Source organism: Dama dama, chromosome 5, assembly GCF_033118175.1.
Source record: "Dama dama isolate Ldn47 chromosome 5, ASM3311817v1, whole genome shotgun sequence".
In the NCBI taxonomy this organism is placed as follows: Eukaryota; Metazoa; Chordata; class Mammalia; order Artiodactyla; family Cervidae; genus Dama; species Dama dama.
Window position 1 is genome coordinate 61,441,770 of NC_083685.1, and position 288,358 is coordinate 61,730,127.

General features: G+C 38.0%; 1 protein-coding gene across 1 annotated transcript; it reads right to left on the bottom strand.

Moving 5' to 3' along the window:
• Positions 1-83,696: 83,696 nt before the first annotated feature.
• On the bottom strand, positions 83,697-239,391 carry LOC133055543 (IQ domain-containing protein M-like). Its single transcript, XM_061140714.1, has 6 exons — positions 239,285-239,391; positions 238,379-238,577; positions 228,379-228,523; positions 215,877-216,011; positions 87,235-87,396; positions 83,697-83,746 (listed from the first exon to the last, which is right to left on the bottom strand). The coding sequence occupies exons 1-6, from the start codon at positions 239,389-239,391 to the stop codon at positions 83,697-83,699; spliced, it is 798 nt and encodes a 265-aa protein (XP_060996697.1).
• Between the last annotated feature and the right edge of the window lie 48,967 nt (positions 239,392-288,358).

A 288,358-nucleotide genomic window follows, 5' to 3' on the forward strand; every position in this document is an offset into this window, starting at 1 on the left:
GCTCACAGCTTTGGTTGCTCTGCGGCATATGGGGTCTTCCCAGACCAGGGATCAAACCCGTGTCCCCTGCCAGGTGGATTCTTAACCGCTGAACCACCAAGTAAGCCCAAAGAGAGATTTATTAAGAGATGTAGACCACTGAAAAATCTTGAGATGGCAGAAAAGAACAGGTTGCAAGGATCCCAGGAGTCCTTTTCATTATATCACCTCAGGAACCGGCTTAACAAACTCAGGAATCTCTGAATCAGAAAGCTGCCCCACACCTGCGGAAGGGCCCAGACAGGGCTGTGAAGTATTCAAGGAGGTTCCATGCCCTGTCCTCACCTCTTATCCCTTTGTAACTCATTTCCTAACCAAAATTTTGTTTGGGGGAGGCTGAAAATTTTCATTATTATTATTATGGTTAAATTGTAAATGTATGTTTTACAATGTGGAAAACTAGTCAAAAGTAAAGAGACTTTAAAAAATAACACAAATAGAAGTTCAAAGTAGAATTTGTTTAACAATCCTAAACTTGAATGTTTTAAGCATTTATTCCAGAAAGTGCAGTCTTGAAATGAACATACCCAAGTTAGCACATGTGCTCAAAACTTTCAGCAAATTTAGAATTTTGTTTCTTCCAGTTTTCTTTTCCTTTTCCCTTAGTTGTTTAAAAAAAGGTTTTGAAATAAAGGCTTTTTAACCCCTCAATATTCTTGCTATTGAAATAAAAAGAATTACTTCTGAGATGGTGAGTCAGTCTTGCTTTACTACCATTTTATTATCCTTTCTTTTCTTGATTATTTATATAGAAAACCATTCCTCCAGTGCTCTGCAAGCATTCATTTTTGATAGACTGCTTCCAATTGGAAATAGGTGTTTATTTTTAAATATAAAAAGAATGATTCTTATCAACATATTACTGAAGATTATTTACTTGACATGATATTTATTTGAATAACAAAACTCAAAAATAAAACGCAAATTTCTTCCATTTCTAGAAAGAAAAGCATACATGTAAGACATAGAAAAATGGTTTCCCTTTAAATTAATGTGAGATGTTTCAAGATTCTTGATGAATTGTACAATGGATTAGCATCAAAATGCTAGAAAATGCAAAAAAAAAAAAAACGATTATTTGAAAACTTTTATAATAAATCATTTTTTCTGGTATTTTTCTATTGAAGTATACATTTGACCTACAATATTATATTAGTTTTGAGTGTACCACAGAGTGTTTTGACATTTATATACTTTATGAAATAAGCACCACAATGAGTCTAGTAACCATCTGTCACATTACAAAGTTGTTGCAGTTTTGTTGACTATATTCTCTGTGCTGTACACTACAGCCCCATGACTGATTCATTTTATGACTGGAAGTTTGTATCTCTTAATCCCTTTTACCATTTGTCCTCCACCTCCCTCCCCTCTAGCAACTAGCAGTTTGTTCTCCGTATCTATGAGTCTGTTTCTGTTCAGGGCTTCTTGTTGTTATTCATTTGTTTTGGGTTTTAGATCCCACATATAAGTGAAGTCATACGCATTTGCCTTTCTCTGACTTACTTTGCTTTTCATAACATCCTCTTGATTTCTTCATGTCATTGCAAAAGGCAAGATTTCATTCTTTTTTCTGCCTGAGTAATATGGAATATTACTTTATCTATTCGCCTATCGGCGTGTGTTTTGGTTATTGTGAATAACGTCACAATACATATAGGGGTGCATATATATATTTTTAAATTAGTGTTTTCACTTCTTTGGATGCATACCTAGATGTGGAATTGTAGAGACATATAGTAGTTGTATTTTTAATTTTTTGAGGAAACTCCATACTGTTTTTCATAGTGACTACACCAATTTACATTCCCATCAATGGTGTACAAGGGTTCCTTTTTCTCTACATCCTCACCAATTCTTGCTATTTTGAGAATATAAAACATTGTCTTTTGATAATAGCCATTCCAATGGGTGTGACTTGATATTTCATTGTGGTTTCAATTTGCATTTCCCTGATAATTTGCGATATTGAGTGATTTTCATGGTCATCTGACTATCTTCCTCAGAAAAATGTTTGAGTCCTCTTTGTTCTTCTTTCTCAAGATTCTTTGGCACTTCAAGTTTTTTTGTGGTTCCTAGGTGGCGCAGTGGTAAAGAATATGCCTGCCAATGCAGGAGATGCAAGAGACACGGATTCAATCCCTGGATCAGGAAGATACTCTGGAGAAGAGAATGGCAATCCATTCCAGTACTCTTGCCTGGAGAATCCCATGGACAGAGGAGCCTGGTCTGCTATGGTCCATGGGGTCACAAAAGAGCCAGACATGACTGAACGACTAAGCACATACAAATTTTAGGTTTCTTTGTTTTAGTTATGTGAAAAATGTCATTGGTGTTTTGACAGGATTGCATTGAAGCTGTAGATCTCCTTTCGTAGTATAGACATTTTAACATTTTGAAGTTTTCCAGTTCCTAAGCACAGTATGTATTTCTATTTATTTGTATTATCTGAAATTTTACTTTATTAATATCTTATAGTTTTCAGAGAACAGGTTTTGCACTGCCTCAGTTATTCCTTGGTTTTTTATTCCTTTTGATGTAATTGTAAATGGGATTGTTTTCTTAATTTTGCCTTCTGATCGTATATTAATAGTGTGTAAAAAAGCACCGGATCTCTGTAATTAATTTTGTACCCTGCAACTTTACTGAATTCATTGAGTGACATCTTTATGATTTTCTATATGTAGTAGTATCATGTCATCTGCAAATGGTGACAGGTTTACATCTTCCTTTCCAACGTGGATGCCTTTTATCTCTTTATCTGTGTGGCTAGGACTTCCAATACTATATGATAAAAACATCAATAAATGCGTGGGCAGAATGGCATCCTCGTCCTGTTCCTGGCCTTAGAGGAAATGCTTTCCGCTTTTAACTGTTGGGATGCTGTTGGCTGACTACCACTAGATTTTTGGTCCCTGGGTGGAGGCCCAGCTACTTCCTGCCTCTGCAGGAGGCTCTCCAAGATCATGAGTGAGTCTGATCCAGGCACCTTTCAAACTACTGCCTCTGCACTGGCTCTTGGAGTAAGCGAGGTTTTGTGTGCAACCTTTAAGAGTAGAGTCTTGGTTTCCTAAAGCCCTCACTCCTGTATTCTTGCCTGGGAAATCCCATGGACAGAAAAGCCTGGCAGGCTACAGTCCAAGGGGTTGCAAAGAGTCAAACACAATGAGCGACTAACACTCTACTCTCCTGAGCCTAAGCCCTGTTGACTTTCAAAGCCGGACTTTTATTTATTTTTTTTTTATTAGTTGGAGACTAATTACTTCACAACATTTCAGTGGGTTTTGTCATACATTGATATGAATCAGCCATAGATTTACACGTATTCTTTTAAAGGCTTGTCTCCTGGTGCAGGATCCTGCGATGGGGAACCTCATGTGGGGCTTAGACCCCCGTCCTGTTCCCTGGAGAGGAACTCCTCGGTTATGTTATCCCGCCAGCAGTAGGTCATCATGCTAAGGGTCTGGTTCCAAGTAGACCATGTCTATACCCCTCATGCCCATATCATTGCAGCCCCCTCTTTATATCTTTAGATGTGGGAAATCTTTTCTACTATGCTTCAGATCATTCTCAGAGATGGCTGCTCTATATTTAGCTGGAATTATAGAGCTATTGGAGAAGGTGAGCTCAAGATCTTCCAAAGCTGCCATCTTAATCCAGACTCCTTATAATATTTTAAACTAGAATGATGACCATTCAAGTGAAAGCATTTGAAATTTTTCCTCTTCCCTAAAATAATGAGGAATGCAATTTATTCCCATGTCCCAAAATGGCATATTATCTTTTTTGATAAAACTAAACTGCTTTTCCTAGTCCCATTGCATTTAGATGGAACCAGGTAACAAATTCTCTCCAAAAGAGATAAGTAATATGTTCCAAGCTCAGATTGAAGTAGTTAAGAAGAGGATATGCTTTCTCCACACTCTTTTTTATCTGCTGCCTGGCTGTGAAGATTGCAGGTGAAGCCCTAAAAAATATCAAAGCTATTAAGATGGAAAAAACCTGAATGTTTAAAAGAATGCATGGGGCAGTACCTGCTGGCTTATGTTGAATTATGAAGTGAGCAAAAAAGTTATTATTTTAAGCTAATGGGATTAGGAGGATTGTTTTTCAAAGTTATTAACCTACCCAGAGTTATATTCTTCTCTCAACATAATATGGGCTTCTCTGGCAGCTCAGTGGTACAGAATTTGTCTGCTAAGCAGGAGACTCCGCTTCAATCCCTAGGTCAGGAAGATCCCCTGGAGGAGCAAATGGCAACCCAGTATTCTTGCCTGGAGAATCCCATGGGCAGAGGAACCTCATGGGCTATATATAGTCCATGGAGTCACAGAGTCAGACACGACTGAGCATGCACACATGTGCACACATTCCAAAATTCACTTTTGTGTGAAAGTATACTGTAAATTCTAAAGCATTTTGCAAATTTAATATATCTTCATTATTAACAACATTAATAAAAAGTTACACAGAATTCAGTATTTCAATTGTGTGTTCTAGAACGGAAGCTGAGAAAAGGAATGAATCAATAAGGAATAATTCCCTTAAATCTGAATTTTCTGAAAGGTAGTCCATGTTTCAGGGTCATGGAGGTTTGGCTTTCAACTATTCTGATAGCTGCATTTATTTAGAAAAATATAGATTTATAAGAAAATGTAAGACGTAAGACAAAGATCATTTAAGAGGTGTAAGAAACCTAAATCTTGACCTTCTGTTGTTTCTGCTTTCTTTTACTTAATGCACTTTTATTTAATTTGGCTTAGCTATTTTAAAGATTGTATTACTCTAGTCAGACGCAGTGTTTTAGAACTCAGCTGGGTCACAGGAACTTTCTCACCACTCCATTCTAATTTGCAGTTTTGCTATAATAAAAGCCCTAAATATATTGCTACTGTCTAGACATTTTATCTGAAACAAGTGTCCTTTGTAGTCTCAGAGGACTTTTCTATTTTATTTCCAGTAAATCAAAGTCTGTGAAGAGCTTCAGTTCTTATTAAGACATACCCTTCACAGTCCAGTAATCGCCAACAGTGGCAAGCCATTGACAGTTCATTTACATATAAGTGATGACTTCCATCAGGTAGTTGGCTGAAAAACACAATGGACATTTAAAGCATATCCTATATTTCTTCTTCTTTGATGAGTGCCAAATGCCAATTTTTATATAGAAATTGACTATTGAAAAGTGAAGCCTCCTTTTCACTGACCTTACACTGTCTTCTAAACTCTGGAGTGACAAGTCAATGAACTTCATGTAGGATCACACCTCTGCAAGGCATTTAGGAGCCCTACTTCAGTTTGCTAAAAATCAAGAAGAGTCAAATGTAGAAAACATGAGACAAGAATAATAACACTTTTTTAAAGGAAAAATAAATTTCTTTGGCATCTTGCTCCCAATTGTCATCATCATAGCTTAGTTTTCATATTTTATGTTAATAGGTAGTTGTGATATTGTTTTTATATTAATTGTTTTCTCCTATAAATATGTCATTTGAAATAGTGGCATTCATTACAGAGCACTCATTAGGATATCTTATATTTTAGTTTGTAAGTGCCTTTCATTATATTCTATGCTTTTGCTCTCAATTTTTTGGAATACTGTAGGCAGAAATCTAGCCAATTTTTACCTTAATAATGCTATAAAAAGGAGCAAGCTGATGATCTGTTACCATGCTGGGACTCAACTCGTGTGATTATTTAACTGTATATTTTCCAGCTATTTTTTAGTATTGAAGTAAAATGTTTCTCTTTAAAATGAAGCTTTCTCAATTATTAGCAGGGATAATACAGATCATTTAATTTCACAGATAAGCTAACCTCTCTATTTTAGCTCCAGCAATCATTTCCCCCCCATCAGATGTTTTACTGTTACCATTTTCTAATTAGAGTATCAGCGTGTGTTTTAGTCCCTCTTGGTTCTGGTTTTAGTGGGGCCCTGACTTTACATGATTCTTGTAATTAGCTTTTCTAAAGACTTCATTCTAGTTATTTCCTTGCTTACAGCAAACTCCATCGCATGAAATAGTCTGAGGGTTTTTTTTTTTTTTTTTCATTTATTTTTATTAGTTGGAGGCTAATTACTTTACAATATTGTAGTGGTTTTTGCCATACATTGACATGAATCAGCCGTGGATTTACATGTATTCCCCATCCTGATCCCCCCTCCCACCTCCCTCTCCACCGGATTCCTCTGGGTCTTCAGAAAAATAAATGACCCAATCAAAAAATGGGCCAAAGAACTAAACAGACATTTCTCCAAAGAAGACATACAGATGGCTAACAAACACATGAAAAGATGCTCAACATCACTCATTATTAGAGAAATGCAAATCAAAACCACAATGAGGTACCATTACACGCCAGTCAGGATGGCTGCTATCCAAAAGTCTACAAGCAATAAATGCTGGAGAGGGTGTGGAGAAAAGGGAACCCTCTTACACTGTTGGTGGGAATGCAAACTAGTACAGCCGCTATGGAGAACAGTGTGGAGATTTCTTAAAAAACTGGAACTAGAACTGCCATATGACCCAGCAATCCCACTTCTGGGCATACACACTGAGGAAACTAGATCTGAAAGAGACACGTGCACCCCAATGTTCATCACAGCAGCAGCACTGTTTATAATAGCCAGGACATGGAAGCAACCTAGATGCCCATCAGCAGATGAATGGATAAGGAAGCTGTGGTACATATACACCATGGAATATTACTCAGCCATTAAAAAGAATTCATTTGAATCAGTTCTAATGAGATGGATGAAACTGGAGCCCATTATACAGAGTGAAGTAAGCCAGAAAGATAAAGACCAATACAGCATACTAACTCATATGAGGGGTTTTTAAAAAAAAAAACACAAAAAACCTAAGTGTCTATTACAGAGGTAACAGATTAGGGTAAGGACTGAGAAAGTGGAATGCCTGCCACGTAGTGCCTGCCTCTTTATTCACACCAAGCCACCGTGCTGTGCATGGGTGATGTTCCCTCTGGGTTCATGCCTTCTCTTCTTTCTCCAATCTCATTCACAGATGCAAGGAGAAACAGAGGGACGAGGGAAGGAATGATGGACAGATGGATGGATGATGGACAGATTGATAAATTTAAATTCAAGATTCTTAAGGGACTGGTGTTAGCCACTGTGCTTCAGGTCTTTTCCAAGTTAAGGCAGGTAGCTCAGGAATACTAGATATTAACTCTCAGTTTTTCACTTTCAAGTGAGCAATAAGATAGGGGAAACATAATATGATAACTACATTAATAAAATAATATATTTTAAAACACACTTTGAGAAATCATTTCCAAAAATGGAAACAAATGTTTGAAAATAAGAATGTTAAGTTTTTTACAGCATTTATTGGTACTGGAACAAACCAAATTTGAGTCCAATGAAAGGAATACTTGATACTACGTGATTTCAACTCCATTATGATCAAACATGTTATTTATAAAAAAAGATCCAATGCATAGTTCATCTGAAGACATTTAGTAATTATAGACCATCTTGTTGAATTTCATCTTTGGATGGTCAAAGATGTTTGTCCTTTTTTCCAGTTGATACAGAATTAATCCGTGGCCAATGCTAATCTATGTCTCTGGGGAGATAGGGTCAACTCTTAAGGTAACAAATTGTTTTGAAAACACTATCTTACTTCTCATGATGAATACCGCTGTCTCATTTTCCTTTCTCTTATAGATGTGGCCACCAGCTTTCCAACAATCCGGATGTTAGCTCTTTTGAGTACTGGATGCCCGCTTACTGTTGGACAAAATATATAATTACATTAATGAATTTTAAGTTGTATAATGGAATGTATCATGCTTTTGAAATCATCAAATGTTATGGGAAATCAGTTATGGTGGTGCTAAAACAGATTTGACTTTGGCATGTTTCCTTCAGGTGCATTCATTACATTATATATCTGACATGAGATCCAGCAAGAATTACCATTAACCAAAAAGTTGAGAGGAAGGATAGCAGAATCTGGACTCCACCAATATACAGCATACACGAAGTAAGTTAGATGCAACATATGTTTGACCATAAGAACAACAACACTGAAAAGTTCTGCTTTACAGTGAAATCAGTTCTGATACTGACATTCAAATCAATACAAAGCATGCTTTGTAGACGTGGCTTGTACTTGATTCATCTTTATGAATGAAATGAGTTCAAATAAGAAATCAAAGGGACTTCCTTGGTGGTCCAGTAGTTAAGAATCTACCTCCCAATGCAGGGGACACGGGTTCCATCCCTGGTCAGAGAACTTAAGATTTCACATGCCGTGGGGCAACTAAACCCACACACTGCAACTACTGAGCCCTCACACCTGAATTAGAGAGCCCTGAACGCTGCAAAAAAGACCCAGTGCAGTCAGAGATTTCTTACAGAAAAAGAAATAAAGCCATAGATTTACCATAGACACCATTACCCACAGGACTAATTTACAGACGTGGTAGTCTACTTTGCCCTGTAAGAACTATTGTTGTTCTTAAATGAAAACTTAAACAACTACCCAAAACAATATTTAAAGTTATGAGAAGAGCACTCCTCATTACTAAAAGAAAATAAATGATGATGTGTTGTTAAACAAAAAGCAGAGCATTGTTGTTTTCATGTTTATCTATATTGCCATTAGATAAAGAGCAAGGCTTACAATAACAAAACTAAATTAGACTACAGAGTATTCATAAAACAATTAGTAATTTTCATTGCAGGTGTGATCATAGGAAAAGGTCATCACCAATTGGTGTCCTAAAATAGTAGTTGGGCTTCTCTGATGGCTCAGAAGGTAAAGAATCCACCTGCAATGTGGTAGACCTGGGTTCAGTCCCTGGGTTGGAAAGATTCCCTGGAGGAGGGTATGGCAACCCACTCCCGTATTCTTGCCTGGAGAACCCCATGGACAGAGGAGCCTGGCGGGCTACAGTCCCCAGGGTCACAAAGAGTCAGATACGACTGAGAGAGTAAGCATGGTATAATATAGTAATTATACAAGATAAGTGTGTTAGTTCTAAAGATGAGATCTCAAAATACAATGATTTCCTATGGAAATTTTTTAATAATATGCAATACCAAGCATACATTTCAATAAGCAGAAAATAGCTGAAGTACAGGATTACTCAAAGCAGGTAAAATAGAAGAGAAAGTAAATGTAATGGTCGAAGTTCTTATACATTTGTGAGTGAATCAAAATTTAATACTCAATCTTAGCTTCGTTTTTTTTTTTTTTTAAATAGGAATAACATACATCTTGTTTGATTTCTAAAAGGATTCAAAAACATATATCAAGAGATACATGTATAACAGAATGAAGTCAGAAAGAGAAAAACAAATACATATATTAGTGCATATGTGTGGAATATGAAAATATTGGTATAGACAATCTTATTTACAAAGTAGAACTAGAGACACAGACCTAGAGAACAAAGATATGGATACCAAGGGGGAAGGGGGCATGGGATGAATTGGGAGATTGGGGTTGACAGGTATACACTACTGATACTATGTATAAAATAGATAACCAATGGGAACCAAAGGTATAGCTCAGGGAACTCTACTCAGTTCTCTGTGGGGACCAAAGTGGGAAGGAAACCCAAAAAGAGGAGCGGGGATGTGTGCGCTGTGTGTGCTAAGTCTCTTCAGCCATGCCCTACTCTGGGCAACCCTGTAGACCGTAGCCTGCCAGGCTCCTCTGTCCATGGAATTCTCCAGACCAGAATACTGGAGTGGGTGGCCATGCCCTCCTCCAGCAGATCTTCCCGACCCAGAGATCGAACTCAGGGCTCCTGCAGCTCCTGCCTGCAGGCAGATTCTTACTGCTGAGCCGCCGGAGAAGCCAGGATACCTCTGTATGTATAGCTGATTCACTTTGCCATGTTTTCAATGTTGCTAAAACAACATTGTAAAGCAACTACACTCCAATAATCTTTTTTTAGAAAAGAGATATATTTGCAACAATAATGTATTAATATTGACTCATCAGTTATAACAAATATACCATGCTAATGCAAGGTGCTAATAACAGGGACTAGGAGGAGGGAGTTGCAAGTGAGAGAGTAGACGGGAACCCTGTACTTTCCACTAATGGCTCCAGAAACCTAACATCCCTCAAACAGATAAAGCCCATTAGTTAAAAATGTGTCTGACAATTCATAAGTATTCAAAATACAGTTGCTGAATTATTATTTATATTGAAATTGTAATATAGGTAGGCTTTATAAAGAAATTCCCCTAACAATTGCATGAGATAAGAAAAAATGTGTATCGCTTGGTCTCTGCCCCCAGTTCCTGGCACAAAGCTCCTAAAACACAATTTCCTCAGTGATAGCAGTGTTGGGAGCACCTTTGGTTCTAACGAGGTGACTGGGTGGGCTCCTGGATGGCCACTGGTCACCAGCCATGATTAGAAGCTTAGGACGTTTAGTCCCCCCACCAACACTTCTCCAGGAGAGACAAGGGCTGGAAAGGAATTAACGGTCCATCACGCCTATGTGATGTTCTTCCCTGGTGGCTCAAAGGGTAAAGAATCTGCCTGCACTGCAGGAGACCTGGGTTCAATCCCTGGGTCAGGAAGATCCCCTGGGGAAGGGAATGGCATCCACTCCAGTATTCTTGCCTGCAGAATCCATGGACAGAGGAGCCTGACGGGTTACAGTCCTTGGGGGTTGCAAAGTGTCCCACAAGACTGAGCGACTAACACTTTCATGCCTATGTGATAAAGCCTCTGTAAAAATCCCAATAGTGTGGGGTTCAGAAAACTTCCAGATGATGACAGCATCCTCAGACTGGGAGGGTGATGCCACAGCGACAGAAGTTTGGGACTCTCCCAGGTCTCACCCTCCTGCTCGTGCCCACTGGCTGTTCTTTGGGATCTGTTATCCATCCCATCCTTCAGTAAACTAGTAAACGTGAGGAAGTGCTTCCCTAAGCTCTGTGAGCTGCTTTAGCAAATTAATAAAACCCGAGGAGGGGGTCCTGATAATCCCTGGTTTGTAGCCAAGTTGAGCATAAGCTGTGGGTACCTTGATGATCTACTACTTTTTAAAGAATATTCCTTTATTTGGCTGCTCTGGGCATGAGTTGCAGCATGCAAGATCTTCACTGCTGCACATGTGATCTTTAGTTGCAGGATGCAGACTCAGGTGTGGCAGGTGGGATTTAACACCTTGCCCAGGGATAGAATCCAGCCCCCTTGCATTAGCACCAGTGAAGTCCTGATGACCTACTATTGATTGGCATCTAAAATGGGAGACTGTCTCCTGGGATGGAGCGCTGAGCCTAGGGGATCTGACTGGGAGTTGACACTCTCTCCAGGTAGACTCTGTCAGAACTGAATAAGACTGTAGGACTCCCAGCTGGTGGCAGAGAATTGCTTGTTGACGTGGGGGAAAAAATTCCCACGCATTGAAATTGCCTACCAGAATCTTAGTTGGTGACCTGAAGCGGGACTGGGAGCAGAATCCTAAATTACATAATTTGTTATTTCATAAATATTTCAATTAAATAAAGGATCATTCATATTAGGGAGGATAAAAATATAAGTATACATGATATATTTTTAATCATTCAAAGTAAATATTCTTGACCTTCATTTTTCTTTTATGGTGAGACAGATTCAGAAAACAATCATTTTGATTAAAAATACTCAAATCTTGAATAAAATATTAAATATATCTTAAGCTGTATTGCTGAATTGGCAGAGAAGGAAGAAAATAAAGACCAAAAAAAAAAAAAGTAAAATGAGTAACCTTAGTGGATATTTGGGGCTTCCTAGGTGGTGCTAGTAAACCTAGCTAAAGAACCTGCCGATGCAGGTAGACGTAAGAGACTTGGGTTTGATCCCTGGGTCAGGAAGATCCCGTGGAGGGGGACATGACAATCTTCACTAATATTCTGGCCTGGAGAATTTCACAGACAGAGGAGCCTGGTGGGCTACAATCGATAGGGTCGCAAAGAGTTGGGCAGGACTGAAACAACTTAGCAAGCACCCACAGTGGATATTGTCAAAGCGCTAAAGCCAGCTTACTTTACATGTTATTCTGAGGTTTTCTGCTGAGCCCTGGATGTCTGAAAAGGAAATTTAAAAAAGAGGTAAAGAAAGCTGAGCACCAAAGAATTGATGCTTTTGAACTGTGGTGTTGGAGGATATTCTTGAGAGTCCCTTGGACTGCAAGGAGAGCCAACCAGTCGATCCTAAAGGAGATCAGTCCTGAACATTCATTGGAAGGACTGATGCTGAAGCTGAAACTCCAATACTTTGGCCACCTGATGTGAAGAACTGACTCATTGGAAAAGACCCTGATGCTGGGAAAGATAGAAAGCAGGAGGAGAAGGGGACGACAGAGAATGAGATGGTTGGATGGCATCACCAATTCGATGGACATCAGTTAGAGCAATCTCTGGAAATTAGTGAAGTATAGGGAAGCCTGGTGTGCCACAGCCCATGGGGTAGCAAAAAGTCAGACACGACTGAGTGAATGAACTGAACTGGATGTCTGAGCTTCAGCTTTGTGAGGAGAAAAGCATCAAGAGGCAAAGCATAGAGTTCACTCAAAATGGGGAGCCCAGCAGGAGACCACAATGGAAGGCATGGGCCCAGAGGGTTACACCATCATATAATAATACCAAAAAACAAAGAGAGAGAGAGGTGGTGAGAGAGAGAGAGAGAGAGAGAGAGAGAGAGAGAGAGAGAGAGAGAGAGAGAGAGGAGGGAAGGAAAGGGAAAGGAAGAAAAGAGAAGAGAAAATTTCAAAGAAGAGGAGCAAGGAAATTTTCTCTTTTTCATGAGGCAGGGAAGATGGAGCAGAGCCTCAAAGCTGCCGTGCCTCGGTTCATGTCACCTGTGTGGTTCAAAATACCTTAAATAAATTGAGTTTGCTGGGCCCTAAGAACAAATGAAAAAACATCTCTAGATGAAAACAACTTCAACTAAGACTTTTAAACTATGTCATAGAACCTTCAAGCAAATGACTCAACTCTCTGGGCCTGGATTCCATTATATACAAAACAGAGATGTAATTGTATCTACTCTATAGGATAATAGTGAGAATAAGTGAGATGCTGGAAGGAAAACACCTGGCCCACAGGAGGCGCTCAGTAACTAGGCCATCCTGTTTCTTTCTTTGGCTTAGTGAAGTCTTCTACAGAAATGTTCACCTATTGTATGACAAGAACCCATTTCAGGAACATTTGTAATTTCTTTATACCTTCTGGAAATCTCTTTTATTAACACTTAAACTTGGTCCTCAATAAAAGTGCTGATCAATCTTGTCCAAGAAAAATAACATGTCATGCTGCTGCTGCTGCTGCTGCTGCTAAGTCGCTCCAGTCGTGTCCGACTCTGTGCGACCCCATAGACGGCAGCCCACCAGGCTCCTCTGTCCCTGGGATTCTCCAGGCAAGAACACTGGAGTGGGTTGCCACTTCCTTCTACCCCTATATGCTATAATTCATTTTAAATAGAAAGACAGGTTACAAAGCAATATCCTGTAGATGCCAGGTTTCTGTTTGTTTTTTTTTTTTTTTTTTAAGTTATACACATAGGAAACCATGTACGGTATTAAATACCAAAATATTAACAGTGGATGGAATTATAATTTAGCTTTAGTCTTTTTGCTTATCTATATTTTCAACAGAATATATTATTTATATAAATAACAACATTAGACATTGTCAAGTTTCTAGATTGGAATATGGAGAAGGAAATGGCAACCCACTTGAGTACTCTTGCCTGGAGAATCCCGTGGACAGAGGAGCCTGGTGGGCTGCTGTCCATAGGGCCGCACAGAGTCGGACACGACTGCAGTGACTTAGCATGCATGCATGCATTGGAGAAGGAAATGGCAACCCACGCCAGTGTTCTTGCCTGGAGAATCCCAGGGACGGGGGAGCCTGGTGGGCTGCCGTCTATGAGGTCGCACAGAGTCAGACAGGACTGAAGCGACTTAGCAGCAGCAGTAGATTGGAATATAGGGTAAAAGTCACTTTTATTGTAGATAATGAATAAGTAATCAGAAGTTAGATCCTTGCTGACATTCAATAATTTGAATAAATGACTTCAACTTGAGAAAATAATCCAATAAAAACAGACAACATGCTTAATACTCATTTAATAGGCTGTCTTTTCAGAAAACAGAAACTAGATTTTCCCCAAAGGCTCAAAGTAAGCTTTTGCCCTCTGTTTTCTTTTAAACCACCTCCATGTTTTTGTGTTCACAAGTCTGTTTTATGATTTTTCATGCCATTTCTCTGACCCAGTCAAGGTTATATATTATTCTACATTATTGGCTACTTTTGTCAGTGTTTCAGAATGAAAGTTTGTAGAGCAACTTGGAAAGAAAACAAACATAGATTGTGTTAGAAAATAAAACACACATTTAGGGCACTGAGGATCTATTTAGTCCTATTTGGTTGGGTTCATGTTAAGTGTTAGGAGGTGGTGTAAAAGGCATGAGCTGAGCCCTTTCTGGGCTTTCATTTCCTAATCCAGAAAGAAAACAAAAAAATTGCAATTATTAAGCTACTCATAGACCTTTAGTTTAAAAAATGAAAGTATCTACTTAACATACTATAATGGCCCTGCCCACCAGAAAATTATCATAGTCAATATAAAGCAAAAATACAGTCTGGGAGTATAATTGCTTTATAATGTTGTGTTTCTGCTGTACAATGAAGTGAACCAGCTACACACACACATACGTCCCCTCCGTCTGGAGCTTTACTTCCCCTCCCCATCCCACTCCTGTAGGTCATCACAGAGCCCTGGGCCGAGCTCCCTGCGCTATACAGAAGCTTCCCACTAGCTTTCTATGTGACACGTGGTAGTGTATATATTTCAGTGCTGCTCTCACAATTTATCTCACCCTCCCCTTCCCCTTACTTTGTCTACAAGCCCATTCACTATGTCTTAACATGGATAACCGACAAGTTACAGCACAGGGAACTCCGCTCAATATTATGTAACAACCTAAATGGGCAAAGAATTTGAAGAACAATAGGTACATCTACATGTGTAATTTAATCACTCTGTTGTACACCTGAAACTATCACAATACTGTTAATCAATTATGTGTGTGTGTGTGTTTCAACCCTATGGACTGTAGCCACAGGCTCTCCTGTCCATGAGATTCTCTAGGCAAGAACGCTGGAGTGGTTTGCCATTTCTTTCTCCAGGGTAATCAACCATACTCCTATACAAAACAAAAGTTAAAAAACATAGTCCTGGATGAGAAACAATTAAGGACATAGTTATATTTGATATTTGCGTATCACAGAGATCCAAATTTGAACCTAGTTTTTGTGCATCTTAGAATTTCAAACAGAAATATATCTAAGAAGATGGGCAGAATAAATTCTCTAGGCATCTCTGCAATGAGAGACCAAGATATCTTCTTGGGGAAAAATTCTTAATACGAGAAGAGTGAGCTGAATATTTTCATCTTGGTCCAATAAGACAGTGGCCGTGGCAGGGATGATGGGTGGTTTTACATGCTCTGAGCTGCCTCTTGCTGAGAAGATTTTGGCTTGTGTCCTCAACTCCCTTCTTCCTCACCCTCCCATCACCCCAGGGAGAGTCTGGTTTATAGCCTCATGAAAGGAAGACCCAAATGAGAGCTGTTGTTTCCTACACCACGTTCTCAGAGTACTGGGAGTACAGGACACCGGTGCTCTGAGATTGAGGGGACTGGGGTACAAAAGCCAAGAGCGGGGCTTTTCTCTTCAGCAGGTTGGCTTAGGCCCCCGTGGAACCAGCACAGCAGGGCCTGGACAGGCGCGGGTGGCCTCGGCAGCAGCAGGACACCTCCGCCAGGCCTCCTGAACTTCAGAGTCAGCAGCAGGGGCTGGGGCGGGGCAGGAGAGGAGCCCACGCTGCAGCCCAGAGAGGAGCACAAGTGAGGTGTCTCAGGAGAGCTGCTAGAAATAGCTTCAGTCATGGGGGCTGCTTTCAGAGAGGCCAGAGGCTGCCTCACCGTAGGTAGAAAACTCTACAGGCCACTGTCTCGGGACTATATATGTATCTGCATGCATGCTGCATGCTAAGTCACTTCAGCCGTGTCTGACTCTTTGTGACCCTATGGACTGTAGCCCACCAGGCTCCTCTGTCCATGGGATTCTCTAGGCAGGAATACTGGAGTGGGTTGTCATGCCCTCCTCATGTATGTATCTACATATACATATATGTGTATGTCATATATTCACATATATCTGGTCATCTGACTGAAGGATGCCTAAGGTCAACCACATACATGTGTATATGTAGTTGGATATTGTTTTGAAGTATTCAAGTTGGACAGAGGAGCCTGGCAGGTACAGTCCATAGGGTTGCAAAGAGTCAGACACGGCTGAGAGACTTAGCACACATGCACACACCAATGGCTTCCTTGAGGGTGACTAAAAATAATCACCTCATTTCTGATGAGTGTTAATCTTGAAATAGTGAAAAAATTATAAAAGCTAATAAATATTCTATTCTTGAGTTTTTAAGTAATCAGCTCTCTCAGTAGTTATCTGTAAAGAGAAATGGAAAACATATAGCTATTTAATAAACATAGCCATTTAAAATGAGGTGTATAATTTTGTGACATTCCAGATATGTATTACCCTCAGGCAGAAGAATCCTGGAACAAAAAAACACCACTGTATTTCAAGAAGGAGGTTTTAAGCAATAGCAATATTTTCTAAAGGAGGACTTCTACTTGGAAGAGTATGGCTTTGCTCAGAATGTGCAGCATTTGGGGCATTCAAGAAACTGGAATCTGAAAAACTTGGCACATGGAGCCATATGGTAATGAAAAATGTGTGATTACATGAGAATGCTTTCCAACTTAGAGACCTGAACTAACAGACTGGTGGGGGAATGAAAGAGGAAATATCCATGAACTCTTGAGAAAGGGCCAGACACCCTACACTCTTCTATCTTGCCCTAGGGAAAGAGAAAATGGGAATCCTCAATGGTAGAAAGCATGAATAGGTGATGGAGAAATCTGGGAATAAAGGGTTTTTTGAAGGGGGGCAACAAATCACTCAGGAAACATCATGGGGCCAGTATGGCGCCAGAGCAGGGGTGGTGGGCAGTGCCCAGGTGACTGCTCTGCAGCCTGACGTGCTGTGAAGAGGCTACTGAGATCTGGAGCATCCCAAGGAGACACGGGGATGCTGAGCAGGCTGTCTGACTGAAGGATGCCTGAGGTCAGCATAGGGAGCAAACAGAATACATGAACTTCACTGCTGAGGCTGTGGCAGATATGAATACCTGGGGCCAGTGTCTGGTGCCTGAGGTCCGGGTGGTGTGATTCACACCACAAGCGGCCAGCAAGGAGGAAAGATCACATTGAGCATGTCTCTCAAGATGAAAGGAAATGAGAGAGCAGGCTTGTTATAAATGGGCTCCTGACACAAAGTAAGAATAAACGACAAAATTAGACGGCATAATATAAACGATGAATAGCATAAAAACCCAAAAGATAGAAAAAGAGCTTACAGAACATTGACATGAAAGAAATCAGTCTGGGAAATATTTTTAATTTTAATCAGACTGATTTTTAATCAGTCTGGGAAATATTTGGCAGGGAAATATTTTCCAGGTGAAGGACTTGACTCTGCATACTGTGCAATCAGGAAATACAGGTTTCACCAAAAGTCATGTCAACTCCCTGAAATGGGTGGGGGGAGGGGAAGGAGCTTACCTAAGTAACTTTGGAAAACAATGCTTTGACCAGATTTCTGGAGGCTAAAGACAAAATGCAGATGGACTGACACAGAAGGAGAGATACAGACATGATTATAACCATGTGTACAAACAGGGGTTTGCATTCATATGTGTGTTTCCTAGAACTGTCCACTGAGAGAGCCTGGAAACAGTGACACCTCCGTAGCCATGAGCACATCCAGGGCCCAGATTTTGGTTTCTAAAGATTATTCTCCAATAAAGGGAACCAAGACTCCTGGAAAAATGGTTGGTTCCAGGTCTAGGGCAGGTAACACAAGATGAGTCTGCAGAATCTTGTGTGGCCTACTGCTGCTACTGCTACTGCTAAGCCACTTCAGGCATGTCCGACTCTGTGCGACCCCATCCCTGGGATTCTCCAGGCAAGAACACTGGAGTGGGTTGCCATTTCCTTCTCCAATGCATAAAAGTGAAAAGTGAAAGTGAAGTCGCTCAGTCATGTCTGACTCTTCGCGACCCCATGGACTGCAGCCTACCAGGCTCCTCCGTCCATGGGATTTTCTAGGCAAGACTACTGGAGTGGGGTGCCATTGCCTTCTCCGTGTGTGGCCTAAGGAAGCATTAAAAAAACTGAGAAGCCAGCTTGAAAACACTCCCCATGTCTAATGCTGGGACAATTTGAACAATAACAACAGAATAATATAGTTTTAGATTATAACTCGGATTAGGAAATAAATATCCATAAGTAAATATTGATGAAAATGTCTAGTAATTCTTAACAATTTATGTAGAAACTCCCATCTGCAGGCAAAAAGCTTTATTCCTCCAACCCTCCCCACTCCCTCCCCCAGTGTCAGTTACACTTAGTTACATGCTTTCAGTAAATAGACTGCTATATATATATATATATATATCTCCCTATTTCCATAAATAATGAGTAGAGAAACCTGACAAACAATACCTTGGCCAGGGGATTAAGGATACTATCACTGCAGATAAGTCATATTGACAATATGTTCCTGCTGATATGATGTGATGAGAAAGGCACTTCACCTCTGTGAAATTCTTTCAAAAAATGTGTAATTTCAGCATTTAAAAAAGAATAATAAGAACAAGGATAACAGATGTCATTTTCGTGTACATTTATTCTTTGCCAGGAAATGTGCTGAGTGCTTTACTTATATTATCTTACTTTCTCTTTGTATCAATACCTAATGCTATCATTATTACTATTATATGTAAGTAAGACTCATATTAATGACATGTTTTATCAGGCTATAAGAAATTCTTGATCCACATATGGACTGCAGAACATTTGATAACTCATTGGAAACCATAGTTGTTTAAAAAATTTCAACCCATAAATTATTTTCTCGTTATACATATGTATTGTGAAATGCTTATCACAATCAAGTTAATTAACATACATATATCCTCTCCCAATTAAGCATCCCTCTCACACCCCGATCCCTCCCCTCCGGGTCTTCACAGGGCTCACCGCAGAGCTGAGCTCCCTGACTATACAGTAGCTTCCCACTGGCTATCTATTTTACACATGGTAGTATATAGACGGGACTTACCTGATGGCCCAGTGGTAAAGAATCCACCTGCAATGCAGGAGCCACGGGAGCCGCGGGTTTGATTCCTGGGTGGGGAAGATCCCCTGGAAGAGGGACTGAAGTGACTTAGCAATTTTTATATCTAACTGAGGTTATTTTTCCTCCGTATTTTCTTTTTGAGTACTATCTTGCCTGCTTCTACCTTAAATATGTAGTTTTCTAGATTTCCTCTCAGATTTATTTATTCGCTCATTTATTTATTTACTTACTTAATTACTTAGAGTTTCCCAGGTGGTGCTAGTGGTAAAGAATCTACCTGCCAATGCAGGAGATGCAAGAGATGCAGTTTCAATCCATGGGTCAGAATGATCCCCTGGAGTAGGAAATGGCACCCTGCTCCAGTATTCTTGCCCGGAAAATTCCATGGGCAGGGAAGCCTGGCAGGCTACAGACCATGGGGCTGCAAATAGTTGGACAGAACTGAGCACATAGTCACCTACTTACTTACTTACATATCTGTTTGTTTATTTAGATGCTTGTTCAGTTTTCTCAATTGACTCTTTTTGTATCTATTGATATTATATGATTTTTCCTCCTAAAAGTGTTGATTTAATAAACCATGGAAATAAAATTCTTAATTCTTAATATGGTATCATCCTTCTTTTTGGAACAGAATGTTTAATAGACAGCTAGAACAACTCACTTGTCTTCAAGTAGTCTGTACTCATGACCAAGTACACGTCAAAACAGCAAAGAACGCCAACCTCCTCCACCTCGTCTGAAACGTTTTTGGATTGTTCAGACCCAATTACAAGATATCCACTCTCGGTAAGAGCCCTTCAGCCAGGTTTATATAAAAATGGCCAGGATTGCTCCCATGACCTGGCTTTCATTTTCTGACCAGTGGTTTAGCCGTGAGGCTCTGAACACAGACATTATAGGTGAAAACGCAAGAGCAATTTTAGAGTTTTCAAATGGAAATTCATCATTGTATTTCTTTAAGGGGGTGATAGAAAAAGACAAGGTAATATAAGCAGAAGACTTCAGAATCTATATAAAACATATAAGTAAGAAATTCCTCTGAACTGATATAGATCCTAATATTTCAAATAAATATGTGATATGAACACAAGAAGGAGGTCCATCTAAAAAAAACACATTTTGAATCCTAGGAAAAATATGTATACAAATTCATTTTATCCCAAGTGTTTTCTGTAACTTAGCATATCCCTTGACCTTCCTTGGTTTTCCATCTCCTTGTCATAAAATGAAAGTGGCATGGTATTACTATAATAATCCACTTAGAAATAAACATGTACATCATTATTAATTTTAGTCTACTCTTAGGACAACACCAAAGTGAAGACTCACTGCTGATTGTCCTTTGAGGAAAAACAATCACAAGAAAATTAAAATGTTTCAATATATGTGTACATTGGAAAAAAAGGCTCAAACCATTTGTGTTATATAATCTATTGAGCTCTAACTGAAATCCAATCAAACTTAGTGGGATTTAGATAAGGGCAGACTTTTCAAAGCAGGATGGTCTATATCTCACCAGGAAGTGATAAACATTCCTGTGATACATTTGTTGTTCAGTTGCTAAGTTCTAACTCTTTGAAACCCCATGGACTGCAGCACAACAGGCTTCCCAGTCTTTAGTATCTCTTGGAGTTTGCTCAAACTCACGTCCCTTGAGTTGGTGATGATATCCAACCATCTCATCCTCTGTTATCCCCTTCTCCTCCTGCCATCAATCTTTCCCAGCATCAGGGTCTTTTCCAGTGAGTCAGTTCTTTGCACCAGGTGGTCAAAGTATTGGAGTTTCAGCCTTAGCATTAGTCCTTCCAATGAATATTCAGGGTTGATTTCATTTAGGATTGACAGTCCTTGCTATCCAAGGGACTCTCCAGAGTCATCTCTAGCACCACAATTTGAAAACATTATTCTTTAGCACTCAGCCTTCTTTATGGTCCAACTCTCACATCCATACACAACTTCTGAAAAAAACATAGCTTTAACTATACAGACCTTTGTTGGCAAAGTGATGTCTCTGCTTTTTAATATGATGTCTAGATCTGTGATGACTTTCTTTCCCTGGTGGCTCAGATGGTAAAGAATCTGCTTGCAATGCAGGAGACTGGGTTCAATACCTGGGTCAGGAAGATCCCCTAGAGAAGGGAATGGCTACCCATTCCAGTATTCTTGCTGGGGATAATTCCATGGAAAGAAGAGCTTGGTGGGCTACAGTCCATGGGGGACACAAAGAGTTGGACATGACTGAGCAACTAACACATTTTTGGCACAAAGCAATTTGGGGAATCAGAAAGAACAGAATTCAGCTACTGGTACTACTAACTTAGCATTTCTGTGTTCTTAGGAAGATGAGTTTGCTTTCCTTTAACTGAAAAATGAAGATAATAAGAATACCTACCTAAAAGGATTAGTACAGGAATTTAATGAGAAAATACCGATAAAGTACTTGATTTAGATTTGAATGCACCATAACTTCTTGATAAATTATAACTGTTATCATTGCTATTCTATCTCTCTCTTTTTTTTTGGGCGGGTGGTCATCCTTCACTGAGATAGAGATTAGTTTATCATCATCTGCCTTAGTATATATTTATTTATTTATTGGGTATATATATATATATATATATATATTTTTTTTTTTTTTTTAAGTAGTATGCTTGCTATATGAATGCAACTTTCAGACAAGCAAATGACCTCCTCTCATGGATTAGCAAAGTGTTTCCTCTAACCTTTTCTAAATATTCTCTATTTACCATAGATGTGTCTACATTCTGATGTAAAGATCATGAAATGTATAATTTTCCTCCATTCTGATTGGTTTTCAACACACAACGGTAACTCCCCTGCCCACACACAAACCCCAGGTTAAATTCTGAGGAATAGAAATTCTTCATTTTGTTCAATCTTCTTTGATCTATCAGATAGGTATCGCTCTCTGGTGTACTCTAGAGATCTCTGCATGCAGCCTAAACTTCCTGCCGGCTCACCTCTCCCTTCTATTATGAGCAAAACTCTGGAAACATTGAAAGACTCAGGCTGGGGATTCCACTAGTTTCCTTCACCCGGTTCTTGAATCTAGGCAATGACAATTTCTCAGCAAGCATATTTATTGAGGTATTTAATCCCTTTCCATACTGGATCCACATTTGTGGAAAGACTTAGAGCAGGATGTTCATAGGGTAAGTACCCTTACAGTCATACTTTACCACTAGATGGCACTCCCTGTCACATCAAACTAAATATGGGGCCACTTCCTACTACCAAAAGGTCCTCAGTGTGGTTCAGACGCTAAAGCGTCTGCCTGCAATGCGGGAGACCCAAAATGCTCAGGCACTTTTCCTGCACCTGGGAAACTTCTAACAGTAACAATGACTTTGTCACACTGGAAGCAAATAATAATTTCCAGTGTAAGACCAAGTCTAGGCTAGATACGGATAAGAAAAACCCATTTATCTCCATCAACAAGGACCTTATTTGGTGGGAACCCATCTCCAGTGTGCTGAAGCCTACACAGTTTTTGTTTCCAGGGGTATCCCATCCTCCAAACTTCATCATTCGAGAGGTATATAACATCGCCTCTTACCTTTACAGACTGTGTTTTCACTGTGGCGTCAGACTGGTGTCACTAGCAAGAACTCAGATGGGCTTCCAATTTTGTGATGAAAGTCAAGGTTAGTCAATACATCTTTACCATGCAAAACTCCTTATGTAAACACAATCAAATTGTTCCTGAGTCTGCAAGATTCATTCTACTATTACTGACAATTCATGGAAGTTAATTTTCAAGCTGAATAGCCAGCATTTTCCTTAAAGATGCACAGGAACTGAACAGATAAATTCAAGTGATCCACCCCAGAAACATGTTTGTGAAGCTGAATTCATAGAAAAACCCAAGTTCTAAGCAATCCAGGTCATGTTAGCATTTCATGCTTCCAAAGACACCCATCCCTAGAGATTGAGTGGCACGTCCTCATCATGACCAAGTCCTTTTTCTCTATTTGATGCTTTCTTATGAATTTCTCAAGTATATTTTAATTATTATAATTATTCTGAATCAAGAAAAATATTATCTTGCTGTGCAAGTTCCACAGCACTGGGTACTTTCTCACATTCTCAGAAGTCCACGTTTGTCTAACCTGAACATTCTCTGAACAGAAGAATTTTAAACCTTTCAACAATTAGGTCTCCACTGAGGCTTGGGTAAAACTCATATCCAATTCAAAACTTTAAAAAGAACTTCTTTAGGCTTCCTTATTATGGTAAATTTAAGTGATGCTGAATAGGTGTGTTTTCTTTCTGGCATTTCGTGTCTTAAGTAGGTCATCCTAAACACAATTGTAATTATCACAAGTTCAGTTTCCTGGATGTCTTTCTCCTTTACAGCATCCTTTGACCAAAAAAAGTGAAATGTACTCTTGGCTCAATTGCAAAGTAATTTTATGTTTTAGAATTGTATCCATTTATTTTTGGCTGCACTGGGTCTTCATTCCTTGTGCAGATTTTCTCTAGGTGCAGCAAGCAAGGCCAATCCTTGTTGCTGTGTGCAGGCTTCTCACTGCGGTGACTTCTGGCTGCAGAACACAGGCTCTAGGCATGCAGGCTTCCATGTTTGCAGCATATGGGCTCAGGCGTTGTGGCGTGTGGACTCTAAAGCGCATGGGCCTCACTAACTGTAGTTCACAGGCTTAGTTGCTCCACTGCATGTCGAATCTGCCTGGACCAGGGATCGAACCTGTATCCCTTGCCTTGGCAGGTGAATTCTGATCCATTGTGCCACCAGGAAAGTCCCCTACAGAGTAATTTTAATGCTGAGTATAGCAATTTGGTTTTAAAATTCTAGATTATAGATCCCACAGTTTACCCAGATATAATTCAGGGGTTCGTGTGATCCCATTTCTGACATAATCTAAGGTAATGATAAAGAATTCTAATTTTTACTCACCATAAGAAAAATGCCCACATACACACTATGGTATAAAACAGATAACCCACAAAGACCTATTGTATAGCACAGGGAACTCTGTTCAATATTCTGTAATAACCTAGAGGGGAAAAGAATTTGGAAAAGAATAGATATATGTGTGTGTGTGTGTGTGTGTATATATATATATATATATATATATATATATATATATATATAACTGAATCACTTTGCTGTAACCCTGAAGACAACACAACATTGTAAATCAACTATGTGTTTAGTCGCTCAGTCGTGTCTGACTCTTTGCAACCCCACGGACAGTAGCATACCAGGCTCCTCTATCCATGAAACTTTCCAGGCAGGAATATTAGAGTGGTTTGCCATGCCCTCTGCCAGGGGATCCTTCCAACCCAGGGATGGAACCCAGGTCTCCTGCATTGCAGGCAGATTCTTTACCATCTGACCAACCAGGGAAGCCCAACTATAGTCCATTATAAAACAAAAATTAAAAAACAACAAAATAACTTTAAAAAAAGAAAATGCCCCAAATATAGCTTCTTAGAAATTATTTAAAAGTAATATGTAGACATCTTTTCAACAGCCCTGGTAGCTCAGCTGGTAAAGAATCCACCTGCAGTGCAGGAAACTCCAGTTCGATTCCTGGGTTGGGAAGATCTGCTGGAGAAGGGAACAGCTATTCACTCCAGTATTCTGGCCTGGAGAATTCTATGGACTTTATAGTCCATGGGGTCACAAAGAGTTGGACACAACTGAGCAACTTTCAGTTTCAACACTTTTTATATATCATCTGAAGCTCGCTTTAAAAATATTAACTCTGTTTCTCTGCTTATCAATGATCTTCAATATCAGTCCTATGAATCATTTTGGTTACTATCCTAAAAATTTAACCATTCATGGCAGTTGCTAAAAAAATAAATTAAAAAAAAACTTTTCTCTGTCTTTCATCCAAACATCAGGAAGTGTCTCCAGTCATCCCTATCTTCTCCTTTTATTCCCGCGCTGGTAATATGCATGAAACCTGTCCTCACCCTACCTCTCTGCTTTTATAATACATCTAGAAACAAATGTAGAAAAAAAAATGGTCATATCTCTGGAAAGACAGTTTTTTTCCTACTATGATTGATTCTGGGGTGAGAATCAATCTATTTCTATCCCTTTGAATTCTAGGGAATAAAATTCTCTGTTGTTCTAATTACTAATGCTATAATGGTTGAATAGATGAGGAAATTCAGGATTGGAAGAGCTAAGTAACTGGTCGTGGTGAGTGGTGAACTGTGAATGAAAAACCAGGCCTGCGTCACTCCAGAGTTTGAGTTAGTCATGTAGCATTAAATGGCCGGCTATAAACAACAATCCTGGCTCATACAACCTAGGTTCAAACCATCAACCTGCTGCTTCCCATTTGTGTAACCTCGAAACAACCTCTCTAGGCTTCAGTTTCTATATTTGCAAAACGTGGAGAATGACTATATTGCTATCTACAGTTGCTGTGGTGATTAAATGAGTTAATACATGAGCAAAATATACATGGCAAAACTGTTTTAATGATTTATCATTAATTTTTACACTGTAGGAGCCAAGAAGATGCTCTAGAGGAGGGCATGGCAACCCACTTCAGTATTCTTGCCTTGGGAATCTCATGGACAGAGGAGCCTGGTGAGCTATACTTTATGGAGTTGCAGAGTCAGATATGACTGAAATGACTTAGCACATGCACACACACCTTGCCTTTCAAATTGAAAACATTTTTTTAAAAGTGCAAATTTATTAGTGAAAATAATATAGATTATTAGTCTCCAATTCAAGTTATATGGAGATATATATGGAGATAACTTGGTTAACAAAGGTATAATTCACTGACCTGACTATTCATGTCAGATACTTTGTTAGTTGAACCCTCAATCAGAATTTGAAATACATAGCAGGTACTTAATGAAGATGATGAGGATGATGATAATAATTGCTAATATTTATTGAGATGGTGCAGCAGGTGCTCACTGGCGGCTGTGACAAGTACTTTAATTATCCCTATTTACAAATAGCTGTCTGAGGAGGCCTTACAAATAGCTGTGAAAAGAAGAGAAGCAAAAAGCAAAGGAGAAAAGGAAAGATATACCCATTTGAATGCAGAGTTCCAAAGAATAGCAAGGAGAGATAAGAAAGCCTTCCTCAGTGATCAGTGCAAAGAAATAGAGGAAAATAATAGAATGGGAAAGACTAGAGATCTCTTCAAGAAAATTAGAGATGCCAAGGGAACATTTCATGCAAATATGAGCTCAATAAAGGACAGAAATCATATGGACCTAACACAAGCAGAAGATATTAAGAAGGGGTGGCAAGAATACACAGACAAACTATACAAAAAAGATCTTCATGACCCAGATAACCACAATGGTGTGATCACTCACCTAGAGTCAGACATCCTGGAATGTGAAGTCAAGTGGGCCTTAGAAAGCATCATGACAAACAAAGCTAGTGGAGGTGATGGAATTCCAGTTGAGCTATTTCAAATCCTGAAAGATGATGCTGTGAATGTGTGGCACTCAATATGCCAGCAAATTTGGAAAACACAGCAGTGGTCACAGTACTGGAAAAGGTCAGTTTTCATTCCTCATAAAGAAGTGAGGAGTTGACCCACTGGAAAAGACCCTGATGCTGGGAGGGATTGGGGGCAGGAGGAGAAGGGGATGACAGAGGATGAGATGGCTGGATGGCATCACCAACTCAATGGACATGGGTTTGAGTAAGCTCCAGGAGTTGGTGATGGACAGGGAGGCCTGGCAGGCTGCAGTTCATGGGGTCACAAAGAATCGGACACGACTGAGCAACAGAACTGAACTGAAAGAAATGAAGTAGTCAGTCGTGTCCAACTCTTTGCGACCCCATGGACTGTAGACTACAAGATTCCTCAGTCCGTGGAGTTTTCCAGGCAAGAGTACTGGAGTAGGTTGCCATTTCCTTCTCCAGAGGATCTTAAGGCAATGCCAAAGAATGTTCAAACTACAGCACAATTGCACTCATCTCACACGCTAGCAAAGTAATGCTCAAAATTCTCCAAGCCAGACTTTAGCAATACATGAACCGTGAACTTCCAGATGTTCAAGCTGGACTTAGAAAAGGCAGAGGGACCATAGATCAAATTGCCAACATCCGCTGGATCATCGAAAAAGGAAGAGACTTTCAGAAAAACATCTATTTCTGCTTTACTGACTATATCAAGGCCTTTGACTGTGTGGATCACAATAAACTGTAGAAAATTCTGAAAGAGATGGGAATACCAGACCACCTGACCTGCCTCTTGAGAAATCTGTATACAGGTCAGGAAGCAACAGTTAGAACTGGACATGGAACAACAGACTGGTTCCAAATAGGAAAAGGAGTACTTCAAGGCTGTATATTGTCACCCTGCTTATTTAACTTCTATGCAGAGTATGTCATGAGAAATGCTAGACTGGATGAGCCACAAGCTGGAATCAAGATTGCTGGGAGAAATACCAATAACCTCAGATATGCAGATGGCACCACCCTTATGGCAGAAAGTGAAGAACTAAAGAGCCTCTTGATGAAAGTAAAAGAGGAGAGTGAAAAAGTTAGCTTAAAGCTCAACATTCAGAAAAGAAAGATCATGCATCTGGTCCCATCACTTCATGGCAAATAGATGGGAAGACAGTGGAATCAGTGGCTGACTTTATTTTCAGGTCTGCAAACTCACTGCAGATGATGACTGCAGCCATGAAATTAAAAGACTGACTCCTTGGAAGGAAAGTTATGACCAACATAGACAGCATATTAAAAAGCTGAGACATTACTTTGCCAGCAAAGATCCATCCAGTCAAGGCTATGGTTTTTCCAGTAGTCATGTATGGATGTGAGTTGGACTGTAAAGAAAGCTGAGTGCTGAAGAATTGATGCTTTTGAACTGTGGTGTTGGAGAAGACTCTTGAGAGTCCCTTGGACTGCAAGGAGATCCAACCAGTCCATCCTAAAGGAGATCAGTCCTGGGTGTTCATTGGAAGGGCCGATGCTGAAGCTGAAACTCCAATACTTTGGCCACCTGATGCGAAGAGCTGACTCATTTGGAAAGACCCTGATGCTGGGATAGATTGAAGGTGGGAGGAGAAGGGGATGAGAGAGGATGATATGGTTGGATGGCATCACTGACTCAATGGACTTGAGTCTGGGTAGACCCCAGGAGTTGGTGATGGACAGGGAGGCCTGGCGTGCTGCGATTCATGGGGTCACAAAGAGTCAGACATGACTGAGCAACTGAACTGAACTGAAAAATGAGGAACCTGATGCTAGAAGGTTAAACAATTTTCTCAAGATCAAGAAAGCAGTAAATGCCAAAGCTTGAGCTTCAACCCTCTGGAGTAACCGCAGAGCCTACAGAACCTACAACTGACAATCAAGACATAATTTAATACATTTTCACATAAATGTTTCCATTTTTCATAGTATAATTGTATTTCTTCAGTTTACCTTTTCATTGCCTTTACATTTTTATAATCTAAAGTTGTACTCGGGTCATAGACTCATAGAATCTGTTAGTGATAATAAGTTATAGATACAAAAAATAATCATTTAGTATAAAATGTTCACTGAGTCTTAGAATAAAAAGAACTCCAGAACATGTACCTATTAAACCAATGAGCATGAAGATGAATAAACTTTAAATGTAATTTCCCCAAGAACCCTGTCAGGTAGCTCCATATTGAAATAGGGTCCAGAGAGGTTAGGAGCAAGTCTAAATTCACAGGGACAGTAAGTGTGAATGGGGATTTGCCACAGGTTAGTTTTCCTGAGCTCAAGGTAATTCCCACTAAACTGATCAAAAAATGAGTATTATTTCTTAAGTTTGTCAGATAGGACTTTAATTTTTTTTCTTGTAAACAAACCTAACTTTATAAAATCAATCTGTAATCATACTCTCAAAAGCATTCACTTCAAAATTCTACTGTCATTATTCACTGGTTTTGAGAGACAAACTTAACAGTGTTACACTCTAGAGTTTGTATCCTTTGGCATCTACTGTATTACTAGTAAAGATTTTACATGGAACATTCATCATATCATATCTAGATAGCACATGAATATTGTGTACCAGTCTAGACTGCTTCAGGCCTGAGACAGTTTATAATGCAATCAGTGTCTATAAGATATAATAAACAGAATAGGTTTATTCTGTTTCTCTTTAGGAGAACTGCAAAAAGAAAGATCTTGTGCTAAATCTTCAGAAAGAAAATGTTCACTGGAGGATGTTGTTATCGTAAACTCAATAACTAAATGTTAGATGTTTTTAAAAATAACCTGGATCTTATTTTGTGTCAGATACTCTTCAAAGCACTTTATATGTACTATTTCATTTATTTCTTATCACAACTCTGTGACAGGTACCATTATAATCTCAATTTTATACATGAGGATACTGAGGCACAGACATTTAAATAAATTTCCCATAGTCACAACATTAGTAAATCTTATAACTGGACTTCAAACCCAGCCCAAGTAGTTGAGGTGTCTTGAGGCCAGCATACAACAATAGTAAAACCAGCACAATAATAGCAGTGACTCAGACACTATATAAGTACTTTACATGTGTTTTCTTATTTATTGTTGGTATCGACCCTACGAGATACAACTATTGTAATTCTTATTTTATTGATGAGACAACCACAGTTCACAGAAGTTAAAGAACTTGTACATATCACATATTTAATGAATGGTATGGTCAGGATTTGAATCCAGCCAGTCAACAGACTTTGCACTCTGCCTTCTGTCTGAATATTAATTACTTTCATACATATTTAAATGAGACATATATTTATGCATGTGTGATAAGTCACTTCAGTCATGTTTCTTTACAACTCTTTGGAATGTAGCCTGCCAGGCTCCTCTCCCCATGGGACTCTCCAGGAAAGAATATTGGAGTAGGTTGCCATGCCCTCCTTCAGGGAATCTTCCCAAACCAGGGATTGAACACTCGTCTCTTAGGTTTCCTGCATTGGCAGGCAGGTTCTTTACCAGTATCACCACCTGGGAAGCCTGAGATATATATTTATACATTACAGAATTATTTTATCCACATTATGATCTTAGATCTAGGAACTTAAATTTAAAATAATTATACAAGCATTTATAAACATTTTCTATTCTCAGATATTGATTCTGCAGTGGATATTGTAAACTGACTCCTTTCAACCTAGATTTAGAGTAACTGGAAATGCAAAAACTGTATTTCTGAGATGCCCTTGAAACTGATGCTGGATATCAATTATTTCTATCAACTAGCTACTCTTTTCTAAGATTTGGAAGGCAAAGGCGATGTGGAAGTTTTTTTCCTACCCCTCTTTTTTTCTTTATGCTAGCAGATAAGAAAGAAAGGCAAGCTTGTTCTGCTTAAGTATTTCAATGACTCTTGTTTAAACTCCTAGAGGACTTGAAGTATTTGCAACAGCATCAACAATAGCATGTTCGTGACTCCAAGTCCTGATTTCTGGATCAGCTATTGGGGTGTGTTCCTGCATTTACAGCTTCAGTGGCAGCCATCAAGATGGTAGCTTCTTCCCTCATGTGTCAGACCTTCACTGATCTGAGAGTCATTCTTAAAAGTTCAAACTAGAAACCACCCCTTCACCATTCGATATTTTTTAAAGTATTAATTTATTGTATCACATTTATCTATTCTTAACATTTCTAGCATGCTCTTCATTTCCTGAGCTGGGTCTTGACTGATAAAATATTCATTGTTTGAACTGTGTTACTGCTGTCTGGTAGTTCTTGGAGCTGATGCCTTTTGGAGACTGTGGAGATGCTGCATCTTGCAATTTTGTCTCTGTACATTCCGGTCCACTTTCCTGACATGGTCCTCCTTTCCTTACTAACCCTTTCCACCCACTACTTCAAAACCACTGATGAAAACCATCTTGTCCATCAAGCCAAATGAATTCTTTGGTTCCAGTTTAGGAATGTTAATATCATTTTGAAAGATAAAGAAAATTCAGAAAATAGAATGTTTTAAGGCATTTAAAATGAAGATGTTCCTAATGAAGGGAAGGAAGATCCCCTAAAGAAGAGAATGGCTACCTACTGCAGTATTCTTACCTGGAGACTCCCACGGACAGAGCTATAGTCCATGCGATCACAAAGAGTTGGACACGACTGAGCGACTAACACACTTTCACTTTGCTTGTTTTCTCTTCTCTGGTATATTTAAGTTAGGAAATAGGTCCTGGTCCCTAGTTCCCAGCTCCCTGACACTTTCATCACTGATGCTACGTACTTTGCCTCTGCTACTGCTGCTGCTTAACCCTGTTTCAAAAAGGAGTATAACTGTGATACTTGACACATTGCATTTGCCACAAAATAGAAATCTTTTCAAGATCTATGGGCATAACAATTAGCAGTCAAGATCATGCCTAGTTCCTTGCCTCTGCCACAGGTTTGCCCAAAATCCTTCATGCAAAAAACCAAGTGTTGAGAATTCCATTTTTTAGGATATTTTAAAGGAACAGCCATTATGAAAGTCTCAAATCCATTCAGTTAAAAGGCTCAATAGGTTCATATCAAACAATAAATACTGGTACCAGAGCACCTTGCTGAATTTGTTCTCAGCTGCACACTAAAATAAATACCATACATATTTATATGTGATGGTTGTTGGGAAGAATATCAGAAGGGTAAACAACATTTGGGGAAACCAACAGCCATTTGTTTCTTTGTACCTGACCAGAAATATGATCAGCTGGTATTTGTGCTACTACATAGATGGGCGCCTACAGCCCATCTGATACTTCTGCTTTCATCCTCTTCTCTGCGGAAGGGAAGGAAAAGACAGAGAGACCTAAAACTATGCCCGAGTCCCAGAATGCCATGGCCGATCCAGAGAAGTATCCTAACAAAGGAGAAAGTCCTTGTCACCAGAAGCTAAGTTAGCTCTTACTTTTTGGTTTTTGGATGGCAAGGATTTTGTATAAAAAGCAAATATTAAGTAAAATACAATTTCTACTCTCAAATTATTTTAAACCTTAGTGTGAAAGTTAATCAGGTTAAAGCACTTCTGTCGAAAGAACTGGGACTTTTTGCACTCTGATTTCTTTCCAGATCTTTTACAAAACATAAATATAATTTCCCATTTCCATTTTCTTGTGGGAAATTTCCTATCTCTATATTCAGTTGTGTTTTTCCTAAATATTACAATTCATTGATCCTTCCTCCCAGTTTATATTTCTTTAAGTTCAGATTGGAAGTATGGAATTTCCTTAGCAAAGAGCATTAAATGCTGCAAGATTATTTTAATTTAAATTTACTATAAATAATCATTTAATGAAACAAACAAATATCTATTCATGTTCACTGACAGGGCCAAAGGGGAATATTTGAGTATTTTGTTTCCAATAATTTATTATGAACATTTTCAAGCATACTAAAAACGAGAAAAAACTGTACAATTAAAACCACTTAGATTCTACAATTAATATTTTACTGTACTTTCTTTATCATATAGTTTCTTTATCTTCGCCTATCTGTCCTATTTAAGGATTCTATAATCAAATAATAAGAAGAATCAGCTGAAAAATATAGATATGACTGAATAGAAATCTCCCCACCCTTAATATTTTCAATATTTTGGCTTTGCTTTTTTCCTACCTAAACATTACTACAAACATTTTTTGATGATTGAAACGAACACTAGGATTATGACTCATATCTCAGTTTTCAGCAGGTTTTCCCATGCTTTCCAATAAAGTAGGGTTTTTTGGGTGGTAGAGGAGAAAGGGTTATCATTGAGCATCAGACTAATATATAAAGCTTCTTACATGCCATCACTCTGCCCTCTATTTTTAAATAATGGGATTTTATAAAAAGCCTGAATAAAGGACTCTAAAGCGATAAACTATAGAGAGATACAAGATGCTATTGCCAAAAACAGATAGCACTCAATTAGTTTTTTAAAAGGCATTCTTATCACATCTCTTCCTAATATTAGCTTTCTCAATAAACAATAGCCTGCTGCAATATTGCCAGGGTGGCGCAGCTGAGATGACAATGTGCAGTGACAGATGATCAGGACCATCCGAAACTGTTGATGCGATTCACAAATGACACCCACTAGCCACTCAGTCTTTAAGATCATTCTGATTCTAACAAGATACCAGATTAATATTTATATGGTAAGAGAGATAAGAAATGCATTTTTCTGCAATATAAAAAGGAACTAAGAATATTTTGTGGGTTTATTTTCACTTACTTTTATTTAATTGAATCTAATGTGTACATAAAAAGCAATAAACACCAATCTTTCTGCTTTTTAAAAAGGCTTTAAATATGGTGTGTCTATTCAAGGACTTGGTTAAGATTTTCATATTATGCTTGCTATAAATTAAGAAAAAATAGGTAGGGGAAAATATCTCTACAGTTCAACATAATAAGGCCACCATTCACACTAGCTTATGAATTAGCACATTAAACTACTGGGCCAAATTAAGCTTCGAATAATATTTTATAATCTGTTCTTTTTTCCAGAACATAGACATTTTTAAATTTAGAAAAAATTCATTATTTTAAATCATCTAATTAAAAATTATATTTTCATGATATTTTGGCACTTTGGCCAATTTGGTAGAATTTAAACATTTGACCTTTTGAAAGGAAATATTTAGATGTTAGAACTAAAGTAAGACATATTGAAATCTTTGTAACATAATATTTCAAATTCAAGACATAAAGCAAGTGCTGGTTTATATTAAACAAAAACTGTCTTAACATTACCTATGAGGCTCTGAAAGGTCTGGCCCCTTCCTATCTTTCCAGTCTCATCTGGGATAATGATCACAGGGTTTCTAGTAATCAGCTCTCTAGTTTTCTCTCACCTTGATGAGCTGCTGTTTCTCAGTCTTTTAAGGATTCTTCCTCCTTCACTCTGACTTGTTATCAAATTTTGTGCCCTGAACGCTCCTCTATATTCACCCTCCTTCTGTCTTTATCCAATACCACACTCTTAAATATCATTAATTTATTAATGGCTATCAAATATATGTCTTCAACTTCAAAAGCTCTCTAAGCTCCAGATATGATGTGGAAAAGGGCCCCCAAATCCACTGCATATAGGGGTAAAAAATACCCTTTCAACGATAATCCTGGATTGACCAGTGCCGATTTTTCACATCTCTTCCCAATTCTGTGTTTAGTGACATTACATTGGTAGCTTGAATGGCCATACTGGGAATATTTAGTCCATGAAAATCAGCAAATGCTACAAACTCCTGACCCCACTCAGAGCTACTGGAGCAGCACGCGATGACCTGTAACATCCTGAAGAGGCCCAAGAAAACTGGGTCCAAGAAGACCCTGAGTAATTAACATGCTCTTTTTGCATGTGGGAAAAAAGTTGTTGTTTTCATTAATCCTGAAGATCATTTTTACAATACATTGATTCAGTTTCTTTGAAGAATTTCTGAACACACAAAGCTCCAAATCCTGATCAGTAGCTAGATTTGGAATAACAAGATCAAAGCAACATGGAAAGTCAGAGGAAACAAATTTAATTACTTTAGCAAAATTTTTCTAATAATCATTATCTAGTATAAGAGCTTATGATACTGACATCTTCCCGATCCAGATTATCTAGGAGGTGATACTTAACACATACTAGCTAATCAGAATTTTTCTCCTAGAATTTGTAGGTCAGTTAGCTACTGACAAGTTGGAAAGTCAGAGGTATATGTTCTGTCTGACCTTACTGCTGTGAATAGACACATGTTATTGAACAGAGGAACTGAGACAGCAATGGGCAGAATAAAGCAAATATGCAAAGAGCAACAGTGCTAGGAGATGTTATGATTCAGAAAAAAGAGAGGGTGAGAAGGTGAATTGTTCTTCTCTAACCCATAAACCCGGGGCTTCTCAGGTGGTGCTAGTGGTAAAGAACCCACCTGCCAATGCAAAAGAGAGACATAAGAGACTCAGGTTCGATCCCTGGGCCGGGAAGATCCCCTGGAGGAGGGCATGGCAATCCACTCCAGCATTCTTCTCTGGAGAATCCCATGGACAGAGGAGCCTGGCAAACTACAGTCCATGGGGTTTCAATGAGTCGGACATGACGAAGCGACTTAACACACACATACAGCACAGCACGGCTCTCCTGCTGCGACTGAGTTCCACGTGCTTCCACTCTGTTTGCTTAAAAGTTTCATTCTTTTTGCTTAAAAGTTCTTATTAAAAACTGCCATTAAGACATAGTTGAGAAAAAAATAATATCTCATTTACATCCAGATATCGACATCCAGATTGACCTATTGCCATTACCACTTAGATGTGTAACGGTCATATCAAAATTCATATATCTGAAACTGAATTCCTGAATTTCCCCCAAAGCTGCCTCATTCACATTTCATATTCCTCTTCAGTTCAGTAAATCCATCTGGTTTTTGTTGTTGTTTAGGCTAAAATCATTAGACTTTGAGTCCTCTTCTCTCATATAACCACATCCACTCCCATAGCATGTCCTGCTAGCTCCATCTTCTGAATATATTCAGAATCTGAATATTATCATCATCATCTCTGTTGTTACCACCCTCTTCCAGGCTCTTATTCTCTCCTACCTGGTTTATTGCAATAGCTCTTAATAGTCCCTGCCTCAGTCTCTCTCCACCTCCCTGACCTACTTCCCAAGTATATTTTCTACTCAGCAGCTAGAGTAAATCATGTCACTCTTCTGATCAAAACTCCATTAAGTTTCCCATTTCCCTCAGGCCAAAAGCCAAAAACCTTATAATGACCCCTCCTCTTTAGCTCTGTAAACTCACCCACCCGCAACTAGGCACCTCCTCATTTATTTCCTGCTAACTACAAAATCTCCCTTGCTGTGCAGAAACATGCTAGACACTCCTCTCAGGATCTTTGCTGTTTCTTTTGCTTCTCAGAATTTCTCCTCGATGATCCCTTTGGCTCAATTCCTCACCACTTTCAGGTATTTGCTCAAAGAGCACCTTCTAAATGCAGATTTTCCTGCTCATCCCATTTAAATTGAAGCACCACCTACCCCTAGAACATCTAACTCACTTCTAACCCCTTTCTGCCATACAGTTTACAAGTATATATATATATATATATATAGTGTGTATTTTATTCATTTTGTTATTTTCTATTTTTCTGCACTAGAATATAAACTCTTGGCTGGCAGATTGTTGACTATTTAAGTCACAGCTGTGTCCTCATGTGCCTAGAATGATGCCTATCATATAGTAGATGCTCAATAAATCCTTGAATAAATGAATGAATTCAGATAATAAATAAAAATACTTGTGGGGGTGAGGTTGGAAAATGGCTGAATTACACAATCTGTTTGCCTCCACTGCCCTGATTCAATGGAATATTGCCAACTCTTTGTTTTGTTCTATTTTGATTCTGCATCTGTGTAGAGTTTGTTTCCAAAATTTGGGGATGTATAGTAATTTAGTCAGGGAAAAAGTTGTTTCCATGGAAGCCTGGTAAACTGATTACAATGAAATTGGCAGTGGGTCCTAGTTTTAATATGACACCACAGCATATTATAATTCTAATTTCTACTATAAAGTTTTTCTAGTGGCAGAATGGGTACTTTCCCAGGTCTTTTTTATTTTGTTTCATTTTTTTTTACAGAACTTAGATAAAAAACTCATGTTGTATTTGGCATCTGATTGTTCACAGCAATCATCTCAGATAAAAACACAATGTCAGTGAGAAGAAAAGAAAAAATCTACTGCAGACTAAAAGGGAATAATCCCTTGTGATACTGTCTCTGGATGCTAATGAACCAACAATAAAGGCCCTATTATGGGATTGTTTTGAATGAAATTGTTCACATTAAGTTTCAGGGATGCAAAGGCAGAATCATTCTGAGGCTTGGATACATCAGTTAGGACAATGACACATACTTGAACTCATCAATATTAACAATGGCTGCTGCATCTAGTTTAGATCAAAATGTAAAAATGGAAACTTGAGTTTTCTTTTTAGTCTTATTTGGACACTTTGATCATATTCTTGTACAGAAAAAAAAAAAAAGGAAAATTATATTGAGGTATCAGTATCCTGAAATAGACACCAACATTTACCCTAATGGGAAAACACCAGCATTAAAGGTATGTTGAGTCCCCTTGCCTCTCCCCAGGTTGAAATAGTAACACTAAATATTTCTAGAATTTCTTTTGTTCTCAGACTCCAATATTTTAAGGTCTGGTTAGGTTGATAATTGCTTCCATTGCTGTATGTAGACATTTTAAATAATGATGTAGGTGATAGAAACTGGAGACAAATGCATTGTCTATGTATTTTGACTGACTCATAAATCTAGGAAATTTAGAGGATCTCTAGTCATTAAGTTATGTTTGAAATCACATGTGGATAATGAATATCTCTATGGCCCTCCAAGGATAGTAAAGATTCAAAATTAGACACTAGAATTTTTTACCACATGAATGTGATACTGAGATCAGATGGTCAGCATTTTGGCATATTTAATAAAACACATTTGACACAATTGTGTTTTTTAGTATACAATTAAAGTTATGTCACAAACTTCATAAGTAGTTGATTTCAGAAAATTTTAAATATTTTGGTATAAAGATGACTATTAAATCTTAAGAGCTGGATCTTTTCAGCCAACTGTCTACTGAAAGAATGGGCTAAAGTCCTCCATTATGAATCCTCACATTCTCTGTATAACATTCTGTAGCAGGTACATTAGAATTTCTTATGAAGTTAGTTTCTATGAATGTGAAGATCATGTAAGACAGATGATGAAAAATATGTCTTCTAATGAAATTTGAGACCTGAGAAGAACACTGGAGATCGCCTCAGTTCATTTCTTTTTTTTTTTTTCGATAAAAAGCTTTGATCCAGTAAGCAAAGTAGCAAAGTGATATGGAATCAATTAATAGTTATAACTGCATTATGTGACTGAAGGGGATCCAAGTATGCCATCCCAAAATACATCCCTTTAGTAAAAGAACTATTTTGAATTGAAGGCAAATGAGAAGCAGCAGATTCAGGAACAACTCTCTGCTCTTCCACTTTCTGCCTAAAAGCAGGGCATACACTTTGTGAAGGTGTTCCTCTTCCCTCTCCTGCAACAGGAAGAGGAAAATGACTTTCAATATGGTTAGGTAGTTAGAGTAGGAAAAAGGAGTTCAGAAGGGTGGTGGCTAAAAGACAAAGAAGGGAAAAGCCCACGAAAATAGAACACAGGAAGGTCTGAGGACCAGAGTGAGGACCTCAGGTGAAGCAAACAGCCCTCCTGGCTAGCCCAGTTTGCATACGGCAGACCCAGGGCGAGGAGAAAAAAGCATATAAAAAGAGGAGCCAGGGACTTCCCTTGTGGCCCCGTGGATAAGACTCTGTGCTCCTAAAGTAGGGGGCACAGGTTCGAGCCCTGGTCAGGGAACAAGATCCCAAATGCCACAACTAAGAGCTGGCTCAGTCTAAATAAATAAATAAATAAGAGGAGCCAAAATTGGGCTGGGGGTTTCTCTTCTGTTCGTGTCTTTTAGGTCGGCCCGCCCTCATGCCTGGAGGATGTATCTTCCTTTGCTTTCTAAATAAACTAAGCTGTAACATGGAGCTGTAACACTGGTCCGTTTGGGGAAATTACACAGGATTCTAACACTGGTCCACCAGCGGAAATTACATGGGGCTATAACACTGGTCCATCCATTGCTTCAAATTTTTGTTGCAGCGAGACAGAACTAAGGACATTACAAACTCCCCCGACAATATCACTGCAGAGTCATAGACTTGAGCCAGCGTAACAAACCTTACTAAACAACCCATGTGTTCCACTAGTTTCCCCATATTTTCGCCTTCCCCAAATTCCCTACATCTAGGAGCCCAGACCTCCTTCCCTTTGTCTAGTTAATTCTCCCATTTGTTAAAATGGTAGATAAGCCCCAAATCTAACTGACTTTTCTGGGCTTTTACTTCTTTTTGGTGAACTCCTCGCCACAAACTATATGTAAAAATATTAAAACCAATAAAATATGCATGACTGTTCTCTTGTTGATCTGTCTTTTGTCAGCTTAATTTGCAAGCCTCATTTATAAACCTAAAAGGATAGAGGAAAAGGTTTTCCTCCCCTACATGATGAACAATTATTTGCCATTCAGTTAAATAGCTAGCATTAAGAATTTACTCAGAAACAGCTTTTTCCATAGTGTGTTTATAATCCAGCTGTGGGTGATTTAGCTTTATTACTTAAAAAATTGTACATCCTACACTATCCACTTCAGAATTCCATCCTTTTATTTCCTCTTTGTGTTGTAGGAGAGGGGGAGATGAGGCAAGCAGGTACTACTGCTATTCATTCTAAAAGATCATTTTAGAAAAATAGGAGAGGGAGAGGGAGCCTACTGTTTTTAAACTGTCACACTAGCTATATTCCAGGATTTAATTTTAAATAGTCTTAATTTGCCTCCTCATTAATAACTTTAACAGAACTAAGTGCTTACAGAACATTGGAAACTTGTTAAAAATGAGTAAGCCATGATACCTATCCGTAGAGGTCTTACAATCCAACATGAGGAGACAGTTAAAACATAAGGTGTGAAATGAAGAGACCATAGGCACCATGGCAACAGCCTGTGTCAGAATAACGAGCAATGTGAGACCAGATGATTGTAACGCAGCGTGGGCTGACAACCTTGAATAGAGAAGATGGCCCTTGAGCTCATGAAAAGTTGCTTGTTAAGAGAACAATGCCGACACAGGGGACACGGGTTTGATCCCTGGGTTGGGAAGATCCCCTGGGGAAGGAAATGGCAATCCACTACAGTATTCTTGCCTGGAAAATCTCATGGACAGAGGAGCCTGGTGGGCCACAGACCATGGGTTTGCAGAGCATTGGACACAACTGAGCACCTGAGTACACACACGCCACTTTTATATTGATGTGTCATTCACAAATCCATCTCAAAGATTTCCAGAAGCCAAGATATTCCCCCCAGGATACAGAACCAAATAGCCAACTGACTTGACAAACCCATCGAATTCAGCATGTTTTACACACAACTTAGGCTCTTTCCTTACAAACCTGGTCTTCTTCACTATAGATAGCCTACTTGTTCCTCAAGAGAGAAATCTGAGTCCAACTTGACTCCTATTATCAAACCATTCATTGTCAAGTCTTTTCCTATTGATTTTTACCCTCTGAATGCCTTTCAAAGTCCCTGATACTGGGAGAGACTGAGGGAAGAAAGAGAAGAGGGCGTCAGAGGATGTTGATGGCTGGGTGGCATCACTGATGCAATGAACATGAACTTGGGCAAACTCAGGGAGATGATGAGAGACAAGGAGGCCTGGCATGCTGCAGTCCATGGAGTCACAGAGAGTTGGACATGACTGGGGAACTGAACAACAACAACAACCTTTCAAATAAGTTCACGTTTTTCAATTTTCTCCATCACTACTATAATTAAAACTATGATCATCAACCACTTCTACCATTGCATTACTTGAGAACTTTTAACCTCAAAGAGGCTCTGTCAAGCCCAATGAAGTAAAAACAGAGAACCATGGCTTGAAACCACCCTTCCTGTGCTTCAAGTCCCAAGAAGCCCATGGTAGGGCATGTGCATTTCTGACAGTAATGAAGATGGGCAGAGGGAGCATGTTTATTAAGCACGTATTTTATGCCAGGCTCATACTCAGCTTTATATATATGTGTTAGCTCTTGTATCTTAATGCTAACACTTTGACTTCTAAAAACAAATGATATTCAAAGTAGTTCAACACTAAAGGTCTTTTTTTTTTTCACCTAGTAAATGATGGAGCAGGGTTCAAACCCAAGCCTGAGTAACTCTTAATTCTTGAGATTTTTGCATAACCCAATCTTCCTCCATGTGAGTTGTCTGGTTGGGTCTAAAAAGCAATGAGGCTCAAATGGCATTGTTTTGATGCTCGAATTTGACTCCCTGGAATTGGAAGCTGATTGTGGGAGATGGCATTGGAACAGACCTCCAGATGTTGTAGAGAAATCACCAACAAGCTGAAGGGCAATTGAGAGGTTGACAAATATGAGCTAGACAGTGGTTTGGCAGCACCTCGTAAAGTTCTCTATTGTGACCTCTCTGGACCATAGTGGTTGGTGAACATCCAATTGGGGTTGAGTCAATGCTTAGAGTATGGGTAATTGAAATCTATCTAGAATTGCCTTCTAAGTTGACTTTGACCTTCCTGGTCCTGTAATGTTGGACTTTCTGAACTCCTTACATAGAAACTACCCTGGAACTGCAATCCATTGAGGGGGTTTGTTATATGAATGCTTATTTAGCATTAATGTTATTTCCATAACATTTCAAGCAGTATTAATAAAATTCTTCTGTGTGAATCATTAAAAGATAAAAAAAACCACATTGGCAATACCCTTCCAAGAAAGACAGACGTAGAGAACAAGTGTATGTACACCAAGGGGGGGAAAGGGGTGGGGTGAATTGGGAGGTTGAGATTGACATCTATAGACTATTATGTATAAAACAGAAAGCCAACGAGAACCCACTGTATAGCACAAGCAACTCCACTCAGCACTCTCTGGTGACAAAGAAGGAATACATTCACACGTATCGCAGATTCACTTTTCCGGTATAGCAGAAACTAACACAATATTGTAAAGAACCATACTCCAATAAAAAATTTTTAAAAACACATAGGCTTTCCATTGCTTCTAAAGAAAAAAAATAAGACTTAAAACATCCTGCATGAATGTGTTGGCTAATGTTCGATCTTGTACAAAACAAGATGAGAAATGAGTAAGTGTGCACTTGTAATTTATTACCACTGTAAGGATTTGCACTGTGATGTCAACCTCCACCTTGAATAATTGGAAACTCTCAGTTTGCCACATTTCAATGGATGCAAGAGGAGGGAAAAGACTGGGGAGAAGATGGTGATTCTACATGGCACACACTTCTTCAAACAAAATTTTTGATTTTAACTATTTTCAAATACAAAGTGGAGAGGATATACAACAAACTCCATATACCCATCACAAACATGGAACAATTATCAATATTTTGCACTCTATTTTTTTTTTGTAGCTGAAGTGTTTTAAGGGAAATGCTAACCCTCATGTCACCTCATTTCAGCATGTTTTAATGGGCATCTTTAACAATGTGCACAACTTCTTGAAAACTACAATGGCATTATCATACATAGCAAAAACAGCAAGAATTCCTTGGTATTATCCAAGTCAAGCCATATTTTAAATTTTTATATCTTCTCCAAAAATGTCTTTTTCACATACAAGTTATTAAAATCAGAATCCAAGCAAGGAGTTATCTAAGTAGTATTCCCATCTTTTAAAACTTTCATCCCTTTGACTTAAGAAACTGGTTAATTGTCCTATAGAATGTCCTATATACTGGATGTCTCAATTTGATTCCTTTGTGGCCTCATTTAACTTATTTTACCAGGAAACTTTCTGTAAATTGGAAGTTAGCTTGGAAGATTTAAGTAAATTCAGGTTTAACATCCTTCCATACTTCACCAAGAACACTTAAGCAACACTGTGTGTGAAGCACACGGTATCACAGAGGAGGGACATGATATCTAGCTGTCTCCTCTGTGAAACTGAAATAGCTTATGGGTTTAGGTGGAGACTGACTGACTCCTCCATTATACAACTTCCAGTAACTTCATTGAGCTTTGCCTAATAGCTTCATTCCTTGATGATCTTTGTTCCGAGTTCATTTTTTAAGGATTACAAAACGATGATTTTCTATTTCATTTCTTCCATATTTATTTGTTGGAATTTCTCTTTATGAAAAACTTTCCCTTGTCAACTAAGACTCTTTGTTAACCCTAAAGCGTGGTTTATGGTTCTTCATTGTTTTCCTTTAATTGACAATAGATGCTGTCCAGGGCCTAGTCTGTGTCTATGTATGTACTTATGACTTCACCAAGAGACTTACATATCATAAGTTGACCCATTTAAAGTTTACAGTTCAGTGGGTTTTGGTACATTCACAGAGTTGTGCAATCATCATCACAATAAAATTTTACAGCACTTTCAACATCCACCCCCCAAAAACTCATACCCATTAGCAGTCACTTCCCATCATCCCCACTCCCTAGTCTTAAGTAATCACTAACCCATTTTTTTCTATGTATTTGCCTGTTCTGTATATTTCACATAAATGGAATCATGCAATGTGTCACCTTTTGTGACTGGTTTTTTTCACTTAGTATAATGTTGTCAAGGTTTATCTATTTTGTACCATGTTTTAGTACTTCATTCTTTTTTATTGATGAATTTTCTGTGTGTGTCTATATACCATATTTTGTTTATCCATTCATCAATTAATGGACATTTAGGTTATTTCCATTTGGGTGTTTTATCAATAATAATGCTATGAATATTTGCATATGAGTTTTGATATGGGCTTATGTTTTCATTTCTCCTGGGTAGATAGCTAACAGAAGAACTGCTTGATTATATGATAATGCTATGTTTGGCCTTTCGAGTAGCTTCCAGACTGTTTTCAAACATGGTTCTATTATTATACATTACCACAAGCAATACATGAGTGTTAGAATTTCTCCACCTCTTCATCAACACTTCATACAGTTATCTTTTTATTTTAGCTATCCTAGTATGTGTAAAGTACATTTTAATTGTGCTTTTGATTTTCATTTCCCTAATGACTAAAATTGTTGAGTATGTTTTCATATGCTTATTGTCCCTTTGTATATCTTCTTTGGAGAAAAGTTTATTCCAATTCTTTGCCTATCTTTTATTTTGCCATGGTCCTATAGGATTATGGCCCCTGTTATGGCTTTTTATGTTATTTAACCTTAGTTATTTTATTTAACCTTAATTACTATTAAAAATCCTGGCTTCCCTGGTGGCTCAGATGGTAAAAAATCTGCCTGCAATGCAGGAGACCAGGGTTCAATCCCTGGGTTGGGAAGATATGCTGGAGAAGCAAATGGCTACCCACTCCAGTATTCTTGCCTGGAGAATTCCATGGACAGAGGAGCCTGGTGGGCTATAGTCGATGGGGTTGCAAAGAGTCAGACACGAGTAAGCAACTATGCTTTCACTATTAAAGATCCTATCTCCAGATATAATCACATTAGGGATTAGGACTTCAACATATGAATTTGGGAGGAACATAATTTGATCCAGAACAATCACACTGTTTTGATTACTGTTGTCTTACAGTTTTATTTTTTTTTCCATTTATTTTTATTAGTTGGAGGCTAATTACTTTACAATATTGTAGTGGTTTTTGCCATACATTGACATGAATTAGCCATGGATTTACATGTATTCCCCATCCCTCTGGGTCTTCCCAGTGCACCAGCCCCGAGCACTTGTCTCATGCATCCAACCTGGGCTGGTGATCTGTTTCACCCTAGATAATATACATGTTTTGATGCTGTTCTCTCAAAACATCCCACCTTCGCCTTCTCCCACAGAGTCCAAAAATCTGTTCTGTACATCTGTGTCTCTTTTTCTGTTTGCATATAGGATTATTGTTACCATCTTTCTAAATTCCATATATATGCGTTAGTATACTGTATTGGTCTTCATCTTTCTGGCTTACTTCACTCTGTATAATGGGCTCCAGTTTCATCCATCTCATTAGAACTGATTCAAATGAATTCTTTTTAATGACTGAGTAATATTCCATTGTGTATATGTACCACAGCTTCCTTATCCATTCGTCTGCTGATGGGCATCTAGGTTGCTTCCATGTCCTGGTTATTACAAACAGTGCTGCGATGAACATTGGGGTGCATGTATTTCTTTCAGATCTGGTTTCCTCAGTGTATATAGTTTTAAAATCATGAATCTTGCAACTTTAGTGACTTCCCCAGCATTTTTCCATTCTTTATTTCATTAGTCCTACTCCAAACCTTATTTTATTTATATTTTTCCTTCTTTTACTAGGATAGACAGGTTGCTGATTGGAGAGCATTCTTCTTCTTTTTTTAAAAAATATAGGCATTTGCAGCTACAACCTCCCCTATAAACACTACTTTAGTTGTATCCCCTAAGTTTCAGTATGTTGTGTTTTTATTTTCATTCATTTCTAAGTATTTTCTAAAATAGCACTGGTGTTTCTTCTTTGATCTAGTGGTTATGTTTGCAGTGTTGTTTATTTTCCATATATTATGAATTTCGCAAATTTTCTTAAATACAGTGTAGTCACATAACATACTTTGTATAAAGGTTAACATCTATTAATTCATTGAGTCTTGTTTAATAGCCTAGCATTTTCTCTACCCTGGAGAATGTTCTAAATGTGCTTGAGAAGAATGTGTGTTCTGCTGCTGCTGAGTTGTGCGTGCTACAGATGTCCATAAAGTCTAACTGGTTTTCAGTTGTCTATAAGTTTTCTATTTCTTTGTTGACCTTCTGCCTAGTTTTTCTATCTGTTATAGAAAATGGGGAATTGAGGGATCCAACTATTAAATATTATTGTTGAATTTTCTATTCCTCCCTTTAATTCTGTCACTTTTTGCTTCATGGAGTTTGGAGCTCTGTTAGTAGGCAAATATGTCTTACACATGTTTGGCACATATTCTTGGCAATATCTTATCAGCTAGTAGCTTGTTTTGCTAAAATCAATGACCTTGTGTTTCCTATTAGATTCTATTAATATTTTTGGTTGACTTTGACTACTTTCTTCTGAATTAATAAAAATTAGTGAGATTTCGTTATATATCTAAAATTTATATACTCAAATGAAATAAATTTCATTAGGATTTGTAAAACAAGCTAATTTCTGACAAATATGACACCACAGTTCCACAGAGCCTTTCTCTTTCAAAATAGATTCTTTAAAATAATCAAACTAACAGTAAGTATAAAATACCACTATCATATAAACGTTTTAGGAATGAGGCAGTATAATGAATGGTTACAGCTTATCATGTGTAAAGATTAATCTGGATAAAATCATGCAAAAATTAAATGTAATCAACAAGTGACCACAAAATAAAGGGTAGACTACCTTTAAGAGGAATCCACACCAGATAATTGATGCAAACATGGCTCTAAGAAGACTATGCAAGTGTGTTATATTAAAACATTGTAATTAATATACAGAGAATGGGAGATGCCAGGTAGAAAACTCACATCCCTTACAAACTGAGGAGTCTGTGGCCTCCTATTAAAATAATTAAAATGCACATGGGGCAAAAATTAATAGGAACATATAAATAGGGAAATAAAAGGCTGAAGACATAGTACAGCTTTATAGGTGTCACTTGTTAAGCTCTGTCATCTATAAACAATATCCATAGCTGTGAACAAAAGGCAGGAGACACGCTTTGATCTTGCATAAAATGAAGAATTGGAGTTACTATCTCCATATAATTTTCTATATATTATATCCATATATAGTTCAACCTCAGTGAAAGAATGGGCTAGACAAAAATCTGCCCATGGGGAAAAGAACCACGTGTGACACAACCTGGACACTGGGCAGGAAAAAAAGAAAAGAAAAAACCCTTCATTGAGAATTTATAACCACAGTTTTCTCAAGGGTTCAGGATTAAATTTACATTAACCATATTGTTCCAAAAACTCCAAACTCACAAATTAATTTATTGTTGTTCCATGATAGGGATGTCCTACAAACCTGGAAAGAAAGCACAACAAACCTTTTCTAAGATATTTATAGACTCGTAATCCAAAATTTATATAATGGCCCAGAAAATAGGCAGCCCTCAGTGAAAGTGGAAAAGCATACTGCAAATTTTGACTGCTGAGAACTTCGAATTTTAAAAATTAAAAAAAATTTTTTTACTGTGGTAAAATGAAAATTAAAATTTATAAAAAAGAAAAGGAAAGAAAAAAAATTTTTTTTTAATTTAATGATTGGATCAAAAAGATGAACAAGTAATAAAATACTATTAAAATATCAAGTGAGGTGAAAAATAACAAACAAATTTCTAGAGACTGGAAATACAATAACTGAAATTATAAACTTCAATATTGGTTAAATAGAAAAATAGGTAGTGTTGAAGAAGGATGAATAAATCAAAAGAAGGGTTGAAAACTTAGCAAGAAAGTTCAGTTCAGTTCAGTTGCTCAGTCGTGTCCGACTCTTTGAGACCCCATGAATCGCAGCACGCCAGGCCTCCCTGTCCATCACAAACTCCCAGAGTTTACTCAAACTCATGCCCATCGAGTCGATGATGCCATCCAGCCATCTCATCCTCTGTCTTCCCCTTCTCCTCCTGCCCCCAGTTCCTCCCAGCATCAGGGTCTTTTCCAATGAGTCAACTCTTCACATGAGGTGGTGAAAGTATTAGAGTTTCAGCTTCAGCATCAGTCCTTCCAATGGACACCCAGGACTGATCTCCTTCAGGATGGACTGGTTGGATCTCCTTGCAGTCCAAGGGACTCTCAAGAGTCTTCTCCAGCATCACAGTTCAAAAGCATCAATTTTTTGGCGCTCAGCTTTCTTCACAGTCCAACTCTCATATCCATACATGACCACTGGAAAAACCATAGCCTTGACCAGACGGACCTTTGTGGGCAAAGTAATGTCTCTGCTTTTTAATAGGCTATCTAGATTGGTCATAACTTTCCTTCCAAGGAGTAAGCATCTTTTAATTTCATGGCTGCAGTCACCATCTGCAGTGATTTTGTGGCCCAAAAAAATGAAGTCTGACACTGTTTCCACTGTCTCCCCATCTATTTCCCATGAGGTAATGGGACCAGATGCCATGATCTTAGTTTTCTGAATGTTAAGCTTTAAGCCAACTTTTTCACTCTCCTCTTTCACTTTCATCAAGAGGCTTTTTAGTTCCTCTTCACTTTCTGCCATAAGGGTTGTATCATCTGCATATCTGAGGTTATTGATATTTCTCCCATCAATCTTAATTCCAGCTTGTGCTTCTTCCAGCCCAGCGTTTCTCATGATGTACTCTGCATATAAGTTAAATAAGCAGGGTGACAATATACAGCCTTGATGTACTCCTTTTCCTATTTGGAACCAGTCTGTTGTTCCATGTCCAGTTCTAACTGTTGCTTCCTGACCTGCATACAGGTTTCTCAAGAGGCAGGTCAGGTGGTCTGGTATTCCCATCTCCTTCAGAATTTTCCACAGTTTATTGTGATCCACACAGTTGAAGGCTTTAGCAAGAAGATAGATTATATCAAAAACATGAAAGATAAGCTTTGAGATATGAAGAAAAGAATGAGAATTTCCATTATAAACCTGATGGGAGCTTTATAAGAAAGAGGTATAATGGAAAAGATGAAATCTTCTAAAGAATAGTAGGTGAGAATTTTAAGAACATTATGAAATACAGAAATCCAAGATTCTGGAAACTGAAACAAGACAGATAAAAATTTATTTTTTTAGAAATTAAAAAAATATAGTTTCCACATCTACCCACCTCTTACTCAAGTTGTGTGAATCAAAGACAAAGACAATATTTTAAAAGAATAAGGGGAGGGCAACATACTTACATAAAAATTATTGACAATAAAAATGGCAGCAAGAATAGACCAAATTGATGTCATTGAAGTACTGAGAAAAAATTACTATAGATGAAGAATTAAATGCCCAGCTTAACTATCATTCATAACCAAAATAGAAATAAAGATAATTTCTGAGAAATAAAAATGAGAATGTTTACCATCAACTAAAACATTTCTAAAGGATATATATCTGGAAAAAGAAGGATCCCAGAAGGAAGTTGGAGATGCAAGAAAAACTGAAGAATAAAGAAACTGGTAAAAAAAAAAAAACCAAACACCAAAAGCTAAACAAATGTTGAATAAATTAGTAGGTAGGTGAAGACCTAAAATATACTGAGTAATAGTTTCCAAGTCAGGAGGCCCAATCTCAAATGCTTTTCTCACTTGTCCTTACATAGTCAATGTTGTTCTTGGCAAGTTTTATGCCATTTTTGTTCAGATTGATTTGAATATGAATCTTTTGGCCTGTTTTATTTTCTCATTGTAAGCTTTTGAATCATTTAAAGTAACGTATTTTGACAGTTGTCTTACTGTAGCTATTTTCATGGTTACTTTGAGGGCTCTTATCTTAAATGTTTGGAAAATTTTCTTCCATCATTTCTTTGATAATATTCTCCCTTCATTTTTTTCTATCTTTATTTTTTTAAATTCTAATATTTAAGAGTTGGACCTTACAGATTAATCCTCTAATTTTTCTCACAAATTGTTCTCATTTTTTGTTTGATTTTTGTTATGTACTTCATCCTTTTCTTTTGAGATTTTTCTTTATCTTTCAGGTTCTTTTTTTTAATGTTTATTATATTATTGGTTTCTAAGCTATGTTTCAGTTCTCTGTTATTTGGGGCTTGCTTAATCTGCATACCTCCCTAAGTTTGCTAAGTCACATCTTCCTCTGGTGGCTTGATTATTTACTTTATAAAAAGCCCTGCTGGTTCAACTCACTTTCTTTCCTAGCACAACCAGTTGTCTCGGCCTCCCTTGGAGGGAAATCAGGTTTCACAGTCTTCAGGCTGAATGCCAAGGTGGGAGTACCTATAGTTTGGATGCCTGGGTCCTGCTCAACTAAATTCAATCCCACTACTTGCAAACTAACTCGAAACTCATAGAACCTGGCTTCTGCAGCAGCAATTACACACTTGGAAGACTTAATATGAAAGATCTAAATAGTTTTGTACATCTAATCTCCTCATCATGACTAAAGCCTAATTTGAATATTTTTACCTAGTTGCCCATTAACTTAAGTCAGAGAAAGAGCCTCATAGCAATTTTTAGAGAATTTGCTTGATTAAACAATTACACTGCCTTGAGCTCCATATCATTACCTCCAAACATTATTTTGCTTTTATTGGCCTATAATTTAACTGACATGGAAAATATCTTGAAAACCCCACCAAACAAAACCTAGCTAAGGGAATAGGAAGAGTGCATGTCCACAAATAGGTATCTAAAGCTGTCCCAGTGAAATCTAAGAATTTAAAAGAGGCCAATTCAAATGGGAAAGATGTCGCAAAGCAAAACATATAAACATATCTATAGCTAACATTTGTTTTGATCACACGTTCCTCTGGGAAACACATGGCAACTAGGAAGAAAATCTTATTTTCACTGCCAGCAGTTAAAGGGCTAACCTGCCTTGGAATCCAAAGTATTAGGGGTGTTGTATGTGTTTTAGAACTCAGCAAGTACCACTTTACACGAATGGTAGAGATTCACTTTTGCAATAATGATAACTATTTCCAGTATAGAAATATCATTTGCTGAATGTATATATATAGCTTTCAGGCAAAAAAAAAATCAGTATGTGAATAAATAGACCTCAGGTCTAATTAAATGCTGCTCTTTGGAGAATGGTTTATATATGCTTACCTTGGATTTAATGTTTTATTTAAGCATAGTTTTTATATAACAAAGAATGGAAAATATAAAAGCATAAGGGAAAGGGATTCCAAGGGGTTACACATTGCTTCTCTTTAGCCACTGGAGAATTGTACAACCCACCTGTCATGGGGTTGTCTGTTTTCTGCCCCAGAATGAGGCAGAAAAGAATGAGGGTGAATCATAAATTATTCTAAGTAGCTAATTCGGTTTCCTATCACCATCAGGAGAGAGAAAAGTATTTTGGGAATAATAAAGTGCTATGCTAATACAAGTTTTTATAATTAGTATTAAGACCTGTTCTCTATTCCCAGAAGGCAAAATGACTAGACATTTTACATCTTATAAAAATCCTTGTAACCCTGAAAACACTAAGGTTATTCTTTGGATTCTTCTATATAAATAAAACTCACATTTTACTTTTTCTTCATTAGCCTTACTTCTCAGTCTCATTTAGTAATCTGATTTATTGGACAATTGCCAAACTTACTATGTCATGAATTTAAAGCAAGTAGTAAATTAGCAAAAACTGGTGTGACTTTTATTAAAATTTTTATATTCTTGAATAAAAGTCAATATTCAGTTCAAGTCAATCATGTATAATAATTACATTTTACTTTTTATCAATACTACTTTTAATTATAATTATTTTTAACATGAAAATCCAAAGAATACTACAAGGAACGAAGGAAGACTTGCATTATCAGGTGATCAACTTGATTTAACATGATCAACTTTTTCTCACAGTTGATGATCTATCACACACCCACATGCACACATACATAAGTTACCAAATTGTTCAAAAGCTGCAGATGCTACCTAACAATAATACCATTATCCCTGACAAAAATAACAATATCCTAATCTTATGCAACATCCAGGCAACGATCAAACTGCCACAATTGCTCCCCAAATGTCTTGTACTATATTTAGATAATTCTTTTAATTAGATTCTGGTTTAGTTCTCCAATTTTTACAAAAAAAAAATACATATATTCTTATGAGAAGGGAAACATGCTGTAGGCAGTTTTGCTCATTTAAAGTTGTAAGACAAATGATCTCTGTATATCAGTATACATTAGGCATCTCCATTTCTCTTACCTCATGGGTTACTCTGAATATGAGTGGATACAGGTAACGTGCTTATTAGAACAATGCCTATAAAACTGAAAGCTATCCATAAATGCTAATTGCTGTCCTTTAAGAGAGGTTACATAAGAAGGCTGTATATGGAGAAACACACCCTGTAGGTTTTCAGGAAAGGTACTAAACACACCTATGTGTAAATCGATGCCAAGATATTTATTAATTTGATAAAATAAGATTATAAATTCTGGATTGGTGACCAAAATGCAGCAGCAACACTTTGTCGCACATCTGGTAAATTTTAGAGGCTGAAAGACTGTTCCTCAACTCTCTGTTCTCCACTGCAGCTCATGATGACCTGAAACATTGTTACAGTCAGTAAGAGTAGGTGGGCATCCCAGACCTTCTCATCCTATAAAGAGGCCAAGCGTCACTGGGACACAGGGAGTAGGGTTTTTTATTTGTTTTTAGTTTGTTTTTTCCTCCTTCCTCCCTCTTTCTATCTAGAACTCAGACCTGTGGTCTAATGGTACATGAGCTTTTTTCAGACCTTAAAGCAAGAAGCTTGAAGACAAAGTCTTTCAGGTTAGGGGTAGAAGACTAAAAAGTAGGAAAACCCTGAGTTCCTTACGGCACCGTGACACTGCTGCACACTCTAGATTGTTTCTTTTTGTTGTTGTTGTTTTGTTTAAATTTGTATTTATTTATTTTTCACTGTGCTGAGTCATTGCTGCCAGCAGACTTTATGTTGCAGTAAGTGGGGGCTACTCTCTTGTTGCAGAGGACAGGCTCTAGGAGCCTGGGCTTCAGTAGTTGCAGCAATTGGGCCCAGAGTTTATAGCTTGCAGGCTCTAGATCAGGGGCTCAGTAGTTATGGCACATGGGCCTAGTTGTTCCAGCATGTGGAATCTTCCTGGAATAAGGATCGAACCCATGTCCAAAGCATTGGCAGGCAGACTCCTATCCTCTGTGCTACCAGGGAAATCCTTTAGATTGTTATAATGAGAACAACTTTTATTTTTTTGAATGCCACTTTTTGTCTGGTTTCTTCTCTTTTTAACTAAATGCATCCCTAACTGATACAGCCAGAAATCAAAATATTACAAGATTTTTTTTCTGAGAATAAGATGCTTTTATTTTAAATTCCACTTATGATAATTTGTTGTTGATTATATGAAAGAATATTCAGAAAAAGAATGAGAAGGACCACTAATACTATGAGCCTTTCTGTATATTAAAATACAATGAAAGTAAATACAATTAAGGCAAAATTAGCAATTTAGTATATCACTGGGTGACAAATAATGATAGATCAAGGGAGGAGTATTAAAGTCTAATAAATATCTCAAAGTATAATACTTGGTAAACAAGGCATGACCAAATGATGAAGACAGAGAGAATTCAATAATGTTTAAGAAATCATTGATTTGAAATAAATGAGACATGTTCGTGGGTAAAGCTTTAAAATTATCCCTGTGGTGGACCTTGTCTGCAGAGGGAACCCAGGGATCCTATTCTGTGTTGGGCCATACACTTTGCTCTGGCACTTTTCACATACATTAGAAATATTGATTTGCTTGTCATTTAACAACAACTCCTAAAACAGTAGCTGTGGGCTCAGTAAATATACAACACACAACTGAATGCATATCCCTTTAGGTATTCCTGGATGTACAAAATGTATGTTAACAGATAGACCCTCTCTCTGAAACCTCACTACCTGAAAAGAGCATACGAGAACTTAACTTCTGAAAAAAATAATATGAGCAGAAAGCTGTGAATATCCTAAGACAAATGAAATAAACAGAACATTCTGAGAATTCACAGTATTCAAATGAAATCAGGAAGACAGAGGAAAATAATCATGCTTTTATCAAATATATGAATAAGTATAATTTTAAAATTAATATATTATTTATAACAGTGTTTTTATCTTTCAGTGGGTGATGGACTACATTGGGCATCCAGTTCTTACCAATAAATACTCCTGTGTCCATTGATAACAGTCTCATACACAATTTCAGGAGATTCAAGGACTCCCCTGAAGTTTGGCCACAAACACTTGACGAAGAACCCTTGATCCATATATTTGTAGCTAAGTTTTTACCAGTATTTATGCAGTAATTAACCTGATTGTGTCCCCAGATAGACTAGTAAACAAACTATTTTTAATAAGACAGGAACAATGCTGCATTGTTTTAATGCATTAAATTGTTTAATGCATTTAATGCATTGTAATGCATGCATGTTTTAAAATGCAGGTTTAAATGTTCCATTTTCAATGCCAACTTTAGAGTGATGAAATTTTCTAAATAATCACAACACTGTTAATGAAAACCACAACCTTCCAAAGACTGTCATAAAAACTTAGCACAAGTTAGAAGATTCTTTTACAAGGGTTGATAGTTTCCAAGATATTGAAAGCATCTTATATATTCAATTTTGATTGAGCATTAATTTTATTTTAGTGCAAAACTGTAAATGTTCAGTTAGACTATGAAGGAGCTTTATGTCCAGATATGTTCAACTTAAAATGTGTCTCAGAAATTAGCACTTGCATGTCTTTAGATCATTTTGGTGGACATCTATTGGTTCTGAAAATGCTTTTCAAAATACATCACCAAGATTAAACTCTAGGCCATCATTGATTCCTTTGTCCATGAAGGCAAAGTGAGGAGAAGCTTGGGTCACAGAGGACTGAGGCAGAACAATGTCACTTATTCATGTTCAGTAAGAAAGGTTTCTTTTCTTCATGAAATACCCGTATGAGGATCAGTACACCATAAATAAAATCTAATAGGCTGTCTAACAATGCTTTAATCAACAGGTAGAACTATGTGGTTATAATATATTTCTTAAGTACTTATTAGGCACTTTCTTTATTTGGAAAATCCCAGGTCATACAATGATTTTAAATAATCATGCCTTTGTTAGTATGCTGTAATATAATTTACAAAGCATTTTAATGAACATGGTTTTATTTAAACTTCTTAATTTTTGAGTAGTTCCTTTTATTTGTAAATGAGGAAACCTGGGGTTTTTCAATGGTTTATGCCTAAAATGGCCTAAACCAGGAGCTAATAAAGGTCTTTCAACTCTATCTCATGTTATATCCATGGTTACTTGCATTTCATGATATATAACATGTACTGGTTTTTACATTTTTCATTATGATATAATTTATCATAATCCTCACACCATTCTTCTTTGAAAATTCATAAAAAATACTTACAGTATAAGCACTTTTAAGTGAATGGAATATTTTGATCTTAAGCATTTTATTTCTTGAGACTGAATTTAGTTGGTGTTCAAATCTCCTTAAGAGAGATATTTATAGATCAAAACTACCTTTCCAGACTGCTGGTTTCTTTCCAAACAAAATTTCTTTTTACTTTTTTTCCCCTCTGGCACAAGTTTCTGCATGTAACAGCAGGAATACAAATTATGTCCAAAGCACTTACGTAGTTGGCAGAAGTATTTTCTCTTCTGCTATAAATTTATCAAACACTTTCAAAACAGTAAATCCCTGAAAACAAGGGCTGAATTCCAAATACAATCATCACAGTTATGCCATTTACAATGTTGTAGTTAAGAGACTCTTCAATTATCTATTGTAAAGATCCTAAGTTTGAGAGCAATAACCATTTACTATGGGTCTAAACTGGCAGACTAATTTTCAGCTTCAGCAACTCTATTTTTTTTCTTGAAACTTGAGGCCAATTTTTCACTATGGGAAATGCATTGCTAATTAGTGATGAGTTCCTGCATGAGTCTTTTCACTCAACCTACAAATATGTATGCCTCTCCAGACCGTAGCATCATCATCAAACCGGAGCATAATGGGACAGATGGAAGAGAAAGGAAGAGCTTTCAGGAGTCAGAAGACGAAATTGAGTGCGTGCGACATCGTTTATAATGTCCTCAGCATGCACATTCAATTAGAGGTAAAATATTGATTAGGTAGCTGATGTCACAGATAATACATTATGGAAAAGTAATTAAACATTTTCAATTTTTCATCTTTTAAATATTCACACACTAGAGCCAAATTAAAGATGAGTTAGTTAGGAAGTAAATGGTGCTGATGAAGGAGAGAAATTAGTCAGGTATGGACAAACCAAGTGAGCATTTTTTTCATCAGAAGGGTTCAGGAAGCAGTTATTAAGAGCCCAATATCTGTCGGGCACTCAGTCACGCAAAATAGATACAGAAGTGGACCCAATGAGTAAGACACAGCTTCTTCTGTCAAAGGGCTCTCACTTCTTGAGGGCAGGGAACAGACACCTGTCCTGTGGATCATCTCACACCATCGCTTCAATTAACTCTGGAGTTACAGGGATCAGTTGAGTACGCTGAGGCGACGCCAGCTGCCACTGGTCAATAAATGCAAAACACTTATTATTATAGGGGTGCAAATGGGGTGGCTCAGATGGTAAAGCGTCTGCAATGCAGGAGACCCGGGTTCCATCCCTGGGTTGGGAAGATCCCCTGGAGAAGGAAATGGCAACCGACTCCAGTACTCTTGCCTGGAAGATCCCATGGACAGAGGAGCCTGGTAGGCTACAGTCCATGGGGTCGCAAAGAGTCGGACATGACTGAGCGACTTCACTTTTCCCAGATTCTGAATAGTTGATTTTATCCTCTATTTATAAACTGTGCTTGGAAATGTTAACCTGATAGACCCTCAAAGAAGAGTTTCTGAACTCTTGACTGTTTATCAACTGAAAAGGTGCCCTATGAGAGTTTGAATAAACATTGCTAAAAAATACAGAAATACACAGGTCTTGGAGGTGTTATGAAAAGTTTCAGTTTATGAATACAGAGGCAAAGAGAATATAAGAAATGCTCAGAGAAAAGGTAGTGCTTATTTCTTGGGGTACAAAATCAAATCCAGGAGCTGGTGAAAGCTCAAGCAAAAAAATTCAACTCAGGGATGGAACGAAAATCAGTGCAGTTAAGAATGACAGATAGGAAAGTGCTTGAAGAGTATAAAAGAAATGAAAGAATATAGGTGCCAAGGGTAAGGACGAAAACAGTACTATGGACACAAGTATAAGGCTTTTTAGAGTTTATGGGAAAAGATGAATTAACCTGTTAACCGCAACATGTGTTTCTGTAGAGAAAGCCAAGAAATATATTTGAGTGGTACAGGCCTCACTCTATATTTTCTGTAGAAGGATATTCTGAATAATCTAATAAATAGACATTTTGTTGTTGTTGTTGCTAATGCTTCCCATAATGAAGAAGCAGTAATTTGGGTACCATATAAATACAATCCACCTTGAGAAAAAAAAAAACGTGTTTTGGAATAAAACACATCATTTAGGGATCTCTGTGTGCCAAACTGGCATGTTCAGAAGAGAAAGAATATTAAGTCATAAAAGAAAAGAAAAGGGAGAAGGAAGAACAAGAGGAAGGAGGCGGGGAGGGGGAAGCGACGTCAAAAGATAGTCAAAATGATGTCTAAGAGACCTCTTCTTAGAGATGTCTAAGAAGTCAAAAGATATTGCAAGATTGCATACAGTCATCACATACTCAAAAAAGTCTTCCTAACCATGCCTGACACATTGATCAGTGAATTAGTCCAAAAGGAACTTCCTGGGTCCTTATTCTACAACCACTTAGCTTTATTTTAGACATGTTTCCAGCTTTGCCATCCAATTTACTAGCCCCCAAGAGATTAGAGATGAAGATAAGTAAACTGAGAAGAATAAGTAAGAGCTCACCTTCAGTCATTGAAGGAGGGGATAGGAAATAAAATTAGAAAAAGCCTCAAGAAAAATCAACATCAGTCATTTAATGTTGGACTATACACCTGAAACAACTCAGGAAAATTATATGCAGGTTAGAAATCACTGTTTACAAACACTAGATCATTTTAGTCATCCTTTCTTTCAATAAATATCACTTACCTCCAATGTTTCTCAACCCATCTTTTCATTTTCCCCTTAAAAAAACTTTTTAGACATTTAGTTTTTCTGAGCAACCATTCACAATCTTTGCCATGAAAATGTAATACCTACAATATACTATTTATACTTTTATGTACTGTGGACATTTGGAGGATGTCAAATCATTGTAATAGTTAGGACTTTTTTCCACCCTTAGAGAACCAAGCTTTGCTCCTTTGAAAGCAACATCACACCCACTGAAAATGCATGCTCTAATCTGAGCCAGGCACCATACCAGGCACTGAAGTGGTTGATGGTGAGTAAAACAGACAAGGTCTCTGACCCTATGGAAGTCACTGTTTAGAGATAATTAATATAGGCTCAGTATAGTGACAAATGCTAGGGGATAGTTCTGAGTTTATATGAATGGTCATGGAAATAAAAAAAGCCTTCTTTGAGAAAGTGGCATTTGAATTGTGATCTGAAGGATGGAGAGGATGATCTAGGAAAGAAAGGAAGGAAAAACATTCAAGACAGTGATGACAGCATGTACAAAGGCCCTGTGGCAGGGAATATGGAACAAGGTTTAAGAAGACCAACATGAGCAGAGCATGGAGAACATCAGAAAGCATAAGGTACAACGAGGCTAGAGAAGGAGGCAAGGGGGCTACGGGTCATACTAGAGACTTTAGTCTCTATTCTAAGAGCAAGGTGAAAAAAATGGTGTTTTAAAAACAGAAACTGAGTCTGTGACATGATCAGATTCACAATAATCACACCTGCACACAGAAAAGCTGAATTATGTTCAAGGTATTCTGCTTATGAATGCTTGGAATTACAGAAGTTGTACACATTTTCAATGTTTCCATTAAAACAACTGTGTTTTAAAAATGAATGCATCCATGGAAGATTTTAGTTACTTAAAAAAATCAGAATGCATAAAACAGTTAATTCTCAACTATGCCAGGAAAAGCAGGTATTTTTCTGTTTAAAATTGGACTAACTCACTGTGACATATGGAGTAATAAAGAAAATGAATAATGAATGTATGCAACAGATGATTATTCTGTTCAAAGTATGACAAGTAGACTGGTTACAAAATAATTGATGAAGAGTAAATGCTGATAAGATATGCCACCCTAAAAGCTGTAAGAGCTTCGCCTGGACTGATACACTGTGCCATCCGTACTCAAGTAAACAACAGAACTGCTTCTTTTGCCTTTGAACACAATTGTATCCCATCATCTAAGAAATTCCCACTAGAAACCAGGCAATTTTAAGAAATGACTTTAGCAGTCACTCAGTTCCTGCTCTTTGCTACTATAACAACAGGAGGTGAGTCTTAAAGAACTTCGTTTAAATTCATTTAGATTTAAGGTTCCATTTAGTTCCTCTGATTACTAGCTGCAGTATATCTGTGCTTGTGCAAGTGTGTGTGCATAGAACATTGTTATAAAAAAATCCTGAAAGGCCCTTTCTACATTTCAATTTTATTTTTTCAGATAATACCGACTCTTGTTCTTTAAGAGGAGCCTGTGCTCCCAGTTGATACTCTCAGGCTAACGAGGAAGAAAATACTGTGAAAGAAGGGCAGGGAGGTCTAGAAGTTTGTTTTCATGCCATTCCAGAAAAATCTAACCTTGCTCCAACCTAGCTATCCAACGCTTTGGTCAGATATGCTCACACAACACCACCTTTGACAAAATTCCTTCCTGCAGTTACTTTTATTTTCCAAATGAGGTAGAGTTATAGAAAGTGATCAACAACTTTCTGCAGCCCTTAGGAAGATGGCAGACACACTGCCCCGGCTATCCTGGAAAAGAAGGGTGGGTTCTCAGACCAACAGGGGCCCTGAGCCAGTTCCGGGGCCCTTGCCCCTATCCAGTGGGTGAGAAGCCAGACTGGAAACCATTTACCAAGAAGATTCACAAAAGGTCAGTCAAGACGGGGCCTCTGAGGACTTTACAGATGATTCTAGAATGGGCGCGCGGAGTCAGGTGTGAATTGAAGCATTGAAAGATCTGGCAAGGGTCAGACTATCATTCATGCCAGTCAACCCCAAGCCCAGAAATTCACGGCTCACACCAGAATGGTCTCCACTCAGACATTCTGGCAGTCTCAAGGCTGCATGCTGAGTCATAGGATGTGGCAAATCGTCCAGCAATTATCATTCTGGCATTTCACAAAGTAAAACTCAGGGGGTTGCTTCTGTTCGGTTTTGTGAGGGCCAAGCTGACAAGAGGACAGGAGATGGCAGGAAACTATTTTTAAGTTTCTTCACCAAATCCCTTTTTGAAGTCGCTGAGAAATTTGTGTGTTGGCATAGAGTAGAACTTTTTCTTAATTATGAAAAAACAGGGGTAGTGTGTTAAAGGGCTTATGATCAGTTCTGAGTGTTGTTTCATAATCTGGGATCTTGAAAATGGCCCTGTTCTTTCCTAGGGAATGGCCTTCCTCTGCTTATAAAGACCCTCTGACCTTTTTCTAAAAGAACCATGCACCTCTGTAGTGCAGCAGGAACATAGAGAGGCTGTGAGGGCAGTAGCAAGAGTCCTTCACTGGGTCATACCTTCTCTGCAGGCTGGCAGTACCCACACTGCCCCGGCAGCACGCCAGTCCTCCAAGAGAACCAGCTCTACCGTGAAAGGCACCAAAATGCCCACATCTGCACCCTAGCGCTCCTTGAAATCACAGCTTAAGATAACATCGGGTAGAGAGGGAGGTGGGAGCGGGGATCAGGATGGGGAATACATGTAAATCCATGATTGATTCATGTCAATGTATGACAAAAATCACTACAATATTGTAAAGTAATTAGCCTCCAACTAATAAAAATAAATGAAAAAAATAATATAGTTTATAGTATTATATTTTTAAAGATTTTTTTGATTGGACAATTTTTAAACTCTTTATTGCATTTATTACAATACTGTTTCTATTTTATTTTTTGTCTCCCATGAGACATATGGGAGCTTAGCTCCCAGATCAGGGATCAAACCCACACATCCTGTTTTGGAAGGCGAAGTCTCAGCCATTGGACCGCCGGGGAGGTCTACCACAGTACTATATTTCCATAGCACAAAGTGGAGCCCTAAATTATTAAAATATGCTTTCCCTCCTGTGGTGAAATTGTTCTACAAATATATACGTGGTTGCTAGATACTTTCAAATATAATATTTCCATGTTATATATCAGCACATACGATATCTTGTCAATATATAAAAATGAAATTTATGTAACATTTTCCTTTTGTAATTTACAAACAAGTGGTTGGTGATGGGAGATTTGTTTTCATAGACTGATTCAAGACCTACAATATTAACAGTAGTATTTACATTGCCTACAACTTTTTTTGAAGGCAAGCACATTGCTCATGTTTTTCTGCCTTAAAAAGAGCTATTTTCAATTACATGTAGGCTAAAATTAGCCAAAGTCAAATTTCTATCTGTATCTAGTGATATCTGATACAGGGGAAACTTTGTAGCTGTCACTGAAAGTATTAAGAAAGATATCTTCCAGCTGTCTGGTCGTTTCTGTGGAACAAGGACCTATTCCCCAACCCTCAGCAGAGTGAACTTTATTGATTTATTTTACCTCACTAGATTTTACTTTTTATATTGGAACCGTGTATAATATCATGATGAACAAATGGGCAAAACTCTCCATTGTTGCTTTTAAACTATGGAGGAAAAAAGAAATAAAGAAAACTTAATTATCTTAGTGTATCTTGAAAAGCTAAGAGGCATCCTCCCAGTTACCATGGATATAAGTTTCCTATTTATAATAACAGTCTTCTCAAAGAAACTGAAACTCATTAAAATCACCAATTACAAAATAGCACTTCTATTGCAATGTCCCATTAAATTTATAAAATTATGCATCCTCAATAGTTCACTTTCAATAGTGTCTTTAGTAGCAGTTTTTTCATACAATGTTTTTTCAAATGTCATTTTAAAATGATTATATTTTAATGTATTTTAAACAAAATATGGATTCTGTTCATTGCAGTTCTATTGGATAAAACAATTATTTAACAGTTCAAAATATGTTTGTAGTTTTACACATACTGTGGCCATGAAAAATAGGTTAATAATCTGTCAGTAAAAAAGTCAACTGTAGCTAATATTTTTTGAGTGGTTACCATGTGTCAAGGTTTCTTTCAGGTAATTTATATGTATTAACTAGTTTATATTTTGGAATGAAAATTTATTTGGCAGTTTTAACAGAGGCTGAAATGAGTAAATCACATTTTGACTCTATAGAAAAAAAGAATCTGTTGTTTAAATATCCCACCCAGAGAAAGAGGAATGAAAGGAATTCCTGAGATGTTTTTCACTAGGTTAGTATGTTTCTAGTTCACCTTAAAATCCATTTTATCAGGTTAAAAAAATCAATTATGCTTACTAGGAAGTAGAATAATGAAGGTGGCTAAAAATTACCAGGTGTTTTTTTTTAATCAGGCAGTATGAAGAATTGATGCTTTTGAACTGCAGTTCTAGAGAAGACTCTTGAGAGTCCCCTGGACAGCAAAGAGATCCAATCAATCAATCCGATAGAAAATCAACCCAGAATATTCATTGGAAGGACTGATGCAGAAGCTGAAGTTCCAAAATTTTGTCCACCTGATGCAAAGATCTGACTTATTGGGGAAAAAAACCCTGATGCTGGGAAAGATTGAGGACAAGAGAAGAAGGGGGCAATAGAGGATAAGATGGTTAGATGGCATCACTGACTCAATGGACATGAGTTTGAGCAAACTTCAAGAAGTGAAGTCCTTCAATAGTAAAGGACAGGGAAGCCTGGTCTGCTGCAGTTCATGGGGTTGCAAAAAGTCTGACACAACTTACCAACTAAGCAACAACAATGATTCTATGTTACTTAAACACCTTACATTACTCAATCCACATAATACTCCTTGCAGACTTTTTTTTTATGGATATAAAAACTGGTGCTGAGGAAAGTAAGGAATTTTTCCCAACATACATAATTGATAGTGATAAAGGCAAGACCAAGTTGATCTACTGTTTTACTCAAGAAACCAAGGTCTCTACTACACTATATATTTTTATTATTATAAATATAATTAAACTATACAGTCTTATTTTATAGATAACCTTATACTGTATATATCTTCATATATATCTCACATATAAAATTTAGTTAAATAGCTTCCCAGGTGATCAGAGGTAAAGAATCTGCCTGCAATGCAGGAGACATGGATTTAATCCCTGGGTTGGGAAGATCCCCTGGAGGAGGAAATGGCGACCCACTCCAATATTCTTGCCTGGGAAATCCTATGAACAGAGGAATTTTGTGGGCTATTGTCCATGGGGTTGCAAAGAGTTGGACACAACTGAGCTACTAAACAAGAATAACTATTTTTTTTTTTAAGATCTTTTTTTTTTTTTAAGTGGACCATTTTTTAAAAGTCTTCATTGAATTTGTTACAGTATTGTTCTATGTTTTGGTTTTTTGGCCAGGAGGCAAATGCGGTCTTAGCTCCCAGACCTGGTGTCCAACGCATACCCCAGGGCAGTCCCTATATTGGTTGTTTGTTTTTTCTTTAGCCTCTCACTCTGCAACCAGACCTAGAGAATAGAATGAGAAAACAATAATGGTGCCCACAGTGCATGTGATAGTCTAGTCTGTCTGGATCCATGGCAAGAAAGAAAATGTAAGCCCAGGTCACCCTAAGCCGAAGAAATTCCTCAAGACATAAAAATAACAGGGCTAGTCATCAATTATCATGTGTTTATTTTTTGACCCTTGAAAATACAGCTGTGGATACCTAGAGCCTTCCCAAAGAAGCCTCTTACATTTACATTCTAATATCTTCCTGGAGTCAGCAAACATTGACTAAATTTACTGCCATATATTAACTTGCCTTAGTGTTGATTATAAGCAGTAACCTATCTGTAATGCATGCCCACAGTTCTACCCGCTTATTCAAAAGTATTTATTGAGCACCTGTGATGTACCAGACGGCCTGCAAGGCACTACAGATGCAAAGATGAATAAGAAATGACTCCCATCTGATGGAGTTCAAAGTAGAATTTGGGAGGCAGATACACGTAGATTTTTTTTTTTCATATTATTTATTTTAATTGGAAGCTAATTACTTTACAATACTGTAGTGGTTTTGCCATACATTGACATGAATCAGCCATGGGTGTACATGTGTTCCCCATCCTGAACCCCACCCCACCTCCCTCCCTATCCCATCCCTCAGGGTCATCCCAGTGCACCAGCCCCGAGCACCCTGTCTCATGCATCCAACCTGGACTGGCGATCTGTTTCATATGATAATATACATGTTTCAGTGCTATTCTCTCTGATCATCCCACCCTTGCCTTCTCCCACAGAGTCCAAAAGTCTGTTCTTTACATCTGTGTCTCTTTTGCTGTCTTGCATGTGTTATCATTACCATCTTCCTAAATTCCATATATATGCGTTAGTATACTGTATTGGTGTTTTTCTTTCTGGCTTACTTCACTCTGTATAGTGGGCTCCAGTTTCATCTACCTCATTAGAACTGAATCAAATGTATTCTTTTTAACGGCTGAGTAATATTCCATTGCGTATATGTACCACAGCTTTCTTATCCATTTGTTGCCAATGGACATCTAGGTTGCTTCCATGTCCTGGCTATTGTAAGCAGTGCTGCAATGAAGATTGGGGTACACGTCTCTTTCAATTCTGGTTTCATTGGTGTGTATGCCCAGGAGTGGGATTGCTGGGTCATGTGGCAGTTCTATTTCCAGTTTTTTAAGAATCTCCACACTGTTCTCCATAGCGGCTGTACTAGTTTGCATTTCCACTGAAGGTTCCCCTTTCTCTGCACCCTCTTTAGCATTTATTGTTTGTAGACTTCTTGATAGTAGCCATTCTGACCAACGTGAGATGGTACCTCATTGTGGTTTTGATTTGCGTTTCTCTGATAATGAGTGATGTTGAGCATCTTTTCATGTGTTTGTTAGCCATCTAGATTTAAATTATTGTGCTAGGTATTTTCAACATCTCTGGAAAAATGGCTATGGGCAGTCAGGGGAGAGCGACTGCAGAACTACTGAGGATTCACGCCCTGGTAGTGCTGACTGAGTTAAGGTTTGTAATGGGGATTTTCTGTAGAAGGGGATCTGTGCCGAGGCAGGGCCAGGGGAAGGTGAAAAGTTCAAAGCGCCCAGAAGGTAGGCAGACAGCAGGTGACCCAGTGGAGAGGACAATATCAGTGCCAGACTGTGAAGGAGCTTGAATTTTGTTCTCCAACAAAGTGGTCTCTAAAATCATTTACTGTGCATCTCTATTAGTATGAAAACCCTGGTATTCATATATAATCTACATATATGTATATTTATCTATGTGTAGAACTTACGTACATTCTAAAACACACATAAAGTGCAAATCCCAAAAATATTGTGTAAAAAATAAAATCAGATAGAGGTCTTCTGATAGTCTCCTCCCAACCCTGTAGATTCCCCTTTGTCTGCACTCCACTTTAGAAGCAACTTTTTTAGGCAATGGAAATTTGAAAGAGAATTGAAAACCATCAGCTTTGTTTTTTTTTTAATTTATTTTTTTTTTTTCGTTGGAGGAAAATTGCTTTACAATGTTGTGTTGGTTTCCAACCTGGCATAAAATAGATAGCTGGTGAGGAGTTGTTCTGTAACCCAGGGAGCCCAGTCTGGTGCTCTGTGATGACCTAGAGGGGTAGGATGGGAGCAGGGAAGGGAGGCTCAAGAGTGAGATGATATATGTGTAATTACAGCTGATTTGCATTGCTGTAATGCAGCTTTGACTTTTTTGAGACTAACTCAGGGAGATGCATGGAGAATAGGCTGAAAGAGGTGAGTGGAAGCTAGAGCTAAGGAGCAGGGTCGCCGATGGGAACCTGGGTTCAACCTGAAGCAGGAGCAAGGGTAATGATTGCTAAAGTCTTTGGAAGGGATGGAGCGGGGAAGGGGTGAGTGGGATGGTGGGGAGCAGTGCCAGGACCATGCTGTGGGTCTAGGGACCCATCTGCAAGGGCTGCTCAGAACCATCTACACATGGTTCCTAGGAGAGGTCTTCTGCACGTTTTATATCAACACCTCATTAAAGAAAGATAAAGAAATAGAAATAAAAATACAGAGGACTATATAAACAAAATTTTAAGAGTTCTTTGTGGGTAATGAATAGGTGAGCACTCATTATATTAGCTGTTGTATTTCTTTATGTTTGGAAAATATTTTAAAATAAAAATAGATTTACATTGCTTATATGCTTAAATCAACTTCATTAGCTAACAGAGAATTTTGAAAACTATGATTATTAAACACTACATTCTCCTTACAGAAACAAAGCAGTTTTGCTAAATCCAGTGAAATGTTGACATGTGAGAATTTCTTACCTTAAAATGACTAAACATTTCATACATCTGTAGATAGGTGCAAAATTGTTATCAACTCCCCTCTTCTGATACAAAATTAATGAGTATTCAGTGAAGCCATAACAAAGAATTTTCCTCCAGGCATGTTATAAAAACACTTCTAGTTCTGGTATGAACGCAAAGTCTTGCCTGAAATCCAGTGATTTAAAATATGCACATTTGTGAAGCTGATGAATGCCACACAGAGTAATTCTTTTGATGTTTCTCATATTTAAAATCCCTGTCCTATCTTATCAGGTCTTATCTTACAATGAATGTTTTCCTAAGGAGACTTGAAGAACAATTAATGATTAAATTCAGAGCATTTTCATTTCATCCAACTATTTAAGGATATGAAGCCCTAATAAATTCTGGATATCACTAAAGTACTCAATCGATACTACTGTTTCTTTTTCATAAAGGATGATACTGTCCAAAATAGATACCTCAAACTATCTCAGGAGTATGGGAATTGCTTTCACAATGATAGCTTTTCTCTGCTATATAATAATACTGGGATCTGAATTTCAGTCTCTGATTCTTGGTACATTCATTTAGTCCCAATACAAGGGAAAAACTGTTGGAAGGTGAGGTATGAACCTACTTAAAGTGCATAGAGTCACAGATTCATGAAATAAATAATCACTGATGCACTCAAGAGTCAGTCCATTATGATCCTTATGATAAAAATTTAATATTTTCATTTTATCTTTTCACTCTCCCCTTTTAAAAGGCCTCATGAGAATATTCAATATTTGTAGATATTTCTCTATAATAAAAGCAAAAATAATAATCCAAAATATTAACAAACTGATGACTTCTCATATCAACAGTCCTATCTAAGAATTTTATTCTCGCATCTATGAAATAATAATCTGAGTTTTTAAATGTAAAATTTAACAAAATAGATAGAAAATGGACTTCTATAGGACAATAAATCTTATAGGGAAAAAACTGCAAATATCAGAAATATTAAAACAAATCTTTCATTTTGTAGATTTATGGAGAAAATTAGTTGCATTAAATCTGATAAAATATATTTTATAACATGGACTCAACTATGTTTTGTTTTATAATTCTTATTTTCCACTTATATTCTATAATATTTGTATCTAGTTGAAAAGAAATTCATTTTACACTATTTCTAAAACTGTCAATTATGTTGGAAAAAGAAATGGATACTTCAATCTTCAATTAAAATGCCATCATACCACATTTTCATCCTATTTAAAAATTCATTGGAAAAGGACAGCTTTGAACACTTGAAGTTTTGAGGTTACCTAGAAAAATTATATTGCAGGCATTGGTTTGTGAAGAAAGTTCAATCACCATTTTCTGCTCATCATTCTTTGTAATTGATGATACAACCATATGAAAAAGAGCATACCATAAACTGACTGTGGCCACTTGGGCAGGATATGATTTCCTTAAAGCTCCGTTTTCTACCCTGCTAGATGGAAAAAGGTCCATCTATCTATGTCTATCTCTGTCTGTATACCTATCTAATACTTGCCTCAATGTTACTGAAAAGATCACAGTGATGGCGGCCAGTGAGTTTTATGTTTTTTGTGAACCACAGAACAACTGAAAATATTCACAGGGAGAGGCAGGGAGTCTGAAGCCTGTCCTTGCTGAATGACTACCTGTTTTGTGGCTCCTGATTTATCAGAATAGCCAGAATACTTTTCTAAATTTCCCAACTCAACAGCCACGTTCATCCTACAACTATTCACAGATTGCAAATAAGCCAGGAAAAAAAACAACAAGCCAGGGCAGGGATTAATGCTAGCATCTTCCATTCTTGGATGCGTAAGACTTTAACAGTACCTTCTGAAAGGCAGCTTTTCCCAAACTTACCTATTCAAAGAGCTGGGCATTAAGACCGGGGCTGGGGAAAAGCCTGCTAGTAGAGTTAGTTTGAAAGCGAAAGTGTTAGCCAACTCTTTGCAAGCCCCTGGACTGTAAATAACCCACCAGGCTCCTCTGTCCATGGGGTTCTCCAGGCAAGAATACTGGAATGGGTTGCCATTCCCTTCTCCAGGGGATCTTCCTGACCCAGGGATCAAACCTGGGTCTGCTGCATTGCAGTCAGACTCTTTACCATCTGAGCACCAAGAAAGCCCCTGGTTAGTTTAGAAGGCTCCTAATCAGCTGGCTGGGTGCTTTTGACCCATGAACAGGTGGTTAACACTAGCACAAGAAAAATTTTTCTTCACTCAGGGATGAAATCATAGGAAACACATCAATCTCTCTCTCTCCCTCTCTCTCCCTGCCCCGTACCAACCCATGCTTCCCTTGCCCTCATTCACACTTTCTCTGTCTCTCTTTGTCTCTCTCTCCCAATATGGACTTAAAAATACTGCAGAACCAAAGTGATTCTGAAGACTCAGAGGAATAACATATTCCTGACAAATTATCTATTGCTGTATTTAAAATATAATTTAGGTAGGAGTCAAGCCCTTATTCATTTAATTAAAAGATTACTGAGTACCTTGTATGTGCCAAGCATTTTCACAAGGCAGTGTTTCTTAGTTCCTGGTAGGCACCCGAATCACCTGGGGCGGAGGAGGGTCTGAAAACAATAGTGTCTAGGTACCCCCCACAGACGGTATTATTCAGTGCTGCCCAGGTGCTTGTAATGTGCCAACAGGGCTGAGAACCATTTGGCTAGAGGTGGAGGAGAAAGCTGTGAACCCATGGACAAGATTCCAGCTGTCCTGGAGACAGTTCTCCAGGTAGGAGTTGGGGCATCAGTGGAGAAATAATAGAATTTTAGATAGTGATAAAAGCCATGATCAAAATAGAACAGCGTGTTGTACTAGGAGAAGGACAGGGACTGGGGCAAGACATTTTTGATGCAGTGGTTAGGGACACTTCAACTGAGATGAAGTGGTTAGGGACACTTCAACTGAGATCAGAAAGCTCTCCAGGCCATGATGAGTGTGTGGGATCTTTAAAATTTAGTGAGAAGGCATAAGAGATGTTAGGCACGGGAGTGGCGAGATCCGATTTACTTTTTGACTCTGTGTGAAAACAGAATGGAAGGTGAGCAAGGAGAAGATTATTAAGAGACTTTAACAGGTCCAGACCAGAAATAATGTGAATTGAACAAGAGTGAAGAAGGTGAAGAGAGCAAGGAATGTTCTGAATGTTGAGAAAATGCTGATAGTTGAGGAAGCTAGGTGGTGAGGCTCACTGGGCTATTCTGGCTGTATCTGTATACATTGAAAGATGTAGGATAAATGAAGAACTGTTGTACACTTTCGAGGGAGAAGGTTTTGACCAGAGATTTCATATGCTTTCCAGCTTTATGAAGGGAATAGACTTTCACAGGTAGGTGAAGATTTAAATAATTTGCAAAATCTTTTAGATGGACTTTAACAGAAGGAGTAATTAAGAGTAAATTTAAGGATGGAAGTGTCATGAATTATGGTTTCTCCCTATTCAGCGTGGAGCCCAAACCCAGGGGTCCTGTTGAATTCGTGTTGTCAGAACACAGGCGCAGCCTGATTTGGCTCTGTCCTTCACAGCGCTCCTGCTTTTGCTGTTGTCCTTGTCTCAGGAATCATGTTTCTTATGCCACGACCTTTAACCCATTACTTAGATGGGGTTTTTTATTGCCAGGTTGATGTCTGCTAAGATCTTTTAGAATTCTCTCTAAAACTTGCATTTCAGTGCTTCTTTCCTTGCAAGTGGGTTTTTATCACCTCATGTCAGATCAGAACTGCAACGCAGTTACATCCCCGTGGAGCTCAGCACTCTTGCAGCCAGTTGTTCTGGGGCACTTTGGTTACACTGGAATTGATCTTATCTGAAGATATTTCTGAGTGTTGCCTGATTCTGTCAGCTTAAGTCCCCTGGAATCTAATTTAGCAGTTTTCTAGTGTGACTAATAGGGAATGTAATTCACTATACATTATAGTGGATACTTTCGATGGATGTATCATTGTTTCGTAACCAAAACCTGCTAGACTCAAAATCCATAATCTAATATTTAAAGTTCTAGAACCGAGAACTTTAAAGTTCCCCTCTCTGCTCTACAGGAGAGAGACACACTTTGCTGTCCCCTCTACGGTAATTTGAGCTTTAGGTCAGGCTCTTCCAAGCTCCTGGGTGTATATATGTTCAGATGCCAAACGCTAGACAAGAAATCCCTATTTCCTTTTTCACTCTGTTTCTCATTGAAGGCACTTTAAATGTGCAAAAACACAAACTTGAAGATTGTGGGAGTATATGAATAGTGACTTGGGGTTGTGGGATGAGTGGGGTCATTACCTACTCACACTAGCAAAAGCAATGATAGGTTCTGTGTTATCTTCGAGAACTTCTTTATTGGCTAAACTATTTACACAGTTGGATACTGTGATGGAAGTAGTGCTAATTTTTTCCATTTAACAGTATCAGAGGAGCATAGAGAAACAGATTGGCCATTTTCTTTATGGAGAACTGTGATTGATGCTTTTCTGTGTCTTTTAGACTAATGTTGAATGGCCCAGATCACTCAATTACTCAATCAAGAAAGATGACTAAACTTTTCCAAGCTAACGGTATTTTTTCATCATTCTCTTCATTACCATTTTTCATTCCGACATATGAATATTCTTGAGTTCACTGTGATAAAAATCAATACATGTAGATGTGTTTAATTTTATTAACCTATACAGTAAGTGAAATGTCTTATAATTCATTCTGCAATTCATGAAATACATATAAATAGTGACAGATTATTTTGAGGAGATGACTATTCCAAGGACTTTAAAAAATTACTTTTACTCGCTTTTTCTAAATTTTCCATAATGACCATATATTATTTTTATAGTCAGAAAAATTGATTTGGAAGTTCATGTATGTATGTGTAACTTTTATATTCCCTGTCATCACAATTATGTATTTTAAAAAGCTGAACATTAGAAAATACAGCAGCAAGTTAATGGTAGTTGTCTCTTGGGACCTATTTTATAGGTGATATGATCAATCTGTAAATATCTGTTGAGTAAATGAATAAATTTTCTTCTTCATCTTTTCTAAATGTAAGTAGTTTTTGGTAATAAACAAATGGCTTCCCTGGTAGCTTGGACAGTAAAGAATCTGCCTGCAAGGAAGGAGACCCAGGTGTGATTCCTGGGTTGGAAAGATCCCTTGGAGAAGAGAATGCAACCCACTCCAGAATTCTTGCCTTTGTAATCCCATGGACAGAGGAGCCGAGTGGGCTACAGTTCATGGGGTCACAGAGAATCAGACCCCACTGATCGACTAACACTACCACTACTCCTAGCATCCTTTTTAGGAAAAAAGCAATAAAATGAAACGTTGGTCACTGGCGTAAGTCCATAAGGACTAATGTTGCACTCACCCCCCCCAAAAGAATCTATTGACTCTTTCCTAAAATTACCAATAAAAAAATTATATCTATTTACAATATCAAATAGTTACCATCCAAACAATTGTGTGTAAGTATTGGCCTTGCTTTTGAACTACTGGTTAAAACTTTTGTTCTGATTTACGACTTTTATAGGTTATGTGTTGGAGATCCTACATTTCTTGAAATATTTTGGAACCAAGGGCTGGAAAATCAGAACACTGTGGTTTCATGTCACAACTCTACCACTTTCTTAGCTATGCATCTTAGATATATTGCTTTTTTGTGATTTAGTGTTCTTATGGTGTATGGCCTACTGGGTTTCTACAAGGATTAAATAAAGTTATTTAAATAAATCATTTTGTATAATCCTTTGCATATAGAAAGCGTTCAATATATGTGAAGTGTAATTATTATTATTTTTATTTATTTCCAAATAATACAGTGTCCGGAGACAGTTCTAGTTCATTAAACAACTGTTGATTTGTTTTAACTTTAAAGAATTCTGATTAATCTCAAACTTAAAGCCTGAAGCCCAAATCATAATGCCAGATTACTCTTAAACAGTGAACATATATTGAAGAGCACACCTGCTGTATTCTACAGTGTGGAAAAACTGTTTTACTACTTGTATACATAGGTTGTACATTATGTAAGCACTTCTTTAAAAAGACAGAAATAGTTCTCTTGACTTCTGCCCATACTTATCACAGTGTGTAGTGATGTTCTGGGAAATAACTAGGAAAAAAAAAATGAGGGATCTCCTTATAGCTCAGATGGTAAGGAATCTGCCTGCAATGCCGGAGACCTAGGTTCAGGCCCGAGGTCAGGAAGATCCCCTGGAGAAGGAAATGGCACCCCACTCCAGTATTCTTGCCTGGAGAAATCCATAGACAGAGGAGTCTGGCAGGTTACAGTCCATGAAGTCACAAAGAGTCAGACACGACTAAGTGACTAACACACACACACAGGAAAAAAAATGGAAATAACTAGGCAGCAATATCTATTATAAAATTCATCTATACCTTTCCCTCTTCTGCTTTTAAATTTTATTCTTAAAATGTCAAATAAGAGCACATGAGACAGTCAGGTGGAGGTTAATACACATAATTATGAAAAGCACAAATGTTTATTTGATGGTGCCAAACCATCATGAATTTTTTAGCTGAAAGGCCCTGAGAACCTACTGTTGACTCTCAGGAGTCAACCATATTGACTAGAAAGAAATCGACTCAATGTTCAGCTTGGTCCATGATCCTTTTATGGCTCTACCTTGCCACAGGCTCCTGGTATGTAGTACCACAGCATGAACTTCAGAATATTTACTCAATGCATGAATAAATAAATAGACGAAGTTTTGAATGTTTCTTTTAAATAAGGTGAGCTGAAGTAGTTCATCTTTCAATAGATATCTGTCAGACTTACTCTGAAAAAAGCCAGCCATATCATCATAAAATGGACAGTACATAATTTCGATGTGAACGTTTAGGAAGCTATATGTGGTGGTTATGGTCACTGATCCCTTCCCATTCACGGATAAAGGAATTACAGTTAAAACCATTGGAAGACCTATATTATTTACAGCATGACACAGGAATTAGTTTTCAAAATAAAGTTAACAAGTAGCTGTCAATGTAGATGTTTGCATACCAAATAAAATCTGCGAGCATCTAAATTTTTTAAACTTTATCATTCACTATTTTCCCACAATATGCAAAGAATTAAAAGCTAAATAATCTTGCTCATTGGTTGATTTTAAGTTTAAAAAAAATCTATATTTATATAGAAATATCTATTCTCAAAATTGTGAAGGCTTTGAAGAGGAAACACAACTGTAGATTTAGTAGCACATGATTTATATACTTGTGTACATTAAACAAGTTAATGAGGTTAACTTTAAAGACATTTAAAATGTGCTCTGCCCTCTAGGGTAATCTTATTTAACAGGTTAATTTATTCTAATATTATATAATCAAAATAAAATTCGGGCAAACTATATTTGAACCAAGATTAACATAATGACATACCTTTAATAGAAAGTCTTATCAGCTCCCTACAATTATCACACGTTCTAATTTAACTGACAGTCAAACAATACAGAGGACAATTATAAAAATTCCAAAGTATTGTGAAAACATTTTTACCTCATTATATTGCAGTCTTGGGGAGAAAAGTCATCATTGTCTCCTAGGGATATGAAATGATTTTCAGCTTAAACAAAATCTACACCTAAAAAGGATCAGTTTTTTTGTTTTATGTGAAGTTTTACGATGAAATACTATTTCCTACACTTTAATATGTGTGGTTGGAAAAGGAAAGGAATTGAGCTTAAAATAGTCATGCAGAGTGACATATGAAGGGGCCAAAAATGCACAGTCAGAGCTTTCCAAAGAGGACGGAACCCAACCTGTCCACAGGCAATATGAGTTTTTGCAGGACCAGACTGCCTTGACTCCAGGCCTCTCCTCCCCTCCACTCCCAAGATAGAACAAAAGGGGGACTGAGTATATTCCTTTCGTTTTTTGATTCAGAGAATATTGGAAGGACAAAAGTAGCAGCCAGTTTTAAAGCTTGACGAAAACGAAGAAGATAAGACTAGTACAAAGGCACTAGTACAAAGTACGATGGTACTTACTGGGTTGGCCAAAACATTCCTTGGGGTTTTTCCATAAGATGTTACTTTGTCCAGAGAAATTACTTTTCATAAAAAGCCAGGGTGGTTTGGGAAGCACGTGTGTGTGGTGGTGGGGGTGGGGGGTGATGCGCCTGATGCGACTCTGAACTTGAATCATCAGCATTGTCACAGTAACAGTTAAGGTCATGGCCTTGAGCAGGCTGTTTAGCCTCTGCACCCTCAGGTCCTCAATTCAAATGATACGTTTTTAATACCTCCTAGTTGACTCCCCATAACAATGGAAAGGGAATTGGGCAACATGACATAGTTACTTCCAGGGCTTAAATATTGTCTTTACAAGTAGTGGTGGGTGCGAGCTCAGCGTGTTTGACTCTTTGAGACTCCATAGACTATAGCCCACAAGGCTCCTCTGTCCATGGAATTTTCCAGGCAAGAATACTGGAGAGGGTTGCCATTTCCTACTCCAGGGGATCTTCCCAACCCAGGGATCAAAACTACATCGCTGGCATCTTCTGCGTCAGCAGGGGGATTCTTTACCACTAGCACCACCTGGGATGGCAAAAACATTCTAGTTACAAGTAGGTTTATAAATTGCCATAAAAAATATGCCAAGGTAATAAAAATTGCTATATTAAAGTAACTGAACTCTTAGTAATATTTTCCTGTTTTGTAACTTTAGCTTTTCTAAAAATCTTTATGTTCAGGTTATACATAAAAATATCATTGTATAGTACACTGAAGTTGATCACTATATAATGAAATAGTGCATACTTCTTAGTAAACAAGGGTGATGTTTTATTTTTTAGTTATACATACATATATACTCTTTTTCAGATTCTTTTCCATTATAGGTTATTACAAAATATTGAACATAGTTCCCTGTGCTATACAGTAGGTCTTTGTTATTTATCTATTTTATATATAATAATGTGTATATGTTAACTCCTACCTCCTAATTTACCCCCTACCCCCCTTCTGCAATTATAAGCATGTTTTCTATGTCTGGTTAAGTAGGTTCATTTGTATCTTTTTTTTTTTTTTAGATTCCACATATAAATAATATCACATGATATCTGTCTTTCTCTGACTTCAATAAGTATACTGTTTTTAATGATTGCTATTTTAGAAGGACTGGTTATGTGTATTGTGAATGTGAGCATGTCATAACTTTAGAGGCATCCTCACAGTTCTCAAAAGATGTCAGGAGTGTCTGCACTTCAGACACTCAGAGGAGCTTGGCTCATCTCCCGTGAAAAGCCCCTTCTGCACTCTCCTCTCCAGACCGCTTAGCAGAGCAACTGAGAACTTAGCATGTGCTTGTTTTACACCACTCACCACTTTATATCTTCTACTGTAGTTACTTATGTATATGGATCATTTCCCCAGCCTAAATCATAAACACACAAGAGGGAAGATAGTCTATTTACTTTTGAAACGTCCTCAAAATTTATCACAGAGTATTGAACACAAGGTACTCAATAAAGATTTGTGAAGGGACTGAATAGGCTCTTATTATCTTGGATTTCTGCCTCCATTCTAGTTAAATTATATTTTATTAAATTAAAAATGTTAAATATTAAAGAATAGTGTCATCCATATCACAGTAATCTCTGAATGAATCCAGAGAGAATATACAAAAGGTATTTTGATATGTAAAAGATGAAAAAAATGACTCAACTGCTATAGTCATTCTTTGCATTTACATTTATAAAACAAATAGTTATGCATAAATGCTTACTATGTGATAAAGAATCTTAGTGTGGAAATAAGGAATATGCTCTCAACAGCTAATAGCACTACCAGAGAAACAGATATGAAGGTTCCTGAAAAAGTTAAAAATAGAATCAGTATCTAGAAATTCCACAGCTTGGTATTTATCTGAGGAAAAAAAAAATATTAACTCAAAAATATGGGTATGCCCATATTCACTGCAGTACTATTTGCAATAGCTAAGACATGGAAATACCTATATGCCCATCAACAGATATAGGGATAAAAAATTCCATACGAGAGAATATTGTGTGTGTGCTCAGTCATGTCTGACTCTTTGTGACCCCATGGACTGTAGCTCACCAGGCTCCTCTGTCCATGGAATTCTCAAGGCAAGAATACTGGAGTGAGTAACCATTCCCTTCTTCAGGGTATCTTTCCAATCCAGGAATTGAACCCAGGTATCCTGCATTGCAGGTGGATTCTTCACCATCTGAGCCAATATTGTTCAGCCACAAAGCAAAGGAAATTTTGCCATTTGCAACAATATGGTTGTACCATGAGGTCATAATACTGAGAGAGAGTTACATAAATCAGACAGAAAATGACAAATATTGTAGGATTACACTTATATATGGAATAAAACAAAAACAAAAAACACTGAATTCATAGATAAAGAGAATAGATTGGTGTTTGCCAGAGGTAGGGAGGTGAGTAAATGGGAGAAGGTAATCAAAGGTACAAACTTCTAGTTATAAAATAAATCACAGGGATGTAAAAGATGGTAACGGTAACCCTATATGCAAAACAGAAAAAGAGACACAGATGTACAGAACAGACTTTTGGACTCTGTGGGGGAAGGCGAGGGTGGGATGTTCTGAGAGAATAGCATTGAAACAAGTATACTATCAAGAGTGAAACAGATCACCAGCCCAGGTTGGATGCATGAGACAAGTGCTCAGGGCTGGTGCACTGGGAAGACCCAGAGGGATGGGATGGGGAGGAAGGCAGGAGGGGGGATCGGGATGGGGAACACATGTAAATCCATGGCTGATTCATGTCAATGTATGGCAAAAACCACTACAATATTGTAAAGTAATTAGCCTCCAACTAATAAAAATAAATGAAAAAAAAATAAATCACAGGGATGTAATGTAGACTTTGGTGATTACTGTTAATAATAATATAATATATATTTGACTGTTACTAAGAAGGTAGATCTTGAAATTTCTTGTCACAAGAAAAAGAATTTGTAACTGTTATCATGATAACTAGATTTATTGTGTTAATATTTTCACAATCTATATAATAAAAATATCAAATCATTATATTGTACTTCTCCTCCTGCCTTCTATCTTTCCCAACATCAGGGTCTTTTCTAATAAAGAGTCAGCTCTTCGCATTAGGCGGCCAAAATATTGGAGCTTCAGCTTCAGCATCAGTCCCTCCAATGAAGATTCAGGACTGATTTCCTTTAGGATTGGCTGGTTTGATATTATTGCAGTCCAAGGAACTCTCAAGAGTCTTCTCCAACAACAGAGTTCAAAAGCATCAATTCTTCGACACAGCTTTCTTTATGGTCCAACTCTCACATCCATACATGACTACTGGAAAGACCATAACTTTGACTATATGGATCTTTGTTGGCAAAGTAATGTCTCTGCTCTTTAATATGTTGTCTAGATTTGTCATAGATTTTCTACCAAGGAAATGATCAAATACAAAATGGCAACAGTGAACATCAACACATTAGGAATCAGCAAACTAAAATGGACAGGAATAAGCAAATTTAATTCAGATGATCATTATATCTACTAGTGTGGGAAAGAATCCCTTAGAAGAAATGAAGTGGCCCTCATAGTCAACAAAAGAGCCCAAAATGCATTACTTGGGTACAATCTAAAAAACAACAGAATGATCCCTGCTCATTTCCAAGGCAAAGCATTCAGAATCATAGTAATCCAAGTCTATGTCCCAACCACTAATGCCAAAGAAGCTGAACAGTTCTATGAAGACCTACAAGACCTTCTACAACTAACACCAAAAAAATATGTCCTTTTCATCATATGGGACTGCAATGCAAAAGTAGGGAGTCAAGAGATTTCTGGAGTAACAGGTAAGTTTGACCTTGGAGTACAAAATGAAGCAGGGCAAAGGCTAGCAGTTTTGCCAAGATGCACTGGTCACAGCAAACACCCTCTTCCAACAATACAAGAGACAACTCTACACATGGACATCACCAAATGGTCAATATCGAAATCAGATTAATTATGTTCTTTGCAGTCAAAGACGGAGAAGCTCTATACAGTCAGCAAAAACAAACATTACTTTACCAACAAAGGTCTGAATAGTCAAAGCTATGGTTATTCCAGTAGTCATGTATGGATGTGAGAGTTGGACCATAAAGAAAGCTGAGTGCCAAAGAATTGATGCTTTTGAACTATGGTGCTGGAGAAGGCTCTTGAGAGTCCCCAGGACTGCAAGGAGGTCCAACCAGTCCATCCTAAAGGAGATCAGTCCTGGGTGTTCATTGGAAGGACTGATGCTGAAGCTGAATCACCAATACTTTGGCCACCTGATGCGAAGAGCTGACTCATTTGAAAAGACCCTGATGCTGGGAGGGATTGGGGGCAGGAGGAGAAGGGGATGACAGAGGATGAGATGGCTGGATGGCATCACCAATTCGATGGACATGAGTTTGAGCAAGCTCTGGGAATTGGTGTTGGACAGGGAAGGGACAGGGAAGCCTGGCATGCTGCACTCCATGAGGTTGCAAAGAGTCAGACATAACTGAGCGACTGAACTGAACTTCTTCCAAGGAGCAAGCATCTTTTAATTTCATGGCTGTAGTCATCATCTGCAGTGATTTTGGAGACCAAGAAAATAAAGTCTGTCTCTGTTTCCATTGTTTCCCCATCTATTTACCATGAAGTGATGCAACTAGATGCCATGATCTTAGTTTTTTAAATGTTGAGTTTTAAGCCAGTTTTTTCACTCTCCTCTTTCACTTTTATCCAGAGGCTCTTTAGTACCTCTTCACTTTCTACCATAAGGGTGGTGTCATCTGCATATCTTAGGTTATTGATATTTCTCCCTGCAATCTTGATTCCAGCTTGTGCTTCATCCAGCCTGGCATTTCACACTGCATAGAAGTTAAATAAGCAGGGTGACAATATATATCCTAGGTTCATAATCATGCTTAATTGCTTCCAGTAAGTCAACTACCATGTACTTTTGTTTCTTTCTGTGCCAATGTTGAGAATAACTTTTCCCCACAATATTGCTTCCCTGGTGGCTCAGATGGTAAAGAATCTGCCTGCAATGCAGGAGACCCAGGACCAGTTCCTGGGTTGGGAAGATTCCCATGGAGAAGAAAATGGCTAACCACTGCAGTATTCTTGCCTGGAGATTTCTATGGACAGAGGAGCCTGGTGGTCTACAGCCCTTGGGGTTGCAAAGAGCTGGACATGATTGAGCAACTAACACTTTTACTTTCAACAGTTCTACAGCTATGTGACAAGTTAATACTAGAACTTTTTATACCTCTTTAACAAAGCAATTATAGTTCTATAGCTATGCTGATGGCTCAGCATGTAAAGAATCTGCCTGCAATGCAGGAGACACAGGAGATGCGGGTTCAATCCCTGGGTAGGGAAGATACCCTGGCAGGAAATGGCAACCCACTTCAGTATTCTTGCTGAAAGATCCCATGGACAGAGAAATCTGGTGGGCTACATGTCAAAGGGTTGCAAAAGAGTATATAGGACTGACTGACTAAGCATGCAGCCATGCTGACAAGTAACCCCCAGAACCAATATTAAACCTGTTTTATCAGCCAGTGGAAACTCACCTCAGTAAACACACCTCTGAAAGCCAACTAATCAGTGAGAGCTTCTACTTTTGATAGTTAGCCAAAGAACAAAAGTTTCACCCTAGTAACACGTTCTCTGAAGGCCAGTCAATCAGCAACCCAGTCTTTCCTGAGGAACCACACTCAATTCTATGTCATTTTACTTCCATGGCTAAAAACTACTAATCATTGACTTGTATACTCTGTAACAAATTTCCCCAAAACTAGAAGCTTAAAGCAACAGACTCACACAGTGGGTCAGGAATCTGGAGTGGACTTTCTGGGTGGGTCAGGCCAGGGTTTCTCATGAAGTTACAGTCAAGCTATCACTGGAGCTGCAATCAACCTTGCAGAAGTTATAATGCTGCTGAAGGTTTCACCTCAATGCTTCTCTACGCACATAGACCTCAGTTCCTCGCTGGCTACAGCACATGGCCTCATTTCATCAGCACACAGACCTCTCAACAGGGCTGGGGAGTGTCTCCATGATATGGGTGCTAGCTTTCCTGGGTAGCTTATTCAAACAAGGGCAAGGGAGAAGCCACAAAATCTTCTACGATGATCTAGCCTCAGAAGTAACATACCATCACTTTGCTGTATCCTGTTGGTAAGAAATACCAACTCTGATATAATGTGCATATTTCCACAAGGGCATGAATACCAAGAGACACAGATCCTTGCGGTCATCTTAGGGGCTGGATACCACTCTTCTCAAAAAACTTTAATAATACTAAGTTTGATTTACTCAGAGACTGTTTGATCAGGATGACTCTCCCTTTCTTAGATGGACAATGAACTCAGCGTTGAGCTTTTATTTCAGATATTGAGTATTACTGTCATCCTTTGTCATTTATAGATGTTCTTCCAAGATTTTTTTTTTTAAGATCCTCATTTGATAGCATTCTATTTGACTCATGGACTAATAGGGGTGCTCACTGGGACTGATTGAACCAAAATCTGATAGCATTTTAGATCTGCTAGAATGTGAATACTTCTAGGGAAGGGATTAATCCTTAATTGTTTCTCAATTTTGTTGCCAAGCATATCGTAGACACCTAATTAATTCTTGTTAGATAAATAGATGCAAAAGTCAAATAATGAAACCATGATCCCACAATTTTTATTTTACAAACTAAACAGCAAAGTAGTGAGTGATAGGTTGTTTTTAATGTGCAACTCACATTTTCTTTAACGTATGGATCTGATGACTTATCTTAATGTTTTCCTCCTCAATGCTTCCAACCTGCTTGGGGAAACTGGGGCTGAGGGAATGGGAAACACATCTCTAATTTTATCACTGAAGTTCATGGAAAAAAATTGAATTCACATCGGACACACCCAGTCCATTAAATGAGGAAGATCTAATTCATCATTCTAAAGACTTTTTAGTAATTTGACAAAAGCTTTAACCAGATACAATATAGCACTCATTTTTACCTTTCTGTTGGATTATTCTTGTGAGTATACTAAATGTTGAAAATTTTAACCAACTGAACCATATAAAAATGACATTTTTCTTAGCAGCAATTGTCACATTCACATCCCTTGCCCTTAATGTGGAAAATCAAAGAGATGTTAAAGAATATGAATGTAGAGGTTGCTGGAAGTTTATAGTTGGTAAAGGGAGATTCATGGGGATATAGCCAAACAATTTTTCAAGTTCAGGTGACTTGAAAAATTTCAAGTGACTACATGATTTTTCTCAAGAAAGAAGATATTCTATAGGTATATCACAACATTGAACTAGCCATAGTACATTCAAAATTATCCAAATAATAACAGACTATTTCCTATACTTGAACATATAAAAGTAATATAAAGTACATGGGGTGCCTTTCAATTAGGTTTTATTTGGGTTTTCCATTATATAATAATCTTAGAGAACACCTCAGAGAATGGGTTCAACACTCAACTGAGTTTAGACAAGAGCAATAAATGTCCATATTCTAAATAAGTTAAGTGAAATCAGGACAAGACAGGGTACAAAATTTAAGAATGCAAAATAAGTTACATATGTCTAATAGTTACAAGAAAATATGCCATGAAAAGGAGATTAAAATGATTGTTAGAAATCCAAGTAAATGCTGAGATACGTATTTTAAAAGTCTAAAAAGTGAAAAGATACAAGCAGAACACAGAGTAACTAGGATTATATTCACAATAAATCAGATTTATTGGATTATTAAATGTTAGTCTGAGTTCCATCACTTAAAACAAATGAGAAAATGTGGGAAATGTTTAGAGAGAAGTGCCAAAAGACATTATGGATTAAAAGGAGAGCTTCTGAGGAACAATATTTTAAAAGGAATATTTTTTAAAACAAAGAAAAAGTCTTAATCATCCAGGCATAGCATCTATTTTGTGGAGAGTGAAATAGTTACAACTGCAATAATGGATGTAAGAAAAGAAAGTCTTATGTTGCAATGTAGACAATTCTGAGAGAAGATCATCAAAAACCAAACTTGACTGTCAAGGACAACTGAATAATTGCCACAGTCTTTAAAAGACAGGAAAGATTCTCATTTGGCTAATGTACGTTAGATCTTGCCTGAAGGCAGTGGAATAAACTGAAGGACATAAAAAGATACCTTGTCCTCATAATAGGATAACAATAGTGATTCAGCCAAGTCAGGTTCCGATAGTACTTATAAAACTTAAATAACCATATGTTATAAAGGTAAGTAAAATTTACAACATGAAGGACTCAAAATGATGTGTGAAAAAGTAGTAGAAGTAGACGTCTTTGCTCATTACTTGGAATCTGAACTAATTAGAAATCTTACATTAGTATAATAATATGATTTCAGTTAAGAATGGACCATTGTCTTGAGAAAGTAGCTTAATCATTCATTTGTATTCCCTAAATTATTTCCTTGGAAGATAATGGCTAACCTACCCCTTTCAAGGCATTCCCATTAGAATCCCACAAGCTCTTTAATGTAACCTACAGCTTCCAAGTTCGACATTCATCAAAGTCACAGAAACTTAATAAAGGAGAGGAACAAGTTCAGTATATCTGTGACAGACCAGAAGGTCAGGTGAGCTCAAGGACAGACAACTCATAAGGAAAGACAATCAAAAGCATGTTAAAAGACTAGCCTTCCAAAATAAGCTTTCTGAAAACAAGTTTGACAAGACATATGCCCCCCCCCCAAAATTTAGACTTTTTTTTTACTTCATTAATGTTGTAAGACTACAAAATAATGATTCAGAAGAAATAATTTGTGCATATTAAGCAATTTGAAATTATGACTTATGCAGCATTCCAGTTATATTTGAGCTCCTGTGCTAGGAATTCTGGGATGTAAAATATGGAAATACCAAATATTTTTAGAGTATGTGTGATCTTAATATTACATAATTTGTTAGCAGCCCATGCCATTTATAGAGATTCAGTAACTCTGTTAACTATTCCTCAGTTCTTGCTGATGATACATCTCTAAATCTGCAGAGTGAAAACGACAAACAGGAGTGCTACATTGTGGAGCATTAATATTGAAAAGTGTAATAAATTCCCAGAGTTATCTTCCTTAAAATGTTTATAGTCAAGGAGTTACTGAGTTTTAGAAGGCACTTCTGTAATAGACTAATCTTTTTCAAGGCAAATGCTGCAAACTCTACTGTCAATCAATTTAATAAAAACTGTAATTTAAAAAGACACAACACCCTGGCCACTTACTAAAAAGAGGAAAGACAACATAAAACCTCAGAAGATGGAGTCTTCAACTTATAAGGCCACTTGCATATCTCCTTTCTGTTTGATTTATTTGGACCAAATGTTCACAAATGGACTCTAAACAATGGACACAAATCTTTTAGAATGATAGACTAGCTCTAAACAGTGATGCAAATTTTTTAGAATAATAAGCTAATTTTCAAGGGGTAAATTGCCAAGAGAAAATAAATTGCAATCAGGATCTTAGTTCATCTCACAGAACCTAAAGCCTCAACCTTCTTTTTCATAATTTTCTGTCTTTTGTTTCCTCTTCTTTCTCCAGGCTATCTTTTAGAACTGAGCGCTTAAATACACCTTTATATGCACAAGCCAAATGAGACTGCATTTAATTTGTGACTCTCTGTAGATATCTCTAACATACTAGTTTTAAAACTTAATGAGAACCACCTTTCAAAAAAATTCCCAAAATGCCAATTTCACTATTTTGGTTCTTTACATTTATGTTTTCAACTTTATTTTTATAGCTTCATTGATGTGTAAATGAAAAACTACACATACAGTGTATAATATGATAAATTTTGACATACGTTTATATCCATGGGACCATCACCCATAACCACAATTAAGTTAATAAACATTTCTATTATCTATTGTAATCCATCAGGTCTCACTTCATTTCCCACACCTATTCTAGGTAACCACAGATCTGATTCTGTCATGGGCCTAATTTATTTGCAACTTTCTAGACTTTTATATAAACAGAATCATACTCTTGTACTCTTTTTTGTCTGACTTTTTTCAGCATAACTCATTTGAGATTCAGTCATGTTGCTTGTTAAATGTATTATACACCATCAATGGGCTTCCCAGGTGATGCTAGAGGTAAAGAACCTGCCTGCCAGTGCAGGAGACCTAAGAGACATGGGCTGGATCCCTGGGTTGGCAAGATCCCCAGGAGGAGGACATGGTAACCCACTCTAGTATTCTTGCCTAAAGAATTCTGGCAAGCTGTGGTCTATAGTGTCACAAAAAGTCAGACACAACTGAAGCGACTTAGCACACAGGCACACATATAGCCTTTGAGCCTGGCTTCTTTCACTTAACATGATGCATTTAAAATTCATCCATGTTATTGTATCAATAGCTCATTCTTTTTTATTGCTTGATAGTACTTCATTGTATACATGTTAACAAATTTTGATTATTCATTCACTAGCTGAAGAACATTTGTGTTGTTCCAGCTCTTGGCAATTATGATTAATCAGCAACATATATTCATTATAGGTTTTCATGTGAACAAATACTTTGATTCCTCTTGCATAATTACCTTTGTGTAGGACAGCTAGGTTGTATGGTTGGTGGTGGTGGTGGGGTCACTCAGTCGTGTCCGACCCTTTGCAACCCTGTGGACTGTAGCCCACCAGGCTCCTCCGTCCATGGGATTTTCCAGGCAAGAATACTGGAGTGGACTGCCATTTCCTTCTCCAGAGGATCTTCCCGACCCAGGGATCGAACCCGGGACTCCCGCGTTGTAGACAGACACTTTACCGTCTGAGCCTAGGTTTTATGGTTAGAGCATATTAATTTGTAAGAAAGTATCAAAATCTTTAGAAACTGGTTGTACAATTTAGCATTTCCACTAGCAATGTATGAATGTGCCAGCTATTCCACATTCTGGCCAGATTTGGAATTTTATTTATCAGATTTTTAAATTTTATTTTAGGCATTCTAATAGATGAGTGGTAGTATGACATTTTGGTTTTTATATGTATTTCCTTATTGATTATTGATTCTGGTTATCTTTTAATGTGATTATTTGCATCCATATATTTTCTTTGGTTTTTTGGTTTCCCAAAATACAAAGTTAATTCACAGAAGGATAGTCTTTTCAACAGGCAGTGCTAGCACATTTGAATGTCAATATGTTAGCTACCTTGAGTCATGTATAATATATAATTCAAAAAATCACACATTGAAATATAAAATTTAAAACTATAAAATTTCTAGAAGAAAATATTTTGACCAAAGGTCTAATTGATATTTCTTGGATATGACAGTAAAAGCATCAGTCATAATTGTGATAAACTTGACACTATCAAAATTAAAATTCTCTGTTGTTCAGAAGAAAGAGAAAGAGAAAGAAAAAACAAGCCATAGACTGGGAGAAAATATTACAAAGCTTATGTATGTTAAAGAGTTTATATTCAGAATATTGAAATGTCTCTCAACAATTAAGAACAATAGCAAAAAATGTAAATATGGCAAAAAGTTTTAACAAGCACTTCACCAGGGAAGATAGAAAGATGACAAATACGTGAAAATATGCTGTATATCATTGTCTACTCCTTGTTGTTTTTCAGTCGCTCAGTCATGTCTGACTCTTTGTGTCTCCATGGACTGCAGCACACCAGGCTTCCCTGTCCCTCATCATCTCCCAGAGTTTGCTCAAAATCATGTCCACTGAGTCAGTGATGCCATCCAACCGTCTCGTCCTCTGTCGCCCCCTTCTCCTGCCTTTAATCTTTTCCAGCATCGGGGTCTTTTCCAATGAGTCAGCTCTTCACATCAAGTGGCCAAAGTATTGGAACTTCGGCATCAGTCCTTCCAGTGAATATTCAGGGTTGATTTCCTTTATGATTGACTGATTTGATCTTGTTATCCAAGGGAATCTCAAGAGTTTTCTTCAGCACCACAGTTTGAAGGCATCAACTCTTTGGTGCTAGGCCTTCTTTATAGTCAAACTCTCACATCCATAAATGACTATTGGGAAAACCATAGCTTTGACTATTTGGGCCTTTGATGGCAAAGTGATATGTTTGCTTTTTAATATGCTATCTAGGTTTGTCATAGCTTTCCTTCCAAGGAGCAAGTGTCTTTTAATTTCATAGCTGCAGTCACTGTTTGCAGTGATTTTGGAGCCCCCAAAAATAAAATCTGTCACTTCTTCCACTTTTTGCCTATCTATTTGCCATGAAGTGATGGGACTGGATGCCATGATCTTAGTTTTTTTGAATATTGAGTTTTAAACCCATTCCCTTCCATTTTAGTTCACTGTTTCCTAAGATGTCAATGCTCAGTCTTGCCATCTCCTGCTTGACCATGGCCAATTTACCTTGATTCATGGACCAATTAATGTTCCAGGTTCCTATGCAATACTGTTCTTTACAGCATCAGACTTTACTTTCACCACCAGACACAGCCACAAATGAGTGCTGTTTGCACTGTGGCCCAGCCATTTCATTGTTTCTGGAGCTATTAGTAATTGCCCTCTGCTCTTCCCCAGTAGTATATTGGGCTCCAACCTGGGGAGCTCATCTTCCTAAATGATTAGTCTCATATCTTTTTGCCTTATCATACTGTTCACGGGATTCTGGTGGCAAGAATACTGGACTGATTTGCCATTCCCTCCACCAATGGACCATGTTTGGTCAGAACTCTCCACTATGACCTGTCCCTCTTAGGTGGCCCTGCATGGCATGGCTCATAGTTTCATTGAGTTATGCAAGCTCCTTGGCCATGACATTGAATCATTGTCTATTAGAGAAATGCAAATTAAAACCACAATGGAATACCAATTCATATCACTTAGAATGGCTAAAATTAAAATAACTGATTACAGTGAGTAGTGATACAGCTATGGAACAAAAGCCACTCTCATATTTCTACTGATAGGAAATATGAAATGGCATAAGCACTTTGGAAATAAGTTCAGACAAGAGAAATGCAAACATATGTCTATACACAGCCCTGTACATGAATGTGTATAGCACTTTTCCTTGTAGGATCACATTAAAAATATATATATATATCCATCATCCGGTGAATGAGTTAACACAGTATTTCCACTATTCTAATGGAGTCACCAAAGTATAAAACAGCCACTTTTTAAACTGCAAGTATAATACTTAAAAACAAACGGGAATATTCTATGAGGCCAAGGTATCATCCCATATCATCTAAGTGATGAATAAGATTATATAAAGTACAAGTTTCTTCCTTATTTATAAAAAAGAAATAATAAGGTTCAGAATCTTACCTATATACTTATATCCTTCTTCCCCATTTACTATGGGTCTCAGCCAAGTTGACCTAAGCCTCAAATTAGTAGACACATGGGCACCTTGAGGAGGGTAGAGTGTAAATAACATTTCAATTGCATTGTGCTTCTTGATGATATTAGAGTATTTTTCACGGTCTTCTGTAAAAAGAATAAAAAACAACATTCTTTTTTAATTCTAGACCTTTTATAAAATTTCATATCCCTTTCTTTTAAGGGATGAAAATTAGAAACTATTGAAACATTTGAATGCTAATGGTTATGCAACATAGTTCTCTTTAGCCAAAAATGCTTCACCAAAAATCTGGTCTTTCAGATAATTCCTAGCAAAAGTTAAGGAGTAAAGGCTTACAAGTAGAATCCTCAAACACTATCATTCTAAAGCAGTGCTGCTAATAGCTGTGAAAAAAAGTAAGATAACCAACTAACAGCATTCATATTATACATACTATGACATAATCATATTTTAGGTGCCATTAAACAATAATCTAATAAAAATATTGAGTAAATATAGAGTTCCATAAACTAGAACTACTGAATCATTATTCTTAGGCTATGGTCTTTAAGAAAATGTAACATCACCTATACAAATATTTATATAGCACTTACTATATGCAAGAAATGGCCCCAAGTGCTTTTGAATATTAACACATTTAATTTTCACAGCACACCTGTAAGGCCAATACTGTTATTACCATCATTTTACATGAGGAATTTGAGGCCCAAAGAAATTAAATAACTTGCCTAAATCTTAGAGTCTGCAACTGACGCAATTAGGATTTGGATTATCTGAGTAGATGCTTTGGCCATACTTTGGCCACCCGAAGCAAAGAACTGACTCATTTGAAAAGACCCTGATGCTGGGAAAGATTGAAGATGAGAGGAGAAGGAGACAACAGAGGATGAGATGGTTGGATGACATCACCGACATGATGGACATGAGTTTGGGTAAGCTCCAGGAGTTGGTGATGGACAGGGAAGCATGGTGTTCTGTAGTTCATGGGGTCACAAAGAGTAGGTCACAACTGAACTGAACTGAACTGAGGAGAAGTTCTCACTTGCAAACAAATGTTTGTCAAGCCAATATGACCTGCATTAACTAGTGTTCGAATTGTGGTGCTGGAGAAGACGCTTCAGAGCCCCCTGGACTGCAAGGAGATCCAACCAGTCAATCCTAAAGAAAATCAACCCTGAATATTCATTGGAAGGACTGATGCTGAAGCTGAAGCTCCAATACTTTTGCCACCTGATGCAAAGAGCTGACTCGTTGGAAAAGACCCTGACGCTTTGCAAGATTGAGGGCAGGAGGAGAAGGGTATGGCAGCGGATAAGATGGTTAGATAGCCATCACTGACTCAATGGACATGAGTTTGAGCAAACTTCAGGAGATAGTGAAGGACAGGAAAGCCTTGGTATGCTGCAGTTCATAGGGTCAAAAAGAGTTGGACACAACTTACAGACTAAACAACAATGAGAAAGCTGTGATTAATGAGTGATTTGAATTGTGGAGTGAAAAATCACTGGTTACGGCCCTAGGGCCTCCAGTTTGTGTTTTCAGTTTTTGGTTGATAAGCCAATGCCCTAAAATTCAATGAGGCAGTCTACTGAGAAATTAATTCAAAGCAATTCTACCTAGAGACATTTCAAAGAAAAGAGAGATACTAATATAAATCTTCATTTATAATTCTGTTATTTTTTTTCTTTTTTCCCCAACTACCTTCTTTCCTTTCTCCCCCCTTTATTTTTTTTTAAATATCATATTTTGTAGTACAGTGAGTATAAGGCAGTACAACATAATGAGTAAATGAATAAGAAAGCAGATTTGTTGGTAGATAGTGTGCCAGATACCTTTTTTACATGCTAAGTCACTTCAACCATGTCCGACTCTTTGCCACCCCATGGACTGTAGCCCGCCAGCGCCCTCTGTCCGTGCGATTCTCCAGTCAAGAGTACTGGAGTGGGTTGCCACGCCCTTCTCCAGGAGCTCTTCCCAACCCAGGACTGAACCCATGTCTCTTACATCTCCTGCATTGACATGCGGGTTCTTTACCACTGGCACCACCAGGGAAGCCCCATCTATTGCCTCACCCCAAATCCATCTTCACTGTCCTATTTGTGAGACTAGAATATTTCCCCCTTGCCATCTGGCAAAATTTTAAACATCCTTGATAGAAGGTAATCTAGGGAGCTAGTGGATAAAGGGGTTCTTCCTGCTTCTGGGGGATTTTCTCCTGCAGTAAATAGTGGCCGACAGTGCAGGGGGTTCTGGGCCATGCGGCCTGGCACCTCACAGGGCTCCTGAGACACACACACTGGGAGCTTGTGGGCACGTTCCTTGAGGCACCACCTTCCCTGGAATGGTTTCCACATCGAGACACTTCCCTGAAGACAGCTTCCCCAGAACCTCAGTAAGTAACTTCCCTGGGAACTACACTAGCATGCTACATTAGTGAGTGTCTGCTATTTACTGTGGAGAAGGCAATGGCACCCCACTCCAGTACTCTTGCCTGGAAAACCCCATGGACGGAGAAGCCTGGTGGGCTGCAGTCCATGGGGTCGCTAAGAGTCAGACAGGACTGAGTGACTTCACTTTCACTTTTTACTTTCATGCATTGGAGAAGGAAATGGAAACCCACTCCAGTGTTCTTGTCTGGAGAATCCCAGGGACGGAGGAGCCTGGTGGGCTGCCATCTGTGGGGTTGCACAGAATCGGACATGACTGAAGCGACTTAGCAGTAGCAGCAGCAGCTATTTACTGGGTCACAGCTGGATCTCTCCAAGAAGATCCGGATCCAAGTTAAAGGGAGAAATACGGTAAGGGGCATTGTTTAAAATTTGTTCTTTCCTTAAGTGCTCTGTCCTCAGACTGACAGTTAGAGTGACTCCTCTTCTCAGTTCTTTTTTCATAATTGAATTTATTTATTTTTAGTTGAAGGACAATTGCTCCACAGTACTGTGTGGGTTTCTGCCAAACACCAATGTGACTCAGCCACAGGCACACCTGTCTCCTCTCCCTCTCGACCTTCTCCCCACCTCCCATCCCACCCACCCCCTAGGTGGTTACAGAGCCCCAGTTTGAGTTCCCTGAGTCACACAGCAAATTCCCACTGGCTAACTATTTTATTTCATATATGGGGATGTGTACGTTTCCATGTTACTCTCTCCACACATCTCACCCTCTTCTTCCTCCCCCCGCCCCCGTCCCCATGTCCATAAGTCTGTTCTCTGTGTTCTCAGTTCTTTAAGGTTCCTTTTACCCTTAATAGCCAAGCTTGGGCTTCCCAGGCGGCACTGGTAGTAAATAACCCACCTGCCAATGCAGTAGACATAAGAGACGTGGGTTGGATCCCTGGGTCAGGAAGATCCCCTGGAGAAGGGCATGGCCACCCATTCCAGTACTCTTGCCTGGAGAATCTCATGGACAGAGGAGCCTGGTGGGCTACAGTCCACGGAGTCACAAAGAGTTGGACGCGACTGACGTGACTTAGCACACACCCACAGTCTATCTCAGTTACCCTAATCTCCATCAGAGTAAATAATTCTTTACATTAAACATTTCCTGCTCAAATCACCATGTAGCTTTGGACCTGTAGTAATTGGACCCTGTTGATACAAGCAGACCTGAGTTATAATTCATTTTCTTTTTTAATTTTTATTAGAGTATGGTTGCTTTACAATGCGTTAGTTTCTACTGTAGAGCAAAGTGAATCAGCTATATGTATACATATATTCCATCTTTGTTTGGATCGCCTTCCCATTTAGGTCACACAAAGCATTAAGTAGAGATCCCTGTGTGATACAGGCTCTCACTAGTTATCTGTTTTAACATTGTATCAATAGTAAACGTGTCAATCTATGAGCTCTAATTTTTGAACCATCATAACAGGCTTTGAAATATTAGACAAATCACATTTATCTCCTGGTGATAGTACTGACCTCTTAGGATTATTGTTAGGATTAAGTGATATAAGAAATATATAAAAATTCATAGCGCCATGTCTATGAATACTGCATGAGTGTGTTAGTATATGTAACCCAGTATTCAACTGTAACAAAAACCACAAGAGAGTCAGGAAATAATGAGCTATTGCATCTTTTAATTATAAACACATTAAAGAGTTTTCCACTCTTTTTAAAAGGAAAAGCTCAAAATTATTCCCTTCTAACTCAAAAAAAGCAGACATCTTTATATGTGCTCAGATATGTGAACAGATATTAGGTACAGCTCACCTGTGTGCTGTGGGCTAAGTTGATCAGTCATCTCTGACTCTCTACAACCCTATGGACCATAGCTCACCAGGCTCCTCTGTCCACGAGATTCTCCAGGCAAGAATACTGGAGTGGGTTGCCATGCCCTCCTTCAGGGCATCTTCTCGACCCAGGGATCAAGCCCACATTTATATGTGCTCAGGTAGGCGAGCAGACATTAGGTATATCTCACCTGTATAATTTTAAGTCCTTTCTCATCTGTCAACAGAAGAAAGCAAGCCAGAACTACTACACAGTAGTGCTAAAGAGTCAACCCCGCTTTACTTTTTCACTCACGTTGTACTTCAAGAAGTTGAGCCAGGGACTTCCTAGGCAGCAGAGGTCTCTTGGAGTTGAGAAGGAGGCTAAGGATGCAGCATGAATTACATTATAAGAAATCACAGTGAAATTAAATACAACCCTGAAGTTTTACTTCACACAAAAGATGAGGAAACAAAAAAGATCAAAGTTTTTTGTCTTTGAAACCATAAAGAAAGAAAGTAAAGTAGGGAAATCTAGCAGTAATAGAAGCCTTTTTAGTGTGAAGGGTCAAATTGCACCTAAGGTTTCTCTCTTACCTAAGACTGATAACTTTCTAACTGCCTTAGCATAAGCAAGAAGTTTAAGCAAAACAGGGTTATGCTTATTAGTTTTAATAAAGCATCTTGTTTCTCATCAAGGCCAAATGTTTCCATTTTGGACAAAATAAGATGCCTATAGATGGGGAAACAGCAGAAACAGTGCCAGACTTTATTTTGGGGGGCTCCAAAATCACGGCAGATGGTGATTGCAGCCATGAAATTAAAAGATGTTTACTCCTTGGAAGAAAAGTTATGATCAACCTAGATAGCATATTAAAAAGCAGAGACATTACTTTGCCAACAAAGGTCTGTCTAGTCAAGGCTATGGTTTTTCCAGTGGTCATGTATGGATGTGAGAGTTGGACTATAAAGAAAGCTGAGCACTGAAGATTTGATTCTTTTGAACTGTGGTGTTGGAGAAGACTCTTGAGAGTCCCTTGGACTGCAAGGAGATTCAACCAGTCCATCCTAAAGGAGATCAGTCCTGGGTGTTCATTGGAAGGACTGATGTTGAAGCTGAAACTCCAATACTTTGGCCACCTCATGCGAAGAGCTGACTCATTTGAAAAGACCCTGATGCTGGGAAGGGTTGGGGGCAGGAGGAGAAGGGGACGACAGAGGATGAGATGGCTGGATGGCATCACCAACTCGATGGACATGAGTTTGGGTAAACTCCGGGTGTTTGTGATGGACAGGGAGGCCCGGCGTGCTGGGATTCATGGGGTTGCAAAGAATCATACACAACTGAGTGACTGAACTGAACTGATGCTAAAATCTAAGCAGTGGTGGATGTAGAACTGCCTCTTCCTCTTCCTAGATTATTCTGATTAAACATTAAGTAGAAACACATGAAGTCTGTGGAATGTTGAACTTGCTGTGATAATGGGATGTCATGAGAGCTATAGAATCAGGCACACATTGAAGGTGTCTAGTTCAGAGTCTTGCTAATGCCACCATTTGCCATCGAGTAAGACAAACGGCAACCCACTCCAATATTCTTGCCTGGAGAAACCCCTGGGCAGAGAAGCCTGGGGGCTACAGTCCACAGTGTCACAAAGAGTCAGACATAACTGAAGCAACTTAGCACACATGCAATACAGATGAAGCCTTGGAGCTTATATAATATAAACAAAGCATAACGATTTTGGAATAATTGTACCTTCCTTCATAATATCAAATTTGATTACAAGTAAGCATGTTTCATTTTAGAAAACATATGGTTTGTAAAATATGTCCTCTTCTTTTTGTTTTATTACATATGTCATCCTAAGACAAAACAGGAATTTAATTTTTGTTGCTGATATTGTTAACTTATTATTTATGGAGTGAGTATCTGCCTTTTAATATATGGCTAAGTCAGTATTGCCGCATTACATTTAGGTGTAATAATATGGTTCTCAGAACTCAAAAGAATAAGATCTCTTCCTTACTCCTTCTTCCCCAAGCCATATTTGTAGTAAAACTCTGAAGATCACAGGTGTGTGTGTCTAGGTCTGGTCTATGGCACAAGCCCACACAGTATTTCTATAAGTCTCTGTTGCTCCCAGGTCATCAAGTAGTCACTTGTCTCTATTAGAGGTAGCATCGCTGTGGCTGAGCTGTGGCTCTGGAGCTGACCATCACTCGGGTATGGACCTGACCTGCCATTTATGAGATGAGTGATCTGAAGCAAGTTAGCTAACCTCTTTCCAGCTAAAGAGTAAAACTATTTACATTATAGTAGAACTGTTAACATTATAGTGCTGCCATGAGTTGATATAAAAAATGTCTTTAGGAGAACACCTAGTCTATGGCCAGCATTGTTATTACTATTACTATATGCTGTTGATTGAACAGATGCTGGTACAGCCTCTATCCTCTTTAGATAATAACGGCAGTCTCCTGTCTCCTCCCAATCGTGTTTGTCTTCTGGATGGTGAGTGGAGAAGTGGACAGTCATCCTGAGGTCACTTCCCTTTATGGTCACTCTCACATTATTTTGGACGTTCTAAGGCTAGTGGTTCCTATTGGATACTGATCAGAAGTTTTGTGTTCATCAGTACTCATGAGTTACTAACTGATGTTGTGGTGGCCTTCCTTGTTGCTATTATTAGCAAAAACAATAAGCTCATATTTTGTTGACTGTAAGACAATATAGATGTTGATTATCCCATTAGTTTATACATCACTAAGAAATATAAGTCTGAAAATTTAACTATGGCATACCATTGATTACAAGATATAGCTCTATTTTAGAGACATTAAAATATGAAAATATATATCTTAGAGTTAACAAAATACAGCAAAATCCAGATATCTAATTGACAACTCCATTTGGCTAACAAACAGGCACTCAATGTCTGTCCAGTACCCAGATTTCCTGCCTCTGTAAATAGCTCCTGTTTTTACTGGCACAACCTAGGAAACAAGTAAACCTCCTTGACACCTCACTACCCACTCCTACCTTCCTCGAAAAATTGCCAACTACCTTTTTAACTTTTAAAAAAATTCTTTTTATGTAATGAATTTATTTGGCTGTGCTAGTCTTAGTTGCAGCATGTGGGATCTTAGTTCCCTGACCAAGGATCGAACCCAGGCCCCTGCATTGGGAGCTCAGAGTCTTAGCCACTGGACCACCAGGGAACTTCCTATCATCTGTTATTATACAAATACTTTTGCCTCCTAAATAATCTTCTTGGCCCTTTTGACAAACAGCAACCAGAATAGTATTTTTCATGTATCTTTAATACATTTTCCTATTCATTGGTTTCCTATTTCATACATTTTCCTATTGAGTAGTCTCCTGACGCCCTTAAAATAGTGTCAAGTACTGAGCAAGTCCTAACAGATTCTGAACATTCTGGCCGCGGCCTCCTCCTCCATCGCCACTCTAGGAACCTGGGCTTTCTTTCTATTTCATAAACACACCTTGTCCTCCTACTTCAGACCTCTGTGAAGCTGGCATGTTCTCCTCCCACGTGCTGCCCTCCATCGACTCATTAACTTAAACACCACCTTCACGCCTCTTTTCAAAGTCTCCCCTGACTCTCCCCAAACTCGATCAAGCATCCACAGTATATTATCTCAGAGTTACTGTTCTCTGTATCTTCTTCCATCACACATACTGAAGTTTGTAATCATATGATTTCTATTATTCAGATCTATTCCCCTCACAAGACTATAAGTTACAGGCAGACAAGGTCCATGATTGTTTGCTAACTGCTGAATCTCCCAGTATCTAGTCACTATGCCTGATACTTGGAAATGGTCAATAAAAGGCTTTTTAATTAATAAATAAGTACAACATAATTAACAGTATTCATTGGGAGCTAAGTATATAGCAGGCAGTGTGCTACACAGGTTATGGACATTATCTAATTTAATCCTAAAATCACAAATGGGTGACTTGCTGACAATCCTGTGAATTCAATACTATCAGACTCATTGAGCCTATGTTATGTGTCTGATAGTATTGAACTCATAGGATACATGCATAGAGAGAAGGGTTACTGAGCATTTCATGGCCTCAGAGTAAGTGGTGAAGCCAGGATCTGACCTTAATTCGAACTTTAAACCCTCTCCTTTTAACCAAGGATGCCGCATTATTTTAAACACGCAGTTCCTGCGTCACGGAAGAGTTGGCACCTCCAAGTATTGCTAGTTGTCCGGTAGCCTCCCTTTGAAGTCTTCCAATGTTTCTCAAATCCTTCCGATGTCAATGAATAGTCTGCAATACAGTTTTTCTCAGAACTGTAGCTCTTCCCAGGCCTTTTTCGGATATTATTGCTTTTCCACAAAAACTTCTTTTATAGAGCTGTTGACAAGCCCTCAGGTGAAAACCATGGCTCATCAGCTGATTATAACCCTCTTAGTTTGCTAAGGAAGTAAGCCAGGATAAAAGTCCACAGAATAAAACCTTAGACACCTCTAATTTTCCCCTGCCTCTCACATAAGTGAGGCTCCATATGCTTAATATTCAGAGTAGGTGGTGAGTGTTCAGAGAATCCGAAGATGCCCTTCCATTCCTCTCCCTCAGAGGGTGCTGTATTATCAAGGACTCTGCTTCCCTCCTGCAGAGCCTCAACCTAAATATTTAAGGCAGTGGTCCTCAGACTTGTATTTTGAGATGTGCAGTGACTTAAAAAAAAAGTGGGATCATACTAAAGACTAATTTTTGTTTTCCCAATATTGTGATTCCATGGTAATTTTAACATTATTTAATGGTTTAGAAATATTATGTGTTCATGACAGGAAATTCTAGAAATACAAAAGTATATAGGAATAATTATTACTCAATATTTTCCAGTTCTAACCCCATATGTGTGATTTTCCTTCTCCCACAACCCCCAAGAAACTACAGTAGAGTGTAAGTAGTTAATAGGACACTTGGTGGCAGATCACTCGGCAATAGGAAACAGGCCTACCGTCATCAGCTCTACATTATAGAATGTTGTTGTTGTTGTTGCTCAGCTGCCCAGTCGTGTCTGACTCTTTGCGACCCCATGGACTACAGCACATAAAGCCTCCCTGTCCCTCACCATCTCCCAAAGTTTGCCCAAGCTCATGTCCATTGCATCAGTGATGCCAACCAGTCATCTCAGCCTCTGAGGGCCTTTTCTCTTTCTGCCCTCTATCTTTCCCAGCATCAGGGACTCTTCCAATGAATCAGCTGTTTGCATCAGATGACCAAAATGCTGGAGTTTCAGCTTTAGCATCAGTCTTTCTAATGAGTATTCAGGATTGATTTCCCTTAAGATTGACCAGTCTGATGTCCTTGCTGTCCAAAGGACTTTTAGGAGTCTTCTCCAGCACCACAGTTCAAAGGCATCAATTCTTTGGCATTCTGCCTTCTTTAGAGTCCAGCTCTCACAACTGTGCATGACCACTGGTCCCTATTGCCTTGATTATATGGACCTTTGTTGGCAGAGTGATGTCTCTACTTATCAACACACTGTTAGATTTGTCATAGCCTTCCTGCCAAGAAGCAGGATTTCATGACTGCAGTCATCATCCACAGTGATTTTACAGCCCAAGAAGAGGAAATCTGTCACTACTTCCACATTTTCCCCTTCCATTTGCCATGCAGTAATGGGGCCGGATGCCATGATCTTAGATTTTTTAATATTTCATTTTAAGCTGGCTGTTTCACACTCATCAAGAGGCTCTTTAGTTCCTCTTTGCTTTCTGCCAATAGAATGGTATCATCTGCATATCTGAGGTTGTTGATGCTTCTCCCGCCTATCTTAATTCCAGCTTGTAACTCATCCAGCCCAGCATTTCTCATGATGTGCTCAGTGTATAGATTAAACAAACAGGGTGACAGCAGACAGCCCTGTCATACTCCTTTCTCCATCTTGAACCAATCAGCTGTTCCATATAGGGTTCTAACTGTTGCTTCTTGACATGCATACAGGTTTCTCAGGAGACAGGTACGATCAGGTAAGATGGTCTGGTATTCCCAACTCTCTAAGAGCTTTCCACAGTTTGTCATGATCCACACAGTCAAAGGCTTTAGTGTAGTTGATGAAACACAGGTAGATGTTTTTCTGGAATTCCCTTTCTTTCTCTATGATCCAGTAGATGTTGGCAATTTGATCTCTGGTTCCTCTTTCTTTTCTAAAGCCAGCTTGGACATCTGGAAGTTCCTGGTTCACGTAATGATGAAGCCTAGCATGCAAAGTTTTAAGCATGACCTTACTAGCATGGGAGATGAATGCAATTGTCTGATAGTTAATTCTTTAGTACTATTCTTACTACCCATCTTGGGAATTGGGATGAGGATTCATTATAAAACAGGAGTGATAAAAAAAGAAAAACCATCTATTATCACAACTGTTCCCTTTCTAGGATTATTATTAAAAGATATTTTAACACTAAAAATGCATGAGGGACACAATATCAGTTGTGTTGCACACAAAGTATGTTTTAGATTGAATAATGAGAACCTGGAGGTTCTAGGATTTTTGAAAGTGTTAACTTCTTCCTAATGGGCCAGTCCTCAACACAAATTGCAGAACAGACTCAATATTTGAAAAGGGCTCATATATTAAGTTTAGGATCAATCCTAAGTGTATCAAGGGACTTTACAACTCACCCTCACTTATTAAACCAGAATAGAAGACCTCATTATGGAAGTCAATTATTAAGAAGTATTTGCAACTATGGGGCTTCCCAGGTAGCTCAGTGGTAAAAAAAAATTCTCCTGCCAGTGCAGGAGACGCAAGGGCCTAGGGTTTGATCTCTGTGCTGGGGATAGCCCCTGGAGTAGGAAATGGCAACCTGCTTCAGTATTCTTGCCTGGAGAATCTCATGGACAGAGGAGCCTGGCAGGCTACATCCCTGGGATTGCAAAGAGTCGAACATGACTGAGTGCAGCGCACAGTACACTTAAAACTATGGGTAAAAATAGTCTAATCAAATGTGAGTTCAAACTGGTGGTCAAATAATCTATAACCCAGAGTAAATGACCAATTCCTAAATGTTGTACTTTTAATATAAGGCCACTGTTAAAGCACTTTATACTTTTATGTTGCATTCATTTTCTTCTATTTGAATTAGATGAATGTCATACTTTTTTATCATGCTGCTTTTATCTAAGCTTTCTCTATAATTAGTAAATTTAAAAGAATATCAATTTATCAGTATAAAAAATTACATGTCGTGAACAAGGGAAAGTGAATTTAAAGCATTCCCATTCTGAAATTAATGAAACTTTCCTACATTCAATTTATCTTAAGCTGATATATGAAATCTTAAAGATCATTGATGAAGGAGCAAAACATTAAGAATCAAAGCCGCAGGGCAAAATGGTTAAAAAGGCAGTTAAATAATATGCCCTTGGATGATATGATCAGCAAAAATAAACTCAAGGAACCTAGATCTCTTGTATTATAATTAAATACCAACATTGTTTAACTTAAAGGAGAGCAAAACTGTTCATAACACTTCACTCAGAGTATAATCTAAAATAAGGACATGGATTAATTAAAAATTTGTTGAAGTGCAGCAATATTAATTTTAAAATTTTTTAAATATAGCAAGTATTACTACTTTTAAGTCCTTTCATTTCATGACAATCATGCATGTTATAAATTTCTCCAGAACACTCTTGCTATATTATTCAAAGATTAAATGTGGGAACACTGTATCATTAATACATACATATCTTTATAAATCCAACCAAATTTCTAATACAAAATAGAAAATTAGGGGATTTCAGTCATTTGATTGTTGAATAATCAAAGTAAAGTTGTTGCAAAAGGTTCACTTCTTCAGTGGAATAAGTATACAGAATTCATAAATAAGCTAACATGTATTTTTATTTCCATGTTGCTTTTTGACTTGACTTATAAGCAAATTAAGCTCATTGGCAAGTATTGGATTGTTGTTCAGTTGCTCAGTCATGCATGGACTGCAGCACACCAGGCTTCCCTGTCCTTCACTATCTCCTGGAGTTTATTCTAACTCGTGTCCATTGAGTCAGTGATACCATCCAACCTTCTCATCCTCTATTGCCCACTTCTCCTCCTGTACTCAATCTTTCTCAGCATGAGGGTCTTTTCCGATGACTTTGCTCTTCGCATCAGGTGGCCAAAGTATTGGAGCTTCAGCATCAGTCCTTCCAGTGGATATTCAGGGTTGATTTCCATTATGATTGACTGGTTTGATCTCCTTGCAGTCGAAAGGACTCTCAAGAGTGTTCTCCAGCCCCATAGTTCAAAAGCATTAATTCTTTGGCACTCAGCCTTCTTTATGGTCCAACTCTCACATCCATACATGACTACTGGAAAAACCATAGCTTTGACTATACAGACCTTTGTTGGCAAAGTGATGCCTTTGCTTTTTAATACACTGTCTCAGGTTGTCATAGCCTTTCTTCTAAGGAGCATCTTTTAATTTCCTGGCTGCAGTCACCATCTGCAGTGATTTTGGAACTCAAGAAAACAAAGTCTGTCACTGTTTCCATTGTTTCCCCATCTATTTGCCATGAAGTGATGGGACAGATGCCACAGTCTAAGCTTTTTGAAGAAAGTAGGGAAAACCACTAGACAATTCAGGTATGACCTAAATCAAATCCCTTATGATTATACTGTGGAAGTGAAAAATAGATTCAAGGGATTAGATCTGATAGAGTGCCTGAAGAACTATGGATGGAGGTTCATAACATTGTACAGAAGGTAGTGATCAAAACTGTCTGCAAGAAAAGTAAATGGAAAAAGGCAAAATGGTTTTCTGAGGAGGCCTTACAAAGAGCTGAGAAAAGAAGAGAAGAAAAAGGCAAAGAAGAGAAGGAAAGATATACCCATCGAATACAGAGTTTCAAAGAGTAGCAAGGAGAGATAAGAAAGCTTTCTTAAGTGAACAAGGCAAAGAAATAGAGGAAAACAATAGAATGGGAAAGACTGGAGATCTCTTCAAGAAAACTGGAGATACCAAGGGAACATTTCATGCAAAGGTGGGCACAATAAAGGACAGAAATGGTATGGACCTAACAGAAGCAGAAGTATTGGATAAAGAAACCTAAAAGACCTTTCTCTTTTTCAGTCTTCATGGAATTTTGACAAAAATACAGAACATATTACTGTACATAAACAAGTCATATAGCTACATAAAACACAAATAACTTTGGTTAATAATTCTTATAAAATTATGAGGATTCCTTATGAGGGCCATTTTCTTTTATTCTAAAAGCCTGTTTAAAAAAAAGTATGTTAAAACCTATAGTAAACTGCTTAAGAAAAGCTTAATGATATATCTGCATTTTTAAAAAGCATCTTTGTTATTAAACAACAAAGATTAAAAGAACTTTACACCTAAAAATCCTAAAATAATAATAGTATGAAAAATCCAAGAGCATAATTAAATAATAACACATAATGAGGAACAAAGATTTAAGCTTTGTTCAACAGGTCAAATAAGGTCTCCATAGATATCAAAAGATATTTAATAAAGCTGAAAAAACAATCTCTTCATAAAGACATCTAATAAATAGGAAGAGAAGGATATAACTTAAAATAAGTATCAACATTACATAATAACATTGAAATCAGTGATAAAATTATAATGTCCATCATTGACATTATTATCTAATGTCATAAACGTTCCAGCTAATGCAAAAGTCAAGAAAAAGATATCTTAAGTTGTATTGTACACAAAAAAAGTAGAATTGTAAAAATGTCATATCATTTTCAGGTGAAACAACTGCATACTTATGAAACTCAAGAGAAGATGAAAATTATTATAATTTAGGAGGGCAAAATACAACTACTGGTTATAAAATAAGCATATAAAAATTAGGGCTTTTCATATTCAAGAAGAATTTTCTAGAATACATACTAGAAAAAGAGTAAGATTAAAAGATCTTTAAATCACAAACGAAACAGCTGGGAAAAAAAAAGCCTATGTGTGTGTTTGTATGTGAGTGTGTCTGTATGCTGGAAGGAAAGCAAATATTTTCTCATAAATGATGAGAGTCTTATGATTAATTTTTAGTACTCTGTTTTAAAAATATGCCTTTCATTTTTCTCTGAAGTTCTAAGTCTTGGGATAGCCAGATTAAATCCATTAACATGACTTTACTCTGACAGACTAAAGACAAATGCCCCTCTCACCTTAGTTAAAATGCTCTCACTTTGAGAGAAATACAATAGCACAAAAAGTTCTTAAAACCTAAGAGCACAGTGGCAGCTTTTACTGGGCTCACCATACGTAATTCAAAAGATACTTCTTTTCTCTTGGTTTGGAAGAGTATCTTATAATGAAAGTTATATCTTAATAGGAAGCATAAAATCACAAATAAGTACTACTATTCTAAACTGTTAAATTTAAATTACACAAGTGTCTGGTATTTCTTGCCATGTATTTCCTTTTTAATTAATTTTCCTGTATGTATACATATCCTTAATGGTTGAGAGAATTTCAACCAATCTTTAGGTTATTTCTCAGTAATATGAGTTTTAAAAAGTATACTGAGGGGAAATTTGGAGTTAGTCATGCAATTCAATATTTTAAGTATTATTGTCCCAGATTATCTCAACTGCTTAGCAAAAAAATTACAATAACTGGCAGTTGACTAAAACAGGCTTAGCTCTATACCTTTACTCAACAATTATGTCAGCCAGCATACAAAAAATATTCTCCAAAAACCCAAAAGATTTACCTTCCCTTTTATGTGGTTAGGATTTTCTCTAAATTCTAGAGACAAAGCTAATAATATCATGCTATTTCATAAAGCAAAAAAATGAACTCCAAATCAAAGAGCATCTTCCCTGATGCATTTTTCAAGTGAATATTAAACACCAAATGGTATTCACCTGGAAAATTATTTGGTACTAGTTTTTTTAAACGGTAAGTGCTGTCTTTTAGAACTAAACCATTCTCCAGGTTTTTGGAGTTCGTTCACCAAGCTAATTTAGATTTCTCAATACCAGCCTGAGACCTGTTGACTGATTATAGAAAAGTTAAGATTAATTGTAGAGCAGAGAAGACTCTTTAGACTTCCTTGGACAGCAAGGAGATCAAATCAGTCAATCCTAAAATAAATCAACCCTGAATGTTCATCAGAAGGACTGATGCTGAAGCTGAAGCTCCAGTACTTTGGCCACCTGATGCGATGAGCCAACTCATTGGAAAAGACCCTGATGCTAGGAAAGACTGAAGGCAGAAGGAGAAGGGGATGACAGAAGATGAGATGGTTGGATGGCATCACTGACTCAATGACATAAGTTTGAATAAATTCTGGGAGATCATGAAGGACAGGGAAGCCTGGCGTGCTGCAGTCCAAGGGGTCACAAAGAGTCAGACATGGTCTAGAGACTGAACAACAGGATTAATCTGAATTCTTTATGGAACCAGGTTGGGTACAAGCTGATCATTAAAAGGAAAATTTTACATATTTAACAAATGTCTAATTTCCTGGCTCAATTTATTTCCTGATATCATTGGGCTTCCCAGGTGGTGCTAGTGGTAAAGAATCCATCTGCCAGGGCAGGAGACATAAGAGATGTGGTTCATTCCCTGGGTTGGGAAGATTCCCTGGAGGGAGGCATGGCAATCCACTCCAGTATTCTTGCCTGGAAAATCCCTATGGTCAGCAGAGCCTGGTGGGCTACAGTCCATAAGGTTGCAAAGTCGGACATGACTGAAGCGACTTAGCATGCACACGTTAATAGGTAATAGTATCCCTGGTTAAAGATGGCATAGTAAAATCAGTTATTCCCCTCCTCTCTCCCATGATGCCCCAAAGAAACATTTAATGTATCAAAATACAAATACATTTACATATTTAATGAAACAAAGATTCCCACAACTTTCAATAACTTTGAAGAATATGTGACAGAAACAATAAAATTCAGACCAAATGAGAGAATGCCTAAAGCGGACACAAACTCCATCAGCTCTGAGACAAAGATACAGATATGTCTGAAAGGAAGAATCATAGCCCTGAAAGACCTCTCCAGGGAGCTTGGGAGGGAGTGACAAGACTTATGTGTGTGGATGATACAAAGGAGAAGCGCAAAAAAGTCAGTGAGAAAGCCAGTTCACACCACACCTCAGAACTGCAGCTGAGGCAGAGCTGAAGGCAGGAAGATTCCTGTCCGTCTCGCGTGCTGACTGCGTCCACCTTGTCCCAGTGTCCCCGACAGTCTCCATCGCTGCGAGCATCAAAGCATTCCAAAAATCCCCTCAGCTCTAATGTTCCTAAATCATCTAAATCTGATTAGAGATGAAGCTCTCTGTATAATCTATCTTGAGGAACAATTCCTCTAACAATTCCTCTCTACTCAACAATCCCTCTCTAACAATTCCTCTAAACTTAAGAACAAGTTGTCTGCTCCTTTAACCTTTGTATTTTGGGAGCAGACAACTTGTTCTTAAGTTTCAGAGGTCCACAGGTGGAGAGGAATTGATAAGCGTAAGTTAAGACGTTTCCATTTCAAAGGGAGAAAAAGGAAAGAAAAAAAACACGGTGTTTTTGAAATCCAGCTGGATAAACTCCATTAGATTCTAGGGCTGGAAATAATCCTCTGCGGTTTGCAGCTCCAGCCTCTGAACCATCTTTCCTTTTTCATGAAGGGTGGCATGGAGTTGTAGTTGATAGTTTGATCAGTCTCTCCTGCCTATAAACATCTGGGTGTCCAGCAGCCTTCTTCCATTCCATACTGTCTCTGTTCCTCTTTAGTGCAAGCTGACAGTGTTCTCCTGGTATAAACTTCTCAAGAGTCTGGCAATTCTCTCATGTAGCTTATGGAGATTCACTCCATTAAACAAGAAGCGTCTCCACACATCTTTTTCTGGAAAATCTCATAACCAAGATGACTAAAAGGTTCACATATTTTTTTCTCTTCAGAAAACCTTTGTGTGACTGAACTCTGTTTTTTTCATCTTTTTGATGTATTAGCAAAAGACGGTCCAGTTACATTTTCAGCTTTTCCTCGAGAGCATGTTTTCCTGATGGTGAACCTTGTTAATTTGAGTATCTTCAAAACTGGAATGAATTTAGAATTCCCCAAATCATCTAGTCTTGTTTCCTTTTATTTATTTATTTTACCAGTTTTCCCCTCAATTTATAAGCAGCAAATAGTAATAAGGTTGCACTTTCAACTCAGCTTGGAAATCTCCTCAGCTCAAGGTCATAGTTAAAACATCCTACTTTCCACATAACCATAAAACACAACTCCACTGAACTTTCTGCCACTACAGAACAAAGATCTCCTTTCCCCTAGTTTCCGATAACATGTTCATTTCCTTCTGAGCCCTCAGTAACAGCAACTTTAATGTTCACATTCTTACTAATAACACTCTGCGATTTTGGTAGCCTCTAAAGTGACTTGGGATTTCTCTCTGTTCTTCATTTCCCTCTGAGTTCTTATTAGCAGAATCATTAGCATCCATAATTCTGCTAACAGCCTACTGAAGGCTATCCAGGCTTTTCCTATCAAAGTCCTCAGTGTTCTAACCTCCACTTGCCCAATTCTACATTTTCAGACAATCTTTACCAGTTGATATTCAACTAGAGAAGCAGATCTGGTAAGATATATATATATATATATATATATATATATATATATATATATATATATATATGTATATACACACACACACATACATATATATATCTTAAAGTTTGGAATCCATGGGATTCTCCAGGCAAGAATACTGGAGTGGGTTGCCATTTCCTTCTCCAGGGAATCTTCCCAACCCAGAGATTGAATGCAGGTCTCTTGCATTGCAGGCAGATTCTTTTACCACTGAGCCACCAGGGAAGCCCCCTACATATACATGTATATGTTACATATGTGTTTGTGTGTGTGTGTGTGTGTGTGTGTTTGCCTATGCTCTGCTCAGTCATATCTGACTCTGCAACCCCAGGGAACGTAGCCCACCAGGCTCCTCTGTCCATGGGATTCTCCAGGCAAGAATCCTGGAGTGGGTTGTCATTTCCTCCTCCAGGGGACCTTCCTGACCCAGGGATCGAACCCACATCTCTTGTGTCTCCTGCATTGGCAAGTGGATTCTTTACTACTGTGCCACCTGGGAAGCCTATATCTATCTATCTATCTATCTATACATATATATATGTATATTTTTAAGAGATTTATTGTAAAGAAAGTTAAGTCACTCAGTCGTGTTGACTCTTTGCGACCCCATGGACTGTAGCCTACCAGGCTCCTCCATCCATGAAATTTTCTAGGCAGGAGTACTGGAGTGGGTTGTCATTTCCTTCTCCAGGGGATCTTCCTGACCCAGGGATCAAACCCTGGTCTCCCGCATTGCAGGCAGATGGTTTATCATCTGAGCCACCAGGGAAGCTATTGTAAAGAATTAGCTATATAATTGTGAGGAGTGGGTAGGCAAGTCCTAAATCTACAGAGCAGGCCATCAGGAAGGGCAGGCTGAAATTCCTGGGCACAGGATGAAGTTACTATTCACATTCTGCATTTCTACTTCAGAGAAGCCCCAAATGTTTTGTAGTAATAAAGGTTTGTCATCTGATAGTATCAGACCTGCCCAGATACAGATAATCTACCTTACTTAAAAACAGCAAATGATGTACTTCACCATATCTATAAAATACGCTTGCAACAACATCTAGATTAGTGTTTGACTGAATTAGTAGGACAACTTGAAAGTAGTTTCAAAAATCATAAGATATAATTTTAAATTTGGGAGAGGTTTGAGAGGAGAAGTAAAGGGAAGTTTAAATGTGATAATTTTCTCATTATACAGGTAATGTGTCAGTAGAGAATTTCTACCAATTGGCAAAATCTTTAAGTGTTATGCTTAAATTTCCTTTTGTAAAATTAAGGTAGAGTTGACATATAACAATATTTTAGTTTCAGGTGTACAACATAATATTCAATATCTGTATACACTGTAGATTTGGATGCTGGGAAAGATTGAAGGCAGGAGGAGAAAGAGACGTCAGAGGAAGAAATGGTTGGATGACATCACCAACTTGATGAACATGAGTTTGAGTAAGCTCTGGGAGATGGTGAAGGACAGGGAAGCCTGGTGTGCTGCAGTCCATGGGTTGCAAAGAGCTGGACACGACTGAGTGACTAAACAACAATAACATTGTAGAAATGATCATCACAAGTCTAGTTATTCTCTGTCGCCATATAAAGTTACAAAATGTGCAAATCAAACTGTTATACATGCTGTACATTATATCCCCATGACATTTATTTTACAACTGGAAGTTTGTACCTCTTGATCCCCTTCATCCATTTTGCCCAGCCTCCCTCCCTTCTAGCAACCATCATTCTACTGTCTATATTCATATAGAGTTTGCTTTTGTTGTGTTTTGTTTGTTCATTTGTTTCAATTGTTAGATTCCACGTTTATGTATATTCATATTTCTCTGGCTGATTAATTTCACTTAGCATATTTTCACACTCAAGGTCCATCCATGTTGTCTCCAATGGCAAAATGTCATTCTAAAATATGGCTGGGTAGTATTTCATTGTGTGCATGTATAGATCCATAACATATCTTCTTTATTGATACATCCCTTAGTGGTCATTCAGGTTGCTTCCATAGTTTGACTGTTATGAATAACGCTGCAGTGAACACAGGGCTGCACATGCAAATTAGTGTCTTCATTTTCTTTGGATAAATACCCAGAGCATAATTGTTGGATTACACAGGCTGCACATGCCAAGTCACTTTAGCAGAGTCCGACTCTGGATCTTCCTGACCCAGGGATCGAACTGTATCTCTTATGTCTCCTGCATTGGCAGGCGGGGTCTTACAACTAGTGCCGCCTGGGAATCCTGGATTATATGGAAGTTCTATGTCTAGTTTTGTGAGGAACCTCTAAACTGTTTTCCATAGTGGCTGCACCAATTTATATTCTTATCAGTTTCAGTCTGTGTGTGTCCTTACATATGAAGTGAACCTCTTGACACCATATAGATGCATGTCATAATTTTATACATTCAAAGTCTATGTCTTTTGATTGGAGAATTTAGGTCATTTGCATTTAAAGTAATTATAGGCCTGTATGTATTACTGCCATTGTAAAATTATTTTTGGCTATTTTGCATTCCTTTCTTCTTCTCTTGCTCTCTTCTGTTGTGACTTGACAATTTTTTTAGTGCTATGTTCTGATTCCATCCTCATCTTTTCTGTATCTACTGTAAGATTTTGTTTTGTGGTTACATTACATGCATGTTCAGTCATGCAGTCATGTCTGACTCTTTGCAGCTCTATGGACTGTAGCTCTCTAGGCTCCTCTGTCCATGGAATTTTTCAGGAAAGAATATTGGAATGGGTTGCCATTTCCTCCTTCAGGGGATCTGAGGTCCACATATAACAACCTATATATTTAGCAGTCTATTTTAAGTTGATACTAAGTTTGGACACATTCTAAAACTATGATTCTACCCACTCAGCATTTTATGTTTTTGATGTCACATTGTACATTTTATTGAAATTATAGTTGTGTATTTTTTTTACTACATTTGTCTTTTAACCATCATACTAGCTTAATGAGTGATTTGTTCAGTAACTTTACTATATATTTTCCTTTACCAGTTGAAATTAGGCTAGATAATTCTCTAATAAATGTCTGTATTGTTCATTTGTATATAACGAGTCACTTATTTTGTTAACAAACCCTCTGAACTGGAAACAAAAGTGAAAAGTTTCAGCAAAACAGTCTCCAAAATTTACAAGCAGCTCATGTGGCTCACTATCAAAAAAACAAACTACCCAATCAAAAAAATGGGCAGAAGATCTAAACAGACATTTCTCCAAAGAAGACATACAAGTGGCCAAGAGGCACATGTAAAGATGCTCAACATCAATAATTATTAGAGAAATACATATCAAAACTACCAGATATTACTTCATGCCAGTCAGAATAGCCACCATCAAAAAACCTACAAACAATACATGTTGGAGAGAGTGTGGAGGAAAAGGAACTGTTATGGCAAGGGAACCGCTGATGGAATGAAAGTGGGTAGAGCCACTATGGAAAACAGCATGGAGTTTCCTTAAGGAACTAAAAATAGAGCTGTCATATAAACCACCAAGTCCACTTCTGTGCATATATAGTTCAAAAGGATACATGCACCCCAATGTTTATTGCAGTGCTGCTTACAATAGCCAAGATAAGGAAGCAATCTAAAATCCACAAAGAGATGGATGGATAAAGAAGGTATGGTACATATAAACAACGGAATACTGCTTTTAACTCTTTATCAAGTAATTTACTCATCTTCATTTCATTAAGGATTTTTTTCTGAGATTTTAATTTGTTCTTTCACTTAGAACATAGTCCTCTGTTTCCTTATTTTGTCTGACTCTGTTTGTTTGTATGTATTAAGTGAAATAGCTGGCTCTCCCAGTCTTGAAGGATTTATCCGGGAAGTCCGGGGCAGTGTGTTCCTCTCAGTTGTCTGTGCCATGCTCTAGGGGTGGCAGCCTTCCAAAAACTCTCTCCAATTTTCTCAATCCCATGGCATTCAGAGTTAGGCATTCAAGGGGAATCTCATAAATGGCCTGTGCATAACCCTTGGCTTTAGCCAGGCCATAGGGCAGTGCCAGGCCAGGGCACACCAACCTGTTGGCTTTGATAGGGCTTTTGGTAGGGTGGTCCAGGGCCAGGGAAAACCTGCCTGTTGGCTTGGTGAGGCTCTGGGAGGGCACCAGGAAGCAGAGGGCCTGCTGGCACTGGCAAAATAAAAGGAGAGTGTAAAACATCACTCACCAGGGCCTCTGTCCTTGGAGAGAGTTCCAACGGACCCCTGCATCTGTGGCAGATGCTCTAAGATTAGTAGATTAATCTCCTACACATATGAATCCAGGCACTTTTCAAACTGCTGATTTTTCTCTGGGTCCCAGAGCAAGTGAGTCTGTTCACTAGTCATCTAATAGCAGAATCTCCATTTCCCACAGCCCTTTTTGTTTCTTGGATGTAAGCCTCATTGGTTTTCAAAGCCAAACATTCGAGGGCTTCTCTCTGATACAGGTCTCAAGGTTTAGGGCGTGTGATGTGGAGGTCAAATCCCTTGATCCACAGGTATTTGTAAGATCCTTCCCGATTATGGTCTGCTGCACCAAGGGTGTGGAATGACAGTAGCCTGCATCTCTGCCTCTCCTACCTATCTCACTGTGACTGTGGCCCTTTTATCCTTTATGTGGAAGGAGATTTTCAGCTACTTTTCAAGCATTTTTCAGAGGGAATTGTTTAATATATAGCTGTATATTTGGTGTGTTCATGGGAGAAGGTGAGTTCAGGAATGTCTTACACTGCCATCCTGAATTGCTCCTCCTAAATTTCTTAAGTGAAAGTATCCATCACTCAGTCGTGTCTGACTCTGCAATGCCACGGACTGTAGCCCACCAGGCTTCTCTGTCCATGGGATTCTCCAGGCAAGAATAATGAGTGGGGATAATCCCCTTCTCTAGGGGATCTTCTCGACCCAAGGATCTAACCCAGATCCCCCACTGCAAGCAGATTTCTTAAAGTGCTCTTTGTGCTGTGATGTGCTCAGTCGCTCAGTCCTGTCCGACTCTATGTGACCCCATGGACTGTAGCCCGCAGGCTCCTCTGGCCATGGTGCTTCTCCAGGCAAGAATCCTGGAGTGAGTTGCCATGCCCTCCTCCAGGGGATCTTCCCAACCCAGGGGTCAAACTCAGGTCTCCTGCATTGGCACATGGGCGCTTTACCACCTGAGCCACTAGGGAAGCCCCAAAGTATTCTTTTAAAAAACCCAAAACACTGGAGGATAATTTCTAATAAAGCTAAATTCCTACTAAGTAGCATACATAGTTTTTAGTCAGACACGTTGCTTCCTCTAACAATTTAAAGGTTTGGTTACCAGTGAAAAGGGGAACGATCACACACACGTATATATATTTATGGTGTTTTCACCCCATTCTCTAAATGAATTAATGGCATTTAGGGAAAAAACTCTCATGAGATACTTTTTTACAAATACATAAATATCACTTTTTCTCTCATATATATTTTATGGTATTTCCTAAATCTAAGTAAACAGTTACCAATCAGGTTATCTAGTAATTGAATTTGGGAGAGAAGTGATGTTTAACGATATATTTCTTACATTTGAAGTTGGGTAAGCAGCAAAATTTCAGTGTTTTATGTATGTTGCTTCTTAGAAATATAAGACAACTTGGGTTATTTCCCCTTGGGTTTTTCCCAAAAGAGCAAGATTAATTGCTGGAATCAAGATAAGCTTACATAATTTATAAATGTGTATGTGGTCCACTGTGCTGTATTTAATTTCTTTCATGGGATAACAAGCTTAAAGGATAAAGTAAATTAGGGACCTGCTATCTCTCTATTTTAATGGGGCTTTAAAGAAGATTTTATTTAAAAAATTAAATGGAAATTAAAGAAAAACAGATTAGCAGGGACGAAGAGCAAATGGATTGGCAGAAATAATATACAGATTGTTTTTAGTGTTCCATGGCAAATTGACAGCAGATATTAGTTAAATTGATAACAAATATGAGCCTAACATATTGTATTGTCTTGAGAGAAAGGGGGAAATGTTAATTTAATGTAGTTCAGAAAACACATGGAGATAATCTTCAGAAATAGTACAAAGTAAAGGAGATAGATGAATATGACTAAATAAAAATTAAGAACTACTGTTTACCAAAAGACCATTTCCCCCTTAATCTCCACTTACTTTTGGATTGAAATACACTTTATAAGCACAATCTAACAACATGACACATAATACACTGTGATTGTATCAGAGCCACAATGTGCATTTTTTACCCTGAAGCACAGTTATGAGATTTTGGGGGCAATCAGCTCCTCATGAAAAATATGACCTGTACACAGGCCTTCAGGAGCATTTCTGTTCTGCATTTCAGTGTAGTCTTCTTCTTGGCCTAAAAACTAGCACCCACTATATATAAGTGACTGAGAGAATGGTGGCTAAGAGGTCAACATGGCTGTCAAAGTAGGGTAATTTCTATTCTTGCAAAAGTTCATGTAAACATGTGTATGTCTGTTAGTAACATGTACTTATACAAATGCCTCAAGTCAGTTCAGTTCAGTTGCTCAGTTGTGTCCAACTATTTGCGACCCCAGGGACTGCAGCACGCCAGGCCTCCCTGTCCATCACCAACTCCCAGAGCTTGCTCAAACTCATATCCATCAAGTCAGTGATGCCATCCAACCATCTCATCCTCTGTCGTCCCCTTCTCCTCCCACCTTCAGTCTTTCCCAGCATCGGGGTCTTTTCCAATGAGTCAGTTCTTTGCATCAGGTGGCCAAAGTATTGGAGTTTTAGCTTCAGCATCGGTCCTTCCAATGAATATTCAGGACTGATTTCCTTTAATATTGACTGGTTTGATCTCCTTGCAGTCCAAGGGACTCTCAAGAGTTTTCTCCAACACCACAAATGCCTCAGTTTCAAAACTGACTATTTAACAGAGGACATAGAATATATATAGTTATACCTTTCCATTAATTTTATTTTTTATTGAAGTATAGTTGGTTTACAATATCATGTTAGTTTCAAAGTGAAAGACAGTGTTAATCATTCAGTCACGTCTGACTCTTTGAGACACCATGGGCTGTAGCCCACCAGGCTCCTCTGACCATGAAATTCTTCAGGCAAGAATACTGGAGTGGATAGCCATTCCCTTCTCCAGGGAATCTTCCTGAACTAGGGATAGAATCCAGATCTCCTGCATTATAGGCAAATTCTTTACCGTCTGAGCCATCAGAGAAGCCCCATGTTAGTTTCAAGTGTCCACCAAAGTGATTCAGTTATTACAGATTCTTTTCCCTTATGGGTTATTATAAAATATTGAGTATAGTTTCCTATGCTGTAAAGTATGGCATATGTTTATCTATTTTATATGTAGTAATGTGCACATGTTTTAATCCTATAACTAACTCCTAATTTATCCCTCCCCTATCCTTTATCTTCAGTAACCATAGTTTGTGTTACATGTCTCTGAGTCTATTTCTATTTTGTGAACAAATGCCATTGCATGTTTTTTTTTATTCCACATATAAGCAATATCATATGATATTTGTCTTCCTCTGTCTGGCTTACTTCACTTAGTGTGATAATCTCTAGGTCTATCCATGTTGCTTCAAAAGGCATTATGTCATTCTTTTTAAAGACTGAGAAATATTATATATTTCTCATATATGTACCATATATATACCATATCTTCTTTATCCATCTATCTGTTGATGGCCATTTAGGCTGCTTCCATGTCTTGGCTATTGTAAGTAGTGCTACAATGAACATTAGGGTCCATGTATCTTTCTGAATGATGGCTTTCTCCAGATATACCAGGAGTGGGATTGATGGATCATGTTTGTTGTTGTTCAGTTGCTCAGTCGTGTCTGACTCTTTGCAACCCCACGGACTGCAGCACGCTAGGCTTCTCTGTCCACCACCATCTCCCAGAGCTTGCTCAAACTCATGTCCATTGAGTCTGTGATGCCATCCAACCATTTCGTCCTCTGTTGTCCCTTTCTCCTCCTGCCTTTAATCTTCCCTAGCATCAGCTTCTTTTCTAATAAGTCAGCTCTTCGCATCAGTTGACCAAAGTATTGGAGATTCAGCATCAGTACTTATAATTAATATTCAGGATTGATTTCCTTTAGGATTGACTTGTTTGCAGTCCAAGGGACTCTCAAGAGTCTTCTCCAGAACCATAGTTCAATAACATCAACTCTTCAGTGCTCAGCTTTCTTTATGGCCCAACTCTCACATCCATACATGACTATTGAAAAAACCATAGCTTGGACTATATGGACCTTTGTCGGCAAAGTAATGTCTCTGCTTTTTATATATATTATCAAGTTTTTTCATTTGCACATTTGATATACCAGATATCTAATTTCAAAACTTTGAAAGTGTGTTCGTCACTCAATCACGTCAAACAATCTGCGACCCCATGGACTTGCAGCTTGCCAGGCTTCTCTGTCCATGGAATTCTCCAGGCAAGAATACTGGAGTGGGGAGCCATTCCCTTCTTCAAGGGAAACTTCCTGGCCCAAAGATAGAACTTGGGTCTCTTTACCAAGTGAACCACCATTGATAACCAAAATTAATACATTAAACCAGCCAAATGGTGGTTAAAAATATGATTATAATAAAAGAGGATAAGATAAATTATACAGCCTAAATTTGGGGTCAAAAATGGTAAGTTGCAGGGTCCTGATTTAATGATTCTGTTAACTATTGCCTGTGTTTAGAGTAACTTATTACCATTGGGTAGTAACACAAAAACTTTCATGAGTTCACAATTTTTAGCTGTATTGTTACTCTCTACATTCCTTCATAACAGGCTAACACTGTTTCTCTGATGATTTATCCTCAAATCTGGGATCTTGATTCAAATATTTAAAGGAGAAATTTATGTTTCAAGTAGCATCAACGTGTTTTACTTAGGATATCAGTTGGAACTAAAAAAGGGAGTATCTCTCTCTTTTTTTTTTTTTCCTAAGAAATACAGCTGCCCATTAATTTGGGTTGTAATATGATCTGTTACTGATCTGGTTTTAAAAAAATATTTCCCCTGTACTCCCATAAGATTTGGATCATTGTTACAAACTAAAGAATATTTTCTATTCACCATAATATTGGCATGAGTGTGTTTTTCCTGCCCATCCCAAATTTTTGACATTTTATCTAACTTCCAGAGAAATAACCAAGGACTAAGAATTCAGAAAATTATAAAAATTATTATATTCTGACAAGCAATATTTTGGATAAACTTATTGTTACTAAATTAAAATACTAAAAGTGCAGTTTAAAGACTGCTTTTCTTTTTTAGCTGTCATGAGAAATCTGGAATGGGCCATCCATGCCCTCTTATTTAGTGACTCTTGTAACTCCTGAGATATACCTGTGAGAAAGTGAAAGTGAAGGTGACGCCAGGGACTGTAGCCTACCAGGCTCGTCTATCCATGGGATTTTCCAGACAGCTGTCTTTAAAGAGGATTTAATTCTTGTGCAGTTAAACACAATGGATTCTTCATGTCAAGCTGACTGGCCCATGAATCTATATTGCTAATATGTGCCATTTAAAGGAACTAGCTGGCTAAATATAAATAATATTAAACTTTTAATGGCAACCCACTCCAGTACTCCTGCCTAGAAAATTCCATGGATAGAGGAGCCTGGTGGGCTGCCATCCATGGGGTTGCAAAGAGTCGGACATGACTGAGCGACTTCACTTCTTTCTTTCTCTGAACAATAACAAAGATACGTGTCAAAGATATATTTGCTTTTAAAAAGTAATTGGATGCAGTGTGTCGTTTTATTGGACAGCAAATCGCACAGGCATGGGGGAAAACTTGAGAAATTATTATAGCAAACTGAAATAGAATTTTTTTACACGGCACTAAAACCTTGATTTTAATAATCTCTGGAGGTAGCTGAAGAAAATAATGGGTCTTACACTTATTCTTTATTAACTTCACAGTTATAGATTTCATGTTAAAAATTCAATTAAAGACATACATTCTTCTAAATTGTACATATAAATATATTTCCATGAGGTATTTATTTTAGTAGAACATTTCATTAGAGAAATTCAAGGCAAAATACACTGTTTTAAATTCTTTTAAAATTTGATAATTTTATCAAATTTTTATCAAATTTTAAAATTTGATAATTAGGATAATGAGTAATAATTCCTTAGAATCAAAATTATGAAGCCTGAGGATAGTTTATATTTTACACTTATTAAGCAAAATTCATATGTTGCCAAAATGTTAAGTCTCCAAACCCAAACATTAATCTATGGCATTAACATAGCAGAAATCAAAGATCATTCATTTATTTATTGAGCAATTATTATATGTTAGACACTGTTAGATATTAGGGATAAAAAGAGAACAAAGTGGCACTTTCCTTCATAGACCTGATGTTCTGTTGGAATATGAGATTGACAATAAAAAAGTAAATGAACAAATATTAATACATACAGATTACTATCCATATAACAAAGGAAAAGATATATGACAGAAAAGGACATGGTCAGTGGTAGGAGGGATTGAGTCACTTCACCTAGGTTTTAAAGAAATTTCTTTATAAAGATCAAAAGTATATTAATATTTGTAGAAATTGAATTATCAAATACCAATAAAGTATAATGCAAAAAGTCTGTCATCCAATAAAAATTATGAGGCATGCAAAGAAACAATCCATACTGAGAAGAAAATCAATCATTGTAAACAGACTCACAAATAACTTGAGTGACAGAAATAATAGACAGTTCCATGAACTGGCAACTCTTTATGGGGCATTTACATTGTATTCATAACTATTTACAAAGAATTTGTATTTTGGGGCTTCCCTTTCGGCTCATTTTGTAAAGAATCCACCTGCAATGTGGGGGACCTAGGTTTGATCCCTGGGTTGGGAAGATACCCTGGAGAAGGGAAAGGCTACCCCCTCCAGTATTCTGGCCTGGAGAATTCCATGGACTGTATGGTCCATGGGATCCCAAAGAGTCAGACACGACTGGGTGAGTGACTTTCACTTTCACTTTTCTTTCAGGTATTATTAGTAATCTGGAGATGATTTAAAGTATATAGGAAGATGTACATTGGCTATATAGAATTACTATGCCATTTTATATAAGAAACATGGAGCATCCTTGGATTTTGGTATCTGCAGAGGGTTTTGCAGATACCGAAGGCTGACTGTACTTTCCCCCTTAGGTTAAGAAGAAGGAAAGGATGAAATTCTCGACACTTCTTTTTAACACACTTGTGGTTCTAGTTAGTGTCATAAGACCAGAGAGATAAGTAAATGAAAGGCATCCATCTTTAGAAGAAAGCAGTAAAACTGCCTTTATTCACAGGTTACATGTTTGTCTATGTTAAAAATTCTATAGACTCTACAAATACTACTAGAACTAGTAAGGGACTTTAGCCAGCTTGAAGATTACAAGACCAATATAGAAAAATCAATTATTTTTTATGTGCATGCACACACAACAAAACATCTGATTTGATATTAAAAACTGTATCATAATATAAAAGCATGTAAAGATAAATTAGATATATGTAAGACTTGAAACTGAAAGCTATGAACACTGCTGAGAAAAATTAAACAAAATCTAAATAAATGGAGAAATACATCATACTTAGAGATCAGAAAATTCAATATTGTTAAGATGTCAATTCTTCCCAAATTGATCTATTGATTCAATGCAATATCAATGTCCTAATAGGTTTGTTTTTTTTTTAACAGAAATTGACAAGGTGATTCTAAAATTCATATGGAAATGCAAAATATCTAGAATAGCCAAAATAATGTTGGAAAAAGAGAAAGTCTAAAGGTTTATACCATCCAATTTAAGCCTTATTATAAAGTTACAGCAATCAACACAGTGTGGTATTTACATAAAGATCCACATATATGATCAACAGAACAGAGTAGACAGTCCAGAAATAGACCCATATATATATGGTCAAGTTGATTTTTGACAAAGATACAAATCATTTGGGAAGGACAGTCTTTTCAATAAATGTCAAAACACCAAACTTTAAGTCTATTTAAATACACACTGCTTATTGAATGTCAGTTAGGTTTCAACAAACCTGTTTAACTTAAATGAAATGGATTATTTTCTATAAAAGTTTAGTTTGAGAAAAAATTAGAAACCAAATTATAAAAGAGAAAGGGTGGTTAGAAAAGCTTGAAATAAACAGGAAATAGGATGCAATGAACTGGAAGTAGAAGACCTAGGTGGCTGAATCATAGAGATTGTGGGCGGAGATTAGTGATGGTATTGGAAAGACAAGCAAGGCCTAGATAACATCCAGCCAATCACTGGTTAAACATATAATGGAAGGCCATAATAAGGTTTATCTGGTTATTGCTATGATTGAAATTATATATTTAATAGACCACCCTGATTCCTATGGGCTGAAAAGCAATAGTAGAATAGAGGTTGGCTAAGAGGCTTCTTATAGGCAGAAGACCCCGGTTTGATTCCTGGATTGGAAAGATCCCCTGGAGAAAGGACAGGCTACCCACTCCAGTATTCATGGGCTTCCCTGGTGGCTCAGACAGTAAAGAATCTGCCTGCGATGCAGGAGAACCTGGTTCAATCCCTGGGTGGGGAAGATCCCCTGGAGGAGGGCATGGCAACCCACTCCAGTATTTTTGCCTGGGGAATCCCATGAACAGAGGAGCCTGGTGGGCTACAGTCCATGGGGTCACAAAGAGTCAGACAGGACTGAGCGACTAAGCACAGCACAGCAGGAGGCTACTTGCAGTAATTCAAGCACAAAACAAGGAGTTTGTAAAAGGGGGGGCAGAGATGGACAATCCAAACATGACTTTTAAGAAAGCAATCCCATTTAAAATAGCATAAAAAGGAAGAAAATAATTAAAAATAAAGTTAACCAAAGAAATTCAAGATGCGTATACTAAACACTGCAAAAGAAAGAATTTCGATGCCTACGTCACATCATATACAAAAACTAACTTAAAATGAATCATAGATCTAAATATAAGCACTAAAGAGTAAAACGTCTAGGAGGGAAACAAAATAATTCACAACGTGGATTAGGCAAAGGTTTCTGATAAAACAAAATAAAAAATGAGGAACAAAAGGAAAAAAAGATAAATTGGGCTTCAGAAAAATTAAAAACTTTGGCTTCCAAGGACGTTGTCAAGGAAATGAAAAGACAAATCCACAGACCAGGAGGAAATATCTGCAAATCTTATTTGTGATAATGGACTTGTATCTAAAATATGCAAGGAATTCTTACAACTCAATGATAAAAAGACAAATAACCCAATTCTTAAAGTGGGCAAATGATCCTAATAGATTTTTCTCCGAAGAATATATACAGTGAGCCAACAGCAGCACACAGAAAGATGCTCACATCATTAGTCATTCAGTTCAGTTCAGTTCAGTCGCTCAGTCGTGTCTGACTCTTTGCAACCCGATGAATTGCAGCACGCCAGGCCTCCCTGTCCATCACCAACTCCCGGACTTTACTCAAACTCATGCCCATCGTGATGCCATCCAGCCATCTCATCCTTTGTTGTCCCCTTCTCCTCCTGCCCCCAATCCCTCCCAGCATCAGGGTCTTTTCCCAATGAGTCAGCTCTTCACATGAGGTGGCCAAAGTATTGGAGTTTCAGCTTTAGCATCAGTCCTTCCAATGAATACCCAGGACTGGTCTCCTTTAGGATGGACTGGTTGGATCTCCTTGCAGCCCAAGGGACTCTCAAGAGTCTTCTCCAACACCATAGTTCAAAAGCATCAATTTTTCAGCACTCAGCTTTCTTCACAGTCCAATTCTCACATCCATACATGACCACTGGAAAAACCATAGACCTTTGTTGGCAAAGTAATGTCTCTGCTTTTTAATATGCTATCCAGGTTGGTCATATCCAGGTTACTCCTTCCCTTCCAAGGAGTAAGCGTCTTTTAATTTCATGGCTGCAGTCACCATCTGCACTGATTTTGGAGCCCAAAAAAATAAAGTCTGACACTGTTTCCACTGTCTCCCCATCTATTTCTCATGAGGTGATGGGACCAGATGCCATGATCTTATTTTTCTGAATGTTAAGCTTTAAGCCAATTTTTTCACTCTCCTCTTTCACTTTCATCAAGAGGCTTTTTAGTTCCTCTTCACTTTCTGCCTTAGATACATGTAAATCAAAGTTACAGTGAAATACCACTGCATACCTACTAGAATGACAAAAATCAATAAGACAGACAGGAAGATGTGTCAACAAGGATTATGGGGAAATTAGAAAACTCATACATTATGGGGTTGCAAAGAGTTGGACACGACTGAGCAACTGAACTGAACTGAACTCATAGATTATTGTTGAGATTGTAAACTGACACAGCACCTTTGGAAAAGAGTTGCTCAAAATGCTAAAGATAGAATTATCATATGATTCAGAAATTTTACCCTTAGGTACTTACCTGTGAGAAATGAAAACCTATGTCCATACAAGAACTTGTACATAACTGTTCATCACAGCATTAGTAAGAATAGCCACAAAGAGGAGACAACCTAAATGCCCACCAACTGATTAATGAATAAACAAGATGCTGCTTATCCATACAATGGAACACTATTTGGTAATTTTAAAAAGTATAAAGTACTTACACGTGGATGAACTTCTAAAACCTATGCTCAGTGAAGAGAGTAACTTATGAAAGACTACATTTGTATGGCTCCATTTTTGCAGAATATCTAACACACGTGGCTGTGTTAGTCACTCAGTCGTATCCAACTCTTTGCAATCCCAGGGACTGTAGCCAGCCAGCTCCTCCGTCCATGTGATTCTCCAGTCAAGGGTACTGGAGTGGGTAGCCATTCCCTCCTGCAGGGGATCTTCCCAACCCAGGGATCGAACTCTGGTCTCCTGCATTGTAGACAGATTCTTTACTGTCTGAGCCACCAGGAAAGCCCAAAATATCTAATAATGGTACATCCATAAAGGCAGAAAGTGCTAATAGATTAGTAGTTGCCTAAGGCTTGGGATTGAGGGTAGACAGCAGTCAGGCAGGGCAGTGATAGCTATGGGTACAAGGTTTCTTTTGGAGATCATTAAAATGCTCTGAAATTAGATTATGATGATGGTAGCACAACTCTGTGAATACACTAGAAACCACTGAATTATACACTTTAAAAGGATGACCTTTCTAATATGCAAATTATATTTCATAAAGTATTTAATAAAAAGCAGGAAAGAGAAAAATTATTTCAGATATAACACACATATTAAGGGCTTCCCAGCTGGCTCAGTCATAAAGAATCTGCCTGTCGATACAGGAGATGCAGGAGACCAGGTTCAATTCCTGGGTCAGAAAGGTTCCCTGGAGGAGGCAATGGCAATCCACTCCAGTATTCTTACCTGGGAAATCCCATGGACAGAAGAGCCTGGTGGGCTACCGTCTATGGGGTCACAAAGAGTCAGACTTGACTGAGCATGCATGCACACACACACACACACACATATTATAAGTAAAACTAAGATTTGGTGATGGATTACATGTGGGGCTGAAAAAGGGAGAGGAACCAAATATAACTAACTCCTGGCAAAACTAGTGACTCATCAGTGAAACTGTCAAGTAGTAAGTAAGATGTCCTGGGCTGTTTTTATATATATGACCTGGCATTCTCTCTCTCTCTCTCCATCTCTCTCTATAGATGTGTGTGTGTGTGTGTGTGTGTGTGTGTGTGTGTATGTATACATAGAAATAAAAATATAAAGTTATATATAATTATATAAATATATAACATAATTAGATAATAAATATATAACATATGTATATAAAATATGTAAATAAAGTAATTATTCATGAAATTAGCTGTGTATTTAGACTGAGAGAAGTGTGGTTCCCTTGGTCTGGAATCCTCTTTCCCACTATCTTCAAGTTACAGTGTCCATCTGACCAGAAAATAGAGACCATGCATATCTTGCTCTACTTTATATCTTCAGGGCCAAGTTCACACCTGGATTTAATGAACTTATGTTGAATGCCTTAATGAATAAATGACTATAGTTCTATTAAAGCTATCAGTAAAGAAAAGTAAATGACCTTCCCAAGTAGCACAGTAGTAAAGAATCTGCCTGCCAATGCAGGAGACATGGGTTTGATCCCACGGTTAGGAAGATCTCCTAGAGTAGGAAATGGCAACCCACTCCAGTGTTCTTGCCTGGAAAATTCCATGGACATAAAGCTTCCTATAAGCTCGCTGGTGTAGTAGGCATTGCCACACATGAGATCTCATGGATCACAGAGATCTTATGTTTTTGTTGTCTCATTCAAAGATTTTTTTTTTAAGGCACATTATTTGCCTAATGTTCCACAACTGTAAATGAGATCACTGTGATTGCAAACTCAGATTTGTCTAATTTCAATTCTTTTCCTTATTCTACAATGAAATGAATAGCAATCTTTTTCTTTTCCTTAAAATTGGCATAGTTCTTCCATATCTCACTTGGTTATAACTAGATTTGTGGGAAAACACTGAGAAACATGTTCTGCTCTAGGATTGGACTGTAATTAGGGCTTTCTGGAAAAGTAGTGCTCTATTTGTCCACAAATAGATATGCACTGGCCCTGGAGATCTCTTTATCTTCCCTAGCCTCCTGTGAGTTCCTGAAGTCACTAGCATTAGAAAAACAAAGGCAGGTGATATAAATCTGCCCTGTAATAGAAAGGATAAACAGAACAGTGTGTTCTCCTTGAGTACACATTTCCAGAACAGGCTTTAGCAAAGTCTCACTCATGCTAGCATCCTTGATTTTTCAAAGTTATAATAAATCTGAGGAAATCCAAAACAAGGCCATGGAAAAACATTACTTGTTTTTGCTATTAGCTTCACAAAATAGCTGTGAAAAGAAGGGAAGAGAAAAGCAAAGGAGAAAAGGAAAGATATACCCATTTGAATACAGAGATCCAAAGAATAGCAAGGAGAGACAAGAAAGCCTTCTTCAGTGATCAATGCAAAGAAATAGAGGAAAACAACAGAATGGGAAAGACTAGAGATCTCTTCAAGAAAAGTAGAGATACCAAAGAACATTTCATGCAAAGATGGGCTCAATAAAGGACAGAAATGGTAGGGACCTATCAGAAGCAGAAGATATTAAGAAGAGGTGGCAAGAATATACAGAAGAACTGTACAAAAAAGATCTTCACGACCTGGATAATCACGATGGTGTGATCACTCACCTAGAGCCAGACATCATGGAATGTGAAGTCAAAAGGGTCTTAGGAAGTATCACTACAAACAAAGTTAGTGGAGGTGATCGAACTCCAGTTGAGCTCTTTCAAATCCTAAAAGATGATGCTGTGAAAGTGCTGCATTCAAAATGCCAGCAAATTTGGAAAACTCAGCAGTGGTCAGAGGACTGGAAAAGGTCAGTTTTCATTCTAATCCCAAAGAAAGGCAGTGCCAAAGAATGCTCAGACTACTGCACAATTGCACTTATCTCACACACTAGTAAAGTAATGCTTAAAATTCTCCAAGCCAGGCTTCCGCAATACGTGAACCGTGAACTTCCAGATGTTTAAGCTGGTTTTAGAAAAGGCAGAGGAACCAGAGATCAAATTGCCAACATCCGCTGGATCACTGAAAAAGCAAGAGAGTTTCATAAAAACATCTACTTCTGCTTTATTGACTACGCCAAAGCCTTTGACTGTGTGGATCACAATACACTGTGGAAAATTCTGAAAGAGATGGGAATACCAGACCACCTGACCTGCCTCTTGAGAAACCTGTATGCAGGTCAGGAAGCAAGTTAGAACTGGACATGGAAAGACAGACTGGAAGGAGTACGTCAAGGCTGTATAATGTCACCCTGTTTATTTAAATTATATACAGAGTACATCATGAGAAACTCTGAGCTGGAAGAAGCACAAGCTAGAATCAAGATTGCCGGGAGAAATATCAATAACCTCAGATATGCAGATGACACCACCATTATGGCAGAAAGTGAAGAAGAACTAAAGAGCCTCTTAATAAAGGTGAAAGAAGAGAGTGAAAAAGTTGGCTTAAAGCTTGACATTTAGACAACTAAGATCATGGCAACCGGTCTCATCACTTCATGGGAAATAGATGGGGAAACAGTGGAAACAGTGGCTGACTTTATTTTTGGGGACTCCAAAATCAGTGCAGATGGTGACTGCAGCCATGAAATTAAAAGATGTTTACTCCTTGGAAGGAAAGTTATGACCAACCTAGACAGCATATTGAAAAGCGGAGACATTATTTTGTCAACAAAGGTCTGTCTAGTCAAGGCTACGGTTTTTCCAGTGGTCATGTATGGATGTGAGCGTTGGACTGTGAAGAAAGCTGAGTGCTGAAGAATTGACGCTTTTGAAGTGTGGTGTTGGAGAAGACTCTTGAGCGTCCCCAGGACTGCAAGGAGATCCAACCAGTCCATCCTAAAGGAAATCAGTCCTGAATATTCATTGGAAGGACTGATGCTGAAGCTGAATCACCAATACTTTGGCCACCTGATGCGAAGAGCTGACTCATTTGAAAAGACCCTGATGCTGGGAAGGATTGAGGGCAGGAGGAGAAGGGAACAACAGAAGATGAGATGGTTGGATGGCATCACCAACTCAATGGACACGGGTTTGGGTGAACTCTGAGAGTTGGTGATGGACAGGGAGGCCTGGCATGCTGCGGTTCATAGGGTTGCAAAGAGTTGGACATGACTGAGTGACTGAACTGAAACTGACAAATGAAAAAAGACATATCAGAGGTTGGCTGGGTGAAAAAAAGAAAAAAGACAGGAAAGTGTGATTGAAATTGTGCAACAATAAAATGAAAAAGAGTTTTGGAAAAAGTGTAACATGATGCCAATGCTGTGTTTTAGAGGCAGAGTTAGGGATACATTAAAAATTCTACTTTTTTTAATAACAGTTTTCTATTGAAACTGCTTCTTTTTAAAAATGAGGATAAAGGTTTGCATGGACATAAAGAGGAAGAGGGAAAAACCAAAAATGTATTTGACTATTTACTTTATTTCCGTTTGCCTGCCTGTCTGAGTTACAATGAGTTCACAAAATGTAAATTAAGCTGTGCTATATGCACTTCATCATAGGTGATCCCAGAGAAAACAGAAGGAATAAAAAAACAGACATGCCATGAGAAAGCATAAACTGGAGTAGGTGATAAATGTCACGCAGACAACTAACACAAAAGTTAAAATCCAAAAGAGAAGACTTACAAAATGTAACTGGGAAAGCAAAAGTGGAAGTTCAGGTAAAGGTTTAATTTTGTGCTTGAAAGTACTTAACAACTCAAGCACTGGGCCAGTCAGTTTACTTAAGTTATCCTGGCCATCTGAGAAATAACGTGATTTTACCACATGAAAATAAGATCAACAAAGTGCATTATGCTTGGTAAATGATTTTGAATACATGAATAGAACAATTACTGGAAAAATAATGGCAAAACCTCTTATCTAAAATTTATAAATAAAGACATATAAATTTACAAATAATATATATAAATATATAATATAATATATATTGATAAATATATATACACGTATATTTTAATATATATATATATATACACACACACATATGTATGTGGGGGGGTGTTTATATATATCCTGTAAGTAAATTTAGGGGTCAAGGTTAATGAAATGCAATTAAAAAATGAATGAAAATATTGAGAGCATTTAAATTCTAAAGTGTAAGATTATTCTATAATCCTCTTAGTATTTTCTGTTTTGTTTTGTTTATTTTACTTTTTAAACTTCCATCATAGTAGTCCTGCTGCATTAATTTCATAACATCTAGTTTGAAAAAGAGGACACCAATTTAAGAGTTAAATTTCTTATAGAAAAGACAGATACAAATTATTTTACGCAATGTTCTTCCTGGTAGCTCAGATGGTAACGAATCTACCTGCAATCCAAGAGACCCTGGTTCATTTCCTGGGTTGGGAAGATCCCCTGGAGAAGGAATAGGCTACCCACTCCAGTATTCTTGGGCTTCCCTCGTGGCTCAACTGGTAAAGAATCTGCTTGCAATTCAGGAAACATGGGTTCAATCCCTGGGTTGGGACAATCCCCTGGAGAAAGGAACGGCTACACACTCCAGTATTCTGGCCTGGAGAATTCCATGGACTATAACAGTCCGACAGGACTGAGTGACTCTCAGTTTTCTTCTTAGAGACAAATTAGTTTGGTGTCAAATATTTGGAATGTTAATTCAGAATTCAATATTTTAGGTAAAAAATCTCAAGTGGCAAAAAGGAGAGAAATTTAATAGTTATTGGTGGCAAACAAATCAAACCTATAAACACTATTTATTTTCCATGATCCTCTGCAAAATACTAGGTTTGGGGATTATGCTTTACCACAGATTAAGTGGTTTATTCTTTTGGTGCAGCTATCCAGTGTAGTAAATGTCTAACATAAGTCATAACAATAAAGCTAGATAGAGAGTGTCTGTTATTGTTATTTTACTTTCAGCACCACTAGATTATAGTGCAGTGGGAGTGTGAATCCCTGAATGATGCCTTGGAAATGTTCCCATATGTTTCATAGAGTGGTTTCACTACACTGAAACAAACAAAAAGGTCTAAATAGCACAAGAAGCATTTTACTCCCTATTCTAATATGCACTAGCATGATCATATATTCAAGATGAATGTAAAATAATTATTGCTTCTCTGCTTTCAAAGGGAACAAACAAGACTTCTGCATGAAACTAAAAGATGCTCTGTGTTATGGTATTTATCACACTTTCTCCCCCTTAGGTCAGATATAGCATTTTTGCCCATCCATCTCTGTCTTGTCAATATTTGGCACTTAGCTACAAAATAAGTGTAGACTATTGGATTAACTGAGAAGAAAACCATGAAGTAATTGCAAAAACAAAGTGAGAAATACTTCCCCATAATCTTTTCTCAAGTAACTTGGTTTCAAGTTTTAGAAACGGGTAGGTACATGTATAATTTCTTTTTTTCCACTGTATAAAAAGTCCACTCTAGAGCTACCAAAACAAATGTTTGAATTAGCTTGAGTAATATAATTATATTGCCTCAGGTTAAAAAAAATTCTCTGAGATCAAGGATGGAATTTTTCTGGTACCACACAGAGTGTCAGCTAAGAGGATCAATACCAATACACTGAAAAAAATGGGGGGAAAAGAGAGGGAAAGGAAGGAAAGAAGGATCAAATGACTGACAGTACAAATTAACCCATGTCCACAGAAGGGTGCAATGATTTTTAACACTCACCACAGCTGTGCAGAAAAAAGGCACTAAAAGTCACTGGGAAATATTTCAAATGGAATAAAGGTGTCTGTTTTAAAAATAATCAAGTATTGATTTTCAAATTCCTCCTGGATCCCTTGACATATTACTATTATACTACTTTGAAATTTTTCTCTGTTAAAGAAATCATTGTCAAAAGATGTCATTAAAGTAAGGTAAAAGGGCATATGAACTGCTACTGTTCAAGGTAAGGTGACATCTAAAGACGATTTTTACCATGTTATAATATCAAGAATCATTTCTCCATGATAAGAATTTAAAAATACCCATTATGCTTATAAGCCTCTAGCTTTATTTATATTAGACTAGATTCAGTTCAGTTGCTCAGTCGTGTCTGATGCTTTGTGGTCCATGGACTGAAGCATGACAGGCTTCCCTTCACCAACAACTGGAGCTTGTTCAAACTCATGTCCATTGTGTCAGTGATACCATCCAATCATCTCATCCTCTGTCATCCCCTTCTCCTCTTGCCTTCAATCTTTCCCAGCATCAGGGTCTCTTCTAAGGAGTCAGTTCTTCCCATCAGGTGGCCAAAATATTGGAGATTCAGCTTCAGCATCAGTCCTTCCAATGAATATTCAGAACTGATTTCCCTTAGGATTGACTGGTTTGATCTCTTTACAGTCCAAGGGACTCTCAAGAGTCTTCTCCAGAACCACAGTTCAAAAGCATCAATTCTTTGGTGCTCAGCTTCCTTTATGGTCCAACTCTCACATCCATACACGAGTACTGGAAAAACCATAGCTTTGACTAGATGAACTTTAGTCGGCATGTCTCTGCTTTTTAATATGCTATCTAGATGAATGTAAGTGTTAATCATTTCAGTTGTGTCCATATGAAGGATAGTGAAAGTCACTCAGTTATGTATGACTCTTTGAGACCCCATGGGCTATACAGTCCATGTAATTCTCCAGGCCGGAATTCTGGAGTGGGTAGCCATTCCCTTCTCCAGGGGTCTGGAGTGGGTAGTGATTCCCTTCTCCAGGGGATCTTCCCAAGCCAGGGATCAAACCCGGGTCTCCGGCACTGCAGGAGGATTTTTGTTATCAGCTGAGCCACCACGGAAGCCCAATGGTAACACGGGGCCAATAAAACTAAAGGGATAACTGACATCCATCCATCCTGAGGCTAAATGTGACATTTTGGCTCATTTTCAAGAGAAGAAATTTCCATAAAAATGACTAAATTTATCAAAACTTGGATTAGTCTCATTAGAAATACGTTGAACCATCCTACATTGTCTAGAAAAAGAAGTGATAAATAACTAAACAGTGAAGAGATTGTGAAGAAAACATGCTCAGAATATAAGTGGTCAAAATGACTGTGACTTGGATAGAAGATAAATGTCAATTTCCTTAGAACCACTTGAAGAAATACCAAATCTAAGCTAGAGGGTAGGTCTAGAAGCCTGAGAACTAAAGCAACTTCTATTCCAAGATGAGTGCAACTGTGCAGTAGTTTGAACATCTTTAGCACTGTCTTTGGGATTGGAATGAAATTCTTTTTCAGTCCTGTGGCCACTGCCGAGTCTTACAACATTGCTGGCATACTGAGTGCAGCACTTTAGCAGCATCATCTTTTAGGATTTGAAATAGCTCAGCTAGAATTCCTACATCTCCACTAGCTTTGTTCACAGTGCTGTTTCCTAAGGCCCACTTGACTTCAGACTTCAAGATGTCTGACTCTAGGTGAGTGATCACACCATCATGGTTATCTGGGTCATGAAGATCGTTTTTGTATAGTTCTTCTGTGTATTCTTGCCACCTCTTCTTAATATTTTCTGCTTCTGTTAGGTCCATACCATTTCTGTCCTTTATTGTGCCCATCTTTGCATGAAATGTTCCCTTGGCATCTCTAATTTTCTTGAAGAGATCTCTAGTCTTTCCCATTCTGTTGTTTTCCTCTATTTCTTTGCACTGATATCTGAGGAAGTCTTTCTTATCTCTCCTTACTATTCTTTGGAACTCTGCACTCAGATGTGTATATCTTTCCTTTTCTCCTTTGCCTTTAGCTTCTCTTCTTTTCTCAGCTATTTGTAAGACCTCCTAAGACAACCATTTTCCGTTTTTGCATTTCTTTTTCTTGGGGATGGTTTTGATCACCACCTCCTATACAGTATTATGAACCTCCATCCATAGTTCTTCAGGCACCGTGTCTATCAGATCTAATCCCTTGAATTTATTTGTCACTTCCACGGTATAATTGTAAGGGATTTGATTTATGTCATACCTGAATGATTCAGTGGTTTTCCCTATTTTCTTCAGTTTAAGTCTGAATTCGGCAATATGGAGTTCATGATCTGAGCCATAGTCAGCTCCTGGTCTTGTTTTTGCTGACGTATAGAGCTTCTCCATCTTCACCTGCAAAGAATATAATCAATCTGATTTTGGTATTGACCATCTGATGAGGTCCATATGTAGAGTCATCTCTTGTGTTGTTGGAAGAGGGCATTTGCTATGACCAGTGCATTCTCTTAGTAAAACTCTGTTAGCCTTTGCCCTGCTTCATTTTGTACTCCAAGGCCAAACTTGCCTTAATTTCCTTGACTTCCTACTTTTGCATTCCACTCTCCTATGATGAAAAGCACATCTATTTTTGGTGTTATTTCTAGAAGGTCCTGTAGGTCTTCATAGAACCATTCAACTTCAGTGTGGTTGGGGCAGAGACTTGGATTACTGTGATACTGAATGGTTTGCCTTGGAAATGAACAGAGATCATTCTGTTGTTTTTGAGATTGCACCCAAGTACTGCATTTTAGACTCTTTTGTTGACTATGATGGATACTCCATTTCTTCTAAGAGATTCTTGCCCACAGTAGTAGATATAATGGTCATCTGAATTAAATTTGCCCATTCCAGTCCATTTTAGTTCACTGATTCCTAAAATGCTGATGTTCAATCTTGCCATCTCCTGTTTGACCACTTCCAATTTACCTTGATCCATGGACCTAACATTCCAGGTTCCTATGCAATACTGTTCTTTATAGCACTGGACTTTACTTCTACCATCAGACACATCCAGAACTGGGCACTGTTTTTGCTTTGGCTCAGCCCCTTCATTCCTTTCAGAGATATTTCTTAGCTCTTCTCCTGAAGCATATTGGACACCTACTGACCTTGGGGGTTCATCTTCTGTTGTCATATCTTTTTGCCTTTTCATACTGTTTGTGAGGTTCTCAAAGCAAGAATTCTGAAGTGGCTTGCCATTCCCTTCTTTAGTGGACCACGTTTTGTCAGAACTCTCCACCATGACCCATCTGTCTTGGGTGGCCCTACTCAGCATGGCTCATAGTTTCACTGAGATAGACAAGGCTGTGATCTATGTGATCAGTTTGGTTAGTTTTCTGTGATTGTGGTTTTGATTGAGCAGTCAAGATGGTGTAGTAGGATGTGCACTCATCTTCTCCTGTGAGTGTTCCAGAGTCTCCACCAAAGAAGATAGATACATGTATATGGTTATAAGTAGAATATCACTGTACATAAAAAAGAAATAAATAATGTCATATGCAGCAACATGGATGGACCTAGAGATTATTATATTAAGTGAAATAAGTCATGCATGCATGCTAAATCACTTCAGACATGTCCAACTCTGTGTGATCCTATGGACAATAGCCTGCCAGGCTCTTTGGTCCATTGGATTCTCCAGGCAAGAATAGTGGAGTTGGTTGCCACGCCCTTCTCTGAAGTAAGTCATACAAAGACAAATATCATCTGATATTGCTCATATGTGGAATCTAAAAGAAAAAAAATGATTCAAAGGAACTTATTTACAAAACAGAAATAGACTCTTAGACATAGAAAAAAAACTTGGTTACCAAAGGGGAAAGGGGGGATAAATTAATGATCTGGGATTAGCAGATATAAACTGTTGTTGTACGGTATGTTAAATAGATAAACAATAAGGACCTACTGTATAGCACAGGGAACTATTTTCAATATCTTGTAATAACCAATAATGGAAAATAATCTGAGAAAGAATAGAACTGAATCACTTTGCTATATACCTGAAACATTGTAAATCAACTACATTTCAATAATTTAAGAATCTAAATTTAAAAATAAAGAAAATAAACCTCAAAAACTAAATAAAGCATTAGTAATTGAGAAGGAGATACTTCCTCCCGTATAAAACTCAAATGCTTTTACAGGATTTATTGCATATATATTATGTGCTTCCCTTCCCTTGTAACTCAGTCGGTAAAGATTCACCTGCAATGCAGAAGACCTGGGTTCGATTCCTGGGTAGGGAAGATCCCCTGGAGAAGGAAATGGCAACCCACTTCAGCATTCTTGCCTGGAGAATCCCATGGACAGAGGACCCTGGCGGGCTACAGTCCATGGGGTCACAAGAGTCAGACATGACTGAGCAACTAAGCACAGTGCATGCACACACATATATGTGTGTGTGTGAATAAAATGTACCTCTCTAGATACACACACATATGTGTGTATATGTGTGTGTGTATATATATATATGTGTGTGTGTGCGTATATATATAAAATGTACCTCTCTAGATACTTAGTACCTAAAAGGGTTTGTGTGCTCAGTTGCAACTGCCTCTTTTTGGCCCCATGCACTGTAGCCCACCAGGCTCTTCTGCCCATGGAATTTTCCAGGCAAGAATATCAGAGTCGGGTACTATTTCCTACTCTAGGGTATCTTCCTGTCTCAAGGGTCAAACATGTGTCCCTTGCATCTCCGGCATTGGCAGACAGATTCTTTACCACTACTGCCACCTAGGTTAATATGTAATATCTACTAAGTCACCTACGAATACTTCGAATACTTCGGAGATTGTATAAAGTGATGTTCTATATCTGCGCTACCCAAATGTGCATCATGATTTGGGAGCTCTGAACTGGAGCTTGAGGTCATGCATTTCAAACATAAGTCCAAATGACATCAGGTTGCTGATATCAATGAACATTGAGTGGAAAGGTCCTCATAGGCTAACTAGACAACACAAGGGAATGGTCTTTCTCAGGGACAGACCTAAATCAGGAGGACACTTCAGAGAGTGATCCAGTCAAAACAGTGACAAACAACAGTAGAGGGGGTAGGCCAGCCCCATTGTCTCAATGTGCGTGTGTTTCCCTGATGATTATAAACACCTGGGGGAGGGAAGAAGTATTAAAGGGATGGACACAAATGAAAAATAACTCATCTTTTTCCCATCTCTCAACCGCACCTACCACCTACATACAGCACACTGAAGCTCCTCTTCAATAAAGCAATAGGACTATTTCCTACTGTTTGAATTTCTATCTTTTCTTGTTTACCTTACATGTGTCTTTTTCTCCATTCTCCACTTAGATCCCATTAGTTATCACAGAAACAATGATCCTTGTGTGCATGAGAAATAGAGACATTAAGCATTTTCAACTGAGGCAAAATGCCACAAGTTACATACAATTCTCAGAGCTGGCTTTACACCACAGTTGGACAGCAGCAAAATTAAATCAGAAATTAGACTGCTGAATTATTCTAGATTCAACTTTAGAAGGCAGACTGCTCGTCTCTGCAGGAGAACATATGAATCTGAGCTGCAGAGAATGATTAGGCAATGAACACCACACTGGGAGAAAACGGATTTGTAGGAGGAAGGGATAAATGAAAGTTCTCCATCTCTTTTCTACAAATTTCAAAATACCCCTTCGGTGTGAGGTGTTGCAATTACTGCATTAAAGGAAAAAAAAACAAAACTGTTAGAACTTAGGGAAATAGCATGATTTCCATCACTGAAGGGAACAGCCTCCGGTTGGGAAATACAGAAAAGACAGCCACATTATATAAGAATTCCATTTATATACACAGGCAAGGTGAAGACTAGTAAACTGGAGGTGTCCAATGAAAATCTAAACCTGATTCATTAAGTCATGAAGACAAATGACGATCAAACAGAACACTTTAAAATGAACTGCCATAAACAACAGGAGTACAGCTTACTGCTGCTATTAGCCATAATTGGGTTTTGGAAGGAAACAGAAGCTGAATGCAATATAGGTAATTAAAGAACAAGCTTTTGTTAACACTGGCAATCAAGGGGTTGTGATTTTACAGACTTGGAACCTATTATGGTATCCTGAAACTAGTCTATTTTTAAACAGTAGTGTATTTCTCCTTCTTGCAACACTAAAGTATAACTCTGGCTAACAGACAGGTCGTTTTCTATTCAAACTATTTACTATCCATTTAGGGAAAAGATGAGCATTTTTAGAATCCAGAATTACCATGGAAACCATATTCTTAATCCCTGAGGAATGGGGAACAATTGGTTATGAAATCATGATGGCTAAATTACAAGCCCCTAAATAGTGCATTATTGTAACTGCTATCTCAGTACTAAACATATGGATTTTTATTTTATTTCCCTTTAAAATGAACTCATTGTTCTTTTATAAGATACCTGTAACATTTTGACTAGGTAAGTTAAAGCAACTATGGTATTTCAAAATATGACTGAGAATCAAAATTAAAATCATAACGAAATAAAAGAATGATTACAATTGTCAGGCCAGATGTTGATCATTTCTGAAGAAATAACACACACTAAGCATTTAAAATAAATTCAGAAGTAAAACATGAAAATAACACCAGCAGACCTGATAAGTAGGAATCTTTTTCGAAAGTTTCTAATCACAGTACTTGGAAAGGAGATTTGAATCTCAAAGTAGTTCACCAGATAAGAAATTAGTAAAAACTATTTCTTTCTAGGTTGAGCAAAAGGTAGAATTATAAAGTTTGGTGGTATTCATCATTTTCCTCTTTTATTGAAGATGTAATATTGCCCCTCAGCTAACTAAAGTGAACTTTCAATTTTAGACTATCCATACCTACCAACCCACAAAAAGAACACTTAACCCTATCTCAGGGTTCTGCTTTACACCATAGTCTTAATCAGGGCATTGAACTGCTCTCAAATCAGCCCTATTTTGAGATTATAATCTATTATAATCTAATTTTACTCATTGATTTCCAGAGTAGATCCTCATAAATAAACTACAATCTTCCTCTTAAAATTATTCCAAATCCAGCACCCAGGGGATTCTTTCTGTCCCCCAAACTAAATTCTTAACACATATCCTGTGTGTGTCCAGTCCCACCTAAGATTAGAACTGATCCTGCTTTGATCTTGTAGGGCTCTCTGGATTAGGTATCCAGCCCCTAAAGCCACTCTCTTGCTTGACTGGTCTGCTTTCCTTGTGTCGACTTCTGACTATTGCCTTCTATCACACCCTCAGAGAGCATACCTTTCTTACCTACAGCAAACCGCTAAAGCTTTCTTGTGCAGACTTAACTTGGCTAATTGTACCTCCAATTATCGTTTTTGTTGGGACTTTTTGAGGTTGCCTTGCCTGACACAGAAAATCTACATCATCTCAGGGTTCTAGTTCTATGTGATCAGCACTACTTAATAGAACTTCCTGGGATAATGAAACTATTCTATATCTATGTTACCCCAAGTGGTGGTCACAAGGAACTTGTGACTCTTGAGTATTATAAATGTGGTAAGTGTGACTAAGGAACTGAATTTTTAATTTTTAAGTTTTTGATTAGTAGAATAACATATTGGATATCTCAGGTCCTCCCCTAAACTCTTAGTAGTTTACAAATGAAAATCATAACATAAAGTTAGATAGGAATAGTTATGAAGTCTAGATGTAGGGTTTGCATGTAGAGAAAAAGAGAGAAGAAAACCATGTTTTATTATTTTGTTTTTGTCCTTCCTCCATTGTCATCACATCTATAGTATTCACCAATGTATGCAAGTACACAAATCATTAATTTAAGAACTGACAACATGATAATGAAGAAAAAGAAGAAATGACATTTAAATGCTAACCTTTGTGTACCATTTCTTAAGCTATTGGATATAAATAAGGAGAAAACTTCAATGACAAGAAAGACAATTTTATATTTTTATTTTTAAATCAATTACCTAACAGAAAATGTGGCTTGAAAAGCAGAGTTTATATAAGTAATGCACAAGTTTTATCATTAAAAACATAATGTTTCTACGTATAATGGAATGATATTAGGAGCCAAAGAACAAAATATGTAAGCAAGATCCCAGATGAGTATAAGAAGCTGAGACACTACATTTTTAGTGTGAAATGAAAGTAAAAGTGTTAGTCACTTCAGTTCAGTTCAGTTCAGTTCAGTCGCTCAGTCGTGTCCGACTCTTTGCGACCCCATGAATCACAGCACGCCAGGCCTCCCTGTCCATCACCAACTCCCGGAGTCTAACCAAACCCATGCCCATCGAGTCGGTGATGACATCCAGCCATCTCACCCTCCGTTGTCCCCTTCTCCTCCTGCCCCCAATCCCTCCCAACATCAGGGTCTTTTCCAATGAGTCAACTCTTCGCATGAGGTGGCCAAAGTATTGGAGTTTCAGCGTCAACATCAGTCCTTCCAATGAACACCCAGGACTGATCTCCTTTAGGATGGACTGGTTGGATCTCCTTGCAGTCCAAGGGACTCGCAAGAGTCTTCTCCAACACCACAGTTCAAAAGCATCAATTCTTCAGTGCTCAGCTTTCTTCACAGTCCAACTCTCACATCCATACATGACCACTGGAAAAAGTCACTTAGTCATGTCCTATTCTTTGCTATCTCACAGACTATAGCCTGGAAGGCTTCTCTGTCCATGGAATTCTCCAGACAAGAATATGGAGTGGGTGGCCATTCCCTTCTCCAGGGAACCTTCCCAACCAAGGGAATGAACCCAGGTCTTCTGCATTGCAGGCAGATTCTTCACCATCTGAGCCATCAGGAAAGTCCCACATTTAAGTTTAGAAAACTACAAACTATTGAGGCACAATCTTCCCTGAAGGTGCGTTGAGTGATGCATACTACAGAACCAGTTCTAACTCCCCTAAGACTCACCTCACTGCACAACGACCACCATCACTGGGAGAAATAAAGGTGCCTCTGAAGGAAGACCACTGTAGGAAAGTTGTCCCTTCTCCTCACCTCCCTGTGGGAACTTTACCAAAGTCAAATGAGAAAGAGTCCAAAGAATTTCTTTTAAATAATGGTGGTCTCTTCAAGAAGGGAAAATTGGCTTTTTGGTTTATAGCTGGCTTTCTATCAGGTATTATACTTACAGACCTGTTCTGTATTAATGGAACAGGGAAAAAGAATATGGGGGGAAATAATAAAAAACTAGATGATAGAGGATATGTAGGTGGCAAAAGAAGGGCTGCTTTTTCATGTCCCCATTTTCTGCAAGATCAAGGAGTACAGTTAGATTGGGAGGGAGGAGGAAGAGAAATGTGTGGCCATGTTTTGCCTTGGACATTGAAAGAAACATGCAAACGCCTCTGAGGAATGTATCAATACATCAACAACAGAAGACGTAGGGCATCCTAGAAAAGGCCCATCAATGCATATGGGGGCTTCTTGGGTATGAGCCCTTCTCCAGGGAGTCTTTGTGAAGCTCTCACCACAGATACAGAGTCTATATACAATAAACCAGAACAACAGACAACTCCACCTTTGGCACAAGTAGGTAAGTAAGCATGGAAATTATCTTTCCTAATCCACTCCTGCCCCAAATTGGTATATTAATTGCCCAGGAGAAGGTATGGAAGAGTAAAAGTACAAACCAAGCATCTTTACCCATTTTCATTACAGGCCATTATAAGCTCACAGGTCAACCTTGTGTGAGAAAGGAGGGGGGCTTACTTTCTAAGACTGTAAATATAAAATTAGTTTGTAAAATACATAAAATATAAATATATTTATAAATATATATGTATATATATATATTTATGTATATTCACTAAATATAAAATTCAGTTCAGTTCAGTCACTCAGTCGTGTCTGACTCTTTGTGACCCCATGAATCGCAGCACGCCAAGCCTCCCTGTCCATCACTGACTCCCGGAGTCCACCCAAACCCATGTCCATTGAATCGGTGATGCCATCCAGCCACCTCATCCTCTGTCATCCCCTTCTCCTCCTGCCCTCAATCTTTCCCAGCATCAGGGTCTTTTCCAATGAGTCAGCTCTTCGCATCAGGTGGCCAAAGTATTGGAGTTTCAGCTTCAGCATCAGTCCTTCCAATGAACACCCAGGACTGGTCTCCTCTAGGATGGACTGGTTGGATCTCCTTGCAGTCCAAGGGACTCTCAAGAGTCTTTTCCAACACCACACTTTAAAAACATCAATTATTCAGTGCTCAGCTTTCTTTATAGTCCAAATCTCACATCCATACATGACCACTGGAAAACCATAGCCTTCACTAGACGGACCTTTGTTGACAGAGTAATGTCTCTTCTTTTTAATATGCTGTCTAGGTTGGTCATAACTTTCCTTCCAAAGAGTAAGCGTCTTTTAATTTCATGGCTGCAGTCACCATCTGCAGTGAGTTTGGAGCCCAGAAAAATAAAGTCAGCCACTGTTTCCACTGTTTCCCCATTAGTCTTACCAAATGAAAATGAGGGTGGTTAATTAACTGGGAGTGACAGAAAAGTTATTGAATTATACATGAGATATAATTAATATAAACATATTTCCAGCTAGAAAGGGGTGGTGGAGGTTGAAACAAGATAACCGGAGGTTGTTATTACAATAAATTATTTCACTTTATACCCAAATGGGATGACATCCTTACGTAAATCACTGCATTGAATCAGAAAGAAATATGTTTGTACAGGTGTGTGTGTGTGTGTTTGCACTATAGAAAATATGTACCCAACTAGCATGATGAACAAAAAAACTAAACTCACAGAAAAAAATAGTATAGGAATATTTGGGAAAAATGCAAAAGTGTAATGCCTATGTAATGAAATCTCAGAAGGAAAGAAGAGAAAGAATGAGAAACTCAAAACAACCTTTAAGACTAAATTTCTTTAAGCCCAGAGCTAATGATTACACAACAAAACAACTCATCTTGCTCAAGGATATGTTTTTCCTTAAACTCTGTACTAATGATTATATAAAAATCTTTATATAATTGTATTTACATAATTTTGTATTTTATACAAAAGCTGGCTTAAAACTTAACATTCAAAAACTAAGATCATGGCATCTGGTCCCATTACTTCATGGCAAATAGATGGGGAACTGCCGGGAGCCAACACACGAGATCCTACCCATGACAAGGTCATGAGGAGAAAACCTGACAGGCAAGGCGGATCAGGTTTTCAGGGATTCCGAAAACCTGCCCCCGGTGCTCACCTTAAAGATGATAACTGTCTTTCTGATGCTTGCTACAATAGACTACTCCCTAATTTCTGTGACACAGGCAGAAGGCCTTCCCCGATCTCTTTCCAAATAAGAATCAATTTAGAACTTTAATCAATAAGTTTCCTGGGTGGTGGTATTTTACGAGATTATCCAGGGTGAAAGGAGGGTTTTAATTTAAACTCCTTTGCTGGTATTTTAGTTTGTTTGGCAAATGTGTTTATGCCCTTGGTGCTAATATGCATGATTGTTTATAATACCCTAATCATAAAACAGCATAAAGAACCTGATCATATAAAGGCCCTAATAGACATAGAGACTTTTTGGGGGGTGAAGGAGTCCTATTAGAAGACATAAGAAAAATTACTCTATAGGTGGTTATTGGGTTGACATTTGCTTGCTGTATTTTGCTTGCTGTGATTTTACTCTTAATGTGCTAAGGTTGTGCAGTGGAAACCATTGTTAATATAGTTAAAGGTCTAGAAAAATAAGAGCTTAGCTCTAGTGTGGTAACAATGAGATGGTTGTTAATTGTCAGCCAGGAGTGCTAGGTAGAAGCTGCCTCACCAAAGTCGCAGAGTCAATGTGGGGTAAACTTCTTAGATAAACGCAACTGACAACTTCTGCAGAAGGATTAATTTTTGTGTTAACATGGTTATACTTCTACTCTGTACTGTTGCCCTATTAGACTGCTACCTTTCAGTTAAGGTCACCATAGAAACGGAAAATAGGTTTACATTCACCTGACTTGCATAAAATGTTAATGGGCCCCAAGGCCAGAAGATAATGCACAAGACCCTCATAAACAAAGAAGTATGCAGAAAACACCCTGGTTTCGTGAAGAACAAGCTGATGTAATGCTAAACTATCTTCTCTCTCTCTCTCTCTCTCTCTCTTTCTCTCTCTCCCTCCCTCCCTCGCAGACATGGCCCTATCAAGGCTGGTCTCACATGTCTTCTCTCGCCGATGCCGTTCATCCCGAGGGTACCCCCTGGATCCTGCTGGGGCTGGACCCCGACAGGGAACAATGGAAATGATGACAGAATTTATTTTCTTGGGCTCCAAAATCACTACAGATGGTGATTGCAGTCGTGAAATTAAAAGATGCTAGCTCCTTGCAAGAAAAGTTATGACCAACCTAGACAGCATATTTAAAAGCAGAGACATTACTTTGTCAACAAAGGTCCGTCTAGTCAAAGCTATGGTTTTCCAGTGGTCATGTATGGATGTGAAAGCCGGACTATAAAGAAAGCTGAGCACAGAAGAATTGATGCTTTTGAACTGTGGTGTTGGAGAAGACTCTTGAGAGTCCCTTGGACTGCAAGGAGATCAAACCAGTCAATTCTAAAGGAAATCAGTCCTGAATATTCATTGGAAGAACGGATGCTGAAGCTGAAGCTCCAATACTTTGGTCACCTGATGCAAAGAAATGACTCAATGGAAAACACCCTGAGGCTGGGAAAGATTGAAGGCAGAAGGAGAAGGGGACGACAGAGGATGAGATGATTGGATGGCTTCACGGATTCTATTGACATGCGTTTGAACAAGCTCTAGGAGTTCGTGATGGACGGGAAAGACTGGGGTGGTGCAGTCCATGGGGTCGCAAAGAGTTGGACACTACTGAGCAACTGAACTGATTGATTATATGACAACAATGTATTTTGCACCAGGACATGTTTCTCCTTCTTAACAGGAACTTTCTGATTAATTCCATTATTTTAAAATGTATGCTCTGGTATAGGTCTGGTAAGACATTTCTATTATTAGTTCTAATCCTGTTATCTTAAGATGTATGTGGTGGGAGTGGACCTGGTAAAAGTATACAAGGACTTCATATAACTAACCAGCGGGACACTTTCTGCCCCCTCCTGATGTCTGTGTCAGAAGCTTTTTCTACCCCTTTTTCACTGTAGGAAAACTTCCCACATGAAGCTCTGAGTGCCTGAAGCCTCGTCTCTAGTCATGAACCTGACACCGTTCACTGTAAGCTATCAAAGGTACAGTCATCAAGACAGTATGGTACTGGCACAAAAACAGAAATATAGACCAACTGAACAAGATAGAAAGCCCAGAGATAAACCCACACACATATGGGCACCTTATCTTTGACAAAGGAGGTAAGAATATACAATGGGGAAAAGATAGTCTGTGTAATAAGTGGTGCTGGGAGAACTGGACAGCTATGTGTAAAAGAAGAAAATTAGAACACTTCCTAAAACCATACATAAAGATAAACTTAAAATGGACTAAGACCTAAATGTAAGACAAGAAACTATAAAACAGAAGAAAACATAGGCAGAACACTCTGACATAAATCACAGAAAGATCCTATATGACCCACCTCTTAGAGTAATGGAAACAAAAACAAAAATCGAAAAAAAGGACCTAATTAAACTTAAAAGCTTTTTTCATAGCAAAGGAAACTATAAACAAGGTGAAAAGACAACCCTCAGAATGGGAGAAAAAAGCAAATGAAATAATTGGCAAAGGATTAATCTCTAAAATATATAAGCAGCTCATGCAGTTAAAGAAAGAACCCAGTCAAATGTAGGCAAAAGACCTAAATAGACATTTCTTCAAAGGAAGAATACAGATGACTAATAAATACATGAAAAGATGCTCAACACCACTCATTATTAGAGAAATGAAAATCAAATCTACAATGAGGAATCACCTTACACCAGTCAGAATGGCCAACATCAAAAAATTTACAAACAACAAATGCTAGAGAGGGTATGGAGAAGAGGGAATCCTCTTGCACTGTTGGTGGGAATATAAATTGATACAGACACTATGGAGAACAGCATCAAGATTTGTTTAAAAAACTAGGAATATAACTACCATATGAGCCAACAATTCCACTACTGGTCATATACCTTGAGGAAACCAGAATTGAAAAAGACAAACATATCCCAGTGTTACCTATAGCACTATTTACAATAGCTAGGACATGGAGGCAACCTGGTAGTTCATTGACAGACAGATGGATAAAGAAGTTGTGGTACAAATATACAATGGAATATTACTCAGCCATAAAAAGGAATGCATTTGAGTGCGTTCCAGTGAAGCTGATAAACCTAGAGCCTATTGTATAGAGTAAAGTAAGTCAGAAAGAGAAAAACCAGTATCATATATTAATGCATATACATGGCACCTAGAAAGATCATACAGATGAACATATTTGCAGGGCAGCAATAGAGACGCAGACACACATAACAGACTTATGGACGCAGTGAGGCAAGGAAAAGATGGGACAATCGAGAGAGTGGCATTGACACATACACCTTACCATATGCAAAATAAATGGCCAGTGGGAATTCGCTGTATGTCACAGGGAGTTCACAACCGGTGCTGACAACCTCCTACTACTCAGACGTCGTGGAAGGTGTCAGGGAGCTTCAAGAGGGAGGGGTCATATATATATACCTATGGCTGATTCACGCTGACGTACAGCAGAAACCAACACATCATTGTAAAGCAATTAACCTGCAATGAAAAATTAATTAATTAATCAAAAGAAACGTGAATAACCAGGAGGTAGGTATTTATTGAGCACTTGCTTTGCACCATACATGGTGCTGAGAAACTGGGGTATTTATTTATTTTTTTTTTCATTTATTTTTATTAGTTGGAGGCTAATCACTTTACAATATTGCAGTGGGTTTTGTCATACATTGAAATGAATCAGCCATGGAGTTACATGTATTCCCCATCCCAATCCCCGCTCCCACCTCCCTCTCAACTCGATTCCTCTGGGTCTTCCCAGTGCACCAGGCCTGAGCACTTGTCTCATGCATCCCACCTGGGCTGGTGATCTGTTTCACTATAGATAATATACATGCTGTTCTCTCGAAACATCCCACCCTCACCTTCTCCCACAGAGTCCAAAAGTCTGTTCTGTACATCTGTGTCTCTTTTTCTGTTTTGCATATAGGGTTATCATTACCATCTTTCTAAATTCCATATATATGTGTTAGTATGCTATAACATTCTTTATCTTTCTGGCTTACTTCACTCTGTATAATGGGTTCCAGTTTCATCCATCTCATTAGAACTGATTCAAATGAATTCTTTTTAATGGCTGAGTAATATTCCATTGTGTATATGTACCACAGCTTCCTTATCCATTCGTCTGCTGATGGGCATCTAGATTGCTTCCATGTCCTGGCTATTATAAACAGTGCTGCGATGAACATTGGGGTGCACGTGTCTCTTTCAGATCTGGCTTCCTCAGTGTGTATGCCCAGAAGTGGTATTGCTGGGTCATATGGCAGTTCTATTTCCAGTTTTTTAAGAAATCTCCACACTGTTCTCCATAGCGGCTGTACTAGTTTGCATTCCCGAAAATGGGGTATTTAAAGAAGTGAACATGGACATGGCTCTTGACTTCAAAGTGTTACTGTCCTAGTGGGGGCTAGGAGGAGACATATCATATCAAATAGAAGACACAGAAAGTCAAATAGTCCCACAGATCAAATATCAAACAGAAATGGAGTAGTTAAGATAGAAGGTAAGAGTTGTGATTTTGGGGGTGTTATAGTGGCAAAAAAAATATTGTGTGTGCTGGGTGGTGTGAGTGGCATGATCAAGTGTTAGAGACCTTTTCAAACAAAATCTTTCACAAGAAGGATTTACCCACAACTGGATCCTGTGCTCCACAACAAAAGAAGCCACTGCTATGTGAAGCCCATGGACCACCGTGAAGAGTAGCCCCTACTCACCACAACTAGAGATAGCTTGGCAGAAATGAAGACCCAGTGCAACCAAAAAAATAAATAAATAATTTTTAAAAGAGTAAAGAGAAATTAATTTTAAAAAAGTATGTAGAATCAAAGAAGTGGTACTTTGTTATCGGGGTGGTGAGCTTGAGGACCAATGATGGGAAGTGACTCACCAGAGGTCACATGGCTATTAGCTATGATTCTTTCAGTTTCAAGCAATAGAAGACCATTTTGATGACCTTATGAAAACGTGGAGGATTAATTATAAATCAAGTCATGTTGCTCTTGGAACCCATTAAAGAGTTCTAGGTGTTGTATATTGACTTCTCACTATGGAGGGTGAGAACTGACTGCCACCTCCTTCTCCCTGACCTCTCAATTAACCCAATGGTATAGTTTCCTTTTACTGCACAATTCTATTATCCTCAGAGTTACTAAATGCTTTGTTTTTCCCAAAAAAAAAAGAGAGAAGGATTTATGGTCTGCAAGACAAAGCGGGATGTCAGAAGCATCTCAATTCCATATCTTATCCTAAGGTTTCTGGATAGAAAACAGAGTCAATACTTGAAAACAAAAGCAAACTTCTATCTTCAGGTAAGAGTTAGGGCTTACACTTCAGCTGTTGACTGATGGAAAAGTAGATTAATTCATTTAACAGCAGTTTAACAAATATTAAGCATCACCATGGGTTCCAGGGCTGATGAGGCCGTGAGAACTTGAAGTGGCAGGTCCCTCCCTTCAGTGGGAAGCAGTAGATGTTGAATGGTTAATAGCACTGACTCTGGGGCCAGGCTGCATGGGTTTAAATTCTGGCTACAACAGCTATTAGCCATGTGACCTTGGAAAAGATACTTTACATTTCTAAGCTTTGCCTGTCACATCTGTAAAATATAATACACCTCTCTAATATGCTTGAGGCTTATATGAATTTGGTCCCCATGAAGCATCTAGAATGTTTTCTGAAACTTAGTACTATATGCATGTTAGTTATTAGACAACTTTTATTCTTAAGCAACAAAAAAGTGGCAAACAATATCATTCCAGATACTGTGTGATGTGAAGGGAATAGAGAGAGAGAGTTGGCCATGGCAAAAACCATAGGCAGCTTATAATGTGGAATGGGCTCTGGCTTCTCACCACCTGACTTCAGATCTGGACTCTACACTTTCTAACGTGTGACCCTTCTTAAACTACGTGTCTTTGTTTATTAATCTCTCAATGGTTAGTAACATTCATTTCATGGAGTTATTTTGAAGAATTAGACAAGTAAACACTTGTAAGTTACTTAGAATAGTGCCAGGAAAAGAGTTAATGTACAAGAGTATTGGCTATTAGCATGAAGATTATTTCTTTTAGACAGTGTAAGAAGCATGTGAAAAACTTCCATGGCCCATGCAAAGAACAAAAAGAAAGCCACTGTGACTGGAAGTTAGTGAGCAAGAGTTTCAACAGTCTTTGCTATGAGATGGGCAGTAATCTTAGCCATCATAGGACTTGTCTTTCTTATCTGGGTAATGGGAGGAGGGAGATTATAACCACTTGAGAGGATGCTTCCCTGATGGCTCAGCAGGTAAAGAACCCATCTGCAATGCAAAAGATACAGGAGACACAGGGTCAATCCCTAGGTCAAGAAGAGCCCCTAAAGGAGGAAATGGCAACTCACTCCAGTAATCTTGCCTAAAAAATCCCATGGATATAAGAGCATGGTGGGCTACAGTCCAAAGGGTCGCAAGGAGTCGGACATGACTGAGCAACTCAGCACACACACAGAGGATGTAGACCTCGCAGACCCCTATATTCTGGCAGCCTGGATCAATTCCCCAGCCTAGAACAAGAGTTGGTGGACCTAAATATACACCTGAAAGGGACACAGGGCATTCTGATACTTGGGTTACAATCTCAGCAGCCTAGGTACCAAGACACGAGGACGATGCATAATTGCCAGAGAGACAGTCTTCCTATTAAGCCACCAAAGACACACAGTTCTGGTTCAGTGAGGCATAGGAGGGACAAGCATGCTCAGTTCGTCTACAGCTCTGCAGCTTTGGGCCACCAGGAGACACACTCCTGAACAATTTCAGGGAGAATACAGCAACAGGAAACAGCATAACAGCCTGAGCCTCCCTCAAGGGATCTGAGGACAAAAAGAGCACACAAGTGCTCTTACGCATGAGAATATATAAGAGCCCCTCTAGGGTCTTCTAGCAATATATGGGGTGAGATTTCCTGATAGGTATAGAACTCCCTGAAATTAGCTCAGGTTATGTTGTTCTGTAGTTGCTCCATCGTTTCTGATTCTGTAGCCTGCCAGGCTCCTCTGTCCATGGGATTTCCCAGGCAAGAATACTAGAGCAGATTGTCATTTCCTTGTTCAGGGGACCTTCTCGATCCAGGGATCAAACCTGCGTCTCCTGCACTGCAGGCAGATTCTTTACTGCTGAGCCATCAAGGAAGCCCAGTTCAGGCTATAAGTAGGTGAGATTTGAGTATTAACTTTTTTTGATTTTTATTTTTATTTTTTTATTTTATTTTATTTATTTTTTTTGATTTTTATTTGATTTCATTGGTACCTACAGCTTGATGATGACTGGGGAAGCTTGGAATATATAATGCTTGTTATTTTTCCAAGATTACACACTGTGCCTCCTAAACTCCTATTAAGATATCCAATTAACAAATAATTGATGATGGTAATAAAGGTGAGTCTTAGTTTCAATAGAATCAAAGAAGGCAAGAATTCCAGATCTTAGAAGTAAAGAATCATTCAGTTTCTCTTTGCTTCAGAATATGGACAAGAGTTGCTGGAGAGAAAAATACAGCAGGAGTAGAAAACTCTTTAGAGTATAACAGGAACAATTCATATCTGAGTCACTTAATGCCAATGACTGATCATATTGACATTATTAGCTTAAGTATGAGGCAGAAATCCAGTAAGATAAACTATGCATTTTTCAAGTGTTCAGCTCAAATGGCCTGGTGTATAGAGGGGAAAACCTTGTTCCAGGAGTTGATGTCTGAGGTCCTGGCTCTGCTACATGACCTAAGTTATGATACTTGGGACATGTCACAAATTTTAAAATAATAATGGTGATAATCATTATAAACCTCTATCTTTTGGGGGTATTTACAATTTGCCAGTCACTGTTCTTTTTTTTTTTTTTTTTTTTGCCTGTCAATATTCTAAGGGTTTGACACCTAGCAATGCATGTGATCCTCCTTGAAACATTCACAGGTCACATCCATTTTAAGTGGCATAGCCAAGTTAAGAATTCATGGAATCCCAGAAGGACAAGGGCTCATCTCCTCCTGCAAGAGCACCAAAATCACAACTAGCTGTTGAGCAACCATCCACAGGAGAATGCTAGAACCTATGAAGAAAAGATACCCCATGTCCAAAGACAAAGAAGAAACTGCAGCAAGATGGTAAGAGGGGCACAATCACGGTAAAATCAAATCCCATACCCAGTGGGTGAACCACAGACTGGAGAACAATAATACCAAAGAAGTTCTCACATTGTTGTGAAGGTTTGGAATCCCATGTCAGGTTTCTTAGCCTGGGGACCCAACAAAGGGACTGGGAATCCCCAGGTAACTTGACCTTGAAGACCAGTAGGATTTGATAACAAGTCTTCCACAGGACTGGGGGAAACAGACTCCAGTCTTGGAGGGTACAAACAAAACCTTGCATGCACCAAGATTCAGAGGAAAGGAGCAGTCACTCCACAAGAAACTGAACCAAAACTACCTACTAGTGTTGAAGGGTCTCCTGTGGAGGCATAGGGGCTCACCACAGGAATGGGGGTGCTGGCAGCAGCTGTCTGGGAAGGTCCCCTTTGGCATTAACCCTCTTGGAGGTCACCAGTAACCTTACCATAGAGTCCATTGACCTGAGGGCTGAGTCACCTCAGACCCAGCAACTACCAGGGAGGAGGGTAACCCTACTCATCAGCAGACAATTAGGTTAAAGCTTTGTTGAGCATAAGCCCACCAAAGCAAGACCCAGTTTTTCCCATCACCAGTCCCTCTCATCAGGAAACTTATACAAGCCACTTAGCCTCCTCCATCAGAGGGCAGACAGAAGGAAGAACCACAATCCCACGGGGACAAAAACAAAACCACGTTACAGAAAGTTATCAGCACGAAAAAGCAGAAAGCTAAGTACCAGATGAAGGGACAAGATAAAACCCCAGAAAAAAACTAAATGAAGTGGAAATAGGCAATCTTCCAGAAAAAGAATTCAGAATAATGGTAGTGAAGATGATTTATGATCTCAGAAAAAGAATGGAGGCACAGATTGATAAGAGGCAGAAAGTTTACCAAAGAATAGAAGAACTACAGAACAAACAAACAGAGATGAATAATACACTAGAAGGAATCCATTACAGAATAACTGAAGCAGACACACAGATAAATGACCTGGAGGACAGAATGGTGGAAATCACTGCCATAGAACAGGATATAGAAAAGAGAATGAAAAGAAATGAAGAGAGCCTAAGAGATCTCTGGGACAACATTAAATGCACAAACATTCACATCATAGGGGTCCCAGAAGAAGAGGAAGAGAGAGAAATTACCTCAGAAAATATTTGAAGAGATAATAGCTGAAAAATTCTGGAACGTGGAAAACAAAATAATCAGCTAAGTCCAGGAAGCACAGTCCTGAATCCCAGGCAGGATAAAGCCAAGGAGGAACAAACTGAGACACACAGTAATCAAACTGACAAAAAGACAGAGATAAAATATAAAAAACAACAAGGGAAAAACAAAAATAACATACAAGAAAAGTCTCAACAGGCTATCAGCTGATTTCTCAAGAAAAACTCTGTAAGTCAGAAGGGAAAGGCATGATATATTTAAAGTTATGAAAGGGAAGAAGTTACAACAAAGAATACTCCAGCAAGACTCTCCTTCAGATTTGATGGAGAAATAAAAAACTTTCCAGATAAGAAGAAGTTAAGAAAATTCAGCATCACCAAACCAGGTTTATAACAAATGCTAAAGGAATGTCTCTAGGTAGAAAACAAGAGAAGGAAAAGCCCTATACATAGAAAATAAACCAAAACTAATTAAGAAAACGGTAATAAGATCATTGCTGTTGTTTAGTCAGTCAGTCATGTCTAATTCTTTGTGAACCCATGGACTGCAGCACACAAGGTTTCCGTGTCTTTCACCATCTCCTGGAGCTTGCTCAAATTCATGTCCATTGAGCTGAGGATGCCATCCAACCATCTCATAATCTGTCATCCACAACCCTGCCTTCAATCTTTCCCAGCATCGGGGTCTTTTATAATGAGTCAGTTCTTTGCATTAGGTGGCCAAAGTACTGGAGCTTCAGCTTCAGCATCAGTCCTTCCAATGAATATTCAGGACTGATTTCCTTTAGGATGGACTGGTTTGATCTCCTTGCAGGCCAAGGGATTCTCAAGAATCTTCTCCAACACCACAATACAAAAGCATCCATTCTTCAGTGCTCAGCCTTCTTTATAATCCACCTCATACATCCATACATGACTACTGAAAAAAAGCATAGCTTTGACTATATGGACCTTTGTCAGCGAAGTAACGTCTGTGCTTTGTAATATGCTGTCTAGGTTTGGCATAGGCTTTCTTTCAAGGAGCAAGTGTCTTTTAGTTTCATGACTGCAGTCACTGTCTGCAGTGATTTTGGAGCCCAGGAAAATAAAGTGTGTCACTGTTTCCATTGTTTCCCCATCCATTTGCCATGAAGTGATGGGACCAGATACCATGATCTTAGTTTTTAATGTTGAGTTTGAAGCCAACTTTTTCACTCTCCCCTTTCACCTTCATCAAGAGTCTCTTTAGTTCTTCTTCACTTTCTGCCATAAGGGTGGTGTCATCTGCATATATGAGGTTGTTGATATTTCTCCCAGCAATCTTGATTCCAGTTTGTGATTCATCCAGCCCTGCATTTTGCATGAAGCACTCTGCATAGAAGTTAAATAAGCAGGGTTGCAATATACAGCCTTGATGTACTCCTTTCCCAGTTTGGATTCACTCCATTATTCCATGTCTGGTTCTAACTGTTGCTTCTTGAGAAGCATACAGGTTTCTCAAGAGGCAGGTCAGGTGGTCTGGTATTCCTATCTCTTTCAGAATTTTCCAGTTTGTTGTGATACACACAGTCAAAAGCATAGCAATGAAGCTGAAGTCGATGATTTTCTGAAATACTCTTGCTTTTTCTATGATACAGTTCAGTTCAGTTCAGGTGCTCAGTCATGTCCAAATCTTTGTGACCCCATGAATCGCAGCACGCCAGGCCTCCCTGTCCATCACCAACTCCCGGAGATTATCCAAACTCATATCCATCGAGTCAGTGATACCATCCAGCCATCTCATCTTCTGTCGTCCCCTTCTCCTCCTGCCCCCAATCCCTCCCAGCATCAGGGTGTTTTCCAATGAGGCAGCTCTTTGCATCATGTGGCCAAAATATTGGAGTTTCAGCTTCAGCATCAGTCCTTCCAGTGAATACCCAGGACTGATCTCCTTTAGGATGGACTGGTTGGATCTCCTTGCAGTCCAGGGGATTCTCAAGAGTCTTCTCCAACACCACAGTTCAAAAGCATCAATTCTTCTGTGCTCAGCTTTCTTCACAGTCCAACTCGTGCATCCATACATAACCACTGGAAAAACCATAGCCGTGACTAGACAGACTTTTTTGGTAAAGTAATGTCTCGGCTTTTTAATATGCTGTCTAGGTTGGACATACTTTCCTTCCAAGGAATAAGCATCTTTTAATTTCATGGCTGCAATCACCATCTGCAGTGATTTTGGAGCCCAAAAAAATAGTCTGACACTGTTTCCACTGTCTCCACATCTATTTGCCATGAAGTGATGGGACCAGATGCCATGATCTTAGTTTTCTGAATGTTGAGCTTTAAGCCAACTTTTTCAGTCTCCTCTTTCACTTTCATCAAGAGGCTTTTTAGATCCTCTTCACTTTCTGCCATAATGGTGGTGTCATCTGCCTATCTGAGGTTATTGATATTTCCCCCGGCAATCTTGATTCCAGCTTGTGCTTCATCCAGCTCAGCATTTCTCATGATGTACTCTGCATATAAGTTAAATAAGCAGGGTGACAGTATACAGCCTTGATATACTCCTTTTCCTATTTGGAACCAGTCTGTTGTTCCATGTCCAGTTCTAACTGTTGCTTCCTGACCTGCATACAGGTTTCTCAAGAGGTGGGTCAGGTGGTCTGGTATTCCTATCTCTTTCAGAATTTTCCACAGTTTATTGTGATCCACATAGTCAAAGGCTTTGGCATAGCCAATAAAGCAGAAATAGATGTTTCTCTGGAACTCTCTTGCTTTTTTGATATTCCAGTGGATGTTGGCAATTTGATCTCTGGTTTCTCTGCCTTTTCTAAATCCAGCTTGAACATCTGGAAGTTCATGGTTCATGTATTGCTGAAGCCTGGCTTGGAGAATTTTGAGCATTACTTTACTAGCGTGTGAGATGAGTGCAATTGTGTGGTAGTTTGAGCATTCTTTGGGATTGCCTTTCTTAGGGATTGGAATGAAAACTGACCTTTTCCAGTCCTGTGGCCACTGCTGAGTTTTCCAAATTTGCTGGCATATTGAGTGCAGCACTTTCACAGCATCATCTTTTAGGATTTGAAATAGCTCAACTGGAATTCCATCACATCCACTAGCTTTGTTCGTAGTGATGCTTTCTAAGGCCCACTTGACTTCACATTCCAGGATGTCTGGCTCTAGGTGAGTGATCACACCATTGTGATTATCTGGGTCATGATGATCTTTTTTGTACAGTTCTTCTGTTCTTCTTAATATTTTCTGCTTCTTTTAGGTCCATACCATTTCTGTCCTTTATTGAGCCCATCTCTGCATGAAATATTCCCTTGGTACCTCTAATTTTCTTGAAGAGATCTCTAGTCTTTCCCATTCTGTTGCTTTCTCTTATTTCTTTGCATTGATCACTGAGGAAGGCTCTCTTATCTCTCCTTGCTATTCTTTGGAACTCTGCATTCAAATGGGAATATCTTTCCTTTTCTCCTTTGCTTTTCACTTCTTTTCTTTTCACAACTATTTTTAAGGCCTCCTCAGACCGCCATTTTGCTTTTTGGCATTTCTTTTCCATGGGGATGGTCTTGACCCCTGTCTCCTGTACAATGTCATGAACCTCCATCCATAGTTCATCAGGCACTCTCTCAGATCTAGTCCCTTAAATCTATTTCTCACTTCCATTGTATAATCATAAGGAATATTATTTAGGTCATACCTGAATGGTCTAGTGGTTTTCCCTACTTTCTTCAATTTAAGTCTGAATTTGACAATAAGGAGTTCATGATCTGAGCCACAGTCAGCTCCCAGTGTTGTTTTTGCTGACTGTATAGAGCTTCTCCATCTTTGGCTGCAAATAATATAATCAATCTGATTTCACTGTTGACCATCTGGTGATGTCCATGTGTCAAGTCTTCTCTTGTGTTGTTGGAAGAGAACATGGAAGCTATGACCAGTGTGTTCTCTTGGCAAAACTCTACTAGCCTTTGCCCTGCTTCATTCCATACTCCGAGGCCAAATTTGTCTGTTACTCCAGGCCGAGAGGAGCAACCCCATGTCCAAGGAGCGGCGGCTATGCGGGCGCAGGAGGGCCGAGAGGAGCTACTCTACATTCAAAGTCAGGAGGTGTGGCCATAAGGAGACACCATTTGTCCTAGGTAAGGATCAGCAGCTGCGCTTTGCTGGAGCAGCCATGTAGAGATACCCCACGTCAAAGGTAAGAGAAACCTAACTAAGACGGTAGGTGTTGCAAGAGGGCATCAGAGGGCAGAGAGACTGAAGCCACAATCACAGACAACTAGCCAATCTGATCACACGGACCACAGTCTTGCCTAACTCAATGAAACTAAGCCATGCCGTGTGGGGTCACCCAAGACGGATAGGTCATGGTGGAGTGGTATGACAGAATGTGGTCCACTGGATAAGGGAATGGCAAACCACTTCAGTATTCTTGCCTTGAGTACCCCATGAACAGTATGAAAAGGCAAAATGACAGGATACTGAAAGAGGAACTCCCCAGGTCAGTAGGTGCCCAATATGCTACTGGAGATCAGTGGAGAAATAACTCCAGAAAGAATGAAGGGATGGAGCCAAAGCAAAAACAGTACCCAGTTTTGGATGTGACTGGTGATAGAGGCAAGGTCCAGTGCTGTAAAGAGCAATATTGCATAGGAACCTGGAATGTTAGGTCCATGAATCAAGGCAAATTGGAAGTGGTCAAACAGGAGATGGAAGGAATGAACGTTGACATTCTAGGAATCAGCGAATTAAAATGGACTGGAATGGGTGAACTTAACTCAGATGATATTACATCTACTATTGTGGGCAGGAATCCCTTAGAAGAGATGGAATAGCCATCATGATCAACAAAAGAGTCCGAAATGCAGTACTTGGATGCAATCTCAAAAAAGACAGAATGATCTCTGTTCATTTCCAAGGCAAACCATTCAGTAGTCATGGTAACCCTAGCCTATGCCCCAACCAGTAATGCTGAAGAAGCTGAAGTTGAATGGTTCTATGACGACCTACAAGACCTTTTAGAACTAACACCCAAAAAAGATGTCCTTTTCATTATAGGGGACTGGAATGCAAAAGTAGGAAATCAAGAAACACATGGAGTAACAGGCAAGTTTGGCCTTGGAGTATGGAATGAAGCAGGGCAAAAACTAATAGAGTTTTGCCAAGAGAATGCACTGGTGATAGCAATACCTTATAATAACCTGTAAAGGAAAATAATTTCAAAAATAATATATGTGTATATGTATAATTGAATCACACACAAAAAAGAATTCTACTTTATGAAATTTAGTAATGTTTATCTTTTTGCCTATTTTTCCAAATGTCCTATGTACATTAATAACTATGCATGAGAAACAAAATTTTAAATATATTTGTGTAGGATATGATTAATACAAATTAGTTAAAAATAAATCTATTACATTTAAATCATTAATGACATCATTCAAGATGCTCCTATTCTAATTTTTTCTGTACTTCATAAAATATTATCAATGAAATGTTAATATGTCTTACTGTGATTATATATATATTTCCCCTTATATTTCTTCTGATTTTTGCTTTATGTATCTTTGCTTCTTTGTTGTTAAGGTGTCTAATGGTTTATGCTGTCTATCTTCTTTGTGAATTGTACCTTTTATCTATAAAAATATTCATCTTTGTTTCATTTAAAATAAATAAACATTTTTTAAAGGATTAAAAAACAATAAAATGTGATTAGTTGACCAAGAAATTAAAAAAAAAAAGAATTCACGGATTCCCATCTTCTTTATCTTCCTTTCCTCTCCTGAATAAGGCAGTGCTAAAGTCAGTAGATGAGACTGAGCATGGTGGGCATTCACACCAGGTAGTCAGGGGCCCCAGTCCCTGCCTGGCACAGAGTGATAGAGGGAAGGTCTGGGCAGAACACGGAGGGGTGTCCCTAGAGAGGAACAGCCTGGCACAGTGCACTGGATCCCAAGTGGAGTGAGGAAGACAGCCACATGCAAAGAGTTCCAGATGAAACCCAAGAGATTGTCCCAAAGCTTGATATCAGATAGTGGGCTGCCATGAAAAGATGCTCAACATCACTAATTATTAGAGAAAAGCAAATCAAAACTATAATGTGTTACCACCTCACACCAGTCAGAATTCGTTGCTGTTCAGTTGTTAAGTCATCTCTGACTCTTTGTGACCCCAGGACTTCAGTGGGTCAGGCTTCCCTGTGCTTTACTAGCTCCTAGAGTTTGCTCAAACTCACACCCATTCCAGTCCATTTTAATTCGCTGATTCCTAGAATGTCAACGTTCATTCCTTCCATCTCCTGTTTGACCACTTCCAATTTGCCTTGATTCATGGACCTAACATTCCAGGTTCCTATGCAATATTGCTCTTTACAGCACTGGACCTTGCCTCTATCACCAGTCACATCCAAAACTCAAACTCAAACTCAGTCAGTGATGGCATCCAACTATCTCACCCTCTGTTGCCCCCATCCCCTGTCCTCAATCTTCCCTAGCATCAGGGTCTTTCCCAATGAGTCAGCTCATCACATCAGAATGGTCATCATTAAAAAGTCTACAAATGTGTGTACCACATCTTTATCCATTCATCTGTTGATAGACATTTAGGTCGTTTCCATGTCTTGACTATTGTAAATAGTGCTACTATAAACATTGCCATGCCTCTACCTTTTTGAATTATAGCTTTATCCAGATATATGCCTGGGAGTAGTATTTCCAGTCTATTTTTAGTTTTTGGAGGAAACACTATATTGTTCCCCATAGTTGCTGTACCAACTTATATTCCCACCAACAGTGCAGTAGGGTTCCTTTTTCTCTAGACCATCTCCGGCATTTGTTATTTGTAGACATTTTAATGATAGGCATTCTGACCAGTGTGAGGTGGTAGCTCATTGTAGCTCTGATTTGCATTTCTCTAATACTTAGTGTTGCTGAGCACCTTTTCATCTGCCTGTTGGCCATCTGTATGTCTTCTTTAGAGAAATGTCTGCTTAGGTTTTCTGCCCATTTTTGATTGAGTTATGTTGTTGCTGAATTGTATGAGTTGTTTGTATATTTTGGAATTTAAGCCCTTGTTGGTCACATCATTTGCAAATATTTATGCACAGCCCATACATAGGTTGTCTTTTTATTTTGTTTATGGTTTCCTTTGCTCCACAAAACCTTGTTAGTTTAATCAGATCCCATTTGTAGCAACAAGGATGGACTTTGTGAAGTCCATCATAAGTGAAGTAAGTCAGAAAGAAAAAGACAAATACCATATGATATCACTTATATCTGAAATCTAAAATATGGCAATAACGAACCTTCTACAAAACAGAAACAGACTTACAGACATAGAGGATATATAGACTTGTGGTTGCCGGGAAGTGGGGAGGCATGGACTGGGCATTTTGAGTTAGCAGATAGAAGCCACTATACAGAATGAATAGACAACAATGTTCTGCTATATAGCATGGGGAACTATATTCAATATCAATCACAGAAAAGAACAAAACAGGTGTATGCATATGTACAACGGAAAAATTCTGCTGTATAGCAGAAACTGACACAACACTGTGTATCAACTATATTTTAATAAAAAAATAGTTTACAAATGACAAATCCTGGTGTTCAGTCACTCAGTCATGTCCGACTCTTCTGCAACTCCATGGGCTGTAGCCCACCAGGCTTCTCTGTCCCTAGCATTTCCCAGGCAAGAATACTGGAGTGGGTTACCATTTCCTTCTCCAGGGTATCTTCCAGACCCAGGGATCGAACCTGCATCTCCTGCATTGGCAGGATTCTTTACCACTGAGCCACCAGGGAAGCCCCAACAAATGCTGTAGAGGGTGTGAATAAAAGGGAACTCTCTTACACTGTTGATGGGAATGTAAATTGGTGTGGCCACTATCAAAAAAAGTATGGAAGTTTCTCAGAAAACTAAAGATAGAGTTGCTATATGATCCAGGAATCCTTTCTCCTGGGCATAGATCCAGAGAAAACTCTAACTCAAACAATAATGCACTCCAATGTTCATGGGCTTCCCAGGAGGTGTCAGTGGTAAAGAACCTGCCTGCCAGTGCAGGAGATGCTAATAGACTAGGGTTCGATCCTGAGGTGGGGAAGATCCCCCGGAGGAGGACATGGCAACCCACTCCAGTATTCTTTCCTGGAGAATCTCCATGGATGAAATCTCCATGGACTACAGTCTATGCAGTCACAAAGAGTCGGACAATGTTCATAGCAACACTGTTTACAAAAACTCAAGATAGGGAAACACCCTAAATGTCCATTGACAGATAAATAGATAAAGAAGATGTGGTACAAATATACAATGAAATACTACCCAGTCATCAAAAGAATTAAATAATGCCATTTGCAGCTACATGGATAGACCTAAAAATTATTGTACTAAGAGGGGAGTCAGAAAGAAATACAAGTGCCATATGATATTACTTACATGCAGAATCATGTAACAATTAACTTATTTGCAAAACAGAAACAGACTGACAGACACAGACAATAGATTTGTGGTTGCCAAGTGGGGGATGGGGAAGAGTTGAATTGCAAGTTTGGGATTAGCAGATGCAAACTATTATATATAAAATAGATAAACAAGGTCCTACTATATAGCACAGAGAACTATATTCAATACCCTATAATAAACCATAACAGAAAAGAATATGAGAATCACTTTGTTGTACATCAGAAGAAACTAACACAACATTGTAAATCAAGTATACTTCAATTTTTAAAAATTTTTAAAAAATAGTGGTCTGCATGTCTGGACCACTTGGAACAATGACTATCAGAGAAAATAAGATGATACACAGGAAAAAAAAGTATGCAGAAATATTAGGTAATGTATAAACGACAAAGAGTAACAAACAGACCTGCAATTTAAGGCAACTGTCAGATATTAAAGGGTGGTCTTAATATGATTACTAACATGTAAAAGTCTTCTGTTCAAACAGCATAAGCATAGTTAATATGCCATCTGTAGATTCACACTAATCATGGTGATTTTTAAAATAGTGTTTTTAAAAGATAATTAGATACATAAATAAATGGGTATAATATATTTTATAGATTTTCTCCTTCATAGAAGATTTTTTAACACATAAAACTCTTTGTACAATTTTATTGATATTGCTATACTGTTAAGGATTTCAATGCCTGTATTGACATGTGAGAACTATACAGTTACCATGCAATATTTATTGACTCAAAAAAGGCACCCAGAAATAAATATTTTAATTTTGCCTTACAAATATTTACCAATAATCCAGTACCATAAGAAATATCTAGTTTTAAAACAGGCATGTAAAAAAGCAGTTACGCTAAAATTATTAAACTAATTTCAAGATGATAAAAATGCTCCCCATGAAAACACCATTCAGTTTTCAAAAATATATTTGAGGTAGACTAGTAATTGGAAAACAACAAATTTTGAAACTTTAAATTTATTTTCATATGCATTTCACTTCAGGTCTGGAACATAAATACATTATGAAAAGTTGTTAATAGAATCTCACCAAATATATTATTGCCATGATAACAAACTCCATGCTGTTACTGTTGAGGTTGTTTCTTAATATACAGAATCCAGATTGCATTCAAAAGTGTAAAGAGAAATGTGATAAATCTCTTTTTAGGTATTGAGAGGGGACAAATATGACCCCAAAGGACTTCACTTCATACTTTAATTTACAGTGCTTTATGAATTAAGTATAAACTCTAGAAAAGAAAATAGATGAGGCTGAGTAGGAAGACTAATTTCCAAGAATAGAAAACATAATCCCAGGCACTTCATCTCAAAAGGTAACTTCAGCTGATAATGAATGTGGAAACTTGAAAACTTGGGTGGGCTTTCTATAGGACAGTGAAAAGTTGGACTTTTTGATGGCATGAATGGCAATGTAAAAAGCAGAGTGTTAATTTAAAATATTTTTACTAAAACTATAGATCAAAGAAAGTCTAATGATTTACAGTGAACAGCTAGGGATCTCATCCAGCTAAAAGATTTCAATGATCTAGCCCTCTCCAAATACATTTGGAATGGAGACCTAATTGGTTGTTCTATTTAGAGTCTGTGCTATTGAAAAAGGCTTTTATCAACATCAAATGGGCATAGTAACATAATTCAACAAGCAAGCAAGTAATGGAATGGAATTAAACAAAGGAAAACATACACCCACAAAGGTGAACTTAGCGTTGGTGGGCTTCAACAGTACTTGTTTTAAAAATTCTGAATTAAAGACAAAATGCCTAACATGGTTTTCCCAGCAAGTATATTATATGTTGGAAGCCAGAATACTGCTTCACTGTATTCTGATGCTTTATTTTGTTACATAATAATATGCTTAAAAAGCAACACATTGTGAGCTTGGGAGCTGTTAGGCATTTATTTACCATGGTGGGTTTATCTCATTCAGTGAGGTATAGAAACTCAATAATGAGTGCTACAGTATATAAGCTAATTGCTAGGATAAAACCAAATGAATAATTACTTAACTCCAGAATGAGGCCTGCGGGAATTCTTCTTTAATAAAGGTTTAATTCACCAGTGATAATGAATGCAATCTCACATACTACTGAATAACACCATTAGCATAATGGCTGTGATACAAAAACTATAATTAGAACTAAACAGAAACGTTAATTACAACCACCAAGGTACTGAATGAAATACTGTTGTTTAAGAAATTGACCTGCTTCGCTGTCATGTTTTATGGGCTCAAGGATATCTCTGTAATTAAATATATATGTATATATATAAACATAGAATAGGGTTTTTTTAATCAGTCTACCATAAACTTCTTAAGTGTAACAAATACATTAATGAGAGATTGCCAAGAACTTAAAATACAAGTTAAATATGAAAATGATTAGAACTTTTGTTTTTTATTTGGTTAAATGCAAACATCAATATTTGTGCTTAAAAGAATACAGTATTAGAGAGAGTAGGCATCTTCAATTTTACATTTTATTGGTGTTAGGTCTGTGATCACCAGAAAAACAGTTATTAAAAATGAACAGATTAATAAAGTATGAAATATTACTATAATAAGTTGGAAAAATAAATTGCATAATCCATGAAAAATGTCAAAGATACTAAACTAATGGTTCTAAAAGGACTCAGCTGTGATTCTTAAAATTCTTTGAATTCCATTTACTAGCTATATAAATATATACATAATATTTAATGGCATTCATAATAGGAGATTTATGTATCTAAAAGACATGTGTTGATAAGCATTTTGAAGCCAAGTGTCACACTCTATTAAATAACAAAAACAATAATAATAACCATAATAGCCCACTATTATTGCACAGACACTTCCCATTTATCAAAAGATAAGCCATGCACTTCAAATATGTTTTATTGCCAACTCTAATGGTATTAAGGTTTCATAATAAAAGATTCTTCCTTTTTAAGATAGAACTTCAATAGAAAATAAAAACACCCTATGAATCAAATCAGTAAGACTGGCTTATTATCAATGTATCTCTGGCTACTTCTTATTCTTTTACTCCGTTATTCTGTTTTAATAGAATAAATAAATTTCCCACTATTTTTCTATGAATCCTTTCCCTCCATTACAGTGCATTTTTCAATAGCTGGACACAGTTTTTGAGGTCTGATGTTTGTAGCATCTCCAGTAATGCACCTTGAAGGTGCCTCTCTCCCCACCATCAGTCATCCCATGAAAACTCCATTCTTTAATGAAATGTTACCTGCTAGTTTCCAAGGCAAACCATTCAATATCACGGTAATCCAAGCCTATGCCCCAAACAGTAACGCTGAAGAAGCTGAAGTTGAAGGGTTCTATGAAGATCTACAAGACCTTTTAGAACTAACACCCAAAAAAGATGTCCTTTTCATTGTAGGGGACTGCAATGCAAAAGTAGGAAGTCAAGAAACACCTGGAGTAACAGGCAAATTTGGCCTTGGAGTACGGAATGAAGCAGGGCAAAGGCTAATAGAGTTTTGCCAAAAGAACGCATTGGTCATAGCAAACACCCTCTGCCAACAACACAAGAGAAGACTCTACACATGGACAACACCAGATGGCCAACACCGAAATCAGATTGACTATATTCTTTGCAGCCAAAGATGGAGAAGCTCTATACAGTCAGCGAAAACAAGACCAGGAGCTGACTGTGGCTCAGATCATGAACTCCTTATTGCCAAATTCAGACTTAAACTGAAGAAAGTAGGGATAACCAATAGACCATTCAGTATTGACCTAAATCAAATCCCTTATGACTATACAGTGGAAATGAGAAATAGATTTAAGGGACTAGATCTGATAAACAGAGAGTCTGATGAACTATGGATGGAGGTTCGTGACATTGTACAGGAGACAGGGACCAAGACCATCCCCATAGAAAAGAAATGCAAAAAGGCAAAATGGCTGTCTGAGGAGGCCTTACAAATAGCTGTGAAAAAAAGATAACTGAAAAGCAAAGGAGAAAAGGAAAGATATTCCCATTTGAATGCAGAGTTCCAAAGAATAGCAAGGAGAGATAAGAGAGCCTTCCTCAGTGATCAATGCAAAGAAATAGAGGAAAACAACAGAATGGGAAAGACTAGAGATCTCTTCAAGAAAATTAGAGATACCAAGGGGATATTTCATGCAAAAATGGGCTCAATAAAAGACAGAAATGGTATGGACCTAACAGAAACAGAAGATATTAAGAAGAGGTGGCAAGAATACACAGAAGAACTGTACAAAAAAGATCATCATGACCCAGATAATCACAATGGTGTGATCACTCACCTAGAGCCAGACATCCTGGAATGTGAAGTCAAGTGGGCCTTAGAAAGCATCACTACGAACAAAGCTAGTGGATGTGATGGAATTCCAGTTGAGCTATTTCAAATCCTGAAAGATGATGCTGTGAAGGTGCTGCACTCAATATGCCAGCAAATTTGGAAAACTCAGCAGTGGCCACAGGACTGGAAAAGGTCAGTTTTCATTCCAATCCCTAAGAAAGGCAATCCCAAAGAATGCTCAAACTACCACACAATTGCACTCATCTCACACGCTAGTAAAGTAATGCTCAAAATTCTCCAAGCCAGGCTTCAGCAATACATGAACCATGAACTTCCAGATGTTCAAGCTGGTTTTAGAAAAGGCAGAGGAACCAGAGATCAAATTGCCAACATCTGCTGGATCATCAAAAAAGCAAGAGCGTTCCAGATAAACATCTATTTCTGCTTTATTGACTATGCCAAAGACTTTGACTGTGTGGATCACAATAAACTGTGGAAAATTCTGAAAGAGATGGCCAGACCACCTGACCTACCTCTTGAGAAACCTGTATGCAGGTCAGGAAGCAACAGTTAGAACTGGACATGGAACAACAGACTGGTTCCAAATAGGAAAAGGAGTATGTCAAGGCTCTATACTGTCACCCTGCTTATTTAACTTATATGCAGAGTACATCATGAGAAATGGTGGGCTGGATGAAGCACAAGCTGGAATCAAGATTGCCGGGAGAAATATCAATAACCTCAGATATGCAGATGACACCATCATTATGGCAGAAAGTGAAGAGGAACTAAAACGCCTCTTGATGAAAGTGAAAGAGGAGAGTGAAAAAGTTCGCTTAACATTCAGCAAACTAAGATCATGGCATCTGGTCCCATTACCTCATGGGAAATAGATGGGGAGACAGTGGTAATAGTATCAGATTATATTTTGTTGGGCTCCGAGATCACTGCAGATGGTGATTGCAGCCATGAAATTAAAAGACGCTTACTCCTTGGAAGGAAAGTTACGACCAACCTGGATAGCATATTAAAAAGCAGAGACATTACTTTGCCAACAAAGGTCCATCTGGTCAAGGCTATGGTTTTTCCAGTGGTCATATATGGATGTGAGAGTTGGACTGTGAAGAAAGCTGAGCACCGAAAAATTGATGCTTTTGAACTGTGGTGTTGTATAAGACTCTTGAGAGTCCCTTGGACTGCAAGGAGATCCAACCAGTCCATCCTAAAGGAGATCACTCCTGGGTGTTCATTGGAAGAACTAATGCTGAAGCCGAAACTCCAGTACTTTGGCCATCTCATGTGAAGAGTTGACTCGTTGGAAAAGACCCTGATGCTGGGAGGGATTGGGGGAAGGAGGAGAAGGGGATGACAGAGGATGAGGTGGCTGGATGGCATCACCGACTCGATGGACATGAGTTTGAGTAAACTCCAGGAGTTTGTGATGGACAGGTTGACCTGGTGTGCTGTGATTCATGGGGTCGCAAAGAATCGGACACGACTGAGCAACTGAACTGAACTGAATAATACACACAACAGATGTATATATCCTTTGTAGTACTGACTGCAATTTTCTGTGACCTAGAGATGGCTTGCCACAAGCTGATTGCTAACCATAGCACCCACCCTGATAATAACCCGTGAGGAAAGAGGGAGGAAGCATTAGCTTAGATACATCCACTCCCACACTGCTCTCCTGTCCTCTTCTGCTAATAAACTTGAGTTGACTGATTGCTGTCTGCGAGTTTCTCTTTTGCTATCCACTATCCTGTGGATTGTGCCTGTAACAATTATAACTAAATGGACACCTTTGACTTCTGAATGCCAGACACATGTTGAGGGTTCTAATGGATGACTATAACTTCTAAATAGGTCTTTGACCAAAGAAAGCTTCTCTTATACCAGGGAAGGTCATCCTCTACACAACTTTGGATAGGTTAAAAAATGTAGGGTGGAAATCTTTCTGCGATTGTATATGACCTAGCAAATTAGAAGAGTGAACTCAATTCTGGTGATGAGATAAGCAATCACCTTTGGTACTTAAACCCTTATATCTAATTGCCTGGTGGGCATCTCCAACTCCATGAACTACAAACTAACCCCGGTTTGGAATTAGCCTGTGTAAGGAGTATGTCAAGGCTGTATATTGTCACCCTGCTTATTTAACTTATATGCAGAGTACATCATGAGAAACGCTGGGCTAGAGGAAGCACAAGCTGGAATCAAGATTGCCAGGAGAAATATCAATAACATCAGATATGCCAATGACACCACCCTTATGGCAGAAAGCGAAGAAGAACTAAAGAGCCTCTTGATGAAAGTGAAAAAAGAGCATGAAGAAGTTAGCTTAAAGCTCAACATTCAGAAATCTAAGATCATGACACCCAGTCCCGTCACTTCATGGCCAATAGATGGGGAAACAGTGGAAACTGTGGCTGACTTTATTTTTTGGGGTGGCTCCAAAAATCACTGCAGATGGTGATTGCAGCCATGAAATTAAAAGACGCTTACTCCTTGGAAGGAAAGTTATGACCAACCTAGACAGAATATTAAAAAGCAAAGACATTACTTTGTCAACAAAGGTCCATCTAGTCCAGGCTATGGTTTTTCCAGTGGTCACATATGGATGTGAGAGTTGGACTAGAAAGAAAGCTAAGCACAGAAGAATTGATGTTTTTGAAGTGTGGTGTTGTATAAGACTCTTGAGAGTCCCTTGGACTGCAAGGAGATCCAGCCAGCCCATTCTAAAGGAGACCAGTCCTAGGTGTTCATTGGAAGGACTGATGCTAAAGCTGAAACTCCAAAACTTTGGCTACCTGATGTGAAGAGCTGACTCATTTGAAAAGACCCTGATGCTGGGAAAGATTGAGGGCAGGAGGAGAAGGGGACGACAGAGGATGAGATGGTTGAATGGCATCACCAACTCAATGGACGTGGGTTTGGGTGGACTCCGGGAGTTGGTGATGGACAGGGAGGCCTGGTGTGCTGCGGTTCTTGGGGTCGCAAAGAGTCGGACATGACTGAGCGACTGAACTGAACTGAACTGAGGTCGTCTTTCACTTACATTCTCTCCCTCAGTTAATACTATGCTGTCACCTCAAGTAGGAAAATCACCCAAGCAGGGAAACAGAAAATTTTCTCTACATTCTTATATTCCATTAGTTAACTACCATTAAATACCTTAAAATTTTTATGCTTCTCATCATCCAGAATAATTCTCTTATTTTTTCTCATTGAGAAAGGAGACATAGAAGGGAAAATATTTTTCCTACGACAGAAACATGAATGAGCTTTAATATTACCTTGAATTAAAAGAAGTATTTTCAGACTCATTAAAACAAAACACTAGGATTTTAAAAATAATATTGACTTCATGAAAAAGTTTGTTCAGTTTTTTCCATTATGGAAAAAAATAAACTTTTTGGCCAATGTAGTATTTTAACATGGACAGTACAATGTTACCATTTTTTGAAAATGTGTCACCAACTGATGATCATAAATGTGGATCCAAGTAGATCTAGAATTGCCTGTTATCATATCCCAACTCTTCATCAAGCCCCATTAGGGCTTCCCTGATGGCTCAGCAAGTAAAGAATCAAAAAATCCTCCTGCAATGCAGGAGACACAGGAGATAAGGGTTTGATCTCTGGGGTCGGGAAGATCCCCAGGAGAAGGAAATGGCAACCCACTCCAGTATTCTTGCCTGGAGAATTCCATGGACAGAGGAGCCTGGTGGGCTACAGTCCCTGGGGTCACAAAGAGTCGGACACGACTGAGCACATGGCACACGTCACATTACACATAATGCATATGTCAAAATTGCCTGTAACCATGTGGGTTAGAGAAAGAGCTCATGGTTCAGTCACCAAGCAACACTTTTTCTAAAGAGAGCAAAGGGGGAGGATCCCAATGGCTTGTAGGAATTGGTACCTTTGCCGTTGGGTGATCTCTGCAGTTAGAGAATGCATGCACAGTCTAAGAAAAATTCACTTTACTATGGATCTTGAACCATTCTGCAAACACACAGAAAAATAAATTAATTCAAGTGCTCTTGATGCTTCACTGAGGAGAGAAAAAAAAAATAAGTGGGTGCAGATAGTGGGAAGGACTACAGAGAAAGAAATTTGGAAATGGCACAAAAAATCTACATTCTGCCTAGGGCTTCCTGGAGTATACATTTATGAAAAGGAGACATAATCAAACACGAACCAATCTATTCTGTTGTGTAATAATTAGCAACTCTGGTCCAAGCATGTGGCCCTATTCAGATATAAGGCTTTTCTTCTTCTTTTTTATTTTCTACTTCATAAAATATAAAACCTCCTGTCCAAACAGAGCCTGATGCTACACCCACAATAAGATTCAGCCTCCTCTGTAGTTTTAATTAACTCAGGCCCAGCAGTTGTTTTTAACAGCTAACAGTTTGCATGAGTTACAGTATGCACACTGCTGAGACATAAATGCAAAGTAATCACTCTAATAAGTAGATATAAACATTTACAACAATTGCAACAAGTCTCTGCAACAAATAAGGGATATAAAGAAAAATATCCAGCAGCAAGCCAGGAAACAACTCTCAATACAACAGCATGAGTATGAATATCATTCAAAGCCCTGATCTTTTGTTGCCTTTAGTAATTTCAATAACCCAAAGTCACTAATGAGCTTGTGCTTTCAAGGCCAAAAAATGAGAACTCTGATGAAGAAACAAAAACAAAAACCAAGACTTCAATTTTCCTGTTTGTGCCAAGGACACCAGGAGAGAACTCAAGGCACTTGAGTGACGACATCATTTCCACAACAGAAGGAAATTTGAATGCCTCCGTTGAAAACAAACAGAGCAAACCTTCAGCACTCTACTCTCAAAGAACAATATGCCCTAAGGTGAGAAGAAGCGAAATGCATATGCAGAGTAGGGAAAATGCCACAGGAGCAAGATGAAGCTGGAAAAGCAAGCTGTATAAAGCTTGGTAGGTCAGGGTAAGAGGAATGGACATTGTTCCAAGTACAATGAGGATAAGAAAAGGTTTTAAACAAGGGAGCACTATGATCTTACTAATGTGTCTTGAAGATTACTTGAGCAGCCAGTGTGAGAATAGATTCTATCTAGGTCAAGGATGAAACCAAAGAAACTACCTATGGACTAAGGTAGTGGGGGGTTGTTATTCAGAGACGGGATGATAGAGACAGAAAGAAGACAGATCAAGAGCGGCTATTAGAGAAGAAAGGAAGAGGAAGAGATAAAGAATGAGTCCCAGGGTAGGACTCCAGCACATGGGAGGATGAGGATGCCATTCACAGAGACAGGGGACACAGGCAATGGGGAAAACCTATACAGAATGGAAGTTTATAGAGAATTTAAGCCAACGATGTTCATGTTTCTGATCTGTGCAGATCAGTTCAGTCACTCAGTCGTATCCGACTCTTTGCGACCCCATGAATTGCAGCACACCAGGCCTCCCTGTCCATCACCAACTTCCAGAGTCTACCCAAACTCATGTCCATCGAGTCAGTGATGCCATCCAGCCGTCTCATCCTCTGTCGTCCCCTTCCCCTCCTCCCCTCAATCTTTCCCAGCATCAGGGTCTTTTCCAAGCAGTCAGTTCTTTGCATCAGGTGGCCAAAGTATAGGAGCCTCAGATTCAGCATTAGACCTTCCAATGAATATTCAGGACTGATTTCCTTTAGGATTGACTGGTTAGATCTGCTTGCAGCCCAAGGGACTCTCAAGAGTCTTCTCCAATGCCACAGTTCAAAAGCATCAATTCTTCTGCGCTCAGCTTTCTTTATAGTCCGACTCTCACATCCATACGTGACCACTGGCAAAACCAAAGCCTGGACTAGACGGACCTTTGTTGGCAAAGTCATGTCTCTGCTTTTTTAATATGCTGTCTAGGTTGGTCATAACTTTCCTTCCAAGGAGTAAGTGTCTTTTAATTTCATGGCTGCAATCACCATCTGCAGTGATTTTGGAGCCAAGAAAAATAAAGTCAGCCACTCTTTCCCCATCTGTTTGCCATGAAGTGATGGGACTGGATGCCGTGATCTTAGTTTTCTGAATGTTGAGTTTTAAGCCAATTTTTTCACTCTCTTCTCTCACTTTCATCAAGAAGCTCTTTAGCTCTTATTCACCTTCTACTTTAAGGGCGGTGTCATCTGCATATCTGAGACTGTTATTTCTCCCGGCAATCTTGATTTCAGCTTGTGCTTCATCCAGCCCAGTGTTTCTCATGATGTACCCTGCATGTAAGTTAAATGAGCAGAGTGACAATATACAGCCTTGACGTACTCCTTTCCCTACTTGGAACCAGTCTATTGTTCCAGGTCCAGTTCTAACTATTGCTCCTTGACCTGCATACAGATTTCTCAGGAGACAGGTCAGGTGGTCTGGTATTTTCATCTCTTGAAGAATTTTCCACAGTTTATTGTGATCTACACAGTCAAAGGCTTTGGCATAGTCCATAAACAGAAGTAGATGCTTTTCTGGAATTCTCTTGCTTTATTGATGATCCAGTGCATGTTGGCAATTTGATCTCTGGTTCTTCTGCCTTTTCTACATCCAGCTTGACCATCTGGAAGCTCATGGTTCATGTACTGCTGAACCCTGGCTTGGAAAATTTTGAGCATTACTTTGCTAGCATGTGAGATGAGTGCAACTGTGCAGTAGTTTGAACATTTTTTTCCCCACTTTTACTTATTTATTTTTTTCAGTGGGTTTAGTCATACATTGATATAAATCAGCCATAGATTTACATGTATTCCCCATCCCAATCCCCGCTCCCACCTCCCTCTCCACCCGATTCCTCTGGGTCTTCCCAGTGCACCAGGCCCAAGCACTTGTCTCATGCATCCCACCTGGGCTGGTGATCTGTTTCACCATAGATAATATACATGCTGTTCTTTCGAAACATCCCACCCTCACCTTCTCCCACAGAGTTCAAAAGTCTGTTCTGTACTTCTGTGTCTCTTTTTCTGTTCTGCATATAGGGTTGTCGTTACCATCTTTCTAAATTCCATATATATGTGTTAGTATGCTATAACATTCTTTATCTTTCTGGCTTACTTCACTCTGTATAATGGGTTCCAGTTTCATCCATCTCATTAGAACTGATTCAAATGAATTCTTTTTAACGGCTGAGTAATATTCCATGGTGTATATGTACCACAGCTTCCTTATCCATTCATCTGCTGATGGGCATCTAGGTTGCTTCCATGTCCTGGCTATTAGAAACAGTGCTGCGATGAACATTGGGGTGCACGTGTCTCTTTCAGATCTGGCTTCCTCAGTGTGTATGCCCAGAAGTGGGATTGCTGGGTCATATGGCAGTTCCAGTTTTTAAAGAAATCTCCACTGTTTTCCATAGCGGCTGTACTAGTTTGCATTCCCACCAACAGTGTAAGAGGGTTCCCTTTTCTCCACACCCTCTCCAGCATTTATTGCTTGTAGACTTTTGGATAGCAGCCATCCTGACTGGCATGTAATGGTACCTCATTGTGGCTTTGATTTGCATTTCTCTGATAATGAGTGATGTTGAGCATCTTTTCATGTGTTTGTTAGCCATCTGTATGTCTTCTTTGGAGAAATGTCTGTTTAGTTCTTTGGCCCATTTTTTGATTGGGTCATTTATTTTTCTGGAATTGAGCTTCAGGAGTTGCTTGTATATTTTTGAGATTAATCCTTTGTCTGTTTCTTCATTTGCTATTATTTTCTCCCAATCTGAGGGCTGTCTTTTCACCTTACTTATAGTTTCCTTTGTTGTGCAAAAGCTTTTAAGTTTCATTAGGTCCCATTTGTTTATTTTTGCTTTTATTTCCAATATTCTGGGAGGTGGGTCATAGAGGATCTTGCTGTGATTTATGTCGGAGAGTGTTTTGCCTATGTTCTCCTCTAGGAGTTTTATAGTTTCTGGTCTTACATTTAGATCTTTAATCCATTTTGAGTTTATTTTTGTGTATGGTGTTAGAAAGTGTTCTAGTTTCATTCTTTTACAAGTGGTTGACCAGCTTTCCCAGCACCACTTGTTAAAGAGGTTGTCTTTTTTCCATTGTATATCCTTGCCTCCTTTGTCAAAGATGAGGTGTCCATAAGTTCGTGGATTTATCTCTGGGCTTTCTATTCTGTTCCATTGATCTATATTTCTGTCTTTGTGCCAGTACCATACTGTCTTGATGACTGTGGCTTTGTAGTAGAGTCTGAAGTCAGGCAGGTTGATTCCTCCAGTTCCATTCTTCTTTCTCAAGATTACTTTGGCTATTCGAGGTTTTTTGTATTTCCATACAAATTGTGAAATTATTTGTTCTAGTTCTGTGAAAAATACCGTTGGTAGCTTGATAGGGATTGCATTGAATCTATAGATTGCTTTGGGTAGAATAGCCATTTTGACAATATTGATTCTTCCAATCCATGAGCATGGTATGTTTCTCCATCTGTTTGTGTCCTCTTTGATTTCTTTCATCAGTGTTTTATAGTTTTCTATGTATAGGTCGTTTGTTTCTTTAGGTAGATATACTCCTAAGTATCTTATTCTTTTTGTTGCAATGGTGAATGGTATTGTTTCCTTAATTTCTCTTTCTGTTTTTTCATTGTTAGTATATAGGAATGCAAGGGATTTTTGTGTGTTAATTTTATATCCTGCAACTTTACTATATTCATTGATTAGCTCTAGTAATTTTCTGGAAGAGTCTTTAGGGTTTTCTATGTAGAGGATCATGTCATCTGCAAACAGCGAGAGTTTCACTTCTTCTTTTCCTATCTGGATTCCTTTTACTTCTTTTTCTGCTCTGATTGCTGTGGCCAAAACTTCCAACACTATGTTGAATAGTAGTGGTGAGAGTGGGCACCCTTGTCTTGTTCCTGATTTCAGGGGAAATGCTTTCAATTTTTCACCATTGAGGGTGATACTTGCTGTGGGTTTGTCATATATAGCTTTTATTATGTTGAGGTATATTCCTTCTATTCCTGCTTTCTGGAGAGTTTTAATCATAAATGGGTGTTGAATTTTGTCAAAGGCTTTCTCGGCATCTATTGAGAGAATCATATGGTTTTTATCTTTCAATTTGTTAATGTGGTGTATTACATTGATTGATTTGCGGATTTTAAAGAATCCTTGCATTCCCGGGGAAAGCCCACTTGGTTATGGTGTATGATTTTTTAATATGTTGTTGGATTCTGTTTGCTAGAATTTTGTTAAGGATTTTTGCATCTATGTTCATCAGTGATATTGGCCTGTAGTTTTCTTTTTTTGTGACATCTTTGTCTGGTTTTGGAATTAGGGTGATGGTGGCCTCATAGAATGAGTTTGGAAGCTTACCTTCCTCTGCAATTTTCTGGAAGAGTTTGAGTAAGATAGGTGTTAGCTCTTCTCTAAATTTTTGGTAGAATTCAGCTGTGAAGCCATCTGGTCCTGGGCTTTTGTTTGCTGGAAGATTTTTGATTACAGTTTCGATTTCCTTGCTTGTGATGGGTCTGTTAAGATCTTCTATTTCTTCCTGGTTCAGTTTTGGAAGGTTATACTTTTCTAAGAATTTGTCCATTTCTTCCAAGTTGTCCATTTTATTGGCATAGAGATGCTGGTAGTAGTCTCTTATGATCCTTTGTATTTCAGTGTTGTCTGTTGTGATCTCTCCATTTTCATTTCTAATTTTGTTAATTTGGTTCTTCTCTCTTTGTTTCTTAATGAGTCTTGCTAATGGCTTGTCAATTTTGTTTATTTTTTCAAAAAACCAGCTTTTAGCTTTGTTGATTTTTGCTATGGTCTCTTTAGTTTCTTTTGCATTTATTTCTGCCCTGATTTTTAAGATTTCTTTCCTTCTGCTAACCCTGGGGTTCTTCATTTCTTCCTTCTCTAATTGCTTTAGCTGTAGAGTTAGGTTATTTATTTGGCTTTTTTCTTGTTTCTTGATGTAAGCCTGTAATGCTATGAACCTTCCCCTTAGCACTGCTTTTACAGTGTCCCATAGGTTTTGGGTTGTTGTGTTTTCATTTTCATTCATTTCTATACATATTTTGATTTCTTTTTTGATTTCTTCTATGATTTGTTGGTTATTCAGAAGCATGTTATTTAGCCTCCATATGTTATATTTCACACAAACGGAGACCAAAAGAAAGCAGGAGTCGCAGTACTCATATCAGATAAAATAGACTTTCAAATAAAGGATGTGAAAAGAGACAAAGGACACTACATAATGATCAAAGGATTAATCCAAGAAGAAGATATAACAATTATAAATATGTATGTACCCAACATAGGAACACCGCAATATGTACGGCAAATGCTAACGAGTATGAAAGAGGAAATTAATAGTAACACAATAATAGTGGGAGACTTTAATACCCCACTCACAACTATGGATAGATCAACTAAACAGAAAATTAACAAGGAAACACAAACCTTAAATGACGCAATGGACCAGCTAGACCTAACTGATATCTATAGGACATTTCACCCCAAAACAATCAACTTCACCTTTTTCTCAAGTGCACACGGAACCTTCTCCAGAATAGATCACATCCTGGGCCATAAATCTGGTCTTGGAAAATTCAAGAAAATTGAAATCATTCCAGTCATCTTTTCTGACCACAGTGCAGTAAGATTAGATCTCAATTACATGAACATTTTTTGGCATTGCCTTTCTTTGGGATTGGAATGAAAATAGACCTTTTCCAGTCCTGTGGCCACTGCTGAATTTTCCAAATTTACTGGCATATTGAATGCAGCACTTTCACAGCATCATCTTTTAGGATTTGAAATACCTCAACTGGAATTTCATCCCCTCCACTAGCTTTGTTGATAGAGATGTTTCTTAAGGCCCACTTGACTTCACATTCCAGGATGTCTGGCTCTATGTGAGTGATCACACCATCATGGTTATCTGGGTCATTAAGGTCTTTTTTGTATAGTTCTTCTGTGTGTTCTTGCCACCTTTTCTTAATATCTTCTGTTTCTGTCAGGTCCATAAAGTTCCTGTCCTTTATTGTGCCCATCTTTGCATGAAATGTTCCCTTGGTATCTCTAATTTTCTTGAAGAGATCTCTAGTCTTTCCCATTCTATTGTTTTCCTCTATTTCTTTGCACTGATCACTGAGGAAGTCTTTCTTACCTTTCCTTGCTATTCTTTGGAATGCTGCATTTAGATGAGTATATCTTTCCTTTTCTCCTTTGCCTTTAGCTTCTCTTCTTTTCTCAGCATTTGTAAGGCCTTCTCAGACAATCAATTTTTCCTTTTTGTATTTCTTTTTCTTGGGATGGTCTTTATCACTGCATCCTATATAATGTCATGAACCTCCATGCACAGTTCCTCAGGCACTCTATCTGATCTAATCCCTTGAATCTGTTTGTCACTTCCACCATGTATTATCTACTATAATACAGAGAGACAAATATAAGTAATCATTGGGAAAGAATAGCTTACACATAAAATGTGAGCTAAGGACCAGTCTAAGAGCTTTACTCATTTAAACCTCACACAGACTCATGTTTTAGGTGAGAAAATTGGAATCCAGAGAATTAAAGTGACAAGTCAAGGTCATCCAGTGTTAAATATTAGAGGTATAATTTAAAACTAAACCAGTCTGCCTCCAAAGTGCATGCTCTTAACCTTTCATAGCATACAATTTTCAAAACACATGTGTGTGCACATGCATACACATACACGTTGAAAATTCTATGGTGAAGGCACCAGAGAATAAAGATTGATGCCAACTCTAAGCATCTGGGACTGTTGAAAAGCCACTGAGGAGGGCTATGCAAAACAACCCTGATGGCTAGGTAATTTTTTGACAGAAAGGAAGAGCATGCTTGCTAACATCACAAAAGGCAAAATGGTTAGTATAAGTACAAAATGGGTAAGATGAAGACACCTTAGTTAAAGAAACCAAGGAAAGCTTGAAAAATTACTTCTCTGATATAATTTTGTCTTCAGTCATGATTTGAGAAAACTGTCAACACGAAGCACATGACTATAATAGGCTGGTAGAGTGGTTTGTTTAATTCATTTCAATAATGGTGAGAATCTGATGGCTCATTACTGACATAAGCCCTGAGCACTGACTGTTCTACCATCTCAAGGGGAGGAGATATTTAGCTGCATGAGATTAAGCAAATAAAACAGGTTTCTGATAACTGGGGACCTGGCAGTCCAGGTCCAAATCTATAGAACCTTGTATAGGGAAGAAAAATGATCTCTGAGGAGAGGCCACCAAGACCCTCTCTAAAGGGAGAGGCAGACTGCGGGGGAGAAGGGGGGTAAGCAAGATGGAGAGCAGAGAGCAGAGTATTCTCACCCAAAGAATAGCGATATCTAGACCAATCCAACATGATTCTTACTTATTCTTAGTGGGGTCAGACATTATGAATGCTAAGAACCTTGCAATTCTATGTAATTTAGGTAGAATAATGATTCCTCGAAGATGTCCATAATTTATCTCCAAAACCTGTAGATATGTTACCTTACATGGCAAAAAGAGATCTTGCAGATGTGTTTAAATTAAGGCTTTTGAGATGGGGAAATTATCCTGGATTACCGCAGTGGGCCCAATGTAATCATGGGGTCTTTATAAGAGGGAAGGAGGAAAGTGAGAGTCAGAGGAGGAGATGTAAAGATGAAAGCAGAGAGGAGAGACACAGACACTTAAAGTTGGCTTTGAAGAAGAGAGAAGGGGTCACCAGCCAAGAACTGCAGGCAGCAAGTAGAAGGTAGAAAAGGCAAGAAAGTAGATTTTTCCCTCTAGAAGCTTCATAAATGATGTAGCCTCACTGACATCTTGATTTTAGAAATTATGGCCTACAGAACAGCAAGACAATAAATCTGTGCTGTTTAAACAATTGTTCGTGGTCATTTGTCACAGCATCAAGAAGAAGCTATTTAATAGTCTGTAAGTTTTGTAGCCTGCTCATTTTTTGTTGCTCCTTTCATTCAACATTCATTCAGTCCTTTTGTTGCCGACTTTATTGGGGACAAAAATATACTGATATATTTAAAATTATACAGTGTGATGGTTTTATGTATGTAACATATATATGTATATATTCATTGTAGAACAAGATCAAAATAATTAATATATCCATCATCCTACAAAGTTAATGTGTGTGTGTGTGGTAAGAACATTTAAGATTTACTCTTAGATTTCAAACAAACAATGTTGCATTATTAACTATGTTATTAATTATAGTCAGGATGCTCTACATTAGGTCATCAGCACTCTTCTTTTAACTGAAAGTTTGTACCATTTGACCTATATCCCTTCCCCCTGGCTGCTGGCAACCATCATTCTAATCTGTGTCTATGAAACTGACTTTCTTTCTGTTAGTTTCCACATGTAAGTTATACCATAGAATATTTATTTTTCTTTGGCTAGCATATTTCACTTAGCATAATGGCCTTCAGGTTCACCCATGTTGTTTTCCAAACAGCAAGATTTCCTTCTTTTATATGGCTGAGTAATATTCTATCTAGAGATAAAGATATACTGATATGTTGAAACACAGATATATCACATTTTTTAACCTTGTTGTTATTGTTTAGTTGCTATGTTGTTTCCGAGTGTCCAACTTTTTGTGAACCCATGGCCTCTAGCCCACCAGGCTCCTCTGTCCATGGGATCTCCCAGGCAAGCATACTGGAGTGGGTTACCATTTCCTTCTCCAGGGCACCTTCCTGACCCAAGTATAGAGCCTGTGCCTCCTCTATTGGCAGGCAGATTCTTCATCACTGAGCCATTACAGAAACTCTATTTTTTTAATCCGTTCATCCATTAAAGGGTACTTAGGTTGCTGCCACATCTTGGCTATTGTGAAAAAATGCTACAGCAAATGTGAAGGTATATAACTCTCTTTGAGATATTAATTTCCTTTCCTTTGGACATATACCCAGGAGTGAAACTGCTGGCTCACACAGTAGTTCTACTTTTCATTTTTTAGGACCCTCCACACTGTTTTCCATAGTGGCTACAGAAATTTACATTCCCACCAATAGTGTATTAGAGTTCTTTTTTCTCTGTATTTTTGCCAACATTTGTAGTCACTGACCCTTTCGATAAGAGCCATTCAGTGGTGTAAAGTGATATCTCATTGCGGATTTGATTTGCATTTCCCTGATGATTAGTGATGTTGAACACCTTTTCAGGTTCTTATTAATTATCTATATGTCTTTGGGAAAATGTCTATTTGGGTCCTTTATCCATTTTTAAATCAGGTTATTTTCTTGCCACTGAATTGTTTAAGTTCTTCATATATTTTGGCTATTAAGTCCTTCTTAAATGCATAGTTTACAAATACTTTCTTCCATTTGATATGTTGTTACTTCACTTTGTCAATTGTTCCTTTGCTGTGCAAAAGCTTTTTAGTTTGATGCAATCCTTTGTCTGTGTTTGCTTATGTTGCCTTGTTTTTAGGACCATATCCAAGAAAATAATTGCCCAGACCAAAGTCAAGAAACTTTTCCCCTGTGTATTTTTTAGGAATATTTCATCTTTAGGTCTTATATTTAAGTCTTTAACCCATTTTGAGTCATTTTTATATTGGGTTGGCCAAAAAGTTTGTTTGGTTTTTTCTGAAGCATCTTATGGAAATACAAATAAGCTTTTGGCAAACCCAATATAAGTTTAACCTCATTCAAGTGGATATGGAAGTTTTCTCAACATCTTTTATTGAAGAGACCATCTTCTCTGCATTGTATGTTTTTGACACTTTTGTTGAAAATTGACTGAATGCAAATGTGTGAATTTATTATATTTGTTATATCTCTCCTCAGCTCCATTGATCTATACGTCTATTTGGAGGTGATGGAATTCCAGTTGAGCTATTTCAAATCCTGAAGGATGATGCTGTGAAAGTGCTGCTCTCAATATGTCAGCAACTTTGGAAAACTCAGCAGTGGCCACAGGATTGGAAAAGGTCCGTTTACATTCCAATCCCTAAGAAAGGCAATCCCAAAGAATGCTCAAACTACCACACAATTGCACTCATCTCACATGCTAGTAAAGGAATGCTCAAAATTCTCCAAGCCAGGCTTCAGCAATACATGAACCATGAACTTCCAGATGTTCAAGCTGGATTTAGAAAAGGCAGAGAAACCAGAGATCAAATTACCTACATCTGCTGGATCATCAAAAAAGTAAGAGAGTTTCAGAAAAACACCTGTTTCTGCTTTATTGACTATGCCAAAGGCTTTGACTGTGTGGATCACAATAAACTATGGAAACTTCTGAAGGAGATGGGAATACCAGACCACCTGATCTGCCTCTCGAGAAACCTGTATGCAGGTCAGGAAGCAACAGTTAGAACCGGACATGGAACAACAGACTGGTTCCAAATAGGAAAAGGAGTACATCAAGGCTGTATATTGTCACCCTGCTTATTTAACTTACATGCAGAGTACATCATGAGAAATGGTGGGCTGGATGAAGCACAAGCTGGAATCAAGATTACCGGGAGAAATATGAATAACCTCAACATCAATATGCAAAGGACACCACCCTTATGGCAGAAAGTTAAGAACTAAAGAGCCTCTTGATGAAAGGGAAAGAGGAGAGTGAAAAAGTTGGCTTAAAGCTCAATATTCAGAAAACTAAGTTGATGGCATTTGGTCCCATCACTTCATGACAAATAGGTGGGGAAACAGTGGAAACAGTGGCTGACTTTATTTTTCTGGGCTCCAAGATCACTGCAGATGGTGTTTGCAGCCATAAAATTAAAAGATGCTTACTCCTTGGAAGGAAAGTTATGACCAACCTAGACAGCATATTAAAAAGCAGAGACATTACTTTGCCAACAAAGGTCCATCTAGTCAAGGCTATGGTTTTTCCAGTAGTCGTGTATGGATGTCAGGGTTGGACTGTAAAGAAAGCTAAGCTAACCAGAGAAAGCTAATCAGAGAATTGATGCTTTTGAACTGTGGTGTTGGAGAAGACTCTTGAGAGTCCCTTGGACTGCAAGGAGATCCAACCAGTCCATCCTAAAGGAGATCAGTCCTGGGTGTTCATTGGAAGGACTGATGCTGAAGCTGAAACTCCAATACTTTGGCCACCTGATGCAAAGAGTTGACTCATTGGAAAAGACCCTGATGCTAGGAGGGATTGGGAGCAGGAGGAGAAGGGGATGACAGAGGATGAGATGGCTGGATGGCATCACCGACTCAATGGACATGGGTTTGGGTGGACTCTGGGAGTTGGTGATGGACAGGGAGGCCTAGCGTGCTGTGCTTCATGGGGTCACAAAGAGTCAGACATGCCTGAGCGACTGAACTGAACTGAACCCTACTTTTTGGTCACTTAGCTTGTAACATAGTTTGAAATTAGTTTATGTGATGCTTTCAGGTTTGTTTCTCTTTCTCAAGATTGCTTTGGCTCTTTATTGTCTTTTGGGATTCCATATAAATTTTGGAATTTTTTTTTCTATTATAGTGAAAAATGTCATTAGAATTTTGATACGAATTGCACTGAATCTAGGTTTCTTTGGATAGGATGTATATTTTTAACAAAATTGGTTCTTCTAATTCATGAGCACATAATATCTTTTCATTTATTTATATCTTCTTTGATTTCTCTCATCACTGTCTTATAGTTTTCAGTACAGATCTTTCATCTGCTTGATTAAATATTTTCCTAGTTATTTTTGATGCTATTTGAATGGGATTGTTTTCTTAATTTCTTTTTTGGATAGTTCATTGTTCATGTACCAAAATGCAACTGATTTTTCTATACTGATTTTGTAATCTGGAAGATTACTAAATTCATTCATTAGTTTTAACAGAATTTTGATGAAGTCTTTAGGGTTTCCTATATATAAGATTATGTCATATGCAAACAGGGACAATTTTACATCTTCTATTCCAATTTGAATGTGTTTTATTCATCCTCCCTAATTGCTATTACTGGGACTTCCAGTAATACAGTGAATAGAAGTGGTGAGAATGGGTATCTTTTTCTTTTTACTGATCTTAGAGAAAAGGCTTCAAATTTTTCACCACAGAACATGATGTTATGTGTGGATTTGTCATAGATGGTCTTTATTACATTGAGGTACCTTTCTTTAATACCTAATTTCTTGAGAGTTTTTATCATTAAGAAGATAGAATTTTGTCAAATATCTTTTCTACATCTGTTGAAATGATCTTACGGTTTCTCTCCACTCTGCTAATGTGGTATACAGCATAGACTGATTTGCAGATGTTGACTGATTTGCTTGGTGTATGATTCCTCTAATGTGCTCTTGAATTCAGTTTGCTAGCATTTTGTTGAGGACTTTCACATCTATGTTTAGAAAAAAAAATAGATAATTTCCTAGAAAAATACAACATACCAAGACTGAATCATCAAGCAATGGAATATATGAAGAGACCAATAACAAGGGAGAAGACTGAATCAGTAATCAAAGATCTCCCAACAAATAAAAGCCAAGACAAGATGGCTTCATGGGTGAAATCTACAAAACATTTAAAATGAATTAATACCAATCACTCTCAAGTGTTTCCAAAATTGAAGAGGAAGAAACACTTCCAAGTTCATTTTATGAGGGCCACCATTGCCCTAAAACCAAACCCATCAGAGTGGGGTATTTAGAGAAGAATTTTCACAAGTGATAGATGGCTAGAAATAAAGCTTGGGACTTGATTTATTCATTTCAAATGAGTTAAGAAAAACACATATTCAACTTTCTCAGTCTCTAAAATATAAATACAATTCTGGCTCCTGAGAAACAGGACAGGAGAAGGTAGAATGTTATAGAGAGAATGGGAAATGTCATTTTAAGTGCTCATCTATCATATACTGCTCTGTAAGTTAAAAATACAGAAACATGTGCATGTACCTGCTACTTTTTCTAGAAAAACATAGTACAATCTCCATAGCTTTATTAACTTCTTTAATTTTCACAAGGAGACAATATTTTTTCATCAAAATATTAGGAAAAAATAATTTGCCTTAGTGGAGGAGAATGCAAACATAGTAACTCTAATTTGGAAAGATACTGAACCTATATTTATTGGCTAATCAAATATATTGTAAAAGCAGAAAGACACAGCAATATTTAAAATCTAGCTGATTACCCTTTGGAGGCAGATGACTAACAGCTTACCTCAGCAAGGCAAAAACTGCTACCAGAGACTTAGAAATAGTCCTTATTTATTATCTAAGTAATAGCTATATACCCCATACCCAAGAAATAAAAGCTCTTAAAGACATGGTTTTTGTTAAAATTCAAACTTTATGCTACAGTAATGTGATACTAATTAAAGTGGCGACTTGGAAATAAATTCAAGATGTCTACTCCATCATCCATTGTAATGAAGAAAGAAAATCTAGACTGATCAAAACAGTGAGCAGAGATTCAGTAGCATTTACTTTGGGATATAATTTTTATTTGAACATTTGAGCCAGGAGGATTTAAAAAATTGTGGCAGAAATTGCCATAAAGACTATGTAAGTTCTTCTGTCTGAACCCTCCTTGCTCAACCACTTCTTGAAACTCACTCCATCCTAAGAACAGGCTGCTTTCTTTTCAATTGACCTAGGGTAATAGCCTCAATGTAGCAGACCTTCCAAACCCTCTCTGGGGAAAGCTGGTTTAAATGAACAACCAATTAATAAGCTCTTGCCTTATCCAGACATAGCTGTACTAATGCAATTTCCTTCAGAAATTTTGTTTTAATGACCTTTCTTTCCATTTGAAAGGTAAAGAATCCAAGATAACAATAAAGAATGATTAAATGAGAAAGGTCTCAACTATCAGTGAAGGGAGATATCCCTGGAGAGGAAACACTTTTCATCTTGCCCTTGTAGAAGTCTGCATGAATATTTATGACTTAAGCCAGGGAAGTGCCAAATGCAGGCTTGAGTCAGTATCTTTTAGATAATATAAACCTTCTGTCTGTATTCAATGAGGAAGGAGTAAAAACAATTTCCTGTTAGATATAGTAAATTGAAGCTTAAGATAGCTGAGAAGAAATTGAAACATTTAAGTACATAAAAATAGTTCAAATACTCAGATGACTGAATCAAAGATGGCTAAAAGTATCATAAGATATGAATACACACTATCTTAAATTACCATTTAGAAGCCATACAAACTTGAAAAGGAACAAAATGACTAAGGTAGGCAAAAGGTGCCTGTTCCCGTGTTTTAAGAATGAATTTCAAAAACCACAGAAATGTTGACATTAATCTCCAGATAAAAGTATGGGACAGGTTTTTGTGCAAATGGCTTGTATATATTTAGGGGAAAAAAGGTGAGAAATGAAAGGAGTCCAGCTAGGGTCAGTGTGTGTATGTGTTAGTTGCTCAGTAGTATCCGACTCTTTGCGGCCCCATTGACTGTAGCCCACCAGGCTCCTTTGTCCGTGGGATTCTCCAGGCAAGAATACTGGAGTGGGTTGCCATAAGAAAATTCAAATCAAATCAATATTAATTCCTTCCTTTGATACTATTTCTCAGAGAAGCCTGGCAGGCTACAGTCCATGGGATCACAGTCTGACATGACGGAAGAGACTGAGCGCACAGCACAGCACACCTCTATTAAAGGAGCAGAAGAATTTCTCAGACAGACACGCCCTGAATTAGCACAAATGTTCGACAAAATTACATGATATCACGGGACATGACATAGAAAGACACGCAACAATGAAATAACAACCCAGAGTGCTATACCGGTCTATGCCACTGAGTTTTTTCCCTGTGGTGATTCTGTTTCATATTTATCCACATCTAGAAGATAAAAATCTATCTAGATTTATTTTGCATAAGATCCTTGAAGTTCTTTCACCTTCATACTTGGGGCTTCTGCATTGGTTATTACTTCTGTTGGCAATGACTTTCTCCTGGTTTGTCCAAAAGAAAAGCCTCCACGTTTCCATCAAATCTGTTTGATTAACACTTACATCCTCTAGCATGCCCTCGCAAGGGGTTGCTTAAATATTTTTCCTATTACCTGAGTGACTGAACTAATCTCATTACATTGTTGCTGTTATTCAGTCGCCAAGTCCTGTTTGACTCTCTGCAACCCAATGAACTGCAGCACACCAGGCTTCCCTGTCCTTCACTATCTCCCTGAGTTTGTTCAAACTCATGTTCATAGAGTCGGTGATGCCATCCAACCATCTCATCCTCTGTCTTCCCCCTCTGTCTGCCTTCAATCTTTCCCAGCATCAGGGAAAGATCATTCTAATGAGTTGGCTGTTTGCATCAGGTGACCAAAGTATTGGCGCTTAAGCTTCAGCATCAGTCCTTCCAATGAATTTTCAGCATTGATATTATTTAGGATTGACTGGTTGGATCTCCTTGCAGTACAAGGGACTCCTAAGAGTCTTCTCCAGCACCATGGTTCGAAAGCATCAATTCTTCAGCACTCAGTTGTCTTTATAGTCCAACTCTCACATCCACACATGACTACTGGAAAAACCGTGGCTTTGACTATACGGACCTTTGTTGGCAAAGTGCTCTGCTTTTTAATATGCTGTCTAGGTTTGTCATTAGTTTTTCTTCCAAGAAGCAAGTGTCTTTTAATTTTGTGGCTGCAGTCACCATCCACATTGATTTTGGAGCCCAAGAATATGAAATCTGAGAGTTTCCACTTTTCCCCCATCTATTTGCCATGAAGTGATAGGACTAGATGCCATGATCTTAGTTTTCTGAATTTTGAGTTTTAAGCCAGCTTTTTTACTCTCCTCTTTCACTTTCATGAAGAGGCTCTTTAGTTCCTCTTCACTTTCTCCCTAAAGATGGTGTCATCTGCATATATGAAGTTGTTGATATTTCTCCCCACAATCTTGATTCCAGCTTGTAATTCATACAGCCTGGCATTTAGCATGATGTACTCTGTATGTAAGTTAAATAAGCAGGGTGACAATATACAGCCTTGACATACTCCTTTCCCAATTTTAAACCAGTCAGTTGATTCATGTCCAGTACTAACTGTTGCTTCTTGACCTGCACACAGGTTTCTCAGTAGGCGGGTAAGGTAGTCAACCATTCCCTTCTCTTTAAGAATTTTCCAGTTTGTCATAATTCACGCAGTCAAAGGCTTTAGCATAGTCAATGAACCAGAAGTAGATGTTTTAGGGAAATTTCCTTGCTTTTTCTATGATCCAGTGGGTGCTGGCAATTTAATCTCTGGTTCCTCTACCTTTTCTAAATCCAGTTTCTACATCTGGAAGTTCTCGGTTCACTCACTGTTGAAGCTTAGCTTGGAGGATTTTGAGCACTACCTTGCTGGCATGTGAAATGAGTGCAATTGTGTGGTCATCTGAACATTCTTTGGCATTGCCCTTCTTTGGGATAGGAAAGAAAACTGACCTTTCCCAGTCCTGTGGTCACTGCTGAGTTTTTCAAATTTGCTTGGATATTGATGCAACACTTTAACAGCATCATCTTTTAGGATTTTAAATAGGTCAGCTGGAATTCCATCACCTCCATGAGCTTTGTTTGTAGTAATGCTTCCTAAGGCCCACTTGACTTCACACTCCAGGAGGTCTGGCTCTAGGTAAGAGACCATATCATCGTGGTTGTCCAGGTCACTAAGAACTTTGTACAGTCCTTCTGTGTATTCTCGCCACTGCTTCTTAATCTCTTCAGCCTCTGTGGTAGCTCCTTGTCGATCTGTCCTTTATTGTTCCCAACTTTGCCTGAAATGTTCCCTTGGTATCTCTAATTCTCTTGAGGAGATCTCTAGTCTTTCCCATTCTATTGTGTTCCTCTATTTCTTTGCATTGTTCACTTAAAAAGGCTTTCTTATCTCTCCTTGCTATTCTCTGGAACTCAGCCTTCAGATGGGTACATCTTTCCCTTTCTCCCCTGCCTTCACTTCTCTTTCTTTCTCATCTATGTAAGGCCTCCTCAGACACCACTTTGCCTTCTTGCATTTCTTTTTCTTGGGGATGGTTTTGGTCACCACTTCCTGTGCATTAATATAAACTCCATAAGTAGGTCTTCAGGCACTCTATCATATTTAATTCCTTGAATCTATTAGTCACCTCCACTGTAAAATCGTTGGGGATTTGATTTAGATCATACCTGAATGACCTAATGTTTTTCCCTACTGTATTCAATTTGAGCCTGAATTTTGCAATAAAGAGCCAAGGATCTGCGCCACAGTCTTCTCCAGGTCATTTTTTTGCTGACTGTATGCAGCTTCTCCATCTTTGGCTGCAAAGAATATAATCAATCTAATTTCAGTATTGACCATCTGGTGATGTCCATGTGTAGAATCATCTCTCATGTTGTTGGAAGAGAGTGTTTGTTATAAGCAGTGCAGTGTGTTGGCAAAACTCTGTTAGCCTTTGCCCTGCTTCATTTTGTACTCTAAGGCCACTTTCCTATTACTCTACCTATCTCTTGACTTCCTACTTTTGTAATCTAGTCCCCTATGATGAAAAGGATGTCATATTTTTTGATAGTTTATGTTATAAACTATTAATAGCTGTTTACTTGCTTTTCAGCATCTATACAGTGATTATCTTGAAAAAAGGATACTTATCTAAATTCCTGTTGGTATCCTGTGAGTGTCTGAAACATAATAAATATTCAGTATTTGATGAAGAAAGCCAACTTTCATGATTCTAGAAGTTAATGAGGATGGTGAAAAACTCTTATCAGAAACTGGAGAAGAAGCTGCAGTAATCTAGCTGTTAAAAAACAGAATTCCTAGTAACATCAATAGTATTTACCCATTCATTACTTCAGATTCCTACTGAAAGGATCAAGTGACTGCAAAAACAAAATAAAAAACAGCTGGAAAACCAGCAATAATGTGAAGGCCCACCAAAATGACAACAGTTTTTAGTACAATATATAGTATAGATGGGATCATACTGAAGATGGGAACTGAGAGATGATGACCAAATTCTCCTGTTGTAAAGGTTCAGAATCAACAGGAAGGAAAGAAACCCATGCAGAAGCCCACTAACACCACTCAACTTTGAAGAGGAAGTACTGGGTTCGTGGACAAGGCATGACCGATATGGAGCACCCGCTTAGACTGCCATCTGCCACTAGGAATTCAACGGCCCTTGGAGGTGGCATGTGAGCGGCACCATCGGCAGGTGAGTGGAGCAGAGGCATGCTAGGGAGGCTGATGTGGGTATGAGGCTGAGAGCCAACAGGAAAAACAAAGTGTCATCTGGAAGCCAGTTCCCAACAGAGCAGATTCATTATAAAGACAAGAATGCTCTATAAGGAAGTTCTTTTGCTAGTTACAGGCAAAAATCCTTATAATAAAGTTGTTGAACTTCCTATCATTTTAATTCCCTCTCAGTTCACCTTAGTCTGTTAGATCACTGGTTAAGTATAGTCCACCAGTTAAAAATAGCAAGATATGATTTTAAAGTATTTTAATGGTACAATTTAGACAATGAGAACCCATTAAATTCTTTATGAGCAATTACTATCCATGAATAGCCTTATGGATAATTTGAAAGATGTATAAATAGATAAAAAAATAAATATATGTGAGTATATAGAGAGAGACAGAGAGGGACTTTTGCCAAATAACTTACTATTGGAAACAAAAGTCAAATTTGTAAATGTATCAGCTTTGTGATCACAATAAAACTCAAGGAAAAAATGGGTTCTGAAACCGGAGATGAAGCATAAAATGATAAAGCAATAGGCTGATAAAAAGAAGAAAAAAGATCACAGTGAGTTAAGAGAAACTGAAAAAGTTAACTCACAGAATTGAAATATACATCAAGAGCAATGTACAGTAGAACCAACACTATAGAAAATTTGAATTCACCATGTAGAGGACTAAAGGGAGAAAATTTCTGCATAAGCAGAAAGACTCAAAATATTGGTATTCAATAGACATCTATGTGGTCTTCTCAGGGGGCAGTAGTAGTAAAGAACTCATCTGCCAATGCGGGAGACATAAGAGATGTGGGTTTGATCCCTGGGTTGGGAAAATCCCCCAGAGGAGGGCATGGCAACCCATTCCAGTATTTTTGCCTGGACAGAGGAGACTGGTTGGCTACAGTCCATACAGTCACACAGAGTCAGACACAACTAAAGCGACTTAGCACACAGACATCTATGTGTTCCTAAAGAATATACTAGGGAAAATCTAATAAAAATGAATAATTAAATTAAAAATAACCTTTCTGATCTATAGAAATGCTTGAATCTATATATCTATAAGGCTTACTAGCCCCCCAAAATTAATGCAGAAAAAAACATATGTACTACATGTCAATGAAATTTTTAAATTTCAGAGACAAATAAAGACTCACTAACCATCCCAGTTGAAATAGTTTGACAGAAGGGAATCAAAGTGACTTCAGGATTTTTCTACTAAATATTAAGTGCTAAAATGAAATGGCACAGCATCTGCAGAGTTTTTAGAGAAAATAACTGTAACCCAAGATTTTGATGTGCAGCCAAATTGTAGGTCATATGTAAACACAAAGGAAATATTCTCTCAATGCTACAGCTCAGAATCTTGAATATTAGATATTTTTTCTATAAATATTATTTGAAGGCCTACACCAGCCAACCAAGAGGTGAACCACGGGAAAAAAATAAATAAAAAACTGAAGTAATCACCAAAATATAAAAAAGAATCTGTATCAGTCTAGAAACACTGAAAAACTATGAAGTATAGACTGGAGGGAACTGAGAGATATGCTTACTTCAAAATACCTACACCATCTAAATTTTAAAATAAACATCAAATTTGAGGAAAATGCAACTGGAATTCTGACAGAAAAAGAGCCATTATTCTTAGTATATAAAAACATAGCCAAATTATCAAGAAAAAAGACAATCACATCAATTGAGCAAATTAGCAAATGACTCAAATGGACCATTTAAAAAGGAAGAAATTCAAATAGCATATACACCTATGAGAAAAGATTCACTCTTACTGGTAACTGAATAAGACAATTCAAAACAGTGCGGTGAAATCATTTTTAATCTATCAGATTAGAAATAATAAAAAAGTATGAAACTACCCCAAGATGGCCAGGATGTGAAGAAATGAATATTCTTGTACACAACTGGTGGTAATATATGAACTGTTAGTCTTTCTGGAGATACATTTGACAACAAAAATCAAAACCCTAAAAATGACTCACTCAGTGACCAAACAATTCCACACTAAAATTGTTAAATAAAATGAACACAAAACAGAATGCAAGAATAATATAGAAAAATCATCCATTTATTCATTGAACAAACATTTATTGATTACCTATTGTGTCAGGTACTATTCTAACTGGGGACCTATACTAATAATTACATCAATCAAGATTCCTAATCTCATGGAGTTTATACTGTAATTGGAGAAAAGGGGGACAATAGGCACATCACTGAAATTTCTGCACATATTACCTAAAAGATATGTAACAAAGAAAACAGAAATTCCTAAATTCATAGAACACAATGACTTAGATATAATTTCAAAATAACCTTTCTTTGACACATCTATTGACAGAGCATTTCTTAAAGACTGGTCATACTGAAAAGGGGAAATTCTATAGCCCCTAGCAAATACTCTTGTGCGTGTGTTAATTCACTTCAGTCATGTCCGACTCTGTGTAACTCTATGGACTGTAGCCCGCCAGGCTCCTCTGTCCATGGGATTCTCTAGGCAAGAATACTGGAGTGGGTTGCCATTCCCTTCATTAGGGGATCTTCCCAACCCAGGACTAGAACCTGGGCCTCCCACAGTGCAGGTAGATTCTGTGTTGTCTGAGCCACAAGAGAAACCTGGTCTTGATTATGGTGACTCTCAGGAATAACTGTTTACTGCTCTTAATTTTCATTCACTCATTCATCCATGTATGCATTCATTCATTCAACCAATATTCATTACACTTTCTTTGTGCCAGATACATGCTGGGTGCTAGATGCCTAGTGCACAAGCATATATAACCTCTACTCTTATGACTTTATAGTTATACACCACAAGAAATTATTCAGTGTTGGGGGGCACTGCCCCAGTGGTCCAGTGGCTAAGACGCTACACTCTCAAGGCAGGGGACCCTGGTCGGGAACTAGATCCCACATGCCATAAATAAGAGTTTGCATGCCTGTCTGACTCTTTGTGACCCCATGGACTACACAGTCCATGGAATTCTCCAAGCCAGAATACTGGAGTGGGTAACTGTTCCCTTCTCCAGGGGATCTTCCCAACCCAGGGATTGAACCCAAGTCTCCTGCATTGCAGGCGGATTCTTAACCAGCTGAGCCACCAGAGAAGCCCTGCAAAGCACAAGTAAGTAGTTATAAGGGTTGGGAAAGTGGGATGGGACTGAGGGGTAGAAATGGGAAAGGAAGGAGGGGAAATGGCCAGAAGCTGGAGATTTCCACAATGTTCTGCAGTGATATTATGCAAAACCTAGACCTGCATATTTTATTAGTATTTCAAATGCTAAACTAAGAAATTTGATAATAGAAATGACAGTGGCATTTTAAAACCCTTTATTATAGATATTTATTTAGTTTCACTTTAGAGGATTCACACATATAAATTTTAATGGAGTGCTTTTGACCTTTCATATTAGGTTTAATTTATTTCTCTTTTAAATTGTTTGCATATTTTCATTTGATTCTGTGTTGCCAGTTGAATTATTCTACTATGTCAGAGGTAAAGCTTACAATTATGGAATCCAAGCATACTTCTGACTTATGACCCAGTCACCTTACATTACTGCTGACTGGGTGAACCCCAGACCTCCTAAAATATTAATTGTGTAATTTCTGCTGAGGTCTTTTCTATTTCTCATAAATAGGTTTCAAAAAAAAAAAAAAAAAATGAAGTCCCTATGGTCATCCAGTGTTCTGAATAGTTTTTATCTCAGGAAATTGAAGTGTTTTTAATAAAGATATTCATACCATGTCCTATGGTAAGAAGTTGCTTGGATTGCTATATGCAAACAATGAGAGCGATTTAATCTAAGTATGAAATACCTTGTTTAGGTTTTTTTCCAGCTTATAAAATACTTCCAATTTTTGCACTACACAGATAACCCAGCCAAGCCCTAGGTGTCCTGCCAATTACAGAGCTGGTGCTGGCGGTGCTTCAGTCACTCAGCTGTGTCCGACTCTTGCAACCACCAGGCTCCTCTGTCCCTGGGATTCTCCAGGCAAGAATACTGGAGTGGAGGGGATCTTCCCGACCCAGCTTTCAAACCCAGGTCTCCTGCATTGCTGGAAGTTTCTTATCCCACTGAGCCACCAGGAAAGAGCTAATACAGACAAATGAACTCCATGACCCCAAACCCACTTGAGTTAGTAGAGAAAATATATCTATTCTCTTTTTTCCAAGGAGAATCTTTGAAAGACTTACAATTTCCCATGTTATATTTTGCTTCTAAAGGATACAGAATAATTTAAAACTTGGACAACATACTTAGTGAGGAGAGGGAGCTGAATATTTCTTGGTATAATGAGCCAATTCCTAAAGGTGAATGACTTCCACTGTTAGTGTATTCACTTATAGTGCCCAAGTCATCCTTAAGGTTTTGTCAATGTAGCTTTAAGAGTTATTACTCATTCCCTTAAAAAAAAAAAAAAATACAAAACAAATATTCTCTCTGAAAGAATAAGTATAAAATGAAAAGTTAGAAAGAAGGGCCACATGTATCCATTTAGTTGTAATAAGTAATGCAAGCTTTCCAAATGGAAGTACTAGAATAATGAAACTAATTTTCCAAAATTATTGTAGTGTATTCAATTATGGATTTTAATTATTTTAGAGAAGAAACTCACAGTGTTAATGAAAGAGACAGTAGTAAAAATCATGATGGAGTTAGGTTTCATGTTTCTGCATTCTATAAGCTTTATTAGATGATGTTAATCAAATATTTGATGAATACTAAGAGCCTTTTGGGATAGTACAATGAATATTACCATCATAACTCCGAGAACCAGGTTGAAGTATAATCATAGTCAGTTAAGGTAAGTAGATTTTGCTGCCAAAAGGAACATTGGTTGTTGAAAAGAGGCCTCTGGAGAACTGTTTGGCATCAATTATAAATAATAGTAAATAAAAATTAAAGTGTACTGAACTTATGATGTAAACTATAGAAAATCAAAAATAACAGGACAATCTTCAACTCATAATGAATAAACAGATTCAGGAGGATATAAGAGAATAGAATAGATCCCTTATCATTTTATTTTCTTTCTAATACTTGTTTCATGAGTCACCCAACTACATCTTATACTTTGATCTATAGGGAAATTAAAAAAAAAAAAGAAAATGAAAATAATATAAGAAAACAAATGTATTAGTGTTTCTCAGACTATCTAGGAGCAGTAGCTAAAGGTACAAAATCCTGGTAGCTACCCCAAATCTAATGAATTCACTGCTAATCTTAGAGTCAGGGATTTATTTCTTAAATAATCTACCCAAGTGATTTTTCATCGCATTAAGTTTGAAGACCGACTGAATTAGACTGCTGAGTGAAAGGACATGCTGAATATTCGACTATTTGGATTCCTATCTTTTCCTCCAGCATTATATGAATTTATTTTATTTCTCTTAATGAGCATCACATACTAAAATATTTTGCTTATTTGAAGTTAAATTTCTTTTCTGGAAACATGTCAGGGAACTATTGCTGTGAAACAAACAGCATAGAATATTAGTGGCATACAAGGATAAGCATCCATTTGGCTAATTATCAATGATAAACATTTCACTAGCTCAGGCGAGTCAGCTGAAGTAAGCTAGGCTTATCTAGCTATAAGCTGCAAGTGGCTTGTTCAGCCTCCAGGTCTCTTATTACTAGAGGGCTAGTTGGGGCATGTCATTCTCATGCAGTGAGACAGACACAAAAATGCTAGCACATGTCAAGTCTCTGTGGGTGTCACATTGACTGGCATCCAGCAGGCCAAAGCAAGCTACCTGGCCAACCCAAAGCCAAAGTGTGAGGAACCACATTCCATCCATTGTGAGGCTAAAGCTAGTCATATGACCAAGTCCAACATCAGGAGTGCAGGAAAGTACTTATACTCCTACCATGGAAGTGGTAGGGAGGAAATGGCTATTTAACAAGGCTAAAAGTCATAGAACAACAGACTGGTTCCAAATAGGAAAAGGAGTATGTCAAGGCTGTATATTGTCACCATGCTTATTTAACTTATACACAGAGTACATCATGAGAAACGCTGGGCTGGAGGAAGCATAAACTGGAATCAAGATTGCTGGGAGAAATATCAATAACCTCAGATATGCAGATGACACCACCCTTATGGCAGAAAGTGAAAAGGAACTAAGAAGACTCTTGATGATGAAAGTGAAAGAGGAGAGCAAAAAAGTTGGCTTAAAGCTCAACATTCAGAAAACTAAGATCACGGCATCCGGGCCCATCATTTCATGGCAAATAGATGGGGAAACAGTGGAAACAGTGGCTGACTTTATTTTTCTGGGCTCCAAACTCACTGCAGATGGTGACTGCAGCCTTGAAGTTAAAAGATGCTTACTCCTTGGAAGGAAAGTTATGACCAACCTAGACAGCATATTGAAAAGAAGAGATATTACTTTGTCAACAAAGGTCCATCTGGTCAAGGCTATGGTTTTTCCAGTGGTCATGTATGGATGTGAGATTTGGACTACAAAGAAAGCTGAGCGCTGAAGAATTGATACTTTTGAAGTGTGGTGTTGGAGAAGACTCTTGAGAGTCCCTTGGACTGCAAGGAGATCCAACCAGTCCATCCTAAAGGAAATCAGTCCTGAATGTTCATTGGAAGGACTGATACTGAAGCTGAAACTCCAATACTTTGGCCACCTGATGCAAAGAGCTGACTCATTTGAAAAGACCCTGATGCTGGGAAAGATTGAAGGCAGGAGAAGAAGGGGACAACAGAGGATGAGATGGTTGGATGGCACCACCAACTCAATGGACATGGGTTTGGGTGCACTCTGGGGGTTGGTGATGGACAGGGAGGCCTGGTGTGCTGGGGTTCATGGGGTCACAGAGAGTCAGACACAACTGAGCGACTGAACTGAACTGAACTGAAAGTCATAATTTACCTTAATAAAATTACATCAAATCACTGCTAAAGCTTCCCAGGTGGCGCTAGTGGTAAAGAACCCACCTGCCAATGCAGGAGATGTAAAGAGACGTGAGTTTGATCCCTAGGTCAGGAAAATCCCCTGGAGAAGAAAATGGCAACCCACTCCAGTATTCATGCCTGGAGAAGCCCTTGGACAGAGGAGCCCAGTGGGCTACAGTCCATGGGGTCACAGAGTCAGACAACAACTGAAGCAACTTAGCACACATGCATGAAAGGGTAGCTGAGGAAGACCTGAGAAGGAGTGTTATCCTACTCACCAGCACCTACCTAAAATGTCACTAAAGTTTACTCTTTTCAGAGAAGTCTAATACTCCTGAAAGAAGTAGTATATTTTGAACAAAATAATACATTTTATGTCTTTTCTTCCAGATAAGAAACACTTAGGGGAGTGTCTCAGTAGCATATTCATAAGTTAAATGGGTCAGATATAGAGTAGCAGCCAAAATAATAGGAAGGAGAAAGTAAGAGACACTAGGACAAAATAATCAGGGGAAATTGACAACTAACTGGATGATGTGAAACAAGTGGAAAGAATCACAATGAATTTTAGGTTCCAGTGGGTATCACGATGGAAATGACCCACAATTCCACACTGAAAGTGTGAGAAGAGAATTCAGCCAAGAACACGTGACTGCACGAGAGAGAGAGAGAGACAGGGAGATGTGGAAGTCTTGGACATAGAAAGGACAATGAAAGGGGCTTCTCTGGTAGTCCAGCGGTTAAGACTTCACCCTCTAATACTGGAGGTGCACGTTTAAGCCCTGGTTGGGGAGCTAAGATCTCACGTTGCTCGTGGCCAAAAAACCAAAACATAAAGCAGAAGCAATATTGTAACAAATTCAATTAGGACTTTCAAAATGGTCCACATCAAAAAAAAATCTTTAAAAAATAATTTTAAAAAATAAAAAGAAATGACAATGAAAATTGAGAAAGGTAATGAGGTCACCTAAGAAAGCTCTGAGGAAAAGTACAGAAATCAATTAAAGGGACACTCTTGGGGAGTTCCTGAGTTTAGGGAGGAACTTGAAAAGAAAAGAGAGAGAGAAAGGGACAGAACACCTGAATTAAGCTTCCTTGTCCAAGACAAGTCAACTATACAATGAGCAATAACGGTCCCCATCATTTGATCTAGAGAAGATGGCAGAGAAATGAGATTAAACCCCTCTGCTGTGGTTTCTTGGCAAACAATGGAGAGACCACTTACCAGGCATTGCTGCTCTTTTGCTACACAGAAAGCATCTGCCTGAATCCAGCAAAATAAATATATAAGAGCAATTTGACACTATCTGTAACACACACAAAGCATTATACAAATGTGATTAGTTTTCTACTAGTATTTGGTGACTATTTGATTCTGTACCATTTTGGAAAATTGAAAAATCAATTCTAATTACTTAACATGCAAAGAGAATGATATTTGCTCTTCCTTGAATTGCACAATACACCTGAATTTGCTTTCTTAAAAATGTGCCATTTCATGTATGTGTCTTGCTTTAAAAATGCTGTCATGCTTGATGTCTGTTAAGCAGTATTTAGTAGACTTGGCTGAAACAGTCCCACCAAGTGGGGAAGCTATGGTGATGAGGGCAACCCTTGGAAAGCACATGACTATACTCCAGGCACTGCTCAGAATGCTTTCTGTATATTAACCTGTTTTTTCCACACACTATTCCAATGAGCTGAGTTGCCTTTATCATCTTCTTTTGGAGGTAAAAAAATAAGAGCAAAAGGAGTTTGAGTAGTGAGCTCAGGCTCTCAGAGCACACGCAGAACTCAAACCCACATAGTCTAGCTCCAAAGTTCAGCTGACAACATGTCCTTCTCCACTTAAAATTCATGGTTTTTCCTATTGTCCCAGTGGCATTATTAATTATATGGCCTCTAATTCTCAAAGTGTCCCATTTAGAATGATAAATTATATGGCTAGCCTACCCAGAGCCCAAACCCTTATCAACTACACAATGCTGCCTCTCTGGCAGAAAAGCAAGCAGTGCTGAGGAGGAAAAAAGGGAAAATAAAGAAAGTGCTTCTAAGAGCAGTAGACAGATTAGTTCAAATGTACCATCCCAAAGGGCTATAGAATACATAAGTGTTCCTCTCCTTACTATAGAAATGTAATTTGAATGCTCTAGCTGTCACTAACCTGACAGCATAAATATAGTTCATTAGCTTTAGTGTATAAATTCTAATTGTTCTTAACCTCACCTGAATGATTCTAAAACACCACGCTTTCCTGGAAGTCTTCCTCAGCTGTATTAGGGTCTCTGAAGTATTTCCTACATACCTGTAGACACAGTGCACTCATGCTCTCCCACCTTGGGTCGTGGGTGGAAGTCTGCCCTACCTACACTTAATAGAGACATCTTTCCTACCCAATATGCCCCATGAGAACGTCACTCTCTCAAGTGCCCCCAACTCCCCCGTTGCTCTATCGGGCCCATCGAATCTCTGCGGTGGCTCCTATGATGAAACGGGGTCCCAAGCTGCCCTGAGCTCTGTGATGAAGTGGAGGTAGGGGTAGAAAGCTCCCTAACCCACTGTGGGTTGGGGCATATCCTTACTTGGGTCCATAAGAGTCAGCTTTTACCCAAATCTCCTGAGTTCTTCATGAACAGTTCTTTCGGTTCACGGGCATAAATCCTCATTACACAAGGCCTCAAATTCATCTACTAGTTGGAAAAGAAGAGATGGAAAATAAGGGAAGAGTCTGTCACCTCTGTTTTCCTCTTTGCCATATTTCTTTTTTAACTTTTTATTTTATGTTGGAGTATAGTTGATTAAGATTGTTGTGTTAGTTTTGGGTGTAGAGCAAAGCGATCTATTCTTTTTCTAATTTTTTTTTTTCCATTTAGTTTGTTACATAATATTGAGCAGAGTTCCCTGTGCTATACAGTAGGTCCTTGCTGGTTATCCATTTTAAATATAGCAGTGTGTACATGTCCATCCCAAACTCCCTAACTGTCCCTTCCTCCCACATTTCCCTACTGATAACCATGAGTTCATTCTCTAATTCTGTGAGTCTGTTGTGTTTTACAAATAAGTTCATTTGTGCCATTTCCTGTTAGATTCCACATCCAGGTGGGATATCATATCACACGACATTTGTCTTTCTCTCCCTGATTTACTTCTTTCAGCATGACAATCGGTAGGTTCATTCACGTTGCTGCAAACATCTTTGGCATATTTCTTAGTATCTTTGTGTTTCAAAGAAGAAGAGGAGAATGAAAAGAAAAAGGAGAACAAGAAATAGAAGGAAGGAAGGAGGAGGAAGGGAGCATGGAAGGAGAGAGAAAGAGAAAGGAAAAAATAATTTTTTTAAATTTTCCCCTATTTTTCTCGCCATGTAAATAATTGCCTCATGATGTTCACAATTCCCATAAAGAACAGCTCAGTTTCAGTGTCAGAGACAGAAGAAAAAGTATCCTAATTTTCATAATTGTTTAATTCTATTTAAATATGTGAATCTTTCAAGCTCCCTCAGAAAGAGTCAGAGGTTTTAGGTTAAAATACATTCAATTAAATTGAATTAAACTGCAGAATCTCTAAGTCAGTTGACCCTTTAGGCAATTATTTGACTGAGTTTTTTCCAAAGATAAGCTATTATTTGAATATCTTTAACAACAACATGAAAGACTTCACTAGATTAACTAGGTATGACTGACACAAGTACCAAATTTCATTTCCTCCAGTTTTCCAATATTGGAGGCAAGGTAACAGTTGCTGAATTAATCAATCAGGCTATATTGGCCCTTTGGGGTCTCACCTGCTGCCCTCCTCTTCCACTACAGTTCTACTGGTAGGAGTAATTTGTTCTCCAGACTGGATGAGCTTAGAGGGTCTGAGACGGTGGCATTCTGCCAACATCAGTATATCTGAGCTCTTCTTGGCTATAAAAAATACTGCAGGCTGAGGTTGAGGGTCCTTGGGCAAGAATCAATTCTGAGAGTGTTGGGACCAAGAGTGATAAGAACCTTGGAAACAAAGGGCTGCCTATCCTAAAAAACATATGCTAGTCTCCCTTTCTGGAGAAGGCAGTGGCACCCCACTCCAGTACTCTTGCCTGGAGAATCCCATGGACGGATGAGCCTGGTGGGCTGCGGTCCGTGTGGTCGCTGGGAGTCAGACACAACTGAGCGACTTCCCTTTCCCTTTTCACTTTCCTGCACTGGAGAAGGAAATGGCAACCTACTCTAGTGCTCTTGCCTGGAGAATCCCAGGGAGGGCGGAGCCTGGTGGGCTGTGTCTATGGGGTCGCACAGACTCTGACACGACTGAAGTGACTTAGCAGCAGCAGCAGCAGCAGGCTCCCTTTCAGCGAAAGCGTTACAGGGGAGCAAACAGGTGAGCCCAGAGCCTCTGATACCAGAGGCTGGGAGCGCCTCTGCTGCTGAAACCACCGGGAGCAGACAGGGCTCTTTCAGGGCTTTCTGGCACCTCACCAGCTACTGCCAAGTTGTCGGTCAGTCTCTAAAAAGCATAGTCACAACTGCAGATTGGCCAGCCCCAGAGAGCAACACATAATGAACCATACCCATCAACGAAAAATTACTTTATTTTCTAGGAACTCAAAACCCAGGCAGAAGAAGGAGAAATAACAAAACAAGACAGATGGCTCCTAATAGAACAGAATTGCTGATGTAATCAGAAAACCACTTAAGATAAGGCAAGAAAATATAAGTATTGTTAGAAGCACTAAAAATACTTTTTGTAACGAGAAAATTATGTTTGTAACAAGGCAAAATCTATGATAATTATAGAATAACTAAAATTGACAAAAATTAACAAATTTGATCACTGATGACCAAACCTACCAGATAATCTAATAGACAGAAATAACTACTTTAATAATTCAGTGGGTTAAATGAAAAAGAGGATAATCACTTTTAAAGTCTGATTTATTAGCTAAGAAGAGTCATGGAATAATTTCAGAGAGCAGCAGCAGCAGGGAGGAGAAGAGCCATGACAATAGACCCAATAAGCACCACATGAAAACACAAAATACAGTTATATCTAATTTACGAAAAACAGAAATTTAAATGTGGTCGAGGAATACTGAAAATAAGGTTTTGGACAAATAGATCCCAGGCCAAAAATAAAAAATTTGGAGTCACAAAAGTAATTTTAGACATGGTGACACTTAAGGATAAACTCATTATACAGAATAAAGAGTTAGAATAAAATGATGCAAAAACTTTATGGATAAAATATAATAATCATAAATATATATGGGCCAAAAACACAGCAGAATCTATTAGAATGTCAAAATCTACTAGAATTACAGAATAACTAACTAAAGTTGACAAAAATTAACAAATTTGATCATGGATGACCAAATCTACCAGAAAATCTAATAGACAGAAATAACTGACATAGATATAACAAAATTTTGTTTTAAAAAAATAAAACAATTTGGATGTAGATTTTGCCCTATATTCAAAAAAAATCTTTTAAAAAGCTTATATTTTACATATCCTCTGATCACAATCCAATTAAATCAGAAATTTAAAATATACAGATGAATTAAAATACTTAACTACTTGGAAATTTTAAAACTAAAAATTGGTTCAATCTAGTTATTCCATTCCTTCAAATATACCCTAAAGAAATGTATATCTTTATCCACAAATATCCACAAAAAGATTTGCACAAGAATGTTCATAACAGCTTTGTATATAATAACCTTAAACAGAAAGTAAACCAAATTTCTGTCAATGGGAGAATGAATAAATAAATAATGATAAATTCATACAAAGAAATTTCAAACAACAATTTAAAAAGAACTATACTGCTACACAGGACATACACACATTACACACCCTACAAATGTTAAAAATGAAGGACTGAAAGTATTAGTCACTCAGTCGTGTCTTTGTGACCCCAGGGACTGTAGCCCACCAGGCTCCTCTATCCATGGAATTCTCCAGGCAAGAATACTGGTGTAAGTAGCCATTCCCTTCTCCAGGGGATCTTTCCAAACCAGGGGTCAAACCTAGGTCTCCTGCACTGCAGGTGGACTCTTTACCACCTAAGCCACCAAGTACATGCTGTATGATACTATCTATATAGATGTAACACTAATCTTAGGTGATACAAATCAGCCTGGTGATATACTGACTGAGAAGGGGCACAAGCGGACTTCCTGTAGTGATGTCAATGTTCTGTACGATGAGAAGAGCTAACCCATTGGCAGAGACCCTGATGCTAGGAAAGACTGGAGGCAAGAGGAGAAGCGGCGAGAGGATGAGATGGTTGAATGGCATCACCGACTCAATGAACATGAGCTTGAGGAAACTCAGGGAGATAGTGAAGCACATAGAAGCCTGGCGTGCTGCAGTTCACGGGGTCACAAAGGGTCAGACATAACTTAACGACTGCACAACAACCACAAATATGCTGATCTATCTGCAGCTACACAGATGTGTAAGTTGTAAAATTCATCTATCTGTACGCTTAATATGTGTTCACTTTAAAGTTATTCAAGTTATACCTTATTAAATAAATATTTAAAATAAAGAAACTGAAATTACCCCTGCTGAAAAAGGAGTGAAAAGGAAACATTAGAACAATTAGGACATCTAAAGCTATAATTAGATCAAATTTATAGGCTTGTAGCCCTTCATTATTAAGGGAGAACAACAATAAATAAAGGAACTTATACTCATTTTAAAATATGTTTTAAAAATAATAAAAATGTATTAAAGGTAAAAGCTAGTATTAATGAAACAAATCTAAAAGTAATGTTCTAAGTCCAAACTTTGGAGCTTCGCAGTGACAACACAGAAACCCTTGAAATTTCAAAGACAAATGTGAGTGGATGTATAAAATATAGTCATTTGTAGAGAACCTATTTTTTTAAATTATTGGCAAACATTTTAAAAATTAGATTGCAATATGCTTGTAAACCTAAAATAAATCAACAATTTCCTAAAGCTAATATAAATTACCACCATTAATCCAAAATATGGGAACTTTGAATAAAGTAATTCCTTTAGAGTAGATTGAAATGTGACCAATAATCTTTTTTTCAAGGAGGAACCTGGACCAAGTATCCTATACCTAGGTTTTACCTAACCTTTAAAAAAGAAATCATTCCAACATTTTAATTAAACGTTCCATAACCATAGAACATGACCAGAAAACTTTTATTTTGTAAAACCAAAATGATCTTAACCATAAAACCTGATGAAGCTGTTCTAAAATATCTACAGATCATTCTTACATATGAAAATATCTGAACTATTCTAAATAAAATACTACCAAATAGAAACAGCTGGATTCCCACTGTTAAAATGTATGGTTATTCTAGAAAAGTCACTACAATGCCAACTAATTTATCAATAAAATAAATAGAATCAAAATAATAAAACAGAGAAAGAGGTCAAGATAAATACATACTACAACTACATATAGAGCGACTTCTGCTGAAATCAACTTGAGGACTTAGCAGAACAGCTCTTTCACAACCAAAGTTGTACAGAAATATCCCCATGGACTTGGGAAGGAAGGGGGAAGTAGTCTGGTTAGGGGGAGGCACCAGCACCCCTGGCTGGCGATAGTGAAGTGGGGGGCAGTATGACTGGCCAGAAGACTCTCTCTGAGGAGCAAAAGGTTTGGGCCACATATTAGTTACCCTAACCCTAGGAGAGCACAAATGTACGAAGAGCATCTAAATGTCACAGATAAAGAAACGTATGCTAAGTTTAAATCATGTCTCACTCATCAAACTGGCAATTCAGATAAAAATTATACTCAACCTTTGCGGGTGGGAGGGTTTCGGTGGGTGGAGGGGAGGTTGAATTTGCCTTTTTGAAAATTATCCTTTTTGAAAATTTAAGAAATTTATGTCTTTTGTTTTAATAATATCACTCTTGGAAATCTATCCCATAGAAATAAAAGCACCAATATAAAATGATGTTTGTAATTGTTGCAAACTATAAACAAATTCTGATCAATAGGAAAATCACTAAATAAAGTGAAATGTATATATATTGTGGAATATTATCAAAGCATTAAGAAGAAAAACAAATATCATATACTAACACATATATATGGAATCTAGAAAAAATAGTACTGATGAACCTATTTGCAGGGACAGAATGGAGATGTAGAAAACGGACTTGTGGATGCAGTGGAGGCAGGAAAGACTAGGACAAATTGAGATACAGCATTGACATAAATGCACTATCATGTGTAAAATAGATAACTAGCAGGAGGCTGCTGTCTAACAGAGGGAGCCCTGCCTGGCACTCCATCATGACCTACTGAGATGGAATGAGCGGGGTAGGAGAGGCTCAAAAGGGAGAGGACATATATTTATTAACATATATTATATATATATATAATTATAGCTGATTTGCATTAATGCATGGCAGAGAACATCACAATATTATAAAGCAATTATCCCCCAAGTAAAAAAAATTTTTCAAAAAAGAGTGTTCTCATGATATACTGCTAAGTGACAAAAGATTCAGTGAAGTGTATGAAATATGATTCTAGTCTATAAAAGAACAATAATCATAAACATGTACTTTCATATGCATATATAAGCAAGAAGAGTATAGAAAAAATTTTTAATTTTATACCACATTATTTACATCATCAAAAAAGGTTTTTACTGTGAAAAATTTCAAAGTTACACAATGTAAAAAAAATATGGCTTCTCTTCAAATATTTTCCAGTCTGCTTACATTACAGAAGTGAAAATTTAATCTACACAGAATGAAAGCAACTTCTCTGTGTAATCGTGAGAAATGAATCCAAGTTTGATTTATAAATAAATAATCAATAGTGTAATGACAAAATGCTCTAAATAGAACTTCAACAATTTGATGTTTTTTTGTCAATTGAACATATCTATGAACATTAGAACTAGGTATTCCATGAAAAAATATTTTATGCCAGTATTTGAAATATATAAGCTGCATGTAAAGGATTAACATTCAAAAAAACACTCTAAACATTCTGGCTTATTTTTTGTTATTTCCTACACATTTTGCTTATTGTGAAATGTTATATTCTATTTTAAGGAAATCATTTATTATAAACATTTACAAATAATTCTATGATTTTTCTCATGCTCATCACACTCAGCTGCTCAGTCGTGTCGGACTCTTTGCGACCCCCTACACTGTAGCCCAACAGGCTCCTCTGTCCCCAGAATTTTCCAGCCAAGAATACTGGCATGGGTTGCCACTTCCTGTTCCAGGGGACCTTCCCAGCCCAGGGATCAAAGCCGCCTCTCTTGTGTCTCCTGCCTTGTCGGCAGATTCCTTACAACTGCACCAGTTAACCTTTCATAAAAAAGTGCTCACACATATGTTAAGTTATAGGACATTTACAGATGAGTGCAGCAAGGGGAATTCTAGTTGTATGCCTAAGTACTTTCCTATCTGACTCCTGGAATTATAATTTCAGCAATAAATAAATTATAACAGTGATACCAAAGTGAGAAGGGAATCACCAGTTCAGCTTACTCTAAATAGATCATGCTAATCACTTCCCTCAAGTAGGCAGCCCTAAACTAAGCATGAGTTAGCCACACCAACCAAAGCAGATTTAATAGCTGAGTCCTTTCTCCAGATCAGGAAGAAGAAAAAATGTGAAGTGACTGACATTTATGAACCTGCAGATGTGCTGCTTTATGCAAAATATGCATCCCTCTATTGTTATGGATTGAATGTTTGTGCCTCTTCCAAATTTCATATGCTGAAGTCCTAAACTCCAATGTTATGATATTAGGGGGAGGACTTTGGGAGGTATTAATAATTAGGCTGAGATGATGGCATGCAGGTAGCGTTCCCATGATGGAATTACTGTCCTTATTTGAAAAGAAACTGACATGAGAGCTAACTCTCACCCCAAGATGAGGACTCAGTGAGGGGACTGTCACCAAGCACCAAATCTACCAGCACTTTGATTTCTGACTTCCAGCCTCTAGAGCTGTGAGGGAAAATATCTGTTGCTTAAATATCCAGTATATGATAGCCCAAGCTGACAAAGACACTAGGTTTGTTGGTGAAATAAATCTGTATTTTTAACTTCAATGCATTTGTCTTCAGAAACTATTATAAACAATAATTTCTTGAATGTAAGCTGGTAGCTACCAGCTTTTAAAATTCATTACATGCAGCACTAACAGAACCAATTCCACAGAGGAAACTGCATACTAGTTACCATTCTGTCTTATTTTTCTTTTAACAGTAAGAATAATGCCTTTAATATTAAACATTTGTCCTGATTGCACAGTTCATTCCTGTTGACTCATAACAGACACTGGCCTGGTACTGTTTATTAACCTTCCTATGAACACAGTGTTTACAGCAGGTGTCTGATTAACATAACTGGTCACCCAAGCCCCATGTTGGCCACATAAGAAAGTAGCTTTGCCTGGCAGCAAGACTGGCTCCTTTATCACCTGATGCATTTGAATCCTAATCAGACTTAACCCTCTTCTAACTTGCCCTTTTGTTGGGTGACTCACACTTGGCTAGCTATGAACACATGTCCTTAAATTCACCAGATCAGTGCAGAAAACTATTTGAATATGCTTTATTAGATATGGCCTCAGGATATATTACAGCTGTTTTCACCTTAAAAACCTTAAAAACACCATACAAACTAAATAAATATAAGAGGAACAAAATGTCCTTTTGAAACCTGGTAAACAAAGGTGATGCTGGTGTGATTCCAGGAGCCAGACCATTCTCAATCCCTATGAAGCGACACACACAATAGATCTGAAAGAGATGCCCCATGCTTAAAATCATATCTTTCAACAGACCTAACAGATTACTCCCGAAGAAGAAACTATAATCTGTGTATTACTCTAGGATCTCCACAGACTTGCCTGGAGAAGAGTTTTGCAAAGTTCTGAGAGGAGCAGACTTTTCCTGAAGGGTAACTAACAAGATATGTCAACTAAATCACCTACTTTCTATTATCTCTAGGAATATATGGATGTAGGCTACCTTTTCCATTTTTTCCCTAATCCACTAATTTTAGAGGAAATTTGGGAAGATTTTCTTTGCACCTTAGTACTGGCATAGGTTGTGCACCCTGCTGTGGCTGGTGATGCCATCTCGCCCCTCCTTACTGTATACAAGGCCATCTTCAGTGAACTGGATCATCACAGTGAACAAAATAGATAAGAACCCTGTCAAGTTGAAATCAACAGCATGTTGGAGGACACAGACCATAAACAAAAAATACGTGTGTAATATAAAACCAGATAGTGATAAATAGAACAAGAAAAATAAATATTAAACAAATGGAAGCCACGAATACCTGAGAACCTTGTATGCAGGTCAAGAAGCAGTAAGTAGAACCAGACATGGAACAATGGACCAGTTTAAAATGGGCAAAGGAGTACATCAAGGCTGTATATTGTCACCTTGCTTGTCTAACTTATATACAGAATACATCATGCAAAATGCCAGGCTGGATGAATCACAAGATGGAATCAAGATTGCAGGGAGAAATATCAACAATCTCAGACATGAAGATGATACCACTTTAATGGCAGAAAGCAAAGAGGAACTAAAGAGTCTCTTGATGAAGGTGAAAAGGACAGTGGAAAAGCTGGCTTAAAACTCAATATTCATAACCTAAGATCATGGCATCTGGTCTCACCACTCCATGGCAAATTGATGGGGAAAAAAATGGAAACAGTGACAGACTATTTTCTTGGGCTCCAAAATCACTGCAGATGGTGACTGCACCCATGAAATTTAAAGACACTTTCTCCTTGAAAGCTATGACCAAGTTAGACAGCATATTAAAAAGCAGAGACATTACTTTGCTGACAAAGGTCTGTCTAGTCAAAGCTATAGTTTTTCCAGTAGTCAAGTATGAATGTGAGAATTGGACCATACAGAAGGCTGAGTGCTGAAAATTGATGGTTTGAACTGTGGTGTTGGAGAAGACTCTTGAGACTCCCTTGGACTGCAAGGAGATCCAACCAGTCAATCCTAAAGGAAATCAGTCCTGAATATTCATTGGAAGGACTGATGCTGAAGCTGAAACTCCAATACTTCAGCCACCTGATGCAAAGAGCCAACATTGGAAAAAGATTCTGATGCTGGGAAGGATTGAGGGCAGGAGGAGAAGGGGGTGACAGAATGAGATAGTTGATGGCATCATCGACTCAGTGGACATGAGTTTAAGCAAACTATAGGAGATTGTGAAGGACAGGGAAGCCTGAGGTGATGCAGTCCATGGGGTTGCAAAGAGTCAGACACAACTTAGGAATAATCAACAAAGAAATGGAGGAGGACAGATGGCAGAGGACAGTGGGAGGAGAGTGGGACATTTCAGAGAAGAAAATCAGGAAAGGCCTTTCTGAGCAAATGATATTTGATTGGTATGTGAGTTAAAATTTTAGGAGTTATCCATGAGGAAAGAAAATTCTAAATAGTATAAGTAGCAAATGCAAAGAATTTTCTGTTTTCAAAAAACTAAATGTCATTAGCTTGACTGGAGTGGAGCAAGCAAGAGGGAGGGGGTAGGACCTGAGGTTGGAAAGGTAGAACATATATCATTTCTTGGATGTTTGGAGTTTATTCTGCATGTGATATGAAGGAACTGGAGATTTTTAAATTTTTATTTTTAGTTATTTCAGACATTCAGAAAAGAAATCAAGGGGGAAAATGAGCTCTGTATACCCAGAACCCAAATTAAGAAACGTTACAAGACTTGACTCTCCTTCACACCTGAATAGCAAGAAAAGAAAGTACCAAGCAAGATAAGTAAACTGCAGAGATCCAACGTAGTATTTTACACCTATATCCAACAGTACTGCTGTTCTTCCTGTTGTTTAGCCACTAAGTCATGTCTGACTCTTTGCAACCCCGTGGACTGTAGCCTGCCAGGCTTCTCTGTCCATGGTATTTCCCAGTCAAGAGCACTGAAGTGGGTTGCCATTATATTGTGCACTTAAAAATTTGTTAGTAGGACAGATCTCATGGGATATATTCCTACTGCAACATAAAATAATAAAGGAAATAATTCAAACAATAATTTATATCTTTATAAAGAAAACCACTGAAAGGCATAAAACATGTAAATGCAAAATATGTGATGTAAAAATACATAATTTTATAATTTTTGTACAATTTATAAAACATAAAGACTTAACCTATTAGCAGAAAAATTAATATTAAAAAGAAGTCCATGGTCTACAAATTATCTCAACATTAACTGAATTTTTACTGGAAAGAAAAAATCAATTCTCACATTTCTATAAAAGTAAAAAATTTCAAGAAAGTCCAAAGCAAAAGAAAAAAAGAAAGTGGTAAACTCTCCTTGCCAGGTATGGCCCATTATAAAACTACACTAGTCTGGGCACTGGTGTAGGGACATACCAGCTTCCCAGGTGGTGCTAGTGGTAAAGAACCTGCCTGCCAAAGCCGGAGATGCAAGACACAGGGGTTCGATCCCTGGGTCAGGAAGATTCCCCTGGAGGAAAGCATGGCAACCCACTCCAGTATTACTGCCTAAAGAATCCCATGGACAGAGGAGCCTGGCAGGCTACAGTCCATAGGGTCACGAAGAGTTAGACCCAACTGAAGCGACTTAGCACACACACACATAAGGATATACAGAGATAAAAGAATCAGAAATGTTTCTAGTAGAAATGAACCCAGAAACAGGACCAGATTTAAGTGGAAATTTGACATCTGTTAGAAGGAGCATGTCATTCCCTTATCTTTCCCTCTATTTTTTTCTCTCCCAGACCCACAATCTAATGTGGAGCTCAGATTTACCTGTGCCAGACAGCTCTCCATTTATGCAAAAATCTCATTATTTCAACAGCAGCTTCCAGGGAAGTTTCATCTGGGCTAAATTTGCAGCATATCTGACTGTTAGGTTATTATGATGGAGGTTTTAGTTTCACACTTGGTATTTTGAATGCTACATTCTTACTCTCTATCAACGTTACCCTCTCTTCTCTGTAACTGACTGGGTTCCCTGACATGCCGAGACTCCTTACAGAGCTGTTTCTTCTTTAGTGTGAAAAAAGAAAAAGGGAAGTAATCGTTATTCTGAATTTGCTATCTTTCTTTACCATTCATGTCTTTATGATTTTACTACATATGCATGTACTCTCAAGCAATATAAAATATAACCTTGAATATCTACAACTTATCGATATAATAAATTATGTGTCTCTGAAACTTTTTCTTCACTTATAACTTTTCATTTTACAAATATTTATCCAGTTGATGTATGTAGCATTAGCCCACTGCTTAAGTGGTGTTTATTATATATTTCATGGATTCTTTTTATACATCCGAAGTACTTTCATATGTGCGTGCTAAGTCGCTTTAGTTATATCCGTGACTCTGTTACACTATGGACTGTAACCCACAAGGCTCCCTTGTCCAGGGTATCCAGGCAAGAATACTAGAGTGGGTTGCCATGCCCTTCTCCAGGGGATCTTCCTGACCCAGGTATCGAAGCCATGTCTCCTGCATTGCAGGCGGATTCTTTACCATCTGAGCCACCAGGGAAGCCTAAAGTATTTCATAATATGTATTAAAAAGAAGAAAGGTATGGGAAGTAAAGAAGGAAATAGACATGGCAAATAGACTCAATAGTTTGAGGAATTTCTTACAAAAGAGAGCAACGAAGCAGAATGGTAATTGAAGAATGAAGAAACAGTAGATTACATAGCATCCAGGGAGGGTGTTTGTAAGATGGAAAAGTTCTTAGCATGTTTGTGTGCTCTTAAGATATAGTTCACAGAGAGAATAATTGATAGAAGTGAGACAGGAAATAATCTGGAGCAAGAATGTAAAGTGAAAGTGTTAGTCACTCAGTCATACCCAACTCTTTGTGACTCTATGGACTGTAGCCCACCAGGCTCCTCCGTCCATGGGATTCTCCAGGCAACAACACTGGAGTGGGCTACCATTCCCTTCTCCAGGGGGTCTTCCCGACCCAGGAATCGAACACAGGTCTTCATCGCAGGCAGATTCTTTACCTTCTGAGCCACCAGTGAAGCCCAAGGAAGTAAAGAGAGGAGTAAAATCCTTGGGTAAGTCAGAGATAACAGAATACTGTGATCAAGAAAGGATGAAAGGGAAAGTTCATCCATTGCAAGAGGGAGAAAAGCAGGCTCTGAGGCTGAAAATGCTGGAAGCCTGATGGATTGGGAGGTCAGAAGATAAGATAATCCTTTCTAATTTGTCTGCTCTATCAGTTTCGTTAGAGATAAGGTAATGAATAGAAAGGAGGAAGAGGAGATGTTTAAAGTCTGAGGAGGGCCAAGATCATGTGGAATATTAATCAGGGAGAGGAGGAGTCTGAATTAACTTGAAAAGTGGAATAAAACTGCTTGGCATTTCTGAGGGTCCACTTGACATTTGTGATCAGAAATTGAAAGTGAAATAAATCAGCATAGTTATATTCTTCTCCAGCCATGCCATGTTTATTTGTATAAACTAGGCAGAAAGTTGGTTCTACCAGATCTAGCCTCTTGGAAAACAAGTCTGAGGAGGGTAAGGAGGTTAAAAAGGATGCATGGGTACCACGGAATGAATCTAAGATGAGTAAGGAGAAAGGTAAAAACAAAAATCTCTGGGGTTATGAATACTGTATAAAGAGTCTCTTGATGAGGGTGAAAGAGAAGAGTGAAAACGCTGGCTTAAAACTCAACATTAGAAAAAACTAAGATCATGACATCTGGTTCCATCACTTCATAGGAAATAGAAGGGGAAAAACTGGAAACAGATTTTATTTTCTTGGGCTCCGAAATCACTGAGGATGGTGACTGCATCCATGAAATTAAATGACGTTTATTCCTTGGAAGGAAAGCTATGACAAACCCAGACAGATTATTAAAAAACAGAGACATCACTTTCCCAACAAAGGTCTGCATAGTCAAAGCTGTGGTTTTCCAGTAGCCATGTACAAGGATGTGAGCCTTGGATAACAAAGAAGGCTGAGTGCCAAAGAACTGATGCTTTTGAATTGTGCTGGAGAAAACTCTTGATAGACCCTTGGACTTCAAGGAGATCAAACCAGTCAATCTTAAGGGAATTAGACTGAATATTCATTGGAAGGACTAATACTGAAACTCCAATCCTTTGGCTACCTGATGCAAAGAGCCAACTCACTGGAAAAGACCCTGATGCTGGGAAAGATCGACAGCAAAAGGAGAACAAGGTGGAAGAGGATGAGATGGTTAGATAGCATCACCTAGTCAATGGACATGAACCTGAGCAAACTCTAGGAGATGGTGGAGGACAGAGGAGCCTGCAATCCATGGGTCACAAAGAGTCGAGCACGGCTTAGGGACAGAACAACAAAAATCAATACTGTAAATATAGGAAAGTTGGATGTTAACGGTCCCCATGGGGATGCAGATTTATTGAAAGGATCTAAGAGCCAAACAGATATTAAGAGGTGATTAGAGAGTAAGAGGCTATAAAGGAAGATGAAAGATGTTACTAGGAACAAGAAAACCTAGTTACAACCTAAGAAGTAATTAAGTAGCTATCAGAATGCAATCATTAGAAGTGAAGACTCTAGAAAATGAGAGATCAAGATCATGAAAACTATTTTTGCAAGCACCTTCAGAAGACTGAGAACATAAAACCACTGGAAGGAAACAGAATAAAAAAATCTTCAAGATATTTCAAACGCTATGTCCTGCGAATGTATATTAAGGAGATGGTTATCATCTGCAGACCAACCATTTAGAATATGGTAGTTATAGTAATAGGCCTCTTTGTCTCTTACTGTAACTGAAACATCATGGAGAACCATGGTATTAGGAGTATTCCAAACAGTGACTGGTTCTAGGTATCCTCCAAAAATACAAAAGTATGCCATCAGCAAGAGGTATGCAGTAGTTATACCAACAATCATCTCATTCCTGAGAAGCTGCACTAGTCTTTATTCTGTACAATAATTAGAACTGTTTTTCCAAGGGCGGATTAAGATTTACCTGCTAGAAATTAGTTAGCTGATATGAGATATTAACGCAACACAAGTGTTCATTCTCTTTCTGGCTCCAGTCACCCAAGGGTGAGGCTCACCTGCATGGCACAGACATCCTAGTGCAGGTTCAGCATACCAGTCCTGGTTCTGTCCTCTCTCTCCTCAATGAATTCTTGGGAGTTCCAGAAAACGAAAGTTATAGGGATTATCATTTAATCCATTCAAATTTATTTCTGACTTTGAAAGTCTGGGTACATTAACTTCCTTACAATCAAAAGATTTGGAATTCACTTTACAACTCATTTAAATACATGAATATGTTATGAAACCTTGGCAAAGAGCCATGAGTTTAAGTGATTGTTTAATATTAAATGCAAAGCTCAATTGCTAGAAAATATGCACAATAAACTGTATAATCAAATTTATGTTTTCTCCAATTGGTACTATGAATTAAACTCCACAAAAAATAAAGAGAAAGAGAAGATTATGGTATCTGCCTTTCTTATAGGCAGTTATTAGTGCTGGTGGGAGTTACTAACTATAATACACATGCCATACAAATGTGCTTATATATGTGTTCCTATTTTTACCAAAAAGGATTGTAAGTACATTCAAGGACATATATGAAAATCAAGTCCTCTCTATCCAAACCACTAAGCAACATCATCTAAAAGGATGCTTGGTCCTTCATCATACTAAAAAATATATAAGCATTGGGAGATAAAGAATCATTGGCAGAAATACTTCAAAAGAATAGAAACATGAGATATTTACATTAAAATTCCTAGAAAGCTATGCTGTAAAAGAAGCTTGCTCTACAAACATCTCGCATAACAGGCCAACATGACTCTGATTAAAAAAGTAACAATAACACTTCCACACAACAGTATTGGCATGTTGATTTCAACCTGGCAGTCACAGAAGTTTAAATTTTGGAAACATAAATACCAAAGTGAAACTGATGGGCTTATACCTAAAGAAGTAAATTTTAAGGAAACAATCCTTTAGCATTAACTTTTGGCCTCTAAGCTGCCAAACTCACAGCGTTCTGCAAGAAGCTTGGTTTTATGAATCTGAATCATACGCTTTCATTTCAATAATACTTATAACTTAGATCAGCGTGATAGACTTCACATCAGAGCAGTATCATGGTGCCTTACTGAGCAGAGTTTAACTCTTTTTGAGCTTGATTCAGAAATGCTAGAAAACGTTCATTCCTAAAGGAGACTTAAGAAGTAAACTGAGAACTGTAAATTTTACTTTACTGTAAAGTTCTGAGAACCATTTTAAGTCCTTTCGAAGTTTTCACTTCACTCTAGGAAATCACAGTATTCTGAATCAAGTGAAATGCCAGAAAAAAAAAAAAGTTCTTGAATGCTATGTTTATGATGTTGGAATAATTATACTATATCATAAAATTTTGCATTTCACAAGAATTTCTGATGAAATATTTTATACTAATGTTTCTTTCATTTATCAGAGCCTTGCAGAGCAAAGTTGCTCTCACCAGGGAATTTATATTCCTGATATTATAGTAATTCAATCATATAAAACAAAGGCTTGTTGGTAGATCTCTGTGTGTTAGGAAGACTGGGTGTGTAATCTTAATAAACAGAGATCTAACAAAAGGAACCTAAAGCCTTGCTCTCAAACAGACTTATGAAAGTAATTATACCTTTATTGAAGTTATTCCATTCTCCAACCCCTGCTGTTCCTGTTGTTTCTTAAAGATGGTTATTTTCCACTTAAAGAAAACAGACAGGCTTTAGAAGAATAGCTGGTGTTAAGTACTATTACAGAATTTAATCAGATTCTCTATGCAGCTTATAGAACAATAGTACAAATATGTCAACCTAAATAATAAAAGACTCAAAGAAACCCAGAATGGTTAATTAGGGTAAACTAATAATTGGAGTAACAACTCACATGATTGTAGGATAGCAATGAGGGGAAAACGAGTCTTCCAAAGGCAATGACCATTCTCAGGGCATATCATTAGCACAGGATTTCATAGGCTTTGCATAGCCATGGATTAAGTGATAGAAGGCATTAGCAGTGTTAAATAATGTAAGATGAGACAAAATGTCAAGAACTATCCTTTTAAAAGTTTTAGAGGAGAAAGCAGGAGGAATTTTAGGAGCAGCTGCTTGGATTAGGTAGCTGAAGCAAGGTGATGACAGATGTTTCAGGATTGCTCTTTGCCCCTAGGGTTTGGTCTCTAGTTTATTCAGGGGGTATTTGAGCTCTAGGGAAAAGTGTTTAAATAGCTCCTACTGTCACATAACTGATTTATAACCAAAATCTAATTTGCATTGTGCATTTGGAAACAACCATTTCCCATAGGCAGATGACAGGTGGATAAGGGACTTAAAACAAGGAGAATCCTATAGGGAAAAGCAACCACAGTCCAACTAGGTCTCAGTGAATGATGGTATCTTTTAGTCAGCAGTTTTAGTGACATTGTGCCTTCTCCAGGTACCCACCCAGCAGACACATGCCTCCTCTATTCAGAGTTGCCAGCAGCCCTGTAAGTTCTAATTTGCTTTTCACACACTCCTTTATGCATTAAACCTTTTTTTTAATCACCGTGTTAACACTTTACAGTGACTGACTCAAGTCTTAAGTACACTCTATAACTTTCGCTGATTTCCAAATTTTAGCCATAATTAATACTTGTATCATCTTAGCACTTGACATATATGTGAATGTATAAGCATTTACAACACTGCATTTATCCAGTTAAACATGTGCATGTCCCTCCAGTTATTATGGAGACTGAGATCTCTGAACCATATTACATTTCACAGCCCACATTAAGAGCTCAAAAGATGTTTGTTAACAATATTTGCAATGATTTTATCAAAAAAAATCCTGGATTGTCTCAACTAAGGAAGGCATCCATATAATACACTCTAATGCATTTCCTTTCACTTTATGACTTGTACCTGAAATTATCCACTGGATAAGAAAATGTGCTTTTTACATTTCGCATGGCTGAAAGCACTACCAGGAAAAAAACAGCATCCTGTTATACAAGGGTTATAGACATCCCCTGACAGAACCTTTATATCTCTGTAGTGCACAGAAAGAGTCTGTAGATTCATGAGACTTTAGCAGTAAACCCATCAGAGCAGGCGGGGTAAACATCAAACACTTCTCAAGTTATCCAGTGTTGCATAACAAAATACTTAATCCTGCTTAAAAAACGTCATGGCAGTACAATTCAGGGAACTCATTGGTGAAGGGGAGGTGATATTAGAAAGTCTCTTCCTATTGTTCAGTCATCAGCATAGCTGCCAGGCTTTCCTAATAGTGACCACATGCCTAAATCATCTTTATTGCTTCATTTCTGATAATGTGATTTTGTGCTTGGAATTATATTTATTTACCTGCCTTGGACTGCAAGGAGATCCAACCAGTCCATCCTAAAGGAGATCAGTCCTGGGTGGTCATTGGAAGGTCTGATGTTGAAGCTGAAATTCCAATACTTTGGCCACCTGATGCAAAGAACTGACTCGTTTGAAAAGACCCTGATGCCGGGAAAGATTGAGGGCAGGAGGAGAATGAGATGACAGAGGATGAGATGGTTGGATGGCATCACTGACTCAATGGACATGAGTTTGGGTGAGCTCTAGGAGTTGGTGATGGACAGGGAGGCCTGGCATGCTGCAGTCCATGGGGTCGCAAAGAGTCAGACACGACTGAGCCACTGAACTGAACTGAACTGAACCTGCCTCTGCATTTTTTGAGCATTTTGTCCTCCTCTAGTGAACAAATGTAGACCTATATAGGTCATAGGCTCTGACCAACTAGATGATGACAAGGATCTGAAGACCTGGCCAATATCAATATGCTCAAAATGAGAATTATTTTCTCCACATAACAAGCCATCAAAGGAAGTTCAATTGATTTGAAGAGGTAAGAAAAAAATCAACACCCATGGGCATTAACAGCATACATAACACACTTCATAAGAAATGTAAGAAATAAATGTGCAGATACTGCAGATCAGTTGGTCAGGACACCCCACATGCTACGTCGCTACATAGCCCTCAATTGTTATGTGGTCACAATCTCATAAGAAGAAATTCAAAAGCCAAATAGATTGAAATTGAAGTTTGATGGATGGAGGTTAGAAATCTTAACTCCTTGTGAGAAGCAGTGAGCTCATGGCCAGAAATTTGTTCTAGCAACATAAATATATAGTGTATTTATTATATAAAATTACATTAAAAAGGATTGTTTTTATTATATAAAAAGAAGAAGACAGATTGCCAGACACTTTCCCCGACCTTTACAGTGCACTAAGAGATCTCTGTAAGACCTGGCGACCCTCCAGTCAGTAGCCACATGTCATTCTGAAACATAAAACTGCTAGTATATTTCATTTCATCTTTTGTTTTTAGTATGTATTTTCAAAATGCTTTATGCTAAGAATGTGTTAAATTTCTTTTTTAGAAGTTATTTAAAATAAGGTTTTTGTAACATGTTACCTCTGATACTTCTGCATTCTTTTATCATTAGAATTTCTTTGGCCCTAGAATACTCTTACTATCTTATCTTTTTAAAATCCTCTTTAATTCCTTTCTTGTGTAATCAAAATCTTCTTGTTAAAGAGCTTGCTCATATGAAAAAAAAAAAAGGGGAAAATCATTATATTATCCCTCGTTTATAAATAAAGTCGTATCTTGAAAATATAACAGGAAATCCAGTGTTGTCTGCTTTTAGTAAACAAAACTGTACCCTAAGGGGCAGGAGGGCCAGGACACAGTTGCAATTTGCCACCAACTTGGGAGCCCAGAATAATTCATATCCTACCTCAGACCATTGTTTCTTCAGATGCAGAGAATGTCTTAGGGTTTAAGACTTTTCATCTAGGGCTCCACAGTGAAAGTGGACTTGTCTTCATTATTGAGGTAATTTTAGTTGCTGAAAACAAACTAAGGTTTCTGTTCTCATGTTGAGAAAACGCTGGAAAATTTTCCAAGTTTAAACTTCTAAAAGTTAGGCAGATGTGAGAATATAATATAGAATGAAATGTATTATTTTCTTTAATATATGTCATTCTATTGTTATTAGTTTCACTTGTTGAGATGTGAATCAAGTAAAGGTTCTCATGTCTGCATAGTTATCGGCTTTCAAGATTGACCTCTACATTCAGTCTGAAGTTGCTTCATTCTCCCAAAGAAAGATTTTCAGACAAAAATCATATCCTCAGTTACAATTTTAGTTACCGTAGTGATAAGAAGAAAAAAAAAGGGGGCGGGGGAAGCTAAAAATACCTGAACACAAAGACCAGTTTTGAAACTTTGACCTAGTTGGTGTCATACACTGAAGAAGTTAATCAATTGAATTAAGTATACATGAGTTAGGTGAAATATGCTACTGGATGAAAAAATGTGTAGGTTGCACATCTGGAGCTATTACCCACAATCAAAGAAGTCAGTATGAATGAAGATGATTGACAATCCAAAATGCATAAAATCAGATTCCCTTACCAGAAGCAAGCAGAAAACACTAGCTCCATTTCCCACAAATTTTTGGTTTTCTTTCCATTATTTTAGAATATCTCTATTTTAAATTAATGCTTCTTATGAACTAGAATTGTTTAACTGGATACAGCAACATAACTGGACATATATTTTAAATTATGTTAGAGTGGCTTTATAAAGGAAAGTTTCCCAATTTTAGGCATTATAATAAAAACAGTATGTTTTTAAGCTAACTGTTCTTTTTTTTAATTTTTTTTTCATTTATTTATATTAGTTGGAGGCTAATTCCGTTACAATATTGTAGTGGTTTTTGCCATACATTGACATGAATCAGCCATGGATTTACATGTGTTCCCCATCCTGAACTCCCCTCCCACCTCCCTCCCCATCCCATCCCTCTGGGTCATCCCAGTGCACCAGCCCTGAGCACTTGTCTCATCAAGTGCTATCAAACCTGGACTGGTGATCTGTTTCACAATTGATAATATACATGTTCTTTTGAAAATTCTAGTTTTAATAAGAAATTTAATAAAGTGAAACATTTACAGAAAACCTACTATATCACAAGGCATTATCTAGTCTGTGAAAGACCAATAAAAGGCAGTACTTGCTGTCAAGAACATTTTAATCATCCATCCAATTACGTTTTTGTAATAGTGAACTTTTAAATTTTACTCCACATAGTAAAGAGCATTGAACTTGATTTTGAGAGACCAGGGTTAAAGTTTCAGCTCTCCTAATGAGCTTTAAAAACTCTAAGTCTCAGTTCTCTCATCTGTAAAGTGAGCATAAATGAGCATATCTCTTGTAGTACACAGGTCATTATGATAATCAAGAGATGATATGGGTAGAAACCAATGGATGACATTCAATACAAAAATATCTATAGAAATAAGTCACAAAACAATATTTTAACTTTCAAAATTAAAAAATTATGAAAATTAATTTCCATAACTATTTCAGTATACTAAGGAATTGTTTAAGAATAATAATAACAGACATTTATTGGCATTTAAAATGATCCACAAGTTTTACATTAATTATTCCATTTAAAAGTCACAACAGTCCAACTATTTTGATAGCATTATCTTGCTTTAAACATATATTAATAAAATAAGGCATAGCAGAGATAAACAACTTGTCCAAAGACATACAGCTAATAAGTGATGAAGTCAGGAATTAAATCCAGGCAATCTAAAATTAAGCCATGCTCTAAACCCAAGCCTCTATGATACACTCTAAAATAATCAGTGAAGGAAAATACTACTATGAAATATAATTTGAAGAAAAACTTATATTTTAAATTACTAACACTAATCAGAATAAGTTTCTGAAATCTCTAATTGATTCTACTTTGCTGCATTCAACTTATTGAATTTTATTATTTATTATAAAGAAAAATGGTAAGAATTTAAATGTACAATAGTAAATGCTTTACAGAATACCTTTATGACTGAGTTATTACTCAGTCATAAATAATGTTGTAAAAGGTATTTATGGCTTGGGAATTAAGGAGTATTGTTAACCAAAAAATGTAGATTTTGCATCACGTATGTGCTCAGTACTAAGTCATGCCAGACTCCTTGTGACCCTATGGACTGTAGCCCACCAGGCTCCAAGGGATTTTCTAGGTAAAAATACTGGCATGGGTTGCCATTTCCTCTTCCAGGGGATCTTCCCGACCCAGGGATCAAACCCATGTCTCCTGCATTGGCAGGCAGATTCTTTACCAATGAGCCCAACATGTAGAAAATTCCAATTTTCATAAAAAATGTTCTATGTGAAGGAAAAAAACTGAAAATGATAAACATCAAATATTAATTTCTATTTGTTAGTAATTTTATATATTTCTATATTCTCAAATTTTCTATAAAAAATGCTCAATGTTTTTGTTAGTGGGAAAAAATTGCTTAAACATTCAAAGTGACCTGGATGCTCCTCGAGTCTGTGAAACAAATTTACCAAGAGCCTAGAAAATTTTTCTGGGTACTAAGAATGCAACAGTGGCAAAACAAAGCCCATACAGAGGTAAAGTATTAGGTCAATTTACACTAAGAACGAACAAAGAGAATTTCAACCCATATGAAGCTTCAACCTTGTCACTCCGACATTAATCATACATTTCTACTGGCATGTGGGCCCTTCTCCTCTATTACAAAAAAAGATCTTGAGTTATTTTGTTTTGTTTGTTTACCTTTTCCTCTCAGTTAAATTTGGGGTACCTCATTCATCATCTCTAAACATGGTAGAAAGCCATAGCATTAGGGTGGACATAGAAAGAAATGTTGAGAAGAATTTTAAGGAGTTAAGAAAAATTCATTGAGATTTCCCACACCTTGGTGACAATTTCCACCCCCTTACCAGTATAGAGAAAGGAGAAATGTTGCTCCATTTAACTTATTAAATATTCCTACATAATGCATGCTATCCTTTCACTTATTTACTGTTAAGAAAAGAAATGATTTTATTGTGTTAGAAATAATTTATAATGTTTAAACATTCAAACTTGACTATATTTTTTGTACCAAATATATTCAGGAGAAATCATTGTAGCATCAGTATTTAAAATATGGTGGTTTTAAATGTATTCAGATAACAACACAGTGTATCAAAAAATATATTAGAAGCTTTCTAAAAGCTAAAATCATCTCCCCCACTCCTTTAAAGGTAACTTTTTTCTTATTTTTTATTGAAGGATAATGGCTTTATAGAATTTTGCTGTTTTCTGTCAAACCTCAACATGAATCAGCTATAGTGAAAGTGAAGTAGCTCAGTCATGTCCGACTCTTTACAACACCGTAGACTGTAGCCTACCAGGCTCCTCCCTCCATGAGATTCTCCAGGCAAGAATACTGGAGTGGGTTGTCATTTCCTTCTCCAGGGGATCTTCCCAACCCAAGGATCGAACCTGGGTCTCCAGCATTGCAGGCAGACGCTTTAACCTCTGAGCCACCAGGGAAGCCCAGGTATACATATATCCCCTCCCTTTTGAAACTCCCTCCTCTCTCCCTCCCCATCCCACCCATCTAGGTTGATACTGTACTAACTCTTAACCTGTTATTTAAATCTTCTTTCATATGTATATTAACATTAGGTTTTCACAATTTGAAAAAAGGGATTTATAAGACAAATCTGGTCCCATCACTTCATGGCAAATGGGGAAACAGTGGAAACAATGGCTGACTTTATTGTTCTGGGCTCCAAAATCACTGCAGACGGTGACTGCAGACATGAAATTAAAAGACACTTACTCCTTGGAAGGAAAGTTATGACCAACCTAGACAGCATATTAAAAAAGCAGAGACATGACTTTGCCAACAAAGGTCCGTCTAGTCAAGGCTATGGTTTTCCGAGTAGTCATGTATAGATGTGAGAGTTGGACTATAAAGAAAGCTGAGTGCCAGAGAATTGATGCTTTTGAGCTGTGGTGTTGGAGGATATTCTTGAGAGTCCCTTGGACTGCAAGGAGAACCAACCAGTCCATCCTAAAGAAAATCAGTCCTGGGTGTTCATTGGAAGGACTAATGCTGAAGCTGAAACTCCAATACTTTGGCCACCAGATGCGAAGAGCTGGCTCATTGGAAAAGACCCTGATGGTGGGAAGATTGAGGGCAGGAAGAGAAGGGGACGACAGAGGATGAGATGGTATAATGCCATCACCAACTCCATGGACATGGGTTTGGGTGGACTCCGGGAGTTGGTGATGGACAGGGAGGTCTGGCGTGCTGTGGTTCATGGGGTCGGACACGACTGAGCAACTGAACTGAAGTGAACTAAAACAAAATAAGAGAAGGAATATAGGAAAGATCAAGGGAGGAAAATAGGGAAGAAAGAAAGAAAGAAGGAGAAACCAAAAGAAAAAAAGAAATGAAAACGACTTACCTCTATGGACCAGATCCCAAACCTCATCAATTTGCTGGTGGGTTGGGAAATGGCCACAGTCATTGAAGTACTTAAGGAGTTCACTTCTTTCTAATCCTTGCCAGTCTTCTCTTTTAGCAAACATTGTTTCATAGACTACAAAGGAAAGAGATATTAGAAAATATTTTCTTTGTAAATAATATATCAAGTATATTCCCCACCTGAAAGTCTCATGAGGATTTAAAAATACTTTCAGTCGTTTTATTCTGATGTCTGGTGAGAAGCCTCCAGGATCAGAGCAGCACCAGATCGGCCTCCTGGTGGGGGTGGGGAGAGGAAGCAGGCATGCTTCCCCTCCCCAGATCTACAGGAGAGAATCTGGACTTGCTTCCCCACAGAGGACACAGGCATCCTCCGGTCAGGTTTACAGGACAGTCGTCCATAGACTCTGCAAACGTCACTGTTCAAACCACATCATAAGACATATAGCTCAGGGTTTCTGGGGACCTGACTTTTGTTGACGTATTTCATTTCTTTTTTTTTTTAGTTATTATTGCTTTTTATTAGATTCCCTAATTTTTTCATCTCTTTTTGACTTCTACCCACATTTTAACTACTTGATGATTACACTTTGGACTGTTTACATTATGGCTGATTTTGCCCTTACGGTGTCTACTTTTTGCTGACTTCGTGCACTTCTCCTTCCTATTTTAATGTCTTTTGTGACTCCTGGCTCAAGACTTCCCCAGAAGACCATTCAGTTGATCCATCCCTCACCTACTTCCCATACTTGGTGTTAGACAAGGTTTAGGTAACGCCCAGGAGCACTGACACACGTGATTTTTAAGTGTAGTTCTCCATTTTATTTTTTTTCAAAAAGGTGAAATTGAGTCTCCATTCTGAAGTATATGGATTAACCCCATGAAACTGATTGTTAATCAACATTTACAAGATGAGAAGGTCTGTGCTCAGTACAGGTTTAGCTCTGAAATATGGGCTCCAAATGACAAAGGGCACCAGAGTGGTTTCTAAGTGAATGTATCATCCTGGCAATCAACAGCATGGACTTCAATTTTCAATCCATTCACGTATCCACTCAGTTGAGGTGAACAGTCATGAGATATCAACAAGGTCAAGAAATGTTTAGTGATTGTAAAGGCTAAGTTCTTCAGTCCTGTCCGTCTCTGCGGCCCTATGGACCATAACCCACCAGGCTCCTCTGTCCATGGGATTCCCAGGCAAGAATACTGGAGTGGGTAGCCATTCCCTTCTCCTGGGGATTCTCCCCACCCAGGTACAGAACCTGCATTTAGCTTAGGTCTCCTGTATGGAGCAGGCAGATTCTTTATCACTAGCACTGCTTGGGAAGCCCAATTGCCTGAATACAAGTAGCTATTCCAGATTCTGAAACACAGCTGAAAATAAACATAAATGTCTATTAAGTATCTCCATGACTTTCTCTCTATATTCAAACAGGCAAACTAGAGCAGTTGCTATTGTTTCCTCCATTCATACTGCCTTGTCCCTTACGTGTCTGCGCAAACTAACCTGACTTTTTAAATTGCCAGCATCTACATTTCATTGCCTAAGAGCTCCCTCTGGCTGCAGCACTCTATTCTGCCCACCTGTGCAGAGAGTCAGAAGTGCCAGGGAATCAAGGCACCTCTTGGAGTGGCCCTTAATCTCTGACTGGGGGAGTTGGTGGATAAACATAGTCCTCGTGGCAAGATGGCTCCATTGTTCTCTAGAGGGATTAAGCTCTGGTTGCCCACACGGTCATCTGGTGGAGAATGCATTTATGTTCTTCCTTCATTCTCTTCTCTGTCTTCTCTTCTCATTTCTCCATTCTACTAACAGTATATCCTGGGATCAGCTTGCAAATAAGATAGCAGTACTCCCTCTCACTTTTTGAAGGACGTTTAAGTGAAAGGAGTCCCAGTAGTTTCTTTTCATTTCATTAATTAGTTTGCGTGCACCCACACTTAGTTGCAGCATGAGGCACCGTTGACCTATGTTGTGGCATGCGGGGTCTTCAGCTGAGGCAGGCGAGCTCTCAGTTGCAGCATGTGGGATGCAGTTCCCTGATCAGGACGGAACCTACCTCCCCTGCATTGGGAGCACAGGGTCTTAGCCCTGGACCACCAGGGAAGTCCCTCTGTAGAGCCTCAGTGAACAGAGTTTTCTCTTTCTTCCTTCTTCTTCCTGCCTTTTCATCTCTCAAACGCTCTGCTCCTTCATGCTTTTTCCCCTGAAAACCAAAGCTGCATGGATGGCGGAAACTGATCAGAGTCTCATGGCTTACCTAGAGTCTCTCTCCTTTTCTCTCTTTCTTCCTTAATCTCCAGCCACAAAAAATGCGGCATTCTAGCTCAAAGAATTCTGGTTATTGGTAAATATTTTTGATACATAATTTTAGCATAATTAATAAAATTAATGAAAACTATTCTTTCAAAAATATTTTTGAGCCCTTGTGATAAACTGATATTTGTTAATAGTGAGTGTGTACTATTGAACAAAACAATCACAATCCTTGTCTTCATGGAACTTATAGTCCACTGTTAAATAAGCATTTTATGACTAGCTAAAACTACCAAAAATGTAGCATCTTTACATTATAAGGCAATAAGTTGCTGATTCTGATTAAATATTATTTATTCACATCATTTTGTTGTTACTGTTTCAAATTTTTTAAAGAAAAGTTACAAAAACAGCTTTAAATTGAAAACAAAATTGAGACAAAGGTACAGAAATTTCTCTGAAGTCCTTTATCTCCACTCAAGCATAATTCGCCCGCCCCGAGTATCAATTATCAATGAATGCACCAAGGGATGCCTCTGTTACCAAGGACGAACCTACACTGACCTGACACATCCTAATCACTAAGGTCAATAGTTCACCTCATGGCTCATTCTTGGTGTTGTCTGCATTCTCTGGGTTTGTGTATCCATCACTGCAATAACATACAAAAGAGTTCCATGGTCCTAAAACTCTGTGCTTGCTAATCCGTCCTTCTTCCCACCCCAACCTACCCCAGCAACCATCGACCTTTTCATTTTCTTCACACTTTTGCCTTTTCTAAAGGATCTGATAGTTGGAATCATATAGTATGTAGCCTTTTCAAATTGGCCTCTTACACTTAATAATATGCAGTCAAGTTTACTCCATATCTTTTCATGACTGCTTCATTTCTCCTTAAAACGAAATGATATTTCATTTTCTGGATGCACCAGTTTATTTACACATTTACCTACCACTGTAGGTAAGGCTGCTTCCAAGCTTTGGCAATTACAACAAAGCTGCCATAGATATCCATGTGCAGGTTCGGTGTGGATATAAACCACCTGTGGCTAAATACCAAGGAGAATGATTGCTGGATCACATGGTAAAAGCAAGTTTAGGGCTTCCCAGGTGGCACTATGATAAAGAACCTGCCTGCCAGTGCAGGAGGCATAAGAGATGTGAGTTTGATCCCTGGATCAGGAAGGCCCCTGGAGGAGGGCATGGCAACCCACTGCAGTATTCTTGCCTGGAGAATTCCATGGACAGAGGAGCCTAGCAGGCTATAGTTCACTCACAAAGAGATGGACATGCAAGCAATTTAGCACGCTTGCACCAAACTGTCTTTCATAATGGCTGTATTGTTTTGATTTTACACCAACAATGTGAAAGGATACTCCACATTCTTATCAGCATTTTGGTGTTGTCAGTGTTCTGGATTTTGGCCATTCTAAAAGATGTGTAGTGGTATCTCTTTGTTGTTTTAATTTTCATTTCCCTGAAGACAAATGATGTGGAGAATCATTTCATGCATTTAATTGTTATTTGTATATCTTCTTTCCTGAGGTCTCTGTTGATACCTTTGGCCCATAGTTTAATCAAGTCATTAACTTTATTATTGAGTTTTAAGAGCTCATTGTATATTCTTGATAACAGTCCTTGGTTAGACATTTATCTTTCAGATATTTTCTTTCATTAAGTGGCTTGCCTTCCCACTCTCTTGATATTGTTTTTCACAGACAAAAGTTTATTTTAATGTAGTCCAGGGTATCAATTATTTCTTTAATGAATCAAGTATTTAGCATTATATCTAAAAAGGCACCACATCCAAGATCAACTATGTTTTCTCCTATTCCAGGAGTCATGTATAGATGTGAGAGTCGGACCATAAAGAAGGTTGAGCACCAAAGAATTGATGCTTTCGAACTGTGGTGCTGGAGAAGACTCTTGAGAGTCCCTTGGGCAACATTCAGAAAACTAAGATCATGGCATCTGGTCCCATCACTTCACGGCAAATAGATGAGGAAATAGTAGAAACAGTGGCTAACTTTATTTTTGAGGCTCCAAAATCACTGCAGATACTGACTGCAGCCATGAAATTAAAAGACGCTTACTCCTTGGAAGGAAAGTTATGACCAACCTAAGTGAAAGTGAAAGTGAAGTTGCTCAGTCGTGTCTGACTCTTTGTGACCCCACGGACACCAGGCTCCTCTATCCATGCGATTTTCTAGGCAAGAAAACCATTTCCTTCTCCGGGGAATATTCCCAACCCAGGGATCGAACCCAGGTCTCCTGCAATGTAGACAGATGCTTTACCGTCTGAGCTACCAGGGAAGTCCTGACCAACCTAGAGAGCATATTAAAAAGCAGAGACATTACTTTGTCAACAAAGGTCTGTCTAGTCAAGGCTATGGTTTTTCTAGTAGTCATGTATGGATGTGAGAGTTGGACTATAAAGAAAGCTGAGCACCGAAAAATTGATGCTTTTGAACTGTGGTGTTGGAGAAGACTCTTGAGAGTCCCTTGGACGGCAAGGAGATCCAACCAGTCAATCCTAAAGGAAATCAGTCCTGGGTGTTCATTGGAAGGACTGGTGTTAAAGCTGAAACTCCAATACTTTGGCCACCTGATGCGAAGAGCTGACTCATTGGAAAAGACTCTGATGCTGGGAAAGACTGAGAGCAGGAGGAGAAGGGGACAACAGAGGATGAGATGGTTGGATGGCATCACTGACTCAATGGACATGGGTTTGGGTGGACTCCAGGAGTTGGTGATGGACAGGGAGGCCTGGCATGCTGCGGTTCATGGGGTCATAGACAGTCAGACACGACTGAGCGACTGAACTGAACTGGACAACAAAGAGATCAAACCAGTCAATCCTAAAGGAAATAAACCCTGAATATTCATTGGAAGGACTGATGCTGAAGCTGAAACTCCACTACTTTGGCCACCTGATATGAAGAGCCAACTCATTGGAAAAGACCCTGATGCTAGGAAAGATTGACAGCAGGAGGAGAAGGGGATGACAGAGGATGAGATGGTTGGATGGTATCACCAACTCAATGGACATGAATTTGAGCAAACTCTGGGAGATTGTGAAGGACGGGGAAGCCTGACATGCTGCAGTCCCTGGGGTTGCAAAGAGTCAGACATGACCGAGCAACTGAACAACAAGGTTTATAGTTTGCATTCTACACTTAGGTCTATGATCCGTTATGAGTTGATTTTTGTTAAGTGTATAAAGTCTGGGTTTAGATTTATTTTTCTAAGTGTAGATGCCCAATTATTCCAGCACCATTTGTTGAAAATACCATCTTTGCCCCATTGCATTGCCTTTGCTCTTTTGTCAAAGACTGGTTGACTGTATTCATAGGTGTCTGTTTCTAGGCTCTCTATTCTGTTCCATTGATCTGTGTATTCTTTTGCCAATACCACACTTGAAACTGTAGTTTTAAAGTCAACAAGAATCGGTCCAACAACTCTGTTCTTCTTCAATATTGTGCTGGCTATTCTGGCCCTCGGACTCTCCACATAAACTTTATTCAATTATTTTGTTGGTATCCACAAAATAGCTTTCTGAGATTTTGAACGTGATTGTATCAAATCTATAGATCACATAAAGAAGAACTGACATCTTTATAATATTGAGTCTACCTATCCATTAACACGGAGTATATATCCATCTGTTTAGTTCTTTGCTTATGTTCATTAGAGTCATGTAGTTTTCCTCATAGAGATCTTATATATATTTTGTTTCATTTATATCTAGGTATTTCATGTTGGGGAGTACTAATATAAATGGTGGGTTTCCCAGGTAGCTCAGTAGTAAAGAATCCACTTGCCAATGCAGGAGATGAGGGCTCAATCCTTGGGTCAGGAAGAAACCCTGTAGAGGGGAATGGCAACCAGTTTCCATAATCATGCCTGGAAAATCCCATGATCAGAGAAGCCTGGCAGGTGATATTCCATGGGGTCACAAAGAGTTGGGCACAGCATGCCCATGTGCAATATAAACGGTAATGTGTTTTTAATTTCAAAGTTCACTTGTTCATTATAGTATAAAGAAAAGCAATTAACTTTTGTACAGGAACTCTGAATCCTGCAACCTTGATATAAATGGCTTATTAGTTTCAGAGAGCTTTGTTAATTCTTTCAGATTTTCTACACAGACCATCATGTGATCTGTAAACAAATATAGTTTTATTTCTTTCTTCCCTATCTGTATGCCTCTATTTCCTTTTCTTGCATTACTGAATTAGCAAGAACTTCCAGAATGATGTTGAGAAGGAGTGTTTAGAGAGGACATCACTGCCTTGTACCTAATCTTAGTGGTAAAATTTTGAGTTATTCACATTAAATATGATGTTACACATAGGTTTTTTTGTAGATAGTCTATCAAGATGAGAAATTTTCTCTTTATTTTCTGTTTACTGAGAGGCTTTTTTTTTAATGAATAGGTGTTTGATTTTGTCAAATGCTTTTTCTGCACATATTAATATGATCATGTGAATTTTCATTTTTAGCCTATTGATGTGATGGATTTTATTCACTGATTTTTAAATATTGAAACAGCCTTGCAAACCTGCATGAGCACCATTTGGTCATGGTGTATAATTCTTTTTATACTTTTTGGATATGATCTGCTGCTATTTTATTGAATATTTTCACTTCAATATTCATAAGAGATACTGATTTGTAGTTTCCCTAAAATGTCTTTGCTTAGTTTTGGGGCTAGGGTAATGATAGCCACATAGATTAGGAAATATTTCCTCTGTTTCTGTACAATGGAAAAAGATAATAGAGAATTGGTATCATTTCTTCCTTAACCATCAGGCAGAATTCACCAGTGAACCCGTCTGGGCCTTGTGCTTTGTTTCAATGGTTATTAATTTTAGATTCAATTTCATTAATAGATACAGGACTATTCAGAGTGCCTATTTCTTCTTGTGCGAGTTTACAAGATTTTTCTTTCCAAGGAATTGATTCATTTTATCTAGTTATTGAATTTGTAAGCATACAGTTATTCATAGTATTTTTTAATTGTCCTTTTAATGTCCCTGGAATCTGTAGCAATAGCCCCTTTTCATTTCTGATATTAGTAATTTGTGCCCTCTATTTTTTTCTTCTTAGTTAATCTGGCTGAGGCTTATCAATATTACTGATCTTTTCAAAAGACCAATGTTGGATTCACTGATTTTTCTCTATTGGTTTCCTATTTACAATTTCACTGATTTCTACTCTAATTCTTGTTATTTATTTTCTTCTGCTTATTTTAGATTTAATTTGCTCTTCTTTTTCAAGTTTCTTATAGTGGAAACTTAGACTATTGGTGCTAGTGATAAAGAATCAGCCTGCCAATGCAGGAGACACAAGAGACATGGGTTCGATCCCTGAGTCAGGAAGATCCACTGGAAGAAGAAATTTCAACCTGCTCAGTATTATTGCCGGGAAAACTCCATGGACAGAGGACCCCGGCAGGCTACAGTCCACTGGGCCACAAATAGTCAGACACAACTGAGCATACTATTCTTCCTTTCTAATATATGCATTCAATGCTATAAGTTTCTCTCTAAGCACTGCTTTTTCCACATCACACAGATTTTGATAAGTAATATTTTCATTTAGTTTAGAATATCTTTACTTTTCCTTTAGATTTCTTCTTTTATCCATGTGTTATTTAGAAATCTGTTGTTTAATCTCCACATATTCAGGGGTTTTCCAGGTATCATTCTGTTGCTGATTTCCTACTCAATTTCACTGTGGTCTGACAGTGAACGTCATATTGTTTCCATTATTTAAAATTTGTTAAGATATATCTATGGCCCAGAATATGGTTCATCTGTATGCAGGTCAAGAAGCAACACTTAGAAATGGACATGGAACAACGGACTAGTTCCAAATTGGGAAAGGATTACGTCAAGGCTGTATATTGTCACCCTGCTTGTTTAGCTTACATGGAGAGTACATCATGAAAAATCCTGGGCTGGATGAAGCACAAGCTGAAATCAAGATTGTTGGGAGAAATATCAATAACATCAGATATGCAGATGACACCACCCTTATGGCAAAAAGAGAAGAGAACTAAAGAGCCTCTTGATGAAAGTGAAAGATGAGAGTGATAAAAGCTGGCTTAAAACTCAACATTCAAAAAATGAAGATCATGGCATCTGGTCCCATCACTTTATGCAAAACCGATGGGGAAACAATGGAAACAGTGAGAGACTTTATTTTTGGGGCCTCCAAAATCACTGCAGATGGTGACTGCGACCATGAAATTAAAAGACGCTTGCTCCTTGGAAGAAAAGATATGACCAACCTAGACAGCATATTAAAAAGCAGAGACAGTACTTTACCAACAAAGGTCTGTCTAGTCAAAGCTATGGTTTTTCCAGTAGTCATGTACAGATGTGAGAGTTGGCCCATAAGGAAAGCTGAGTGCCAAAGAATTGATGCTTTTGAGCTGTGGTGTTGGAGAAGACTCTCGAGAGTTCCTTGGGCTGCAAGGAGATCAAACCAGTCAACTGCAAAGGAGATCAGTCCTGAATATTCAATGGAAGGATTGATGCTGAAGCTGAAGCTCCAATACTTTGGCCACCTAATTCGAAGAACTGTATCATTGGAAAAGACCCTGATGCTGGGAAAGATTGAAGGCAGGAGGAGAAGGGGATGACAGAGGATGAGATGGTGGGATGGCAACACTGACTCAATGGTCATGAGTTTGAGCAAGCTCTGGGAGTTGGTGATAGACAGGGAAGCCTGGCATGCTGCAATCCATGGGGTCGCAAAGAGTTGGACACAACCTAGTGATTGAACTGAATTGGTCAATGTCCCATTTGGCACCTTGAAAAAAAAGTTATTTTGATGTTGTTGAATGAAGTAGTTTAGAGATGTTAATTATATCCTGTTGTCTGATGCCATTATTGAGGTCAACTATGTCTTTATTACTCTGCTTGCTTAATATGTCTGTTTCTCATTGTGGAGCACTGAAGAGTCCAAATGTGACAGTGAATTCATCTATTTTTTCTTGTAATTATATCAGCTTTTACCTCACATAGTTTGATGCTATGCTGTTAGGCACATACACAATTACAATTGTTAATGTCTTCTTGGAGAACTGACCTTTCTATCATTATGTAATGCCTTTCTTCATCTTTGATAACTTTCCTTAATTTGCAGTCTGCTCTATCTAAAATTAATACAGCTACCCTGGCTTTCTTTTGATTGTTAGCATGGTGTATTTTTCTCCATCCATTTACTTTTAATCTACATATATCTTTATATTTAAAGTGGGTTTCTTGTAGATAGCATAACAGATAAGTTGTATTTTTGATCCACACTGACAATGTCTCTCTTTAATTAGTGGATTTAGATAATTTAACATTCAAAGTCACAATTGATATAGTTGAATTCATAGCTATTATATTCAATAGTTTTTCTATTTATTGCCTTGTTCTTCTTTGTTTTTATTTTTATCTTCTGTCTTTTCTCTGCCTTTTGTAGTGTTGAGGATTTTATAAGATTTCTCTTTATCTCATTTCACAGAATATTGATTTTACTTCTTTTTTTTTTTTAACTCTTTTAAAGGGTTGCCCTTATCCACAATATTCATTAAACATATAAACAGTTAATCCAAGTCCACTTTCAAACAACACTAACCTACTACATGGGTATCACAAACATCTTACAATAACAAAATAACCCTAATTCCCTCCTCCCACCCTTTGTATAATTGCCATCAGTCACTTCACTTATATATATGTATACATATATTAGCATATAAAATTATACCTAAGCTGTACATGTATATTATATTGTCAGCATTTTTTTAAATAACTGTCGTCTGTTAAAACACTTTGGAATAAGAAAAATGAATGTTTAATTTTACCTTCTTATTTCTTATGCAGTGCTTTTGTTTTTGTAGTCTGAGTTTCTTACCTATATTATTTTCCTTCTCTCTAAAAAAAAATTTTAAATGCTTTGTGCAAGGCAGATATGCCAGCAACAAATTCCATCAAGTTTTGCTTTTCTAAGAAAGTTCTTCATATTTTTTTAAGGATAATTTTGCAGGGCATGAAATTCTAGGTTGGTGGTTTCTTTCTCTCAACTATTTCATGCCATTCTTCTTGCTTGAATGGTTTTGGATAAGTCAAATGTAGTCTTTTTTTTTTTTTCCTCCAGAGGCAAGATATTTTCTCTATCTAACTTCCTTCAGAATTTTTTCTTTATCTTTAACTTTGTAGTTTGGAGATAATATACCTCAATATAGTTTTTTGGAACTTATTCTTCTTGGTATTCTCTGGGCTTCTTCTGTGGTTTGGTTTCTAACATTAATTTAGGGAAATTTTCAGCCATTATTGTTATAAATATTTCTTCAATTTCTCTTTCTTCTCCCTTTGGTATCTCCATATGTAACTCCTTCCCTAGTTGCCCCAGAATCCCAAGATACTTTATTCTGTTTTTTATTTAAACCTTTTTTCTCTTTGCTTTTCAGTGTTCAAGGGTTCTAGTGATATAGTTTCTAGCACAGGGAAGCTCTCCTCAGCCATCTTTCCAAGAAGCCTATCAAAAGTGTTTTTCATTTCTGTTACAGTATTTTTAATTGTCATCATTTCTTTCCTGGGATTTCCATCTCTCTGCCTACATTGCTCATCTTGCATGCTATTTATTTTATCCATAATTAACATATTCATTGTACTTGTTTTAAATCCTCAGTCTAATAATTCCAACATCCCTGCCATGTCTGGTTCTGATGTTTGCTTTCTCTTTACAAATTGTGGTTTTGCATTTTTGTATAGCTTGTAACTTTTTCTAGATAGCTAGACATGACTAGGGTATTTGGTAAAAGGAATCGCTATAAAAAGGCCATTGGTAATGTGGTGATAAGGTACTGGGGGAGGGGAAGTGTTCAAACAATTAGGTCTCAGTCTCTGATTGAGCCTATGTCTCTGGACTATGAATTTCATGAATGTTTCCCTGTCTTTTTCTTCCCCCTTAGGTCGGACAGGATAGTCAGAGTGGATGAGAATTGGGTATTTCCCTTCCACAGCTTAATCAGGCTCTGATAATACCCAACAGGTTAGGTTCTGGTTAATTAGTTTCCCCTGAAGGCAGGCCTTATTAAGAAGAATGGATGGCTCTGGCGTATTTCAAAATGGTTCATTTTCTCATAATTATTCTGGGAATCTGACTGAGCTTCTGTAGGTGAATATCAGTACTGTGGAGGTGCCTTTATGACTGGATCCTCCTGGAATTTTAACTCAGTGTTGTCCGCATTGAGCCTGCAGCCATTTGTCAATTACAGTTCCTTTTTCTTACCCAACTGCCGGTTCCCACATCAGATTCTGCTCGTGAGTCTCTGCTCTAGTAACCTGGGACCGCCTGTATTTGCAAGCCTGTCTCTCCAGTTTGCCTGTATCCTCCTCCCCTCTCTTACAGGGCTCAGCTGAGTTGCGGATGTTTTAGTCTGTTCAGATTTTTTATTTGTTAAGATGGAGTGATGACCTCCAAGCCCCTTACATGCAAAAGCAAAAACTAGAAGTCTTCATTTATTTTTAAATCAAGAAACAAACTGTAATATTCATCCTAATTCTAAGCAGTACTAAATATAATAAAAATCAGGCTCTCTGAAAATTAAAATAGAAATTGGAAAACTTGTCTGTTGCATGGAATTTCAACACCAAAAAGCAACATATAATGGATATCTGTTGTTTCATCTCCTCAGTGCCCATGAACTGCTATTCTGTTATAAATACATAATTTTCCTTTGGGGAACTCCTCCCTCCCTCCAATGAATATAGCCCCTATGCAACACCCAATCAAATTTCTTTGTCCTACACCAAGGTAAGGTGTTGAAGACATAACTCAGACTAAACCAACCAGGAGTTCTCTCCCTAGAATTAAAATTTAAAGCTCAAGAATAAAAAGTCATAAAGTGATAGCATCTTTTGTATCCCCCCTAGAGGCAAATAAGAGATTTTGCCTTATTTTTTGCTCCCTAGATCTCTGGAGCTACTCTGGTTTATGCTCCATCTGAAATCTGATTCTTTAGCTATCTTTCTATTAAATTTCCTATTTTTTTTAAGCCTAATAAATTAATCCTCATATGTCACCTTAAAATGCAAATAGCTTGCAACAATAAAAATACTTGTGTTTTCTATGGGTAATTATATGTAAATTATATGTAAGTTTTTAATGGTTAAATTAATTCCAAACCTAAAATCAAATCAGAAAGGACAGCATCACTCACATTTTTTTCTGTCCATCCATTCCTCCAACTCTGTAAGGTTTATGATTTGTCTTGTCCTCCAAAGACCAAGTCGATATTTAACACGATAGATTTGTCTGCAGTACATATTTATAACTGTCCTCAAATCTGGTCCATGATACAAAGCCTATAAAATAGCAATATAAACAGTTGAACTCCTTATATATTTTTGCTATTTATATTGAATCTGATTATGTCCTATTCATTTCATCTATCTCACCCAGTTTCTTAGAGCATATATTTATATTTCTAAATAAGGTTAGCAAAGTACGTGCATCATAGAATGGTATAATCTCCCTAAAGTTCAGAGAACATCATTTTGAGTTGCTTTGGCATCACATACTTATGCTTGCCATAACATAGAAGTTTTAGTAATGAATAATTGCATAGAAGCTTCCTAAGTTGGTGTAGAGATTTCTATAATATGTAGCCCACTTAGCCAGAAAAAAATATATAAAAGTTTTATTAAGGCATTACTCTGTAATGTTGTATCACTCTGGGTGCTCAAATCCTTGTATTTTCTTTCTTTCAGAAACTGTATATTTATGTGTTGTACCTATTTTTCACTGGATTTTTTTCAGGTTTTATCATAGGTACATACCTGTTCTATCAGCTTGTATTTTATTTGTGACTATATTTTTCTGTATGCACATTTTCTACATTCTACTCAAATAAACCTTTAAAAAAGTATAAAAATTCATCTATTTCATTTTTTTCTTAATAACCAGTTCCATCTTCTTTATCCACTCAATTATTTTTACATTTTCTATTTTCTAGCTCATTACTTTCTCTACTTATCTTTATTAATTTCTTTTTTAAGGTTTCTTTTCTCCTTCTTGACTTCTTGAATTAAAAACTTCATTCACCAATTTTCATTATATTTTTAGGAATCTACTTAAGTTCATGAAATTTCTTCTGAGTCTGCTTTCCTTTGACATGCTTTGCATACTATTACACAAGTAAAAACCCTAAAGCATAAAATCTTTAGCTTTCCCAACGTCCTATAGTTAGTAAATTACAGAACTGGTTCTAAATTCAAAACAAGGATACTTCACAGTCCACACTTTTAATCATATGCTATATTCCTCTTAATTTACTTGAATTTCATATTTTTTACCCATTCTGGAAATTCTTGTTCTAGTTCTTTCCTAGTTTATTTATTATTACACTTATGATCAATTGTTCTTGCTCTTGTCATTTATTTTCTGTTTTGTGTGATTCTTTAAAGGTTGTTTTATTATTTTATTTTTCTTCACCTTTGTTTAGCTTTCTGGTTCTTCTCTGACATTTTTAGATACTATGTTTAAGCCTATATTTCTTAATTTGTCAAAATTTTCAATGAAATAATATTTCTTGATTTACCGGAACAAAAAATAAATTAGCATCATTTCACTACTTTCCTTTTCTCCTTCCACCTGAATTCCATCAGAATCAGGCAGATTCTAAATGTTCGCTAATGTCTTTCAACATTTAATTACATTTTCCAATGTATAATTTTAATCTCCCTTTTGTTCAATAGAGCTTTGTCACTTTGTTGTTGTTGCTTTGTTTTGTTTTAAATAACAAATGGGTCACACTTTAGGAGCACTCCCCACCATGTGAATCTTAGTAGAAGGCAGAGCTCATGTCCTTTACTTGAAGCCACAAATCAGATGCTCACGACCTAAGCCTCCTCTGTTGCTAGGATGCAGACATGTGACAAAGCCTCATCCATTATCTACACACGCCTCAGGTTTTGACTAGAAATTAATAATGCTTTTAAAAGGGAAACAGTGGGAAATCTATTTCTGTGGAAGAGTAATCTTGGCACAATATCCATTTTCCAAAGGTGGCATTTGTGGAGGGAGTACAGGATTCAGCGATTGCATCAGAATTTGTGCAGGATTTGACTGCAGTCCAGGGAGCTATCTAGGCTAGCCTTCATCATTCCTCTATGTTTCTGAGCTTACTTCTTCAGACCTCTGCCCAAAATTTTACTCAATACCTTCCTGATTAAATCTGTCAGTAGGTTCCTCTTGCTTATAATTAAAAATCAAGCACTGTTTTAATTGTATTCTTAGAATATAAACCAAAAGGTCCTTGCTTAGAGTGCTGCTTAGTTGAATGGTGACATTTGCTAAGGGAGAAGGAACGTTTGGGCAGTCACCAAACCCAAGCTGAGTGTTTTTTCCTCCAAATTTAATAAATACTCTTTTGTGGACACAACCCATCTCATGAAGAAACCCTTCTCAGATCTGAGGCATTAAGAAGGCTACCTAGGAGGTTTTCATGGTTAAGAAGTTGGGTCAGAGAAAATGGCAGGCATCCATCTGTGTGCTTCTTATTATAGCATGCCTCTCTGCCAGCCTTCTGTACAGAAATATGCCTTAGTTATGCTGCCATGTCATCTCAGTATGCAAATCTTCCACTATATTTCTAAATTTGTCTGAAGATAGAATTAACCAGAAAAATGTACAAATTGATACAACAGCAATATTTAAATAAAAGACAATGCAAATTACTGATTATAATTTTCCAATCCATGTTGACTTAAACTATAATGTATCATGCTTATCATACATCAGGATTAACATTTTTTTACAAATAAAAGTCTGCTTTGTATTTGATATGATCATGTCTTTTGTTTCTAAGTAATGAATTTATTTCTTGTTTGGTTAATTCCACTACTATATGATACTTAGTGGTACTCAATTTCTTTGATTACTAGCAAGAGTAGCCTCTTTTCATGTTTACTAACCATTTATGTTTATTCTACTGTGAAGCACTAGCTCATGTTTTCTACCCATTTTTGCCTAGGCCTTCATTCCTAGAAGCATTGGGAATCACTGACTGACCCTCTTTATCACACTGTGTCTGAAATTTCTTGATCTAACGTGTTTCAGTTTTCTTCATACTTCTCTAGCTATTTCTTCATTGTTTGTGAAATCCTCACCTCTGGCTTCCCCTCTGAGCATTGGTCTTTCTCATTCTTATCTTTATATGCCTCTATCCTTACTTTATATACTCTCTGGACAATGACATCAATTCCAATGGCTCTAGACAGTATCACTAATAATGATTCTCAAATCTATGGATGAAGGCAGAGTACAGGAGGGTATCCTTGGTTGCGGAGCTGAATGAAGTTTTACATCGTCTTACCCCTCCTCCATTGTGTTGAAAATAATTTATTCAAAAACATGAACCATGAATATTTCTAGACCTTGTGAACAGATTAGTGAAGAGAAAAAATTTCTGATAGAAGGGACGATAATCCAGTGAACAAATATGTATTACATAGTAGTAAGTAGTGCAAAGAACAATAGTGTTTTTAATAGAATAGGGAATGATCAGAGTAAGTGTTTTTTTAATAGGATAGTATTGGGCAGGGTTTTTGATAATGTCACAGTGAGCAGAGACATGAATGAAGTAAGAAAGCCATGCAGTCATCTGGAGAAAGAGCTTTCTCGGAGATAAAGTGATAATCATTGCCAGATTGAGCCACTTTAATGTGTGGGAGGGTTTGTATTCCTTAAGTTGTGTTAAGGTAGAAAAAGTTTTGGAAGTTCTCATGAATCCCAAATGCCTCCCTATGGCCCAGTCATCCTTCCGAGCTTTAGACTCCTGTACCCAATCGCTTCCCAGACGTCTCAAGGATGTTGCACAGCCACTTCAAGCTCAGTGTTGAAAAATGGACTCTACCTCCCTTCCTTTCCCTCCACCTCTCCTACTCACTCCTCCTAAGTTCTATATTTCACAACCATCCATCATGTTGCTCAAGACAAAAGCCTCAGAACCATTATTGACTCCTCCCACTTCCTCATCTCCAAAGCCAATCACTTTCAATATCCTATCTCCTGTCCATTTCTCCAACCTTACCCCAAATCAACACCAACATTATCATTACTGAATAAGCATCCTAGTGGTTTTTTCTCTAATTTTGTCATCCTCTTTACTCAATTCATTGTCCAGAGTCAGTAATTTTTCTAAAATAGCAAATCTCTTCATGTCACTCACTTCCTCTAAAGTCATCCTTTCTGATACACTAAGTATAAACTCCTTAGCATGGTTTTGAAGAACATTGTTCATCTGCTCCTACCTTCATGTTCCTCTATTGCCACTGTCCTCCTAACTAGGCCCCCAAATATTCTGTCTCACCTAAGGCCACTGAGATTTTCTTTCCCTGGGCCTGCAACTCTCTCAACTTCCCAGTCTACACAGACAAAACACACTTTGCAGACAAAACACAATCATCCTCCAGATCTCAGTTTCGTGGGACTACTCCCATACCAGACAGAGGCCTTTGGGTTAAATGGTCTTTCTAAGTTCTCATTATTAAATACCTGAGACTTCCTCCATTTCTGTCTGGACTATTTGTTCTATGCACCAGGCAAGAAATCAGATCCAGTAAATAGCAACTATGATCAATTTTTTTTTTAAGTATTCGAGAATATATTAATATAGCTCTCCATGTTTGTACATGCGTGCTTGGTCACTCAGTCATGTCCAGCTCTTTGCGACCCTTTGAACTGTAGCCTACCAGGCCCCTTTCTCTGTGGAATTTTTCAGGCAAGGATATTGGAATGGGTGGCCAATTTTTCCTCCAGGGGATCCTCCCGACCCAGGGATCTAATCCTTGTCCCCTGCATTGCCTGCACTGCAGATGGATTATTTACCACTGTACCACCTAGGAAGACTGGAAATAAATAATGCTGATAGTTAAACGCAGCAATCTCTGTAGTCTCCTTATGGCTGATATAATAAAATGCCACTTCATTATTTCTAAATAAACCCAACCTGGAGTATTTCACAGAAAAGACAGAAATTGTACCGTCTCTTGAGGTACCTTAAAGTGACATTCTAGCAGACATTGTCAACAGTCATAAGCTCTGGAGTGCCGGCTAAACAATATGACTGTGGAAGCTTCCCGGTGGAGGGATTGCCGCAGTCCTGACAATCATCCAAGGATATGCTGTGTGGCCTCTAGACCAGAAAGTCTATCAAGAATTCCCCCAACAGCAACCCTGCACACAGGCTCAGTCCTGGAACCAGACTGTGTATGCATTACAGGCCTGCCACACAAGCATTTCAACAGTGAGCAAGACAGCATTCACTATGTTACAGAGCAGCCACCCAACATACAAAGCAGCACACCAACGGTGGGAGAAAGAAGAAAGTCAGTGGTCGTAACAAAGTTTATAACCAGATCGAAGTCAACAGTCCAGTTGATACTTCTTGGGATCCTTGAAAAGGGCTTCTCACTCTTTTCATTTCAAATTTTACCTCCATATAGAAATTAAAATTTTTCTTTGTCAATCTCTCCTTTTCATTATCATCTTGGGCCCATTCCTGCTAAGTTTTCTAGACATATTTTTGTCCCATATGCTATGGATGATGCTACAACTCTCTCCAACATCAGGAACTGCTATAATTAAGTTAAATTATGATATAACTGAGCTTTCCTGGTAGCTCAGCTGGTAAAGAATCTGCCTGCAATGCAGGAGATGCTGGTTGTATGCCTGGATCAGGAAGATTCCCTGGAGAATGGATAGGCTACCCACTCCAGTATTCTTAGGCTTCCTGGTGGCTCAGCTGATAAAGAATCTGCTTGCAATGTGGGAGACCTGGGTTCCATCGCTGGGTTGGGAAGATCCCCTGGAGAAGGGAATGGCAATTCAAGCCAGTATTCTGGCCTGGAGAATTCCACAGACTGTATAGTCCATGGGGTCGCAAAGAGTAGGACATGAATTACATTATCATATGTATAATGTCATGCATATGACATACTATATTTACTTATATATGTTTATATATACATGTTATATATGTGTGTGTGTGTGTGTGTATATATATATATATATATATATATATATATATGAATCTCTGGTGCCCTGACAAACTTCTATAACTATATTTTGTTGTATTAATTCATCCATTCAGAAAGTCATTTGTTGAGTACCTGTCACACACTAAGCACTGTTCTAGGTATTGAACACAGAAGTAAACATGACAGAAAACAACATAAATAAACATACACAAACAAGTAAACATATATACATATATGTTATACATGCAAACAAGTAAATAAACATGCAAAACATCAAATAAGTGAATATAGTTAAAATGAGAGAGACTATATGTGTCAAAACAATATGTGGTGTTATAAATAAAAATAGTGTGTACTCCCAAACAGGTCATATAGATTGTATTATCCATGACAGACATGTAAACAAAAGGTCAAAATGTAGAATGATCAGCACAATAATGACCAGAAATGGAGAAATCAGCTCTGCTTGATGGACCAGAGAGGGCGTCTCAGTTCAGTTCAGTTCAGTCGTTCAGTCATGTCTGACTCTTTGCAACCCCATGGCCTACAGTACACCAGGCTTCCCTGTCCATCACCAACTCCTCGAGCTCACTCAGACTCATGTCCATTGAGTCGGTGATGCCATCCAATCATCTCATCCTTCTCCTCCCACTTTCAATCATTCCCAGCATCAGGGTCTTTTCCAATGAGTCCAATGAGTCAGTTCTTTGCAGCAGGTGGCAAAAGTATTGGCGCTTCAGCTTCAGCATCAGTCCTCCCAGTGAATATTCAGGATTGATTTCCTTTAGGATGGACTGGTTGGATCTCCTTGCAGTCCAAGGGACTCTCAGAGTTTTCTCCAATGCCACAGTTCAAAAGCATCAATTCTTCTGCACTCAGCTTTCTTTACAGTCCATCCATACATTCTTTATAGTCACATCCATACATTACTACTGGAATAACCATAGCTTTGACTAGACAGACCTTTGTTGGCAAAGTAATGTCTCTGCTTTTTAATATGTTGTCTATATTGGTCATAGCTTTTCTTCTAGATGTGGACATTTAAGTTCTTAAAGAAAGAATTAGAGTTTATGAGAAAATTAGGGAGGAAGAGTAATCCAGTCTGAAAGGTCAGCATTAACACATAAGATAATAGTAATGAAACAGGGAATGAAACGACTTGGACTTTGCTAGGGCACAGGGTATTAATGAGAAAGTGTCATGTGATGAGCCTGGACAGCGGGAAAAGGCCAGACCAGGGAGCTCAGATGTGCTGTATACTAGAGAATTCATAGTTCATCTGATAAGCAATATGGAGTCATCAAAAGACTCTAAGGAATAGGATAAGGTCATCAGAGTGGAATTTCCACCATTGCACATGACAGATTAGATGGGCGTAGGTCTACAGGCAGGGAGACCAATTAGGAGACTACTGCAGTTCTCCATGCGAGGGGGTGATGGATGGGAGCTCTGGCAAGAGCCCCGAGAAGAGCCGCATAAGAAATATTAAGGAAGCGGTGACCCATTGAACATGGGGGTGAGCAAGCTGAAGGAGACTAAGAAAACTCCAGGTATATAGCTTGCACAGTGGGTATTGGGAGGGTTCACCAAAGGAAGCGCTCTGTGGAATGAGAAAATGAGTTCATTTAAGGCTCTGTGGAGTCTGAGCTAACTATGGACCTTGCAAACAAGCAATTAAATGCCTCAATCTGGAGCTAGAGAGACCAGTCTGGGATACGGCTTTAGATTAGATTAGGGAGCAATTAGCCACAAAGTAGGTCGATGATATAATATGTAGAATAACATGGGCTTTGGGGTCAGACAAAAGTTTGAATTCTAGCTCAGTCACTTACCAGCAGTACAACTGTGGTCAAATGACTTAATTTCTCTGAGCATGAGTTTCTTCACATATAAAATGAATATAGCAGCTATTTCACAGAATGAGTGAAAGATTAGCTATATGGAATGTTTTATTTCAGAGTTTTACATGCTTTATCCTATATACTTATCAGAACTACAAATGTGTGTTATGTGTGTATATTTGCTCTAACTCCATAAGATGATGAAGAGCAGAGAGCTGTTGTGCTACAGTCCGCGGGGTCACAAAGAGTCAGACACAACTTAGCAGCTAAACAATAAAATGTACTATTAATGCATGCATACATATACATACAGAGACAGGCAAATGGATTATGTTCTAACAGCATCTCTATGTTCTCAGAGAAATGTATTCAGGATGTACAGTGCAAGGCCATTTGAAAGGGCTCCTCCCAGAAAATCAAGCAATTCAGGTGGGCACTTCTGACCTATTCTTCCGTTTCTAGCTGGTTTTCTAAATTTTTTTATTGGCAGACTTCAGGTGAGAATATGTTTGAATTTCTCTCAAAGGTTCACCGAAATCTGTTCATTCGGATTCTCCTGCATTTGCCCAGCCAAAATAGGTCCTTATGATTTATTTTGAATGTCAGGACTGCTGTTTATAAAAGTTGTTAGGTGGATATGTGTGGTTTCTTTTTAAGGTAAAGGTTTATGCTCTGCAAGAGTACCCAGGAGTAAGAGAAGTGGAAAGTTGCTTTAAACAGAAAATTAGCCTATAGCATAGGAGAAACAAAACCAGTGCAAAGATAGGTGCTCTGAGCCTTAGAGTAAAAGTTGTCCCAGGACTGTTGGGTTAAGGATAAGCCAGGCATTTGTTCACAGTCTCCGGCTTGACACAATCTGCAACTGTCACAAGAGAAGATTATTCATAACAATTTTTTTAACCAAAGAACTTTATTTTGGAAAAATCATAGGTATATTGACCAAGTTACTGTTCAAAAGTCTGTTAATTGAATGTAAATGTACACTGATGAATGAATGGATAAAGAAGATAAGGTATATACATAATGTATGTGCTCAGACGCTCAGTCTTATCTGACTCTTTTCAACCCCATGGACTATAGCCAGCCAGGCTCCTCTGTCCATGTGATTTTCCAGGCAAGAATACTGGAATGGGTTGCCATTTATTCCTCCAGGGCATTTTCCTGACCCAGGGATTGAACCCATGTCTCCTGTCTCTCCTGCATTGGCAGGCAGACACTTTACCACTGAGCCACGTGGGAAGCCCCATATATAGTGTTTTATATTATATATATATATAAAGCATATATAATATAGATTTATGTTTATGTATTATAAACTATAATTATACAATCATATATTTATAATTATACATAATCATATAATTACATGAACGTATACATAATTATACATTGTTTATATTATATATACTATATTATACATATTAAGTGTATATAATATATATTATATATAATGAGATATGAGTGAAAAAAAGAATGAAATCTTGTCATTTCTGACAACCTACTTGATATCAGGATGGAACTAGGGGACATTTTTTTCCTTTTTTTTTTTTTACTTAGAGCATATTATGCTATGTGAAATAAGTCAGACACAGAAAGAAAAATACTGCATGATTTCACTAATGAACAAATAGAACAGAAACAAAGTCATATACACAAACAGGTTTTTGCCACAGGAGAGGGGATCCAAGGGAGAAGACAAACAGATAACAGAGATTAAGAGGTATAAACTTAAAATTGTATATTATAAGAGTCATGGGTATGAAATGTACAGTACGGGGAATAAACTCAATAATTACATGATACCTTTGTATGGTGACAAATGATAACTAGACTTGTGGTGATCAGTTTGAAATGTATAGAAGAATCAAATCCTCTGTTGTGTAACAGGAATTAACGTAGTGTTATAGGCCAATTACACTTCAAAAACAAATAAAAAAGCAAATAAACAAACTCATAGTAAAAGACATCAGATTTGTGGTTACCAGAGGCAGGAGGCAGGGGAAGGGGAAATCAGCTATTGTACAAACTTCCAGTTATAAGACAGATGAGTACTAGGGATGTAATGCACAACAGGATAAATATATGAAAGTAAAGAGAGGAGAACCTAAGAGCTCTCATCATGAGCAAAAGTTTTTTCTATTTCTTAATTTTGTATCTATATAAGAGGTGATGGATGTTCATTAAACTCATCGTGGTAAATCATTTTATGATGCATGACAGCTGAATCATTATTCTGTATACTTTAAACTGCGACAGTGCTACATGTCAGTTATATCTCAGTAAAACTGGGAGAACAAAGAATTTTTAAACACATTATAATATTCAATATATGCTTTACCTTTATCATTATTCTTTGGAATCTTTTGCGTTCGAGCCACCCTCTGACAAATGCCTGCATGACGGTGACCATTTTAATTATGTTTTTGGTTATTGCAAATTTTTTTCTTCCCCGGAACACTTGGAAGATCTCTATGTGTGGTCCAATTCTTTTAACTTTATTGTCAATTTTATCACTTTTACTAAGAATGGATTTGGGGCTAAAAATAAAATATAAAATTTCTTATTATAGTTAATAAGAAAAACAAACTTCTAAAAAGTCTTAAATTCAATTTCATAATGAATATAATGAAATAGAAAATACACTGTAATTAGCACATATAATTCATGTATATATGTGTGTGTGTGTGTGTGTGTATATATATATGTATATGTATGTATCATCTGAACATTCCAATAGGGTTTTCCAAAAAAGGTTGAATATGTCAAAATCAATATAACATGCATAAATTGACCTTCTGAAGAAATGAAACCTAAAAGAAAGTAAATCTGTCAAAGCTTATCCACAAGTATTCAAAAGAGAGATACAGTATCTAAGGAACAAAATATTTTCATATGACAAGGCACATTAGTAAAAATAACTTTCCTGTCCCAGAAGCTATTTTAAACTAAAGACTGCAGCAAAATTATTCAGCACTGATACTCTGCTTACCAAACTCCTCTGAAAAGTAATTTTATTTTCCAAATGCTCTCAATTGAGAGGCAGGGTATGTATTGACAGAGCCATGGACCACAGGATCACAGACGTGAGTGATCATACTAGAAAATATGACAAGCCTTGCAACACTGATATGGATGGCCCTTGCAGCTATGATGACCACGTGAGAAGACTTTCTGCATGAACAGTCTGTGACCTTGGTAATCTTCTGTCTGCTTTTTCCCCTTGTATATCTTTTGTATTTTTTACATGGTAGTCAGGTTTTTCAAAGTCTTCCAAAGTTCAAAATGTAGTTTCCTTGCAATTTTTAGCATACAAACATCTTTTTCTCCTCTTAACTGCTTTTGCTTCTGCATCTTTCACAGCTGGAGTTCCAATGAGATAGCCAGGTCATTTCACACACCAGACCTGAGTCTTGCCCTACAAAGCGCACTGTGTATAGACTTCTAAATCCCAGACCCAACTTTCTTGATTCCTGGAGTGAATATCATTGACTGTTTCTACAATTTTCTTCTCCGGATCTGTTTTGATATTTGCATTAAGCTGGTTCTTATAGACTCCTGTTCTAGTTTGCACATAATCATTATTTTTCTTCCCCTGGTGACTAAAATGTTGGAAGTCTGATTTTGATTATTGAATCCAGCCATCTAGTCTCTGTTGGGTGGTAGATGGTAGATAACAGGGGATCTTTTTTCCATTTGTTTCTTCTACTAGTTTGTCTTGAAACTTGTGGTATCTTCTAATATGCCTTGCACTATCAGTATACCTAAAATCAAGTTTTCCCTGTGACTCAGCAGTAAAGAATCTACCTGTAATGCAGGAGACGCATTCCTGGATCAGAAAGATCCCCTGGAGAAGGAAATGGCAACCCACTCCACTATTTTTGCCTGGAGAACCCCATGGACAGAGGAGCCTGGCAGGCTATAGTCCATGGGGTCAAAAAGAATCAGACATAACTTAGCAACTAAACAACTGCGACAAAACCTAAAATCATTTGAGATACTTTTGTACCCACTAGATTGGAGATCCGCTCCAAATCAGGAAATTCATAACAAGTATTCCTTGGACATCCTTTTTGACTCTTGGACCTTCCTATACCCAAGTAGCCACTACTGACCAGTGAGATTTGCTCAAGCACAGAAAACTGTCCTCTGGATTTACTTTTGATCTAAAGCTAAAGACATAGAACTGAGGCTAGCATTTCTCTCTGTGTATACAAATAAACATTGTCCCATCTTTGCAAAAGAAAGGAAGTTAGCCTTGTATGATGTTCGTGTAACAGTAGTTCTTTTGTATCTTTGGTTAGTTCTTTCACTATCTCGCTTGAGAAAACTTCCGTAGATTGAGTCAAAAATATAACATGTGCTGGAGAGAAATATTTAAATAGACAAAGCTACCAGAAAAGGCATAGAAAATAAAGCAAAGTTTTCTTTTTGGTTGTTTAAATTAAGATTGATTTTGAATAGCTCATAAAAGAGGGAGCTCTGCCTTCTAAGAGTATTTTTGCTCTGTTATATCAATTTTTATGAACAGGCCTCCATGTACGAGATAAACTGGGAATGCAAATAAAATAGAAATGGTTACTTCTGACTTGTTCGGAGTTTTAAGACCTACTGTGAAATCAAAAGGATTTTGATTTCATGACTTTTTTTCCTTTTTCTCAGAAGAAATAAGAGAAGTCTTCTAGAAACACATAAATGAGCTAACTATGGTCAAACTTATATGTTCTAACAATAATGTATAAATAAATCTTAAAGGGACATATACACCTGACCATAAGGTGATGTGTGATGTGTATTGTTAAAGTACCAGCAGTGGTCACTGGAGCTCTGCTATTCTCCTAAGTTGCCTTGAATGGCACAGAATTCTTTGTCACATACTGAAAACTGTCTGTGGTGCAGAAGTGTTAGGGGAAGCACACTGATTGAAACCGCCCACCCTGGCCAGGCACCATCGTAACCATTTGCATGAGCTGTTTTACGACAGGAGGTCCTGGTAAGGAACACAGAACTAATAGGCCTCCACCAACCGGAAGAGCTCGTCAAAGGTCAAAAGGAGACACCACGTGTCCGACCATCTCCCAGAATCCTTCTCTCTGGCGTCCATCTTGGCTGAACAAGGCGTGCACCACCAGCAAGGACTCTGAGTCAGAGTGATTGGCTAAGGACAACCCGGAAACTAATCCCATCACCATAAAACCCGAGACTGTGAGCCACAGTCTCTGTGACAGAGTTGTTCTCCTGGGTTCCTCACCCTCCTGCTCTCTGCCCGAACGCCCTTTCCCGATAAAATCTCTTGCTTTGTCAGCACATGTGTCTCCTCAGACAATTCATTTCCGAGTGTTAGACAAGAGCCCAGTTTCGGGCCCTGGAAGGGGTCCCCCTTCCTGCAACAGAAGGGGGTTTGGGAGAGGGAGGGGGAGAATTGAAGTTAGTTATTTTGGTTAAAGGCTATAGTTAGCATGAATGATTAGAATGAGTGAGTAAAAGCTATAGTTAACATGAGTGATTAGAATGACATTAATTAAAAGAACAAGGAAATGCAAAAATGTTTACAAAATGATGGATATGTTTTGTCTGCTTTTTAATCAATTGAAAAAGAGAAGGATTTATCTTAGGCCCTAGCCATATGGACTTTGATAACAACACATCTCTAAACAATTGGAATGTTAAAATAAAGAGAAATTTGAAGCCGAAGAATAATTTATAGAAGACTTGATGGAAAGTGAATTATATTTACAAATAATGGGTTTGAAAAGAAGCTATGAAATATACCAAATTTTGATGGTAGTTAGGTCAATTTGGATAAGCTTAATCCTCAAATAGAGAAATGCTTGTGAATCCTTGACTATAAAATGTTGCATAGTTGGTACACAGAAAAGTAAAATCGGAATTTGATTTCCTTTCTGTTACACTGTAAAAACTGATTTTTGAATAACAGTCTGCTCCTAATAGGAGAGAGGGAAAATCATTCAGGGCCTTTATTACAGTTTTCCTAGGAAGCAAAAATTCCTTACATCACAAAAACTATTTCCCATAAATACTTATACATTTTTTCTCTTCTTTGTGATCTACTTCTTACAAAATCTCATATTCCTAATATTTAATGTGATTTGTGACTATGTTACTTTTTTTTTTTTTTCACTCTAAGGGCACCGATGACTTTTGTTGATACTTCGCAGCCTCTCAAAATTCTTTGCAATTCAAATTCAAATCCCATTTTTAGAAACAAAAGCCTGCTGGTTCCAAACTCAAAATTCTTAAAGATCCAAATGTTTTAAATATGGCCTGAATAACCATAATTTTTGGCCATTTAGAGCCTGCCTGCTTTGCATTTCCTGTAAAACTATAACCAACATTTACTAGCCAAAGATAAGACAAACTCTGAGGCTGTGAAAGACTTCAAGCCACTGTTGCCCATCAGAGTTCACTGACCCAGAGACTCCCCTCTTGCTGTGAGTGAAATCACCAGACACGAAAGCTCCCCCTCCTCCACTCCCACAGGAGGGCCCTTACTCCCTTCCCCTTCTGAATGGTGACTCTCTGCCATGGTCTCTAGGTCTTCCGCTGTTAGGGGCCTCCTCTCCAACAGCTGTCCACATGAGCCAAATAAAATGTGTTATGTGCCATTGTCACCCAGGACCATATCTTTTCCTTGATTATTCCCAGGATCCTTGAACTCATTATAATGTCCACAATTTTACTTAACTCAGCACTACGATATTGAAAGTTGTCCAGTTTATCCAAATCCAAACCATGAAAAGATACCAAAGAAAAATCTCCTTAAGTTAAATATATAACAACTAAAATATGATTAATATAAATATATTAGGAGCACACTTTGTGGTAAACTGATTGCATTGATAGCTAATTAATGCCCCCTTAGGTCCCTGTTTTTGCAATGTGATTTTACAGCCCCACCAGTCAGGTGGGGAATCAAGTTACCCACCCAAGAATCTAGGTTAGCCCTGTGAACTGCTTTGACCAAAAGAATTCAATGGAAGTGATGCTATGCCAGTTCTTAGCATGTGCCCCAGAGGCCTTACACAGTTCCATTCTCCTGGAACTCTTCATCTACATGACAACAAGCCAACAAGCCTCTAAAGAATGAGAGAGCACGTGAGAACAGACAAGAGGAACCCATTTGAGTGATCCCCAGTGATATCAGCTGAGTACGGACCAGATCATCAGAACCGCCTCATGAGAAATAACAGTTGCGGTTTTCAATTACTACATTCTGTGATGTTACTGTAGCAATGAATCACTGATGCACATACTCACGTTTATACACACAGGTTAATACAGTAACTGTCGAATTGATTTTTTTTTAAGATTTTATTTCAGAGGTAAATTATCTCTGTCAAGTACTGACACTCATGACAAAGATTTTATGGGATGACTTAAAAAAAAAAAAAACTTGAGGTTTGCCAGTGTGAATAGTATGTTCTTATTTTAAGATGTATGCATGTGTGTGTTAGGGAAATAAAATAGAAGCAGTCTTGTTCAGGCTTTAGAGACAAAGGAGCAGAGCAGGCCTCTCACCTTGCTTCTGACCCACCTAGACTGCCCAGACTACTGCTGTGGGTGTCAGCCACAACTTCCCTGAGTGTTGTAAGAGAAACACAATAGATAGATAGGAAGCAGATCTTGGAATCTGTTAAGTCCCTAGAGGAGGTCTGGCCAACCACTCCCTGGATTTAGCAACATTCCAAGATCTGCAAAACAAAGCAAACAGCATTGTAAAAAAATAACATAATAGCAGAGCTGCCAGTTTTGTTTTTTTTTTTTTGCTCCTAAACTAATAATTGGTTTGTGGCCTGGGGATTATAAGTGAGGCCAAGAAACAGCAGTCCAAAGACTCACCCACGGAGTTGACACTGCCTGGGACCTTTTCCCAATTGGAACTCCGGACTGCTGTCAATACAGAACGTCCCAGCGCTAAGTCTGGAGGTCTGCAAATCCAATATGGTGATATATATACTATTGCTCTCCTCTGCTGCTTCTATTTCTTGTTTTCTTTTAAGGTTAGAATATTGAAAGTAGACTAAATAGTTCTCTAATATTTGTATTGTTTACTTAAATATAATGAGTGGCTTATTTTGTTAACAAATCCTCTGAACCTGAGAAGAAAGTGAAAACTTTCAACAAAACCGCATGCTAAGTCACTTCAGTCAGACTCCTTGTGACCCCATGGACTATAGTCAGCCAGGCTCCTCTGTCCATGGGATCTTCAGTATCCTGGGGTGGGTTTCTGGGCCCTCCTGCAAGGGATCTTCCCAACCCAAGGATCAAACCCATGTCTCTTACATCTCCTGCGTTGGTAGGTGGGTTCTTTACCACTAAGGCCACCTTTAGTGAAGGTCATTCAGTCGTGTCCAACTCTTTGTGACCCCATGAACTATACAGTCCATGGAATTCTCTAGGCCAGAATACTGGAGTGGGTAGCCTTTCCCTTCTTCCCAACCCAGGGATTGAACTCAGGTCTCCTGCATTGGGGCATATTCTTTACCAGCTGAGCCACAAGGGAAGCCCAAGAATATTGGAATGGGTAGCCTATGCTTTCTCCAGTAGATCTTCCTGACCCAGGAACTGAACCAGGGTCTCCTGCATTACAGGCAGATTCTTTACCAACTGAGCTATCAATGAAGTGGCCACCTGGGAAACCCTGTTTCAGGGTGGTCAGTGACTAAATCCTTATGCAATGAATACGTATGTCTTCAACAGAGGATTCCACTTCTCTCCACTCTGATATTTCTGCTTATTATATCAAATACACGCTAAACATTTGTTATTCCACTCAGACAACTTCAACAGGTGGCTTTGACCTTTCTCTCACTCATGTCCAAAGTCCCTAACATGACTTATATGGGACGTATGTCCCCCGAAAGAAACATCAAAAGAATGACAGCCTTACAAAGAATATATTTTCTTAACAATATAGTAGAAGGAGAAGACTTAGAGTACAAGCTTCTCAATTTATGATATGTATCATACGTATGACACTACAGTACTCCTCAACGTTTTTTGTCACCAGGGACTGGTTTTATGGAAGACAACTTTTCCACAGACCATGGTAGGGGATGGTTAGGATAATTCAAGCAAATTACACTTATTGTACACTTTATTTCTATTATTATTACATCAGCTCCACCTCAGATCATAAGGCATTAGATCTCAGATGTTGGGAACCCCAGTGTAAAACCAAGGGAGGACAAAATTATGTCGAAACTTCAGAAAGGTTGGCATTGGCAATCTCCAATCCTCAATGGTTTGGATAATTTGGGTGACTGACTTCAGGGTTTTTTTTTCTTTCTTTGTTTCAGGGGTACTAAAAGACAGTCGTACCACATGAACTGACTCTATTACATAAATGTTCAACTTCATGAAAAGTATAAGCATCAGTAGTAAGTAGATGAGATGGGGAAATGCATTATGACTGTAAGACAGATGGAGGCTCAGTAACCACCTCTGAATTAGAGAATCAGTAGAAAGTATCCTTTGCTTACTTCTTCAAATGTAATTTTTAAATGTATTAGCCTTCATAAAGTCTTAAAACAGTTCTGCTATGGAGAGAATTATCATTTTATAGATTTTACAGTTCTTATATGGAAAGAATTATCATTCTACAGATTCTCAGTCACTAAAGAGTATCTGTAAAACTCTTGGGCCAAAAGATAAACATTCCAGTTACAAAATAAGTAAGTTCTACAGAAGTAATGTCCAGCACAGTTAGTAAATATAGTTAATAATATCATACTGTATATTCGAAAGTTGCTAAGACAGTAGATCTTAAAAGTGCTCATCACAGGAAAAAACTTGTGACTATATGAGATGATGGATATTAACTAGACTTTCTATGATCATTTTGTTATATATACAAATATCGAATCATTATGTTGTACACCTGAAACTCTAATGTGTCATTACATGTCAACTATATCTCAATTTTGAAAATTCTGTTAGAAAGTATTTATAAACCTAAGTCATTAAAACTAGGTATGAAACTAGCTATCACCATAGAAGAGATTACCCTCTTTGTCCCCAAGCCACCTCTTTTGAAAGTCACCCTATAAAGGTTGAGAGAAAGACCAGAGCTGAATAGCTGAATTGAAATCTTTCACTTGAGGTTTGACAAATCTATGATCAAGGTGTCAGATCAAAGAGTTTTCAGTGAGAAAAGAAATTAAGCAAGATTACATGTGAGAAAAGATACAATAAGTTAATTAGTAAGTTAATCATGCCTGAATATTAGACACTGAGCTTGGCAAACATTTGAACAGGGAATTTCCTTTCAACTGCTAATGCTTATACGATAATATATATTAAACACTAAATCAGTTTTAGAGTTTGGTTCAGATATTGCCACTAATTAGTTTTGGCTGATATTGAAGTATTTTGCATGCTCCATTTATAAAAGCACTCTTTGCCCATCTGTTCATAGGTTGAAAGTGATTAAAGGATACTTACTTTGGCTGCTGTAAAAGTCAAATACTTTTTTTAAGCTGCAAATATGTGACAAAGCCAGCTCAGGCTGCCAAGTTCAGAAATGCATCAAAAGAGATTTGCGATGCCTCCCTGCCCCCAATTCCTCTTCCAACCTGCATTATCAAAAAGTAAATATCACCGCTTTCCTGATTAGACTAGCATGCCCGCTTTGTCCAAATGCTTTGCAATTTAGTTATAATTTACACAATTTACTCTGATTTGGATCCTCTGCTACCAAGCTGTGTTGAGGGCTTTCGTTTCCTGTACATGCAGCCTTGAAGCAGAAGCATGTGATGCTTTCGTGCTTTGAATGCTGGATCTGAAAGCAATTTGGCTAACAAGTGAAACAAGTTTGTGGCCTACTTTAATACCCTATATGAGGTCTGTTTAGTTTAAAAACAATGCATTATATTCAGCATGGGTGATAGAGATTTTTAAGAACAGGAAGGTAACACATTTCCATAAATAATATTGTCTCAGTATTATTTAGTACTCCACTAGCAAATCTTCCCAGGGGGTTAGGACTTCATGCTAGCAAAACCTGCTCACTTCAAACATCAGAACAGAATTCCTAGCACTTTTAAAAAAGGTGCAATCCTTCTGAAGTGGAAGATAACATCACTTTAATTGAGGCAAAATTTTTAAATAGTTTAAATATCTGAATGAGATGTGTTTCCTTTTGAGCTCTCCACACTCGGGTTCTGATCATTCCTCACAATGCTAGCCTGCCCTGACACAAAAAAATGAAGAGTACTCCTTTTTGGCTGTTGTTGTTCAGTCACTAAGTCATGTCCAACTCTTCACAACCCCATGGACTGCAGCATGTCAGGCTTCCCTGTCCTTCACTATTTCCTGGAGTTTGCTCAAACTCATGTCCATTGAGTCAGTGATGCCATCTAACCATCTCATCCTCTGTCCCCCCCTTCTCCTCTTGCCCTCAATCTTTCCCAGCATCAAGGTCTTTTCCAATGAGTCAGCTCTTTGCATCAGGTGGCCAAAGTACTGGAGCTTCAGCTTCAGTATCAGTCATTCCAATGAATATTCAGGGTTGATTTCCTTTAGGATTGGCTGGTTTGATTTCCATGCTGTCCAAAGGAATCTCAAGAGTCTACTCCAGCACCACAGTTCTAAAGAATCAATTTTTCAGTGCTCAGCCTTCTTTATGGTCCAACTCTCACATCTATACATGACTACTGAAAAAACCATAGCTTTGACCAGATAGACATTTGTCAGCAAAGTGATGCCTCTGCTTTTTAATATGCTGTCTACGTTTGTCTTAGCTTTTCTTCCAAGGAGTAAGCATCTTTTAATTTAATGGCTACACACCATCCGCAGTTATTTTGGAGCCCAAGAAAATAGTTACGATTTCCATTGTTTCCCCATCTATTTGCCATGAAGTTTATGGGACCAGATACCATGATCTTAGTTCTTTAAATGTTGAGGTTTAAGCCATAGCAACATCTAACTAAATCACATTAAAGGGTGGAAGCTGATATTCTATTTAGAGCCTCTGAGGATACTTGTCTTCAACAGTTTATTACCTACAGTGCTCTAACCAGCACCTATCCAGAAATGCAAATGACACAGTGATCTGGGAGGGTTTTTTCTCCCTACCCAACACTGACTTTCCTAGGAAGACATTCTCCTAGCCCATCAGGCCATATATCTCTGGAAAGATGAGGTTTATTTTTGCTGTTGCTGCTTAGTTTCAATTTTCCAACAGCTCTTCCTCAAAAAATGAAAATTTTAAATCCCAGATTCAGTTCAAAAAATGCAATTATTCTTTCCTGCATGTATTAATTTTTTGGAGGAGCACAATTTATTATGAATTAAACCAAAATTATCATTTCACATCACAGACAGCCAAAAGGAAAAACTGGATCTGTTCAAATTTAATTGATTCTGCCTATATGGGCAAGATAGTCATGACACACTCCCAGGGAATTCTCTCTAATACAAGCATTTAAAACACCATTTTAATGTACATACATGTTTTTATCTGTAGGGCACTTAAAAAAATTACCCTGGAAGATGTAATAAAGACTAGGGTGTTTATGCCAAAGGTGTAATGGGAGTTGACTTTTCTGTGACAGAGTGACCAGAGTTGTCCATTTTTCATGAGCTTATCTATGCAATAGGGAACATAATGAGTTGTCTGGTCATTCTCCCACAATATTCATTTATTCCTCTTGGGGTAGCCCTTTGCTCTCAATCCAAGCTTTAGTCAGTTATGGAGGAGAGCTGAATCTACCCACTGCCGTCTGTCTCTCTCATCTCTGACCAGAAAGAACAATGAAGATCAGTGCCTGTCCACAGATTATTTGTTCCTAGAATCAAGTTTTAGATAATGAAATAAATCCCTGCAACAATTCAGGTGATTTTTAAAAACAATTTACGATATTATACTCGATCTGTTATTCCCAAACACCTATGTCTTTTAGGGATTGTCATTTCCAGGAACTGGGGAGACCCTTGAGCAAGCACACTCAGTGTGAGGATCAGAAAGCAGGTCAGATTTTACTAGAAAAACAGGAAATGTGGACAGTCTTCAGAGCAACCTGGAGAGGGATGGGACTTGTAATTCCTCTCCCCAGGCTTCTGCTTCCCTATTCTCCCTCTGGATGAGGTCTTCCATGAAAAAAGTAATTGAAACTCTGAATGTCCCTGTGAAATGAGACATCCGTTTGTCCTCATTTCACTTTTATGAGTAAGATTACTGTGATTTAGAGGTGAGAACTTATGTGATCCCTCTCTCATTGTGCCTCTTGCTGTTTCTCAGGTGTTTCCTTCTGACTCCACACAGGAACTGTTACCAATAAAGTCTGCTGCTTTCCCTGCCAGGCTGTTAAAGGCGTCAACACGGTGAAACCACTTTTTATAGCAGTAGACAGAAAAAGTATTCATTGACCAAGGAATGGAGAAGCAGGAGGTCTTGCTCTAAAAGCACCTTCTCCCATAAACAAGGATAAGTTTTTCATAGGAAAAGGGGCTAAAGGGACAGAATGGGGCAGAGGTCAAGGTCACTTAGATTCATGGAAATGGGAGATGATTTCCTGGATCAGGGTCAGTGCCTCTTTTCTGCCCTTTTATAATCCTTTGGAGTTTGGTTCAGAAGCAGGTGGAACCAACATGATGACCTTGGGCAAGGATTATAGTATTAAAAGGAGATGATAAAGAGTTGTAGAGCAGCGGTATTCAGCTGTTTTGGCATCAGGGACCAATCTCATGGAAGATAATTTTCCCACGGACCAGGGGGCTGGGGGAGATGGAGTGCTGGTTTGGGGATGATTCTCATAAGGAGCATGCAACCTAGATTCCTCACAAGCACAGTTCCAAGTACCATTTTACTCCTAAGAATCTAATGCTGCCACTGATCGGACAGGACAGGCAGCAATGCAAGTAATGCGGAGCAGCTGTAAATACAGATGACGCTTCGCCCACTGCTCATTTCCTGCTGCGTAGCACAGTTCTTAACAGGCCATGGACTGCTAGTGGTCCATGGCTCAGGGGTAGGAGACTCCTGTTATAGCAAGATCTTTGTCCCAGTTTTGAAGTTCAGACAGCTTACACCACTTTCTTGTGGTTAAACTTGTTCATGTCATGTAAACACAGCTAGAAAATACAGTCAGTTTGGTTTTCTGTAAGTTTTCTTAGAAATGAGTTGGGGGCGGCTGTTTCCTTGCTTCCTTGATGAAAGCAGGTGTTCTTGTGTTGTTTAATATCAGACTGTATCAGTTATCAACGGGACAGTACGTGAAGAACTGAAGAAAGCAGTAGTGGTGCCAAGAGCCAGAATGTGTACAAAACGAATGTCATGCCATTCTGAATTCACTTCCTTTATTTTAATTTACTTTTATGATTATTTTTGTTTTCACTAGATTTTTATACCATGGGATGATTTATAATGTTTCTGAATTTCAGAAGGCTAAATTTCAAGCTTTTCATAAAATCTTTGCAAACAAGGTAGAGAAATACAGGCTGACTGGGTGATCTTGGGTGGTCCAGTGAAGAGTGTCATTACTAGCTGAGATGGTGAATATACAACAGAAGACATGGGGAAGGAAATACACAATAATTTCAGTTTTGAGAGATGGTTATTGTGGGATAATCCAGTGGAGATATTCAGGAAGGAGTAGAAAGTCTGAGATAGGAATTATAAATACCTGAAAAGGGAAAAAAATCATTAAAAGGCAGAGAAAAGATCCAAACTTTTAGTTCATGCATTGAACATATATATATATTCATTTACTCACTCATTCATTCATTCAGTGTAAGTTGCTTTTTTAACATTGGGGATACACTAATAAATAAAATAGAACATTCCCTTTCCTAAATAAGTTTATGTTTTAGTAGGAGAGACAGATAGTAATCATAGTAAACAAGTTAATAATAGAGTCTGTTAGAAAGCAATGAATGGTATCATAAAAAGTAAGGCAGGGTAAGGTGATCGAGAAGTGGTAGCAGGAGTAAAAATTGCAAATTGTTAGTGTATGTTTTGCAAATAAGATCATCTATAAATGTACGGACACCAAGGGGGTAAAAAGTGGGAGGGATGAGTTGGGAGATTGGGATTGACATGTACACACTATTGGTACTACGTATAAAACAACAACAAAAGAGAACCTACTATGTATCTCAGGGAATCCTACTCAGTGCTCAGAGGTGACCCAGATGAGAAAGAAATCCAAAAATGAGGGGATATACGTGTACATGTACGTATGGCTCCTCACTTTGCTACACAGCAGAAACTAACACCACACTGCAGGCGTGAACTTCTTATCCCAGGCAAGGGTGACAGGGGCTGAATCCCACGACGGATATGACGGCTTTGTTGTGAAGCTCTGTAGTTGGTTAGCGTATATGATCACACAAAAAATTCCTCAGACGTATGAGGATGGTTAGGTACATTTCCTGCATCACTGTAGTTCACTTCAGTTCAGTTCAGTCGCTCAGTCGCGACAGACTCTTTGCAACCCCATGAATCACAGCACACCAGGCCTCCCTGTCCATCACCAACTCCCGGAGTTTACTCAAACCCATGTCCATTGAGTCGGTGATGCCATCCAGCCATCTCATCCTCTGTTGTTCCCTTCTCCTCCTGCCCCCAATCTTTCCGAGCATCAGGGTCTTTACCAGTGAGTCAGTTCTTCACACTGAGTGGCCAAAGTATTGGAGTTTCAGCTTCAGCATCAGTCCTTCCAATGAATATTCAGGACTGATCTCCTTGAGGATGGACTGGTTTGACCTCCTTGCATTCCAAGGGACTCTCAAGACTCTTCTCCAACATCACAGTTCAAAAGCATCAATTCTTCAGTGCTCAGCTTTCTTTATAGTCCACCTCTCACATCCATACATGACCACTGGAAAAACCATAGCCTTGACCAGATGGACCTTTGTTGACAAAGTACTGTCTCTTCTTTTCAATATGCTATCTAGGTTGGTCATAACTTTCCTTCCAAGGAGTGTCTTTTAATTTCATGGCTGCATTCACCATCTGCAGTGATTTTGGAGCCCCCAAAAATAAAGTCAGCTACTGTTTCCACTGTCTCCCCATCTATTTGCCATGAAGTGATGGGACCAGATGCCATGAACTTAGTTTTCTGAATATTGAGCTTTAAGCCAACTTTTTAACTCTCCTCTTTCACTTTCATTAAGAGGCTTTTTAGTTCCTCTTCACTTTCTGCCATAATGGTGGTCATCTGCATATCTGAGGTTATTGATATTTCTCCCGGCAATCTTAATTCCAGCTTGTGCTTCTTCCAGCCCAGAGTTTCTCATGATGTATTCTGCATATAAGTTAAATAAGCAGGGTGACAATATACAGCCTTGACGTACTCCTTTTCCTATTTGGAACCAGTCTGTTGTTCCATGTTCAGTTATAACTGTTGCTTCCTGAACTGCATACAGGTTTCTCAAGAGGTGGGTCAGGTGGTCTGGTATTCCCATGTCTTTCAGAATTTTCCACAGTTTATTGTGATCCACACAGTCAAAGTCTTTGGCATAGTCAATAAAGCAGAAATAGATGTTTATCTGGAACTCTCTTGCTTTTTTGATGATCCAGCAGATGTTGGCAATTTGATCTCTGGTTCCTCTGCCTTTTCTAAAACCAGCTTGAACATCTGGAAGTTCACGGTTCACGTATTGCTGAAGCCTGGCTTGGAGAATTTTGAGCATTCCTTTACTAGCGTGTGAGATGAGTGCAATCGTGTGGTAGTTTGAGCATTCTTTGGGATTGCCTTTCTTTGGGATTGGAATGAAAACTGACCTTTTCCAATCCTGTGGCCACTGCTGAGTTTTCCAAATTTGCTGGCTTATTGAGTGCAGCACTTTCACAGCGTCATCTTTCAGGATTTGAAATAGCTCAACTGGAATTCCATCACTTCCACTAGCTTTGTTCATAGTGATGCTTCCTAACACCCACTTGACTTCACATTCCAGGATGTCTGGCTCTAGGTGAGTGATCACACCATCGTGATTATTGTAGTCACCACATAACAATTCTCTGGGTCATCACACCGCCATATTCTGAATTCCTTGAGAGTGATTACTTTTCCTTGTGTGTCTGGCAATATGTAATAGATGAAGGGAAGAAAAAGGGGGTAGAGACAGGAAAGAAAGGAGGGATGACAAAAGAACAGAATGGGGACATATCAGAATCTAAGAAAGTTTGAGGGCTTGCTTGTTTGGGTTTTTATTTTTCACAATTGAAGTCAGTGTGACTATTTTCCTTAAGAAACTGAATCACAAAGTTGATAAATGATAGACTTCATGAATTGATCTAGGGTATTACAGTTTGGTTCCACTGAACACTGTATTCATAAAATTACATTTGAAATGCTGTATTCTTCCCCAAGCATCACACTTCAAGAGGGAAATTTTTCAGTATGGTGAGCACTCATTCCTTTCCTCTGTTTTTATTTCCTTTCCCTTTATGGAACTGCATTTCTTCTTCTCCATTCATTTGACTCCTCTATGATTTGCTTGGTCACGTGATCCAAGCTGGAAGGTCAGCCAGAATATTTCTACATGAAGTGTGAATGTGTGTGTGTGTAATAAGAGACTTTTCTTTTTGGTAAGAACAGAAAGTAACTCAATTACAAACAGCTGGAAGCCAGTCATTTTCCTTACCACATGGAGAACAAGTCTGTAGTAGAGCTTTTAATTGTTCCAAACGGGGACGAGCAGAGATTTAAAATGAATGAAAGAAGAGCACATCCTAGACATTACTTAAGTCTATTGAGTCCACTGAGTCTAAGATGCTGAACAGATCCCCACCATACTCTACACTTGGAATTTCCACTTACACGAGCAAACAGCTAAACACCATTTTGCTTAAGCTAATTTGAATTATTATCCTAATAAAGATATAGATAGATAGATAGATAGATAGATAGAGAATCTAAAAAGAGAAAATTGGTAACTAGAGTGGTTTCAGAAAGACTGACTCAGGAGCAGTGGTTACCATTTCAAGGTAGATAGGTGCTGAGCCTCACACAGAGAACTGTCACGATCAGAGCACTACTTAGAATGAAATGGGATTCCACTTGAACAGAGTCATTACTAGTCCCTGGAGTTTTCAGCAAGAGGCTGTGTAGAAGCTTCACCCTTTGGATAGTTTCCGTAGGAAATCTCTAAGGCTTCTTAAACTCTGATATTCTATAATTTCCCAAAGACAAAACACACTAAAGGAAGCATCACTGGAGAAATATCATTCACTATACATTTATTTTCAAAAAACACTTAGCCTCTACTGACCCAGAAAAAAGTTGTTCACAGAAGATTCTATGAACAAGCTAATATTACACTGTGTGCATGTGTGCTAAGTCGCATCAGTCATGTCAGACTCTTTGAGACCCTATGGATTGTAGCCCTCTAGGCTCCTCTGTCCATGGGATTCTCCAGGCAAGAATACTGGAGTGGGTTGTCATGCCCTCCTCCAGGGGGTCTTCCCAACCCAGGGATCAAACCTATGTCTCTTAAATCTCCTGAATTAGAAGGTAGGATCTTTACCACTAGTGCCACTATTAGTAGATAACAAATTTCAGAAGAGATCAAAGGAAAGTCATTAGGTGGTAAACTGTAAAAGTGTTTGGAGATAAAATAGGTGGACTTGACCCATTTCAGGAAAAATAATGATGGACAAGTGTAGTAATTTTAGAGACATAAAGGAAAAATTTAAATGGCTATATTTCTATACTTTGAAATGTGACTTTCATACTTAGATATACCAGGAAATGTACGGTATTCTATAAAATCAAAAAAGAGGAAATTTAGAATTCTTAGCACAATTTTGCCTTTTAGTAACACATTAGTGAGTCATATCCAGCAACTACTACCCTTTTAGTTCCAGCATGCTACAAAATAGAAAGGGAAAGTATATAATTATTCCTCATCTACATATTTACATGAACTATCTGGATTCTTGGGATCCTAAAGAATGAAAAAAAAAGAAACTTAAAATTTATAAAATAGTACACTTCATTGATGGCATATATAAACAATGTTTATATCATTCAGAATTAATAGTAAAAAGGTAGAAGGCTGATTACCACCTTTTGAACTTCTTACAACTTGAACATTATGAGTCAACAACAGAATGTTTTTCCTCTATGAATTAAAAACTCATCAATTGTTCTATTCTATGCTTAAAAATCAGTCAGTCATTTTCAAAAGCAATTATGTACTTTAGAAATTCACCAAAAGGAAAATTCATCGCTAAAGTCAGATGAACAGCTCATTGCAGAAAAACATTGAAAGAGAATAAATGTTTTGTTTATGAAATACCATAGTATATCTAAATGAATATGATACTATTTACAATACAGTTAGAGTAGCCAAGGAAATTCAAGTAGACCTCAAGAAAAATATATGAAGAACACCTTTCTCACAGAAAATAAAAGTACAATGTCACTATAATACTATAATAGATTACAATCCTGGTTCACAATTTTTGCTTAGATAATGAAACCAGTTCTATTTGCCAACTGTAGAGGGTTCCCCCAAAGCTGTGGCTATGGGTAGAAGAATTCCATCATGTTTTTCTTTCCTATAACTAAGAAGAGGGGGAAAAACAAAGTCATATTTATGTAGCCTGGAAATGGTAATATATGTACGATGTATTTTTACCCTTGAAATGCAAAAGTACTTTAGAAATTGGACAGTACCCTACTGAAATTGACTGATGACTGATGAAAGGTCATAACATACTCTGTTCTCATGTCGACTCTAAGGAAAACTCTAGCTGAAAATACATGAGAAATTTCTAAGAAGAAAATTTAAATACAAGCTTAAAGGGTTCCAACGTTTGGATTCTAAGGGCTTCCTGGATAGCTCAGCTGATAAACAATCTACTCGCAATGCAGGAGACCCCAGTTTGATTCCTGGGTCAAGAAGTTGCCCTAGAAAAGGGATAGGTTACCCTTTCCAGTATTCTTGGGGTTCCCTGGTGGCTCAGATGGTAAAGAATCTGCCTGCAATGCAGGAAACACTTGGGTTTGATCCCTGGGTTGGGAAGATTCCCCTGGAGGAGGGCATGGCAACCCATTCTAGTATTCTTGCCTGGAGAATCCCCATGGACAGAGGAACCATGGAATTTCTGATAGAAATGATATAGGATTTCAAATAAACAAGAAAATCTTAATAGTGTTTCACTTAAATATTTTCAGTGAAATATGTCAGCATATGAAATATTTACAGTTTTATATCATTCACTTGTGTTTGTTGTTGTCCAGTTGCTAAGCCGTGTCCGACTCTTTGCCACCCCATGTACCGTAGCCTGCCAGGCTCCTCTGTCTGTGGGATTTCCCAGGCAAGAATACTGGAGTGGGTTGCCATTCCCTTCTCCAGGGGATCTTCCTGATCCAGGGATCGAACAGGTGTCTCCTACACTGGCAGGCGGATTCTATACCACTGTCACCAGGGAAGCCCATATTGTTCACTACTTTACTTTATTTTCACATTGCTTCACTTTTTATCTTTCTCTTTTTCTCCAGAAGCACTCTTATACATGCTAATTCATTAGTTTCAGTCTACTATGTCAGAAAGGCTGTTAAAATTTAAGATACAAAGAACATAAAAGCAGCCTGACTGAGTAAGAACACTATAAAATGAGGGTTGGATTCTAGTAACAGTTTTTGTCTGTTTGTTTTTTTGTGTGACCTTTTGTGATCTTAAAGAAGTCACTTTAGTCTTCATTTTCTCAACTGAAAATTAAAGGATTGAATCAAGTGCTCTCTAAACTTCCCGTCAGTCATCATCCTCTAAAACGTTTATGATATCCCTGCAAAAATTAGCTAGATGTCCCTACAAAACTGCCCCAGCTCTTTATGCGGTAACAGATGGCAGACGGTACAGGAAAACGTTTTGCATTCAGAGTCACTGCTTGGCTTCAGGAAAATAAAAACAATAAGCACTCACCTTTCAGACTATACAATTTCTATCATTGAAAAACTGGACTAAATTTTAATTTAGCAATACCTATGAGGAAAAGAAAAAGACTTCCCAATCAAACTAACCAGGTAAAGGATATTTATAGGAAAAAGACTTACCCAAGAAAATAAGATAACACTATCAACTAGTTTAAAAATGTACATATAGTATTTTTTTTTCTTTAAAGCTAATCTTTTTGTGAAAAGGCTTTTGATGACAAATTCAATTTAAAAGACATGAATTATTCAGATTTTCGATTTTCTCTATGTAATTTTCGGTATGTTGTCTTTTTTCAAGAATTTTTCCATTTCATCCTAGTCTTTGAATGTAATAGGCAAGAAGTTGCTCATATAATCTTTTATCTTGTCGCTGTCCACAGAATATACAGTGATTCTACTTTTTCCATTTTTAATATTGGCAATTTGTCTTTTATCTTAGTTTTGTTAGGAGTTTACAAATTCTATATTCTTAAAATTTAATATTTTCAAAGAACCAACTTTTGGCTTTGTTAATTTGATTTATTGTTTCTGATTTCTATTTCATTGCTTTCTGTTTTTATCTCTATAATAAATGTCACACATGCATCTAAAAAAATGTATATTCTACAGTGGTTGGCTATCAGTTCAGTTCAGTAGCTCAGTCATGTCTGCCTCTTTGCAACACCATGAATCGCAGCAGGCCAGGCCTCCCTGTCCATCACCAACTCCAGGAGTTTACTCAAACTCATGCCCATCGAGTTGGTGATGCCTTCCAGCCATCTCATCCTCTGTCATCCCCTTCTTCTCCTGCCCCCAATCCCTCCCAGCATCAGGGTCTTTTCCAATGAGTCAACTCTTCGCATCAGATAGCCAAAGTATTGGAGTTTCAGCTTCAGCATCAGTTCTTCCAATGAACACCCAGGACTGATCTCCTTTAGGATGGACTGGTGGGATATAGTCATCTATAAATGTCAATTATGTCAAATGAATTGAAGGTTTGTTAAAATATGCTGTGTTGTTATTTATTCTTTTTTATTTTACTAATTTTCCTATCAATTACTAAAAAAGGAATGTAAAAAAGTCTCCTGTCATAATTATGGAGTTGTCCATTTTATTATTTAATCCTGTCAGTTTCTACTTTATCTATTTATGTTGTTCTGTCACTAATCCATCTCTGACTCTTTGTGACCCCATGGACTGCAACACACCAGGCCTTCCTTTCCATCACTATCTCCTGGAGTTTGCTCAGACTCATGTCCATTAAGTCGGTGATGCCATCCAACCATTTCATCCTCTGTCGTCCCCTTCTCCTCCTGCCTTCAATCTTTCCCAGCATCAGGGTCTTTTCCTATGAGTTGTGTCTTCGCATCAGGTGGCCAAAGTAATGGAGCTTTAGCTTCAGCATCAGTCCTTCCAATGAATATTCAGGACTGATTTCCTTTAGGATGGACTGGATGGATCTCCTTGCTGTCCAAGGGACTCTCAAGAGTCTTCTCCAACAACACAGTCTGAAAGCGCAGTTCTTCAGCATTCAGCTTTCTTGATATCCAACTCTCACATCCATATGTGACTATTGGAAAAACCATAGCCTTGACGAGATGGACCTTTGTTGACAAAGTAATATCTCTGCTTTTAATATGCTGTCTAGGTTGGTCATACCTCTTTTTTTCCAAGGAACAAGTGTCTTTTAATTTCATGGCTGCAGTCACCATCTGCAGTGATTTTGGAGCCCAATAAAATAAAATCTGTCACTGTTTCCTTTCTTTCCCCATCTATTTGCCATGAAGTGATGCGACCAAATGTCATGATCTTAGTTTTCTGAATGTTGAGTTTTAAGCCAGCTTTTTCACTCTCCTCTTTCACTTTCATCAAGAGGCTCTTTAGTTCTTCTTCACTTTCTGCCATAAGGGTGGTGTCATCTGCATATTTGAGGTTACTGATATTTCTCCCAGCAATCTTGATTCCAGCTTGCCCTTCATCCAGCCCAGTGTTTCTCATGATGTACTCTGCATATAAGTTAAATAAGCAGGGTGACAATATACAGCCTTGATGTACTCCTTTCCCGATTTGGAACCAGTCTGTTGTTCTATGTCCAGTTCTAACTGACCTGCATACAGATTTCTCATGAGGCAGGTCAGTGACCTGGTATCCCCATCTCTTGAAGAATTTTCCAGTTTGTTTGGATCCACACAGTCAAAAGCTTTGGTGTAGTCAATAAAGCAGAAGTAGATGTTTTTCTGGAACTCTCTTGCTTTTTCGATGATGCCAATGGATGTTGGCAATTTGATCTCTGGTTCCTCTGCTTTTTCTAAATCCAGCTTGAACATCTGGAAGTTCACAGTTCACGTACTGTGAAAGCCTGGCTTGGAGAATTTTGAGCATCAGTTTGCTAGCATGTGAGATGCAGGCAGATTCTTTACCAGCTGAGCCACAAGGGAAGCCCTCCTCACTCATGTGCTGGCATTCTAAGACTTCCATGGAAATCTGAGGTGTTTACTAAGTCCCTGTCATTTGGCAGGAGTTGAATTCCAATTTCTGCCTTTCTCCATGGCAAAAAGCAACTAAGCATTCTGCCTAGGCTTTACATTCCACAAATGTTAGAGGAGTTTGTCTCATTCACCCTGTCCTTAGCATCTAAAATAGCAGGTTCTTAATGTTTATTGTCAAATTAATAAACTATGAAAGACTGAAAGAAAATTTTCTCAACAGGACAAGATACAAATCTGTTTTTCCTTTTCCTCTGGAAATTGTTCTTTAATTTGATTATATTTTCTGAGTATACACTACATTCCATAGCTTGTGCCATGAACTGTAAATTGAAGCATTAATAGAATCAACCATCCCTGCCCTTGAAGAATTTGAAATTTTAGCCAGGTTTCATCTGACATAATTTAGCTTATAGTAGATAGCTATGGCTCTGAAATTAAAGGACCTATATTTGAATCCAGTTCCCTCACTGACTAGCTGAATGGCCCTAAGTGAAATAGTCAACATGTTTACCCATCAGTAACATAAAAATATATCATGTGTTGTTATGGGAGTTGTATGCAAGTACCTTGTACAAGATAAACACAGAATGATTGCTATTACTAAATTCATTATGAGACTAGCTCTTAGAAAATATCTAATCTTAAATTGGATATTTATTTATTGGATATTTAAATAATTGCACTGCATTATTTCATAGTCATATTTGGCCTAGATTCACCATATAGTGCAATTCTATAGTGCTTGAACTTTAGAGTCAGATGCATTTTGAAATTCAGATTTTGTTTCAAAGTCTAGGAAATTAATATAGCATGTATGCCATATATTATATAACATTGAAGTACAGTCTGTGGCATGTCCTATCATTAAATATATTTTTAATTAATACAATTAATGTTCATATGTATGCAATACTGGACTATTCGCATGAAGTGGGAAAAGTGTAGACTATGAGTGGTCATAATCACTTGTTATTTCAATCGGGTTTGACACTAAAGTTTTGGCACCATCTTAGGTGACAGCAGTTTTCAGTTTCTGGAGCTTTTCAGATTTGGAATTATGAATGAGGGATTACGGACATTGTATAGGCACACCTTAGGAGCAATTGAGAGAAGGAATTAAGCAGGATGTCTGGTAAGAGAAAGTAGCCTGAAAAATATATTTGAATAAGCCTGTATTTACTAGGGGGTTAGATTTCCAAACTGGTTGCTTCTGGCAAACTTTAGTCTCCAAGGTTTACCCTTTTACTATCTGCATCTATATGGTTTGACATAGAGCTTTGCAGCAGGCTGGTGCAAAAACAATATCAGATGAATTAATAAATGAATGTATTACCAATGCAAAAGAAAGTATAAGTTTGAAACCTATCTTTTTCAGAAACTTCACTATTAGCTCTCAACAATCCCTTCTTTCCACTTCACTCTCCAACTATCTCACAAAATCAGTTAGTTTTTCACAAAAGTCTGTCAACAAATATGCTACACAGAGAAGCAATCTTAAGAATCCCTCACAGAGTGACTGAAAAGCATGCTGTACCATAGCGGACTGTAGTACATAATGTCTAACACCAAACTACTGAAGCATCATGTAGCACTGTTTATAGAGTGCTTTTACTAGCCACTGTGAACTACAGCCTGGTCTACTGAATGAGCAATATACGCTCAAAAAAAAAAATAAAAAGAATTGTTTTCCCTTGCTTCAGTCAAATTAAATGGGAACTTTGAAAAAGATATGTTCATACTGTGAGTTTTCAACAACCTACACTTCTTTAAACCAGATACTTGTCAGGATAAAACCAAAGCAAGCACATTAATTTATATATTCATGCTATCATATAAAAGGTGTACCTGGGTCGTGGCTTTGATTCTGGTTTTACAGATTGTTGTTCTTTTTTCATAAAGTTTTTCTAGAAGAAAGAATTGACACAATTAGGAAAATAACTTCACTGTCAATAAAATTTTAATTCCATTAATGTTCTATTATATTAATCAAAGGGAGAAAGAACTTTAGTATTAATATTTAATACTAAATAAAGGCCTGATCATACTATATATTAAAAGCCTGGACAATGATATACATATGTATGTCAATCTGCTCATGTTAAGTCACTTCAGTCATGTCCAACTCTTTGCGACCCTACTCACTATAGCCCACCAGGTCCCTCTGCCTGTAGGATTTCCCCAGCAAGAATACTAGAGTGGGTTGCCAAGGCCTCCTCCAGAGGATCTTCTTCACCCAGGGATCGAACCTGCATCTTCTGCGTCTCCTGCATTGCAGGTGGAATCTTTACCACTGAGCCACTGGAGAAGCCCCAATTATGAGCCTAAAAACGTATATAAATAAGTGTACTCAGCAGCATATGATCATAGAACCTCCTCCAGCATCTTTTGGCCCCCAGGAATACAATTCTTATGGATTATTTCAGTGAACAAATACCTATAAAGATCTACTACAGATAAGAATTTATTTATTTAGTTATTTGTCCTCCACTTATAAAAATATTAAAGCAGCTTCCAAAAATACAGTATGTATTAAAAAGAAAAAAAAGAATATCAAGTTGAAAGGAAAATATAAATAGAAAAATAATGTCAAGTGTTTCTGATTTTGCTTAATGTGTTATACAGATTTGTCTCTCAAATTTCTAGCTATCAAAATATTGTGGCCTAAACTGTATTCCCCTAAAATTCATATACTAAAGCCCTAATCCCCAGATGTGATTATATTTGGAGATAAGGCCTTTTAGGAGGTAATGAAGATTAAATGAGATCATAAGAGTGAGGCCCTAATCCAATATGACCGGTGACCTGGCAACAGGAGGAGGGGCCACCTGTGTGCTGCAAAGAAAAGGCCATGTGAGGACACAGCAAGAAGAAGAAATCTATAAGTCAAGGAGAGAAGCCTCAGGAAAAACTCTTTAACTTCCACTGTTAACTTCCACTGAGTGAGCCACTCAGTCTGTAGTGGTTTATTATGGCAGGCCTGGCAAGTTAAAAACACAAAGTAGTCAAGAAAGCACAGTGGTTCTAACACTCACAGTGTCTATAAGAGAAGCACACTTTTTTTCTGTAAATTTTTTTTCCATTAGATAAACTTTTCCATTAGACTAACTTTGAAGATTAGTTTTTCTAATTAACTTTTCTTCTAAAATATCTTCCATGAGTACTTTAAAGGAAGCCTGGGATAATGGCGTGGTCAGCTTCAAGAGCATCTCTTCAATAATGACACTAGAGTGTTTAGTACAGATCTTTTATACAATCCTTCAGTACCAGTCAAGAGTTGAAAGAACAACTCAGACAGATGATTTTTCAAGACCTCAAAGTAACTGGGCCATTCATTCCCTTTCTGGCCATTAGGTGTAATCCAAAGCTTAAACTGATACCTAGAGGTACTGCATACCCAATTTATAATCTGCTATGTCAACTATTTCCCCCAAAATAGCTTTTGAAATGATGGCCCTGAATGAGAGGAATTTGAGGTAATCTTGTTAATGAGTAAAGATGAATGGATTTTGGATTGCTGGTGTTGTCTTCCCTCTCAGACTCTAGAAGAAGTCAGTACCAGAAAGAGTCTTGGCTATAGATGTGTTTCTGATACCACAAGGAAAATATTTATTTTAGTAGACTCTAGAAGAAGTCAGTACCAGAAAGAGTCTTGGCTATAGACGTGTTTCTGATACCACAAGGAAAATATTTATTTTAGTTTTGCTTTTAAAGTTTCAGGAATATATATTTCACCACTGTTTGGCAACTGGAGTCAAAGAAGTCTCTTCTATAAAATCTCAGGATATATAAAGAGTAAATATAAACATGAAATATGGAAGAAATTTGTATTTGTATTGCAATTGCACTCAGTTTTAAGACACAGAGTGATTATTTTAAATATATTAAACAAATCATAAACCTCTCCTTTGGAGTCAAGCTTCACTCTATCCTATAGTGAGTATTCTCCTGCATACAGTCTGACTTGTATGTGTAAATTTTTATTTCATGCTATTCATTTTTTAAGGTTGAAGATTAACTTTTCTTCTATAGTTAAGTTAGAATACAAAAATAACCTTTAGAAGCACTTCATATCATTTCTTGACTACTTGTTACTTTTAGAACTCCCTGATCATGTTTTCTATTTCAAAGCAAAAAAATCATCCTCAAAAGTAATATTGTACTTTTAAAAATGTATGTGCACATATAGGTGATAATAAAACATGAAACAGGACCTATATTTTAAAAACCACCCTCAGGATGTTCCATGACACATATTCATGGCTAGAAAAATACTCATGGCTATACAAATTATTTTTTAACCTATATATTCCATACTTTTGCACAAAACAAAGTGCTTGGCTTGAAACACACTGTCCTTATAAGATACTACTATTTACACTTGCCAACTTGATTTTTTTAACTGCCTCCTTCTCTAGCCATATGACATACTCTCCATTACTCAGGGTGTCAGATATGAAGGTCATTCAGCAAAGCAACCAGACAACCATTCTTTTTTTAAAATGGTGGTTGTAAGACACAGACTAAAAGGCAGCCACCCCAAATTCAGGATTTTTTAAATTTATTTATTTGTCTGTTCTGGGTCCTAGTTATGTATGCAGGATCTTTATTAGTGGCAGGCAAATTCCCAGTTGCAGCATGTGGGACCTAGTTCCCTGACCAGGGATCAAATCTGGGCCCCCTGCATGGGAGTGTGGAGTCTTGGCCACTGGACCACCAGGGAAGTCCCTCAGACAAACAGTCTTGAGGATTTTTCTTACTAAAATGTTCTCTGATTTTTTTCCAGTGACATCTGTCCTTTCTTTTTCTTCCTACTTAACATAATTAGAACCTGAGGGGTTTAGGGTCATCTTTTTGCAAAGTCAGTAGCAGTCCTTTATTTAAGGGTTCTTGGTTTTTTACCTAAGTCTTAGTTTTCCCCATCCCTACATATTAAAATTGCAAGTTCATTCTGCCTTGATGTTTCTATTCCATTCTCTCTCAAAGTGTTTCCCCTTGCCACAGCTGCCACCTGCTTCTCAAGACCTCCTCACGGTCCTAGTCTCTTCATGGCAATGCATTTCAAGCGACACATTCTAAATACTTGGTTGAGGATGTAAGTCACTTATTAAACACTCATGTCAAATTCCCAATGTTTTTAACAAGCTGTGTAGATTTATTTCAAACCTTTTTTCAGACTCCTTTCCCACATATTTTCTCAAATCCCACAATTTAACTGGCACCAACTTGGGATAATTCACATAATATTATTACATCTCAAACTTCCTTTCAGAAGCAGCTGTCTAATCTACCAATTCCCATTTCTTTCCAAATCTCATCTAGAATTTATGTTTTCCTTTTGACAATGCCGCTAATTTCTCTCACAGTTTAATGATTAAATTGTTGCACTGATTAACCAGAGATGAAATACGGGGAAAAAGCCTTTCATTTTGCACCTTCATGCTAACCATGTTTCTATGTTACTACTATTAGCATCAAATTCTGCAATATGTTTGCAGTATAAAGGTAATCTATAATTGGCACATTATGCCTCCAACACTTTACCCTAAAATGTAGTTAAAGGGTATTTTTCTAAGTAGCAAGAAATTTTCATAGTTTAAACAGCTTTGTGACCCTACCAGAAGCATATATAAACACACATTTAAGGTAAATGAAATGTTTGTTTAAAAATAGGTAACTGTGAACAGAAAACCACTAATAGCATATACATGTAAAATTACAAATTACACATTAAAACATGTGAAGTAAACCGAAAAGCTTTTTCTGCCAAGCTTGAATATAAACATTCATGTTTCCCCAGCAGAAGTCAGTCATGTCACCAGCACATTCTGTGAAATAGCAGTGAGTTGCATTCCTTATTGTGCTATTGCTTTCTGATAAGAAATATTTTAAAAAAGAAAACTGTCAATAAGTTGCACACATGCAGAACCAGAAGGCACAAAACACATGATTTTGGAATTTTTCACAAGTCATTTTCTTTACATTGTTGTATTTTAGCATTTCTAAGAACACACAGAAAGAACAGGAAGGTTTTCAAGCCAGAGAAACACCCCCAGGAAGTTGCCATAGGCCCAGGTAACCCCTAGTCTCTCCAAATCTTCTCATAGAGCCATAGAAGCCTCCACTTTGAAGGCGTTCTCAAGTGTGGTGTCTTCTTTACTTTCCATATGAGAAGTCAGGGGAATACCACAAGGAATACTGGTCACTTGGTAATAGCCAAAGCCCCAAAGAGTCATTCAACTTTCAGATGAGGAAAGACTGAAGGAGGCAGCCCAACGAAACATAGGTTGGTCCTTTACCAATCACTAGACAAAATTTCTTTAATCTCCAAGGGAAATCAAGACTCTTTGACATGTAGGACTTTAAGGATAACATGGTAGCAATACAAAGATGGGTAAGAAAGACTGATAGAGAAGTTTACATCCCAATATAAGTCCCTCTGAGGGGTGAAACTTATTTGTAAAAGATAAAATAAGGAAGCATGTTCATAGCAACAAATCAGAGAAAAATACTATAATACATTCTAAAAACAAAAATCAAAGATACTTTAAATGCATAACTGAGATGAAGGGGAAGTAATGGAATTGCTCTCTGGTCAAAAATAAGAAGAAATGTTGAATTTAGATTGTCGGGAGAAATAGCAATAACTTCAGATATGCAGATGACACCACCCTTATGGCAGAAAGTGAAGAAGAACTAAAGAGTCTTTTGATGAAAGTGAAAGAGGAGAGTGAAAAAGTTGGCTTAAAGCTCCAAATTCAGAAAACTAAGATCATGGCATCCAGTCCCATCACTTCATGGCAAATAGATGGGGAAACAGTGGAAACAGTGGCTGACTTTATTTTTGGGGGCTCAAAAATCACTGCAGATGGTGATTGCAGCCATGAAATTAAAAGACACTTGCTCCTTGGAAGGAAAGTTATGACCAACCTAAACAGCATATTGAAAAGCAGAGACATTATTTTGTCAACAAAGGTCCATCTAGTCAAGGCTATGGCTTTTCAGTGGTCATGTATGGAGTGAGGTAGACTATAAAGAAAGCTGAGTGATAAAGAATTGATGCTTTTGAACTGTGATGTTGGAGAAGACTCTTGAGAGTCCCTTGGAATGCAAGGAGATCTGACCAGTCCATCCTAAAGGAGATCAGTCCTGGGTGTTCATTGGAAGGACTGATGCTGAGCTGAAACTCCAATACTTTGGCCACCTGATGCGAAGAGCTGATTCATTTGAAAAGACTGATGCTGGGAAAGATTGGGGGCAGGAGGAGAAGGGGACGACAGAGGATGAGATGGCTGGATGGCATCACTGACTCGATGGACATGGGTTTGGGTGGACTCCGGGAGTTGGTGATGGACAGGGAGGCCTTGCGTGCTGCAGTTCATGGGGTCACAAAGAGTTGGACACGACTGAGCAACTGAACTGAACTGAACTGTTGTATGAGTCCTGAGACCTGTCTCTGCCTCAGGGATTGTATGGAAATTTTAGACAACCTAGACCCTGGGTTTTAATGAGCCCTGTGCCTCCTGAGAAACCTGTATGCAGGTCAAGAAGCAACAGTTAGAACCAGACATGGAAAAACAGACTGGTTCCAAATTGGGAAAGGACCACATCAAGGATGTATATTGTCACCCTACTTATTTAACCTGTATGCAGAGTACATCATGCAAAATGCTGGGCTGGATGAAGCACAAGCTGGAATCAAGATTGCCAGGAGAAATATCAATAAACTCAATTATGCAGATGACTCCATCCTTATGGCAGAAAGCAAAGAACTAGAGAGCCTCTTGATGAAAGTGAAAGAGGAGAGTGAAAAAGCTGGCTTGAAACTCAACATTCAAAAAGCGAAGATCATGATATCCGGTCCCATCACTTCATGTCAAATAGATAGGGAAACAATGGGAACAGTGAGAGACTTCATTTTCTTGGGTCTCCAAAATCATTACAGATGGTAACTGCAGCCATGAAATTAAAAGATGCTTGCTCCTTGGAAGAAAATGTATGACAAGCCTAGACAGTGTATTAAAAAGTAGATATATCACTTTGCCAACAAAGGTCAATCTAGTCAAAGCTATGGTTTTTCCAGTGGTAATGTATGGATGTGAGAGTTGGACTTTAAAGAAAGCTGAGCACAGAAGAATTGATGCTTTAGAACTGTGGTATTGGAGAAGACTCTTGAGAGTCCCTTGGACTGCAAGGAGATCTAACCAGTCCTTCCTAAAGGAAATCAGTCCTGAATATTCATTGGAAGGACTGATGTTGAAGCTGAAACTCCAATACTTTGGCCTGATGCAAAGAACTGCCTCATTGGAAAAGACCCTGATGCTGAGAGGGATTGGGGACAGGAGGAGAAGGGGACAACAGAGTATGAGATGGTTGGATGGCATCACCAACTCAATGGACATAAGTTTGAGTAAACTCTGGGAGTTGGTGATGGATAGGGAGGCCTCTCGTGTTGCAGTCCATGCAGTCACAAAGAGTAGGACATGACTGAGTGACTGAACTGAATAGAACTGAACTGACTCAATGGACATGAGTTTAAGCAAGCTCTAGGAGTTGGTGATGGACAGGGAAGCCTGGGTGCTGCAGTCCATGGGGTTACAGAAGTTGGACATGACTGAGCAACTGAACTGAACTGTGCCCTCTACTTGAAAGCACTGGAACCCAGAGCATCAAGAAATGTTAGAATTGAAAACACCCTGTAAAAGGCTAGGGACTGGAAGTGCATATAACCAGGATTTTTAAATTTCCATTGGGTGAGAAAGAAAGAGAAACAGAAAGAGAAGGAGATACCATGAGTTTACTTGTCTGTCGTGGCCTTGGCTCTGGGTAAAGAGGGGGCAAAATCCCCTCCTAGGAATTTCTCAGGGCAACACCTCACTCATAAGGATTTGGTGCCTCACTTCACACTATCTGAAATTCCCTAAACTCTCCCCCACCCCACAAAAAAGGCAGCAAATTTAGAGTAAAGGGGTCCCAGACTGGTGGTCGTGGTTGTCCTGTCCAGTCGCCAAGTCATGTCCGAATCTTTGCCACGCCATGGACTGCAGCAAGCCAGGCTTCAGTCGTTGGTAGTTCTCTGAAAATGTACTGGGTAAAAGCAAATATCAATCATAAAGAAGAGTGTAGCTTAAATTAAAGTTTCAAATAATTTCCATAATAAAATACCAAGAAAAATCAGCTCCCAGTCAGAAAATCATCAAATATAAGAAATTAAGCAATCAAGGTGTCAGAAAAAAACAACAAACTACACATTCAGAAATTTGAGGACTGCAATACTGTAAGGTAAACAGAATGCAAAATAAGAATGAGTTTCCTTTTCTATATGTTCAGAGATATATTAAAGGACCCCAAATTATCAAAGTTGACCAAGCTAATTTGGAAAATAACAAATAGACATTGTAAAAATGAAACATATGATTGAAATAAATGACAGCTAAACGAATAGCAAAAGACAAGAATGGATACACAAAAATAGAAAAAGTAATCTAAAAATAGAAATCAGAAAGGAAAAAAAAAAGAGCCAGGATCCAGCAGTGAGAGGCAAAGAGATGGCAAATACGAAAAAGAGGGAAAACAAGAATGACAACTGAATGGAAGACAACATATGTGTAAGTAGAGTGTCATAAAAAGCTTTAATTAGAGTTTATACAGAAAAAAAAATGGAAGAAAAAAATGCCATTTAAAGAGATAGTGACAGAGATTTTTTTCCTATACTGCAGAAAGACACTGATTTTCATATTTAGGAAGCCAAACACAAACCAAGCAGAATAAATAGAAAACCACTCTTATACATCTTATAATAAAACAGCAGAACAACAATGAAAAGATGTCCTTAGAAGTAGAGAGCAGAGACACATGACTCACAGAAGAAAGACAAACGGATAAACATCTGATTTTTCAATAGAACAGTGGCAGTCAGAAAACATGGAAATGATAACCTCAATGTTTGGAGAATGTATTATTGAGGATAAAAGTAAATATAATATGAACAGAAGGTTTCTGCCAACTGACCCTTACCTAAAGTGAGTGAAAGTCACTCAGTTGTGTCTGACTCTTTGTGACCCCATGGACTGTAGCCTGCCCAACTCCTCTGTCCATGGCATTCTCCAGGCCAGAATACCAGAGTGGGTAGACTATCCCTTCTCCAGGGGATCTTCCCAATCTGGGGATAGAACCCAGGTCTCCCGCATTGCACGCAGATTCTTTACCAGCTGAGCTACCAGAGAAGCTGTTACTAAAGGTACTGTAAAGGACATAGTTCAAGAAGGAAAACTATCGGATAGGCCCCTGACGCTAGATGTAAAAGTGAAAGTGTTAGCTGCTCAGTCATGTCTGACTCTTTGTGACCCCACAAACTGTAATCCACCAGGCTCTTCTCTCCATGGAAATCTCCAGGCAAGAATACTGGAGTGAGTAACCATTCCCTTTTCCAGTGGATCTTCCCAAGAATTGAACCCGGGTCTCCTGCATTGCAGACAGATTCTTTACTGCCTGAGAGGGCAGGTAAAAAATTGATAAGTATGTACATAAATCTAAACAGGTAGGGAAGTATAAAACTATATAACAGTTTCTAAATTATTTGTGAAGTTAAATATAATAAAAACAATAAGAGAGAACTAAACACTAGTAGTTAAGGCAATCTAAGATTTCTGTATGAGGTGGGAAGAGGATAAGTATACTTTAAGTTAAAAGTATGTATTAAAATTCATAATTTAACCACTTAAAAAAAGTAAAAGCAAGAACATAAATGTCAAATGAGTACAAGGAAAACTAGTACAATGTCAAACTTGTACTGGGGACAAAGGAACAAGAGGGGAAAATATGTCAATTTACCAAAAAAAAAAAAAAAAAAAGGATAAAATGGAAAGACAAATGGAGAACACAAAATATAAAGGGTGTAAATGCACCTAAATACATTTTTAAAATACCACTCTATGGTGTTCACAAGGAAGAAATAATAGTGGCCTAGAAATGTGTGAAAAAAAATTCTCAGCCTGATTTGTCATGAGGGAAATGCAAATTAAAATTGCAAAGAAATATTTCACACCTTCCAAATTGGCAAAGGTTAAAATTTTGACATTAAGTGTTGCCAAGCATATGAAGCAATGGGAATTCTGATAAACTGCTGCTGAAAGTGGAAGACTGTTCACTGTATTGCCTGGTAACACTGGACATACATATGCCCACTGACCAGCACAGCCAGTCTGCTCCAGGCTGCTTGTGGCTAGAGGCAATCAATTATCCAGGTAGTTAATAATCAGTTACTAAGTTCCTACTCCCCAGACCCTATCCACTTGCCTTCCAGGCTAAAGGGATCAATATTCTAGCATCTACATAACCCATTCTCAATGCAACACGGTGCAGGTTCATATTGATGCTGGGAATTCTTACCCTAGAGAAACTCTTGCACCTAACATTTGTTAAAGAATGCAGCGGAATTGCTCACAATAGGACATAACCTTTTAAAAAGACAAATATCTCCCAGCAATGGAGAGGATAATTAAATTTCAATGTGATTATTCAATGGGATGTTGTGCATCCATGAAAATGAATGAACCACGGGGGCAGAGGTCAACATTTATGAAGATTGACAGTTCTCAAAAATACATTGTTGGGCAAAAAGAGAATACATTATAATTTCATATAGATAAAGTCAAATACAAGTAAAATTAAGCAAAATACTAACTGGAGATGTATCTAGATGTGCTAAAATTATAAAGAAAACAGGGGAACAATTAACATAAAACTAAGATTAGTTTCTTCAAATTATGAATGGAGGGAAAAGACACAAAGAGTTCCATTCCCTAAATTTTATAAGTATTTGTTTCAGTTTTATTCTTTAAGATACATATATAGAGCTACATATAGATATGTATATGAATAATACACTGCTTTGCACTATCGACACATAAAACAACAGAAATTTTTAAAACCGTGTGATAGAAAAGTTCCCTAAGTTTAAGGTGAATGTCAGTCCCCCAAGAAAGAAAAGAATAAAAAGATCTTGGAAATCTATGCATTTTCCAAGTTTATCAAAACCCCCTAGGAGCATACATGGTTCCAGATCTCCCCTGTATGTTCTTGGAAATTTCAGAATTCAAGAATGCCAAGCAATGGAACAACTGCTGCCAGGAATGAGCTATCTTATTCTGAAGTTTTAAGTGTATGAACCTATAAGTACATAAGACTTCCCTCGTGACTCAGTTGGTAAAGAACCCGCCTGCAATGTGGGAGACCAGGCTTCAATCCCTGGGCCGAGAAGATCCCATGGAGAAGAAAATGAAGGCAACCCACTTCGGCATTCTTGCCTGGGAAATCCCAGGGACAGAGGAGCCGGGCAAGCTACATACAATAGACGGGGTCACAAAAGAGTTGGACACAATTTAGTGACTAAACAACAACAAATCAAATGCATGGGGGGCTGTTAAAAGCTGCCCCAGCCACTAACTAAAACTTGGCTAACTACCCTTGTTTGAAGCACTTTTATGGGGAATTACATAAAAGTATGCTTCTCAAACTTTATGTGTTTATTAATCACTAAGATCTAATTCTTCAAGAGTAAGGATACACTTGGATATATTGGCTTATTGAAATTGTACAATTACTTTATTGGTTTGAGAGGTCTATTACCTGGCATATTTTCCCAGGTGAATTTTCATAGTCACTATTTTTATTTCATTATTTGAAAATGAGTTTCTCAGATCTTTGATTGGTTATAATCTTACTTATCAACATTCACAAGAAAATGCATTCCTACCCTGCCACGACTCCAAATTAAGCAGAATGCATTCCTATCCTGCCACAATTTTAAATTAAGCAGAGAATAGCTGTTATTCAGTTGGCTAAGTCATGTCTGACACTGTCTGTGACCCCATGGACTACACCAAGCCAGACTTCCCACCCCTTCATTATCTTCCAGGGTTTGCTCAAACTCATGTCCATTGAGTCAGTGATGCCATCCAATGAACTCATCCTCTCTCATCCCCTTCTCCTCCTGCCCTCAATCTTACCCAGCATCAGGGTCTTTTCCAAGGAGTCAGCTCTTTGCATCATATGACCACAGTATTGGAGCTTCAGCTTCAGCATCAATCCTTCCAATGGCTATTCAGGGTTGATTTCCTTTAGAATTGACTGGTTCGATCTTTCTGTCCAAGGGACTCTCAAGGGTCTTCTCCAGAACCACAATTCAAAACCATTAGTTCTTTAGAGCTCAATCATCTTTATGGTTCAAGGCTTACATTCTTGTACATGACTACTGGAAAAACCATAGCTATGACTAGACAGATCTTTATCTGCAAAGGGATGTCTCGGCTTTTCAATACGTTGTCTAGGTTTGTCATAGCTTTTCTCCCAAGGAGCAGGTGTCTTTTAATTTCACTACTGCAGTTACTGTCCACAGTGATTTTGGAGCCCAAGTAAATAAAATCTGTCACTGCTTCCACATTTTCCCCTTCTATTTGCCATGAAGTGATGGGACTGGATGCCATGATTCTAGTTTTTGGAATGTTGACTTTTTTGCTGCTGTTGTTGAGTTTTAAGTCAGCGTTTTCACTCTCTTCTTTCACCCCCAATGAAGAGGTATATATATATATATATGTGTGTGTCTGTGTGTGTATATATATATACACACACACACACACACTATATATATAAAAGAGATAAACAGCAAAGACCTACTATATAGCACAGGGAATTGTGTTCAATATTCTGTGATAACCTATAATGGAAAAGAATCTGAAAAAGAGTGTGTGTGTGTGTATATATATATACACACACATATATAATTGAAGAATAAAACAGTATACTGGTACTAAGGAATAAGCATTACTTCATTATATAGTGATCAATCATAGTGTATTAAACATCGGTATTTTTATGTATAAACTTAATAAGAAGAGGTGGCAAGAAAACTGACCTTTTCCAGTCCTGTGGCCACTGCTGTGTTTTCCAAAGTTTTTGGCATATTGAGTGCAGTACTTTAACAGAATCATCTTATTAGGATTTGAAATTGCTCAGCTGGAATTCCATCACCTCCACTAACTTTATTTGTAGTAATGTTTCCTACGGCCCACTTGACTTCACACTTCAGGATGTCTGGCTCTAGGTGAGTGATCACACCATCATGATTATCTGGGTCATGAAGATCTTTTTTGTACAGTTCTTCTGTGTATTCTGGACACCTCTTCTTAATGTCTTCCACTTCTATTAGGTCCATACCATTTCTGTCCTTTATTGAGCCTATCTTTGCATGGAATGTTCCTGTAGCATCTCCAATTTTCTTGAAGAGATCTCTAGTCTTTCCCATTCTATTGTTTTCCTCTATTTCTTTGCATTGTTCACATAAGAACACATTTTTATCTCTCCTTGCTATCCTCTGGAACCCTACTTTCAGTTGGGTATATCCTTCCCTTTCTCCTTTGCCTTTCACTTCTCTTCTTTCCTCAGCTAGCTGTAAGGCTTCTTCAGACAACTGCTTTGCCTTCTTGCAATCTTTTTCTTTGGGATGGTTTTCATCACCACCTCCTGTACAATGTTACAAACCTCCGTCCATAGTTCTTCAGGCACTCTGTCTACCAGATCTAGTCCCTTGAATCTATTCATCACCTCCACTGTATAATCATAAGGGATTTGATTTAGGTCATATCTGAATGGTCTAGGGGTTTTTCCTAATTTCTTCAATGTAATTGTGAATTTTGCAATAAGGAGCTGATGATCTGAGCCACAGTCAGCTCCCGGTCTTGTTTCTGCTGACTGTATAGAGCTTCTCCATCTTTGGCTGCAAAGAATATAATCAAGCTGATTTCGGTGTTGACCATCTTGTGATGTCCATGTGTAGGACATCTCTTGTGTTGTTGGAAGAGGGTGTTTGCAATGACCAACGTGTTCCCTTGCCTCTGCCCTGCTTTCATTTTCATTTCCAAGGCCAAACTTACCTGTTACTCCAGGTATCTCTTGACATCCTACTTTTGCATTTCAGTCTCCTATGATGAAAAGGACATCTTTTGGGGGGTGTTAGTTCTAGAAGGTCTTGTAGGTCTTTATATCTGTACTTCAGGTATTTGTCAGGAAAAAATTACATTGAATAGACTGTCACTATTTATCAAAAGCCCACTTAAAAGGCAAAATGTTATGGAGAATTGCCTAAACAGTATTTCTCAAACATTTATATACTTATAAATCACTACTGATCTTATTCATACAATAGATTTTGATTCAATAGATTTGGGGTGGGTCCTAAAAGCCTACACTTTTGACCAGTTCCCAGATGATAATAATTCTGTTGACCCACGGAGTGGCAAAGGACTAGAGGATATTTCCCCACTTCACAAAACATCCTAAAATCTAACTCTGATTTAAACTAAACCTGCAGATAATTATCTAATTTTAGTTGATTATTGTTTTTTATTTCTTTGCATACTTTTGTTTTTGAGGAAGAAGTAGCAGTGGAAATCTATGTGAAAATTGAAAACCAACACTTCTTTGGAAGACAAATTATCAATATATAATAAAAAACAAATAAGCAACATAATGACAACTTCACTAAAAGAAATTTATTCTAAGGAAATTAAGAATATGCACAAACATTTAACTACAAATATAGTGCACTGCATCCCATTAAAGCAGTCAATTGCCAAAATAACCAAAAATGAGCTATGTCCTTAGAGTTACATTCATTGGAATAGCACTATCATTCATTTAATGTTACAGAATATATGTTAATCAATAAGAAAAGATGTTCAGAATATATTTTTGAATGAGAAAATAAGATTATAAAACATTGTTGTTGTAATGTGTGGTTGATTTTTTTCATTTTTGGGTTTCCTTCAAAATACAGGTATTGCAAGCATATTTGTCATTGCAATTTAGTCTAACATCTCATTAAGCTAAAAGTGTATAACTGAGGAGAATATTTTGCACCTAATCCATCTATTGTTTAATGAATATACTTGACTTTTTAGATTCTTTTCTGATCATTTAAAAAAGCAAATCTAAATCAATGCAATATGAACAGCCACAGCAAGATCCAAAGCCTGTGGCCATAACCCTGGATGCCAGCACTTTCTACTTCCCCTGGCACTTTCTGTGTCTACTTATTATTACTACTGAAGTTTTCATTCATATTCAACATCCATGTCTGGTGCATTTTGTTTGATGAAAACAAGCTAATTAGTGCTGAACCTTTCCTAGTTCATAAATTTATTCCTAAGAACATTAAAAGGAAGTCAAGTAAGACATGTTCAGTAACAGATGTTTGCCTTTTTTGGCTGCCTTTTTACAGTTTGTTCTCTTTCATTACTTTTTAAGAAATTTAGTTAATGTTCCCTTTCCTAGAGAACAAGCCTACCTAGGTTCCCAGGAGGGCGGGGGCGGGGGGATTCCCCAGGGCAAGCACAGTCTGTTCACTCCCTTAAACTAATAGTTGTTCCAATGTTCTCTGCAGCCAGCTTCTCATTTTTCATCCAGGTTTTGGTAACAATCATACTCCAGCTTATTTCAGAAAGGATGAATATGTGGACTGGGAGATTATTATAAAACTAGGACTGTGGCGAGCACTATTATTAATGTCCAGGGTCCTAGAGTCTCTCAAATACCTTTCCCACAAGAGGATATCTGAGAATAAAGGGTCAACATGATTGACAGAATTTGATTGAATCCTTTGGCTTCTATGGTAAAGAAAGATTGTGAAGTGAATTCTGAAACTAAAAAACTAATGGTCTCCTATAATCAAAGAAATGAGAAGTGTAGATCAAGACTCTTCTCTATAAAAATGTATCAGCCCCAAAATACAAATTTAAATTATTTCTATTTACCTAACCTTCCATTTTTTAATATTTCTTAGTGTGAGTGGTATTGTGATGTAGTTTAAATTGTGGTACATTGGTAAACCTAAGTAACATTATAATCCAAAGCATGCATTCATCAACAGTGCTTTCTTTTAAAACTTTGTTAGAATAGTTTTAAATATATATGCCTACCAATTTATTGTGACTGTACATCTTAAACTATTGCCAGAGGAATTCTACATGAAGTACCTCCTTTATTTTTCCCCAAAAGTACTTTAAGGCAACAGTAGAAATTTTTATCTAGAAAGAAAGATTCAAAAAAATAAATAATGATCATAAAAATACCTAAGACCATATAAAATATATGATATAAAAATAGCAGGTTCAGATAATACTGCTGCAAGGCAATATAACTACTGAAATGTAGAGTTTTAGCTGCAAGTACATACATTAAAATAATAATTATATATATAGGAGTATATCAAAATAAATATCTGCATCATTCTATCACAGATTCAAAATTTTATATTTCATAAGAAAATAAATATGCATTTCAAAATTAAAATGTGAAATTTGAAGATAATGTACAGTATTAAACATCACTACTCCTTGTAACAAGACCATAACAAATAAATTTTAAAAACTAGAAAAAAGGAAACTGTTGGAATATTGTTCAACATGTCAAATCATAGTCATGTAGTTAACTCAAGGCTTAAAGCAGTCCCGAGACTACTACAGGATTTTCAACATATCATTTTGTTAGTATCCAAAATGATCTTTTTAAATATGAGAAATTATCTGAATAAATAGAAATTTTAAACTTAATAGTCACGATGATTTATGTTAATCCTTTGAAATATCAGAAAATCAAATCAGATGACCTTTTTATCAAATGCAGCCCACAAGATGAGAATATCATGAACATGAAAATAATTAAACTATCTCTCAAATATGTGGCAGAGGAAAGGAAAACAGCAGAGAGAAGAGATTATGATGCAGGAGAGAAAAAAGAGGAAAGAAGTTTTACATATTAAAAGTTAATTGACTACTTTTTATTATGTAGTAACATCTTTCAAGTGAATGCCCACAGTCTTCTGACAGCACAATTTGGTAAAGAATCACATAAAAATATCTAAATTTCAAAGAAGAATATCCCCTTAGATTCTTACAGTTTTCTTTCACCAAAATTGCTCAAGAAAACTCTCCAGAGAAAACAGATAAGAAATTTCTTTAAAATCTAGTCAACCCATTTCACGGTCAAAATTAATATAAAGAATAATGCTATACTTGACATGTTTTAATTTCATTTCTAAAAAATGTTCTTCATAAAACTTATTTCAGTTGTGTTTATGTGATGACTCTACGTGTATGTGTAGAAATATGGCGGTGACTCCTGGTTTCTCTCACACAAGACAGTTCTCTTTGGGAGGTACCTGTGCTTAGCTGCTTCAGTCGTGTGACTTTTTATGACCCCAGAGACCGTAGCCCACCAGGCTCCTCTGTCCATGGCATTTTCCAGGCAAGAATACTGGAGTGGCTTTCCTCTTCCAGGGGATCTTCATGACCCAGGGATCGAATCTGTGTCTCCTGCATTGCAGGCGGATTCGCCACTGAGCCACAAGGGGAAATCCAAAGTGATGAATCTATAAGTATGTTCAAAAATGTGACCAGTGACTCCTGGTTTCTCTCATACAGGACTTGTTCTCTTTGGGAGGAGGGAGGTCCAAATGCCCAGAGGACTCACACTGTGTTCTTTGAAACACAAATCAACAACATGGAATGCAACCAGTTATTAAACCAAATTCTATTTGCTTGTATTCCTTTACTTCCTAGTGTCATGGTTAGGCAAATTCTTTTCACATCAAGACAGTATGGTACTGGCACAAAGACAGAAATATAGATCAATGGAACAAAATAGAAAGCCCAGAGATAAATTCACGTATCTATGGACACCTTATCTTTGACAAAGGAGGCAAGAATATACATTGGAGAAAAGACAATCTCTTTAACAGGTGATGCTGGGAAAACTGGTCAACCACTTGTAAAAGAATGAAACTACAACACTTTCTAACACCATACACAAAAATAAACTCAAAGTGGATTAAGATCTAAATGTAAGACCAGAAACTATAAAACTCTTAGAGGAAAACATAGGCAAAACACTCTCCGACATAAATCACAGCAGGATCCTCTATGACCCACCTCCCAGAGTAATGGCAATAAAAGCAAAAATAAACAAATGGGACCTAATTAAACTTAAAAGCTTTTGCACAACGAAGGAAACTATAAGCAAAGGGAAAAGACAGCCTTCAGAATGGGAGAAAATAATAGCAAATGAAGCAACTGACAAAGAATTAACCTCAAAAATATATAAGCAACTCTTGCAGATCAATTTCAGAAAAATAAATGACCCAATCAAAAACTGGGCCAAAGAACTAAACAGACAGTTCTCCAAAGAAGACATACAGATGGCTAACAAACACATGAAAAGATGCTCAACATCACTCATTATCAGAGAAATGCAAATCAAAACCACAATAAGGTACCATCTCAACGGTCAGAATGGCTGCTATCCAAAAATCTACAAACAATAAATGCTGGAGAGGGTGTGGAGAAAAGGGAACCCTCTTACCCTGTTAGTGGGAATGCAAACTAGTACAGCCACTATGGAGAACAGTGTGGAGATTCCTTAAAAAACTGGAAATAGAACTGCCATATGACCCAGCAATCCCACTCCTGGACATACACACCGAGGAAACCAGAATTGAGAGAGACATGTGTACCCCAATGTTCATCACAGCACTGTTTATAACAGCCAGGACATGGAAGCAACCTAAATGTCCATCAGCAGACAAATGGATAAAAAAGCTGTGGTACACATACACAATGGAATGTTACTCAGCCATTAAAAAGAATACATTTCAATCAGTCTAATGAGATGGATAAAACTGGAGTCCATTATACAGAGTGAAGTAAGCCAGAAAGAAAAACACCAATACAGTATACTAACACATATATATGGAATTTAGAAAGATGGTAATGATAACCCTATATACAAGACAGCAAAAGAGACACAGATGTATAGAACAGTCTTTTGGACTCTATGGGAGAAGGCAAGGGTGGGATGATTTGAGAGAATAGCCCTGAAACATGTATATTATCATATGAAACAGATCGCCAGTACAGGTTGGATGCATGAGACAAGTGCTCAGGGCTGGTGCACTGGGATGACGCTGAGGGATGGGATGGGGAGGGAGGTGGGAGGTGGGCTCAGGATGGGGGACACATGTATACCTGTGGCTGATTCATGTCAATGTATGGCAAAAACCACAACAATATTGTAAAGTAATTAGCTTCCAACTAAAATAAATAAATTACAAATAAATAAATTAATTTAAGAAAAAAGAAATAAAGGGATCAAACGATATCCTATGGAAGGCGCTAAGGAAGGCACTTCAAGATGATGGGACTTATCTTAAATCTTCATTTTCTTGTCACCTTCTCGCTTGAATGTTATGCTTTTACCACACTCAATTTCTTTTACTTCCTGAAATGCACCCTGCTCTTCCATCCAGACAACCACAACTGTTCTTTCCCCTCTGCTCCTCCATCCCTGAATCTTGTCACCACCGCAATAAAGACACAAGTCCACACGCCTGGGCATTCCCTTGCTTATCTCATCCTCACTCTAGAGTGCCATTAAATGGCGGAGTTTGCATCAGAGAACCTTCTGCTCCCACAGCCACAGTGATGTAATTGTAAATTAGCCACTCACTGAGGAGAGTTCTGCCTTGTCACTTGTAAGAGACATGGATGCACCTGGAGACTGCCATAAAGAGTGAAGTAAGTCAGAAAGAAAAACACCAATACAGTATACTAACACATATATATGGAATTTAGAAAGATGGTAATGATAACCCTATATACAAGACAGCAAAAGAGACACAGATGTATAGAACAGTCTTTTGGACTCTATGGGAGAAGGCAAGGGTGGGATGATTTGAGAGAATAGCCCTGAAACATGTATGCATGTTTCATTTGCATGTTAATATGCAAATATTGCATATTAACCCATATATGTGGAATCCAGAAAAATGGTACAGATGAACACACTGCCAGGGCAGGAATACAGAGACACAGAAAGAACAGCCCTATTGACATGGTGGGGCGGGGCAGTGGGGTGACTTGGGAGACTGGGATGGATGTCTATACACTCTACCAAGTGTAAACTAGACAGCTGGTGGGAAGCTACTGTACGGCAGAGGGGGCTCAGCAACATGGTCTGTGGGGACCCGGGGGGGATGTGGGGGTGCGGGATGGTGAGGAGGAGGTCCAAGAGGGAGGGGATATGGTATACATAGAGCTGATTCACTTCACTGTACAGCTGAAACAAACAAAGCACTGTAAAGCAACTATACACCAATAAAAAAGTGTCAGTTTTTCACTCTCCTGTGTTTCTAAATATTAAATAGAAATTAACTTCTTACACAAATTTCTGTCAATATTTATTTTTATTCAAGATTTTTTAAGAGCACTATTGATATTAATTTTTCATCTCAGAATTTTGATAAATACCAGGGTTGTTTTCCACACTTACCTTCCTTCAGATTGTGGGTTTCCAGATTGCTTCATACATTATCATAAAGTTAGCAAACCTTGTAAAGAAGAGTTGTGAAATGAAATTGCAGCAACAAAGTTGGAGATGATAGTCTCTCCTATATTATTGCAATGTAATACTACATTTTTATGTTATGCAGGGGATCTTATTGACAGGTGCTCACTTATTTGGATAAATACTATCTTTCAAGATAATTAAGAGTATAAATATCTCAGGACTGCAGACAGCATCTTTAACTTAGTGCAAAGAAGTTTGGGAGCCTATATGCCATTGTTTAAAATAACTGGAAATTCTAATACAATAAGTCTGCAGTTGCAGAAATGAAACATTAAAACTAAGGACATATAACGTTATTGTATTATCATCTAATTAGAACTAAAAACATATAGGATACAAAATACTTTAAAAAGAAAATTAAAATTTTAGGCTTAAAGGGGATATTTTCTTTTAGCCTAAAGTAAGTGTATCCACATTAACTTTCTTATTTGAGAGAATTAAAATTCTGAGAGGAACTAACCTCTACAGAGTGTTTTGAAAGCAAAACATGTTATATTTTTCTCTCCTCCCACAAATTCAAATACAGGCTTTTCTGTACCCTGTCATCACTCCTCCTAAACAATGCAAGCTTCTTTCTACATTCTCAATTTTTCTAGTTCATTTTTGTCTTCTGGACCTGATTGAACAAACTCACATCAAGATCACTTAACACTTCACACCCATTAGGATGTATTAGGAAAACATAAAATATAATAAGTGCTGATGAAAATGTGGAGAAACTACAACACAGGCACATTACTAGAGGGAATGTAAAATGGGTAGCCAATGTACTAAATATAGTGTAGTGATTCCTCAAAATATTAAACACAGGGATACAGTGCTGCCGCTGCTTAGTCGCTTCAGTCGTGTCCAACTGTATGTGACCCCATGAACTGTAGCCCATCAGGCTCCTCCATCCATGGGATTCTCCAAGCAAGAATACTGGAGTGGGTTGCCATTCCCTCCTCCACGGGATCTTCCCAACCCAGGGATCGAACCCCAATCTCCTGTACTGCTGGCAAATTCTTTACCACTGAGCTCCCAGGGAAGTCCATATGGTTTAGCAATTCCACTCCTGGATATATACCCAAAAGACGTGAAAGAAAGGACTCAAACAATATTTGTACATCCACGCTCATAGTGAAATTATTTGCAAGATTCAAATGGTAGAAGCAACCCAAATGTCCACCATCAGATGAATGGATAAACAAAATATGGCACATATGTAACAGAATATTTTTCAGCCTTTTGTAAAAAGGAAATTCTGACACATGATACAACATGGATGAACCTTGAAGACATTATAAGTGAGACAAACCAATCACAAGAAAGTAGAATATTTGTTGCCAGGAGATGGGGGAAAGGAAGAACAAGGAATTAGTGTTCAGTGGGTACAGAGTTTTAGGTTGGAAAGATAAAAATGTTCAGGAAATGGATGGTAGTAACGGTTACATAGCAATGTGGGTATACTTACTGTATGTACACTTGAAACTGTTAAAATGATAAATTTTATCTTATGAATAGTTTACCACAATAAAAAGAGAAGGGAAAAAAAGCTTAATTTAGAACTTGGTGTTTAACCCCTTTTAGAATTGTTGTTATTTTAAAGAATAATGACAGGAGAAATCTTACTTTTAAAAAAAAAACAAAAAAGTTAGACTTTCGATGGTGAAAACTAAAGGTGCAGTGAGCTGAAGGAAAATAATTTGAAGATTTCAATCTTACTCTCTCTTATCCATTCCCACCCTACACCCAACATAATAGGTTTGCAAGTGTAGGATAAGCCTCTAACTGGACTGATGTGACAGGCCTCTTAATGCTCACCCAGTCTCCACTCTAGTCTACCCCCAATTCTTTAGGCAGGTACACATATCCAAAGCACCATCCATCATTCAAAGCCATGGTTTGTAGCCCTTTGCACTCCTAATTCCCCAGTCAGCAATGAGTGAACATCCCCAATCTTACACTTGGGAGCTCTCCAGTCATGTCTACTCTTGCCAGATTTACTCCCCAAAGTGATATATTTAAATATCCTTCCTCACTTAGCTAGGAGCAATCTCTAAATTATTAATGCATAGAACTGCATAGAACTGGCAGGCATAGAAACAATAGTTCATTTACTCCCCTTTACTGGAAAATAATGAAAACAACCATCTATGGGTGTTACTTTTGCTAAGGACATGTATGAATTAGAAATATACATCCCATTAGCTGGAGGTAATCATTTTTTCTATATTTAATTAATATATTCTGAAAATAGTATTAATAGATTACAACAACTTTGAGTTTCAGGAAATAATATTCATATAATTTCCTCATCTAAATTCATATAATTTTCCTTAATAATATTCATATTATGTCCTTATATAAAACAAGGATGTAATGATTGACTTTTAGTGTACTTACTTACAAAGAATTTAGTAGTAGAAGTATTACATAATTGAAAAATTTTGGTTTACAGGAAAAATATAAAAACTCAAGATTTTTTAAAAAATACTAGGTAACAAGCTATTCAACAGACAAGAAAAATAATTGCTATCAGCTATCTAATGGTGTTATGGACTGAACTGTGTCTCCCCACAATTCATATGAATCCTTAAGCCCCAATGTAACTGTATTTGGAGATACTATCCATGGAGAGGTAATTAGGTTAAATGAGCTCATAAGGGTAGGGCATTAATCTAATATGACTAGCATACTTATAAGGGAGAGAGAAACACTAGACACACACACTGGAAAGGCCATGTGAGGACACAGCAAGGAAGCATCTCTCTGCAAGTTAAGGAGCGAGAAGCCGCAGGAGAAAACCACCCTGCTGGCACCTTGACCCTGGACTTCCAGTCTTTAGGACTTTGAGAAATAAATTTCTGTTGTTTAAGCCATCTGGTCTATGGCATTTTGTCATGGCAACACAAGAACACTAATACAAATGATGAGTCAAAAAAAATAATTAATGATATGAAAAAAAGGCAAAGAAAGGATGAGACAGACACATTCACATACAAAGCAGAACATACAGGAGATGTAGGAAACTCAGACACCTATACAGACACTATATGACATACATGTTATTAAATGGCATTTTGCAGTCTGTTAAGAAATCATTGCTAAAGATTTTAGAACATATGAGTTGCTTTCACCATTTACATAGAGACATCACAGGACTTGCCCTGATGAGCATGTGAACTTAATGTGAAATCTGGATTCCATCTTCAAGTCACAGATTCCCATGTCTCAGTTTAGAGAAACCTCACTCATAAACCATCAGTATGTGGCCATGACAGTGTGTTTGGATTTTTAAAACTTCTTAGTGCCACACTTCTTACAAACATCTTTATTCTCCTCTGGCCTCCACTGTATTTTCCTGATAAATTCTCCTCTGGCCTCCACTGTATTTTCCTGATAACTTAGTTACCATTACAAAAATAGTTGCTATCACATTTAGGGAAAACCACTGTGATTAGCACTTTGGCTATTAGCACCCGTCAAACAAAAACTAATACACATATTTAGGAGTTAAGGTAATCAGCAACATTGACACAAAATAACAAAAGCATTACTTCAGGAAAAAAAATGAATTTCAATGGGGAATCATTTTAGGAATGAATTATGCTCATAGTAACATCATACATGTTATATCAAAATTAACTCAATCATTTGCCAGAAAACACAATGGTAATTCAACTCTGTGTCAGGTTTTGCAAATACTTACACTAGAATAATCCTGAAATGCTAATGATGATCCAGAGAAACTAGGCCAACTGGAATCAGGAGTCAAACGGGAGAACCTTTTTGACATAGATCCTCTCCAATCATAGAATGTTCTGTCTGTTGAAAATATCAATGCAGGTTAAAAGAATATTTATTCAGGAAAAATACACAGTGATCATACTGCTTAGTGTTACAAAAATGAAAGTAAATCATCTTTACAGCCCCACTATTCTGTATTAAAATTACATCTTGTCATCTAATCATGGTAAGATGAAGAAGTGATAGCAATGCATAGAGAGAGGCTTCAGTTAATAGGCTTCCTTATACCATAAAGCTCTCGTGGTTTTATTACATGCAGTGTGCCCATCAGAAAACTAATAGGTTCATTCTTTTGACTCTTCAAGTACATTGACTTCTTTTGTAACAGAGGCTTAAAGCAAAGTCATATTTGTGAATAGCACTTAACAAAAACAAAAGAAAACCTCCTTCCCTGTTACATCAGCCATTTAAAAGAGAATTTAGAATTATTTGAAGGCAGAACTTTTGATACTGTGTAGTAAATAAAATTATTGAAAGTATTTAAGGTAAATAGGTTGGAAGAGCAAAAGGTGAACCAGTATATGCCTGCATATTTCTCCTCATAGTAGTTATTATGCAGGATTTCTGCACACAATTTTTAATAAAGAAGCGGAGATTCAAGATTTATTTGTTCACTTATTTCTCAGAAATACAATTTAATCCTGCCATCCAAATGAATCAAACTAGTTTTACATTTCCAATTTTCTTTCTAATACTTCTTCATATATATATACTCTTTACTGAAACTTTGAAACTTTCAATTTAAGAGATTCCTCCATGGACTGGTTAGTTCAATATAAATTTAGAGAAAAATCAGAAGTAATGCAGTCTCTCATTTCATGGCTTCAATTTATTTACAGGACCATAAATTAAGTGTCCTATATATTGGGAGGAAGAATAGCAATATAAAATAATAAAATGTGATATTATCGCAGAGATATTCTAATCAGTATACACACACATACATCCTACTGCATCTTAATTTTGCATGTATTTCCTCCATTTCAGTCAGTCTCTGCCCTCTATCAAAAAGGAAAAGTCCTTAGGAGAGGCAACATATAAATGATATATTTCATTCATAACACAATATGAAGAAATGAATTTCTTTAATGGAAGCAATGCCAATAATGAGTAGACCATAGAGAATCTGAAAATATTATCTGAGAAGAGGATAGCAAAGAAAAGGCCATACACATCATACTTTACTTGGGAACTTTTATAAATTCAGAGGGACATAAAAGGACAGCATAAGAGTTATTGAGATGTGTAAGCCCCCACATTTCTTATGAAGCCTTGTTGACTAATTTGAAGTATTATTTAATTCATTAGCACTATTTCTATTCCACCCACTTGCTTCAATGCACTTCGACAGCAAATATTCTCACTATTTTAGATAACAAAGCATCTCTTTCCAATCTCCTTTTAAAATGTATAAACACTTCTGGGGCAAGGACAATATCTTACTTGGAATTGTTCTATGATTCTGGCTCCTTAGTAATATGATTAAAGTCACTATGTAAACACTGATAAACTAGAATTAGCCTCATGAAGTTAAATCTCGCAGGGAAGAGAGAATCTTCCTGATTACTGAGGAGCGCAGCTAAATGTGAAACTCAATGCTCAATGACATTTTCCCAAGAGATTCCAGAGCATTTCAAATATTTCATCTTGTCTACCCACAAAACAGATCCATGTAATTGAGAAGTCATACATTATTTTCTTCAGTATACAGGTATCACATTGGAAAATATAGCTATAACTTTTCCACTTCAGGAAGCAGTAAAGCCTCCACTAAAATCCTCAAGGTGATCATTCACACACTGATCTATGCTAATGACTCCTCCTAAGAAGCCGGGCACAGAAGGTGAAATGCAACAAATTCCAGTTTATTCCACAAAGTCAGTTGAAAGTTATAAGCTGATAGTTTGAAGAAGACCAAAGTCATACGTCAGACTAAGTCTTCACAAACCCTTCACAGAGCCAATAAGCTTCAAAGGCAATGTCACAAGGAAGTGAAGATTCTGAATTCTAGGTGCGTGTATGAAAGAGAGACAGCATAAGAGTAGGCTGTACATTAACATGTGAAAAAAATTAATTTTATCAGTACCATCAGCCAGCAAGATAGAATGAAATACTCTGAAATTAAACAAATGTAGGCTAAATGCAATCAGAGAAGGCAATGGCATCCCACTTCAGTACTCTTGCCTGGAAAATCCCATGGACGGAGGAGCCTGGTGGGCTGCAGTCCATGGGATCACGAAGAGTCAGACACGACTGAGTGACTTCACTTTCACTTTTCAATTTCATGCACTGGAGAAGAAAATGGCAACCCACTCCAGTGTTCTTGCCTGGAGAATCCCAAGGACGGCAGAAACTGGTGGGCTGCCGTCTATGGGGTCGCACAGAGTTGGACACACCTGAAGCGACTTAGCAGCAGCAGCAGGCTAAATGCAATAGCGATATTTGGAAAGAAGCCAAAATGGTCCCATCAAGTTGTGTGTGTGTGCTTAGTCACACAGTCATGTCCAACTCCTGGTTCTCCAGACAAGAATACTGTAGTGGGTTGCCATGCACTCCTCCAGGAGACATTCCCAACCAAGGGACACAACCCAGGTCTCCCACGTTGCAGGCAGATTCTTTACTGGCTGAGCTACCAGGTAAGTCCCCCATCAGGTTAACAAGGAATTATTAGCTAATTTTTAGTTGCTTAGTCGTATCAAACTGTTTGTGACCCCAATGACTATAGCCCTCCAGGCTCCTCTGTCCATGGAATTCTCCAGGCAAGAATATCGGAGTGGGTAGTCATTCCCTTCTTTAAGGGATCTTCCCAACTCAGGGACCAAACCCTGATCTCCTGCATTGCAGGCAGATTCTTTACTGTCTGAGCCACCAGGGAAACCCATTATTAGCTAAATAGCAGCTAAATCTGAACATTAAAAAAAAACTGTCAAATATCTTTACATTTCCTCAATAGTTATTTAGGCCTTTGAAAATGTTTATACCACTAGTTCATGTTATTTTGTTGATTTCTTCATATCTCATCTCCCTATCTAGACTTGAGAGTCTTTCACTTGGTTTGTATTCTCCATAACATTGAATACAACACTGTGGCCCAAGAATAAGTTCAGTATGTGCTCCTGGGCTGAGCTGGCATTGGCTGAAAGGCCCATCAATAAACTGCTAAGAGTGAAAGGTCCCATCTGATATAAACAACTGATTCAATGGAAGAGTCTTTAAAATGGGACTTTTAAAATTCTATTTTTTTTTTTCAGGACCAAGTATTTTTCATCAGATCATCTTCTCTCTCTTGATATTTATCTTGATGTGTATAATGGTAATAGATTTCAAATACATATCAGCTGGGGGTGGCTTTTTATTTCATTTCCCATTTTCATTCAAATTCATGTAGTTAACAATAAGCCAATTATTTACACAGGTGAGAGATACTATTAAAATCTAATAAGCATAATTATTTTAGAAACCTAAATTACCTAGATGACTCACAGAAAACTGATAAGATTGCATCCAGTGATATAACCAAGAGAATGAAGAATTAAAATGGGAAATAGGGAGAAAATAAGAAAAAATTTCTAGCTAGTTAAAACATTCATCATTTTTCTATGATCTTTGCAGTGACAAGCATTTCCTTCACATTGCAAATGGATAGATTTGTCCCCAGGGGCTTCCCTGGTGGCTCAGTGGTAAAGAATCTGCCTGCAA

Excerpts from the sequence above, each read along its gene's own strand:
- LOC133055543 (XM_061140714.1), bottom strand. The coding sequence starts at position 239,391 with ATGCAGAAGCAAAAGCAGTTAAGAGGAGAAAAAGATGTTTGTATGCTA. Across the intron at positions 228,524-238,378 it reads TCCAAAGAATAATGATAAAG|GCTTTGTATCATGGACCAGA; the intron begins GTAAAGCATATA and ends GCTATTTTATAG. Across the intron at positions 216,012-228,378 it reads ATGGATGGACAGAAAAAAAT|TCTATGAAACAATGTTTGCT; the intron begins GTGAGTGATGCT and ends TTTCCTTTGTAG.